The 268,698-nt window shown below is 41.6% G+C and overlaps 3 protein-coding genes and 1 long non-coding RNA gene across 8 annotated transcripts; 3 read left to right on the top strand and 1 right to left on the bottom strand.

Moving 5' to 3' along the window:
- The first annotated feature begins 66,463 nt into the window (after positions 1-66,463).
- sox4a (SRY-box transcription factor 4a) lies at positions 66,464-70,186 on the top strand. Its single transcript, XM_082521202.1, has one exon. The coding sequence runs from the start codon at positions 66,932-66,934 to the stop codon at positions 68,045-68,047; it is 1,116 nt and encodes a 371-aa protein (XP_082377328.1). The 5' UTR covers positions 66,464-66,931; the 3' UTR covers positions 68,048-70,186.
- Positions 70,187-73,146: 2,960 nt separating this feature from the next.
- On the top strand, positions 73,147-177,803 carry LOC309699155 (uncharacterized protein). 2 transcript variants are annotated; one of them, XM_082522038.1, is made up of 4 exons: positions 73,147-73,436; positions 124,184-124,274; positions 130,388-130,440; positions 176,249-177,803. In XM_082522038.1, exons 1-4 carry the CDS (start codon positions 73,330-73,332, stop codon positions 176,367-176,369), a joined length of 372 nt encoding a protein of 123 aa, XP_082378164.1. In that variant the 5' UTR covers positions 73,147-73,329; the 3' UTR covers positions 176,370-177,803. The 2 variants fall into 2 exon arrangements, 1 of the variants encoding a protein (XP_082378164.1); XR_014274257.1 differs by lacking the exons at positions 73,147-73,436; positions 176,249-177,803 and adding exons at positions 76,895-76,999; positions 134,547-134,600.
- On the bottom strand, positions 76,811-77,956 carry LOC309699157. The gene is made up of 3 exons (XR_014274258.1): positions 77,781-77,956; positions 77,620-77,691; positions 76,811-76,901 (listed from the first exon to the last, which is right to left on the bottom strand). It is a non-coding gene; the product is annotated as an uncharacterized lncRNA (long non-coding RNA).
- Positions 177,804-195,650: 17,847 nt separating the features above from the next.
- Positions 195,651-244,769, top strand: nrsn1l (neurensin 1-like). Of its 4 annotated transcripts, XM_082522036.1 has the most exons (5): positions 195,651-195,705; positions 234,403-234,505; positions 237,820-237,895; positions 238,809-238,961; positions 241,681-244,769. In XM_082522036.1, exons 3-5 carry the CDS (start codon positions 237,836-237,838, stop codon positions 242,092-242,094), a joined length of 627 nt encoding a protein of 208 aa, XP_082378162.1. In that variant the 5' UTR covers positions 195,651-195,705; positions 234,403-234,505; positions 237,820-237,835; the 3' UTR covers positions 242,095-244,769. The 4 variants fall into 4 exon arrangements, with proteins under 4 accessions (XP_082378162.1, XP_082378161.1, XP_082378159.1 ...); XM_082522035.1 differs by lacking the exon at positions 195,651-195,705 and having other exon boundaries at positions 234,387-234,505; XM_082522033.1 differs by lacking the exons at positions 195,651-195,705; positions 234,403-234,505 and adding an exon at positions 234,518-234,681.
- Positions 244,770-268,698: the final 23,929 nt, after the last annotated feature.

Here is a 268,698-nt window from a genome sequence, read left to right as displayed (position 1 = left end):
TATCATAACAAAATGTGCACCCTCTCCATCTAACTTGTGCGTGTGTTCAGTAATGACAGAGTGACTGATGTAGTTCTGGTCTCAATGGGTAGATACCCTGTACTTAAAAATCCATTTAAGCTTGTAAAACCACTCACCCGTAAAACTTCAGTCTGGTTGTATGTGTGCGTATGTGTGTGTGTCCGTGTGCTACATGTCACTATGTGTCCATTGATTGCGTGAGCCGGGTCTTTGTGTCTTCGCTCATTAACTTTGATTGCAAGGGCGAGTGGGGGACGCTTGTCGAATAAAAACAACAGGTTGGCTCTGCTGTGAACTTCACAATTCATGGGAGGTGAGAGGGAGCAAGGTGATAGAGACTGGAATTCAGAATGAAGATAGAAGGAGAATAAAGGAGGGGAGGAGGCTGTAAATAAGTGCATTTCAGTATTGTGGAAGGGTATATGAGCAGGGACTGTGACAGGTTAGAGTCTGACAGCTAAATGGCTAAAAGTCAGAAGACGTGAAAGCAGGAGAGGCGCAGGAAAAAAGCAAAGAAGAAGATGGGTGAGGTTGGCTGTAATTGTTTATGTCACCAACCAGAATGAGTCTAAGCGTGATCGTTTGTCTGTATGTATTAACAGAGCGCTGTTAAAAAGGTGATGACACTGACGCTAGAAGCTGGAGATTTTAAATAATCTTTCAAAGCTTCTGTGTGAAAGAGTGTAAACTGTTTTTCATGGAATAACATTTATTGCTTTTGGGTAAACTGTAACTTTTAAGAGGAGACTTTGCCCAACTCTCTTGGTTATCTATGACAGACTATGGACTCATGGAAAGGTCTTAGACAAGAATTTCAGAGAAATTCCAAAGGGTGTGACATTTATGCTCACTTCATAGTGCCTTAATGAAGGCCTCAGTCACACTGTCACCTCTTTTAATTGTTTTGTTGCGAGCTGATTACCATGGTCACCATTTACTCTCTGAGCTGCAGCGAAACTTGAATAAGTCTGACACAAACCTAAAATTCAATTCAATTTTATTTATACAGCACCAAATCACAACAGTCACCTCAAGAAACTTTATATTGTAAGGTAAACCCTACAATAATACATTCAGAGAAAAACCCAACAATCATATGAACCCTTTGAGCAAGCACTTTGGAAACAGTGTGAAGGAAAAACACCCTTTTAACAGGAAGAAACCTCCGGCAGAACCAGGCTCAAAGAGGGGCGGGGCCATCTGCAATGACTGGTTGTGCAAAATGACATACTTCTTCAAAGTAAATGTGTCTGTGCTGAAACCAGCACGATTCAAAAACTGAGCTTTTACTTTGAAGGTGAATGGTCACAGTTTCACTACTTCTTGGTGAGTAGATTGCAAGTGTTTTCACATGTCAGCATCACACGTTGTGTCTAATTACACACCAGCGGCTTCCAGCATCCTCCATCAAACACATACCAACGGTTGCGGAACGCACACTTTTCCTTAGAGACCACTGATTACCATGGCATCACTGACTGGTTTTTTAGCCTGTGTGACTGGGGCTTTAGTAACTGGCAGTAACCTCCAGCAAGTACTTGCAACTATTTGGGAAATAATAATTTCTCCCTAGCAATTAGTGGAAATGACGGCAGAAATGCAGGAAATGATCTCTAATGCATCTCTAGGCCTACGTTTTGGCTTCACTTGTCAGGGGATTGACTAGCTGACAATCATCAGGTATTGAGGTGAAGTTGGCTTAAAGATCTCAAAAAGCAACACATCATGCCATGATCTAAAGAAACAGCTGCGAAATAAAGTCATTCCTAGAGCTTCGGGACTCCAGTGAACCATAGTGAAAGCTATTATTCACAAATGGAGAAAACTAGGAGTGGCCATCAGTTTGTGCCCTGAAGCTCAAGTTCACTCGATCTACACAGCAGGACAAAGATCCAGAACACACCATGAAGTTCACCTCTGAATGGTTCAGATAAGTAAAGTGAAGGTTTTGGGGTGATCTCGTCAAAGTATGGACTTAAATCAGGTTTAGCTGCTTTGGAACGACATTAAACAGACCGTTCATGCATCTTTCATTGTGGCTCAATTGAAATAATTCTGCAAAGAAGAGTGAGCCAAAATTATTTAACAGCAATGCGAAAGACTCAGTGCCAATTTTAACAAACATTTAATTGCAGTTCTTGCTGGCAAGGGTGGCAAAGCCATTTAGGTTTAGGGGACAATTACTTTTTCACATAAGGGTTGGATAGCTTTTTCCCCCCTTTGTACAATCATTATTTAAAAACTGCATTTTGTATTTATTCTGGTTGTATTTGTCTAACATTACAATTGGTTTGATGATATGAAATGTGTAAGTGTAAGAAATATAATATGACTTTTTCACAGCAGTGTTCATCACTATTTGTGGAGGAATTTCAGCTTCAGCTGATAGCACAGTGACTGTCTCACTGCGAAACAGACACACCAAAGTCGCTTTGAAGATGGAAACTGACTGAGTGGTCGCAGACCTGTCCCCATCTTCAAAGCAACGATTTCAAAGGCAACAAAATTACAAATTCACCGGACACACTGAGTAATTTTGATTGTGCCGTGGTCTCTAATCACCATTTTCTCTAGTCTGACCGTAGCAATAATATGCTACCATGCCATCCTTTACCAGTTGCTTTTATTTAACTGTCCTTCATCTGTGAATGACTGTTATCGCTACATTATTGAGCTATCTTGCTTTGGAGAGCTGGACTCTAGATGAGTAGCACATCTAACACTATAGTATGATAGCAGTTAACATCAGTTAAGTATTAGAAAATACATTAATAACTTTTTGGAACTCTGTATTTCTCAGTACTTCTTTTAAAGCTAGTATAAAGACGTTTTTTTAACTGTTGTAGAACTTGAAAACTCTTAGTAGAGTAACTGAACTCCATTCAGAACCATTAAAGAGAATTATTCACATGTACGTCTACAAACATATGCCATTCAGGGAATTATTTGAAGTTTGTTGGCCTTAAGTACTTCAAGAGGACAGTCCAGCCCAGAGTACAACCCTCCCAAGAGTGCATTGACAGGCTATGACATTCTCCCTCATTGGACAGCTCTCAGCTGGGACAGTTAAGAAACAGAGGAGTCCACAGATGAATAACTAACTACCACTGACTCTTACTGAACACATTTTAAAGTAGGCTTGTTTATTCTCTTTGATGCTGTTACATAAAGCATCTTGATCTGACTGTTCCATAAATTCCGTTTATAAATAGAAGAGCAGGGTTTATGAGTGTCTGCTCTGCCTCTCGTGTAAGGTAAATCAATTTAGATCAGTGCTATTGGGCCTTGTGTTAGATCCCCCATATATATCCTCTAAACATCATTCTAAGCCAACAGATGTTGCAACGTTATTCATCAGCAACGATAGTCAAAGATATGGGCTTGATGGATTTTTTTCGTTTTCAATATAATTTCATACAATTATTGTTGTAGAAACTTTTAATGTGTTGTAAAGTTTGACAGTGATGCAAAGCCAGTTTCTGGAATGCAATAAAGGCGCTGGGATTGTGGCATTAACCATGACCTTACTGAGACTTGTAACCTTTTTTCTACCTGAGAGCATACAGAGGAGGACCGTGTGTGTGTGTTGGGACACATTCACCTCACACCCTCAGCCACATCCATAACTTTTTATGTTCAGCAGTCTGCACTTCTCCTCATTGGCATAATTTACTGCTGTTTTATGCAGCGTATCCTGTAGGTCGTCCAAAGTTTAACACCTCTGTTAGATTTTAACATCTGTGTGACTGCACCGTTCTGCCGGCCAGAAACAGGGACCTCTATTTTTCTGCATCCACCTCTAACACCCATTCTTTCAGTTCTATTGTATTAAATGAAGCCGTTTATTCAGCGAATTTCACAGTTGAGAAAATTCTCTCTTTCCTGTGTGTTAAGTGTTTAATCATCATTTTATCTGAGTAATTGAGGAAGATCATTTTGTATATTTCTTTCATTTCCACCCTCAGGCGCATAATTGAGACCATTAGAGGTGATAACGTCAGGAGCTGGGTTTTCCTCCAAGTCTTTTATGAGGTATTGAATTAGACAGACTGAATGGAAACAGTGAAGCTCCCATAAAAAAAGTGCTTATGGCAAACATATTTAGTGATTATAAATATATGGTGCAGTCAGCTGGAATAGAAATGAAAGTAACCTTGATCCAACACAAAGAAATGTCTAACATGTTGTAGCTTGCAAGATTTTAACTGCAGATTTCCCAAGGTGCATATCTGTAATTTTACTATTGAAATTAGTATTTTAAGTATTGAAATTAGTAGTATTAACCTTAGATCACACCAACCAAGGAAATTTAGGGGTTGTGCTTGCAGCACTGAACATTTCTTTCTGGTGGAGCACCACCTGCTAACTGGAGTGAAGCAATGTTTAAGAAGAGGAAAAAATCACTCAGGCTGCATTCATGGCAGTGAATGAGGAGAGGATGTTCTTAGACAGATGTTACAGCAGAAACTGGGTGTGATCAGACCTGGCCAGGTCAATTGGGTCAGAGTGTTTGATGTTTAAAGGCCATCCCTGCCTCAGCATTGCTTTGTTGATGCCTGAGGTCAGAGGAGAAGGGCCAGACTGATTCATGGTAATAGGAAGGAAGCAGTAACTCAAATAACCACTTGTTACAACCAAGATATCCAGAAGAGCGTCTCTGAATGTGCAACATAATATCTACAAGATTCAGCTACAGAAAACAGAAACATTGATTTTTGCTCTGACATTCAGATGGTGGGGTCAGATTTTGGTGTAAACAATGTGAAACCTAGGATCCATACTGCCTTGAATCAGAATTGGACCTTGAACCTTGTTGGTGGTGATGTAACGGTGTAGGGCAGGGTTAGGCAACTCCAGCCCTCGAGGGTCGGTGTCCTGCAGGTTTTAGATCTCACCCTGGGTCAACACACCTGAATCAAATGATTAGTTCATTACCAGGCCTCTGGAGAACTTGAGGTGGTAATTTAGCCATTTGAATCAGCTGTGTTGGATCAAGGACACAGCTAAAACCTGCAGGACACCGGCACTCAAGGCCTGGAGTTGCCTAAACCTGGTCTAAGGGATATTTTCTTTACGACACGTTGAGCCGCCTAGTACCAAATGAGCATTGTTTAAACATCCCAGCCTACCCGAGTATTATTGTTGACCATGTCCATCCTTTCTTGACAACAGTGTACACATCTCCCAATGGCTGCTTTTCAGCCAATTCTGTGAATCTTGGGCAACTCGACTTGTATGAAATGTTCTCAGCTGGGCATCGTGTACCTGGAGTCAAGTGTTACATAAGTTGAAACGGCAGCAATTTTCTTTGTGAGTATTGATTCAACGGCGTGCTTCGGGGAAAATCCTGTTCTAAGGTTTATTTTTTAGCACCTGACGGCTCCTTTTGGCCTCTCATCCGTAAACACTCTGCATACTATTTCAGGTGATTCAGTTTATTTTGAAAAATCTCAACAGGAGCTTGACCTTTATTGTGAAAGGTTTATGTGGAAAATAAACAAGCGGACGGCGGAGCCACATGATCGTTGTTGCTAACGACAACGCATAAAAACAGCCGCTTGTCCGTACGTAGTGTGGTTATAGTAAATATAAGAGAAAGAGAGAACTTTAAGAAATTCTACAGTGACCATCAAAGCGATAAAAAAAATATTGCCGTAAACAGTGTATTTTGCGACACCACAAAACAAACGATAGACTTTTTTCATTGTGATCCGATATATATCGTTATATATCGAACAGCCCTACATGGCATGCATTTTTAATTTCTCTTTGCTATTTGGGCGGATTGGGAGCTGATGAAAAACAAGATGTAAAAACAAAGAACCTGATTACCTGATTTTTGTTTCTGACTAAATGCGATCCACATATGAGCGCATTCATTTTAAATTTCGACAGAACAGTGGCAGTATAAAATCCTCGTAAGTGGATATCAGGCCCTTGTAGAGCAAAATTTAATATTTTGGTCCAGGCAACCCAAAATGCAATGTCCACATATGTGGATGCCAGGTCCTAGGAGTTTAAGGCAATTCTGAAGGCAACAGTGGGCCCAACCTGTTATTAGAAAGGTATTAAGAGAGGCATAGGTCAGTCATGCTAGGTCATCACTTTTTTGCAAGCCTAACAGATAATGACTGAAGTTACGAACATGTCTTTCAACCTAAATAACCATTTAGGTTATTTGTCTCTCTGGAAAAGTAGCTTTCTTCACCAACTGTATAGGTTCAGGCATGCTTGCTTTGGTCTTGGCAGACTTTTGGAAGGTTTTTTTTGCAACATGGGATCTCTGTCATCACAATCATTTCTTATAGAATATTTACTGCTTAAAGAAGTCTCAACTATTGCTTTGTAACAATAAATAAATAGCAGTCTGCCAACTTTTATTGATCTGTCCAGCAACCCCGACTTAATCACCTACTTTAATTTTGCTACACTAATCGGTCGTAGGTGGAACTTTTACTGACAAATAAAAGAAGAAATGCCACTTGCCACTGAGTTTGGATGCGGTGTGGAAACACAGTGTTTACTCCTATTATTTTCTGTTCATTTACACCTGAATGCATAAAAAAAGCCCATCATAATAACAGAGAGCGTGCATGCCAGCCTGTGTTGAGCTATATACAAAATATTTAACAGGAGGTTTATTTACTCCTCATAGCCGAGAGCTGCATGTGCCAATTTTGCTCTCCACTGCGTGCACTAGCTAGCTGATGCGCATGTCAGCCTTGACATAACTTTACTCTGTTATCCCTTTCATTCTTTCACACTCTGCCTTCTTTGCCACCCCAAGGCAGAGCAAGGCAGTGAGGGATCCCAGTAAAAGCAATGATCAAAAGTAGCACTTGGATGCCTACAGGTTTCTCTGACATGAGAGGAGATTGTGTGGTGGGGGAGATAGATGGCGGAGCAAGATTTGGAAGAGCAGGAAGGAGGAGGCGAGAAAAGGAGGAGAGACACACCCTTAACTTGTCAGGCCCAAGTAGAGACTGGTACCTCAAAATTGGGAGAGATGTAAAGAGATGGTGGTGGTGGTGATGGTGGTGGGGTGCAAGAGAGGATGAAAGGTTTGAGGCATGAAAGGAAGGCAGACATGGGGTGAAAATAAGCGGAAAAGGAAAGTAAAGGAGAAAAAAGGGCGAGAGAAAAAGTTGGGTTGAGCAGAGCGCGACATGAGGAGAAGAGAGAGCTGGAGTTGAAAAGCCGTCACAGGTGAATAATTGAAGACAGCCTTGGCTGCCTACACTCGTATACAGTAAAGTCAAAGGCAAGAGTGCAGATGCGAATGCGCAACCCTGAGCAAGACCGACATGGAAAATCTTTCGGTAATGAGGAAATTCTTGATTCAGTATAATAATATTTTCCCAGTTCGGAGAGATTGTCGTTCCTCAGCTCATTCAAATCCGCTGCCTGTATTTCACTTTTCTCAGAGTGGATCTGATGGCACCGCACAGGAGCAACTCAACAAGAAGCCGATAACGCCGGGTCTCTGATAAGCACTGAAGTACGACAATAACACGAGTGTGCCAGAGCTGCTCTCTGTTTAGATATTGTGAGCTAGGTTTTGTCTGGGCCTCATATAAATAATTTTACTCTCTCAGGGGCAATGCTCGCTGAAAGATTTACCTCCTCGCTAGTGTTGTCTTTCTGATGTCTGGGTGAGATATTTTCTGCCCCCGTGTGTCAAAGCCTTGTGCTCCTATGTGGCGTGATTTCCTGCTCACACAGCATGTATAATGCATATCCCAAACTATACTGCTTGTTACATGTTTGTCTGCCCCCCCCACCTCAACACACACACACGCGCACACACATCATCTCCAAGCTTGAGCACAGAGTCTAATACACAGGCTTTTGGCACTCGTATGCTTTATTTGGCCACATATAAGACCAATTTCATCCAGATTTATGACTTCTGGAGTTGGGTTATTTCGCTGAATCCCCAGACAGGACACAATTCATGGCCGTTGTGTGTGATACCTGCTCTGTTTTCAAATCTGAGAGCCGCAACATAGCAGGCGTGCCAGGGGAGTTGTAAGGAGAAACCCTCTATATTTCCAGCAGCCCGCATCTTATTCAGCCCTGTCTACATTCGGCAGCTGAAAAAGAAAAGAACGCTCTGGGCAACTTTTATTACACCCTTTCCTCAATTACACCGTTGTCATAAAACAACACACATTTAATCACAGCCTCTGCTAACATGATGAAGTAGTTCATCACAAAGAAACGCACGGTCTTAACAACGGAAACATACATTTTAGAGCAGACAGATATTAGATATGTGTCAATAAAAAAGATATAGTTGTTGCCATTGTCAACGCAGCTCATGAATTATTATTGAGGGAGGGGATGGCATGTTCCATAACTTATCCATCTCCAGAGGAGACTGGTCCTGTGCTCCCAGGAGGAGAGAAGCATCCCCAGAGTGCGGAGACAAGGGTAGGCGGGTTGGGCTGATGCTCCCCCACAGGGGGATTCATGTGCTGTAAAGAAACAGTGACAGTCCATGTAGGGAACAGCGCATTAGAGAAATCCTTGGTGTGGGGAGACTCTCAGACAAAGAGTCTAAAAGAGTCTCTTGGAGGTACAAGGGGATTCATGCTGGCTGGTTTTCCCATTGAGATGATGGATGTGTCACCAACACGAGTCTGACACTGTTGTGACTTGACATATAAGCTAAAGATAGCAGCCAAAAGACACGAATACCAGAGCTCTTTTTCATAAACATATCAATGCACTCCTCTTTATACAAATGGTGAGCTTAATCCAGCATAATCTGCCCGTTCATGTATGTAGAAAAAAGCCGCTTCACATTCAAAGCGATTCAATCAAATAGGTTTTCAAATGTTTGAGTGCTCATTGGTGTATTCACTTATATTCATGATAAATAAAGTAGCCCATGTGATCGGAGCAACACCCTGTGTGCTTTCTGTCTTTTGTATCCAACTATTTCACAGCAGCAAATGCGTTTCAGGAAATAAAATGCTGATAGGATTTCTAGCAAATTAGTGAGGAAATGCTGCTAATTGAAATATCTGACAAAAATGTAGCTACATGTAGGGAAACCATTCTGTGTGTATTTAAAGCCAAATTCAAGCTTGAAATTGCTGTTGTAGCATTGTCTTGTTAAAATAAGCAAAGTATTGACTGAATGAGGCAATTGGTTGGAAGAAAATGTTGCTCAAAAACCTGTATATACTGAGCGCTGATAAAAAGCTGAATGGTCCTTCTGCTCTTCAGTCCGGGCAACACGTCATCCATGTTTTCCAAAAAGAATTTCAAATTTTGATTCAGCAAAATTCCACAGAACAGTTTTCCACTTTGCCTCACTTCATTTTAAATGACCTTTGATCCAGAGAAGACAGTATTTTTTCTGGATCGTGTTCACATATGGCTTCTTTTCTGTGCGCTGGAGCTTTAACTTGCATTTGTGGATGTCTGATGACAGTGATTTCTGGAATCCTGAGCCTGTGCATTGATTTCCATGACTCATTCCTGTTTTTGATTCAGTGAGAGCCAATACTGATTTTCAGCTTGCCCACAGAGATTCCTCCAGATATCTGAATCTGTTGATGACATTAAGTACGGTAGATAATTAGTAGTGCTGTCAGCGTTAATCTCGTTAAAATGACGTTAACGCCATAACCGCATTAACACGGCAAATCTCCGTTAGTGAGTTAGCGCAGATCGTCCGGTGCGCGGGGCTGGAGGGCGCTAACACGTTAACGAGCTAACTGAGCTAACCGCGCTAACGCGTTAGCGCCGTCCAGCCCCATGCACGGGGTGATCCGAGATTAACGAGATTAACGCTGACAGCACTAATACTTAGATATTCAAAGTCTTCAAAATTTCATGCTGAAACTCTTGTAGACACAGTTCTAATGAATTCTGCCTGTATAGTAACTGACCTGTTCCCAGTCAACTAAGTTGGCTGCAAAATGTTCCACCAGCTGTTTCTTAATATTCCCACTAACTTTTCCATCCTTTTGTTGCCCCCATCCAAACTTTATTGAAATGTGTTGTAGGGGTGCAACGATACACAAAATTCACGGTTCGAAACTTTGGTGTCACGGTTCGAAACTTTGGTGTCACGGTTCGATATTTTTTCGATACAAAAAAAAAATGTTCATGCCTTTTTAATTTGTCATTTATTAAAATTATAAATATATATTTTAACTCAAAAGTACAGTTTTTAAATTTAATGTTGCTGAAACAAAAAAGTAATAAAAAAAAAAAATATATATCTCAGGGCTCTCAAAATTTCAAAATCCCTGGTAGCCCTCCGGGCAGGGACTCTTCAGTTTTTGGTAGCCCAAAATAAATTTAAGTAGCCTGAATAAAAAAGAGAGCAATTTTTTGATTGATGTTTTGTTTCCTGTTTTGTTTCCTTTACAATATTATACATTAAAGTATAATATTGTAAAGGAAACAAAACATTAATCAAAAAATTGTTGAAAAACAAATTACAACATTGTATAAAAATTACAATCATCAACTCAAATACTTGGTTCTAATTGAACAGAAATTTCTATGAACTTGTAAGAACTGTGTAGGACATGAATCAGTCTGTGTCAGATCCTGAATTTGAAATTTGCACTGAAGTCACGGTAAGAGACAAGTGGAACCAAGATCTAGGCCATTTGGTCCGCATGTGATAAATAAAAGACGCGCACCAGATAAGAAGTTGCAACGCGCGTTTGCGTCCATATAAAAGGCACTGTTTTTGTCCGCTAGAGTGGGATTTTCACGGCACATTCTGCACCACATCTCTGTGCGTTCATCATTTTTTTGAAGCCAGCTCACCTCCTGCAACCACTTTTCCGAGAATACGTGTTTCTTTTGTGGTTCGGACTCCTTCTGACATTTCTTTGGAGGTGGAGGAAAACCAAAGTAATTGCTTAAAGGAGCTTCTTCGACATCTTTAAGAGTTCTAAACAAATGTCTGTCCTCCTCCAGAAAATCTTATGTACGCAAACACGCGTTGCAACTTCTTATCTTGTGCGTGTTTTTTATTTTGACAGCGAATGCGCACCTGCGGACCACTTATGTGCAGCCCTGGTTATTTAGCTCGTCATATTGCAGCCACAGAAATTCTTTTGTCCATGAAACCATAAAGCTGCACTTTCTTTTTGCCTTATAGTCTGATTTGTCATAACTTTTCCGTTTTGTGGTAAGCTTTTCTTTGGCTGTCACTTCTTCACCCTGACCTGTCTTATTTGGCTCAGCAGAACTAAAATATATATCCTGCTGCTTTTACACAGGCACTCACATAACGCTCAGCGATTCTCTGCGCGATCAACGTCTCACATGTTTAAGCTGCGGGAGATTTCACTTGTCATGTTTGCATAGTAAGCTAACGATTGATAAGACGATGTCAGAGGAATTGGTGCGCAAATTATCGTCACTCACCAATCAGTGCTGTCGCTCTCTATACACAGTTCGCGCAATTGCAAAGTGAAAGCAAAAAACAAGCGCAAATTCAAATGCGATTTCAATATGTCACATATTGACAGTGGCTCACCGATGCCAATGACATAATTACCCAGCTACATTTCCGAAAGAATGCAAAAGCATTGACATATATTTTTCCTTCCTACAATAGCCGGACGGGCAGGGCAGAGATAGATTTTGGTAGCCCGACTGGAAAAATCGCTAACCCCGGGACGTCGGGCTAGAGATTTTGCGAGCCCTGTATCTGATTGAGGAATCACTCATCTTTGGAAAAGAGAGTTTATTACAGAGAAAGGGCTCTTTCCAAAATAAAAGCTATACTATACGCTTCTTCTGGGCTATATTCTCAGCAGCATATTAAACATATCAGGTCCCCATAAGGAGAATCATGTGCTAACGGCTGTCTAAATGACTCGGGTAAAGTTTGTAGCATGCATGCTTGTTGTTTTTGTCTGCTTCCACTTGTCTTTGCACTCGGATGATGTCGGAGTAAATGTGCAGTCATATTCGTTGTGTTCCCACTAGTGCTTTCAGGTTAACCTCGTTGAAATGACGTTAAGGCCACAACACGGCAAATATCCGTTAACGAGCTACCGCGGATCGCCCCGTGCATGGGGCTGGACGGCCAACACATTAACGAGCTAACTGCGCTAACACACTAGTTCCCACCCATGTAATTGAGCATTGCGTGGCACATCCAACATACTGTTTTACTTTAGTCCATGACGCGCTTACCTTCAGGGTCATACGTCACATAAAAACCAAAATAGTTCCAAACGCCAGATCTGAATGAGGGTGGGGGAGGTTCAATTTGCCATGTTGCAAGGAGAGCTTAACTCCTGTCTCGCTAGCTTGCCCTGCGCTCAGTGAATCTGCATTCGACTACTCCGCCTAGGCTGCACTGTCGAGTGCAGATCCACTGAGCGCTCAACACAGACAGCATCGTCAGAAGGAAAGTTGATAAAATTAATTTAAAATTTTGTATTGTTCGATACATATGCGTACCGAACCGAAAGCACTGTATCGAACGGTTCAATATCGATACGAGTATCGTTGCACCCCTAATGTGTTGGTGCCATCAAATTCAAAATGAGCTAATATTTTTCATTAAATATGAAAATGTTCTAGTTTAAGCATTTGATATATTCTTTTATGATCTATTATCGATAAAATGGGAGGTTATGTGATTTGGAAATTATTGCCTTCTGTTTTTAATTTGGATTTTATACAGCAACTGAACTTTTTTGATTTGGGGTTATCATTGCAGGGATTAAAGAATGACTAAATGCGCTGGAAGAGCTTTTTAGGGGAAACTTTGTGATCCTGGTTTAATAGTGAAAGCTCAGGGAGTAGCTGGATGTTGCTGTTCTATAACACACATGGTTTTTTACTTGGCTTTGCAGAAGATTCCCCGGAGCGTGACCTAACGATCACCGAGAAGTGTTTCATCTAATGCTCAGTGATCGCGTCTCTTACAGAGGATTTCCTCACCTGAAAAACAAAAGCTTTCTAGTCAATTTTCATGAATGCTGTCACGATTTATGCAGATGCAGGAGCAGCAGTGCCTCCCACTGAGCAGGACAGATTGTAGAGTGCAAGTTGTCATTTAGGGTGTCCTACTTTAACCCCTGTAATTGTGGTTCCCATACTTTATTTTCTTTAAACCTCCATCACAATCCTTTCCTGAAGTTAACTGTGACATTATACATAGTAGACATGAATCACTCACGATGTTCCTAAAGTGCAGACTTCCAGCTATAATTCAAGAGGTTTAACAAAACACATCGTTTTCACATAGTCCCTCCGTTTTCACAGACTCGGATGTAATTGGAAAAACTAACACAATTATAAATCAAAACATTTTTGCAATGCTTAGATACAAGTCATTTGCAAGCAATGTCTGCCTTAAGTCTGGAACCCATGGCCATCACTAAATAATGCTTTCCTCCTACGAGATGTTTTCCAGGCCTCTGCCGCAGCTGCCCTCAGTGGCAGCTTGTTTGTGAACCTTCCCGCTTCAGCTTTGCCTCCAGAGGGTGAAAATCATGGTCGGCTGTGGTCAGTTCTGGTGACTGACTCTCAATCTAGAGTTGCAGAATTGTAGTCACACAATCACACGTGTCTTTGCAACAGGGGATTCAACTCAACTGGCTGCCAACAGTTTGTACTCTTGTTAGATTCCTATATAAAAGCAAAGTTGCCGAGCAACCTTGTGAATGTCAACAATATCAACAACAATGTCATTTTACTGTTGTCATCTTGCAGGAACTATGTCTGGAGGAATTTCTGAACTCTATGAGATTCTGGCTGGACTCTGAATCTAAGTAGTTAATGTGAATTTGTCACGGTTCGCTTGAGGACTCACACGCAGGACTCAGAGGCACAGTTGGTATTTATTACAGTTCCACCAGGTGTATATACAAATAGTGCAGGGCTAGTGCTATATACAAAGCGGTTACAGGGAAAAGGCTCCGGGGAAATCCAGGTAGGGAAAAGACACTTGCTCCTCTTCTGACTCTCTCCTATCGTGACCAGTCTCTCTCCAAACACTCACAAAAAAACCAGGAATCCACTCGGGGAATGCAGGGTCGGGTCCAGGGGATCTATGTACAGAAGGAAACACACGTTAGAGGTTTTGCGCAGGGAAGAAAACGAGAACTTGCTCAGAGCTGGGCTGCACTGACGCAAGTCACACACAACGATCCAGCAATGAGTAGAAACCACTCCCTGGCTTAAATGCTGGCTGCACTGATGAGGCCCAGGTGTTTCCTCTTCAGAGGGGCGTGGGCCGAGGGTGTGAACCCACCATGAGTTCCGCCCTGGCGAGAGAGCGAGAGAGAGAGCAAGAGAGAGAGCAAGAGAGAGAGAACGCTACTAGTCAGCGGCCTGCTGATCCCCTGGCTGTGACAGAATTTCTCTTTAATGTGACTTTCTGTGTATGTATACAGCAACAGATTTGCAACAGATTTGTGATTTTCACTGGTTTATCACAGCTGATCGTCATATTATCACAGATTGCATGTAATTGCCAGCTTGACCTCATTTACATGCAAACTGATAGCAGACTGCATTACGCTGTATGCCGTTTGGTTCAGCAGAGACTGTCTACCTGCAGACGGCGTCTGTAGTCCATGGAAGCAGTGCACAAAATGTGTAGCGCAAACAGTCTGTGGGCCACTTGTGCTGTTGGTCCGTCACCCACGGAGCGGAACGAAGTTCCAACATAAAGAGCTGAAGCGAAACCAAGTCTAAAAACAATGACGTGTCCATTACAGCCACTGTGTGTACTTTTCTTCTCGTATCTTTAATGTTTTTTTCTGCATCAGCCATTCCTGGTGAACTCCACTGTTGCTCCATTCCCTATTCCAGCCCACTTGTTACAGAATGAGCATTCGAGTGGTGCAGAGAATCATCCACATTCAGCAACGTGCTGCTCAGATTTTGGAAGGCTGCATGGGAACATGTTTGTGGTGGTTGAAAACCCCTCTCCGTACACTGTCCATATGGAAACACATACACAAATGGACACAACTGTGGTACTATAAATTACACAGTTTACACAGCAGACTGCCAAGTCTTGACTTGGTTAGATGTGGTGAAGAGGGTTTTTTAGACCAATGGAAGAGTTCTGTGATCATTCATTTCAGTTGTTTTCCGTGGTCTTTTAGGCCTCTTGGGGTCTGCTGACTGCCGAGCTCACCAGTGCCTTCCTTCTTTTTAAAAATCGACCAAATTATTGATGCGGCCACTCGTGAAGTTTCCTAAATTGGTCCTGAAATAACAAAGAAACCAGCGAAAAAGTTGCTTAACAGTCATGTGATCTATTATTTATGAGCGGGTGACAACATAAGAAGCACTGCAATATTTTCTTTTAATATAAGTCCTTGAATTAAAGTTGCAGACCTACACTTGGATTTCAAAATGCATTGTGGTTCTATGCAGATGCAAAATTGTGTCAAATGTATCAGTGTTATGTTTTTGGGTTGTTTTTTTTTTTTTCAGAATGCTGGACTCCAGAGCGGGACCGAGGAAGAATAAAAGTACAGCAGTTCAATAACCAAAGAAGGCTTAGAGTGCAGGAAGGGAAGTCAGACCATTTCATGTAGAGTGAAAAAACATACGTGGGAAAACATAAGGAGACAAATGACAAGGAGGTAACATTGGTGAAAATCACTACAAGGTCTGAGCATCTTTGCCACAATACAGGGAAATGATCTGGTAACGAGTGACAGGAAGTGTTTTATTGCAGCGGGACAGTAATCGGTGAATGGACTGCAGGTGTGCCAGCAGGGGAACAGAAACCAAAAGACGGTGCTCAAAAAACAAACAGATACACACATGGTGAGAGAGAGAGAGATGGTGATCAGTGCTGGAGGACAGAACAGATTGTAAAGCTTTTGTAATGATGACTTTTAACAGTTTTGGAAGGCGCTGTGAGAATAAATAATCTTTCAAATTACAGACATTTCGTCATCAAATCCTGAAGCCTATTTTCCAAACTAATTCGAGTATTACCAAACGTGTGTGTGTCATAGTTTTGCAGTATCTCTTTTTGCTCAGAGTTATCAGCCTTAATACGGTTGGGAAAAAAGCCAGCTTGCTGCTGAGCAGATCTGTGAGCGTCTTAACTTGACCAAAGTCTGCATCTTTGTCACACGCATAATCGGAAGTCAGCGCATGTGTTGTTTTTTGTTTTGTTTTATTTTGGTGTGTTTTGAAGTCTCTGTTTGCTGCGTCTTTGTGCAGTAAAAGTCAGCTGAAGCAGCCAAGCAATAAAAAAGCTACACTAGCGAGCTAATTTATTCAGCATGCAACCTGTCGGCCGGCCCGCGCACAGAACAGCTGCGCACACACCCCTTTTGAATCGGGGTCGAGGGTTGCCAGGCTTTCAGTGGCAGATGGGATGAAATCGTACGCGGTGTGTGTAGATTGTGTCTGATAGATAATCTGGTGAATTGGGTAAGGTCAGGGTAAACAGGCAAAATGTGTTCATATTATGGGTCATGCCAATTATGTGAGTTTCATGGGAGAAAGAGCAAAACAGAAGGGCAGTGGGTCTTAAAATAGGCTTAAAAAAGTAAGTGTTGGTAGGTATACAGGTATATATGCCTAGTAATGTTATTCTGATAAATGTTATTCTGCACAGTAGATATTACTGAAAAGGGTACCAATGTGTAGCTACACATTTAGCTTCCCTCTGACCATTTTAGAGCTACATTGTGTTTCAGTCACAAATGAAAAGTATTACTTAAAAAAGTTTGAAGTCAATCCTCATTTCTTCATTTTTTGCTTCCAAAGCAAAAGAAAAAAAGCACTTTGCTTCCAAAAGTTCTTCAGGCTTTCAGAAGCTCCATCAAAGGTTTTCTTTGCAAAAACACACCATTTGTTTCTTTAGTTTAATTACAAAAACAGTGTCCCATCTCCCTCGCATCACTGCAGATGGCTGCTCCTTGTTCTGCCAGAAGTTTCTTCCTGCTGAAAGAGAGTTTTCCCTTCCCACTGTCACCAAGTGCTTGCTCATAAGGGGTCATGTGATTGATGATGATTTCTCTAGATTTTTGTAGAGTCTTTACCCTTACAATATAAAGCAGCTTGAGGCGACCGTTGTTATGACGCTATATTGAATTGAACTGATATCACAGTTTGACAGGCATGAAATAGCATTTTTCCAACAAAGAGCTATTAGCTCACAACTTGGGATATCCCAACATCTATAGCAGATAAAATGTATCTGAGAATCATGTCCTTAAGAAACAGGACAAAAATCAGAATCTGATCATATATTCACCTACTGTTCACTAATGCTTCATAAGTAATGGTCTCACTGGTAGGATGGCCATTCTTACAACAGGGAGAAAAGGCTGAGGTATACCACATTATACAAGAACTGCACTGAAAATCAGTGACAACAGCTCTTACATGTTGTGATAAATCCAAATTTGAAATTGTTGGTTCAAATCATTGCTCAGTATGTACGGAGGTCAGGAGAAAGGTGCAACAGTGAGCGTCTACAGCCTTCGGTAAGACACTGTGGTCTGGAGATCCATTTCAGCTAGCGATGTTGGAAATCTTGTCAAAAATGATGGAATTATGAACACAGAATCGCCATCACATTTTGATCCACCATGAAATATCATCTGGAAAGTATCCGATTGGCAATTGCTTCATTTTTCGGCATGACAATACAGTAAAAGCAAACCTTGATAGAAAAACACACAGTGGAATGCCGTGAAGCTTGGCCCTCAACATTATTGAAGCAGTGTGGGATCATCTTGACAGAGAATGTTATAAAGGCAGCCAACATCCAAATGCAGAGCTTCGAATGTCCTTCAAGGATCCTGGATAAATATTCTTAAAGATTTTAAAGAAACTACAAGAAAACTTGACTCTGGTAAGAAATACTGACTTTCAGTCTGGTTAGAATTGCACATTTTTCTTTTTCCCTACACACAGTATTTCTGTGTATCTCTGGTCATTTTTTAAATAAACCATTGGAACTAGCACCCATTTTTAAAGCAAAATATAATAAAAGCAAGGGTTGGCTCAAGACTTTTGCACAACACTGAATGTTCTATGTTTTTTTTTTCTCATTTTGAGGACTCATTTCCAAGAAATCTTTTAATGTGACATCTATAAACTTCTCCCAGTAAGGTAATGTTTACATACTAGGCAGATTTGTGGTCATTTCATTGAAAAACACACCAAACAAAAAAAGGGGAATTTCTGTCATTTTCCATGAAGGTAACTCGATATTTGCTTGTAAGGAAAGCACATTTTCCAGTTTTGATTGGTCACTTCCTATCAACATGTGGGCAAATCTGGCCGGGCGTACGCTTCTCTTTACACATTTTCCCGCTACTCTTTACTGAGCGACATAAACGACAGTTTCAAAGCAGAGGGACATTTTGCTATAGGAAGAAGAGATGAAGAGGAGCTAAAGCAAACATTAGAGGCTGCCCAGAGACAGTGATTTTTATATCGGGGAGAACGGGAATGAGGGGATTTTTTTTTCTTTTTCAGCAGGGAATTGGAGGGATAAAGAGAGAAACAGCGTGTCCAGGGGGCGTGGAAGAAGCGCTGCAATGGAGGAGCAGGTAGAGCGTAAGTGGGCGAGAGAGCTAGAGGGAGGCTGGGAGAGAGAAAGAGGGAGGGGGGGGGGGCTCGTATTGCATTCCTGTTGCATCAGTTCAGAGTAACAAGATTTGAAGATGCAGGCTCAGACATACTAATAGGTTTTGCACTCACGTCCCTCCCCACACACACACCTGAACACACACACACACACACACACCCATAATAGAGAGTTCTGCTCAGCAACATGGCTTGCTTGCCACTCACATTTAGCCCCTGTTGCTACCTTCCCGAGCCAGTGTGCTCGAGAAAAACAGGAGTGACCGGCTTACACAAACCGCACAACAAGGAGAAACACTAAATAATCCCCGACCAAAGAGCCAGATAAAGAGAATGACCTTGAGCGGCGGCGAATGGAGACATCGGCCGAGGAAATAAACAGGAGCAAGGCCGCCGGAATAACACACAACATCTCTGCCTGAGCAAATCTAATTTAGACGTTTTCTTCTTCGAGAGCCAAGACGGTGTGGCCTTTTAGCGGCACCGTCAGACCCCTGGCTCGCGTGTTTTCTTTTTCCCGCCCAAATAGAGGATATTTTGTCACTCTCGCATCCAGGATGAGAAAAAGCATCTCCCATGAAGGACGCCACATTTTTTAATCTCAGCATTTCTTGTTTTCAAGTGGTTACCGGATCCGATGGATGCTCTCAAGCGCTCTAATCTCCACCCCAGCTGCTGTCACAATAAAAATCAGAAAGAAAAAAAAAACACAACAGAAGGGGAAGCACGCAGGGCTCTCATATCTGGTCAGTTTTAAATTTCTGCCTCTCTAGAGGTTTGGGGATGTTTACTCTGAAGGGGTGGAGAAAAAAAAAAGATCCCAGGCCTGAGAGTAGCTTAAACTAACAATCAAAAACAGCGTGTGTTGCCATTATGTTGCAACATCCTGGGTATTTTTAGTTGGGGGGTGGGGGGGGGGCTGAAAAATGAAAAACATCTTCTCATCTCATCTTCTGGCATAACATATTATGTAAATGCACAAACATAGCATCAGAAAAGCAGAGACCATTAAAGCCTCTTCAAAGACATAATAAATTAAAGCGAGGCTCTCATAGAAAACTACCCTGCAACATGGATGTGTTTTTAACAACAGAATGAGTAAGTGGGCGGTAAATTTGACTGAATTAATGAATTTTACTCCACTTTTTTGTTTTTCTTGGTCCTTCTCCTTACAGCTATAAAGCATCATGAGCTTAAAGTTGATCTGTTGTCTTTTCTTCTTCTTCTTCTCCTTTTTCCATTCTCATACTCCAGTAAAACCATTACATTTCAATTCAGCCCGGGTTTAAATCCCCCGATGAGCGTTTCCCTTGAAGGACTCGCCCTCTTTTCTTCTATTCTCTCTTGTTTTTCAAGCTCGCAAGTTCTTTCAGGTCGAACTAGTACCTTATGTGTAAAGAAGAGAGACAGTGAATCAATAATCAAAGCTCACCGTCTTCATGCCCAAAGGCAAATGGTTTCTCGCTTCTCAGCCTGTGGAGAGGATCATTCATAGTGTATAAAAGGCATAGCTAATGCCTTGCTGCATGAGCGCGAAAAGAAGCCCATACACGCTCTTTCTGGTTGATCTTTGTTGTTACACTGTCTTGTGATCCGGCACCACAAGAAAGGAGATCTCTTAGCTGGATGATAGAGCGCTGTGGTTTTGTTAATTTGCTTTATAGATAAAGGCGAGGGACTTCCCCAGGTGAGACAGGTAGCGCTTCAGATCTCTTTAAAGCGTAACCTGATAGAGTGTGTTATACAGCTTTGCTGTGACAAGTGTTTGGAAGTGTTCACTGCGGGTGGATGTCACGCACACTCTGACTGAACATAGAGCTGCAGAAATGCATACGAGGCAAAAAACAGGCCTAATGAAAGAGTGATTAGCTGTTATAGTGCACATTGATTGTTGGAGGCTGACGTAATTGCAGAAGGTAATCTGTTTAGCATCGTGGCACTCAGGGCTTGTAAACTGAACTCTTAAGTGGTTAAAGGCTCCCTTGGTTGGCTGTTTGACACGTCATGCTTTTATGGTATTTAAGCAGGAATCAATTACCATATACTTAACCCCTCCCTCACACGGTAAATGTCCAGTTATAGCAACAGCAGCTAGTTCAGACCCATAAAGGTTTAGATTTTTCCATGTCAGCCTTATGTAAACAAAAATGTATTGACAGGTTTTTATAACTAGAGTTTTGTTTGTTTTCTACCTTAAAAACTGTTTGATTACTACCATTGACTGGTTATAAAATATGGCTTAGCCACAGTTAGTAAATTCTGTATTAGTTATCCCCAGTATTCATTTGTTCTTGATTTTCATATTTGCACTCTTCCTGTTTTATGTTCTTAAATAGTTTCCATTTCTATCTTGCTTTTGTTTCCCTCTCTGCCCGGTTATCCAGATTATCTACACCTGTGTCTTGTTTAACCCCAGATAGGCCCCAGTGTGCATTTAAATAGTCCTGTCTCTCTGTTTCTTGTGTGCCAGAGTGTCTGTCTAACTGTCTGACCTCCATAGTGTTCTCAGTGTTATTCCTGCAGCTCCTGGTGCTAAATACACAAGTAATCTTTTTTTTAAACATCTTTCTGCGTTTGTTTTGAAAATCTACCAAAAAATCCAACAAAAAATCTGTGTAAAAATTATATAAATCTGCAAAATCTAATAATAATAAATAATAATGCAAACCCTAGACAGGCCATAACAGTGTGAACAGAGCCTGGATTCAGACTGATTAACTTTCAGAGTGAGCCTCAGGTGGTCATTTGAGGAACTGCAGTTCCTCAAAAGTTGCCCTTTTTATGACCATGCAAAAATTTAGGCTAATGTTAGCGGTTTCGCTCTTAACTGCATCTGAGGAAGTTTACATTCTAGGAATAAAAGTTAGATATTTCTTTGAAAATTGCAAAAACAAATAAAATATTGAGGCACTTTCTTGCTTGTCAAGTATATAATAATACTGTATTTTCCGCACTATAAGGCATACTTAAAATTCTTCATTTTTCTCAAAGATCGACAGTGCGGCTTATAATCCAGTGTGCCTTATGTATGAATTCTGGTTGTGTTTATTGACCTCGAACCGATTTTTTCTGGTACACATTGCACTCAATGTGTTACACTCCTGACTACTCTACCGTAGTCAGGAGCCTCATGTAGTAATCAGGGTTCAAAACTCCATCCGCTTTAGGTCCCAAAGTCAAACGAATACTGCAGCATCACTGAGAGTTAAAAACTGTCTAAATTCTTTCGTATTTAATAAAATGATCAATGTTGCTGCTTTACCAGGTGTAACAATTAAGTTTAACATCCATGAAAACAGAATTTATTAAATTCAATGGAGTTAGAAGTTAGCAAGAAGTTGGCTCGCTAGTTTCCACCTAAACATGATGTACCATGTTCTGACCAGAGATGGGCAATCCGATTACTTTTTTCAAGTAACGAGTAAAGTAAGGGATTACTATTGCAAAAACGGTAATTAGATTACTGTTACTTTCCCGTAGGAACGCTGCATTATTGCGTTACAAAAACCGTGATTTTTTGCGAGAATGTCTCATGACAGTGACGGAAGCAAGTGCGCCGTTAGTGACAACAGCTGTGTGCAGATCAACAATGGATCACATATCGATTGTGGGAGAGAGTATGAGCGTGCAGCGTTTAAAGCGTGGAAGTACTGACCTTACTTTCAGTTTGATTCCATAAAAAGTGACAAAAACATCAGTGTCCATCGTGCGTGGGAAGAAAACTTCTTTTTACAGCGAAAAAAACCCCTAAACTTCCAAGCAAGCACCGAGTGCGCAACAATGTAATGGGAAACTCACAGAGAAACTCGCGGATTCTTCCACTGACCGCCGCGGCACACCTGCACCAGGGTAAACCTCCGCCTACCCCACTCCTGCTATACAGGTGAAAATAGAGCAAAAGGACTGCTAGTGTTTGACTTTATTTATTTTCTGCTGTGTTTTACTTGCATCTATTTAAAAAACTGAGTGTAAACACACACAAAAAAAAAATTATGTCAGGAGAACAACTGAGATAATCCATCCACAATATGAGGTTAGTTATTAATATACTGCAACCACACGGCAGCTGCGAGAGAATTCAGCATTAAAGAATCAATGGTACGGAAGTGGAGGAAGCAAGAAGAATGAGTTGAGTAAAGTTTGACTTATCTAACTGTTTTGTTTCGTTTAATGCGCCTTATAATTTGGTGCGCCTTATGTTCCAAAGAATATGGTAATAATAGTGATAAGTTAAACAAAATTAAACTACATTTTGGTTCCATCGTGCTTACAAAAGGAGGAATTCTTGCAGTGTACTGCAGGTCCTCTCTATATAAAACAAGCAGACATAGAAACCAAATATAATTTAATTTCTTCTTTTTGCCTTCAGTATTTTATTTAATTTTTTCACATGGTTCTTTTTAAAGAATGAATCAGACTGAAATAGTGAAATGTTATCTCGAGTCAACCTTTACAAGCAACTCATTAAGCTAACGTAACTGTAGGTTCAGTTTCAAAATCTGACTTCTCAGTTCAGCTGTCTCAAATAAAGAATCCACTGGCTTATGAAACCTTCTAAGAATTTCCCATGGTCAATTTGTCCCATTGTAGTCTAACTGAAAACAGCTTATGGAAACTTGTAACTTCAGCAACTTTGCTTTAAGTGGTTAAGCCTGGGTAAACACTGGCCATGAAAACCACCTCGCTTTGACGAAAAACCGTCAGTGAAATGACGTCTGTTGGGCTCAGTTACCTTCCATTTCGTGATGTGAAAGCACATTAGCCCACAGACGGTTGAGTGAGCTGTAACCTTTCAGTGCTTCCAGGTCAGAGGTCAGCCATAATCTGCCTAGCACCATTCTTGTCATTACCCATATGACATTTCGCCGACTCTTACTCCAAATGTCAAGCCGTAATCTGTAAGGGTGAGCGCTGCCTCTGCCTCTCACCAATACATTTTCCTGTTTACTTTCCATTTCAACATTTTTCTGAGGATTACGTTACATCAACAAGCTAGATGTGTTTATGATATCAAATTCAGTTTGAAATGAAACTGGAAGCTGGCCACTGGGTTCACAAAAGTTTTTTTTTTTTGTTGCTCTCCTCACAGTTGAGTGAGTTTGCGCGGGAGGTCAGCGACAGCCTGCCGCTTTGTTTGCAGGAGATAGATGGAAGGTAAATGAGCATCACCGCCGATGTCGACTTCCATTCTGAGGCAGCGGAAAGACGGAAGGTGATTATTCGGTGCCGGTGTCCCCCATTGTAATTTGGAAAAGGATTGTGAGAGAAAGGAGTGTCGAGCCTCATTTAAGCCTTGATTCCTGAATCTCTTTATTTATGTTTCTGCCACATGCTTTGGGCAGCCTGCCAACAACTATGCAGCCATGTGTTCACGTGTGTGCACGTATGCAAACTGCTAATGCATGCTCATTAAACTTTCATATATACGCTATAGAATATATACAGTAGGCAGGTGCAGTGCTGGTCATTAGATTTCCACTGAGATTCAGATTTAGAAGAGCTATTTGACAGTTTCAGACGTGGTACTGACTGAGGATTTGGGCGAGGGCTGTTTACGATAGTGATGTGTTGGTCGCGAACGAAATGGCTCTCAGAGCCGGATCTTTGACGTGAATGACGCGAGCAGTGGGGTTTTTTTTCTTTCTCTCACCCTCTCTCTTGCACTTTTTCCCCCCTTCACTCCGCATGTGAGCCTTGTGCTTTATGAGGATGAGGGGGGAGGGGCGGTAGTTGCACTCAGTAGCATAGGAACAGAGTGGGAGGGAGAGACAGAGAAAGAGACAACAACATCACATTAGAAAGGTATAGTAATCATCCACAACTATTTTCAGTTGCGGATGATAAAGGATTCAGAAGTTTTATTCTTGCAGGCACGTACAAACTCCAAAACACGTAAAAACTCAGAAGCACATAAAAACTCAAAAAATTTACAAAACACAACAGAAATGCTCCAGGATGCTAGGGGGCAGTGTTGAGCTTTTGTTACCTTGTGGCTACACAAGCCAGCAAGTACCAACGACCGGATTTGGTGTGCGGTAGTAACAGGTAAATGAACATTTTTTTAAAATTATTTGAATATATGTGAGTGCTACACAAACAATACATATATGCTTCCAATTGTGCAATTTAAGTGATCCAGGTAGCTCTGTTTTGGAAGTTCAGTTAATGCTAGAAATTTGTTTTGGAGTTTGCACGTGCTTTGTCTCAAGAGGCCACCCCATATATTTATATATAAACATATATAAATAAAACCACTTTTTTTTTACATTAGTAATTCCGTTTGTGCATAATTTTATATTATTGTTTATAATAAATTAATTAAAGCAACAAAACAACCTGAAGAGCTGGTTCGGAGCCGAAAGAGCCGGCTCTTTTTAGTGAGAGCCGGTTCTCTAAAAACGTCCTAAATTTAGAGTTTATTTAGAACTACAAATTAAATTTCTTTTAGCAATTTTTTTTTAAAAGTCACAATTCCAACCCTGCTCCTTTACCCGGGCTTGGACCGGCAAAATTAACCTGAAAATGGCACTCTGGTGGAGTTACTTTGTGTGTGTGTGTGTGTTTATAAGTAGTTTTAAACCTTGTGATCCACAAAACAGCATAAGAGTAAAAAAGAACTGACTGCGTTACAGTCAGTGCGGGAGCAGCGGCTTCACTCATGCGTGATTCATTTGCAGTTTGGACGCATAAGTGCAAACATCTCCTGCACTGATAGCAGCGGGGGAGGACTATCCTCCACCCGTGAGCGCTTTGGAACGGGTGAGGTGCCCATGGCAGCACCGCTGCTTGTTGAGAATAAAAGCGATACGCGTTTTCACATCAAAAAGTCGTCATAAATAAGTCTCCAATAACACCAGAAAAAGTCACCAGATTTGTCGCTAGTCACTTTTTAGAAAAAAAGACGCTAAGGGGCTCTGAAAACTCGCTAAATATAGCGACAAAGTTGCTAATTTGGCAACACTGGAGACAGGGTCATCAGTCACAGCACACATACCTGCTTCTGCCACTTCGACGGAGCCCCGAGAACCTACTGTACCACCCCTCCAGTGCAGCAAGCCAGAGACCACACCCCTGCCACAGTTGTATTATGTAGAGTCATGGAAGCCATTGCTTCTGCCTAGCTTGTTTGGTGTGATTAGACAGTAATAAAATTAATATATGAATGAATGAGTATTTGCACCTAATGGCGAAAACAGCATAGACACGGTTGAAAGTTAAGTACAGCGAATCAAATGACCAGAGATGAAACCTAGCAGATACCAATCAGCTACAGCACTGTCAACCAAAGAGGCCTTGCCCCTTAACTTCAAAGGACCTGGCGTCCACATTTGTTTGTTTGTTTTTTTTTTTAATTGAACGTAACTTCGATCTTTTGAAAAACATTGGGGGGAAAAGGGATAAAATTGCTTTTTTTTTTGGTCTAGACAACATTTTGGGTTGTCTAGACCAAAATACTAAATTTTGCTCTACAAGGGCCTGATATCCACTTACGAGGACTTTATGCTGCCACTGTTCCATCAAAATTTAAAACGAATATCCTCATACGTGGCTCTCATTTTTCTTAGGAACAAAAATTGGGTTAAAAAAAAATCTGATGATTCTTTGTTCTTACATTCATCGGATCCCAATCAGCCCAAATATCAAAGAGAAATTAAAAATGCATGCCATTCGGGTCGGGTCTTAGGAGGTTAACTGCAGGATCCAGATATGTAAGTGATTTAAAAAACAATCCAAAAAACATACATTGTTATCCATAGAGGCTGTGAAGATATGTACAGTTGTCCCTCGTTTATCGTGGGAGTTACGTTCTAAAAGTAATCTGCAATAGGTGAAATTCGCGAAGTAGCCAGCTTTATTTTTTACAAGTATTATAGATGTTTTAAGGCTCCAAACCCCTCACTACACACTTTATACACTTTTCTCAGACAGGCACAAACATTTTTACACTTTTCTCTCTTGTTTAAACACTCTCAAAGTTCAAACCTTTGTAGAAAAATAAGTCCAGTATTATAGAATGAAACCAAAGATCAAACCCTGTTTTCCGGTCCAGAACATTGGAATAAAGCAGCTGCGAGAGAATTCAACATTAATGAATTAATGGTACGGAAGTAGAGGAAGCAAGAAGTGTGAGTTGAGTAAAGTTTGACTTATCTGACTGTTTTGTTTCGCTTAATGCGCCTTATAATCCGATAAATACAGTAACTTCTATCTTCCTTTAGCATGTCCAGAAGTCCAACTTTTTGTGCGATGGTTAGCATCTTCTGCTGGCTTTTGGTTGGTACCGCAGGTGCCTTTGACGGTGCAAAACGTTTCGTCATCATTGTTGTGTTTGTTGAGGAGAAAACTTACAAACACACAGTACAGCACTTCAGAGTCACACTGCTAGTGATTGAAGGTTTATGTAAATTTGACAAGATGAATGCACTCTGTACTGTACAAGAGTACACGGAGGAGATTGATCGACAATGGTCTACAGTCAATCAGGATGCAGAACACAATGCGCTGTTAAAAAAACAAACAAAAAAAATGCAAAATTGCACAAAAAAATCAGCGAAACAGCGAGGCCCGCGTGAGGTGAACCACGTTATAGTAATATGTCTGTGAAGGTTCTCAGTCATCCAGGTCATCGTAGTCAAAGGAGCTTGCAAAGAAAAGCGTCTGGACTTCTTTAAGTTGCTTGAAGACGTTTCACCTCTCATCCGAGAAGCTTCTTCAGTTCTAAGGTCAAATGGTGGAGAGTCCCAGATATAAACCTAGTGGGAGTAACCCCCCACAGAGGGACAAAAGGACCCCCTGATGATCCTCTAATCGCCTGAGCCAAGGTGTGAAACTGGGTGTGGGTCCCAATCAGCCAGAGTTTCGGGTGTGTTCATTGTGAAACCTGGCCCCACCGTATCATGCGAATTCCTGAGGTCAGATGGCCCAGGATGTGAGTGGGCGTTAAGGCGTCTGGGAAGGGATCTCAAAACTGGATTATAGATGGCAGAGAGTTGGTGTCGTAAACCCCCGCCTCTGTTCAAAGATGGTCGCTCACAGTGGACATAGATGGCTTCTTTCACTCCTCTTTCAAACCATCTGTCCTCTCTGTCCAAAATGTGAACATTGGCATCCTCGAAAGAGTGTCCTTTATCCTTAAGATGCAGATGGACTGCTGAGTCTTGTCCTGTGGAGGTGGCTCTTCTATGTTGTGCCATGCGCTTGTGAAGTGGCTGTTTGGTCTCTCCAATGTAGAGGTCTGAGCATTCCTCGCTGCACTGTACAGCATACACCACATTGTTAAGTCTGTGTTTTGGCGTTTTGTCTTTCGGGTGAACCAGTTTTTGTCTGAGCGTGTTGCTGGGTCTGAAATGCACCGGGATGTCATGCTTGGAGAAAACCCTCCTGAGTTTTTCTGATACACCGGCTACATAGGGGATGACAATGTTGTTGCGTCTGTCCTTCTTATCCTCCCTCGCTGGTGTCTGGTCTTCTTTTCTGTGCCTCTTTGCTGACTTTAAGAACGCCCATTTAGGATAGCCGCACGTTTTGAGTGCTTCCTTTACATGTGTGTGTTCCTTCTTTTTTCCTTCAGGCTTAGAGGGAACATGTTCTGCCCGGTGGTGTAGGGTCCTAATTACTCCAAGTTTGTGTTCCAAAGGGTTAAAAACATCAAAAAACATCAAGTTCACCAGGGAAGACACAAAGGACAACTGTTTGCCTTTCCTGGACTGCGCTGTGCACATTGAAGAGAACGGCAAACTCAACATCGAAGTTTACCGAAAGCCCACACACACACGGACCAGTACCTCCTCTTTGACTCCCATCACCCTCTGGAACACAAACTTGGAGTAATTAGGACCCTACACCACCGGGCAGAACATGTTCCCTCTAAGCCTGAAGGAAAAAAGAAGGAACACACACATGTAAAGGAAGCACTCAAAACGTGCGGCTATCCTAAATGGGCGTTCTTAAAGTCAGCAAAGAGGCACAGAAAAGAAGACCAGACACCAGCGAGGGAGGATAAGAAGGACAGACGCAACAACATTGTCATCCCCTATGTAGCCGGTGTATCAGAAAAACTCAGGAGGGTTTTCTCCAAGCATGACATCCCGGTGCATTTCAGACCCAGCAACACGCTCAGACAAAAACTGGTTCACCCGAAAGACAAAACGCCAAAACACAGACTTAACAATGTGGTGTATGCTGTACAGTGCAGCGAGGAATGCTCAGACCTCTACATTGGAGAGACCAAACAGCCACTTCACAAGCGCATGGCACAACACAGAAGAGCCACCTCCACAGGACAAGACTCAGCAGTCCATCTGCATCTAAAGGTCAAAGGTCACTCTTTCGAGGATGCCAATGTTCACATTTTGGACAGAGAGGACAGATGGTTTGAAAGAGGAGTGAAAGAAGCCATCTATGTCCACTGTGAGCGACCATCTTTGAACAGAGGCGGGGGTTTACGACACCAACTCTCTGCCATCTATAATCCAGTTTTGAGATCCCTTCCCAGACGCCTTAACGCCCACTCACATCCTGGGCCAGCTGATCTCAGGAATTCGCATGATAAGGTGGGGCCAGGTTTCATGATGAGCTCACCCGAAACCCTGGCTGATTGGGACCCACACCCAGTTTCACACCTTGGCTCAGGCGATTAGAGGATCATCAGGGGGTCCTTTGTCCCTCTGTGGGGGGTTACTCCCACTAGGTTTATATCTGGGACTCTCCACCATTTGACCTTAGAACTGAAGAAGCTTCTCGGATGAGAGGTGAAACGTCTTCAAGCAACTTAAAGAAGTCCAGATGCTTTTCTTTGCAAGCTCCTTTGACCATGTTATAGCGAGGGATCACTGTATCCCAAACTGAACTACTTGTACACAAAGGGCTACACCATATTGTTTGTGTTTTATGAATAAGGTGAACCGTAATAACCACACAGTCATTTTCATTTGGACATAAATCTGAATGTTCATTTAGAAAACAAGTAATCTGAGAAAGTCTGCTGACTTACCCTGTGGTGGTGAATTTTTCAGGTCTCCTAGTCAGTGCATATGCAGGCCAAGAATTTCTCTTTATCCAGATTTCATTGTTGATAAGTGGACTATTTTTACTGTTTATTTATATAAAACCCGACTGGTCAATAGATTCTCACTACAAACAGTTATCACAACCTCTCCCTCACTTGCAGATTCTGCATGAATATGCAGATATCTAATTATAGAGATTAGAAAAGTTAATCTCATATTCACATAACATACATCAGATCCGGATACCAGTTTTCCATTACCATTAATGCCTCCTACTTTGATGTATTGCATGAATTTAGGTCATGAGGTTTTATGGCAGCACTTTAAAGGTTGATATCCATTCCAATAACTAAAAAAGCTAAGAAAACCTAGTTTTTTTCTGGGTTTATCCTCCCCTGGATCCCCTGTTCCCCGTTCTTTCATCAGTCAGCCAACACCTACTTCTTGTCATGTACATGTCATGGGTCTTAGTCTGAATTCTGATGTATTCGGATACCTGAAGCGGTGTAAGAAATGTCAGATCTCTTCTGCTGCCATGTATCTGCGTACATTGAGGAACTTTTCCATTAGGCCTGAGTACCACCCCATCTTTCAGCCCTGAGGCTAACACATCATCTCCAGTTCCCCAACGAGAGTCGCAGGCATCTTGGCTGGAGCTGTCGTGAACGTACATGCCAATCCACAGCATCCCTGCCATTTAGCCACGCTGCATATGAATGCTAAGCTCATCGCAGGCACTGTGACTCTCGTCTCACTTTTTTCACTATGTTGAAAGTGTGCAGCAAGCACTCAATCGCGCTGACATATATAGGTCCGGTTTATTTTAGCAGTGTGCATGTGTGTGCGTGACTGAGAAATGCTTTTGTGTCAATCATGGAGGCACACATAGATTAGCATCGCTTCCCCTCAATTACGATTTATAAAGAGAGGTGGAGAAGTGAGGACGAAAGAATGGTGTGATGGTAGAAAGAGGGGGAAGAAAGGATTGCAATTATAAAATATAAAACTTGGCCCCAAGCTTTGAAACCAACTCACATTTCTCCCTTTTCATTTTCAGATGGTTCAAGATTACTGCCACATATATCACGTGCGGTTCCACTCGCACAGCTGCTCGTACTCTCTCGGTGTGTGTTTTTCACAGTAGAACCAGAGATATCAGCCTCTGTGGCCTACATTTATTGCTCTGATCCATAATATGACATTATTGCATCATCTGTCCACCCAACATTTCTCAAGCCCTAAGGCACTCGTAACCAAAGTGACAGAAGGCGACTGTGTGCATGTATGTGCTTTCTTTTTTAATGCATGTGTAGAGATGTGCGAGCGTGTACGAGCTTGAAGTGTGGCGCACGTTGTGTTTGAGTTGATGGCCAATCGTTGTGCTTTTGCACGTCCATATGTTTCAACCCGCAGCTACATCCACCATCTGTCTCAGAATGACGCTAATTTAGCTCTCCTGTCATAATTGACTGCCTCTGTATTCCCCACTGTATACTGTTGGCTGCTTTGCTGCTCAGAAGTGCGGGAGCAGCACATACTTGTAACACACTTGTTACCAGGCCACTTCCTGCTCCTTTAACCGGTGCAGGTGGTTGGAAGTGAGAGCCCTGAGGGTGGTGAGTGTGTGTTATGGAGGGAAGGTTTGGGCCACGGGTTCAGCCTCTATATGGCTTGTTGCAAGCATAGCCTGGGGAAGCATGTCAGGATATTCTCTGAATAATCACTCAAAGCCGGGGTGTTTACCTGCTGCTTAGAGCGGGGGAAGGGTAGCAAACCTGCAGAGCAGTTTGCTCATGAGGGTCACAGGGGTGAAGAGTGGGGAAAATGAGCGCTCGTGTGCACACGCTGGTGCTGGTACAGTTCTGCGTGAGACGGGGGAGCGTAAAATTATGACACGTGTGCTGTACAAAGGCCTGCAGGATAATGAAATGCAAACATTTCTAAATACCACATTTACACATATATACGTCGACGGACACGCAAGAGCAGTGCCTCTCAAACCCCAACATTATATGATGAGATATGATAAAAATAAATGTCTTCTCATTTGGCCATTGTACTGCATAGATTGTTTTAGCTTTTACTTGCAGTGACTTTAACAAGTGGTTAGGTGTGTTTCACCAGTGCCAGTTCCCAGGACAACCACATAGAGCAGCCACACAAAAGCTGTGATTATGTTTACTTGCACTTAAATAAACTTCACCTATTGGTGTTTAAAGCAGTCCTGTGCAAACACAACCACCAGCAATAACAAGGCGAGATCACTTTAAATGTAATTAAAATGATTTAATTAAATGTCATTAAAAATAGTTAAACGTAGTTCTTATGGTAAATACCAAAAGCTGATGTACAAGTAAGGAAGAGTCATTAAATCTGTGAACTAACAGAAAAATTGAGCAATATCAGTTTTAGCAGTGATGGGTGTAACACGCTCCAAACTAACGTCTTACTGTGGTCACATCACATTTTTCAGCACGGCAGTAATGTAACACCATGCTGTACTATATTCAGTAATTGAATTACAGTTATAATTGTGTTGTTACTCATGTTACAAAGGTTTTTCAGTTCACTTGCACTGCAATCAGCTGTTTTCAGTTGATGCGGAGGACAAGGAAAATGACAGCGTGGTCTACACTTTCTGTAGAGTGAAAATATGAACAACATTTTTACTGTGCAAAAGGACAAGAGTGTGACGGTGAAATGCAAACTGACAGAAAAAGCAAGATTATACTGTTATAACACAAACTGTGTTGTGTTTGTGTGTTAAGCTGTAGCCTAAGTTTTATTTTGCTAACTAGTAGTTATGTAACAGTGCATTTCAGGTCATTTTGTGGAATAAAGTAACAATTAGTATAAAAATTTTACTTTCTCTGGCGAGCAATAAAGTAATGTACCACATTCATGAAACCTAATGAGTAGTGTGTAGTAGATCACTTTTTTCATTGAGTAACAACTTGAATACTGAGCTTCAGCCACCAAAAACAAGTGTGCACACTAGATAAAGTAAGGTATGTCCATTACACTCAAGGTTTTCTGATGTTTTTGAATTTAACTTTCCATTTTAAATGCAAAGGAATGTTTCATATTTAGTTTTTTCAATGTCACTGTGTTTAAGTTGTTAAAGTATGTTTTCACCTGCCTGTCAGTCAGACATACTTTACATGAAACACATCTGATTTCTTACTTTTGCTAATCTTCAAAGTCTACAATCAAAAAATGCCTAAATGAAGCACAGTGACTGTGACGGTTTTAGATCTGTTTGAACCTGACAGCATTTAACTTTGTGGAGAAACACTGAGAAGTTAGTTTGAAAAGTAGGCTTTGAACGATCAAATTGTCAGTCCCTTGTGATAACCCTTACATCACAAGACAGCAAACACAGTACCATTTTGAGAAAAGTTCTTATTGAACCCCATATATTCTCAACCATTACAGTAAAATTAGCATTATCCACCCTGCACCCTAATCACATTATAATAATAGGTCATTAGTGAGACTTTTCCCTTAAGGACTGGTTAATTACCAAAAGTAAAAGAAGATTAATTAAAACCATCATCAGCAGATTACATCAGCACTGACACTTTAATATCAAAACAAAACTTCAACACAGGAAGTTATATCCTCATCACTAATTGTGCTCGAAGTTATTGAAACTTGTAGCAGCTTGTGTTCATGAGTTGCATCTTTTCTCCAAGTTCGTATATACAAACCAGAGTAGCCACGTGTAACATGGTAGACTAATGTACCTGTATTAATTCAGCTCCATATTATTGTGTGAAGTTGCACTGGGTTGAGAGTGGTTGTGTGTGTCACATTTTTGGTGAGCCAATGGCTGTAATGTGGTTGGACTAATTAGAGACAGGTGTAAATGATTGCACTGATACACTAGTCTACTTATAGCCCACACTGCAAACACTGCTGTGTTATTTTGCCCCTCTGTGCAGGCCAGGGCCTCTGTGGAGGGGCATATGCCACAGCCTAAAGGCAGCGGAGTTGCAGAGGCTGGAGTGACCACTGGCTATCTACTTGCAGGGTGGTGGGTCTCAGAGGACAACTGCTAACCCTGTTGAAGTCGATGTGTGGAGTACAATTGGCATTGTGGCATAGCTGGCTCTGGCCTTGGGACTGTGTGTTTGATTTGCAAATGGGACACTGGGCTGTTTTATCTTTTATCTTTTGATTATTGTGTCAATAAATTATCTTTTAGAATTTTATTGACTGTCATTTTTTTGCCCACGGCTGAGACGGTTGGTCAGACTTAGAATCTCTTTGGGTGTGTTGCACACGCCTTTGAATCAAATGTTTTGATTAGCTCCCACAGCATCCATTGGTGCCAACTGGGGTGTCGTAATCAGTAACACGCCTCTAAGTGCTGTGTAATACTGCAGAGTTTGGTGTCAATCCAATATCAAATAAATAACGGTTCTAGTATTGCCGATACCAATACCATAACTTTTACCCTATAAAGGCAGCTTACGCAGAGGAGAGCAGTGTGCCATGATTTATGAGATGAACCAGTATCAACCTGCAAATTCTGAAACATTTTAATCACCACTAAATCCAGGTGATTTTTACTTTCCACAACAATGAATTAACACAACACAAACAAAACACACATTTCAACTTTTCATTGACTTTGGAACCTTTTTTTTTTTTTTCTTTTGGAGACCTGGGATGTAAATTGGTCATCTACAAAGCACTTTGTGTCAGCTTCTCTTGTGCTTTAGGCTATAAACAAAATAGACGTGACAGTCAACACAAACAGGTTCAGGCATTTTTCGTAGGACATTCGATTTCATTTAATTAAATTACATTTTATTTATATAGCGCCAAATCACAATAACAGTCACTTCAAGGCACATTATGTTGTAAGGTAGACCCTACAATAATACATACAGAGAAAAACACAACAATCATATGACCCCCTATAAACAAGCACTTTTGGTGACAGTGGGAAGGAAAAACTCCCTTTTAACAGGAAGAAACTCCGGCAGAACCAGGCTCGGGAGGGGCGGGGCCATCTGCTGCAACCGGTTGGGGAGATGTTATGCATGCATGTTTTAACTAAAACATACCTCAATAATTTCCAAACTAAATAACTGATTTAACACAATTCAGTTGGGATACATACTGAACTTAGAGGATAGAAACAAAGTATCAGTCCTATCGAGCTTGTATCGATCCACTACCAATACCGGTGTTGGTATTGATACTATCAATATTTAATTTAATCCGCCAACCTCTACATGGCTCTGAACATGCCCAGGAAACAACAGATAGATATATACACATGGCAATTTACCAAGAGGAAGATCCAAACTTTTACCAACTTAACATGCTGATACTGACAGTGGCTTATAAGGACAAACGAGGGTCCAACAGATCTGCACGTATTTCTCTAATTTAACAGGAACAAAGAAATGTCTGTAGTTCAAACCCTTAAGCAGGAATGGGTTAAAAAGGTTAATACATACTGTTTGCTCTTATGTAAAAAAGCAATGCTATACGTCGTCCCTGTTCTGAGGTGAAGCATTGCACATAACAATCCCACTGCTGTTTTTTATTAGCCCACGCACGTTCAGTATGATAACAAATACATAGAGACCTGCTTGAAAATCTGTTTGATCCTTCAAACACCGAAAAAAAGCCCTGTCAGCTGAAAATCACACAGCAAGTTTAGGCAGTACATTTGTTCTTAGCCTTGAAGTAACTAGATGAAAAATCTTTTAATAGATGTGTTTGAAAATCTCTGAACTGGCTCATTAATAAAGGAGATGGCTCTGCTCCTGCTGACTTTGTTCTTCCACCTCTGAGTGGGAACTGACCCTGTGCATCTCAGCAGACCTCCAGTTTTTTGTGAAGAAGAGGCAACTTTAAAACGGTTAATAGTGAGTATGTGTACTTTAATATAAAGTGTTGCCAATATTTTTACCCTAGACAAAAGAAGCTATCATAGTTGTCTTTATTGCATTTTTTACCACAAGTCAACCATCTGTGGTACACAACTGTGCAGACTTTGCAACTTATCTTAGGGGACAGATATTGGCGCAGCGCATCAAGAGTGTACGGTAATTAATGCCACGCACCATGTTGTTAGTGTAGTCCTGGCTTGTCCCCGGCGTGCTACAAAGCTGTCATGCAACCAAAGCTACTTCTAAGGGTTATGCATGCAAATATATACTTGATGCATGCATTTGATGGTAAAGATGGAGACATTTCCTCTGGGGCAGTGCTCACCAAAGGAATGGACATGAAAGAGGTACCGTATGTGTGGCACGGTGTCAGTATAGAAAAAAAAGATAAAGACAGCAGAAAGAGAACTGGGTGATTGAGACAAAAGCAGATGAGGAGAGAGTTGAGGTTGTCCTGTCTGATAAACAGAAACATGGCTCATCATCATAGGGAGCACCAGGGGAGGACTGGAGCCCATCTGCCAACTAATACATACTAATGCTCCCCCTGCACTGTACAGTCACCATCAAAGGCACAGACGTGGCATTCAGTTACTGAAACAAAGGCGCGAGCAGTTGGGGGATTTCAAAGGTGGATCATGGTTGAACTGTGTAAGCAACAACTGATAGTGCGATATTTAATATTTCGTCAGTGCGTCTGTTCTTCACCTATCTCGATAACCATTCATCTGATCAGCCACAAACTTGTAAGCGCAGTGCTGAGTTTGGCATCATCTGAATGAGCAGCTCTCATATTTTGGCTGGAAGTTGTTCTCTGTTACCGTGTTCCCCCTCTAGCAGGGATGTCAAACAAACAGCCTGGGGGCCTGCCAAAAGGACCAATCTGGCCTACTAAATGGCTTTGCAGTATTTGAAAACTGCCTTGACAATGAATCACATCATGATTTCATGAAAGCCGGAGGTCTGAATCATTGTCAGCGTTACAGTCTTCTTACTGACAAATATATTAGCAAAAACCAGAAAGAAAAATAATGAAAATATAAATGAAATTAATAATTCATGGCAATACAAAATCAAGTGAAGACATGGAGTAAAATAGGATAAAAGTAAAGTTGTGCATTAAAAATCAGATTCTATTAGAACAGAAGGCCTATTACTGATGTTGTGTTACACCAAACTAAGTAAAGTGAAGTGATTAAAATGAGTTTGACACCGCTGCTCTATAGTGACTGTGCCTGCTCCTCGCTGTATGTGGGAAGAGGGACATAAAGGCGTGTTTGGGCATAGCCACTGTTGATCACCTGTTGGCACTAATTCACATTTGGATGCCAGATGGGAGGTTGAAGTGCTAAATGTTAGGAAGTTAGCAAGCTTGTATAGCAGCCATGACTGTATGGGTGCAATTAGGGCTGTGTCATATAACCCATGATAACACTGGTATAAATTTTTAAATAATAAAACAGTGTCATATAGCTCTAGAACACACAGCAATGACCCAAGCCCGGATATGTCTGAGAGCGAGACCAGCGTGTAAGCCTAAGTTGATGATTCAGTAGCTAAAAAGCGAGCTACTTCAATGGTATTTAAGTTGTTTGGCCACAAAGCACAATGCTCCACAAAATGTACTAGAAAAGTGTTTCTGCTAAAGGCTGAAAACACACTATCAAGTACAACTAGGCTATGAAAGCATCTAAAGAGGAGGTGCTAGCAGCTAATCACGTGTGACCCAAAAGTTAGCAGGGGACTTGACCAGTCTTCGCAGGAGTGCTCGCTAGTTTCACTTCATGTGATAGAAAGAAGAGATAGTGGATGGAAATTACTGATGAGGTGACAAGGTGGTAAAGATGGGCTTTAAGCAGCTGGATACAAAAAAGATCCAACAAGCATCCAGCAACATCGAAGGTCGGAAATATTTTCCAATTTAAGTTTAGTTATTAATGATACTTTAACATTGTTAAATTACAGTTGTTGTACTTTGACTTAAAATTTCCAGGGAAACAGAACCTACCAGCTACTTTTGTGCTTACATTTGACTTATGCTGTGTCACTGAATATAGTGCCATGTCAATATCATTGCACCATAATGCTGTTGCTGCTGCTGCTGCTGGCACCTTGAGGCAATAGATTCACACTTTGAATTAGGTAGTCTGCCATCAGTGCCAGAGCTCACCGGATGGAATGATGGAAAATGCTCATTTTGTTTGTAATAATAAAGGCTGCTGCCTGCAGCTGCAATCACAGAAATGAAAGTTTAGCATTGTAAATACCATTATTACAAATTGCTTTAAAACATCATGTTAAAGTTTTGAGGCTACGTTGCCCACCCCTAGGTGTAACACACAGATACATATATTTGCTAAGCGACTGTATCACCAAGCAGGTTCTAATACTCATCTGATAAGTCAGCTTGTAAATAAGCTGAAGTTTGGCACAGCAGGCAGCTGCCTGCTTTTGGCGCACATTCACACACATACAGAAAAAACTTAAGTTGACGTAAACGATCAATAGAGACCAAAATGTTTTCTACCATGCCAGCATGATTTGTAATGTTTAGATGGGCATTTTAACATGAGGGTCTACGGAGACTGACTCCCTTTTGGAGCCAGACTGAAGTGGCCATTAGAGATCTTTTTTCTCAATGTAATTGAATTTGTTTTATAATTGTCTTTGGGTTTTCTGCTTTTTCTGTAACAACTAACTTCACTCAGATTAAACGCACGACTACACACACGTTCAGTGAAAGTTATCCTTTGAGGATTTTCCTTTTAAAACAGCAACATTATGATTTCCTGCAATATTATCTGCTTAGCATCCACTGGAAAATTGCAGCTACAAAGCATAGGTAACACTCTCTCTGAATGTGTACTGCACTGTTTAATTAAATTATGTTGATGTGGTTGCTATAGAAAGGTAGATCAATCAAAATATTGAAAGTATTGATACCAATGCTGGTATTGGATCGATACTATTGATCTGCTATTGATAGGCTCAAGACTTTGTTTCCATCCTCTAAGTCCAGTATGTCGCCCACTGAACTGCGTCAAATAATTTTTCCTGGAAATGAAAAATTATTCCTCAAACATGCATAATGAAAAATGTCTGAACCGTTTTGTGTTGACTGTCACGTCTATTTTATTTATCCTACTGTGCAGAAGCTGATCTGAAGTGCTTTAAATGCGGGCACATTTACATTCCTGGTCCGTCCCCCCCCCCCCCAAAAAAAAAAAAAAAAACCCAGTATCACAATACATGAAAAGCTGAAAGGTGTGTTTTGGATTTTCACTGATTATTCTGGAAAGTAAAAAATCTCGTGGATTTAGTGGTCATTAAAATGTGTTCAAAATTTGCCATTCGATGATGATTCTTCAGTCATACATGTCATGAATGGCACACTGCTCTCCCCTACATAAGCTGCCTTTATAAGTTAGAAGTATTCAAATTCAAATTCAAATTCAAATTTTATTTGTCACGTACACAGTCATACACAGTACGATATGTAGTGAAATGCTTGGACAACTGCTCGTGACCTAAAGAGAACAAAAAAGGAAAAGGCTATGAATAAGATAGGAAATAAATATGAAAAATTAAAAAGGGTAAATTTAACTAGGAAGGAATAAAATATAAATTAAGGTTAAAAATGAAATAACTGTACAACACAAATTAGAATGAAGGGTAAATTTAACTGGGAAGAATAAGATAAAGATAAATATATAAATTAAAGTTGAAAATAAAATAACTGTACAACAAAATACACAATACACAATATAGAACTATATAAGAATGTATGAAGAAATCTAAATCTAAATAAATATATACACAATAACAGCAGCTGTACAAGTATTAACCGGAAATGAAGAATATAGTGACCAGTGTTGTGCAAAACCAAAGTCCAGAAAGTCCAGTGTGTGTGTAAGAACCATATGTGTGGGTCAGTACTGTGTGGTGGTGTGATTGAGAGACCGTATCGCCTGCGGGAAGAAGCTCCTCCTCAGTCTCTCTGTGTTGGTCTTCAGGGAGCGGAATCGCTTTCCTGACCTCAACAGAGAGAACAGTCTGTTGTTGGGATGGCTGAGGTCCTTCACGATCTTCCTGGCCTTGGTCCAGCACCGCCTGCTGTAGATTGAGTGCAGGTCAGGGAGCTCGGAGCGGATGGTGCGCTCAGCTGACCGCACAACCCTCTGTAGAGCTCGTCTGTCCTGCATGGTGCTGTTCCCGAACCAGGTTAAGATGTTTCCCGCCAGGATGCTCTCTATGGTGCACGAGTAAAAGTTCCTGAGCACCTTGGAGGGCAGTTGGAAGTCTCTCAAGCGTCTGAGGTGGTAGAGACGCTGTCGGGCCTTTTTCACCACGGTGTTGATGTGACAGGACCATGACAGGTCCTGCGTGATGTGAACTCCGAGGTATTTGAAGCTGTCCACTCTCTCCACTGGGCACTCGTTGATGACGGGGGTCTGGTAGTTCCTCTCCTGCTTAGTGCTGAAGTCCACTATCAGCTCCTTTGTCTTACTGACGTTTAGAAGGAGGTTGTTCCTCTGGCACCAGTTCTCCAGATTCCTAATCTCCTTCAGGTAGGCCGTCTCGTTGTTATCAGAGATCAGGCCCACCACGACGGTGTCGTCAGCAAACTTGATGATGGTGGTGGAGCTGGTAGTGGCCACACAGTCATATGTGTACAAAGAGTACAGCAGGGGGCTCAGAACACACCCCTGGGGGGCTCCAGTGCTGAGAGTGGTGGAGGCTGAGACATGTCCGCCCATCCTTACTGCCTGTGGTCTGCCAGTTAGGAAGTTGGAGATCCACTGACACATAGATGAGCTGAGTCCCAGATGCTCCAGCTTGGTGGTGAGTGTGGAGGGAATTATGGTGTTAAATGCAGAGCTGTAGTCTATGAAGAGCATTTTAACATAATTCCCCCTTCTAGTGTCCAAGTGAGTGAGTGATGTGTGGAGGAGATGAGAGATGGCATCGTCTGTGGAACGATTTGGACGGTAAGCGAACTGTAGTGGGTCCAGTGTGTCTGGTAGTGAAGAAATGATGAAGTCTCTGACCAGGCGTTCAAAGCACTTCATCACTACTGAGGTGAGGGCTACAGGGCGATAGTCATTGAGAGAAGCAGGGTGGGGTTTCTTCGGGACAGGAACAATGATGGACTCTTTGAAGCATGTGGGGATCACCGACTGAGATAAAGAGATGTTGAATATCTCAGTGAACACAGGAGCTAGCTGGTATGCGCAGTCTCTTAGGATACGACCTGGGATGCCGTCTGGTCCTGCTGCTATCGGTATCGGTACTGGTCTTGGTATCAGCAACACTGATTGTATTTACTAGATATCATGTCGATACCAAAATTTGCAGCGTTGCGCAGCACTGGTGGTCGTCAACAGTAAATCCATGTGAGGAGGAGAAGTCTGCCAGTGTTCATCCAGCCTGCATCGCTTTCTCAGAACTGGAGCTAAATGTCCTAGTGATATGAATTTAAAACAGTTTCCAAATCAGTTTCACTTGTATGAACATCATAAATGCCTGAAGGGCTGAACGTGGCCACCTCCCTGTACAGTATGCTGCCATCCATGAAATGCTTGCTGGGACTCTTTCCCCGCTTTCCATTTTCCACCAGAATGTGTCTGCTTTGCTGGCAAACTGAATTGCATCTTTTCTCTGTTTTCCTCTCTCTTTTTCCTCATTAACCGTGAACACACGTGCAGAGGAAGGTCCGTCACACCGTGCAGTTTACTGTGTCAGGATGATTTCAAACAGGTCTAAATGCAGGAACGTTTAGGTTTAGACACCCGCCCACGCACACCGTTGCCTTTGATTTTTCTTTTTTTTTTCTTTTTAAGTTTTGAGTGTGTGTGTGTGTGTGTGAGAGAGAGAGAGAGGGAGAAGGGTGTCAGTGGTGAAAACAGTGAATGTCCCTGGTGTCTTGAGGTATTACACTGATGCGCAGCCATGCAAACAGGCCTAGGAGGGCCTTTCTGAATCAGTGGACAGGACCGACGCAACCTTTTCAACTCACATTAAACCAGGCTCACCTCACTGTGCTACAAGTTAGTGGGAGAGCGACACGGAGAGGGTGGAGGAAGGGAAGATAAGAGATGGAGATGAGGGGGGCTTGCTATACCTTGTGAAAATGTGCCCTTTCATCTTTGTTGTGTTCCCGTCTGTCTGTGTGTGTTTGTGTTGCCTGGCTCAGGAGAAAGCACATACAGTACACTGTGCACGTCCAGGATTTACTGTATACTGTACTGAGGTTCCAAATTTACACTTGATGAGGGGAAATAAGAAGTGATTATGCTCTAGTAGAGGTGATTGTTTTAATGCAGAATAGGCTGAGCACTGATCAGAGCATGCTATAGGTGTTCTATAGGTGTTCATGATGTCGTTTTTAATATCAGCTCGTGTCCAATCAAACCCCGGCCCTACATACCCTTACAGGCCCAAATAAAAAGGCACACATGGCTGCACTTCTCCTACCTCAGCAACAATCTGCAGAAAAACGTCTCCACAAATCAAACTCTGTGTGTGTTTGTGCGTGTGTGTGCATGCTTTGTATGTGTGTGCACGGGTGTGTGTGTCTCAGTGCATCAGACCGGTGAAGAGAAGAATAACCCAATTACAGAGACAGTCTGCCTCAACGACATACAGTATGTACACGGAAAGAAAGAGAGGTGTGTGTGTGTGTGTGTGTGTGTGTGTGAGTGTCTGTGTGTGCCTGAGAGCGAGAGACAAACAAAGACAAGCACAGTGAGGAAGAATGATTTTTAATGAAAAGAACACAGCAGAAAAAGGGGGAGAACAAGAGCAGAAATTGCCAGGCGGCTCCAGCGTGCGAGCGCAGAATAAACCGGATGTGTGCTGAACAAAGGTGAGGCAGAAAAAAATGCATAAAAGGCAGCTGTGGAAAATTTTAATATTTGGGGAGACCTCAAATATTGGAATTTATTTAAATGAGAACTCCTGAGGGGTGGTACTGCACCGTGCACACCTCAGTTCATGTACAAAGTCTTTTTTATTTCTTTTTTTTTTAGGGAGAAAAACGGGGGGAGGAGGGGAAATTGGCCCTGAACCTGACAATTTGGTGGATTGGAGGATGCGGTTGCATAGCAACAGACAGCAGCCGAGTACCTAAAAAGCAAAAAGAAAAAGAAAGACTATTTGGTCTGTTAAATATTCACTCCCTGCTAAGACAACACTCAAAGGCAAATGTGTTTCCATACAACCAGATTTAGAAAAGCTCATAAGCTAGCAGTTGTAGGAACACTGTTTATTTAAAAACTTTTCATCAAAGGTAGACACCAACATGGCTCAACCTTATATGTAAAATTGAGGCTTGCTTACATTATATAACAATCAGTCTCACAAAAAAAGATGTGTTCGACAGTGTGGAGTCACATATTTCATCCTCCACATGCATGGCACATATTGTGTTTACATATTATCTAATAAGCTAACGCACAATGGGGAATTTGCATTTGAAATGCCACTCGGTGTGTTTAGAAGCTTAGAGCATGCGGCGAGGGGGATCACAGCAGAGGTGTTTTTTTCATATTACAGATAAACACGAGGCAATTTCCCCCTTCAATTTATTAACATTTCAAGCACCAATCCTCAATCATCCCTTGGACACCAGCGGACGCGTAGGACTGGCGCTCTCCTTCATTGTCCTGCAGGTTTTCAATAAAGCGCTAAGCTGCACGAGTTGTTTGTTGTCTGTAAAGTCAGCTGCAGATTATAACAGATGACAAAAAAAAGAGAGAAGCACAAATAAGATTCCCTTTTATTGGACATCTCCACTACACAATACCCATACATTACCTGCCAGTGAATATTACATTAGAAAAATCGGCCCTTTTTTATGGTTTAAATCTTGTTTGTGTTGAATCCACAGAAGTCCTGGAAATCAAAGCAATCACAAGCTTTTGCCAACTTCGCAGCCTCTCCTCTATCTGCGGCCGTGGTTATTAAGGTTTCTTTTGCACATGAATAGGGGCGCCGTTGCTCCGGGATATATTGTAAGTGACTGCTGTTCGTCTAGCCACCAGTGTTTCTCACAGAGCTGTGAATAATAGATAGGAAAGCTGACCAGAGATAATATGCCTCTCAATGAGAACATACCTCCTAGCGCATCTAGTGTCTAAGAGAATGCTAACAAGGAGCGCACATCCCCCCCACCATTTTTTTTTCTTTCAATAATTTTTGCAAAGCCGCAGAATGTTCCTTTTTCTTTTGGCTCTCATGAATTTATTAATAACAGAATTCCTTTCAAAACATCTCGTCTGGATAAGATGGATAACACGCTCCTTTTATCATGCGCCTCTCCTTCAGAGGCGCGCGCACACACACAAGCGTGCGCAGCATATATCGCGCTGACAGTGATGCGCTGTGAAATCGGATGGGAGGGCTGGATAGCGGTTTTTGTAGATTTTCGCCGCATAAATTTGGGTCACGGAATAGATTATCGCCCCACACGTGTCACTCTGACACTGATAGACGCTCGCAATCCCACGCCACTCATAAATTACACATGCTTCATGAAAATGAATTTGCCGTTTAAGTTGGTAAATGATCATTCAGTGGAGTGATGCGTAGTGTAGTCACAGTTTCTCTTTCTGCCATGTGAATATGTAACGTTGACTGAAATCTGTTTTCTCATCTTCAGGAATTCCATAAAAGTTTCAGTCTGACGAGGCGTCAGTGTGACTGTTCCTGTTCCGGCTTCCTTTCAGGCGAATTTAAATAGCCTTGGTCCTTATACAATGAGGCACAGATTCTGGACGGCTGAGGCCGTATCAAAAGGATCCTATGGAAAAATAAAGGCAGACAGCTCTGTCGCTCAGCAGAGGCACTCTACTGTAAAGAATTCATAGTGTTTGAAGTCAATGACAGCTTTTAGGGATTTGGTGGAGACTCAAGCCGTCTCTTTTTCCACTCTTGCACATAAAGATGAGTCTCGGGTACGTGTGCGTCTCATGTGTGGATGTGCCTGAAGGTGACAAAGACATAAAGTACAATTTCAGCTCCCCTTCAAAGCCACCAGTGCTGTTTCTAAAGATTTAAAAATGACTTTTCCGATTAACGTCATCTCGCCTCGTATTTAAAGGCCTGATTTGCATTTATCTTTGCGTTCCTAAATGACCGGCGTGAATGCTGTGCTAAATTAGCGTCCCTGCTTTTTAGGACTTAAGATGATGTGTAGGCAAGTGAAACTTGGGCAGGGCTGGGAATAGATAACTGTCATGTCTGAGGCCCGGATAAGAGGTAAAAATCCAGCTTTCAGTGTAGAAGATGGGATGTCAACTCTGGTCAGTCCATCCGCCGCCCAGTAACCCTCCTCCTCCTCCTTCTTTAAAGACATTATTCTAACCCGACTGAACCAGTCTGATTACTTTGTTGTCTGGTGAAAACAGCCTGGACAGCCAGTGTGTGAAATATTAAGGGGGGAGGTTTAAAGACCCTAAACTGGCATGTCATATCCAGTTTGCATAAAAACTACCAAATGCAATTTCGTCAAGCTCACCATGTACAGACAAACCTGTTAATGCTTGGTGTAGATGCAGAACAATTAAATACCCTAATAAATACCAGTTAATAAAAGGTGCTAGACACATTCCTCAGGTATTTTGGTCCATATTGACATGATGGCATCACACAGTCAGGGTGTGCGGGACTCCAATCTCTTGTTCCACCGCGTCCCAAAGGTGCTCTACAGATGACTGTGGAGGCCATGTGAATACTGTGAACTCCTTCCCACATTGAAGAAACCAGTTTGAGATGATTTGAGCTTTGTGATGCATAATACTGCTGGATGCAGTAAACCGTGGTCATAAAGGATTAACGTGGTCAGCAGCAATGCTCAGGCAGGCCGTGGCATTTTAACCATGCTCAACGGGTACTAAGGGGCCCAAAGTGTGCCAGGAAAATATCCCCACTCCACTGTACCACCAGCAGCCTAAACAGTTTATACAAAGCAGGACGGATCCGTATTTTCATGTTGCCTATGTTTTTCCAATCTTCTATTGTCCAATTCCAGTGGGCCTGTGCAGACTATCCGATTGTTAAGTGATGACGTGAGGAATCCTTCTTTCGGGCCTAAAGTAGTCTGCGTTTAATATGGCTTTTGTGTTGTTAACATGTTTAATGTTATGTATTTTCTTCTATTTAATCTCAAAATGCTCCTAAAACAGTCAGTGATCCCTGTTGACCTCCCTCGGCTTTTATTACCGCTAATCATTTATTTAAGCTCAGTTTTTAAAACCTTAGGATGTAACTACAGCCCATCCCATGCAGCAGTACATGATGGACTAACCTCGTATTGTGGATGGATTATCTCAGTTGTTCTCTGGCTGAAGTTTGGTCCTTTTACAGCTTCCTGCCATGCGATTACATTTGTTCCTGACCACCGAGAACACTCATGTTAACTTTTATCGAGTGGAAAAAAAGTTAGCTTGTTTATATTATGCTAACATAGCTGTGTCACTAGCGGTCACGTAGCACATCATTATATACCAGCTAGCCAAACTTCAGTAACCCTAGAAACGTCACGGCTGTTTAGTTTTCTGTCTTCATTTATGCTGGAAGTGATAACAGAGCTGTACGTTTTAATTTGTTTCCAAAACCCCGCAGTCAGGACATGCTATATTGTATTTAGATAGAAGCTAGCGAGCTAACTCCCTGCTAACTTCTAACTCCGTTAAATGTCATAAATTCTGTTTTCATGGATGCCTGGATGTTAAACTCAATTGCTACACCTGGTAGAGCAGAATGCTGATCATTTTATTAAAGATGAAAGACTTTAGACAGTTTTTCAACTCTCAGTAATGCCATCGTGATCGTTTGATATATGGACCTGCAGCGGAGTTTAGGTCCAGACACGGCTAGTGACGTCAGACTTAACAACCTGATAGCATCATTGTCTTGTTCTTAGCTAACAGAAGTGGCACTGGGTGTGAAACGCTCTTCTGCATACCTTGGTTGTAACGTTACTGTTCTCTACAAGCCATTCCTCTGACCTCTCACATCAACAGCATATTTTCACCCAGAGAACTGCCACTCACTGGATATTTTCTCATTTTCAAACCCTTCTGTGTAAACCCTAGAGGTGGTTCTGTGGGAAAATCCCAGTAGATCAGCAGTTTCTGAAAAACTCAGATCAGCCTGCCTGGCACCAACAGCCATGCCACGTTGAAAGTAACTTCACATCAGCCCTTTCTTCCTCATTCTGATGCTTAATTTCTTAAGTTTACTGAGTTGCTGCTGTGTGAATGAGTAACTAGATATTTATGGTAATGAGTAGTGGAACAGGCTTACTGAATGAAGAGTCTTTGCCTGAAATGTCTTGGTAGGTGGGGGAAGAAAAAATTAAAAAAATTAACCATATCTCAAAGACACACATAAAAACTACTTGAATTTTAAGCTATCTAAAATGTGAATTTCAAATTTCTAAAAGCTCTTTGCAAATGTTTTTTACCGTCAAATGTTAAGTAGAAAAACCCACCAAAAATTCGACAGTGAACAGGCAGCTAATGAGGTTTGTGTTGGTTCTTCGGCTGCCTGCTTGGATATTACCCTGACTGCTCTGCCACAGCACAGCCAACCACTGATATGGAAAATACCCTGGCAGGTTCACTAGAAAGCCTCCAAAGCAGCGACCTGTCACAGGGTTGGACTTAAAATAAATGGAAGAATGCAAGACGTCCAATACCTGGCTTGACATAAAAAGGAAAAAAGCAAAGCTGTGTTTTTTTTTTCCAGCAAGGAAACAAGTTTGTTTCTTTCTGAGAAATATCAGGGGCACACCTGGCAGAAGAATGAATAAAAGAAGATGTTTGTGTGCCAGATGCTAGAAAAAAAAAATCTGCAAGTGCAAAGTCAGTGTTGCTGATAAAAGATCAGTGGAACTGGCCCAGACAAGGCAAACAAAGATACTCCACGGAATCAAGGGTGTCTGGACAGCATATCTTTTATATGTACAATGGAAAAACCTGTTAAGGATTTTGGTCCCATTTGAGCTTCAACAGCAAGTGAAGATAAACTAGTGCAGTGTACCGAGCAAAGGCGTCTCTGATTGTCCTTAACGTAAGACATTGTGTATTGATTCTCTATCTGGCAGCTGACGGTTGTTGCAAACACATTATGATGCAATTTGAGGTTCCTTACAAAATAAGACTGGCATCAGGTAGTTAACCCCGCAGCACCAAATGCAGCAAATTATGAGTCAAATTAAATAAAGCTTAATGCAAATCACAAATAAACACAGCTCAGCAAAAATATGCATAAGTACATATAAGCCCCTTTTCCATTAGTACAGCAGTTCCTAACCCCCGGGCCACGGACCAGTACCGCTCCGTGAGTCGTTTGGTACCGGGCCGCTAGAGTTGAGGCTCGGGTGTGAAATTTATGTTTTCAGGGTTTCTATTGTTTTTTTTAATCGTTTTTTTCATTAACTCGGTCTCCCTGGGTCTTTTTCCGTGTCCGTGGCGCAAAAAAGGTTGGGGACCGCTGCATTAGTACCTACCGGGATCGACTTGCCACAGTTTTCAGGGTTTTCCATTAGGTCATAGTACCTGTTACCAGGTACTTTTTTTAATACTTGCTCGGCAGGGGTTTCAAGCGATCTGAGCAGGCACTAAAATGTGATGTGGTCAAACTGCATGCCACCGATTGGCTGGTCAGTAGCGTCACTCGATGAGTCATGAGAGTGTCTCGTGCATGAAAATTAAAACAGGCATTTTTTAAAATCCAGCAATGAGGGAAATGGCTACCAAAAAAAAAAGCCATGTTCCCCAAGTCTGACGAAAAGCCACAGACCGAGCAGCAGGTATATTCTTGCCTCGACGTCCCCCTTTTTTGTAGCGTTCATGTCGCATATTGATTACCTCACAGGACGCTCAGACACATTGCTATTACGATAAGCATGCATGTTAGCTAGCACGAGATTCTAATGAAAATCCAGTCGAATCAAGTTGTGGCGATCCGTGGCAAGTCTATCGAAGTAGTAGCTAATGGAAGGGGCTATAGTAAAACTTGAGCTTGTAATGCTAAAAGGCTAAACCTTCTAGAGTAGCAGGAGTGCTACTTGCCAGCAGTGTTGCCAACTTAGTGACTTTGTCGCTATATTTAGCGAGTTTTCAGACTCCCTTAGCGACTTTTTTTTCTAAAAAGCGACTAGCAACAAATCTGGCGACTTTTTCTGGTATAACTGGAGACTTATTTATGACGACTTTTTGACGTGAAAACGCATATCGCTCTTATTCTCAACAAGCAGCGGTGCTGCCGTGGGCACCTCACCCGTGCCAAAGCGCTCACGGGCGGAGGATAGTCCTCCTCTGCTGCTATCAGGGCAGCAGATGTTCACACCTGTACGTCCAAACTGCAAATGAATCACGCATGAACGAAGCCGCTGCTCCCGCACTGACTGTAACGCAGTCAGTTCTTCTTTTACTGTTATGCTGTTTTGTGGATCACAAGCTTTAAAATTACTTATAAACACACACCACACACACAAAGGCACACCAGAGTGCCATTTTCAGGTTACTTTTACCGGTCCAAGCCCGGATAAAGGAGCAGGGTTAGAATTGTGACATAAAAAAAACCAAATGGTAAATGGCCTGTATTTGTATAGCGCCTTACTAGTCCCTAAAGACCCCAAAGCGCTTTACATATCCAGTCATCCACCCATTCACACACACATTCACACACACTAAAAAAAAACAATAATTGCTAAAAGAAATTTAATTTATAGTTCTAAATGAATTCCAAATGCAATTTTTACTCACTTTATGTCTCTTCCACGATGTTGTTTCTCTCTCCAACAACGTAGGTTACAATTACATTAGCATGACCAATTATGCAAATTAGGCGATGACATCATTTAGCGACTTCTAGCGACTTTTAGGACAACCATTAGCGATTTTCTTTACTGAGGAGTTGGCAACACTGCTTGCCAGATGGTAAGGCTACTAGCCATTAACCGTAGACTAAAGCAGTTACAGTTTGGTAGTTAAATCTTTGGACAGTTAACATATCAACAAAAATATAATGGCATAAAAAGTGGGAAGGGGCTTTAAAGGAGTTAAGCTAATCAGTGTTGGCTTACTGTGTTTACGTCAGTGTTATCAACCTCAAGATTAGTGTTTGACTAGTGAACAAAGCAAAACACCTATATCTGATAGTTTACACTATGCCACAAGAAAGTATTGTGTTTTTTCTTTTGAAAATGCAGAAGCACTCTAAGTTCCTAAAATACTCACTGGGTTCAGTTAAAACAGGGTTTAACAGACCTCTTCCACCTTGTAGTAGTGAAAAAAAAAAGCTACAACCTACTTTTGGAGCAGGTTTCTAGCAGATGTCACATTAAGGCAAATTTGAATGACATGTGTAACGTACTGTACATAATGTGTAGCATAGAGCCTGCTAGAAGCTCCCAATCCTCTTAGCGAGGCTCTTGTTTGTTTAGAAAATAAATAGTACCATAGATTCAGTACCATAATTCATATGTCAATAAGGATGTTCAACAGCCTCTGTGGTTTTGTTCTATGTTTTCCTGCTCCAGTGCTAAAGGTTTTACAGGAGATCTATTGGCATTCTTTTTCTTTTTTTTTCTGGTTCATGCAGCTTGGCTGTGAGGCGAAGCAGAGACAGCTTTGTTGTCTTATGTTTAGGTGACAGGCAGGAGGTCCACCCCTCTCGCCCCCACATATATCACCTCCTCTCCGCTTGGTGCACATCAAGGGGATTAGCGTCTTCCTTCTCGCGTGAAACGAGCAACATCAATGGAGACCTGCGAAAGATTCACCCGATGTTCTGCATAAAGCGCGAGCTGCCGAGCCGTTTATGCAGCCCTTTGTGAGGTAAACACTTCAACATCAATCGATCGGCTGGGGAACAGGCAGAGCCTTTTACGGATTCACCTTCCCCTCCCACGAAACGAGGGGATGCGGCATCATCTTGATGGGTTTAATTCTGGGGAGAAAAGAAGGGAGTAAAGGTGAAACAGAGGAAGCAGAAAGGAGGAAAAGCGAAAATGACGGCCTCCTCCCACTGGGTTTGGCTCCAGCTGGTGGGAGGAAGTAAAAAATGAAAATTTTATGAAGGCACTTTTGCTTTCTGTAAACAACATTTGTTTCTCAAGGCCCGTAAAAATCAGCCGAGTTCGTTTACATCTAACCGTCATTATCATTAGAAGTCCTGATCCCAAAAAACTCTGGGTCAGACTCGAGCTGGTCGGATTAAAAGAAAAATGAAAATTCTAAGAAGACACTGAAAATCTTTCCTTCTTTTGCTTTCTGTAAACAATACTTACCTCTAAAGGCCGGGAAACATCAGCCGTGTTCGTTAACATCTAACCGTCATTACCATTAGAAGTGCAGATCCCGAAAGTCTTATCAGTGCCTCTATTCCTGCTGATATCAGCACCCTGCCTCCCCCCTTCCCCACTGTGGACACACACACACACACACACACACACACACACACACACACAAACACCGTTATCTCTGCTATCTGGTATTTAGCCAACTCAGAGCTAATCCAGTGTGAACCCACTCCCTGGCTTCTGCTCAGCAGTTTGCAAACAGATTTGGAAAACAGACACACACACACACACACACACACACACACACACACACACACACACACACACACACACAAAGGGAGTCAGAGTGTTTGGCCCTGGAGCAGGGAACATCACGCTCCAGTAATGTGATGCCGAGGCAACACTGCGCTACAGTAGTGTGGCATTAACATAAATGTGCATCTCAGCGCGAAGAAAGGGGAACATGGGGATATTTGGAGCTGTCTGCATGTGATAGCTGTCTGATTACCTCTGCTGTGACCTCGGTGTCCTCACAACAAACACACACACACGGCATTAAGCTGCCGAAATGTGTCCACCATGACCATTCAGTTACTGTTTATTCAGTCTTTTAAGATAATCAAATTTTTCTTCGAGCAAGATGAAATTTCAGGCACTGAGGGAGATAATTAAACTGCAGGTCAGAAGACTCGTGCATCGTTGCAAAATCGGGACTTGTTATATGTGACAAAATGTGTGAGAGTAGCAGTCAGACGGCGTGAAGCCAGCCTTATAGAACTGATGTACTCCTTGTGGTCATTTTATTTTACAGCGTGGGGATTTTCTGCCTTCATAAGGACCCTGGAATGCTTGTGTAACTGCTGTTTGACACCAATTATCCGTCCTACTAGAAATTTATGAGAGATATAACTTGTTGTTTAATGGCAGCACTCACATGGTGAACAGTGGGATTAAAATAGAGCACAAAGGTGATCCTACGAGATATTGTCCCTGTATTTGCATTACTTTTGATTTTAAGTAAATCCTGAACCACAAATTTGGGAGGAAAATTTCAACAGTCTTTTTCCTGGTCACAAAACACTGCAGTAGCTCTGTACCTTCTCAGTGATACTTCAGGGTGCGTGGGAATTGATCCAAGCAATCTCTGAGTGTTAGAGAAGGCATCCAGCTGCATCCCTTGGGTGCCCTGTGGTGGGTGCTTAAGGAGTGTGGGGTATCAGTATGTTTTCACAGGCCTTTCAGTTCATGCACAGCCACACTGAGAGCATGGCTCAAATTACTGGAAACAAGTCAGACTCGTTCCTGATGAGTACTGGATTCTGCCAAGGCTGCCCCTTGTCACAGATTTGGTTCATACATTTGCTGACCTCCAGATCTGCTCGCCTGATTTTTTGCGGACGATGTCGCCATGTTGGCTTCACTGAAAGGTGACCTCCACCTTGCACTGGGGTGGTTTGCAACCAGGTGCGAAGCGGCTGGGATGAGAGTTAGCACCTCCATATCTGAGGTCACGGTTCTCAGCCCGAAGAGGATAGAGTCCTATTAGGGAGGAGTTGCTTTCCCAAGTGGAGGAGTGCAAGTATCTTGGGGTCGTGTTCAGGAGTATGGAAAGAAAGTAGCGTGAGATTGAAGGATGAATTGGTGCAGCATCTGCAGTGATATGGATGTGGACCAGTTTGTTGCGGTAAAGTGAGAAGGCAAAGCTGCTGATTTACTGTTGAGCTGCATTCCCAATCTCACCTATGGCCATGACCAAAAGAATAAACTTCCTCCAAAGGGGTCTCGGATTGTTTGGGAACAGAACAGAAGATCTGAATGTGGTGAATGAGAAGAGGCAGCTCTGGGCTTCTTTGCTTTGATTGCTGACTCCCCTGCAACCAGAATATTAATACATCTGTTTTAAAAACCTTTTCTGTCAAGTCTTTGCAACTCGGGGAAAACAAACCCCGTTCACGTCTTTATTCCCCCAGTTTTAGTATGGAGTGCATACTCAATGCCTATCAGTGTTGCCAGCATATAGGGGTAAATAATAAAGGTTAGCAAAAGCTTAGCAACTGCAGTAATCACATTACATGTAACATGTCTGTCTAATGTCAGTGTTTATTGTATATAAAAGGATCTCAGATGACCAGTAGCATCACAGTAAAAAGATATACTAAGTTTCAATGCCGGCTCTTCCACAGAACAGTGTTTCTCTGTGGTGAACTCTGAATCAACAGGACAAGCCCCTGGGGCTCCTTTCTCACCTGTGTGTGAACAGACCGTTTTGCATAAGCAGCTTTTTTTTTAATGAGCTACTGCTGTGTTTGGCAGCCACATAGATGAATAGTTAGCTTAGAGCCGATTGGTCACTTTCCAACAGGTCTACATAAACATTAAAGCATTAAAAAAGAAAGAAATCCCCCCTTTTTAGATGCTGTCTCATTTTCCACGTCAACCTGTTCACACTTTTGTGAACTGCTTATGCACTGGCGATTTTCCACCCATATGTTTGCGTGACTTGGGCAAATTCTACACTAAACTTTCTCAGCTGTGAAGACGGCTGCTTTTCCCCCCCTAACAATAAAACAACATTTTGAGGCTGCAGCTACTGTGTGACTCATTAGGATGGATGCCTCGTGGAGTGCAGCGCTACACTGTTGATAGCACTTTAAATCCTTCCACTTCCCTCGCATGTTCTCTTTCTTTCTGTCTCACTCACTCGGTCTGTGGTTTTCCTCAGGAGACCAGGTTAGATAAGACCGCCTGCGCTATAAAAGCAAGAAAGAGCCCGGGGAGAAGCGTACGACACACGGGAGCGCTCTCAGCAAGTTTAAAGCAGGAGACATGATGTGCTGTTCTAAGGCGATAAACATTCATACACATATATGCGATATGTGGGTGACAAACACAGACAACCCATTTTCTTCCTCTCATCTGATCCTTCTTCAGCCTGTCTCCTCCTCCTCCTCCTCTCGAATGTTTCTAATCGTGGAACCCCCTTGAGGCTGTTGCGTTATTATGGAATTATTTTTATTGTTCGGTCAGTCTGGGCCAGCACGAACCTGTCGACCACGTCTCATTCAGACACACACAGACACATGCACACTAAGATTATATATATATATATATATATATATATATATATATATATATATATATATATATATATATATATATATATATATATATATATATATATATAATATATATATATATATATATATATACATATATATCAGAAAACTGTTTATTGCACCTGTTCCTGCTGTGTGCCAACAGCCTGCTATGACTGCACATACAGCTCCGCGCCGTTGACTCAGTGTTGTGTAACAAACAGATCGACTCTCTCCCCGCCACTTTGCTTGGGTTGGCAATTGTTTGATTTCAGTATCTCACAGACAGCACCGCGGTGGTCAAGTTAATGAGCAAAAATCCACCCCCTCTTAGCGCTTTTAAAGGAAGGAGTTCATAAAAAAGAAGAAGAAGAAGAAGCCAAACGCTGATCATTTTAACAAGCTGCACGGTGCGTTTAAAAAACTTTTTTCTATCATACACTGGTGGGGAATTCCTCATGTGGAAGGGTCACATTTGTTTCCATTTTGGCAGTGCATGTGAACCAGCAGTGTATTAAGGAAAGTTCAAGAAGTATATTTGTTTTATAAAAGCCATTTGTTTCAGAATTAATATGATCATTAATTGAATAAAAGAATAATATACGATCTGTCATTTATTAAAAGGTCGTTAGGTTTGTTCTCCCTGAGTCTGGTTCTGCTGGAGGTTTCTTCCTGAGTTTTTTCTACCCAGTGTCACCAGGTTTGTTGTAGGGTTTTTACCTTATAATATGAAGCGCCTTGAACTGAACTGAATTCCAAAAGAAGAACTTTAGTCTTCCCTTTCTAGTATGTGTCTAGTTTTTAAGCTTTGACCAGCTGCACTCGCATGGAGTTGCGTTATGCTTGGGGTTGTCAGAGCTTTTATATACGGATCGGGGGCTCTACTTTCAGTTTTAGCCTCATTAAAATCAGTTTCAAGCCAGTGTTTGTGGTGGAACTGTGCTACTACAAGTAGTGGTAAGTTTAGTTCACCCAAAGCTTTTAAAGTTTCTTGATTTGTATATTTTTTCAGCCGAGGTTAAGACATTCACCTTACATGCAAAAGATTCCCTGTTTGAGATGAGGAGGAGATACAAACCTAACCTCAGGGGGTCAAAAGCTAATGCACCCCTGGGCCCGACTGTCCCAAGCTAGAAAAACTGGGAGGGTTGTGTCAGGTAGGACACTGAGTGTGAAATCAAACACGCAGACCCATCTGCTGTGGTGATTCCTTGGGAATTAAGCAAGCAGCTGAAAGTCTTTTAACATGACTAACTGCTATTTTGCTTCACTTTTGCTCGTATCTGATGCTGCTGGCAATAGTTTGGCTATTGCTGATAATTTTTTATGTTTCTATAGACAAAATTAGCAATATGAAAGAAGCCCATTGTGCTTGCAGTGAAGTAGCTTTACAAAGTATGTTACTTAGAACAAGGATGTCAAACTCATTTTACGTTGTGGGCCACATGAAGTCCACTTTCATCCCAAGTGGGCCGGACCAGTGAAAACCCCCCGTCCTGTCAGCGTACAGAACTTTAATTACACGTGTCATGACTGAAATATCGCAATGTAAGAAAAAGAAATTCAATTTCAACCACAACCTCAGTTTCTCTACATAATAAAGTACTAAACTGTTTGCTTAACTAAAAGTCCAAAATTTACGCCCTCCTTCACACCACCGAAGTCATCCAGTGGGCTGGATTGGAGTCTTTGCCAGTAGGGCTGTTCGATATAACGATATATATCGGATGACGATATAAAAACATCTGTCGTTTTATTTTACGCTATCGTTTGTTTCGTGGTGTCGCAAAATAAACTGTTTACGGCAATATTTTTTCATCGTTTTGATGGTCACTGTAGTGGCTATATTAAGTTCTCTCTTTCTCTTATATTTTATATAACCATACTACGAACGGACAAGCGCCTTTTTATGCGTTGTCGTTAGCAACAGCGACGGTAAAACCATCGCGTGTCCGCTTGTTTATTTTCCACATAAACCTTTCACAAAAAAGGTCAAGATCCTGTTGAGACTTTTCAAAATAAACTGAATCACGTGAAAAAGTATGCAGAGTATTGACGGATGAGAAGCAAAAAAGAGTCATCGGGCGCTAAAAAATAAACCTTAGACTCAAACGTTAGAACAGGCTTTTCCCCGCAGCAAGCCGTGTAATAAATACTCACAAAGAAAACGGCGGCTGTTACAACTTATGTGTAAAAATGTATAGTTTCATGCATCAGTTAAAACACTCGACTGCAGGTACACGATGCCCAGCTGGAAACACTTCAGCTGCCCGAGAGTCACAGAATTTACAGAAAATGTTACACTTTTGTGATTTATATCGTTATCGGGATGATAGATGTCTTATATCGGGATATGAGATTTTGGTCATATCGCACAGCCCTATTTGCCAGGCTGATTCTGGCTCCCGGGCCTTATGTTTGACACCCCTGATTTAGAATATTAGCAGTTTGTTTCACTTGCAACCATCTCATACTGTCAGCAGAGTTTTTAGAAAAATGTAAACTATATTCACAAAACAGTAGGCAGTGAAGACTTAAATATATCCTCCCATTAGTTGGTGGAGAACAAAAACAGAGCTAAAAGAGGTTAAACGTATCATAGTATGACTAGAAAGAAAATGAGTTAACATTGATGTAGCTCCTGGCTAAACTAACCAGATTGCTAACAAGCTAAAGTAGTTTCCTTGAAAGAAGATAAGTCTGTTTTCTGCTCCCTAGACTCGCGTAAGAAAGATACAAGAAAGATACAAGCACAGTTATTTTATTTTCAACTTTAATTTATATATTTATCTTTATCTTATTCTTCCCAGTTAAATTTACCCTTCATTCTAATTTGTGTTGTACAGTTATTTCATTTTTAACCTTAATTTATATTTTATTCCTTCCTAGTTAAATTTACCCTTTTTAATTTTTCATATTTATTTCCTATCTTATTCATAGCCTTTTCCTTTTTTGTTTTCTTTAGGTCACGAGCAGTTGTCCAAGCATTTCACTACATATCGTACTGTGTATGACTGTGTACGTGACAAATAAAATTTGAATTTGAATTTGAATTTGAAATGACAGACCAATGTAATTCATTTGTATTTATACTGTTTTTAAAAGCATCAAAAAGCAAGAGGGCATGAAAACAAATAAACTGCATGCATCCCAAACTTCACTTTAATTTGTGTATATAGGCATCAGCTGTGAAAGCTGATATTGTGACTGCAGCTTAACTTGCACTGAAAAATAGCTTCTAGCTAGAGCACACTTGTGACAGTGGCAGAACCAATACAAAAACGACAGAAATTATAGTCACAGTAGTTCTTTATGTGTGAGTCAGATTTGTAGAAGTTACACTGGCTTCAACATACCCACACAGTTATATGCTCACATTGAAATGGATCTGACAAGAGGCCATCTCTCTAATGCTTATTTTATAGTAGGCTACTGTTTACACAACCTGCACAAACGTGCTCATGTGCAGGACTCCAAAAACCAAACAGCACGTAGCAGCGACTGTGCATAAGTCAAATGTGGATAGTACAGATAGTAGCGGCGGTGGACACTTTTCATAGTTTTAACACTCTGTTTCTTCTTTTGCTTAATGTTGCAGGCTTATGAACCCACATCAGCACAAGCAAGAGAAGCCCATACACTAGTTGTAGCACATATTTTGGACACTGCCTCCATCTGGCAGCAGACACTTTCCGTAGGGAGACGGGCTATCCGTAGCCGGCTATGGTCTGCCAACAGAGAACCGTCCTCAGCCCATAACGGTCCCCTTCACCCCATCATGGCAGTAGCGCTGCTCAAGATGTGACCAACCCTCTGATGCTAATCAATGCAATACACCCCGGGCATTGCCAGGGACTGACCCGTGTGTGTGGCTGTGTGACACGCACACAAACACAAGCACACACCTCCTCAGACAGCGGACCGATTACGCATCACAACACAGCTGATTTGCCCCGTGGCTTGACACTCGCTGTCCACTTCGATCACGTTACCCTTCCCAGCAAGCCCAGCGCCGTGTGTTTGCCTGTGCCCGAGTGTTTACATGCACTGGGTTCATCTGGATATTGCTGTTATTCCACAGCGCTTTCAGCAATGTAATTTGTCACTACTTGTAAAGTGTTAAGCAGAGGGAAAAAAGCTGAAGGCAACAGGATGGAAGAAAAAGTGTGTCGTGGATTTCAGTCTAGTAGCTCTGCATTTTTATTTTTTTTCTAAGAAGGGGTCATGCTGGGTGATACTTGGAAAACTGTATGAGGGCTTTGACAGAGCAGTCTTAGCCTTAAATATATCTGTGCTCAGAAATAGTACTCCGCCCGAGGCTTTGAGCCATTCCAATGATATACCGTGGCTCACAAGCCAAATAAAGCCTGTGCAAACAGCCTCGAATTTCCCAACAAACACTTTACTGGAGCTTCGCATTTGAACCCCCTCTCCCCGAAATTGAGCTGGCCTCATCCCAGCAACTCTTAACTCTCTCTGCTAAGGAAAAAAACGCTCTCTTGTTCGCCTGTAAACTCCCTATTAAAAAGATCTGTGGGCCAGACCGCACTCCTCCACCGTTGTCAGATGGCCGCTGTTTGCAGTGGCAGAGGCACAGCATGAAAGGGTCTCGGGGTTTAAGGCAGCTACTAGTTTGGACGTCAGCGGAGAAGTGCCTTAAGACAAAAGACTGCTGGGGCATAGGCAGACTTAAAAGCTGATGTGAAACACAACCTGTTGTTAAATATTATAAAATTGAAGTTTTACTGTTGGAGAAATATGGATGCAGGCAGGGTAGGGATGTATGGGCAGATGTAAGATATACACCAGATGGAACCAAACACACATACACACTCATTCTGAGTCTGTACTATTTTGGGAGATGGGGGAAGAAAATGGTCTAACTTGGCAAGTGTAAATATGTGTACTAGTGTAAGCAGTGGGTCTCTGGCAGGTCTCTGTGCATATGGGGGAAGTATAGGGTCTGGCACATGTTTAGTGTGGTGTCCCATTTTTTTTTGTGCATCTGGACTTGATAACTTTCCTCTTTAGCAGTAGTGAGAGAGAGAGAGAGAGAGAGAGAGAGAGAGAAAGAGAGAGAGAGAGAGAGAGACCTACGCAGTGACATCTCTATCTGTCTTGATCTGGACTGACTTTGAAACTTGGTCACAGCGGAGTAGTTTCTATATAATCAGGAAGGAGAGAGTGTGCGCCACGTGAAATGAGAAACACACTCCTTTCCATCCTCTATAGAAACATCCAAATACACACGTGTCTCAGTATGGACCGGTGTTGTTTTTAAAGCTGCTCTTGGTTTTTGTGATTTAAGTGGATGGTTTACATTTTGTGTAAATCTTTTAAGCCACATGGTGAGAAACTTCACCATTGTTTATTTTTGAAAGGACCGAGGTTACATGCTGCCATTTAGGGGTTCAAGCAGGTCGTTAATTTTTAAAATGAAATATTGCCAACTGGACCGTAATAAATCTCGAATACCCCAGATACAGCTTTGGTATCAGCATATCATTGGAACGTTAGCTCTAGTGTTTTAAACTGTATCGGCAAAGGCAGCTAGCTTTTTTTTAAAGTGCTTAAATGTTTTTCTAAGAAAAGAAAAGTTTGTACTATTCTGAATATGTTTAAGACTTCATAAGGTTCATAATGGTTTTGGGAATAATGACTGGGATCGCATTGGGAATTATTCACTAAGGAAAACATTCAAGACACTTACCAATTTTCTAATTTTTCAAATGCTGTGGGGACTTTAAGAGAGCTGTGCATGAATGAAAGGCTGCAAACCTCAATGAACAGAAGCAATGGTGTAAAGAAGAGCGGGCCAAAGTCCCTCTACTATATTTAAAGATTGCTAAGGTTACACAGAAAACAATTAGTTTAAGTTATTGTCGGTAAAGGTGGTTTTACAAGCCACTGAATTGTCGGGTGTACACCGTGGGGTGTGTAAATAATGACACAGTGCAATGTGTCGTATTTACACTATTTTAAGACCTTTTAAAGACTCAATCATTTTTATGATGTAAAAACTCGATAGAGGGTGAACTTTTTATTTATTTGTACCATGACCTAAATGCACAAATGAACAACTGGCTAATGCGTCAGAGCTAACAGGCTATCTCTTTGTGCTCCGGGATTCTCTCCTTTCCTTCATTGGGGTGAATTACACCAAAGTCAAACTCCAAAAGCAAAGCCTGCAGACATTTGGCGTGCATGCTATCAGATCCACTGAATGTGACAACTGAAGTAGAAGGATTCAATTTTTAATCTAAAATTTCACTCTTAATTTCAAATGTTAGTGTGACTGAAGCCTAACAACATCAGACAGTACAACTTGAAAGAAGCAGATTAATATGGGGAGCATGCTTATTTGTTTTCATGGTGAGAGTCAGATGAGGACATCGATAAAAGCTTGTGTCTGGGTACTATAACATTGCCGGGGGCAGTTAGCGTAGCCTAGCATTACAAGTCGAAGCAGGGGGAACTAGCTTGTTTGGCTATGTCAAGTTTTAGAAAGTGAAGGTTACATTTCTGTTTAGCAGAAAAATTGCATTTTAGTTCACATTACAGCAGGAAATACAGCTGTTTAGCTAACCAGTTTGGGTCATTTATGTGAACAATCCCATTTTAGTGAGACCTTAAAGGTATACGGTGGATTTTTTTCCTCCAGTGTTTTGTTTGATTGCCTCTGATCTCTTCAATCTGAGCGAACCAGTCTTTCTGATATGTCCACAGCCACGACACCGAGGTTAGTCCTTAATAGATTACGTTTGCCGACTGACAGACCACAATAAATCACAAAAGCTTTACAGAAGAAAACTAAACTAACCCTTCAAATGCCTGGTCCAGCTTCCATTTTCAAGGTGCTGACCTAAACAGACAAACACAGAGCCAGCCGGATTTCACGGTACAATTTGATACATCGTTTTTTTTCTTCTGTAACTCCCCGGGGCCTAAGGATGTTCTCCCCAGGATAAAGACATTGTTAGTGTGACTGAGGTATGTGGCTTTAGAGACCGGCTGCTAACGTTAGCCAGATATATTTGCTTCACTATTGGTATTGATCCAAGTTGTCGATTCTTGCTCTGGGGAGCAATTATTACACACAGCAAGTCAGGACAGTCAGTGCAAGAATGGATGCAGTCGGTCCACCCATGGAAGAAAATGCACCTCACTGCACACACACACACACAAAAACACACACACACATCTACACTTGTTTGAAGAGTGAACACAACAAGCTTGTCCTCCGACGAAAAAAAGAAGAAAAAAAAGAAAAATTAAAACTAGCAGTGAGCTGAGTGAAGCTGATATAGCCTCAACAACCGAGCGAGAGATGCCAAAACCTCTCCTCCACACACACACACACACACACACACACACACACACACACACACACACACACACACACACACACACACACACACACACACACACACACCTCCTCTTCTCCTCCTCCACCTCCTCTACTCTCTGCAGCTGAGAGGCAAAGCAGACAGATAAGCAGGCAGCCAGAGACGGACTAATCCTCCCACAGTGAGAGACGTTCCGGATAGTATATGATGGGAATCAAGCTAAACTGACAATAAGAGAGAGGGAGGCTACATGGGGAGATATGAGAGGCAAAAAAAGGCTAAAAGTGAGGTGAGGATACAGATTAGCAAAAGGTGAGAATGAAAAAAAAAAGGAGAGGATTTTTAAAACGTTCTTAGTGTGAAGCGAGGGCTGAGAGTTCGATCGGATCCACAAGTTTTTTTTCCTTCTCTCTCTCTCCTCCCCCTCCTCCTCGCATCGTGCCACCGTCTCGCACTGTTTTTGATAAACGTTGCTATTCTGCAACCATTTGCTTGCTTATTCGTCTCTCAATCATTCTTGACGATTCTCTCTCTCTCTCTCTGTCTGCACCCCCCCTCCCCTCCCTAACCTCCCACAGCATCCCTCTCTCCTGCTCGCTCTCACTCTCCCTCTCTTTCCCAGTCTGACTGAGGCTGATGTAGGTCAGTGCGTCTGGAGCCTGTCTGGAGCTGCTGGAGAGCCTCAGAGCTCCACGCTTGGTCCTCGACGACCCTCGCAGCGGAGGGCTGCCTCTGTGCCCGAGCTGAGGATGGACGCCGTTCCCTGGGCTGTGTTAGGACAGGACCAGCTCGCCTGACCTGACTCGCCTGGAGGAGGAGGAGGAGGGAAGAGGAGGAGGAGGGAGGGAGAGCAGGGTGACGCGGGGTGTCTGTGTACTTTGGAAAGCTAAGGCGGTGCATGTTTGCATGTGGGTCGTAGATGCACGCGCACAACAGCAAGGGCGAAAATGCAAGAGATAGTAATCGTTGTCTCTCTTCTCATCGACGCACTTGCAAGAGGGGTAGGGGGGTCATTTTCATGCAGTGCTACCTTCACATCCCCTTTTCCTACAACACACACACACACTGTCTCTTTCTGTAACTTCATCGTGATGCTTTATGTCTTTTTCCTAGACCCAATTCTTTGACGTATGCAGCCGTCGAAGTCTCTCCAAACACCACAGCGACCCAGCAAACTCCAAACTGATGCGCCTCGTACGACAAAAACAAAAACCAAAGAAAAAAAACCCATTTGAAAGCAACAGCGGTGTTCTTTCTTTCTTCTTTTCCAGTATATCCATTCCTTTGCGGCTCCTTACGGATCCACTCCGACTGATGTCCTTTCCCTAAAATACTGAATACTGAGAGCATCCTTCGACCATCGCGTGCCCCTTTTTTTTTTAAATAAATGAAAGCCAACGAGTGCAAGGACGACGATGACGACTTTTGCAAGAGAGCGAAAAAATCCGCCACTGACTTCACCGTCTCCTGATTCTGCTCACCTTTCCCTTTGTCCCCCCACTTCTTCCTCAATCTCCGCTCTCATTCTCTGCTCCTTCCCACTCCTCTGGCTTTTAGACAATGCCCCCCCCCCTTAAAAAAAATCTCGTTGTATCAGAGTGTCTGAGTGCAGCTGTGAGAGTGGCAGTGTTGTATAGTGTCTGAGTCTGTGCTCTCGATTTGACTCTGAAGCACATCTGGTTCCTGCAGCGGCACGTCGGTGAGTTTGTTGTTGTGTGTTTACGCATCTGTGTTCGTGTGTCTGTATCGGCGTGACACAGCGAACCGTCTCGCCCGCCTTCTTGCTACCCGGAGCGAAGGACGTTTGGAATTCCTGGGGCGTGGCGTCGCCGGCCTGACCACACCTCGGGTGTTTCCCTTCGTCTGATGCCCGTTACCTTCTCTCCACCTAAACTCGTCCGAATCCTTCGGATTATAGTGGAGAGGGCAGAGAGTGAACAACAGATTTTCATTTCACTGTCTCGCCTCCTGCTTTGCATTGCCGCTCTCTGGCTCGCTCATATTGCCCCGACCAAGGATGCAACTCTACAGTTCTTAAATGTAACGGCAAAAAAGGACAGAGGCTTCAAAGAAGCACAAAACAAAGAGTTTTTTTCCCCCATAAAGAAGGAAGTAGATGGACAAAAATAGCTATTTTGTATACAAAACATCGTAAACGCCTGCAATGTGTAACAGAACATCACGCAGCAGTGCTATGAATTAAGGCCCCAAACTCATCAAACAGACCTGTGAGGCGGTCCCTGATCTTTAGCCTGTTTGAACATGTGAGAATATGTTGGACAAAGGCGGGAGAGAAAACAAGCTGCCGTCAATGCTGCTTATCAGAGTTGAAGATGAAATGCAGAGGGGCAAGTGGAATAAGTAGGCACTGTATGTTCCACGGTAACTTAAAAACAACTGACTTTGTTGGTGCTGTTGTGTAAGGGCTTACTTCAGTAGGTGGGTGATATGGTGAGATGGCCACCTGCACTGTCTGCCACATCCACACAAAACACAGAGGAGACAAACCAACTGTGGATGAGTCAGAGAGAGAGAGAGAGAGAGTGTATGCAAATCTGTGCTTACTCTTCAGTTTTTCTGTTTAACTGCAGGGTGGAGGGGACTTCCCACTGGTTCTCAAACATTCAATCCCTGGAAAAGCTCCAATTCAGTTAGAGCAGGACACACATACACGCACGCATGCCTGCTTGCGTACACACACACACATACACACACACACACAAAGGCCTCATTGTGTTTGACCCCGGATGACGAGCAGGCAGGTCAAAGTGGTGGGTCATTGAGAGGCGGTTGAAAAAGGCAAGTGCATGGTAATGAGTAGCTCTGCTAGAGATAAACACCCTCACATGCTTTCCCTTCTGCGCGGCCAATGGCGTGCACTTATACTGTGACTTTTAAAGCTTAATGTATCCTTTACACACACACACACGCGCGCACACGTGCCAATGCTCATGGCACCCCCCCCCATGACACGTTGGACATGACATGGACGAGCCACGGATCGAGGCGCTCTCCTCGTCCCAGCTGCCTTTCAGCTTCTTAAGCCCCGCCCCCTTTTTACGACACACTGTGATGACTGTGTGCCCCCCACCACCCTCTCCTGCTGGGTCATGAAGGTCTCAGCAACAATAAACTCCCAGCGAAGTCATGTGATGCACACTCATTAAACCTACAGTTTACTCCAGGGTTCTTCTAACATACTGGGTTATTGTTTATGTTCTACCTTTAAAAACAACAACAACAAAAACATGCATATTAAGCACTTTGTCTCTCACATTTGTTTTTCCAGCAGCTGTACACCCTGAGATCATTTCAGGGACACATTCATGAGTTTTCCAAGGATGGCAAAATGGAAATGCACAAAACTATTTATTTCCCTTCCTTTAATGCACAAAAAAAGCCCTGACCCCCCGCCCCAGGTCAACATCCTCCAAAAACCCACACCGGTGTAACTCCAGCTCTACACCCTCCTGCAGCACTCTCTCATAACAACACCCTCCTTTTTTTAGGTGTCAGCAGAGGTGGGACTGAGCGCCGGTGTGTTTGGGGTAAACACACGACTCCGGCAGCTCCAAAGATGACTGGGCTGTGGGGCAGGGTGGCGTGATAAAGACCTGGCAGGGATCACTGCGGTGCATCTGCCGGCAACACGGTGGAAAGCTACCTGACAGTTGCTTCTCACACATCAGATAAGATTACAGGTAGACCTGCTCCACCTGTTTAAACAAACCCATGTGCACACGTGCCGCTGTGTGTGTGTGTGTGTGTGTGTGTGTGTGTGTGTGTGTGTGTGTGTGTGTGTGTGTGTGTGTGTGTGTGTGTGTAGCCCGGGAAAAAGAGATAGAGATAACAGACTAATCCAGTGGCAGGTGCATGCTTGTAATTGGGACGGCTAAAGATATAGACTGATGAAGGAGCTCATTATTATTTATGTGTTTGATTTATGTAAGCACAGAGGGTGTGTGTGTGTGGTGGGGGTGAGCTGTTTGTGTGCATTTTTAAAGAGTGTGTGACTTCTTTTGAGCTTCTCCTTGTGAATTAAGCACAACGCAGATGTTATGTCAGAGATTTGAAGACCAGATCAGACAGAAATAAATAGAAGTTAAACATCAGTTCTAGTTATCGATCAGCGACTAAAGGTCAGACGTCACCCCTGCTTTACTCGTCGGACGGCGCTCACGCCAGTCAGCTGCAACAGCAAAAAAAAAGAAAAGAAAAGAAAGGAGGCCTTTGCCAACCAGCCGATGACATCACCTGCATGATTTAATGATGGCAGCTCAAAGCGGGCGATTACAGCATGGAGATACATCCTGCCATACACGGCAACACACAACCACATACATACACACACACACCATACAGCGTGGCTCCTTTTGGCTCTAGCCTGACATCTAGCGACACAAGCTGTAATGTGATATTTACATGACACTGACATGTTAACATAATGGGTCTGAGGAGGAGGTGGTGGAGGAAGAGGAGGAATCTCTGCACTGTGGAGTGTGCGGAGCTGCTGGGTGTTTAGTGGGGACTCTTGTTTCTCACTTTAATAATTGTAAGTACAGGTTGTTGTTGGCTTCATGGTTCACCGCAGCCCACCCCCCTCGCACCGCCAGGATGCACGGAGTAAATAAAAGCTGCCGTCATCTTACCTGAGTCTCTTTTTAAATCTGCCGGCTGTGATGTCATGGCGTGTTGTAAGGAGTCGCAAATAGCAGGTTTGGGGCGAGATTGTTTTTGGGTGGGTGTTTTCTCAGCATTTCCTTGCTTTACCCCTCCAACCGAAAAACACTCAGACACATTACACAGGATCTATATTTAGTCACTACCCAACCACATGAAGCTAATTTGGATCTAAGTATATCCCTCACAGCCAGGAAACGGATACACACACACACACACACACACACACACACACACACACACACACACATATATATATATATATATATTTATATTTATATATGGACACACACACACCACAAGTTTGCCTTCCTTCAGTGGAGTCTGACAGGAATGAGGTCAGGCACACGGATCCTCATTGCACATTATTATTATTATTATTATTACCAGTTTTTTTTTTCTTTTTTATTCAGCCAATGGCAAGAGGAGGTGGGAGTGGTCCGACTCAAAAATCGGGATGGCGACAGGCGCTGATTGGCGCTCACGTCTCGCGATAAAGCTATAAAAGGGCGAGGTTCTCGTTGTTGTGTTTACAGTAATATCAGGGAGCTCGCAGGGAAACAGGGAGACTATGAGAAAGCGCAGCAGCTCCATTCAGCCACATGGTCTCTCAGCCGCACGGAAGAGCTGCGCTGCTCACAGCCAGGTTCACGTAAGGGACTCGCACTGCTGCGGGCCACAGCGGCGCGCTTTCAGCCTTGCTCTGCGAGTGTTCAGCCGCACAGGCAGTTGAAAATTAGTTTCCGGATTATTAGTTAAAAAAAAAACTGTCGCTGAGAAGCGCAGAAGAAGAAAAGTTAAGAAACCCGAGCGTCTCCAAAGCGTGCTGAACTGAAAAGAGAGAGACAGACTTGGATGGACTTTTTTTGTTTAGAGACCTGCTCACAGCAGTGCTCCGACTCCAACAAGAAGTGAGGAATACGGTTTTGAAAAACTTTGTGAAAGCACTGAGCGGTGTTTTCAGACACTTTGGAGAGAGATGGTGCAGCACATAAGCCAGACAGAGAGCGCCCACGCTCATTCCCCCGGCGGGGACTCCACGGACACGGGAGAGATGGACCTGGAGATGGATGCGTCTCCTACCCCGGGGTCCCCCTCCTCCCGGGAGCGGAGCGACTTGGCGTGGTGCAAAACTCCGACGGGACACATCAAGAGACCCATGAATGCGTTCATGGTGTGGTCCCAGATCGAAAGGAGGAAGATCATGGAGCAGTCGCCGGACATGCACAACGCGGAGATCTCCAAGCGGCTCGGGAAACGCTGGAAGCTGCTGAAAGACACGGACAAGATCCCGTTCATCCGTGAGGCGGAGCGGCTCAGGCTCAAACACATGGCCGACTATCCAGACTACAAGTACCGGCCCAGGAAGAAAGTGAAGTCAGGGAGCGGGGCGAGTAAGCAGGCGGACCGCGGGGAGAAGAGCGGGGAGCGCGGCGCCAAGTCCGGGGTCAAGAGAAGCCCCGCGTCCAAAGGAGTGAGCAGGACGCACAAGCAGGGGGGCGTGAGGAGCGCGGCGGCGCAGGACTACGCCTCTCCCGGTGACCACCAGTCGCTCTTCAAATCCAGGTCAGTGTCCGGGGCCAGGCAGATCCCGGAGAAGCGCAGCGGAGAGGCTCGGCGCGCGCACATGTTCGGAGGGGCTGGCAGCCTGGAGAGCGGGCCTCCGTCCGTGGGAGTCCCGGCCAGTCCCGCCTTGAGCAGCTCGGCGGAGTCCAGCGACCCGCTCAGCCTGTACGAAGAGCAGAGCCCGGCGGCCAGCGAGACCTCGCACACCGCGCGCCTCAGGTACACCCGCCCTTCTTCTCCAACACCGTCGGCCTCTCACTCCTCCTCCTCCGTCTCGTCCTCGTCATCGGATGAAGAGTTCGAAGACGAGCGGCTCGACCTGAACCCGAGCCCCGGCTTTGAGAGCATGTCTCTGGGCGGCATGGGCTTCTCCGACGCGGAGCTGGACCGGGACTTGGACTGGAGCTTCGGGGAGTGCGGGGCGGGCTCCCACTTCGACTTCTCCGACTACTGCACCCCAGAGGTCAGCGAGATGATCTCAGGAGACTGGCTGGAGTCGACCATCTCCAATCTGGTGTTCACCTACTGAAAGGTGGGAGAGAAGCGCGACGCCCGCCCCACCACCACCCGCCCAGCAACGTTTTGAACTGTTCAAACCCACCCCACCCGACACCTCAGACAGGCGTGTGCGTCCACACCAGAAGATTCCCGCTGTTCTTTCACTAAATGAGGGAGAGTGAAAACGGGAAAGAAAAGGGTAGGCCTGTGTGCGCGTTGAAGCCCAGGCACGCGCTGCTCACAGACTTGTTGGAACTGCGCTCCGTGCGCTTGACGGGAACGCGCAGACCTGTGGGGAGGAGGGGGGGTGGGGTGCTTAGTTTGCATTTGGACTCAGAGGAGGAGTGAATGTAAGCAGAGACCAGTGATACAGACTCGAGCTCGACTGTTCAACCCAATCCGCACAGGATGAAGACTGAGACTGAACATTTGAACATTAATGTTATTTTTGAGGTCGGGACACTTACTGGAGAGCTCGTCGTGTTGGGTTTTTTTATTTGTTTGTTTAAAGATAGCCAATTCACATTGACCATCGAGTTGCTATTCAGGTGTAGTTTTTTTTTCCGAACTAGAAATGTTTTTAATATCAGCAAGCATGCCCTCCACGTTGAGGAGGATTTTGTTGTTGTTTTAAATGCGTAAAAAGGAAGAAAAAAAGTTCATTGCTGCGTAATTACGCAATTTGTGTGACCATAGGACTCAATTCACGATCACCAGCTTCTCTTTCAACGGCAGGACTTTAAACATAGACTGACTCCAAACTTCAGAAGCCCCTTTTCTGAACACTTTTTAAAACACTCAGTGCACAATTCAGGACCAATGCTTTTTCCTCTCCCCCTGACACGCATTCTTTCTGCCTAGTGCTTCAACTTTGTAGTTTCTCTGTGTCAGATGACGTTTTTTTTTTATATCGATGTATTTATACCGGCCAAACTTTTTTATACATAGAAGTATTGTTCTCGTACAGGTCTCGTTTGTGTTTGTGCACATAACACCTGTCTGTATCCAGCGCGGAAGGGCTAGAAGTGTATCTTATTTAAAACAAAACAACAAAAAAATGTCCGACTTCTCTCACTTTTATGGAGATTTGAGTGTGTCATGATTTTCTACTTGTATTTTTGTACAAAATCTATAGAGAAAAAAAGGAGGGGGACGTTTTTTTTTTCTTCTTCCGGCGAGTGGGTAGCCTACAACATTGTTGTTTGGATCTACATTGGTGTTTTAGTCGTGCAGAGAGAGGGAGGGGTGGGGGGTTTGTTTGGCACAATCTGACCTCACAGTGTTTACAGTATTTACCCACATGCTTCTTAATGGCACAGTGACTCCAGCTTCACCAGCGAAGTAAACAAAGCGCCACTGAGGCTCCCAGCCTGAGTGGTGACTGTGTTTCCAGTACAACACAGACCTAAAAGAAAGTTTAGGCACGAAAGATCCCAGAGAGTCACTGTTTGGATAGAGCTAATACCTCTGTGTGCTTTTTTTTTTTTTTTTTTTTTAAATTATGGAGATAAGTTTTATTTGAACCACTGGATGGAATTTCACACTCATTCCACTTTTTGCCTAGACTTTTTTGGAGGGAGGGGAGATGTATGAAGTGCTTCATCTGTTATTGCGCAAATTGCATTGAAAAAAAAAATAGTATTTAACCTTTCTGTACCTGTTGGCTAAGTATAGCAGGCTAATTGTTTTCCTATATTATGGCATGGCAAATAGCATTTGTATTTCAGATTCAGGTATATGTAGCTATAGCTGTTGTGTTTAAGATTTTTAAAGAATAATAACGAAATATTTATGTAAACTGACTGTACTATAAGCAAAGATTGTGTGTGTTTTTTTTATGTATGATGATGATGATTGACAGGCACTAGGACAGCCATCTTTGGACATGTTGAAGATGATTGTGGTCCAGGAGTTTCTTTCCTTTCTTTTTTCTTTTCTTAATTTTCTTTTAAAGATTTTTTTTTTCTAGCGTCCTTTTTTTTTCTTTCATTTGTGCAATATGCTGTGTATGATCATGTTTTGTCCAATCATGCCAATATCTGATGTTTTATGCTCAAAAACCAGCCAATGTTTGGGTCAATCACTGCCTCTCAGACCTCTGTACAGATTGTTGTTTTTTATTTTTTTTATTTTCTTCCAAGAAGGAAATAAAATCAGCTGGAACTGAAAATGTTTCTCGTCTGTGTATATACAAGTTTACTAGATTTTACATAGTTCGTACCTTCCTAGAGGACAAACATAAGCACCGCCGTGTGGTTAGCTGACAGCAGGCTCTCCAAAATCTCCAATCTGGTGTTTACATCCTGTCTGAGCATGAGCGTGCGTGAACATGTGTGCAGCTCACGGGGGTGTTTGCCGTAGGTAAGTGTGCAGCTGCAGACAGTGAATCAATAGGCACCCAGTGAATCGATAGGAGTGGTCTCCTCCTCTCTCGCTTACTCCATCTCATTCTGCACGTGCAAAAAACGTGGCTGCCATGGAAACACTGTATCCAAGAGAGAGGTTGCAATCCACTGGGGAGCAGTACGGCACTCGCCCGTGTGTGTGTGTGTGTGTGTGTGTGAGATGGATAAGGGGACACAGACTGATCCATCAGAGTGGGGTGGTGGGAGGGGGATAAAGGGGGGTGGCAGACATTTCTGCAAGGCATGACTGGAATAAAGGAGGCATGTGTCTGTGTGTGTGTGCCAAAGGGGGGGAGGGAAGGAGAGGGTAGAGAAGGGGGATGTTTGTCTGTCCTGGTGGATTGTGCAGGAGACTGCTCCCAAATCCAATTAATTCCTTCTGGATGCATTCATTTGTCTCCTACATCTGATGAGAGAGAGAGAGAGAGAGAGCCACACATGGAGAGAGAGCAAGAGAGACCCCTAAGGTTCAGCATTTAGTGTGTATCAATTTACGCCCTTTTCCACAAGAGACATTGGTAATTATTTCCATCTCCCCTCCTCTGTCAGGGGAGCATGGTCGTCTCCGGCTTTCCTCTGACATCTCAGCCTGGGTACTGAGAGGGAGATAAGGCATGGCCATTACAGGCAGCGCACCATCCCAAAGATGAGACACCGGCTCCCGGGATGTCTGCAATAAGCTTGACATTACTGTGGAAATGGTGTGTGAGGTGTTGTCTGAGGTGTTCACTCTGTTTCAGAAAGAGGAAAAAAAGTTCAGTCTGGTCCTCAGAGTGTGGGGATGAAAAAGACACATACTGAGGGTCAGTGCGGACTAGTTTGTTTGTCTCCTCTGTTAACCTGAGTGTGTCAGACACCATCAAGATCAAGTGACAGTGACTGCTTCAAATACAGGCCAACAATAAAATACCAGCCATCTGAACAAAGGTACACATTTTTAACCCTTTATTAATGAGTTCTTATTTTTTTCTTTTATAAAATCATCACATGATTGAAGCACGATATGAAATGAAATTGTTTCATGTTTTTGCCTCTGTGCTCAATCTTTCAACAGGAAAGAATCCGGGGAGCCAAATGTCACTACGTGAGAACAACTACCTGAATTTTTCCATTTTCTCCTGCTTTATATTGCGATTGAGAAACTGCTGGGTGTATGAAAAGCTGAGCATGAATGTGAGTGTGTGAATGGGTGAATGTGGTTTGTAATTAAATCCCTCTGAGCGGTTGATGAGATTGGAAGTGCAGCCCAGTTCAAGGCTAAATATTTTACTCTTCTGCAATTCTTTGACAAATAGCTGTAAAGTTTCAGATTCAGCTTTTACACACACACAGTAGAACATATAAGCTTAGAAAATAAATGGCTAAATCCATCACTCTGAATGTTTTCTGCTTTTAAAAGTAGACAATATTGGTGTCTAGTTAGGGCCTTCTTGCCATGTTTCCTTTGAAATGTACCAGCAAAGAGAAGTTTGTCCACTAAACTTTCTTACCTGACCAGTCCCTCTCATTTCTCTTGTGACACTTTTGTAAAGCCTTACCCAGCTTGATCTAAAAGTGTATTAAGCATAGACTGTATTTAAAAGATGGCATAACTACCATAGCGTTAGTTAAAGTCATTCTTTAACTCCCCCGTTGTGAGCATCCTCACTGTCCCCATCTTTGTTTTCTGAAACTGGGCAGCGACACTCATGGGACAGATGTAGCTGTGAAACCAAGTGACACTGCCCACTTATTCAGTAACAACATTTAAACTAACAAAGAGCAAGTCCCACAGCCTGACCTGCTTTGTCCTCCTTATGGAAAGTAAGAAAGTGAACATCACTTGAGATAATAAATCCACCAGATAATTGTTTACTCAAGAGAGCCGAGGAGTGTCTTCCATGTCGACATCTACAGCTAATTTTTTTCTCGCCCCCCTGCTGGCTGTTAGAAGGAATGCAAGTTTATAAGGTACTCCAAAGCAAATAAATCAAAAGCTTGTTTCAGACAGTGAATAAACTGATTTTATTTTATTGTCTTTTGTGTCCGGCTGAACAAAGTGTTAGTGCAAGATAACAACAAAGGAATCATTCGCACAATTCATGCAAACTGTCTCAAACAGAGCACAGGAAGAAAATTATACTGCTGCAAGATTCCAGTATTAGTAAGACTTTATTTTTGTGTGACTTGGTTTTTAATTGGAATGGATTTTTTAAGACTGACATATTGATATATTAACAGATTTATAATAATGTGTATCGTGTTTTATTTGTGTCATTTTTATGTTTGACTTTTAACATTTTTATAGTGTTATGTTAAGCGATTTACAAGCCTGTGTCATACTACAGACTGTCCCTGGGCTACAGTGTGTATTTCCTCTATGACAGAGCAAGAATAACCTGGAGCATTACTACAAAAGTATTACATCAAAGTGTCCAGGATTATTGCGGTGATGCCACATAAGATAAATAAAGCATAAAGTGAGAGGAGATCACTGCTAACTGCTGAGCTCATACACCGTGTTTCCCTATGGGAATATTATATCATATATAATATCACACAGAAAGCACAGCAGATAAAAATACCATTTAATTCATACAAACGCGCCTTTGAACACCACAGATGTGTTCAGGGTCCCTGCAGACTTACTGCAGGAGTATTGGAGTGATTTTTCGCATGCTGCCGGTGAAGTTGAAGGCGGGACACTAAGTCATGAGGCATGCATAGACAAAGAAGTACACAAACACCGCCGTTATGGCAGGCAGCCCAACTTTGTTTCATTGATTTCAGACCTTTGCGCTCCTGTCGCCTTTGCGGATTTGTAGGGTCGAAGAAAACACAGACAGTCGGACATTCATTTATCCGAAGTGTGGAGATTAAAAACGAAAACTAAAAGTTTGAGAGTGAGACTCAACTTTTATCTGGAGTCATGTGTCAACGTTATGAGTGGAGACTAAAGAAAAGGGAGTCAGAGCCGGGATGTTACTGCGTAAAAGCTCGCAAAATGTGGGACCACCAACTGATGGAAGGAGGCAGGTAGGCTGGGAAAACTTATTTTGTTATGAATAACCTCCTGGAGCAGTTTGACAGCGAAACTTTGATGTGGTCTTTATCTTTATATTTTTATTTTATTCTATAAACGTGGCTCTGACACCTCAAAGATTTGCTCTGGCTTCGGAGTTAGTAAAGAAAAAAAGTGTTCTCAGCGGGGAGATGTGCGCGCTTTTGTTGTCGTGTATGAAAAAGTGCTGTGAAGGTAGTTTCCGAGGGTTGTGTGATACCGACTCTCGACTTTAAAGTCAGCTTCTGTCAGGCAACGCTTCAGCAACTGCAGCCAGTGACAAATGAGCGCAAATGAAGCTCCAGGTTTTTTATCCAGTAGACTCTTCTGACTAATAAGGGTTCTTTGGGGTGTCTGCTGACATCCCAGTTTCAGCACAGGGAGGGCTGGACAGCGGCTGCGTGGAGTGATGTGTGTGCGCGCTACTATGTTTTTAACAAGTTGTGTTTGAAATGATTATGTGTTTGCCTAACCCACAGTGATCTGATGGGTGGGGACCTGAGTGGACAGATGCACAATGAACATTACAGTACAATCCAGTAAAGTGGGCAGTTAGTGCAGGCTTAATGACGTCTGGCAGCAGGGAGTGGGGGTGGGCTCAGGACATCTTTGCCTCCGGGGTTGCTGGCTGGATAAACTGCCTTGTGCTTCTATTAAACATCCATCGGCAGATAAACTGCGGACTGACACAAATTGACAGATCATAGCTGTAAACACATGACTGTGGCTCTCTAATGGTGGGCTGTTCCTCATAATAATAATAACAATAAACTCAGACACCAAGGCTTCTATATGTATACATCCTCACATCAGCATTTCTGCCAATAACAGCAAGTTCAAATAAATCCTGGTGTGGAAGGTGGTGTTGATGGAAGGCGAAATGAAGATTAAGTTTCACTTTTTAAGAAATCTACACTTTTCTCAAAGGCAGTATAACTTTCCAGGGCCCTTGCATTTAAAGCATTATCTTCGTTCAGTTCAGTTATATTTATATAGCACCAAATCAGGCAACAGCCTCCTGTTGTTGTGCTTTCTTTTGTATGGTAAAGACCCTAAAATAATAGAAAACCCCAAACAATGAGACATCCCCCTGTTAGCAAGGACTTGGTGACAGTGGGAAGAAAAAACTCCCTTTTAACAGGAAGAAACCTCCAGCAGAATCAGGCTCAGGGAGGGGCGGGCAGCTGACGCTACCGATGGGGGTGAGGGGAGGAAGACAGGACAAAAAAAGCACAAATGAATAACTAATGACTGAATGCAGAGTGGTGTTTAGATACATAGTGAGTGAAGAAAAAAAACACTTAGTGCATCACGGGAAGCCCCCAGCAGCTTAGGCCTATTGCAGTGTAACTAAAGGAAGCATCAGGGTCACCTGATTCAACCATAACTATTAAGCTTTATCAAAAAGGAAAGTTTTAAGCCTAATTTGAAAAGTAGCGAAAGTTCCATCTCCAGAATCCAAACTGGGATCTGCTTCCACTTAAGAGGGGCCTGATTTTTACCCCTTTTTGTAAAAGTGGAAATAGCCACAGATATTGATTGTCTTTTCTTTCATTGTTTTAACACATATTCCCAAATAGATCTTTATTCTTTGATGTGCAAAGACATGGTAGAAAATTAACTGCCAAACATTTTTTGATGCTGATCATCTTTTCCTTCTTTAAAAAAAAAAGGCAAGAAATTTTCAAAAGTTACATTGTGATGCTTTCTTTTTATTACTCATAATGCTGTTGTGAGTAATTTGGAGTTTCTACTGTAAAATTAAGAAAAAAGAATGGTGATTTTGAATACACCAATAGATTTATAAAGAGTATACAAAAAGGTTCTGAGAAGCAAAGCCAATGCGGATGTGCTTTCCGCCTACTTTTAATGGCCACCAGGCTGTGAAAAGACCTCCAGTCCTTTAGAAATCTATGGGAAAATAGCCTTTGGTTCTGACCTCTCTAATTACGTTTCTAATGGGTTGATGGGCTCAGTCACTTGTTTTGCTTCACACATTGAGTTCATTTAAAAAAATTTGATCTAAATGTCAGAATAGTGGATTTTCCAGTGTGTGCTGTTCGTCACATTCAGCTTCAAAACACAAATATGGCGACAAAAAGTTTAACGTCAACACTTCAAAACAGGATTTGAAGCGTTGATGGGTGACGTCAAGGTAGCTTCATCCATCTTTATCTGTGGGGAGATGCTATCATAAAAAACCAATACAATACGCCACTTCGCTGCTTTCCAACATGCCTTCTTGGGATGAACCACTGTCCGTTATTTGATTGCTTTACGAACAAATTTGCCTCTTCTGCTCTCCAGAAACCATTCAAATCACCCTCTCTATCACCTCCCTTTGCTGACTCCATGGCTCCTTGATCATTTTCACACAAACCCTCAGAGCATCTGGTCTGAATTACTGCTCGAGTACAAAGATAAGTTAATGAGAGTTTATCTAGACGAAGAAAAGAAGTTGCAAGTACAGACAGTGGCAGAGCAGCAGGTCTTCATAATGAGTGCTTATGTCATACAAGAGACAGTTTTACTCCTACATCCAGAATGGGTATTCAGACATCATGGCACACTGTACAGCACAGAGAGGACTCATTGTTAAGCCATGTGCTGAAGCAGTTTAGCATGACAGAGGATTCTGAGTCATAGTGGTAGGTGTTGTACTGTAGTACACTTGAAAAGATAGGGATGAGTTCTGAGAACATAGAGGCTTGGATCATAATTTCTAAAGGCTTACGTGGCAGAGTGTACAGTCTGGTTTTTGCAGAACAGAACACCGTGCAAACACTGTTGTGTAAGAGAACACTGACCATGCAGCTAAAATTGGCCAAACCATGTCTGCGTGCACCTCCTCATACATCTCTCTTGTAATTTGGTTTATAAGGTCCTGAGATACAAAACTGCAACTCGAGACGGGCGACCTACTTGCAGCTTGAATTTAGACGCTCAAATTGGAATGTGTCATTGTTACTGCGCCACAACCCAAATTACATCATCTCCTTGGACAGTTGTCATAATTTCAGCGCTCAGCTTGTCTGAACCTGTGCCAGCACGGAGGACAACAAAGGAATAATGAAATAAGAGGGAGATGGGGTGAATTGTTAAGCAGATTCCGATTCACTTTAATTGAAAGAATATTTTTACATTTCAAACTTTATTTGCACAACAATGACAAACACACAACTTGATTTAGTTCTAAACGCAGAGGCTAGTGCGCTCAACACCCGAGAGCAATACAATGAGTTTGGCAGTGAGCCAAATCAAATGTCACCGGCAGCGTTCACCGGTTTGAATCCAGTGAGGAATTATTTCCTTATCGCGGGGGTTCCATGAACCTGCAGTGCTTGTTAAGCTGTTCACGTACAGGAGAAAAGAAGCAGCAGGTGACTCATTGCGAACATATAGACTTCACGCCTTTCGCCGACCAACAGTGCACCGCTTTCCTATGAAAAAGCGAAATGAAAAATGTTTGCATCATGAATGAAAAAAAGATATCAAGCAAAGATAGCAAAGATATCGCACCGCCAGCAGCACTACTGTGGTAAGTGGATGACGTGTCAAGAACCTTTGTGTGATAACTGATTTTGATAATTGCAGACATATGTTGTTTCTAGGATTTGCCTCTTTATATATAAATATATTTTTCTTCTGGGAACATTAGCATTAGCAAGGAATTATCCTAAAATTCCTTGCTAATGCTGCTAATGGTAATGGTGATGCACCATCCCATGCGGCCTGTTTTTACAGACATGCCAGCCCAAGTCCAAAAACTTACATTTAAATGTAATTAATGAATTATATTCTCACTACTTTCTGAGTCTGAGAAATGTTGCTAGCTTCATAACTACATGCTATCATTTACTTCTGAAAAATTAAAATGTATACATTGATGAAAAGGTTTGGGAAAAACAGTAACAATGCCAATCCACACCAAAAGCTTGGGTACTTTCCCCCCAAAGTAGTACTATGTAATATCCTCAGTTTTATTGAGATAGAGATGCTAGCTAACAATAGCGTTTGCAAACATCAAGCTAACCTTAACCTTGATAGCACACAAGAAGTGGTATATTTTTAACATTACCTTCAAAGATGGCAAGTTTAAAGCTACTAAACCTAAAGGGAAAAAACGTAAATAGTACTTAAATCAAATAAGTCACTTACTGCTTTGTGAATCACTCCACTCACTGCTGACAATTCTTTAGACCGTTGGGAATCTCACGATCAATCTGTAAACTTGAAATTCACAGAATACGTTGTATATATGATTTAATGCTCATACTGCTGCAATCTCCCAGAATGCATTGCTTTCTACAGAACTTTACCATATCTTCAAAAGCAGTCCGCTTACTGTAAAATCATAATGTCATTTTTGCAGCAAAGTGTTATTCTTTACTTAGTGTCCTCATGTTCACAGTTGTTTCTGTCATGGTCCTGACCCAGTGTTTTCGGTTTTGTGATGGTTTGAGTTTTTAGTGAGATCATGGTTTGTTGTTTTGGATTTTGATATGTGGTTTTTGTTCTAACTCTGCATCTAGTCATTTCAGTAATATATTATTTCCTTGTGCTTCTTTTGTTTCCAGTTTATGTTCCTCATTAGGTTATGAAACCTTTAGTTATCATCTTTTGTGGTTCCTGTCTGTCTCCCCTGTCAGTCATGTTTGCTTATTGCCTGTCACAGTGTCAGATGTCTTAGTCCTGCTCTCAGTGTTTGTTACTTCCTGTTTTATTTTCAGAGTTCCTCATCTTATGTGTTTTGTGTTTAATTTTGTGTCAAACAGAATTTGACTAATTTGTCATTAGTCAAATTCTGTTCAGCTGTGTTTCCAATGTCCGTAATTACCCATTTGTATATGTTGTCTGAGTCTTCCTTTGTTCTTTATCATGTCCTCTCGCTGGTGCGGTCTTCCTGTGTCTGTATTCCTTGCCTTTTTTTCTTATGTTCTAAGTAACAGCAATAAAGCTGCCTCATTCAGTTAATGCCTTTGTCTCAGTGCCCTGCAACTGGGTCCTACGCTGCCTGCCACACAGACGTACTTGCCAATTACACCAGTATGGAAAAAATTCAGCTTAAGACTGGCAGTCAACACACAAAAGGGTGATGTGACCTATTGTGATGTGTGGACTGTGAGATTTTTAAAGTCTTCTCAGATTTATGAGAATACAAGTCACCAGATTTGGAAACATGTAAACAGTGAAAAAAAAGTGAGGGGAAAATGCACAGAAAAAGTTGGAGAATATAATTTAATGCAAGTGTACAAAGTGCTTCACAGATAACTGAACATAAAATAAGAAGAAAATGGATAAGGAACAGCTGAGATACTGTGCAGGACTCTCAAGATCACCCTGAGGCTGAGTGGGGAATTTATATATATGTATAGATAGATAGATATATGACAACTTAACTTAACTAAAAGACAAAGTGGTAAAACATTTTCTTATGGCCTAAAGGTACATCAGCAAAATTAAGAGGAACTAAAAAATCAATAAAATAAAGTAACGCTTGATAACATCATGCAACAGAATAAAATGTACAACAATCAATAAGCTCTAGTAAGTGAATGAAATAATGCAACTCTGAAATAATGATATGAGATTAAAAAAAAAAAGTAAAGTCGATAAAGCCCACTCAATCAAAAGCCGGGCTGAAGAGGCAGGTTTTTAGTTTATGTTGAAGTGATGAGGACTTTTGCATCGCTGTGTCTTTTCAGCTCCCTTGTCGTAAAGTTCTTGAGTGGGTTATGAGTAATACCTTGAAAGAGATAAACTCTGAGAGGCATCAATTAGGCAGAAGGCAGGAAGGTGTGAGAGCAGACTACAAATAAATAGGATATGCTAAACAGCTCCAGTAGTAGGATTAGAGCTCCGCGGGGGCCTGAGGTGTTTGGAAGGGTGTCAATACCAGATGGAGGCAGGCAGACTAACCACAACACCTGAGCAGTTTATTCAGGTTTGTTTTGTTCTCGGTGGATCAGGGCTGTCTCTAAGATGAAAGTTATTTTTTTTCATGAAACACCACAACAGGAGACGAGATGACAATCTCTCTTGTCCTTTTCTACAGTAGGCAGCCTACTGTACAGTGAGGCTTAGAGCAGAGGCAGACAGGAATGGGGAATGTGAAGATGCTTTTGACTGCTAAACCTAAGAATCAGGTATGAAGCTCTGGGCTACCTGCAGGGTTTTCAGGAAGAAAATCCTCTAGTGGGCTTTAGGAGACATTCTCTTGCTATTTGACGGATGATGGTGGACTTTGAAAACATGACAGATCCCTGTTTAGCTGTTCCTCTGCATTCAGTTCCTTTCACTAAGTCAGTCCTCAGTGTTTCCTGCAGGTTTAAAGTTATTCTGCAGTCATGGTGAGGACAGGCCGTGCCCTTTTCTCCAAATGCCACACAATCTCTGAAAACATACCTTATCTTTTGTACTTGAATCATAATAATCAGACAGTAGCATTCAGATACTTAGCATTTCCCTGTGATGCCTTAGGAGTGCCACTTGAAGTTAAGTGTCGCACGGGCCAGTAATTGTTCAGTGGTTGTGTCGTCCACTGAATTACGCAGCTTGACGGGAGCGTTGCAGGAGGCACAGTGTGCCGCTTAGGCAGCAGCAGAGGAGGAGAAAGAGCAAGACATTTGTGGGATGCATCTAAGTGCAAGAGCAAGAGAGCAGGGGAGCAGAAGCTTAGCCGTGCAAACTGCTGTCTTTGTACTGGGGACCTTGCTGCCCACCTGCGCATGGACTGGACTAGATCAGGTACAGTAAGCCGATTCTTACGGGTTTTGACATGATTATAATGTGTAGCAGGGAGGGTAAAAAAAAGATTTTTGGACATCAGCCCACTAGAGCTATGTGAATTCCTTTTATTTATGATCTTGAATTAAAATTCAGGGTAGCGGGTGCGCTGTAAATTTCACCCTGGCAGGAGTTTGAGAAGTTTTCATGCTTTAGCCGAGGGTGAAAAGCTGCAAAAGGTCATTTTCGTTAAAATATTTGCCGGGTCAGGGGGCAAAGATGTAATTTTTTCTTCTTCTTCTTCTTTTTTTTACACTGTATTAAAACACTGATCTGTGGTGACTTTTCAGAGGAATGAGCTCTTTTGATTTTCTGCCGCTGCCTTAATAGCAGTGTAAAGTTCAAATATAGACTTTTGAAGCCCTTTCCCAAATGAGGCCCCTGTGGCTATGGCCGTGTTTCAGACTGAATACTGAAATGAGTCTATTCAGTAGCACAAAAACAAAAAAACAAAAAACGTAACCCTACTCATTATGGTGAGTCACTCAGTTAGTTTAATCTATATTTTCCTTCTCTTCATTTGCCTTATTTTGTTTTCTCCAAATTGGCTCATTAAGGACACTTTTACATCCCCCGCACTGACCTCTGCGCATCAGCGCGTCGCCTGTGCAGTTTGCGAGCCTCCACACCTTAATAAACATGAAAAAACCTCAGTCAAGATTGATCTTATGCTGGAAAACATTAAAAAAAGGAAGATGGAGGATTTCACTTGACTTTTTAATGCCTCCTGTAAATGCATTTATGTGAATGTACTTTTAAATTTTTTTTCCTCTGCAGCTTCCATGTCTCTAATCCAGCAGAAGGCATGGTTTGTCAAATCACGTTTAAATGAATGCATTTATTTAGAACTGGCAAGTGAATTAGCAGATGTGTACAGGAGAGTGAAATTGTGTTATAATCTTTCCATTTTTCTCATTTGTCGTGCCTATGCCTGTCAGCAGCTGTTAGGTGCAGAGTAATGATTTTTAATTGTATGCTTCTCCCTGTCGCCAGATTCAGACCGTGGCAAGCTTGACGGTTAGCTCTGTCAAGAAATGTGTGATTGTTGTCCCCACTCCTTTGCTACTTTTGGCCCCGGCGTGCTCACCGTCTATCTCAGGTGAAAAAAAGAAAGAAGGGAATCTGTGTGGATTGAACTGAACAAAGCATTAATATTTTAGCAGATAATAAAAGGGCAGAGACTCTTTTTGTGGGCCCGTATGTGCAAATGTGTGAATGCGTGTGCTTTACTGCACGTCTGGAGGAACTGCGAGGTATGTTGTTGTGACATGCCTTGTCTTCCATTCTTTAGAAAAACAAAGACAGTCGCTGCTGGATCCAGACAGCATAACTAATTAGCCACAAACACACATGTGAGCGCTCACACACACACATGCAGAGAAGTGCATATACACAGCTCAGATACACGCGGGAGTCGGCGAGTAGGATATGATGTCACCTCCATAACCATAATTACCCATCATAAATCATGTGGTGTGACACCCTGTCACGCGGTGAATGCGTGTCCTATGTGCCAGCCAGGGATGGCTGCACTTTACTGCCGGGTGCCATCGTGCCGCCACACCACGGGCTCGCTCGTTTTTCTTCGCTCTTCCTAACCTCCTGAATTATACAAAGTCTTCTTTTGTGGTTTCTTTGCTATCATTTAGTAACAGTCAGCATGGGTCGGACACACTGTGCGGTTTCCGCTGTGTACAATGAGGAGCCTGGAGTAAAAAAAAGAAAACCAAAGGGTCTTGTGGTTTTAAATCATTAAATTTTCACCATCTTTAAATGTATTTTCATAATAAAATGGAGTTAATTCATAGTAACGGCTGTGATTTAACCCCCGAAACCATTCACCACATTTACCACACACTATAGTGATTCATTTTTACATTCAGCAATTACTACACAATTCCAGTAGCATTTATTTTACATTTCAGGGGCAGGCTTGTGTGCTGCCTTATGGGGAGGTTGATTAAGAGCTGATGTCAGTTATGTATTAAAAGGAGCAACTGACTGCTGTGGAGGCATTAGCTGAACACAGGGGCAGGCGGCCTCTACCACAAAGAGGAGAAACGTGACTCCTGGTAACTCACTGTTTTATTTAAATGTTGAGTCTCTGATACTCTTCTACACAGCCAGCTGGCAAATCTCATAAGGTTTGCCATTTAACCTGCCTCTATCTGTATTAATGAAAGCTCCTTTGCAACCCACCTCCACTTCCAATTCATAGTGGTGGTCACTGGTCTCTGGCCATTGGCTGCTTTTTTGAAGGGGGGCTGTGTTACTCATTATCATTCCAGTCGTTTTATCCAACCATTTTCAAGGAAAAATAATAAGCCCATTAACACTGACCTCTGAATCATCGAGCATAAAAACGCTACCTGCCTAAAGAGAAGAACCAGTGTTAGGAAATAGCATCTTTAATCACTCTGGCATGAGAAACCTTTCACAGAACATATAGTTTGTTCCATTTTTTAAGTTTTATCTACAAGAACTGCAAAAGATAACTAACATAACATAGTGTTTTTAGCACCAACAAGGGGATTCCCATTTGGACAAAAGAAGAAGAACTAAAAAACACCATCTACAGCAGAATCTGAACATTCCGGTTCCTTGGCGTACACCTGGCTGAGGATCTTACGTGGTCAGTACACACAAACAAAACAGTGAAGAAGGCCCAGCAGCGCCTCTTCTTTCTCAGGAGACTGAAAAGATTCGGCATGAGCCCCCGCATCCTCAGGACCTTCTATCACTGTGCCATTGAGAGCATCCTCACTGGATGCATCACCACCTGGTATGGCAACAGCACCGCCTACAACTGCAAAGCTCTCCAGCGAGTAGTGCGGTGCTCTGAACGGATAATTGGAGGTGAGCTCCAAGACATCTACAGGAAGCGGTGCCTGAGGAAAGCGGGGAGGATCATCAAGGACTCCAGTCACCCCAGCCATAAACTGTTCAGACTGCTTCCATCAGGAAGGAGGTTCTGCAGCATCCGGTCCCGTACCAGCAGACTGAGAGACAGCTTTTTCCATCAGGCCATCAGACTGCTGAACACGTCATAGACACCTCAGCTTCACTACTGGAACTTCAACATTATGCACTCCACACTGTATATAAATGCCACTTGTTTTGCACATATTCAACTCTGTATATTTTATATATTTTATTATTATTATTATTATTTTATTTTATTTTTTTACTATTTAATTTGTAAAAATGTGTATACACACACACACACACACACACACACACACACACACACACACACACACACACACACACACACACACACACACACACGTAGGAAAATATTTAGTATACACATCCAGAAATGCATACACTATTATATATTGTACATATATTTATTAGTTTCAGGTTGGCCATTCTTGTATTTTGCTCGTTTGTGTTGTTGTGTTTGCACATCTCTGTTGCTTGTGGGGCTCGCACACAAGAATTTCACTCGCATGTGCTGTGCCAGTGTGCCTGCACATGTGATGTGACAATAAAAAGTGATTTGATTTGATTTGATTTGATTTGATTCCTGTCTTTAAAAATAGCAAAGACCCGACACAGGACACAGAGATGCATGTGGCCCTTCACTAGAACTTCATCAGAAATCATCTCAGTGGAAGGCTGGCTCTCAAGAAGCCATTCTTAGACTACACTTGTACACTTGATACATGATGGAACAAATATGATACAAATTAAATGGAAATTATGACTTTGTCTTGAATCCTATTATTCTATTTTAAATGTAGTTATTCAAATCAGGGAAGGAAACTTTGAATTTGTATTTAATTGGTTAGAGTGACACTCAATATATGAAAAGACTGGAGAAATATAAAATATATCACAGAGGACTGACTCTTACGCTACCCACGGTGTTAGCACATGACTGGATTGTCACTTCACTGTCTTGCTTTTAGAGCTGAAACTGATTTCAGTAACAGGGTTATGGGACACAACTTGAAGTGTATGGTTACTGTTCTTTAAAATATTCTAATGTTATATAAATTGATTTAACACTTATAAGAGGCAGGTATCAACAAAAAACAAAAAAGTGGATTTAAAACTTATTTTAATTGTTTTATGTGAGATGAAACTTTGTTATCAACAAGTTGGGAAAGGTAAAAATGCCATTTTGGGGGGTTCTCAAGAGCTATTTTTGCAATGTAAATATTTTGATTTACTTTTTCAATAAGTACGCTGACATTTTGTCCCAGCACAGGTATAATTTACACAAAAAGCATATGTTTCAGTGTTTTGTGGATGGATTATTGGCAAATTCATGGGTTGGACAGAAAATATCCTCCAATTCAACAATGACCCCTGTGTGCAGCTGGTGGCAATGATGCAATGTAACTATAGCTCATATAACTGTATATCAATCAATTGTACGTAAGTAGAGGGAGCAAGAAGAATGAGTTGAGTAAAGTTTAACTTATCTGACTGTTTTGTTTCGCTTAATGTGCCTTATAATCCGAAACGTACGGTAACTTTTACCCTCCTTTAGCATGTCCAGAAGTCCAACTTTTTGTGCGATGGTTAACATCTTTCTCTGCCTTTTGGGTGCTACCGCAGGTGCCTTTGATGGTGCAAAATGTTTCGTCGACATTGTTGTGTTTGTTGGGGAGAAAACTTACAAACATACAGTACAGCACTTCAGAGTCACACTGCTAGCGATCGAAGATTTATGTAAATTTGACAAGCTGAACGCATTCTGTGCTGTACAGGAAACACGGCAGGGAGGAGATTGATTGTCAATGGTCTACAGCCAATCAGGACACAATGCACTATTTTAAAAAAAAGCATGCAAAACTGCACAAAAAAAATCAGCGAAACTGCAAGGCCACGAAATGTGAACCGTGTTAGCAGGAGACCACTGTATTTATATATATTCCCATCACTCATGGTACTGCAACATATTGCAAATGCTATTTAAGGTACATTAAAATTTGAACTTTCAGTGGCATTGATATCATGATGTCCCTGTGTATCCACCACCTGCTTTGCCCACATTATTCTTCAGTTTAGCTACTAGGACTGATAGCAGATAACTCAAATCAACTCTTCAGGGTGCGATCCCTGAAACTTTTCACGTGTTTGTTTCTGAGTGTTTCTTTAGATAAGAAGAAAACTGGTTGTTTCATGTTTTCATGGCTAAGTTCTAACTACATAAAGAATCTCCATCTGGAACTAACTTCACCCTCACCCTGCCTGCTGGTTTGTTTATTTGTGTAAGGCTATGGATAACTTAAAAGATATCAAGCACATAAAATAATAGTGCTTTTAATAGTTTTCAATTTTATTTTTTTTAAATGATCAGTATTTTATGTAGCTTATACTTAGCAGACCATTCTATCTTTCTACATTCTCAGGCTCAAAGATACACAACTAAACCCTCACTGGGTGATCCTCCAATGCATTTTCAGTGGTGAGTTCCCTAAAAGTTGGCCTCACACATATAAACAAACCTGCGGGTGCAGATAAATATGCTGGTGATTAGGTCAGGCGAAAAGTATCCCCAGATGGAGATCCCTAATGCAGTTAAAAAAACGCCTGTTCCAGGCAGCTAATTTCTATGTTTACTTTTAGTCCCAAACTTTCAACATCATTCATGTTAAACTCTCTGCTTTTTTGTGGAAAGCTGCAGGGGGTGTGGTAGTAGCTCTGATAAATGTTTGCATGCAGTTCTGTGCATTTGGTTAAAATTTGTGCAACAGAGGTAGATGGTGCAGCATTAGCATAGAGCCAGAACAGCCTCATCAATGGGAGATATGACTTTAAATTAGCCCGAATTAGCCTTCAAATGCAGAAACATGGAGGTGAGGTGAGTGGGGAAGCTGAGTTGCTAGAATGGAAATCATTACTCTCGGGGTTGTAGTTTGTGAATTAGTAAAATAATGTAAATATGTATTCAATGAGTAATGTGCACGGAGAAATTGATAAAAAAAAAAAACATGACTAATAGTGAGTAACAGTAATACATATTCATGTAGTAAGTTATATTAAAGGCCAATACCAGTACTGTGGGTAAGTTTGCCAGTACTGAACAGTGGGTGCATAGCATATGTGTATTTGTCCTCTGCGCTTATGTAGAAGAGTGTCCTTGCTTTATGGAACAGCAACACAGGAGTTTTCATTCCCTGTGGACAGGCACACATGTACCAGAAACACACACACACACACATGCGTGAGTAAAACTGCTGACAGTGCTGAACAGAGCAGCTTCCCTGTCACTAAAGCCCTTGAAGTGTGGAAGCAGCTCCAGCAGTCCTTCTGCTGTTTGAGTCGAACCCACACCTCCGCTCCTTCCCCGTCTTCTCCTCCCAGTCCCCCAACTCCCTTTTTTGTTCTCACATTAATGCACTGCATTAACTTGACTGCTGTGACTTTCATCAGAAGCAACACTGCCAAAGTAGTTGAGTAAAATGTAAATTTCCAACAGCCCAAACAGTTTACGCCAAAGCTGCGTAGAGATGATAAATTGCTCTCTTTCTCTCCTAACCTAAGAGAATGTGAGCAAGCCCCCTGCCTCCTTCCTCTCCATCTCTGCCTGTCTGCCTCCACCCGTGTCTGACATATAGACTAATGTACGGCCTTTCTTTCAAACACTGTTCTCTTCTCACATACTGTAGCTCAACGCGCTTGATCAAATATACACAGACATTCGTAGAGCTATATTCGTCTTCCCCTTGCAGTGCTGTTTTTTTCTTGTGTAATCCTTTCTTATATAAGTGGACTGGAGGCAGGCGGGGTCGTTCCATCGCATACACAGCACTCAGGGGGAGCGTTTGTTTATGTGTCACTCCTTGTCTAGACGCCGATCGAGGTCGATTATTGGAAAACTTATGAGACTTGAAACACAAGATCCTCAGAATTTGCGTGTTTTTTTTAAAGTAAAGGCAGCGCTCGATCTAACTGATAAAGAAAACAGCTGGAGTGCGTGACTTACAGTATAGAAATGTAATAATGAGGCATACAGCTGACAATAAAACCAATTCAGTCGTGTTAATACTTCTCTTAGAAGCTTGGGCCCTGGTTCTTAGAAGCTGCTTATTAAATTCTTGTTTCTATGCTGAAATAAGCATAAGTTTTCTCAGCATTCTTTGCAGTAATGTGCAAAACTAAGCATGCCACGTGATTCAATAGCTTCCAGTCACCTGTAGCAGTGATACCTTGTAGGAGTTGTTTTCTCTAGGACTTTTTCAGTCTCTCACATCGTTGTGGAGGAATTTTGGCACACTCTTCTTTACAGTGTTGCTGCAGCTCATTGATGTTTGTGCACAACTCTCTTAGGATCCCAGCACAGCAGATGATCTCACATTTGACTCTAGAATACTTTGATATACAGATGAGTTCATGGTCGACTCAGTGACTACAAGGTGTCCAAGTCCCGTGGCCGCATAACAAGCCTAAATCATCACCCCTTCCACCACTGTGCACGCTTGATATGCAAAATATAACCGTTTAACGCAGCATTTCTCTTGGCAACCCTTCAACCTAAGCCATATTTGTTTAGGCATTTTCTAATGATGCTATCGTGAACATTAAAATTTTACATGCTAACTGAGGACTGTGGACTCTGAAATGTAGCTCATGGGTGTTTCTGCAGTCTCTGATCGTTGCATAGTCTAAATTAGGCGTAAATCTGTTGGGATGTCCACTCCTGGGAAGATTAGAGTGTTGTGTTAACACACACCTGAATATTCTAAACCTCCGCTCTTACAGGCGCTCACATTACTGATGATCAGTTAATCATCAGTAAGTCATGTAAAAAAAAGTGTTTTTTTTCACATGACTGTATAAAAAGTCAAAGTGAGTGTAAGTATGTAGATGATTTGAGACAGAGCAGAAGGCAGTCGTCCATAGCTACCCCAAGCCATGGCGGTGCTAACTTTGGCATTACCATGCAGCTATTACAAATATAAAATAAAACTCATCAGAATGTATTAAAATGTAATTTAAATAAGTAAGGAAACAGCAAAAGTTAACCATTTAAGCCCTAACCTAATTTACCCTTTAAACCAGGGGTGGGGAACTCCAGGCCTCGAGTGCCGGCGTCCTTCATACGGTGTCCTTTAGATGTGTCCTTGATCCAACACAGTTGATTCAAATGACTAAATGACCTCCTCAACATGTCTTGAAGTTCTCCAGAGGCCTGGTAACGAAGTAATCATTTGATTTAGGTGGTATGACCCTGCAGATCTAAAACCTCTTTTAGGACCTCAAAAAGGACACATAGTTATCACAGTTATCTTGAGGCACTTGAGGGCATGGATTAGCACTGTGCCAGGTATGATTCAGGCTTTTATTATATTTGCTTTACGCTGAAAGAAAGAGCGTGGATAGACTCTAATATGCACAGTTTTTATTATGCAAGGAAAAACGTCAGTGATGAGGTCACGAGAGGTCACTCACGGCTGATTAGTGTGTTTGCACTATTGATTGTGCTACACTACAGGAAACTGCTAGGAAAACATACAATATTTCTATGAGGGGCTGCACAAGCCAAAATTCATTCTTTCACTCTCACACACATACATTCTTCTTTCACACACATATACTTTCACTCTCACATAGTTTTATTTTAATTTTTATATTTAGATATTTTTATTCTCATGTTTACACATATTTAACACACACATTGCAATATTGTGCTCTCTTATACATGTATTTTAATGTACATATTTACAAATTTTCACTCTAACATACATGCATTTTTTAATGCATTCCTACATTTTGCTCTCATTTACATGCAAAACATTCAATATGCATTTAATCTCACAAATAATATATGTATGTAAGAAGAGAATGCATACATGTCTGAAGAAAATATATGTATGCAAGAGAATAATGTATGTGAATGAAAGAGTATAGTGGAAACGGAAGGCTGGGTGTCTGTACCGCTGTGATTGCTGCGAAGCGCACGCGGGTCACTTTCAAGTGTCTGACAGATGGAGGGGGGACTATTCTGAGCGCACGTAAAAAAAATTTGAGCGCAAGTAAAAAAAAGTTTGCAGGTGCAAGTGTTGCATTTTGAGGAGAAATTTATTTTGAGCGAAGAAAAGCTGAATTTGAGTGAACAAAATTCATTGCTGCGTGCAAAAAATGTATTTCAGTGTTTGCTATTATCCATACACACACACAATAGCAGCCCCTCTCGCTCAGTTTTTGTATTTGCGCTCGCTCGCAATGTGTTGCTTGTGCTCTCAACATTTCTGCCCGTGCGCGTTTAACTCTTTGTGTACACCGTTATATTTGCGGCACAAAACCAGCCAATCACAGACTTGGATGCCAAAAACGTCAGAGCACTTATGGAAATATGTGATGTCTTGATGACTCGAGCAGGTATTTGAAGTTTACACAGCACCATTCTCGCATGAAAATATCTTAAAAGTTTATTTTGTGGAGACCAGAACAGCCAATCAGATATTTTTTGCATCCAAGTCTATATATATGTATGTGAGAGTGACAATACGTGTGTCTGACAGAAGAATGTATGTGTGTGAGAGTGAAACAATGATCGTGGCTCAAGAGTTGGGAGTTCGCCTTGTAATCGGAAGGTTGCCGGTTCGAGCCCCGGCTTGGACAGTCTCGGTCGTTGTGTCCTTGGGCAAGACACTTCACCCGTTGCCTACTGGTGGTGGTCAGAGGGCCCGGTGGCGCCAGTGTCTGGCAGCCTCGCCTCTGTCAGTGCACCCCAGGGTGGCTGTGGCTACATTGTAGCTTGCCATCACGTGTGTGTGAATGGGTGGATGACAGGTTGTGTAAAGCGCTTTGGGGTCCTTAGGGACTAGAAAAGCGCTATACAAATACAGGCCATTTACAGGCCAATTTTGGCTTGTACGGCCCCTCATAGATTTCAGTGTGCAAAGACTTTCAGATTACAATAATATATTCAGTTTGCCAAAAGCCTGATTTATATTTTTACAGAAAATGTTAGAATTGGCATGTAAAACAAGAGAGTAAAGGAGCAACACTGGAATTTTCTAAGTATAAGATTGTCTGATTGTCGAACATACTTTCTGCTTAACTGCTGTTTCTGGGCTTTCTGATGATGAAACCAACATTTTTGCAGGTACTTTCAACATTCCTGTGTTTCAGCTGAGTGTAAAAATCTTTCTATGAGCTGGAGGTGCTGTCAACAGAAAGCTTTTATGAACATATTGCTGGTGAGTCACTAGTTGTTGGCGGAGACTGGGGCAAAAAATAGACTTTTATTTATAGAAAGAATTGTATTTTCAGTTACCTTTAAGCTGTAGAAAAGTATTCAACTAAAGCTATTCATACTTTATGTTATTATTATTCATCCTGTATTAGTATTATATAGCTAATAAATGGCATTGATTCATGATTAAATGTTGCTCTAGAGACTATATCCATACATTATGTAGTTACATTTTATTAATAAAGCACCAAATCAAATCAACATTTGCCTCAATGTGCTTTATATTGTGAGGTAAAACCTTGGTAGCAGTGCGAAGGAAAAACTCCCTTTTAACAGGAAGAAATCTTTGGGAGAACCAGTCTTGGATGGTGGGGGCAACTAACTGATGTGACTGGTTGTGGCTGAAGGGAGAGAGGCAGGACAAAAGACACACTGTAGAAAAGATCCTGAGATTATTAATAACTAATGAATAAATGCAGGAGGGTGTATAAACACATAGAGAGTAAAAAAAAGGCGAGTGAAGAAGAAACACTCAGTGCATCATGGGAATACCCCAGCAACCTAAGGCTATTACAGCATAACTAAGGGAAGATTCAGGGTCACCCAATTCAGCGCTAACTATAAGCTTTATCAAAAAGAAAATGTTTAAGCCTAATCTTAAAAGTAGGGAGGGTGCCTGTCTCTAGAACCCCAACTGGGAGCAGAAAACTGAAGATTCTACCTCCCATTCTACTTTTAGATATCCTAACCACAAGTAAACCAGCAGTCTGAGAGCAAAGTGCTGTATTGGGATGAGATGTTTGAGTTGGTTTACCTGTCCATATAACTCTGATAAGGAAAGGAGGAAAAAGGAGTAGGAAGGAAAAGAAACAAGTCCTCTCTTCCTTGGTTTCTATCCATCTAGTTGATAGGATATATATTTTCCAGATGCAGAGGTCTATAACGTACACAGGCACAGAGTTAAACACAAAGCAGAAAACCATGTCAGTAAAGTGCAAGAGAGAGTGAGAGCAGCAGGCAGAAAGAGGTAGACGAGTGCACATCTGTAAAAGCCATTGCTCTATAAGGTAAGGAGAGGAAGAAGGGAATAAAGATAAATGTCCTGTGACATTCTGAAAGTGGGCCAAACCTGGGTGTGTTTAAAGCGATCCATATGGGCTGCAGAGAGGGAGAGAAATGTTATCATCTTAATACAATTTGAAATATAGCAGTGCAGTATTAACTGGTGCCTGTTTGTTTTTGAAATATTAGGTTTTGCTCACTCTGCTGTCAGTAGTGTTTCTGATTAAAACACATGCCCATACAGTAAACAAATAAATCCACTTAAGAGAGAGAGAGAAACAAACAGGAAATATAGAATCAGACACTCAGTATGAACAAAACCATTTTTCAGGCTTTTTTTTTTCTGGCTTGTTTTGTGAGGCTTCAGGGGATCTGTTAAAGGAGTAATCTGCCAATTTAGCATTTCAATTTAATTAACAGAGGCCGTCTTTTAAACAATGCTGATTTTGATTTCGTTTCAGTCGTCCATTTAATTTTGTTTAATTAAAAACTAAAGGGAGTGCATGCTCTAATTTTTTTCATTGTTTTTAATAGTCGTCTTATCGCCATGGTTTCAGTTGTCTTTGGTGTGCTGTGCTGGTAATGGGCATTAGGTTAATGGACATTGAGTTAATGGGTAAAGGCAGTGTTACTTATTTACATAGCGCTCATTTCAGTTTTCTGCAAAGTGACAAAACAGCCTGAGGCTCCTCAAAAAACACCTCACCCTTTGCAGACTGTAACTGAACTTAACTTCATATTCTAGTCTTCATATTTACCTTTCACCTACAGAGCATTTATTTAGATTTAAATGCTTATTTAATCATTTTTTCTGAAATATAAGTGATGTTTCTTTTAGAAACATGAACTCTAGAAAACCAAACACAATATTAATATTGGATCTGCATATAATTCCTTCCTTCCAGTAACTAATAATGTCAGATAACATGACCCAGCGTTAGCTGCTTATTATTACTGTTTATTTTGTGTTCAATCAGCAACATTTTTCTGTGGCTGGGGAAAAGTCAAAGAGCTAAAGGTCGCAATCCTCATTCAATAATAGTCATTTCATCTGTCCTTCCATTTCTTGAATAAATAAGGTCAAACACTAACAACTAAAATATTAGAATAACATGTTACTTGCAGCCATGTGTCTTACTAGCAGCCAGAAACATTACAGCAACGTCCTCCTTGATTAGGAAAAATTGTTCAGGCAACCCGGTGGTAGGCAACCCGTCTCCAAACGATTGCGAACTCTCTCAGATTGCTGAAGGTTTTCAAACAGCTGCAGTCAAATTTATAAAAACTGACTGATTGCATCCATGCTGCAATAAATCTGAGTTCATCTGCACCAATGAGTGCAACTCATCTGCAAAATCAGTAGAGGACTCGATGCAACTAGTTGCCAACTGGTTGCAGTCTGGATATATTCCTGTATAAAAGTCAAAATGGCATTTTGTGGTTAAATCACCATCAATTCAATTCAATTTTATTTATATAGCGCCGAATCACAACATCAGTCGCCTCAATCTGTGGAATTCTCGAACTAATCTTTGTCTTACTTACCCAAGAAGGTTTTAATGGTCTTGTCCTGTTGGGTAAGTGTCCACACCCTCGTGCTCACTATCTGATGATGCTTAATGGGGGCATCTGAAAAAATGACATTATATTATGCTGCAGATTTAGAAAGCACACTTGGAATAAAAAGTATTATTACTCCTTTTTCCTCTCTGTTCTATATATATGTATAAAAAAATAATTCACTGAATCCAGGACTATTTTACTGAAATTTCACTCTAAATTTTACTGTTATTTTAAGTCTTAAGCCAGGCCGAGACAACCTTGATGACATCATATGGGGCTGACTCCTTTGTGACTTCACCAAGGTTATCACAGAGTGGTTCTGTAAGGAGACATTCATTAATCATCAATGGGTGTAAATGTTTTGACTGAATTTTTGGCTACAGTTTGCATATACAAAATAAACCCATTAAACTTAATGTTTTCTGCTTATAAAAGCATTGGCATCAGTTTCTGGTGCCTTTTAAAAGCTAAAGAACTGCTTTCACGAAATGCACATACAGCAACAAGACTGTGTGATGTGTGGCTATTCCTTTAACATACTGCTCTGGGCAATAGATCATCAATTTAGCGGCCATGTGTGAGTTTCTTATCCCGTGGGATGGATTTATATTGGTTCAGCCCCCCCCCCCCAATACCTTCTCCCTGCTGCTTAACCACCATTTTTTACAGTTCTTTTTCATATTAAGTTTGAACGAATTGCATTAGAGAATTCTGCTGTATTGCAGAGGCTGGTAGAGCAGTTTGAGCTCTTCTTGGTAATGAAATGTGAAGTGGGTGGACTCAGGCTTCGCCATGCATGTGTGAGAGTTAATGTAAACCAGCTATACTGTAGAGGAGAAATGTGATTTTTGGCAGGCCAAGATGTGGTTTGCAGTCTGCCTCTTTTTCTCTCTCACACGGCAGCTGGGATTAGACTGATACAGGTTTTTAAAGGCCAATATTGCTGTTTTTGCTTTGACATTTTCTGTCTTTAATGCAACTGTTTCACTGTGAATGTATTTCTTGAATAGCTATATTACAGACTAACACAATACTGGAAGCTGGTTGCAGGGTTAGCTACTATTACTTCGAGCCTGACACACTGACATGCCTGGACATGTTTTTTATGACATGGTTCTTTGTGGATCTCTCAGTCCAGATATATAGAAATCCTTCCATACTTTCTATAAGTTTTATTTCTTAAATGTAATAATTTCTGTATATATGTGGGTTTTGGTTGTTGGTAGCTTGGATCTACCTGTATTTAGTGCACTACTATACTCATTGTTAACCTCATAACATGTATTGGGCTACTGGCAGACCTAACAGATCACATCTAATCCACACCTAGGATTAGGGCTAGCATCCACCCCTTTTATACTAACAAAATGTTCTTTTTAAAATGATGCACTACGACTAGCAGATCATCAGAACAGTTATAGAAAGCCTGTCTCCTACAAATTTATCACTTTCACATGACTTTGATATATCTGGTACAGACTTGCAGTGCTACCTGTTTTAACTTTTACCTCGGTGCGATTCTAAATAATGCCACTTACAGAAATACTCAGCGTTTGGATAGGCAAAAGGAGGAGTACAGAGCACCAGTGGATGATTTTGCAGAGCTGTCCTGGAGGAATTGTTTGCTTCTGAATGTGAATAAGGCAGAAAAATGGCGATCAGTTCCAGAGGGAAGAGATCAACTGCCCTGAGACAGGGAAGTGGATATGGTGGAGGAGTCCACACTGACAACAGACGGACCTGGAAGACCAACGCAGAGACTGTATACAAAAAGGAGAACAACAGGCTCTGTTTCCTAAAAGCTGAGATCCTTTAATGTGTGTAGCAAAATGATGGCAATGTTTTTAATCACTGAGTTGTGGGGACTGCACTATACTTTGCTGTGGTCCGTTGGAGGAGCAGCATCAGAGCTGAGGACACCAGCAGAAAGGATTTGTCATTCCTGACAATTTTGAAGCTGTGGTGGAGAGGTCACTGAACAACCTGCTGTCCATCATGGATGATCCAGACCACCCCCTGCACCACTTACTGGACTAAAAGACTAATAGACTGATTCTTTCAGCGATAGTCTCTGTCTAACAGTAATGCAGTACAGTAGTTAAACCTGAGGCTAGACTAACACAATACCTGTTATAACCTCAGGATAAAAATGCTCGGAAACTCAAGTGCCAGTTTTAGGACGTTTACTGACCACTTTTAGGAACAACCACAGCTAGTCGCACACATACAGGAAACTGTTCCACACATAACATTCCGGCAGGGAGAACCCTGAAAAACCTCTGAAGGTTCCGGGGTTCAACGCCCCCAAACATACATTAACAACAACACTGTCTATAACACTTCCCCCCCCTTAAGCAAAAACCCACAACATAGCAATTATGCATAAGTACAAAAAGAGAGGGAGAATTCAACACCACATTATTTTAACAATTCAGTCTATCAGGGGGCTTGTGCTGCCTCTTTGACCTTCTCAGTCCTGCTGCTGGGTTCTCTAGGCTAGGAGCCTGCTGAGCTCCTGTGACCGGGTTCGGCTCAGGTGACTTAGATTGCTCCACCAGCCCTTCTGGTGATACTGAAGAACCAATCCCGATCTCAGGGGCTGCTGACACAACTTCCCCTTTGGGTGAACCACTCTGAGGCCCCACAATGTCCACAGCCCTGTCTCCACCATGTGCGTGCGAACCACTCTGAGCCCTCTTCTCAGCTCCATCCGTGCGGGCTCTCACATGATCCTTGTGCCTGCGAACTTGTCTGCCATCCAACAACTCCACCACAAAAGATACTGGCCCTGAACTGTGGTGAATGACGCCAGGCAGCCACCGTGAGCCACCCGTAAAGTTTTTGATATACACACAGTCTCCCTGCCTGAAAACACAGCCTCTGGCATGTAGATCATGTCTCACCTTCTGCCCACCTTGTGACTGGGCGACTCTGGCTCCCACATCTGGGCGAAGAAGGTCCAGATGAGATCTGGGCTTCCTCCCCATCAGCAACTCCGCTGGGGACAAGCTTGTGGTTGTATGAGGCGTGATGCGATACTGAAACAGGAAACGGCAGAGCCTCTTTTCTATGGAAAGACCTGGCATTTTTTTTAGACCGTCTTTCAGCGTCTCCACGGCGCGCTCCGCTAAGCCATTGGAGGCAGGGTGGTAGGGTGCTGTGCAGATATGTCGGATCCCATTTCTCTCCATAAATTCTTGGAAAACCCCACATCCAGCCATTTTGAATGCGCATCCACCAACACCAGGAACATGTGGCCCAAAAAGGGGCCGGCAAAATCTAGATGAAGCCTGGACCATGGACGGCCAGGCCACTCCCAAGGGTGGAGTGGGGCAGGTGGTGGCATTTTTTGGTTTGACTGACATTGAGAACAGGCTTTTACCTTGTCTTCCAAGGCACTGTCCATTCCCGGCCACCACACGAATGACCTTGCCAGACTTTTCATCCGAGAAATCCCTGGATGAGCCTCATGCAACACTTCAATGATCTGTGACCGACCTGGAGGCGGAATAATGACTCGGGAACCCCACAGGATGCAGCCATCTTGAACACTGAGCTCCTGCTGACGCTTGGCATACGGTTTGAGCTGATCTTGCTCCACTGTTGCTGGCCAGCCCTGCAACAGCCACTGTTTAACCCGAGATAACTCTGGATCCCGTTCAGTCCATGCTTTGATGTTTTTAGCACAGACCGGAGAGTTCGCCAGCTTGTCCAGCAAAAACACAGTTTCTGGGGGCAAGTTCGACTGGTCGGGGACTTCCGGGAGGGGGAGGCGGCTGAAAGCATCTGCATTCGCATTTTCAGGCCTTATAAACAATGCGATACTGGTATGCCGACAGTGTTAATGCCCAGCGCTGAACCCGGGCTGAAGCCATGGGTGGGATGCCTTTTGTTTCACTAAAGAGACTCAGGAGGGGCTTATGGTCTGTAACAACAGTAAATGGGCGGCCATACAGGTACTGATGAAAACGTTTCACAGCAAAAACTATTGCTAAGCCTTCCTTCTCAAGCTGTGAATAGCCCTTTTCTGCTGCTGTGAGCGTGCGTGACGCATATCCTACCGGTTTCTCTTCCCCCTCTTCCATACGATGGGAAAGAACAGCTCCTATGCCATACGGGGAGGCATCACAGGACAGGACCACCTCCTTCTCCGGATCAAAATGCACCAGGAGTGGTGCCGATTGTAACAGTTCTTTTACCTGTCTGAAGGCCTTCTCCTGTGCTTGGGACCACCTCCACTGACTGTCTTTGTGCAGCAGCCCGTACAGGGGAGCAAGCATGCTGGAGAGGTCAGGCAAAAACTTCCCATAATAGTTCACTAAGCCCAAGAATGATCTTAGTTCAGCTACATTCTTTGGACTCGGGGCTTCTTTTACTGCCCTCACTTTCTCTTCCAGTGGGGACAGGCCCTGTGCAGAAATGCGATGACCCAGGTATGTCACGCTAGGGGCTTGGAAAACACACTTACTGCGCTTCAAACGCAACCCAGCTTCTGAGAGCTTCTTCAACACCTGCTCAAGGTTACGCAGATGCTCCTCTTCTGTTTTACCTGTAACTAAAATGTCATCCAAGTAAACAGCAACACCAGGAATGTTTTGCAGAAGATTGTCCATAGTGCGCTGAAAGATAGCCGGACTGGATGCAACGCCAAACACCAGGCGGTTGTACTTGAACAGCCCCTTGTGTTTGTTTATTGTCACATATTTTTTTGATTCCTCATCCAGCAGCAACTGCTGGTAAGCATGACTCATATCCAACTTTGTGAATGTCCGACCACCCGCCAGTGTGGCAAAAAGGTCATCCACTCGAGGCAGAGGGTAGGCGTCGAGCTGAGAGGCTTGGTTCACTGTCAGTTTGTAATCGCCGCATATACGCACCCCTCCGTCCTCTTTCAACACTGGTACAATCGGGGCTGCCCAGTCCGAGAACTCTATTGGCTCAATGACCCCTATCTGTTGTAGTCTCTCCAACTCTGCTTCCACCTTGGCCTTCATGGCGTATGGTACAGTGCGTGGTTTGAAAAAGCGTGGCCGGGCAAAAGGGTCCACACACAGCTTCACAGTGGTGCCCCGGAGAGTGCCCAATTCATTCTTGAACACATCTGCATACTTTCCCAGTAACTCTGCTATTACCGTTACATACCTGATTTCCCTCCAGTTCAGGCGGATTTTCTGCAGAAGGTCACGACCCAGCAGACTAGGCCCCTCCCCTTTCACCACCAGCAGTGTTGCTGCAGCTTCTTGACCCTGATATGCTGCATGCACCTCTATAGCACCAAGCAGGGGAATGCATTCACCTGTGTACTGTCTAAGGCTTATCTCAGTCGCTTGGAGGGCTGGTGCCCCGCCCGAGTGCCACAAGCTGTGGTAGGTGGCTTGGCTGATCACCGAAGCTGAAGCCCCTGTATCCACCTCCATTTGTAGCTCCTTCCCATTTACCTGGATAGTGGCATAGATGGGCTCCGCACAGCACTTATTAAAGCCAACCAGATTAAACATGTTGAAAACACACTCATCCTCCTCAGGCGCCATGCCCTGCAGGTGATGAGTGTTTAGTTTGTGTTTTGTCTTCCATTCCTTCTTTGATTTCTCCTTAGTGCCCCTGCATTTCTTGGCTAAGTGCCCCTTTTTCTTGCAGTTATGGCAGGTACTGTCTTTGAAAACACAGTCCTTGGCAAAGTGTGCCCCCCCACACCGGTAACACTCCAAAAGCTCCCTCAGTTTGCCCCTCACACTCCGAGATACATGATGCACCTCGGTTGAGTGCATATTGTTGTTAGCTTTCCGAATGTCTTTAGTGTTATTAGCTGCCGTTTCTATTGCCTGAGCAATTTCCAAAGCTTTCTTAAAGTCCAGTGTGGGCTCCCCCAACAACCGACGCTGCATGCCATCATCATTTATACCACACACCAACCTGTCGCGGAGCATGTCATCCAGCACGCCTCCAAACTCACAGTGCTCTGATAGCTGTCTCAGCTCCGTCACATACGCAGCCACCGAAACTCCCGGCTTGCGTGAATGAGTGTGGAATTTGAACCGCTGAACAATCACGGAGGGTTTCGGGCAGTGATGATTTTGCACCAACGTCACCAGTTCTTTGAAACTGAAGTCCCCGGGCTTCCGAGGCGTCGTCAGGTTACGTATCAACTTGTAGGTCCTCGCTCCACACGCACTGAGAAGAACTGACCTTTTTTTTTCTTCGTCCGAAATGTCGTTTGCCAAGAAAAAGTGTTCAAGCCTCTCGACATATTCAATCCAGTCGCCGTCTCCCTCGGCAAACTCCGTGAGCGATCCGATCGTAGCCATAGATGCGAAGTGGTAGTCCGACTGCAAAATCCGTAGCAAAAACTCAAAACTGTCCGCGTTCGGCTTTTATCCTCGTCGCCAAAAAGGTGTTATAACCTCAGGATAAAAATGCTCGGAAACTCAAGTGCCAGTTTTAGGACGTTTACTGACCACTTTTAGGAACAACCACAGCTAGTCGCACACATACAGGAAACTGTTCCACACATAACATTCCGGCAGGGAGAACCCTGAAAAACCTCTGAAGGTTCCGGGGTTCAACGCCCCCAAACATACATTAACAACAACACTGTCTATAACAATACCTTATCCCAGTGGAGATACACATAGGATCTCTTTTTCAATGTTTACATAAAAACATAAAGCTGACAATATGAAGCAAAGATGAAAACCAGCACAAAGAGACTTTCAAGCGATTGCCACAGTGATTCTACTTTAGAAACATGAACAGGTAAAGGCTGCGGCCTGACTGCTCATCCGTTTGTTACCTGGTGACGTTCAGGCTCTGGCTGCTGGGCCGGAGTCAGCATGGACTCAGCTTTGAAATCACTCTGGATTCTTTACTAGCTTTGTGTTCATATGCTGTCTGTAGGGATGCTTTCAAAGAGCCAAAGTTCTGTTAGCAATGTCTGCAGGAGTTTTGGATGCAGTATACATTTTTTTTTTAAATCACACAAAAAGAAAAAGAGTATGTTAAAGCAAAGTGAAAAAGTGCTTGCACACCTCACCACCACCTTCCTGAAAATGAACTGAAATCAGCTGACTGTAGCTCAAGTGTGCAGGATGGAAGGTTTTTTTTTTGTTGACTTAATAATCATTGCTGTTATACTTCTTTGAAGTCCTCTTAAAGTCTGCTTCCTGGGCACATGCTGGTGTGTTGTAATGGCTGGCTGGTCCGCATGGCCACTAAAAAATGGGGGGGGGGGCACATGGATGTCCACACCCTCGTACTCACTATCTGATGACAAAATTTATGTTACATTACTACATTACTGAAAAATGTTAAGTTACTTTGTAATAGGTTAAACCCAATACTGCTGAGTATTAACGGACAGAATGAGGAAACTTCTGTCGTGACTAACCACGGACTTCACCAGGTAGTCTACCACATAAATGCAATATAGTGTTTCTCAAACTTTGCCTCAGACATAATCTCAGAGCATGAGATCGGGGAGTCCAGCAGGGAAAGCACTAATGAGCATGTGTCGTGGTGGTGAAGTATTGACGAGAGAGCCTACTACGTGATTAACTCTGACTGAAATAAATGGCCAAGACCATGAAACGCAGCACTCAGGTCTCATATTGCGTTTCCGCAAAAGACACTAGCTGGCATAGGCTAACCCTTACATTTCTGTGTGAATCAGTTGATATATAATCAGCTAAAGTTGTCAGAATGGGCAGAATTAAATGGGCAGAAACAGAATTAAACTCGATATTCCAGTGTTTACAGGATGAGGGGCTATCCTTTGCTTTTCACTCTCTCATTTTTTCTCCTCAAACTTAGGTATAGGGTAGCTTCCAGGGTTGGGACTTTAATTTAACAGAGGAATTTTATGTTCTAGGAAAAAAAATGAGGGTCCCTGCTTCATGACTGCTTACAGCGCCTTACGCTGTAATCCGCAGGTGGAGACCACCCTCACTGAAGCCACATTCATCCACACATCTGAAGCCAAGAACACACATTGACTAACAGACTTGCGTGCACACACACATGCAAAAATGGCCTGGACATACACTGTACATGGAAAAAAATGCACACAAACACTTAATTAAAGGCACACGCGCACAATGACGTGCACACATGCCCATGCACTAGTGCTGACCCACAGACGGGGTTGAAAGGATTCCTTGTTCTCGTTATCACAATGAGGTCTCATTGGATTGAGATGACATGGCAAGTTTGTTAATGTCAGAGAGGTTTTCGTCTACTGTTACACACATGCATGCACGTACACAACCTTAAAGCCAACAGCTGGCTCACCGAGACGACCACACACACACACACACACACACACACACAGTCGCAATCAAGACTACTGATCCCTATCACACACGTACGCTTACACCCTCAGTGGTGCCATATGGGGAGCAGCGTTGGTAGCTGTGTGTGGGATCAGCGAGAACACCGGTGGCAACTGCAGTGAGCTCCAGAGACATGCCATTAACCTTGATGGGGAGACATGGAGACAGACAGAAAGCAGAGATCAAGGGAGACGTGCGATGGTGTTTTGTAGCTTTGACTTCTACAATGTTGTCGCACAAACTCTCTGATACATTTCATGTGGTATTTAATCTTCTTCTGTTTCATGCAGTAAGGCCTCTTTCACACAGTGCGCAGTAATAACTGGGTCATTTCCACTGTGGGAAAGAGAAATGAGCCTATACACAAGACAACCCATCCATTTTCCCTCCTCCTGTATTTGTTCCTGTCCTCCGTTGCTCCCACTGTCTGCTTCCTTTCTCCCTCCTTTTTTTTTTCTGGGATCCTGGGGAAAGTCCCAGTCGCTTTCCTCTCTCTCCCTCTCTCTCTGCTTGCATTCCTACACCGAGTGCAAGGCAAGGGCCCCTTTGCACTGCAGGAACTCTAGTGTGTGTGTGTGTGTGTGTGTGTGTGTGTGTGTGTGTGTGTGTGTGTGTGTGAGTGCACAACATGTGCACAAGTGTGAGAAAAAGTCCATTTCTAATTGCACCCTAAGTGTTGAAAGTGGTCTGTAAGAGCTGTGTCACTAAATATAACAATAGACAGTAAAAGGCAGGAAGCTGGAAATATGCTGGGGTTTTGCATTGTGTTAGCGCTTATAGTATGTATGTGTGTGTGTGTGTGTGTGCGTGTGTTTGTCTTCAATTGCTTCTCCAGCTGCAAGCCCTTTACAGGCATAGTGTAATCAGTATACTCCAGCTGCACATATCTCCCACACAAACCATTTTACCTCGCTACTCTCCTGACTGATGTCTTAATGTAGAGTTACAGCTGAAAGCAACCGGCTTAAATGCAGGTTTACATTACAATTTATACCTATACTGTATAGTACAAATGACACTATGAAATATTTGACCTGCATGATTAAAGAAATGATTTAAAATAACTTCATGTACACATACAATCAGTAGTAGAGATGGTGCTTAGTTGCTATTGTAGAAAAGTGCATATGCTATTTTGAACCGCCTGCCTAAAATTGTACAGGCCACGCTGCCAAAACAGCTCTGAACCATTAGGGCATGTGCAGCACCTCTGGGTGTCTTGTGCTGGGAACAGGACGTGGATCTCTTGGGTCCTGTGGGTTGTGCGGTGGGGGTGTTTTGTTTGAAAGGCTGGATAAACACCTTTAGCTTTTTGTAATGAGCCTTGAGCCATTCTTAAGTAGTTTTTGCAGTGTGGCAGGACACAGTGCCCGTAAAACTAGTCATAATCACTGAAGTACTGCTATTACTGTGATATTAGCAGTACAGATACTTTTCTACTGTACTTAAGTAGAATTTTCAGGTATCTGTACTTTACTTGAGTAGTCTTTTTCTGACAAGTTTTCACTTTTATTTGTACTCCCTGCATCTTTGAACAAATATATGAACTTTCTACTCCTTACATTTTCAAAACAGGCTCATTTTTGGTTTGAGGCATTTGAGTTATTATTTAGTCAAATCAAACCAACTTGAGGCTAAACAGTAAACCTGAAAGGCAATCGTGTTCACATATTAATCATCAGGATGTGTCGCATAAAAAGAGATGAAAGAAGCAAAACTGTGTGCTATAGTCAGGGGTTAAAGTGGGCCATTCTTTTTCTTTGTTTGGCACAACTTTGGAACGACTGCAGGTGTCCATAAGTTTATATAAGTCATAACTTTAGCATCTAGCTAGCCTTACAGAAGATGAACAAGTGTAAATGGAGTGACGTTTTTCAAGTGACATGTAATTTTTCTATCAGTTCAACAAATATCAGCAAACATGCAAACTGTTTGTATGCCGTTTGTTCCACAGTGTGTTGCTAGCTAATTTTCACAGGGAAAGAAAAGAAAGAGAGCTAACTTCACTCAGAGACGGAGAAAGATAAGAAAGTCAGGTAAAGAAAGGAGGAAGAGGTTAGATTTTAAGGTAAGGACTGCTCAGTGGGATTTGATTAACTGGGAATTTAAAGCTTATATGCGTGAAAATACTCTGTAGTTTAGTGCCAGATAAACAGGTTAGTTTGCTTACTGTGATGGGTTTAAAATGTGTGTGACTGGTGCTCATGGTCATAGTAGAGATTAATATAAAGTTAAGCAGGTGAGGCTGAGATCCACTGACTGAATTCCACCTTTATAGTGTCTAAAATATAGACATCACAAACAGTATTCTGTCAGTGTAAAAATAGAAATCAGCCAGGACAGTTCGTGAAACATCTGATGACGTCTTGTGTCACACTCTCAATATAAATTATCGCAAGTTGTGATTCCTTTATTGTGTAGTATGTAGCGCAAGGTTCAGTTAGCTTTGCATAAAAATAGCTGGAAGAAATGTTCTTCAAGGAACTACTTCTTATTTTGAGTACATTTCAGAGCTCGTGCTTTTTCACTTTTACTTAGTGTAAAGAAGTTGAATCACTACTTCAACTTGGAGTATTTTTAACATTAGTATCTGTACGTCTACTTAAGTAAAGAATCTCTGTACTTTTGCCACCTCTGGATATTAGCAACATTAACTGCATAAGCAATATCAGCAGTGTCAGTAGCTGTCAACTGATATCGCTGCCTGTTGTCTATCAGCTTTTTTAACCGTCATATTCACACATGTACTGAGTAGTGCCTCTTCAAACCCCAAACCTCCAGCATCGGCCTTCAGACACTATGTATCCTGTGAGTTTTAGTCTCAGTGAATCCATGTCCACGCTAAGCCCAAGATCCTGTTTGCACACCACCACCATCGCAACAATAAATGGACTTTATTCCTTTCTTGTTTTCATTAGAGAGTTAGATAGCAGAGCCCGAGAGATTCCTCCATTCCTCCTACTTTACTCACTTCTGCCTATGCTTCAGCGATTGATATTAAAACTCTTCTGTTTGATCAATAATTAAAGGTGCAGTGCCTAGTGTTCCCATACTAGACTGAGCATTATGAATTATAGATTGTTATTCCTGCTGGTCTGATCAAAGAATAACAACAACAGGCCTTCGTTGGGTTGAAGCAGATGCTCTCTGCTGACTAGATAATGTAGGATTATTATTTCATCTCTCTAATACGGATCCTCAATCGGAACTTTTGGCGCTCAGTGTAATGGTCCAAGTTTTTACTGAGGAAGAGGGAGATCCTAGAGAGAGAAAGCAAGAGGCAGAAATAGAAGATGAGCTAAAATCAAGGTCTTTGGGCTGATGAATTGTAATTCTGCTGTGCTGATGCCAGTGATTGCCAATGCATGCACACCATGAGCCTGTTTTAATTACACTTTACCACAACAGTATTGTTTTGCTAGCGTTTACACTGAAAGATCAAAGGATCAAAGCAGGAGCACAGACACCAAGAGAATGTCCATACCATCATATGGACATAAAAATCTGCCCATGCACCCCTATTCCATTTGAATCCACACTTCCCAGTTGTACCTCCATGGTTACAACAGATATGTATACGAGTTAGATGAAGGCAGTGGCACTTCTTAGAAATGTATCTATTAAATATGAAGCTACATCCAGTGCTTTCTAAGTACCTAGAAAAACATTTCTAAGTAACAGTCACACTCCGATGGATGCATCAGAGAGCAATTTGGGGTTAGTATCTTGCCCAAGGATATTTGGCATGCAGACTAGGGAAAGACAGGACTCGAACCACCAGCCTTCCAATCAGTAGATGACCTGTTCTACCGCCTGAGCTACAGCCACCCCACCCCATCACACATGATATATAAGTCACTTAGATAACTTAAAAATGTTTGGCTTTTTTCAGTGTTTTATTTGTTCCTGAGTAAAAGGCTGAGTTAAAGTTATAGTTTTCACACAGCTGAATAAACATCAAGGAGAAAACTGATTAAACAGAAGTGTGAGATTGTCAAGAATTTACTCCAATGTCGTGTTATATATTAGCAAGTGAGGAGCAGATGGTTGAGTTTATTAAACTCCACTGAGACAGCTGATGCAAATCTGAAGGCTAGACCATCCCATTTCACAGCCTTGCACTTCCGTCCTTCTCGGTCTTCGAAGGACCTGGCCCACATAGACCGCGAAGGCCTGGTCCGCCGAAGGATGCAGCCTAGGAATTGGGACACAGCTATTCTGTTCGTACTGATATTAGGAGTGTAGACTGAGACATAGCCTTTAAAAAGAAGTTTTTCACAGGACTCTGTGCAATCCTATGAAAAACTAAGCACACTTTGGGATTCAACTGCCTATAAAACCAATCTGAAATAACTGATTTCTGTTTGACCAGAACAATATCTCACATTCTTTTGATCCCTGTCCTGTTCCATGACCAAACTTCCTCCAAGCTTTAGCTTACAGATGGCCTTACATGTGATTGTAGCATACTTTGATATACAGAGGAGTCTGTGGTTGAATCAATAACTACAAAATTCCCAAGTCTTACAGCTGTAAAACAAGCCCAAACCATTACGCCTCCACCACCGTGCAAATATCGCATACAAACTGTCAAGTTTGTATGCGATATTTGTGCTGATGTGCGGTGTTTGGTTCTCTATAAATGTGGTGCTGTGCTTTATGGCTAAACATCTCCATTTTGGAAACATCTGGCCATTGGACGATATTCCAGAAGTCTTGTGGTTTTATCAGATGCAGATTTGCAAAGCTGTGCTTCCGTGTTCTTTTTGAGAGAGAAGAGGCTTTCTCCTGGAAAACCTTTCATACAAGTCTGTGAAGGTACTCAGTCATCTGGGTCATTGTAGTCTAAGGAGCTTGGAAGGAAAAGCGTCTGGACTTCTTTAAGTTTCCTTGAAGACGTTTAACCTCTTATCCGAGAAGCTTCTACAGTTCAAAGAGCAACTGGTGGAGAGTCCCGGATTTTAAGCCCCTATTGGTCCTTTACCTAATCACATGAGCCAAGGTGTTTGGGTCACAATCAGCCAAGGTTTCGGGTGAACCCATTGTGAAAGGTAGCCCCACCCTATCATGTGATTTCATACAAGCCACACCTTTTCATTCTTTTTCTTATTGTATTGTTAGGATCTTTAACTTGTAGAATTCTACCTGAGGCATGCAGAGTCTCAGATGTAGCTCTTTGTTTGTTTGTTTTTCATTTTTTTGCACATTGGCCTGAACTTACTGGGATAGTTCGCAGGACAATTAGCAGCCATATTGAAGGTTTTCTTCTCGTCAATAATGTTTCTCACTCTACAGCGATAGATTTAAAATTGCTTGGTAATACCTTACCTCTTCGGGTTTTTTTCATGTCTGACCTCATGGATGTACACGCTTTTATAACGGTGCTTGCACTTGCTGATGATCAATTAATTAAGTTTATTTGATCTCCAGCACCTAAACAGCATAAAGTGCAAAGTGCTCTTAATTCCCATGGGAGACTATACTTATGGATGGTGTAATTCCTGTGAAGGGGAACCCTGAAGGCAGAAAGGTAGCACACATCCTCTGTTTCCAGAATATTGGCTGTTGCCTTCAGGGAAGAAGTATTCTTCGCTCACACGTTGTTGGATTCACAATTTGAAAGTGGAAACATGGCACATGTACACACAGTTATCCAGAGAATTCCCAGAACAAGTATGGAGTGTTGCCAACTCCTCAGTAAGGAAAATCGCTATTGGTTGTCCTAAAAGTCGCTAGAAGTCGCTAAGTGACGTCATCGCCTAATTTGCATAATTGGTCATGCTAATCTAATTGTAACCTATGTTGTTGGAGAGAGAAATAACATCGTGGAAGAGACATAAAGTGAGTAAAAACGTCCTAAATGCATTTAGAGTTTATTTAGAACTACAAATTAAATTTCTTTTAGCAATTATTGTTTTTTTAATGTCACAATTCCAACCCTGCTCCTTTACCCGGGCTTGGACCGGCAAAAGTGACCTGAAATAGGCACTCTGGTGGAGTTACTTTGTGTGTGTGTGTTTATAAGTAGTTTTAAACCTTGTGATCCTCAAAACAGCATAAGAGTAAAAGAGTAAAAGAAGAACTGACTGCGTTACAACACCGCTGCTTGTTGAGAGTAAAAGCGATTCACGCTTTCACGTCTTTTTTTAGCGACTTTTTTTTAGAAAAAAAGTCGCTAAGAGGTCTGAAAGCTCACTAAATATAGCGACAAAGTCGCTAACTTGGCAACACTGCAAGTATGTGTAATATGCTTTGTCAGAGTGGCGGTATAACTAGGAAGCACCCTCTCCAGCTGTCTTTGTTGGCTAAGAAATAGCACTTGACAAAACCTGAAAACCACAACATTTTATTTTTACACCTGTGTACTTCTATGACTTAAACAAACAGGATATAACAGGATATAATTAGAACACTTAAATGATGTTGTTATGCAGAGGTTACACCACAGACCTACTGGTTTCAGAACTCAGTTTTGAACAGTCAACATTAGCATTTTGACTGCCACTGTGTCCCTATCTGAACAAGAGTTTTCAGCTAATGTTGGTCATCTAAGCTTGGTTATCAGTTTAGCAAGCTGAATCTAGAAACTGTATGAGTGCAATGGATAGACAATGAAACCTGCATAAAATGTTATGTCACTCACTGAGATTCAAGACCAAACAAAATGGTGTCTGCCAAGTAGCAAGCTCCATTATTTAGCTGATAAAGCTATTAAAATGCTTCAAAAGACACTATAAACACAGCTGAGAGGTCCATTGAATTATGGGAAGTATCTGAGGTGAGGTCCAGCAAGCAACAGACTGTCAAAGCAGTCACATCCCTAATTTACACCTTCAGAGTATTTGTCTTGATGCATATTCTCAATCATGCAGGTAAGTAAATCTCCAAAAGTTGATTCTGTTCATCTGGACGTAGCGTTTTCAGTGGGAGAAACGTTTCATGATAGTTTCAGTCCTTATGCAAATGTACTGTTTATAAGATTGGGGAAACCTGCAGTCAGCTGAGACTGAAGAAGTCACTTGGATGAGTGACGAAACATTTCTCCCACTGAAAACGCTTCGTCCAGATGAACAGAATCAACTTTTGGGGATTTACTTACCTGGATGATTGAGCATGCATCAAGACTTCAGAGTATTGAAATGAATTTTGAAGTTTTAAAGAAAAATTGTCCCCCATATGAAACTATCCATAGAGACCGAAATGTTTCATCGTTTTTTGGGTTTTTTTTGCGTCAGGCCTGTATAGCATGATATTTTCACGGCAGACTTTGGGTATTTTATCAGGAGTCTCTGAGAATTCCTTTGCTTTTGGAGTAATCTCAAGTGGTTTTTATAGCAATTGCAGTTTTTATACTTTAGTGTTGGCTTGAATTCTCAGCCCTGACGTGCTTCTTATTTTAGACAGTCAGATCAGCTTTTTTTATTCCTCTGCTTCCTGTGTTTAGTTTAAACCTTCCTAACTGATCTAATAGGCATATGAGTGTCTCATCTAACATTTCAGAAGAAAAAGCAAATACTTCTATCTTTGCAAAGTCAAACTATGACCTTTAATCAGTACTTTCACTTAGGGCTAAAGTTAGCTGTTTTTATCTTAATCTTACGTCATCGTTTCTGTCTACAGCTAAGGAACCACATATCAAAATCTGCGACAAAGAAAAAATAATCCATGCCAGCCATTGTGTAAATGAGTCGCACTAGTGTGTGTGTGCGTGTGTGTGTCTGGGAGTGTGTAATGCATTTGTGTCCAGACAGAAGCAGTGAGAAAAAAAAGCACCAACCAGCTGCCCTTGTCTGTCACCCCTGCTCACCTCTGGCTGATGTTGAGTACATGTGTGTATGCACACACGCACTCGCACCTGCTTGCAGCTGGTGAATGTGTGTCCCATTAACACCTAGCAGTCTCTGTCTGTCCAATCACCAGTAGAGATGTTGAATGAAGTTACCTGTAGTGAGGAGAACAATGTGTTAGAGACAATAATAGACTATTACATGGTGGGAAACTGAACTCTCTTTTCAGAGCCTATTCATTCATACAGGAAATAGAGAAATATACAGATATCCTCACAAAAACATCCAGCCATTATACATGCTTCCTCTGTTCACACGCTGTACCAGACACTAGCTTATTTAATAGCAGGCATGTAGAGCAATCACTTTATATGGCAAATTTAATTCTAAATCCAGTTTGTATATTTATAACTACAGTGTCAATTGGCGCGGTTTCATTTCACGTGGCAGCGCTCCAGATCTGATGCCTTGTTTTCAACTTTTGCCAAAACCTCCAAACAACCTTCCTCCTTTCTAACTCTAATTTTTACTCCTTCTCTCCTCAGTTACCCCCACACACACATACATGCACACAGACCCATGCTGAGGCTTGGCTGTGGAAATTAGATACAGTCTGTCTAACTGTCAGACATCAACTGGTACCAGACACCAGGCTCCAACCTCATTGGCTAATCCTCCAGACGCTTCTTCACATTGTGATTGGCTGTTGCCTTCTCCGCTGCTCTGACTCTGACCCAGTAAACTTACATATGAACCAAATCGGCACATTTTCATTGGCTGTCTCCGAGACACATGACGGTTGCTCACTGACGCTCTCCGGCTCCGCTGCTCCCAGAGGAGGATACAGTTATCCTCCTTACAGAGAAAAACAACACCATTCATCACCTCCTTCTCTCTCTCCATCTCCCCTCATCTATCTCTCTCTGTGTTTGGGCTCATATGCTGTGTTGTTATGTTTCTGTCTTTGTCCCTCTGAAGGTTTTGAAGCTGCTCCAAGTCCTCTGGATGCCTGGGTCAGACCAAATTACCTCCAGTAAGATTATTGAACAGCAAAAGTTGATATCAGATCCAGGCCGGAACAAAATATTCCCCAAGGATGTAATTTATCCAGATTGGTCTCCTTATACAGCCGGTTTTTTTTCTTCTTTGGCTGGGAATTATTTTTACTTCCATTTCCTCCCACATTGGGCCCACACACCCACTTCAGCTGGTGGACAGTGAACAGGATAGGCCAAGTCATGGAGCCATAAATATTTATTCAGTTCACTCATCGAGCTCTTACTGTTCAGTGGTGTGACGAGGCAGGATCATTTTCACACAAAAGGTTTATGTTGTCATATCCTGTCACTGTCAGCACTGGACTAATGCACTGCTGCTCCCTGAGGCTCCACACCGAGAAGGATATATAATATTTTCCTTGACTTTTATTGCCTTTCTCTTCTAAATTCTTGTTGTATGAAGCAACAGGAACCTACTGTACATGTCAAAGTCAAGCACTGGTTACAAAGGCTCAGTTGTACAAATCAAACATTGTTTAAACTTTATTTCATTAAAGCATATTTTTAATTCTCTTAATCATTAACTGTACCTTATTAAAAGTGTACGTATCCAGAGCGACATTACTTTTTGGTTTGTACACCATTGTTTGGGGATTTTTGGTATCTCTGCCTTTTGTTTTCTCTTTAAATAGACATGACCACATTTGGAAGTGAAAATAGAGCTAGGAAGTCACTAGCTAGCCATCTTTTTTTAAGAAAAGACATTCTGGAGTTAACGATTACATGAAATGGGATGCTAACCTTGGCTAGCAAAAACAGAATGTAGCTAGCAGACAAACTAATCAGCCTACTAGTGTGTATTTTAGTCGGACCAAGCATCTTCACACCTGTCAATCAAAACAAAAATGGGAAAATTATGTGTACAGACCAAATCCATTTTTGTAAAAGCTGTAAATGTATATTTTCGATGCAAAGTTGGGTAGTTTAACATGGAGGTTTAAGTTGGTTGACCCATTTTTAGAGCTAGCCTTGTGTGGCCAGTTTAAGAACTGCATTTGTGGGGACTTCACAGTTAATTTCTTTTTTTTCAGTATCAGGTGCTGCTGCTTGGTTGAAATATTTATAAGAAACAAGTGAAATAACAAATCAATACAAACAAGGCTAACTACTTAAAAACTACTTAAAAAAAAAACGAATTTCCCAGAGGAACCCACCCAGAGGATTAATAAATTTTTATCTTATCTTATCTACTTATCAAGAGGTTGTTAGCCTAGCTTGCTAGCTTCCCTCTCCGCTAAGGAAGTGTAGGCTCACTAGTGCACTATAAAAGTTGACAGCATATTTTCTTCCAATGCATTATCTGTTTTAATAAAAAATCAAATAAACCCTCTGTTTGATATATGCACAAGTGTAGTGACTCAGTTTTCAGTTTGACGCGTGAAAATGTTTCTCAATATCTTCTTACTTTAAAAATGTATAATGAATTCATCTTACACTTATTAGGTGATATTACAAAGACATTTTTTATGTATTACCTCCCTGCAGACACCATGATGGATGAGGGTCAATTGACTTAACGTCGCCCTCATATCCCCGCCAGTGATCAGAGGATATTTGATCAGCAAGTCCCATTAACACATACAAAGCACAAAGCGTCACGGTACGCAGAGCTTTCACACAGACATGGAAGATCACAGATAGAAAAGCCATTCAGCATTCTGTAGCACCGTGTTCACATGTTTGATCAGGCTTTATGTTTGCTCATATGAACTGTCACTTTATATGCGTCTATATACACGCACTCAATTGTCCTCCCTCAGTGTGTTCTGACTGGAGCTGTGGAGCCAGCAGACTACTGGTGTGTGTAATCCAGAGCGCCTGGGCATTAAGGCTGGTCAGTCAGGCTTGTGCACACAATTGGTAGCATGTCAAATGGTGCGATAAGTTCTTTTTTCAAGCAATTTCTTAGAACTGAGACTACATGGTACTTTTTTTTTCTAAGCAATGTCATTCACACTCATTGGCCTATAGTGCATTTGATTACTGGCCACTGAGCAGCTCACCTGCTGTAACTGGGAAATAAGAGTCTTGCTCAAGGATGCATTCATAAGTATCTACCTCGGAGATGGAACAGTTTTTTTTTAGCAGGTCTGGGATTTTAAACAGTAACTCATCACAAACTAAGAACTACTTAAAGGGGAATGAAACACCAGCTATACTGAAAGTATAGTTCAGTTTTATTTTTTTTTTAAAAAACTAATAAAAAACATTAATATCGGGTCTTAATTAAATTAAAAACAGTCCAAAATAGAATTTTAATCATGTTGGCTACATAGAAATTCATACAGCAGAGGAACGTTGCTTTGATTCATTGCTTTGATTCTTCTGGGACGACTGTGGCTCAGGGGGTTGGGAATCACATCTGTAACCGGAAGGTCGCTGGTTCGATCCCTGGGCTCTCTGTCCTGGTTGTTGTGTCCTTGGGCAAGACACTTTACCCTACTTGCCTACTGGTGTTGGCCAGAGGGGCTGATGGCGCGATATGGCAGCCTCGCTTCTGTCAGTCTGCCCCAGGGCAGCTGTGGCTACAACCGTAGCTGCCTCCACCAGTGTATGAATGTGAGAGTGAATGAATAGTGGTATTGTAAAGCGCTTTGGGTGCCTTGAAAAGTGCTGTATAAATCCAATCCATTATTATTATTCTGTTTCACCTCTTCTCGTGTATTCCTTGCGCCTATATACCTGCACCTAGCTACTCTGGGTCATGATTTGACTCAGGAGGGCCTGGGGTGGCACTCCCAACAATACCAATAACCAGCTGGTTCTCAATCCTTCATCTTCCAACCTATTAAAAAAAATTTTAAGAAAAAAAAAAACACCTCTGTACTACAGCAAATACCAGCTGGATCCCTCCTTGTGTAATGTATGGTAACACACTTAAAATTGAGTTCATGTTATAATGGGATTGATTTGATCTGACCTTTCTTTTGGGGAACTAAAATGCATCACAATGGTCCTGCATTTTGGTTATCACATCATGACTGATAAAAAAGCAAGGAAACAACAAGCAGAAATGATACTTCTGGGAAGTAAAAAGCTGATTCATTCATTGTTTTATCTCCACATTATCCACATGTCCGTCACCATCTGTGTAACGCTTCTCTGGCATCAGTGTGGGTGCTTTTCATCAGCTGTGTTTAGTCACAGACCAAGGAGCAGTCGTTTAAAACTAACAGATGAACCGAGAGTTCAGGGACGCTTCTATGAGACGATGATAAAAGATATTTCAAAATGAATATTCGCAGTTGTTGAGTGTATTGCCCAAAGGTTAGTCAACAAGGAAGTGTTGTTAACAAGAGTCTGTGGGACTTGGGTTGAGGTCAGGGACAAGCTTCACTCATCTCAGCTGCCGCGTGAGGAAGGAAGGCCACAGTGTGTTTGTTAACCAGAATTGGACTTCCTAATCTGCTTTTTTCCAGTAGTTGGATACAGTCTGTGCACATCTATACAAACAGATGTTAACAGCAGTTATGCTTCTTTCAGTAAAATTCAGAATAACTTTGCCTTCTCTCAGCTGGGGTGTATTCCAGGGGTAAATGCGCCTTGAACTTTGCCCTTTAGCACTTTTTGTTACTTTACTGAAAATCTGAGCTTATTTTACAGTTGTGCACTTCTTAAGCCAGAATGGATTGGCACATCAGCTAAATGTAAACAGAAAAGAAAAGATGAAAAACTGAAAATCCATGAATGCTTCCACTGGTCTGATTTGTCGCATAAGCTGTTTTTATACTAGATACTTTTTTTCATTTTTGGCTAGGAGCTGAGGCGCACATCCACAACTCCTCACTGGCACCTTTGGGTTAATCTCCAAAAAAAGGCGCTTTAGCTCACACACACGTGCATGGAATAAGAGTTTAGCGCAGATTAGCCTATTAGAGATGGGAATCAGCAGTATTCCGAAGCTGATTCAGGACTTTTTTTCCAGACTGAAGAAGGAAATAGGCTAATCTCTGCCCGGACACATGCATTGTGTCTGTCAGCTGGGGATTTACACCAACGGGGCTGTCTGAGCAGGGGCACATGCTCTGTATGGACAGGAGCACTCGCACTGAACAGCGTGCATGTGTTTGTGTGTTTGAGAGTGTCACTCCTGGCATCTTGCTGGAAGCATGACCGCTTCTTTACCAGCATCTGTGCTGATGATTAAGTGACACATGTGCTCATTAGTTCTATTGTGTGTCCAGGAAAACGAACCACGAGCAGAGAGCAGGGAGGCTTGCATAGTGGGGGTATTATTGAGTGTGAATGATTAAGCCTGTGTGTGTCCAGTTTTTTGCTCGCCCTCTTTCATTTCCTTTCTTCTCCTTCCTCATCCTCCCAGACTGTGGGAGGTTGTTTGTTTCTTTTTTTTCCACCCATCTTTTCTCTTTCTAATTTATTCTTTTTCCATCTTATGCCCCCCACCCCCATTTACTGTGCTTCCTTTTCTTTTTTATTCATTCTTTTCTTTCCCTCAAGTTTAACTTGCTCCTAACTCTTTCTTTGTCTTCCCTTTTCTTTTTATTTATTTCCTCCGGATTTTCTTTTTCTTTTTTCTGTACTCTTGCCTTGGTCTTCTACTCCACACACCTCTTTTCATTTTTCCTCGCTTCTCTTCTCTTTCTTCCTTGTTCCTTTATCTTCTGTTGCCCTTCCCTATGTGCGGCTTTTCTTTATGTATCCCCTCCTCTTCTGTCCTTTCGTGAGCTTTCATTCATCTTCCATTTCCTTTCACTTCACATTTTCTCTCTATTCCTTTCCTTTTTTTCCACTTCTTTATCCCTTTAGCTTCTTCGTTTTTTGCCTTCTACTCCCAATTGTCTTTAAAATCCTAATTCTTTCATTCATATTATGACTTTGACATTACATTTGCAATGATGTAAACTCCATACGTAGCTTTAACTGCTGTTTCCTTCTCCTCTCCTTACTTCCTCCCTCTCTATCATATTCTCTTGTCTCCTTTTTCTCCTCTTACCTTTGCAGTCTTTCTGTCTTTTCTTTTTTTTCCTGTCCTCACCCTTTCATCGCTCTTCCCACACGTTGCCCTCTCTTCACATTTCCTCTCCTCTACTTCCTGGTACGGCCCATGGAGGCATGTCTGAGTCCCAGCCACCTTCATTAACCTTATCATTACAGAGACCTGCAGCTGGACCGCACTGCCCTCGCTCTGCAGTGTAGCTTTGAGGAGCTGTGTCAATACATACACACTCGGCCATTAGACTGGAAAAGTGAGAGCTTGGAGGCAGCCAGGCAGGCAGAGCCAGTAGATGCACAGAAAATTTATATAACAGCTGAGCCAGTAAGGGTGGAGTGTGTGAGAGCGATGGAGAGAAATGAATGATAGATCCAGGTTGATCTGAAATTTCCATGTAGTGCATCCCTTTAGATGCTTTGAGTGTGTGCGTTATGAAAGCCTGTCGCGATTAGCCTGTCTATGTCTCTGTGATACGAATAAGACCCCATGGGAGCAAAGATGTCTAGACTTATTCAGAGTGGTACTCTTATTATCTGCTGTACAGCAACTATGATGAGGGCCCATTTTCACTTTGCTGCTGCAGTGGTCTTATGCAATCATCCAATAGCAGGAGTCAAATCCCAGTCAAGCTTTCACACAAGAGAGTGGATGAGGACACAGAGAATAAAGAGAGTACTAGATTATATGTTTGGTTTATACTTCGTCTATTTGGCATTTGAATACAGTACACGTGAATCCTGAAGCTTCAATTCTGATAATAGTCCAGCTTTTAAACAGAAAAAAAGGACCTATGTGGAGATGATTGGCAGTCTACAAACACTTCTGCACTGCTTGTTGTATTACTTTACTTTACAGCATCAGGAAAGAGTGCTTTAAGCAGGTGCTTTTCTCTAATTTCCAGTATAACAGCTCTACTTGCGTTCACTGTGTGTCATAATGGCAAACAGTGGAAGAAGCAATCATGAAAAATGACATCCACTTGTTTATGTTTTTCAGTAAAGGGACCTTGACCGACGGAGCCAAGACAAGCTTTTCACAGATCTGAAAAATGTAGTTATAGTTCAGTTTCGCAGAAGCACTGCAGCCCTGAATTTTTGTAGACATCAGCCAACAAAGGTGTATGTGAGGATGTAAATATCTGATGCAGTCAATCCGGGGCGCTAACCTGAAAGCGTCTTTGCGAAAACTCTGTCTGATCCCAGATTATATCAGCATGCAAACACTGCATTTAATGGTTTGGTAGTGCCTTCTGCTTCAGTCGGCCTTCTCAACTAAAACCACAAAGATTATTTTCAATATCACCAACAAATTTGATACAAACTATTTCCTGCTCCAAGCTACGAGGAAGAAAGCTAAGGAAATGATCCTGACTTGATTCTCTGTCAATGTACTCAAGAAAATGAAGTTCATATAACACTTTATAGAAGACGTTAGTCATACAGGCCTAGAGATCAGCTGGTGATGCCCTGACAACCGAGTTTTTAGGGAAAAATGTGTAATCCCCAAACTGGTGAATGGCTAAATTGAGGTTTCTTGGTAAAACTGGCTGCAAAGATGTTGCTACAACAAAAACCTCCTTGTGATTGCTTGGGTCGCTAGCAGAATACATAGACGAGGCCAACTGGTCTCCAAACACTTGCTAACTAACCACAGAGCGGTACTGAATCTGTAAAAGTGCAACACCAGAAATGTAAAAGGCGCAGCTTTCACATTGAAAGATAATGAATGCTTAAAGATAATGAAAAGTTCCAGTTCCAGGTTACAGTGGTAAACAGCTAAAGACCATAGTGATCACAAGACGGTTTTCTTTTGCAGCTCCATGTACTTCTTTGTGACCAGTTTCACATAGCACCAACAAGCAACAGCTCACAGCCATGTACTAACCAGTCAGGGAATACACACTTTTACCAGGGCGTCACTGTTTCCTTTAGGCCTGTGTAACTGGGACTTTCAATTTCACAACAACTGCCGGCAGCCTTAAGCAACCACTCACAACCAGTTAAGGAATATTCATCTTTCCCTGGCGATCGTGATTGCTAGGCAGACATCGGTCTCTAGGCGTGTGACTGGGGTCTTAAGCAGCAAAGAAAAAGTAGAAACATTTTCACTTTTCTAGCCCTTATAGTAGATTCAAACTCAAACAATTACCCTTCTCTGGGCAGACAGACACATTATAACCACGTATCAACAAAAATGTTCTCTGCTTGTACTGTAGGCTAGAGGCTAAATGCTAATGCTTTCTAACAATAGCAATGGTTTGGGTGTTCCAATAATCCATGATTTTGGTTAATATCCAAAGTAGTGGACAACTTGTTATAGGAATGACAAGTCCAGGGATTCCCAGATTAATTAGGACGAGTCATGATGGATATCTGTAATTTAACAATTTAGTTTTAAAAAAATGAGCCAACAGTCATAATATTACTAATAATAACTTTAATTGTATAACACATCATTACAAAGTGTTTCACAGATTGAGTACAAACGCATTAGAGATAGTGATAATAGTATTATCTTTATTGAGTGTACCTCAGTGCTTTAACTGAAGTGGTAAGACTGAATGGCTGGTCTTAGAAATGAAACAACGAATAACTAGTATGAGTCATCCGCTGATCAAATACCGAATACACCATATGCCAGTATTCAAGGGTTGTTTTCCCCCAGCTGCTTGTAAGTTACCAGTGGAATTTTTACACTCAGCAGAAATGATGTGTTAGATAACAGAACAATAGCTCTTGTACCAGACTTCATAGTTTTGCTAGGAAAGCAGTGATAATAAATGACTGCCTGTTATGCATCAGTGGAAATGCATTTGTTTTTGCTCATACTTGTGAGCGAGCAGCTATTTAGAGAAGTATGGCTTTCATCATAATGGAAGTTAAGAGATCTCACTGTGCTTCCTGTATTGTCATGGTGATGAAGGGAGGCTGGGTGAATCACACGATTTCCTCATTTCCAACAAGGTGGAAGCTATTGTTGCTAAACTAAAACACTTAAGGAACAAGAAGCACATTGGAGTCAACCCTCTGGTTTTAGGTCTATTATCCTCTTATCTACTATTACCTTTCCTCTGTCTTTACACATAAAGCATATATTATACTTCGGACATATGTATGAAAATTTATGACTGATACCATTCTTCACGTTTCTTTTCTACCTGGCCACACAAAGATCTTTGTAGTCAGGCATTTTTGATCGGTGGACAAACATCACTGTAACACATATGTAATGTCAATGAACATGTAAATGAATCTATAATGTATTCAGACTGGCTCTTTGTCTTTGTGTTTTGAGCTCCTATAGGTGATTCTTGCCCCGGGCATAACAATCATTCAACGTGTTAATGGGTCACACACTGAGCTCGTTAGCTATGCACAGCCCTCATTAACATACAAATTCAATTAACTTTCAGTTTAAAAAAAAAAAAAAAGGAAAAGAAAGAAAGAGAAGAAAAAGAAGAAGCAGGAAGATAGAAAACAAATCTTTTGTGTGATGTCTACTCTTTTTGCATTTTAGACACAGTGAGTGAAGAAGAATGCCTCTGTTGCGGCGACTTTCTCTGTTTCAGGCTTGTTGATGAATGCTTTATGGTCTTTTGCAAGGTGATACAGTTCAGAGCACAGCCAGAAATCCTTGCAAGAGGAGAATGAGAATGTTTTGACCTCACCCTTCACGAAAGATTGTTAGGTATTCGTCCTGTGCCATTAGTCGTCTGTGATGGTTGGATAGCAGCTGTTTTAGACCTCCCTGGATGGCACAGGTTCCTAACTGTGGCAGAATTAAGCAGCCCTTGTTGATTGAAAGCCACTTTTCAAAGTGGTGTACAGTCAGAATGCTCAATAGCTGTGACCTAGCATGCAGGCCCTTCATCTTCCATTATGTATTCTATTGGCAGTGCTCTTATCAAGGGAATTGGTAATTAGTGGCATGCATTGTGTCAGAGGACAGAGCGCTGAATACCAACGCCATTAAAGGGCTGATGAGATAAGAGGAGTGTGTGCTTGCGCACTTAACTTTGTGTGTGTTCAGACTCCTGTGCTCACATTCATGCTCCAGGGACATGGTTAGGTGCTTTGGTCATGGCAATGCATGACTTCAATTTACATGTTTGCATATTTGACAATTAACCAAATTGATTCCCTGTGTGTGTGTGTGTGTGTGTGTGTGTGTGTGTGTGTGTGTTAAGCGACAGCATCAAATGTCTGTTTTCCTAAGGATTTTCAATTCCGCGTCCACCCTCACATCAAACAGGTCCAATAATGGCACTCCCTCATTTGCATACCATTAATTAGCCATTCATATTAAACGGCTAATTAGCATATATAGCATTCTGTGTTTTGTCAGGGTGAAAGCTATAGCAGCAATAACTTTTGCTTTCATATCACTTGTTTTTGCTGTCTATGCAAATGTGAGTAGTTTGTGAAGGTTTTAATCAGCATGTGTATGTCCTTGTGAGCAAAAAAAAAAAAAAAAAAAAAAAAAGACTCGGGGAGAGATGTTCAACATACCTTTTACAGCAGGCGCTGAGAAGTGCTGTCTTGCAGCCACAGTAAAGAGAGGGAGAGTGCAACACACTAATGATTTGTGGGTTATTTCCACCACCAAAAGAAAAAGACTAATGACTGTTTTTTTTTTTTTAGTTGACATTTGCTTTGAAGACTGATAATGAAGCTCCACTGAGAGATGCACCACAGCCAAACTTATCCATGTAGCTCTAGTATCAATGTTTTTAGTGTCTCCCAGGAACGTGTTGTGGGATAAACCCACCTGAACTTACAGGAACTACCTCATAGTTTACAAAAGTTTAGCAATGTACACGAGGTTTAAGTTAGCAATAGGAAAGCAAACACTTTGAGTTTGACATTCTTTAAGTTAGTAATGGGTTTTTGTTCAGTTCTTTGTGCGCCTGTGTTTGTTTTTGATGTTGTGGTCATTGTCTAAATTCTTAGTCATGCTAGTATGTGGCATTGCAATATTAATCCTTTCAGCTTCGTGAAATATTTGGTTCTGTGAGGTTTGCGACCTTGGTGCGCACAGAAAGTAGGTTATATAAAAGATGAATGGGGCTATTGTGTCATTGCCCATTGGTGACATCACCCATGTTTGGAAACCAGAATAAAGATGGATGTACCTTCCAGGTTTAAAAAGTGAAGCCAATGTGAGACTGACTTAAATGTAAATGGGCGCCAGGGCGCAATCACTGTTGTTGCGAAACAACTTTCAGTCCTATGGAAACCTATAGGAAAACAGCCCTTGGTGCTAACCAGAGTTATCAATTTCCTGATGATTTTATGGGGTTGGTCACTAATTGGGGGCATATTAAATAAAAACACCATGCTCATTCTTTAAATTTCAGTCATTTTGTGTGTCAGAAAGGAGAATGACTCAGCAGTATGGCTACATGACATGTCAATCACAATGAATTAGCTAGTAAGCATATTCAGACCCGTAGTCAAAGGAGCTTGCAAAGAAAAGCGTCCGGACTTCAAGTTACTTGAAGACGTTTCACCTCTCACCCGAGAAGCTTCTTCAGTTCTAAGGTCAAATGGTGGAGAGTCCTAGATATAAACCTAGTGGGAGTATCCCCCCACAGGGGGACAAAAGGACCCCCTGATGATCCTCTAATCGCCCGAGCCAAGGTGTGAAACTGGGTGTGGGTCCCAATCAGCCAGAGTTTCGGGTGAGTTCATTGTGAAACCTGGCCCCACCTTATCATGCGAAATGATAAGGTGGGCCCACCTTATCATGCGAAATGATAAGGTGGGCCCACCTTATCATGCGAAATGATAAGGTGGGGCCAGGTTTCACAATGAACTCACCCGAAACTCTGGCTGATTGGGACCCACACCCAGTTTCACACCTTGGCTCGGGCGATTAGAGGATCATCAGGGGGTCCTTTTGTCCCTCTGTGGGGGGATACTCCCACTAGGTTTATATCTAGGACTCTCCACCATTTGACCTTAGAACTGAAGAAGCTTCTCGGATGAGAGGTGAAACGTCTTCAAGTAACTTAAAGTCCAGACGCTTTTCTTTGCAAGCTCCTTTGACTACGATGAATGAGAACCTTCACAGACATATTCAGACCCCACTTTACTTGACACACCTGGCTTCAAAACACCAAAATAGGAGTATTTTTTTATGCTATGTTAAAAACTTTTGAATGTAGCATTTGTGCCATTGTGATTTTTGTAGCCTATTTAGATAAAAGAATGATATGCTAAGTTATAGCTAATGCTAATACGTGTGACTAGCTACACGCTTCTTATAGTGTCAGTTAGCACAACTAATCACAAAGCTAGTCATATTTGTCAGGTAAAAAAAAGCATCCATGTATTTAATAACGGAGACCTAAGCGTTGATACAGTTAAACCAGTGAGTTTTGTAAGATACAGTCATTAATGAGGCTGAAAAGCTTGAAAAAAGTAGGTTACATTTGCTTCTTGAACTTGTGCCTTTTCTTCATTATGCTGTTAACTTTGTAAGCTCAGCATCATTTCATTTAAGCAGGACCTTGCTGTGACTTGCATTTTCATATGTAATAATATGGATTGAGGTAACCTAAGAAATGGTTGAAACACATTTGTTTTTGTTTGAAAAAGCTGTTTTAAAATGAAAACATAATCTTGGATGTAGCCACAGTAAAAATTTATCTGGCTCCATTGTAAATACTTTCTGCTTCTCGTTGGCAGCACACAAACTACAAAACACTCAAGAAATTATATGTTGGAAATTATATGAACTGTTTCTATTTCATGTGAAATGATGCTAAAATAAACTCATCTGTTGTCTGCTTAAAGTGTATGCAAGCTGTTGCCCACAGTCAGACAAACATTTGTGACCAAAGAATCTTCACTCATTGCCATACAACATGTTCCAACCACTCCAACACACTCTGCTCTAGCATATTGCATCACATCAGGTTCAGTAGCTTCTCGTTAAACTTTCATTCATATCATATAAATAATTTATGCAAGCAACAATCGTTTTGAGGACCTTTTGTCTTTTGACCTTTTGTCTTTGCATGAAGTACTATGTAATAGATTTAGCTTTTGTTCTGTTTGGTTTTGTGTTTGATCAGACTCTGAATTTTCACACACCCAGTACTGATGGAGTTTGGAACAGAGCAGCAGGTCTGAAGGATAATCCTGGCCCTCACAACACTGTTGTACTATTTGTTCACTTTTCTCTACTAAAAGCATAAATGTTTGAAAAATCTTGAGAGCTGAAAAACTGAAACCTTAAACATGGTTCCAACCCCAGAACTAGTCTTGAAGTCAGTCTTGGTTTTGACTTTATGGTTCTTTTTTAGTTTGGTTCTTGTTACTTTTCATTTAAACTTATTCTTACTTGTGTCAGGTAACGGCTGTATGCAAGCAGGAAAAGGACCCAAAGTGCAGACTCCTCGACAGGCAAAAGTGTTCTTCAAAACTCAGCTTTAATGCTGGATGGCAAAACGTAACAAAACCCGAGAAGGAAGGAAGGCAGGCAGGCATTCCCTGTTACTCATCAGGGAATGAGTAACAGGAGGGAAACACAGCTGGGGCAAATCAGGCCTAACGAAACAGGGGACGCAAAACCAGATACATTAACATAAGACATGGACCTTCAAAATAAAACAGGAAACATAACACAGACTGAACTTACAGACACAGACTCACAGGCAGGCACTACAACAGAGGGAACAGAGACGCGGGACCAGTATAAATGACTGTTTGTTCGTTGTTGTGTTGTACTCTCTCTGCCTTTCTACTTCTCTCTATGTTTTCACGTGATTCCTGAATTTGTTTGACTGTTTTTACCTTTTTTTTTTTCGATTTATGCTTTAGACTTTTAACTGCCAAATAAAAGTCTTGCTTTTGTTTTTTAGCTCTGTCTTGCATTTGGATCCTAACTTGCTACACTCCTTAACATGACACCATAAACAGCATAAAAGTTGAATATTGCAGCGGTCTGTGGTGAGAGCTATTTATCTACTGCCTTCTATTGGACAGGAAGATTTTCCCCCCTGGTGGCCAATAAATAGAATGCTGGTTCAACACATTTCTGCATTGGCTTTACTTCTCAGATCTGAAAGTTGCATCTGTGTTTTTATATTGGTTATGTTGATAAATTGTATCAAAAAGGTTGCACTTCAATAACCATGTGTACATTGTTGCAGTTATCTTGAAAATGCTTGCTCTTCTTTTTTTAATACCTATTTTTAATGAACTGCCAGTTGGACCATTTGTCTCAGATCTGTGCATGGATTATTTTCATCTCTGCTAATCTGAAGTAATTGAGAAAATAATCCATTAATCTGTGAGAATTTTAGCAGCCATGAATTTGAGAAAGGTGCAGTAGAGTAGAGCTCTTGCAATAAAATGTATTGTGCTCAGCTTCTTAAGTGCTTCTTTTGGTAACTTTACTGCATTGGTTTCAAGAAATTTAAATCCATGGGTATGCATGGTAAAAGTCAATGCCAAAAACATGGTAATAATGGATTAAGTGGTGGATTTTCTTTTTAACAAAAGCTGAAAAGTAGTATCTACTGCCATCAGACCAACAATTCGTCTCCATTTCTCATTGTCTGGGTTAAATCAGTCTAAGCAGAGACACCAAGGTTAAATGTGACCTACAGAGAAAACCCCCCCGCCAGTTTTAAACATGTTTCCCCCCGGCACCTTCTTCACCTCTCAAAGTTTTCAACTTCTCATTAGATAAACAAATAATTATAGTTTATGTAGTTGCAAATTCTTTAAACCCTGACCTTTGCTGTCATGTTTCTTTTCTTTGCTTTAAATAGCTGCATCTCTGCTATCAGCTCTGCAGCAAAAAGTTGTGCTGTGTAAAACAGGACAGCAAAATCTGGAGAAGGATAGGAATGGAAAAAAAGTCCAGTATAAATAAAGAGACAAGCGAGAAAGAGGTGGGAGGGATGGGAACGGAAAGAAGGATGAGGTAAGCCCTATGGGAGAGGAGCGCTGAGTTGCTAAACCTCTCCAACTCCTCCTCGTTTTTTGCCTCAATCGGTCTCTTTCGTCTCTTTCCAGGGTGAGACGATACGAGGCAAGATTAACAAAAAGAGGATCAAGCGTTAAGGGGGAAGGAGTGACATCAGCGGTGACATCAGAAGGGAGAAAGGTCAGAGGTTAAGCAGATGATGGCTTGTTTTTGCAGAAAGGACAAGAGTTGATGCCTTTGGAATTTATCTAAGGTGAAGACCTGTGAGGCGAGGCGTTCTGCTTCGTTTGTTTTGACCTGAACTCATGGGTCATGCGTGGGTGTCCACAAGCCAGCCCATCGGGTACTTCCCCAGGGGGGGAAGGCGATTTTAGATGAACTTTAACCTCCCTCCGCCCTGCTGTTACCCCCCTTTTGCTTCAATTTGAGTTTATACACCCTCGGGCCTGCTTGTATCCCATGGTGTGTGAGTTTTTTTGGGATGGAGTCAGCTCGTCTGTAAACTATGTCTGACCCTGTGTGTCTGGAGGGTTCTCCCTGTGCAAACTGACACACACAGACACACACACATTCATATTCTCACTGAAGAATGTGTCTTTAGTGGGGTACACATTGCATGAAGCATGATGTGATGACTTGCTTCTCACTGAAAGGCGTCTTTATTTGTTCCCATAGCTTCCCGTCATCTCATGTGACACACACAGAATGATACGGACAGTGTGAAAAGCACTGGTTGTGCATACAATAGCAATTTACATTGCACATGCTTTTGAATCACTGCACAATTTCCACTAAATCACGAGCAGATTATAATGACTCAGATAATCTGGATGCAAACTTGGCACAGGCCCAACCAGCACACAGACTTTGTCCACACTGTAACACAAAGTAACATGTATTACTTTATACTGATGTTCTATAAATGTCATCAACAGCACAATACATAGAGACTTAAGGAGTCAAACACACAGTTAAATGCAAAATGTCCAGCAGAGAAAAGGCCCTACTTAAAGCACTGACTTTCTTCTTGCATGGAGAAAAATAATTGATCAAGTCATTAAGTCTGCCAGACGGTTCTGATTCAGTGGCCGCAAGTGACAGGCTGTTCACGCATCTCTGTGCTCTCCTTAGTTTATTCCTTACATCCCATTTGCAACAAGGACTGTTCTCCTTGGCGGGTGCTGACAGGAAGCATCAAATAGTCTCAACAGTATACAGAAAGTGTTGAATATAATTAACATTCAAGGTAGTGCTAACACTGCTGCTTCACCACCATCGCTCGTCTCGATGATCCACCACCTAATATTTTTGGCTGGCCTGAACCTTTATGTGTATTGGCACCACCAGGCGTCTCTCAGGGCTGTTGTTAGTAAAGAATAAAGTACTTTCCACAGCCAAAGAGTAGACAGTTGAAAGTCTTTAAAGGTTTATTTCCAATGAGTGTTGAGCAGTGATGGACTGTGGGGAAAATGGGTGCGTCCCAAACACTACTGGTAAACCTAGGTGGCGACTGTAGAGAGGGAAAGAGACAGTTAGGTATAGCTGGACTAAGTTTGTCCAATAGAATAGAATAGCCCTTTATGGTCATTGTACATGCCTTTACCAATAAAGGCAGCTTATGTAGGAGAGAGGTGTGTTAGGGTTTATGAGAGAAATCATCATAAATCTTCCAAATTCCGAACATGTTTTAATGACCACTAAATCAATGATTTTAACTTTCCACAATAATTAAATGCAACAAAACACAACTTTCATCTTTTTGTGTATTTTGAAAATGGGTTTTTTTGGAGACGTGGAATGCAAATGTGCCTGTCGCTAAAACACCTCTGGTCAGCTTCTGTTGTTTAAGGCTGTAAATAAATATGAAACACGAAAACATTCAGACATTTTTCATAGTGCATGTTTGAGGTATATTACTTAGAGGATAGAAGGTGGACATGCGGTGTGAGCAATTAGGTATCCACGGAGAATGGGCAGGCTGGAGTCGATTAATCCACTGGACTGTGAGGGTGACAAAGGTTTGAGACCAGCTGTGAGCTCCTGACTCATCCAGTGTACACGGTGATTTTCTCAAGAACAGGTAACAAGCTTCAGGCTTTAACCTGGGGTTAAAGGCAGAAACACAGGGAAGCCAACTCAACACTGAGTGAGCCAATTCACCATCACTGTGAATGTGACAAATTGGCAGAGAATAAAAGACACAGCTGGTCCTTAAATACACAGTCTGAATGGTAGTGATGTGCGACATCACTGATTTCCTTTCCGATCCGATACCAAGTAAAACTCAGAGTGGTATCGACAATACTGATCCGATACCGATACTCTGTACAAAAACTTAATGTTTCATTGTATTTCATAATCCATCCATCCATTCGCTTCCGCTTATCCTTTTCAGGGTCGCGGGGGGCGCTGGAGCCTATCCCAGCTGTCATAGGGCGAGAGGCGGGGTACACCCTGGACAGGTCGCCAGTCTGTCGCAGGGCCAACACACAGGGACAGACAACCATTCGTGCTCACATTCACTCGCACATTCACACCTAATGGCAATTTGGATTTTCCAATTAACCTATCCCCACAAGCTGCATGTCTTTGGACGGTGGGAGGAAGCCGGAGTACCCGGAGTGAACCCACGCAAACACGGGGAGAACATGCAAACTCCACACAGAAAGACCCCGGCCTGATGTTGGAATTGAACTCAGGACCTTCTTGCTGTGCGGCAACAGTGCTAACCACCGTGCCACCGTGCTGCCCTGTATTTCATAATACAATATATAATTGTATTATATAATCGTAATAATATAGCTTCATAATGATTACAGGGCATCAGACTACTTGTTCATATTGCTTAATAATGTAGAATTATCATGTATTATCACGTGTCACTGTGGTTCGGGGATTGGGAAGCTCATCTGTAACCGGAAGGTTGCCGGTTTGATCCCCCAGCTTTCTCTGTCCTGGTCGTTGTGTCCTTGGGCAAGACACTTCACCTACCGCCTACTGGTGTTGGCCAGAGGGGCCGATGGCGCGATAGTGTGTGAATGTGAGAGTGAATGAATAGTGGAATTGTAAAGTGCTTTGGGTGCCTAGAAAAGCGCTATATAAGTGCAAGCCATTATTATTATTATCATTAGAAATAAAAAAAATGAAGTTGTGCGCTATTTGAACACGTTGCCTGCCTGCAGCACTAAAGGACTCTGCAAGAGACGTCTGTCTCCCCTAGCAGCACCTGTCCCTCTCCTCCTCTTCAGTTCGCCTCAACATAAGCTTGTCATATTCTGTGATATGATTTACTCTGAGGTGTTTGACTAGGTTAGTGGTGTTGGCACAGCACCTCAGTGTCTTGCCACATGTATTGCAAACTACATCTCGGCCGTTTGTGGAGGTAAAATACGTCCTCACATGACTCCATTTACACTCAGCCATTGTTGTGAGTGCGCATGCCAGGGGCTGACACATTTATACAGCCTTATTTTGCATATGACTGTGAAAGGCGTAAGAGGAAGTAGTTCCTTCCAACTTAGACTATCCGAAAGATATAGTTTCTTTCTACGGTGTTCCTGTTAATGAAAAACTACAAATTTAGCCCAAAGTACTAAAATATCGATATTTTAATATGAGAATCGATTCTAGAACATAAATTACTGGAAGAATCGATATTTCAATATCAATCTGTGCAGGCTCTTTCTGGCCTACTATGTTGCTGATGAAGTCAGAGTACTGTTGCTTGATAAAGCACTTTATTTTCTGATAGTTTTAAAGTTGTTACCCACCCACACCTGCACAAAACCCTGTGGGAAGGCCCTGTATGTAACCCAATGAGAAGGCTGCAGCCTGTCTGCTTTCACTGCTTTGTGCATGCATTTTTGTGTGTGTGTGTGCGTAGCTGCAAAAACCTGCAGCTCTGACATAGACAGAACAGAAAAACAGACGAGACGGTCGGGGTGTAACCTGGTCGCTACATTTGTATAAGTGAACAAGGAGGTGTTTTTATAAAGTCGCGTCTGTTAAAACAAACCAGACAAATGTAGATATTCTTCACAGGCCTCCACTGCTGTGTACGCGCAGAAAAACAATGCTCTGAACTAAGTTTTTAGTTACCTCAAGGGTTTCTCTGAGAAAAACTTCCAGGTACTTTGGATGGAAAAGGGTGCAGTCCACCTGGGAACTTGAGATGGAAGCATCCAGGTCATCACAGGAGCCAGGACTGTGGCACTGGCACCACTGCTGACATGCAATGCTTTGCCAGTCATCTAAGTATGCCTTTTTCTATAGACTGTCTATGCTGCCTTCATTTTGATTGCCAGACAGTTATATTCAGCTTTTAGCCTACATCCTTATGATTTTTGATTTGACGAGCATGGTTACAGTTTGACTCCAGTGTCTGGCCGGGGCCTTTCTGTGTGGAATTTGCATGTTCTTCTACCGTGTGCATGGGTTCTCTCCGGGTACTCCCCTTTTCTTCCCTCAGTTCAAACACTTAGCGGGGTTAGGTTAATTGGTCATTCTAAATGAATGTGAGTGTCAATGGTTGTTTGTCTCTTTGTTAGCCCTGCTTCAGATTACCACGCCTCTCGCTGGGATGGGCTCCAAGACCCACTCCCCCCCACAAGGCCAAGGGCTACCATTGGTTTTAGAGCCCAAAGCATACACCTGCATCGCCCAAGTAGTAATCAGTCCATGATTAAATTTACTCACATGAGATTGTACATCTGTAAAATCATCTTTTTTTCCGTTTACAAGCCAGAAAACACTGTGTAATTAAGGTGATTCATGTTGGTTTACTGCGACGATGAGCTTCATTATAAAAAAAAAAGTATATGATGACAAACACGAGGGCCTGCAGCGGCTGACTGTAATATTTCATGTAATTCATGGAATGTGTAAAACGAGTTTCATTGCCGTATTGAGAATAACATCTAATGGTACGTGGTGTTTTTGGCTTGTGCTAATCACTGTGTTTGTTAATAGTCTCCTTAGAGGAAGGCACATTTCTCTCCCAGTCCCTAATGCAATAAAAGGCTCTTAGCAGCTCCTTCAAATGCATCGGGACTGTGCTTGTCCCTATTTCCTTTTGTATGTCATTAATTTCCATATTTAATTAGCTCGGCTCATTAAACGGCATGCACGCAGGAATGTATGCAGGAATAATTGCATGCAGAGTTATAGACACAAATTATCCATAATGTTCTTGTGTGAGTTGTGACAGAAGATGTAGGCCTTGTTGATTAGTCCACTCTAATGGACATGGCACTTGATTTGTTTGTCTTGTCTGTGTGTGTGTGTTTGTGTGTGTGAGTGAGAGAATACGAGTATGGATATGGGTAAAAGTGACTCTACCCTTGGGTGCTTTGGTGTGCATGTTGTTAACATGTATGTATGTATCATGTGTGCGTCCGCTTGTGTGTGTGTGTGTGTGTATTTGTGCCAATCTAGCCGTCAAGTCAAAACCATGTTAAAGAGTGAAATTACCCATCAGCTCTAGTAAAAGCATGGCTGACAACCTCTAATCACGGTCACGAAGAAAAACAAATCATTGTCGCATGTGGGCAGGCGCACATGCATGCACCCCTGGCCAGGACAATGATACTGGATGACCCAACCACCCTCCCACCTCAAACACAAACACACACACATGCACACAAAGATCCTTTTTTCTTCCCTCTCTTTGGGTCATTTTTTAAGTGATACCAAAGAGAGTAACTTTGCCACATCGCCACAAACGAATGAAGGATTCTCCCCGGGCACGCTGTCACCCACTCAAATATATGTTTACAGCTTTTACAACAAGATATTCAGAGAAGGAATATAGGTGATTTTTAATCATGTACCACCATGGAGAGACATGCATGAATGACTCTGACATTTACAATTAGCTGTTGTCAGTGGCCAAAGGCAGTAGTGCAATTTAGTAGGTGCACATTACTGTCGCAAATGGAAGTGACAACAATTTGATATGTTATTTGAAAGTGGCGTGATAGCGAATTGTATTTGACCCTGTTTAAGTGGGCTCACTCTTGATAGGCGAACGCCCTTTATTCAAAAGAGATAATTGGTTTTGCAAAATGTTGTTCACGCAGACGCTGAAAGACTTTTTTTTCTTTTCGTTTTTTTTAATCCATGTTTGGAGGCAAAGTAGCGGGCGCTGATTAACCTTGTCATAGCTGCTGACATCTCACGACCACGCAGCTCTTAGATTCAGCGCACTCTCCTGCATCAAATGGCTTTCCCCCCCTGCGTGCCAAGGATAAGTGTTAAATTTGTGTTTTTCTTTATCATTGTTCTTCCCTTAACAGATGCTTTCACAGTGGAGACAATATTCTTCCAAGCGGGGCTGGGGAGTGCGAGGGTAAGTTTCTGAACCAGAACTTCTGAGGCAGCGATAGTTTATGACTCAGGAGGTTGAGTGAGAAGCAGGGAGCACAGTTGGGAATGGCACGGGTGGGGGGTGCAGTGGGGGTGGGGATCGGCCATTCTGGTCTCTTTGGTCTCCTTGCTGTGGTTTCTTCCCATTTGGCTTGCAGACAAGTGTATTGTGCATGGGGCCTCTCTGATGTGGTGCTGTGATGATGAGTAAGCACACATATGATGAAGTGGGTATGTGTGTGGTATCCAGAGCTCTGCCTGACACATGGCCATGAGGAAATGGAGAGACAGGATTAAAAAGCGAGGGGGGGGGGGGGGGTGATGGAATATATATCACACAGCTTTTTACAGGCCAGACATTTCTCTCCATCTAATTAGAGGACAGTTGTGGGTTCTCCCAGTTACGTAACTTCTGAAGATTTCCTGGTGGAAAAGTCATATGTTTAACATGACACATCTGGGTAAATTATTCAGAGATTTTGGAGGATGGACTCACTTCAACTTTACCCAGGTTTTCTGTTCTTATTTGCTTTAATCATATTGAAGATAGACATAGGCCACAGGAAAACAACAGTCCCTTTTTCAAAGGCTTCACGAGTCTGTCAGCCAAAGTGTAATTTTCTCATATGAAATTGTTTCACTTTTAAATCTTCCATACATTTAGAACAGCTTTGGACAGCAGCACAGTACATTGTTTTGTTTCGATTGTTAATCAGTCTTCACTACATTTCACATTACACTACTGAGTAGCGCCTACAGTGCTGTGAAAAAGTATTTGCCCCCTTCTTGATTTCTTATTGCTTTGCATACTGTTTCAGATCATCAAAGAAATTTTAATATTAGAGAAAGATAACTTGAGTAAATAAAAAATGCAGTTTTTAAATGATGATTTAATTTATTAAAGGGGAAAAGTTATCCAAACCTACCCAGTTCTGTGTGAAAAAGAAATTGCCCCTCAAAACTTAAAAACTGGTTGTGGCACCCTTGACAGCAAGAACTGCAATAAAGTGTTTTATGATAATGAGTCAGAGAATTTTGGCTAACCTGTTTCATGTCATGCCAAAGCATCTCAGTCTGACTGAAGTCCCAACTTTGACTTGTCAACTTTTAGCCATTCAGATGAAGACTTGCTGGTGCGTTTTATATCATTTCCTGCTTCATAAACCAAGTGTGCTCATAATTAAGAAGACAATCTGATGGCAGGACATTCTTCTTTGGGATTTTCTGGTAGAGAGCATAATTCATGATTCCATCAGAAAGTTGTTCAGGTCCTGAAGCAGCAAAGCAGCCGTGAACCATCTTCATGTTTGACCGTTGGTGTGAGGATCTTTTTTGTGAAATGCTGTGTTAGTTTGGTGCCAGATGTAACAGGACTCAAACCTTTTAAAACTTTTCTCTCAGCAGTCTACAGAAAATTCTCCCAAAAGTTTTGAGGGTCATCAAGGTAAATTAATGTTTTTAGGTAAATATGAGATGAGCCTTGTATTCTTCTTGGTCAGCAGTGGTTTTCTCCTTGAAACTTTCCCATGGATGCTATCTTTGACCACTCTCTTTCTTATTGTTGAGCCATGAACTTTGATCTCAACTGAAACAAGTGAGGAGTACTCTTGGTAAACTGGCCACTACTGGGAGGTTGACCACTGTTCCAAGTTTTCTCCATTTGGCTTTTACCGTAGTTTTGTGAATAAAAGCCTTAGAAATGACTTTGTAACCCTTTCCAGACTGACAGATGTCGATGTCTTTGTTTCTCAGCTGTTGTTCAGTTTCTGTAGATCGTAGTATGACGTGTTGCTTTTTAAAATCTACAGACTAAGACTACTTCTTAGCCAGAAAGGTTTTATTTAAGTGATTTATAGATAGATTATATATGGCAGTTCTGTCAAGTCTTAGTGTGGCTTAATTAAATTCAGCTTTCCAAAACATGTGGTTAATCACAGTTAATTCATCATTTAACAATGGAGGTAATCGGTTTTTCACAGCCAGTTAGATTCGGATAGTTTTTTTATTCTAATAAATGAACTCTGAAACTCTGATCTGAAACATGTAAGTATAACAAATATACAAAAAATAAGAATCAAGAATGGGGGAAAATATTTTTAAGAGCACTGTGTAAGGTGGCTCTTCCAATCTGTTAAATACTCCCAGTTTGTTACACAGATTTACTGACTCAAGCTTAACTCACCTATTTTCAGGTCGTGATGATATCACTGTTTCATCATCAGGGTTATGTCTCAGCTAATGAGTCATATAAAGCATCAGAGAACGTGCTTCAAAATTTACTTTATCTGTTTCCCACACAGACCTGAGCTGTGTGGCTGCCCAGGTTTGTTTGTTTTTCCTTTTTATCATTTCTCCTCTTTCATACAACTGAAAGAATCATCATGGCATCACGCAGCTTTGTAATGGACAGTCATTCACAGTTTGGAAGTTCAGTTCACTGGAAAGCAGCCAGGTAGCCCCTACTGATTGGCTCACTGGCAGCATTTCTGGTTTTACAGTAGTTGGTCTAATCTATGTGTTTCTCTATAAAGGATTGTGCCCTGTGGTGGGTAAAGACCCCAGAACCAAAATATAAAACTGCTAATTTTATAAATGCCTATAAATGTTTTAAAAATTTAAAGCAGTTGAATGAGGATGGATTTTTTCCAGTCAATGGATTTTTCACAACTTGGCAACACAAAAGCTATTTTTAATTAATGGCCTATATCTTGGCTAACAGTAATTAGTAAGTTATTATTGTCAGAGTTCCCTCAATCAAAAAACACATGAAAGATTAAGACAAGAATGCTTCATTTCCCAGATTAAGTGCTAATAGATACATTGGCAGCTCTGCTATCATTATGCTGTCATACTGACAGTGTTACCATAGTGAATTTTTGGGGTCCAGTTGGTATGGTCATCATGCAAGTAAATATGCTAGTCAACAGTCAAGCTGTGACTGTATCTTATTAGTTTTAGAAGTATCAGCCATAAACACAATGTCTCAAGCCCTGAAAATGACCCCATATGCCAATTGGTGTTATCATGACCTTTTTTTTATTGTCACCTTTATACAGTGCAGAACACAGCATTCTAGCAAATTAATTTTTGGAAGCCCGTTTTTGCCTCTGAAAAAAAAAAGCATCCATAACTTGAAATTTCGACTTATTAACTCAAAATTCTGACTTACTGTCTCGAAATTTTGACTTATTAACTTGAAATGTTGAGAAAAGTAACTCAAAATTCCTAGTTAGCTCTGACAATCAGTAATCTATATGGAATGCGCACTGAAAACCGAATCGCAACAAACTTCGAGAGTATGTTTGCTGATAGTAACGCCATGTGATTCAGCTAATAACACAAGGATTTCATCATTTGTGAAGCCGTGCTGAAAATAATCAGCAATTTGTGCATTCAAGACTGGCTGTAATACCGGTAGCTTAGCTGTAGCATTTGTAGCTGAGGGCTTCAGCTTCCAGGTAACAAGGAAATGGCGTCACTCACGTAGATTACTGATTGGCAGCGCTAACTCAAAACTTGAGTTATTAATTCAAAATTTTAAAAATTAAGTCAAAAATTTTTGAGTTAATAACTTGAAATTTTGAGTTATGGATACTTTTTTATTTTTTTAGTTGCAGAAAGGGGTTTCCATATGTATTTAATGTTGTAAAGCAAGTGTTTTTATCCAAACCATAATCTTTTCCTAATCCTAGTACCGGTAAGTCATAATGTCATACAGTACAAATAGTCATCTCATGGTAACCTCAGAAGCCACACCCACTCACAAATCAAACATGTTGTTTACAAGCAGCAGCCAATCAGAAGACGGTGGGCTTAAAGGGACGGGGAGGGGAATGGTAGCTAGATCAAAGGTCAGTAAAAATAAATAAGGATTATTTTGAACTTTATATTATTCATGTCTAGTTTAGTAAAAATCAAAGAATTCAAAAATGGAAAATACTGAGTCTTTACGTTAATGCCAATGCACACTGAACATAAAGTATCTTCTCACTGAAATATATACAGACGCTGCAGATAAGGTGTTAGTAGCACATACGCACATATAAATGGCTTCAGAAATGCCAATCCGCGCCACACTTTTCTTTACAGAGCGAAACAACAGTCATTAGAAGATGTAATGGATTAGCCACGGGTAGAGTGAAGGGAGACAGAAAAGAGAGGGAAGAGCAGACAAACCAAGATCGAAATGATGGAGATTGGCAGTTGGGTAAAATGGATTGGATAGACCGCTCTACGGATGAGGAGACAAGACGGAGAGCTGATGCCTACCGCCACAGCGAGAGATAATGGAAACTGATTACAGAAAAAATCAACAAGGTTTCTCTCATTCCAGGAGTACTGCTCGAAAACGTGCTGTTAATATGATTGGTGAGGCCCCAGATCCTAGTTAAAACTGATTGTCACTGCATTTGATCCACAGCATCAACAAGTTCTAAATATGGAAAAGGAGAAAAAAACCCCACAAGGTGACAGAGGATAAAACTGAAAACTGTGAGCTGGAGAAGTGGGGTGAGAGGAATTGCAGTTGTTTTTTGGAGTTCTCTGTGCTTCCGTGCGGCCTTCTCGTCAAAAACAGCTCTTGTGTTTATGCAGCGCATACCCTGGCTTATGTTCATCTGAGGGAGTCGAGGAGCTGCAGGAGACAAACAGGATGTCTGTGGGAGGACAGATGAGAGAGGGTAAATCTGACGAGGAAGTTTGTGTATGTGTGTGTGTGTTAATCCCAGGAAGGGCTTCCTCTGAATCTGAGCTGCTTGGGAGCTCTGTGGGAGTTCCAGACGTTGACACGAGAAAAAGCAGGGGAAGAGAGTAAGAAGAAAAGAGAGAGAGAGAGAGAGGTACAAGAGAGTGAGAAGGATCAAGGAGAGAAGCACTGCTGAATCCAACTTCTAAAGCACACACACACACACACACACACACACACACACACACACACACACACATACACACATGCACACACACGCACACAACACGTGGGGGAAACCCACCCACACAGAGGGAGTTGCAATAACGGCAGTGGTGTTGGTGTCATTACGAGCTGATGACGATGAGCATTAGACCCACCTCATCGACTCGCAGCCTGAATCAACTCAAAAGCTTTTTCCTCAATCAAGAGCTACTCATAACCTCTGACTGAACAAACATGCCATCTGACCCGAAGCGGACGGTTAGCGCAATCAACCCTCAGTGTTTGTTTTTGTGCCAGGTGGGCGGAGCTTGTGGCCGGACACCAAAATTACAGATCAAAACAGCTCTTATGTCAGTTTCAAGCAGTGCAAAGTATGACAGCGCTGGGTTAATTAGACCCAAATGACGAACACTCAGATGATCCCTGAAGGTAAAGGTAAAGTAAACATTGGTGACACTTCTTTTGGTAAATCTCAGAAAATGTGCATGAATTGCTGTGATCATCCAAAGAGATTAATACAATTCAATTTAATTCGATTTAGTTGTATTTATATGGCTCCAAACCACAAAAACAGTCGCCTCAAGGTTCTTTATATTGTAAAGTAAAGACCGAACAATATTAGAGAGAAAAGCAAAACAGTCAGATGACCTTCTATGAGCCAGCACTCTGTGACAGTGGGAAGGAAAAACTCCCTTTTAACACGAAGAAACCTCCAGCAGAACCAGGCTCAGTGCAGCCATCTGCTGGGACGAGTCGGGGTTGAGGTGAGGATTCACTAATAATAAGTAATGAGATGCAGAGTGGTAGAGCAGGTCAACTACTAACCGGAAGGTTGATGGTTCGATCCCAGTCTGCCCCCTTGTCCTTGGGCAAGATACTAACCCCATGTTGCTCCATCGGAGTATAAATGCGTGTGAATGTTAGATAGCAAGTACTTAAAAACAGCATAGTGTGAATGAGTGAATGTACAAGTCGTGTAGATAGAGATCGAGCAGTAAAGCACAATATAAGAACCAGTCCAGTCCATAAACACATAGAGAGTAAAGAAGAAAAACTCTTAGGGGAGGGGAAGGTTCAGGTCTCCATCGTCTTGGCTTGGGCTGAACTAAAACAACATAATAGATAACGACGGATGTTATGGTAATGTATTTACTTTGTTTGTAACAAGACAAAACAAGGTCTTGATAGGATCTTCAAATTAATGCAGGAAACAAACATTTACAGAATTTAACTCTGATTTTACCTGCAGGCTTTTGTGCAGTTATGTTTGCGTTACCCAAACCATGGTATTCTAGCAACTTATAAAATATGGCAATCTCTTTGATAACAACTGAGAAAGTATACTAGCCTTAAAAAAAACCCCTCTTCACCTGTCAGTGATTTTAATGTTGTGACTGACTGGTGTCAATTTTATACCATACGTGAATCCATTATGCTCCAGTGACACTAAGTGTGCGCTCAGAGAAGGCATTTAAAATGCAGGTATTCCTGAAGATATCATCGGAGCGCCCAAAGACACGGCCTTAGTACTGTTATCTTAGCTTACCACACGCTGTGTGTGGCTGGGATACTTTCAGAAAATTAAAAAAAAAAAACAACATCTTTCCAGCTAACAGTTATGGTGCCCTTGAAATCGTAAAAGGCCGTTCTGAGACAAATTAGCAGTTGCAGTCATTCCGCTGGAACCCCTGCTGTGCCAGTCAGCAGTGCTCCCCTCTGATTTAAGATTATGAGCCTTCAGTGCTCAGCCGCATTCACATGACAACTCTCTCCATTCACATGCTTTATGGAATCATCACTGTCGCCGCCCAGCAAATGAGTGCAGCAATAGTTAGGACAAATGCCACAGCAGAATGGCCCCGCGAAACAATGCTTTTGAATATTTCATCACTCTGGAAAACCAGATTAAAGCCAGGGGGGGGGGGGGAGATGACAGCACTTTCCCAAAGCTGTGTGGGTGTTGCAGGGCTGTACCTCGCAGGGAGGTACCGGGATTTAGCAGCAGAAGCGCAGAAGCGTTGCTGTGGCTGATGGGTTGTTTGTGTTGCAGGGTGCAGTTTCCTCAGCGCAGCGAGGTCTGGCTGCCAGAGAGGCTGCGGAGTGCACTGGCTGTGGCCTCTGCTGACTGGCTTTCCACACAGCATCTGTGGAGGCAGAGATAAGCGGTGACACACACACACGTGCACACAAAGTGCGCACACATTCTGTTCGAATTCTGACGTCATGAGTGGATTTTGTGGGCCTGTGCGAGTGTGTGATGTTTTGTGGTTCATCTATTTTTAAGAGCCAGGGGCCATATGGGTGAGGTTCCAACAGGATCCTGGGGGCCAAAAGTTCAGAGAAAGACAGAGCGAGAGAGAGAAAGAGGATGAGTGGCAGCCTGTGTGGATGAAAGCGAAGGCAAGTGGATGAAAGGCGCTCAGGATGACAGTGAAAACTTGCATGAGCTATAACTCCAAACAGCCTCATATGCAGAACATCACAGCTGGTTATTTTCCATTTACTTCCATTGCATTTTCATAGGCTGCGGTCACAGAAAACAGATCACCATATTTATTATTAATCCAAACAGCTCCCTTCCTCCCACCGGGTCTTCTCGCCCTCAAAGCTGTGCAGCCCTCCCTTGCCTCGGAGTGCAGGCCAGCCTCCCTGCGAGGCACCTCCAGGTAATGGCCTGTGAAATGACTGGGCTTTTGTTGGTTGGGACATTCGCTGGAGGCCCGGGCAGCTTATTTATGGAGCTGCTGTGGTCTTTCTCCTGGCCTCGACACCTATAAATACACGGGGAAGGTTAGCTTGCTAAAACAAACAATGATGTGAGCCTAGGACGTCTGAAATAGAATATGCAATTCTGCAGCTTAGCCCTCTATAAAAAGAGCTGCAGTCTATCTTTAGGTGGGAGGGCAGGAAGATTTAGAACTGCGGTGCGAATGCTGTTTCAGCTCTAGGGATGACTTCAATACATAATGAGATGGTATTAGAGTTTAAGCTTTAATGACCTGAACCGTAGATGCAATGGACCTTCTACCCTACCAGTACAACAATGTGTACAGCGAAGTTTAAGGCAAGCGCCGTGTGAAAGCAGGGTTCATTTCCTGTTATAAAGATGCAGTGCAGCCAAAAGTCATATTTCTTGGAATTTTCTTGAAAATCAATTAGACACACCTGCAAATGTGCATAACTTATGCTAAGATTTTTTTCTTTTTAATTTAAATCTCCACCTAGCTTTCATGGCCTCGAAAAAATGTAACAGTCAAGTTGTATTTGGAAGAGACTGAGGTGTCAGTGAAGTAGGTGTTGGCAGCCGGGTTCCATATGTTAAACCTGGACAGGTTTCAGCACATATACACACACACTGACAGTGGTAGAAACGGTAGAGCTACATAATGGATATACAAGGGCCTCTTGTTAGTGTCTGCTTTTAGCCAAGCAGAGCTGAGCACACAGCAGACAGGACTGGAGAGCAGCCCAGACCTAGAGATGGCAAACGTGGTTAAACTGATAAAACTGTCATTACTATGTTGGAGGCAGCTGGGGAGGTGCAAGGGTGAGAGAAAAGGAGTAAGAGAAAAATATGAGTAAGAGAGAACACATCCTGTCAGGGTTACTGGCTTGCAGGCTTTGGGTTTAGACCAATATCCTGGGCCGATATTGATCCATCAGATATCGTGGTTTTGATATTTTGTGGTCCCTCGCAGCCCACAGTTTGAAAATGTTCCCAAGAATTTCTATTGACTGACATGGTATTGATTTAAAAAAAATCTACAGCATGTAAATCAAAGAATCAAACACATAAATTGAGTCTGAATGATATAAACTAAAGTCAAAAGGGTCTTATAATCAGATTGTGAGTTCTGGATTTGATTATGATGAAAAATAAAAGAAATATACACTCAATGTCCACTTCATTAAATACATCCACTAAACTGCTCCTTGAATGCGAGTACTTAATTAGTCAATTACATGGAAGGAACTCAATGAACTTGGGCGTATAGACATGTTGAGACCAACTAATACAATTCACACTGAGAAATAATAGGGAAATAAGGTGATTTAAGTTAATTTGACTCCAGCGTAGTTGTTAGTCGAGCCGGTCTTGAGTACTCTTTCTTTTGCACAGTTTTTGAAGTACAACCATTTCTAAGGTTTACAAAGAATGGCCAAAGAAAGACAAAATATCCAGTGAGCAGCAGCTCTCTGAGCAAAACTTTCTTGTTGATGGCAGAGGCTCAGAGGGGAATGGCCACATTGCTTGGAGCCGATAGGAAAGTAACAGGAAAATAACCACTCGTTTTAACCAAGGTATGCAGAAGAGCATCTCATGCACAACACTCCTTATTATTATTATCCTTATTAACACGCCTTATTATTTCCTGTGTGGCCTTCTGCTGCTCTTAGCTGTTGGGTACCAGTCCTAGTAAGATGTACCTAAGAAGGTGGTTGGTTAGTGTATTTCTAAAATCATTATCATATGTGAAATATAAGATCACGATTCTGCTTCCGTTCTGTTGTTTTTGTCATGTTTTGCTGCTTCTGTGCGCAGGTATTACCCTGAATGCAAACAGACCGGAAGTGCAACAAGTGGTGCAACATAAATTATATAACCCCATGAAATTTTGGCCACTGAATGAATTAAAGTTATTTATCTTCTTAATATATATTTTCTATGGAAAAAGACAACTGGCCAGTTTTAAACTGAAACAGTAACCTGCAAAATACTGAATATTCAGGAAGTGAAAAGTGATCAGACATTGCATTGATTTAAGTTGTTTCTTTGAGATTGTGCTTATTTGCATTCACTCATTTGATTTATTTTTGGACAATTCCTTTGTTGAATAATTTGGACACAAATTTGATGCTGTACAAAACCAGCTGTTACTTTAGTGAAAACAAATTTATCCGATTTGCTTTTGTCTTCATTTATAATGAAGGAATTTGCAATTTCTCCATGTGGACAGGATTTAAGCATAATTCAGTAGCATTAAGTAGTAACTTATATTATCTTGTGTTTTTTTCACATATGGTTCGTTTACATTGTCTTCCAAACTGACATTTTTTCTTTTTGACAGTCCACATTTCCCACTAAATCAGTTTAACAATATTCAATTACTTTATTAAAGTTTTGTCTCTCACTTAATGAGTTTGCAATGACCAAAAAATATGACCAAACCAATGTCTCGCTCTGTGTTGGCATCAGTGTGGGAGCTGCTGATTGAGCCATATGAATTTTATTGGTTTAAATAGAGCTTTTCCTTTTCTGATGATCTGATTCTGCCTCACAGGTATTTTTTTTTCGCGCTGAACAAATGATGGTGTGAGTGAAAATAGTTACGTTTCTTGCTATCAGCACTTTAACTCCAAAAATATCAGTATCGGCCTTGAAAACCCATAAAGGTCAAACCCTAGCAGAGTTAGCTGCTGTAAAATCAAACATGCTGTTCAGCCGTGCTGAGAGAGGAAAAGGGGTGCAGTGCGAGGGAGGGAGGAGGATGGTTTGGAAGGTGTTATGTTGCAGTGTGGTGCCAGGGGAGCTGTGAGGCTTGGCAAAGAAGTGTGTGTTCACATCCCCAGTTTTCCTAGTGCTGCTGGAGAAAGGGGAGGGAAAGAGCATGAGGGGAAGAAGGGTGAGATAAATGGAAAGACAGTAGGCGGGGAGGCTACGGAGACATACGCCAGGGACAATTTACCCATCTATCACTCCCCAGCATTAATCAAAAGCTAAACGTGTGACTTGGTTGCGGAAAAATCCCCAGCACCTTTGGTTCATCATGTCAGTATGTGCGCACATCTCTAAAATGACAGCCCCTCAAAACATTTTCATCCCAGGTGTAAATAAACCACACTGATCTGTCCTGCTGGATTTACAACTCCGACTGACCAGATATGGCTGCAGGATATGAACATGTAAGATTTGAGTCTGCGCTGCTTTGCCCCAAGTGGCTGGCTAGCGAACGCTTGTAAAACATTCTCTCAGAATTACATGAGCATGCACATTTAGACAATAAAAGCACTGATACAGACCCTATCGCTTAGGTTACTGTATCAAAAACCCTCTGACAGTCTGACACATTTTATTTTAATACACTGAACATATAAATTGTACATAAAATGTGGACATAGCCACTGTGACCATCAACCATTGGTTAGTGATGTCCTATTATGAAGCTTCAAGCTGAACATTTTCTCCGTGCAGTCTTGGTTCCTTGAAACTGGACCCATCAAGCAATGATGGCGGTTGTACGCTGACTTTAGTTTGCTTTGTTGTCCTTGTCTTTAATGACCTGTAATTTTTTGGGTTATTAAGACAAAACAAACAAACTAGTGCTGTCAGCATTAATCTCATTAAAATGACGGCATAACTGCATTAACGCCGCAAATCTCCGTTAGTGAGTTAGCGCGGATCGCCCCGTGCATGGGGCTGGACGGCGCTAACGTGTTAACGAGCTAACCGCTCTAACACGTTGACGCCGTTAATGTCATTTTAACGACATTAACGCTGACAGCACTAAAACAAACAAACAAATAAACAAACAAACAACTTACTGGGAGAAAATTCTTTAAAAAAATTATCTGTACTTTAGTAGCATAGCTTCTGGGCTACTAAGCTAGCTTCTAAATTCTCCAATATGCTAACTGCTAGCTGCACAGTGGTGCACAAGTGGTATGATCAATAGGATGGTAGTGTTTATTTATATATACTGTTATGGTAAATAAGAAAGTATACCCAATTCAATTTTAAGGTCTTACCTATGAGAATATAACTTAAAAAAAACATCTGGTGCAAAGCAGGTACAGTGGGGCAAAAAAGTATTTAGTCAGCCACCGATTGTGCAAGTTCCCCCACCTAAAATGATGACAGAGGTCAGTAATTTGCACCAGACGTACACTTCAACTGTGAGAGACAGAATGTGAAAAAAAAATCCATGAATTCACATGGTAGGATTTGTAAAGAATTTATTTGTAAATCAGGGTGGAAAATAAGTATTTGGTCAATAACAAAAATACAACTCAATACTTTGTAACATAACCTTTGTTGGCAATAACAGAGGTCAAACGTTTACTATAGGTCTTTACCAGGTTTGCACACACAGTAGCTGGTATTTTGGCCCATTCCTCCATGCAGATCTTCTCGAGAGCAGTGATGTTTTGGGGCTGTCGCCGAGCAACACGGACTTTCAACTCCCGCCACAGATTTTCTATGGGGTTGAGGTCTGGAGACTGGCTAGGCCACTCCAGGACTTTCAAATGCTTCTTACGGAGCCACTCCTTTGTTGCCCGGGCGGTGTGTTTTGGATCATTGTCATGTTGGAAGACCCAGCCTCGTTTCATCTTCAAAGTTCTCACTGATGGAAGGAGATTTTGGCTCAAAATCTCACGATACATGGCCCCATTCATTCTGTCCTTAACACGGATCAGTCGTCCTGTCCCCTTGGCAGAAAAACAGCCCCATAGCATGATGTTTCCACCCCCATGCTTCACAGTAGGTATGGTGTTCTTGGGATGCAACTCAGTATTCTTCTTCCTCCAAACACGACGAGTTGAGTTTATACCAAAAAGTTCTACTTTGGTTTCATCTGACCACATGACATTCTCCCAATCCTCTGCTGTATCATCCATGTGCTCTCTGGCAAACTTCAGACGGGCCTGGACATGCACTGGCTTCAGCAGCGGAACACGTCTGGCACTGCGGGATTTGATTCCCTGCCGTTGTAGTGTGTTACTGATGGTGACCTTTGTTACTTTGGTCCCAGCTCTCTGCAGGTCATTCACCAGGTCCCCCCGTGTGGTTCTGGGATCTTTGCTCACCGTTCTCATGATCATTTTGACCCCACGGGATGAGATCTTGCGTGGAGCCCCAGATCGAGGGAGATTATCAGTGGTCTTGTATGTCTTCCATTTTCTGATGATTGCTCCCACAGTTGATTTTTTCACACCAAGCTGCTTGCCTATTGTAGATTCACTCTTCCCAGTCTGGTGCAGGTCTACAATACTTTTCCTGGTGTCCTTCGAAAGCTCTTTGGTCTTGGCCATGGCGGAGTTTGGAGTCTGACTGTTTGAGGCTGTGGACAGGTGTCTTTTATACAGATGATGAGTTCAAACAGGTGCCATTCATACAGGTAACGAGTGGGGGACAGAAAAGCTTCTTACAGACGACGTTACAGGTCTGTGAGAGCCAGAGATTTTCCTGGTTTGAGGTGACCAAATACTTATTTTCCACCCTAATTTACGAATAAATTCTTTACAAATCCTACCATGTGGATTCATGGATTTTTTTTTCACATTCTGTCTCTCACAGTTGAAGTGTACCTCTGGTGCAAATTACTGACCTCTGTCATCATTTTAAGTGGGGGAACTTGCACAATCGGTGGCTGACTAAATACTTTTTTGCCCCACTGTAGGTAAACGCAGCCTGAGAATAACTACTGCGCCAGTGTTTATTCAAAAATAAGCCAAAATACAGAAACAATGAGTAAAAACTAAGTACAACCATACTTTTTTCACATAAATTAAGAGCGTAATTTAAATAAATTAAATGAAATGATCATCAGAAAGTGATAGGTAAAAGTAGTGCACTGTTTAATTGTGAGTTGTACTTAGCATTTCACACAGTACTTCAATATTTTGGCTGAGCTTCTATTAGATAAATAATGCCATGAAGTAATAAGGCATGTGTTTTGTTAAAATGAGGTTGTATTTAAATAATCTTAGAAATATAAAAAATTAAAACAAATTAAAAAACATTGAACGCATTAGAGCATTAGAAGTGAACAAGAGCATTTTTTTTAACCACAACCTTAAAAAAAGAAAAAAAAATCAGATATCTGCTTTGTGGATATGATAAAACTCTGTGGAAACAAAATCATTAAGTGATTATTCAGCACTTTTTATGCATTCATGCATCATTAATAACAGTAACACCTTTCAATGTATTCATATTTATGCTATATGTTATTAATATCGAAAATAATGACACACTGTAGCTACTTTAATCAATTGCTCTAAAATAACTGATTAAAATAATAAAAAAACAACCTTGTCTGTTTTGCATGGCAAGAATAGATACAGTCACAGCCATCTTGACATCTTTATATTTTGCTTCTAAGAAACTAGACGTTTTTGTAGTTTTTCTTTGATCGCTTTTTCACTTATTCTCAGAATGTAAAGGAATGTTTTCTTTTTGTTAAGCCACTTAACACTGACCTGAATGCTTCAAGCATAAAAGTGGCATCTACCTCTAACATCTAACCAGTATTGTGTCTACACATAACAGACAACTTAGCAAAAAACATTCTTAAATTGTGTCTTGTATCTTGTAGCAGTCTGTCTCACAAGCACATCCCATCTCTTTAGATGAATCTATGAAAAATATCATCAATGACAGTTTGACAGGCATGACTTGTATTTTTGATTCTCAGAGAGCTATTAGCCAAAAACCTGGCAAGTGGAGGAAAAAAGAAGTGGCAGTATCTGAAAGTCATGTCCTAAAGGACCCAAGAAATGCATTTGGCCCTTCAGCTGATCCATCTACTGTTCAGTGATGCCTCATCAGAAATGATCTGAGTGGAAGGTTGGCTGTCAAGAAGTCATTCTTAACGAAGTAAACAGCAAGCAAAGGCTGAAGTATGCAAAATTATCACAAGAACTGCTAACAGGTCTCATGGAGTGATGAATCTAGCCATCTGTGTCTACAGCCATCTGTAAAACATGATGGAGGCTCTGTTGTGGTTTGGATCTGCATTTTAACCAGTGTTGTTGGAAATCAAAACTGATGGACTTATGAACACAAAAAAGTACCATCACATTTTGATCCACTGTGCAATAAGATCTGGAAAGCATCTGATTGGCAATGACTTGAATTTTCAGCATGATATCGATCCAAAACACACTGCTAATGCAGCAAAAGCATACCTTGATAGAAAAACACACAATACAACACTATCAGTCATGGATTGGCCTCCCCAGAGTTCATACCTCAACAATACCAAAGCAGTGTGAGATCATGTTGAAAGAGGATAGAATAAATGGCAGCCAATACCCAAAGATGAGCTTTGAATGTCCTTCAAGAAGCCTGGAGAACTATTTCTGAAGAGAGATTACAAGAAAGTTTGCCTAAGAGAGTTCAGACTGTGTTGAAAAATAAAAGTGGTCCTGTCAACTTATATATACTGAATTGTGCAGCATATACAAGATTTGCATGATATACTATATTTCCATGTTTGTTTGCAATCAGAGATGGGCAGTAACGCGTTACTTGTAACGCGTTACGTCTGTGAAGGTTCTCAGTCATCCAGGTCATCGTAGTCAAAGGAGCTTGCAAAGAAAAGCGTCTGGACTTCTTTAAGTTACTTGAAGAAGTCCAGACGCTTTTCTTTGCAAGCTCCTTTGTAATGCGTTACTGTAATCTGATTACTTTTTTCAAGTAATGAGTAAAGTAAGGGATTACTATTGCAAAAACGGTAATTAGATTACCGTTACTTTCCCGTAGGAACGCTGCGTTACTGCGTTACTAAAACCGTGATTTTTTTGCGAGAATGTCTCATGACAGTGACGTAAGCGAGTGCGCCGTTAGTGACAACAGCTGTGTGCAGATCAACAATGGATCACATATCGATTGTGGGAGAGAGTATGAGCGTACAGCGTTTAAAGCGTGGAAGTACTGACCTTACTTTGAGTTTGACTCCATAAAAAGTGACAAAAACATTAGCGTCCATCGTGCGTGGGAAGAAAACTTCTTTTTACAGCGAAAAAAACCCCCTAAACTTCCAAGCAAGCACCGAGTGCGCAACGATGTAATGGGAAACTCACAGAGAAACTCGCGGATTCTTCCACTGACCGCGGCACACCTGCACCAGGGTAACCCTCTGCCTACCCTAGTCCTGCTTTACAGGTGAAAATAGAGCAACAGGACCGCTGAGTCTTTGACTTTATTTTCTGCTGTGTTTTACTTGCATCTATTTGAAAGAGTGAGTGTAAACACAAAAAATATTTTATTTTATGTGCTGGAATGTGTAGAAAATAGGTTTAAATGTTAAACTAATTTATTCAAGTCAGAGAATGTTGCATATAATTACATTTTTGCTTGATGCATAAAGTTAAAAGATTAAAACTGATAAAACAAGTTAAAAAAAAAGAGAGACTTTTCCATTTGATTACATTTTGTATGATGGATTATGTAGAAAAAGTAGAATTGGGCTGAAAGATCTATCGCTTTATCACCTCTTCAGGTTGTAAATCGTGTTTTTAAAAAGTAACTAAGTAACTAAGTAATTAATTACTTTTGAAAATAAGGAATCAGTAAAGTAACAGGATTACTTTTTTGGGGAAGTAATCAGTAATTAGTTACTGATTACCTTTTTCAAGTAACTTGACCAACACTGTTTGCAATACTCTCTATTACTTAAAAAAGTCATTTTTGAAAAACTGCAAGAAATCTGTAGATTATCAAGTGACTAACAGTCAGTGATTCTGTTACAACATCTTTCCTTCATTTAGCACATCAGAGAGAAATTAGACACATACTTAAAAGATTGGAGACCTGTGGAAGAACGATGTGTGGGAGTCTCTTTTTTGGCTCCATTGTTGCATAGCTTTAATAATTTGAAGTCTGACAAAATGCTACATTACTCAGCTCATGCTTTTGATTTATTGTGTCATCTTTGCATCAGTAGTTGCTTTTGAACAGAACAGTTACATTGCTACACCATACCGTAGGCATGATTACACTGACATTCAAGGCTCATTTGAACACTAGGTACATGTCTGTCACAATGCTTTGTGAAGCTCAATATTTTGCTTTAGGACCAAAAAAAAACCTTATTGTATTAAAGAAAATGAAATCAAGATGTGTTAAGATGAATATTTTTACAGTGTACTTGCCCATTAGCGCAAAGCATTCTGCAAGCAAACACACAGACGCACAAATACCGAAGCAGAAAGTAAAACAGACGCCCAGAGGCTCCCATTATACTGCAGAGTGAAGTCAGTTGAGGTCATTAGGATGATTTTATGAATACAAACTACTTTAAATGAAGTATTCATGAGGAGAGGCTGCACTCGGACCAGTGATTAGTGCAAGATCTCTTTGTTGGAACGTTTAATTAGTCTCCCACCTAGCGCGGATACCTAATGCTGCTTTTTAAACACAAAAGAAATAAAAGGCATTGATCGAATGCAATCAATAGAATGTTGCCTCTGGGACTGTAGTGTTTGAACATTTGTTGCTCTAAAGTGCTGTTCTTCCCCTTGCCCCCCTCTCCTGTGTGATACTCATAGAGGGTAAGGGGTGAGTTTAGGTGAGAAGGGGAAATCAGTGTGATGACACAAGAGTGAAACTGAATGTGTTGGTGCGGAGGTCCGCCGCGCTGTGGTTTGGGATTGCTGCTGATGTAAAGTGTGATCTGTCTGTCACTTTGACTCACTGTCAGCAGTGTTTACCCCCGTTAGATGCCTCACCTGCTGCTGGGATGTGTCCCACAGCATGGTGAGAAGTGCCACAGACAGCTTGTGTCATCATATCCAGGGCTTGCCCTATTGGCTGCAATCAACAGGCTACGCCCCCCTTTTACATTAGAAACCAAAATACAGCAATTATTCTGCTAGGTGCCAGTGGGTGTGCATGCACTTTACCCCCCCAGAATGAAACAACTCTTTTGCCTTGCCGCAGCTGTACGCATGAAATGATGTCTCCCAGTTTAAATTTCCTCATGGAAGCACAGTCAATGTTTGGGTAAAACAGGTTTGACAATGTAGATGACAATACAGTGATTTTCTGAATACATTTTGTGAAAAAAAAGAAAGTATTTGTTGCACTTTTTTTAAGTGCATAAATTACGGACACCAACTGCTTTATTTTAAAGAAAAAAAAGTGGTGTCAAAGTAATGACATCATGCTAAACAGTGTTTTTTAATTTGCGCACAGAGGCCCATCTGTAAAACTGGGATCACATACACACACAGACACACAAACCCATAGTTAATTTAATACATCTCACTGAATCATCACAACAGCCAAGTGCAGAAACCTGGTCACGTAGTAAGTGGTGACATATGGCGAGGGGAAGTAAACAGTTTCCATTTGGTGAAACTTAAGTCTAGTTTTTTTTTTTTTAAATCCTAGAATAATTTTCACATTTGAACACACTTTGTTTAAACACAGTTATATAGTAAATTATTTATGGCTCTCTTATTCTGGAATTACTGCATTTGGTTGGAACAGGAATGTTAGGTATTAGAGTGCCACATGACCTAAAATCACAACATTTCAGATTTGTTTGGTGGATATAAAGAATATGTGTAGCAAAGGAAATAGAAAGGAATTCAGGTCCTGATGTTTGCATCTGTATATTCCATTTTCTTGAGGTTGAGCTTAACCATGGTTAGGCAGATGACTGCCTCTCCCTGAGCCTACTTCTTCCAGAAGTTTCTTCCTGTTTTCCTTGCTCCCTTCTGGATTTCCTAGTTGTTGTTTTTTTTTGCATATTTAACACAAGTAAACACAAAATTCAGTTTTTAAATAATGATTTTATTGATTTAGGGAGAGAAGTTATCCGAACCTACCTGGTCATGTGTACAAAAGTAATTACCCATCTTGTTAAATCATAAATTAACGGTGATTAACCACATTTTTTGGAAAGCTGAGTTCAGTTTAACTAAACACACTCAGGCCTGATTACTGGCAGACCTGTTAAATCAACAAATTACTTAAATAGAACCTGTCTGATGAAGTGAAGCAGGCTGATGTGTTGAAATAGCAACACATCATGCCACAATCTAAAGAAACAACTGAGAAACAAAGTCATTGACATCAATCAGTCTGGAAAGGGTTACAAAGCCATTTCTAAGGCTTTGGGACTCCAGTGAACCACAGTGACAGCCATTATACTCAAATGGAGAAAACTTGGAACAGTGGTGAACCTTCCCAGGAGTGACCAGCCTGCCAAAATCACCCAAAAAGCACAGCGATGACTCATCCAGGAGGTCACAAAAGAACCCAGAACAACATTAAAGCACTACAGGGCTCACTTGCCTCAGTTAAGGTCAGAGTTCATGATTCAACAATAAGAAAGAGACTGGGCATCCATGGGAGAGCTCAACGAGAAAACCACTGCGGACCACAAAGAACACAAATGTTCGTCTCACATTTACCAGAAAATCATCCTGATGATCAACAAGACATTCAGGAAACTATTCTGTGGACTGATGTGACAAAAGTTGAACTTTTTGGAAGGTGTATGTACCGCCACATCTGGTATAAAGCTAACACAGCATTTCATAAAAGGAATATCATGCCAAGAGTAAAATATGGTGGAGGTAGTGTGATGGTACTGTTTTGCTGCCTCAGAAAGACTTGCTGTGGTAAATGGAGCGATGAATTCTGCTGTCTAACAAACCACCCTGAAGGAGAATGTCCAGTCATTTGTTCGATACCTCAAGCTGAAGCACACTTGGGTTCTGCAGCAAAAGAATGATCCAAACCACACCAAGTACACCTCTGAATCGCTTAAAAAAACTCCAAAATGAATACTTTGGAGTGGCCATGTTAAAGTCCTGACCTGAATCCGATTGAGATGCTGTGACATGACCTTAAAAAAGCAGTTCATGCTCAAAAAATCTCCAGTGGGGCTGAATTACAACAATTATGCAAAGATGAGTGGGCCAAAATTCCTCCACCAAATACTAACAATTTTGTCAAAGCTGCTGAACTGTCACAGACACTCAGGAAGTGACCTTTACTCTGAGTGTATTTGACAATAATGACACAGACTCACGTGTGGAGCCATGGGTATAATGTTTAAATATACTGGGGAAGCTTAAATTTTTCCAAGTGTGCATGGTTAATTTTATGAAGGGGCATATTTTAACCAAAACCTAAACATAAGCAGCCACTTATTTCAGTCACTTCTAGCTGACACACCTGTAACCTTTTAACCACAACAACAGATGCGCCAAGGCACCAACACCATAAGACACCTTGTGCACATCTGTGTGAAAGCAGCGTTATCTGACAGAACGTGACATTCGTTGCTTTGTTCTAGATAGATTTAGGCCCCAAAGTTGATTTAAGAGAACTTAAACGGTACTGCCAAATCTGACCTCCAAACTCAAGCCGAGACTCAAGGCTATATTTTTGTTATTTCTTCTTTAAATTCAAAGTTATATACTTGCTTAGGAAATATTTTCTGCATGCCAGTCCCCCACAGTCTCTCCACACATTTCCTGCCTATCTAAAGGCCTCCATAGATGTTCTTCATAAACGGTTTGACAACGTTAGCGAGCCAAATCAAATATGGCACTGTGGACCAACAGAATGAAACATATTAGATGTATTCATTTCAGTCAGTACTAACTACAATCAGTTACTGGCCTGGAACTGTGAAGTATGTTAAAGCTTTTATTAGCTTTCTTACCAGTAGTGGATTAAGTAAGTGTCTTGAGGCGACTGTTGTTGTGATTTGGCGCGATATAAATAAAATTGAATTGAATTGAAGTAAAGTCAAGACATGACACATGGCAGTAACTGTACAACACAAAACTTTGTACAGGTGTGCCAGCCTTCAAGTTAAAACCTACAACAATTAAACACCTTTTACTTGCTAAACCTATGAAAGCAAAGTAAACAAACAAGTAAAAATTACATGAAGCAAAAAAGTATTAAGCCAAAAAAAGAAAAGAAAAGGAAAATATGGAGGTCCAAACAGGAAGCAGATTATAGTCACCTGACTAATGATCCTTATGGGGATTTTGCAGGTCTTTAAAACACTGAGGTGGTTGATGTGTGATGGCACAAATACCCAGATGCACTGAGAGGTCAAACACACTGCAACTTAAGAAAATGCCAGCAAATAGAAAAATGCTTCAAAAGTACACAAAACCCAACAGGAGATTAGTACAACACAATGAAAATGGGGAAAATGCCATAAAAGCTAAAAAAACAAACACAGACAATAAAAATAGAAAAGCAAAATCTCACGCAATACAACAAAGTTATAGGAGGCAATAATGTGACAGATCGGCTGACAAAGTGAGAAGCTAACATGAAATGGCTAATAGTGAACCTGTATTAACAATCTTCGATGAATGATGTGATTACCTGCAACAACACAGATGAATCCTCTGCTTCTTCTGAGTGTATCTCACTGCAATCCTTTGCATGTTTTGCTTGTGTTTTGCAGCATTTTTCTGTTTTCTTGTGCTTTCTCAAGTTGCAGTGCATTTGACCGCTCAGGGCCACCGTCCAAAAAGGCACCCGACTAATCAGCAATACGCAACTCCCCCTGGGGATGAGGATGAATTGGCCTTGTGAATATCAGCAGGGATTTGAAGAAGCCCTCTTCTTTTTGGATTGGTTTGCTATATTTTACACATTACTGACTGTTAAAATGCCAAGCTAATGCAACAGGCAGTTTTTTTTGGTTTGCTTTCTGCTTTGCGTAACACACGGGGGCGGGGGGCATCAAGATAACGGCTTCAAACTCTGCCCTCAATCGTAGCTCACCAACGTAGCCACAACTACCTGTAACTTTACTTTATGTTGTTGCACAACACTTGACACTAATTCTCTTGCCCAAATTCTTAACTTTCAAACAGAATTTACTCCTGCAGCGATGCCCACCCCCACCCCGGAGAGCTCTGTAGACCAGTCTGACAAAAGTTCTGCTTGTTGTCTGATGCCGATTTGACTGCTTTTGGCAAAGCGCTCCTCTCCTAATGATGATGTTTTACAATTAGCTGTGAAAACTGTGCAAATGTTTTCCCTCTTCTTGGCAACTGTTCTCCTTGGCAAAAAGCACTATGCTTAGAGAGTGCATGTTCTTGGCCAAATCAACATTTATGATAGACTATCCCAGATGGGATGTTGCAGATGGTCGCATGATCTGGCCTCTTCTGGGACAGTTTCAGGGCCTACCCAAACAGTGTGCAATAATTTGTGGGAAAAAAACAGAAATAAGACGTCCAGGAAAGTGTGTGCGTGTTGCATTGTTCCCAACGTGCAGTGACTACAGATAATGGTATAACTTTGAAACACAATCAGACGTCTTCTTACTTTTCTGAGTGAAAATAAAAATAATAAAACAAAACCCCTGAAATTTAGATTCACCCACATTCTGTATCGTTTCTTCTCTAACCCGCCCATAATTGCACACATATGCACAGACACGCACGCGCATAGGCAAAATCATTCATATCCGTTCAGACATTTACTGCAGCTGTTATGTTTGTGGCACAGCCTAACTGCAGCGTTAATCATTTCTGCATGGTGGAGAAATCCGCCCATCCCTCTCACCCATCTCACAATTAATCCACATCCTCCACGCTTGGAAGGGTTAACACCGTAGGACGACAAATTATTCCCAACCATCCAGGAACCCGTGTAAGTGCCTCTCCGGCTACACACGGATTGATCGATTGCTCTGTTTATCAGTCATAAAACTATTAACAATCCATCTTTCTCTCTCCCCGCTTCACTCTTTCTTCTCCATCTCTTCTTCTTCTGCTTCCAGAGCAGTTTTGCATCTGGATGATTATACATTCATTAATGCATGGGTAGTTGTGCGTTAGTCAAATGATCCATATGCGACGGGGGGTGCGTTGAACACAGATTACTGCACAGATGCCCATTGAGGAATCTTTTAATTAACAGCATGGTTTATGTCTTAGGCAAGACCTCTTTGTGTCAGCGAAAGCGACGGCGGCTCGGAGTGAAGGATGGAGATGGAGAGACGGCAGGATGAGCGGAAGGGTTGGGGGGTGGGAGGAGGTGACCCAATTCTCAGGGGAGATGATTGAACATGACAGCAATAAAAATAAAATGCTGAGACCTTCTGCGCGAGCTGCAACAGGATCTGTTTGGCAGAACTTTGCCGTGACCCCGTGGGGGTCAGGCGCCATCTTCGATTCTCCTTTTTTGTTTTTTTGTCTTTTGAGCTGCAGCTCTGTGGACTGACTCCAAGTTTCAATCTGTTGCATAAGGTGCCACCACACTGGAGGCGAGGTCGGGTGGGGGGGTAACGGTTGTTTTTTGTCTGTGTACTTCAGGTCTTTGCGTCTTTGCGTCTTTGAAGGATATGCGCTCGGATTGTTTTTTTCAGGCTGGCCTGTCTGCGATTCTGTGTCCATCCTCCTGCTGCCTCAACTTCCACGGGCATTGAATAATACATCCAGACATGCTGTCAGAGATCAGTTGACCCTGAAGCTATTGGATTTCACATTAAAAGCCCCAGTACCACAGATGAGCACAGAGTTCTGCAGACAGTTTTGTTAATCCATGCTCAGACCTTGCCTGAGGGCACGCAGCGGTGAGGTAAATGTGGCTTGAGTTATGGTACATACGTCCATCCAATTACTGAACCTCAATGTTTTGGCTGTGCAAATTAAAGATGAGAGCACCTAAAAAGCACACACACAAACACAAGCGCTTGGGGGAGGCAGTGTATTTTTCCCTGCTTTCTTTCTTGCCTTGTTTCTTTTTTTTTAAATATTTGAAGACGAGACGGCAAAAACAACACCGAACTCTGCGCTGAGCTCTGCGCTGAGCTGGAAACGGCCTCAGGTTTAAGCTGATTTATTTCATTATTTATTTCAAAAGAAACATCACCCCACAGTCTGTATGCACCAGTGACTAATCGCTTACCCCGCCTGCCTGGTTGGAAGCGCTCATAACCGCATCCTTATTGGAATCCGTGTTCCTTTTGGATAGCATCAACTATTTACACTAATACTCGAGTCTCAGCCCCCATCGCCAGAGTGTCATAATCACTGGCTGCGGACAGAAATAAAAGATTCATCAGTGTGGCGTTGCGCTGATGAGGAGGGTTCTTACTGAAGGTAGCGTGCCAAGGCTCTGTTTAGGAAGAGCCAAAGAGGGAGAGACAGAAAGAGTGTGTATTCCAGTAGGGATTAGATAACATGAGTTCATCAGGTTTACCGTTATGTTTCCTCCCCGAGGCGGATGTGCTGGCATTAGTGTCTGTACAGAACTCTCTCTCTCTCTCTCTCCCTCACATACACTCTCTAACCTCTCTTAACCATTTGACTTCTCCCATCGGCAAAAGACATAACAAATAACTCGTAATGTCATTTGCAATCTCTGCCCCCTTCCTCTCTCCTTCTCCCCTTTTAACAGTGTAAATCGAGGTAAATTTAATCTGGAGGCTCATGTGCTGCTTCTGCTTCTGCTGCTGCTGCTGCAGATGATGATCTATTACAGTTACCGCCGCTGTCGCAGCTTGTTGATGTTTGTTTCTCATGCAATTGCCCTGCAATCCTTGTTTGTAGCAGCTCTGTTTGGCACGCTTCGGCTGCCTTCACAGCTTTTTTTCTTTTTCTTTTTTTCCTTATTTGTGTCATGTCATCGGGAAGGAAGACAAGAGGAAAGTGATAAAGATGAAAAACAAGAGAGAGCGCGAGTTTGGAGAGGATCAGAGCTTATGTGTGCGTGTGTTTGTGTGTAGCTCCTCTGCAATGAAAGTTAAAGTCTATGGGGAAACTCCTGTGAGGGGTTTACGCGGAGATCTGAGCGCAATGTTATTGAACCGTATGGAATATGTAGTGTGCACGGCTGCTTCTGATGCTGATTCAATCATCTCTGTGTTTTCCGTGTGTGTGCTCACCCTTCTCATCTTTTATGCTTTGTGATTTGCTCACAGCTGGGGTAAAGGTTATTGTTCTAAGTTGCATCTTTACATCCTTCTTATAGATTTGCCCTGAAAGCATCTCAGAGCCTTGCAGTTAAACTCAGAAACCCTGTCCGCCTGCCATTTACCTCCCTGACTTCTAACTCGTGTAGGCTCAAGTCTGCCCCCCTCTCAAATAAAGGCAGCGCCGCTGTGAATAGAGGCAGCGAAAAGAGGCGCGGGGGCTTAGCCGATCAGTAAGACACAAACTCCTCACACCAGCGAGATTTCAGCCCTGGCTTAAAGGCTTCGGGGGAATGGATTTGGGCGAACATCACATGAAATTGCTTCTTCAAAGTCTCCTTATCTAGGCGCGGGGAAAAATCTCAAAATGGTCCTGCAAGTGGTTTTACCGCTGAAAAACATGCAATCACGTTTCACACTTTTAAATTACATACTTAGCTATTTTCTTTTACAGGGCAGAGGGTCAAGTGCTTAAAGATTTGGCCTCCTGTTCAGCCTTTCTTTTTTTTTTTTTTTTTAAAACGGCAACATTCTTGTTATCTTACCTTCACAGCCAGACCACTGCCCATGCTGAAGAAATGCATATTTCTAGTAGATGAATACTGATGAGCATAACACAAAGACACACACCTGCACACTCTCATATTGAGGTCTGGTCCCCTCACAATTGAATTTGTGCGCAAAAAAAAAGGGATGACGGGACTTCCTTTCTGGAAGATTTCAACTTCAGACAATCTGATAAGCGCGGTGCCGAAAGCAGCGCTAGAAGCCGGCTGTTGTTTGTTCACCTGAAATATGGGACATCAGCAATATTTATAGGTAATGCCAAAGATGTCTGCACGCTTGACAGCCTCATTTCCCCAAAGGATGCCAAACGTACTCACATGTGGAGAAATCGAGTCTCACGCTGCACTCAAGTGATGAAATCCAGGGATGAAGTCATGCGTTGTTATTGCAGCAACACCCGCGGGGGATTTCTTTACTCTGATTACAGGTGTGATGCTGATGTGGCTGCGTATGTGGTGCCGGCATCATCACAAGTCCCTATAATCAAGGTGATGCTTAGCCTGTTGAGTGAGGACGACTTTTAAATACAGTGCACCCCCAACATGTGAACTGTCTCAGAAGGTGTGCGAGGTAAACACACCATGTAAAGATTGGCCAGAGTGTCTCTGACTGACTAAAAGGAATATTTTAGTCATCACATACACACACTTCACTGAAACAAGCCAGCTAAATACATCTGTCCACGTTAAAAATCACTGTGATTTGCCAGATATTGAAATCATTTCCTAGTTTAGTTTGACAGAAAATATATATTTTTATAGCTTTACTAAAATAAATAAAAAAACATGCAGAGTAGGATAAAGCATGAAATCAGGTTTAGGCAATTAAGCACATACAAACAGCAAAAAAAGACAACTGGAACAGAGGTGAGTGTGTGAGCGTGTAGCAGGTGTGAGGCTGCTAATGGGGAGAGGTATAAAAAGAAAAAAAGAAAAGAAATTGTGATAAGAATATTAAAATTCCAGATAATACTGGGAAAAGACTCGGAATAGGTGGGAGCCCATCCCAAGTCAGCAGCACTGCTGTGCTAGAGAATTAAGTCAGAAACTGTAGCCAGAGGGTAGCTCTGTAGGGCAAGGTCAGCCAGGGCGGCAGCGATGCCGTTCACTGGTTAATAAGCAGGAATTTTTCTCTTTACTTTTGCTATGGTATGCATAATTTCGATGTTTGGACCAGTGTTGTAAAGCTCTGATTTGGCCTCAGAGACGATCACAGGGAGTCAATGTAGAATATTCTTCAATACAGCCCCCAGACCCAAACGAGAGAGACTGTTTAAATGGTTGGTTAGGGGGAGGCCATATTAATTCTACATTGTTTTGGCTTCCATAGGAATTCAATGGTAACTCGCAGTCAGGTGTTGCTAATAAAATTCATTTGATTAACTGATCATGAGCAAGTGTGAGCACCTCTTTGAAAACAAAAGGTTTGGTAGTTTGCCGGTCTGGAGCATTCAGGCGTCAAAGTCGTGGTCACCAAACCAGGCTGTGAATCTAACATCAATATAGGGACGGCACACAAACCTGCTACAACAAGCCCACACTTGTTCACATGCCCATTGTGAACAAGTGTGGGGTTGCCAAAAAGGCCCCTCCCTGAGCCTGGTTCTGCCAGAACCTGTTCTTCTTCCTGTTAAAAGGGAGTTTTTCATTCCCACTGTCACCAAGTGTTTACTCATAGGGGGTTGTTTAATTGCTGGGGTTTTCTGGTTGTTGGGTCTTTACCTTACAGTATAAAGCACCCTGAGGCAATTGTTGTTGTGATTTGGTGCTACAGAAATAAAATTGAATTGAATTTAATAGTTGATGAAATTTAACAAAAGGAAGTGTATCTGCCAAACAAGTAAAAAGGAGAACAACACCTGCCCCTATTATTTCATTCAGCACAATTTAATACACCTGTAGCCCCTTTTGTCCCACCCCCTTCACATCCCAGATTCCATTCATTGTGTAGGCAGTATTAGTTCAGTTCAATTTTATTTATACAATAATACATACAGAGAAAAAACCCAACAATCATATGACCCCCTATGAGCAAGCACTTTGGCGACAGTGGGAAGGGCCATCTGTGGAAGAGAGCCAGAGATTAATAACAAGTAATTCTATTGTTATAGACGTCTCTACACGATACTCATGCTAAGTGGTAAAATTAACTCTCCCTATAAAAAGAACATGACAACATGGTTTAGGTTTGTAAACCAGCTCCTGAGACTTCGGGAACAATTGTAGCATGTTTTGTAAAAACCAAACAGAGCATATCAGCACAAACAGCTCACACCAACTGGCAAGCACGGTGGTGGAGATGTGATGATTCAGACTTTTCAGTCACTCACTACCACTGAGTCAACCACGAACTCCTCTGTATACCGAAGTACTCTAGAGTCAAATGTGAGACCATCTGTCTGACATGTAAAGCTTGGTCCAAATTGTGTCATGCAACATGACAAAGAATCCAAGTACAGAAGCAAATTTACAACAGAAAGACTGAAAAAGAAAAGAACACGAACCCACTGGTGTTTCAGTCATCCGGTCAAAATCTGACTGGAATGATGTGGTGGGAACTGTGCATTAAACAAATTCCCACAAACCTCAGTGAACTAAAGCAACACTGCAAAGAAAACTGGATCAAAAGTCTTCTAAAGTAATACCAGAGACTGATAGAGTCACACAGAAAATGATTACATCATGTTGTTGTGACTAGTAGTGGTTCAACAAGCTACTGAATCATGGGGTGTTCTTAGTTTTTCACATGCTGCTTCTACACTTTGGCTTTCTGTGAAATAAATACTGGCACGGTGAAATGTGCCAGGTGCTGTATTTAACTGATTTTCTGACTTAAGAACTAGATATTTTCTTTTATGATGTCCTGATATTTAAAACCTTAATACTGAAACAGGCTGAACTTTCTTTTTGTTTTGTCATCATGGCAGTCAGTCTATGTTAAATATTAGATAATATTTAACATAGTTATCTATGTTAAATATTAGATTTGAAGTCACAGCATCATCCAGTTAATTGTGACTATGAAGATTTTACTCTTACAGGTCAGAGATGTTTCCCAGATGGCAGGCAGTCTCTCAGTATTTCACACTTTGCATTAAATTGATGCATTTCATGTCTGTCTCGTGACCTTAATGACGCATATGTGATCTCAGGTACGCTCTTACATGATGCATGAGATCATTAGAGGTTTGAATGCCTGGGACCACTCAATAGCCTGTAAGCCTCTTTTCAATGAATGCTGTCTAATCAACCGCACTAAGCAGTGAGTCCAATTTTCTTTGGATTGGCTCTTGCAAATACTCGGAAATGCCCAGCGGAGGTCATCATGATTGAAAAATCTGCTTGGAACCAACACTCTTAACAAAAGTACTCCACCCATACAGCGATGAGTTCCTGTCAGACTCAAAGTGGCCAGTTGGGGAAAAAAAAAGATTTTAAATCGATGCAGCAGAAAGAGCTATAATGTACTTATTTTTTCCACTCAGGTGTATTACTAATGGCTCCTTCCAGAAACAAGACTCACTACTTGGCCCACATCTCAGTTAAGCCTCCAGGCAGTTCGTTGGGGATGTATTTATCTAAAATAAGTAATTTAAATGCTTACCAGCACATAAAAAAATTTATGTACCCAATCACTCCAAAGTTTTGTTCAAAATAAGGCTCCCCCCCCCCAAGAAATGATAATTCTACCACCATATTTGCTGCTGGAATTTTCCCATAGATTTCAAATCAGGGTTCTTTGTGTATCTGGTCACTTCTATGTAATGCTTCTTTTCTCGCACACACAACAAAGCATCCAAAGGGGACAGTTTAATGTTGTAGCCTTGCATCAGGGTTGCTAATGCAAACATATTTACCCTCATTTTCATCCTGTCATGCGGCCCAAATAAATCTCATGGCAAATAAGAGGAAGGAAAACCCACTTATGGTTAGTGGGTGGGCAGTTAGTTTAAACCTTTTGGCACACTGTATTTTTATATATTATTTCTTCACTTTAAATTCTTTCAGTAATGATAAATATATATTATTGTGTCCATGGCTCTTTTACCATAACTATTGTAACCTCTCTCATCATTAACATTTAAATTCAGTGGTCTGTGCTGGCATAAATACTGATAAAAGATATTGCTAAAGTGATTCGTTTGACATTAGAATAGTTATATATTAATGATACACAGCATCTACATATCATATGTTTGTGTTTTTGTTGTGCTTCAGTCACGCCAGGGAAAACAGTGGTTGGACATCTGACCGAAACCAAAATTATTGCAACTGTGTGCAACTTACCATCTTGGTGCTTCAAAGATGCGGACCAGGTCTGCAAGCACTCACAGTCAGTTGCCATGTTCAAAGCAACTTTATGCCTTAGGATAGATAAATTATTACAGCAGTGATAAAACTGCAAGAAGGCGGAGTCACACGTACCATGGTTAATATCACAATGAATCGTGGTAAATCACTGAAATTTGCAAATCCTTTACATTAACTGTTTACATTCAGAGTCCAGCCTGAACCTCATAGATTTGAAAGAGAAATTCAGAAATTCCCCTACAGAAAACGAAGTTGCTGCAGGACGGCAATTTAACTACAAAATGACATGGGCGCTCAATAACTTTGCTTTTTATATAGAAATATAACCAGCATAAAACCATCTGACAACCAGTTGAGTTGAGTCCTGGATTGGAAAGGTATACATAACTGACAAGTTGCTCTAATCAGTGTGTAAACTGACTCAGACCAATTGCAACATGTTAGCAATCTTTGTTTTTAAATTCGATAGCAATGATTTGCAAACCTTGACTAATCTGTGTGAGAGTGACTGGACTAGGGAGTGCTTGGACAGAGGATGCCTTCCACAAAATGACCTGGCTTGTGATCCAAAGTGGTCTCTAAGAGGTTGACTCGTTGCATGCTACCTCTTGGGGAAAGTTGTTTGTTGCAAATACGTCCAATCAGTTTCCAACAGCAAAAATATGCAGTACAGTCACTGCTAACCACTGATTTTTCCCATCTGCAACCCCTTTGTGTGCAACATGAACAACATATTTCATATCATTCGTGAATTATATGGGTTAAAATTCTGTTGTGGGACTCTTCCTCTTAAATACACAGTGACAGCTCAAACCTGCACAAAGGACACGTTCTGTGTAATGCTTTCACACTTACAGGCTACAGTTTTCAAGCCCCATAGTCAGAATAATACTGTATGAACATTTTTTTCTACTCCTGGTGAAGTCAGCCTGTGAAGACCTCTGAGCACTGAGCTAAATACAGACAAAGGGAGTGAGAATGAGAAGTTTACTGTATACTGCAAAAACAGGCAAATGTAGCATTTTTAATATTCAAAAACCGAAGCATACCTTCTACCACAGAGAATGACACGTACAGTATAATACAGCTGGCGTTCAGTTATTTATAAGTAATGCTCTCTTTCACTTCAGGCTTGACAGATTCAGGACGATACTTGGTCATTTCCTCCGGCAACAGGGAGTTTACACTTATCTCAGAAATAACTCTGAACACACAGGAAGTGTGGAGACCACCTGCTGAGAGACTCCAAAGGGAAAAAAACAGAAATCAAATCCAATTATATAAAAAAAGAAAGAAAAAACCTTAACTACAAGGCCAATTAGCTACTCTTTATTTCTTCATAATCAATTCAATTTCACAATTCAGGCTTCCAACTTACTTGAGTCTCAAAGGGCTTTGTTTTTTTCCCTTTTTCTGTTCATCTGTAATTGCTGTGCGTGCTCTCTATGCAGTTTCACACAGAGCCATAACACACATAGCACACACCTATTCCTCTGGGTCAGTAGGTTTTCACGGGAATGTCCTAGTAGAGACACTGTTTTGAATGTACCCAAAGATCTGAATAAAGATTAAATCATTGTTGTGAAATAGCAAGCGGCAGTTGAACTGACATTTATTTATGAAAATGAGATGTAATCTGAATAAGATAAAGTTGTTCCATTCTTCCAGCATGCCCGTGCTACAGTTTCAGTCATCACTGGGCTCGAATCTTTGGTCCGGCTGTGCGGAGAGCAGCACATGTTATTACAGAGAGAAAGAGGCTAATCCTCAGAGGATCTGCTTGCTATCACATCACTCACTCAATCTAACAGCAGGACTCTCGCTCTCTGTCTCTGTGTCCCTCTCTGGCTCACACACTGTATCACCGTTTCAGCATTTTAAGCATTACTCACCTCTCCCGCACTGCCCTACGTGCTTCACCACTCTCTGTACTAAACTGGTAAGTGAAAATGACTCTAAGAAGAAAAAGCAGCATGGGAAAAAGCGTGTTTTAATGAACGCACACATACACATCCACACTCTCCAGGGTGTAACCCTCCCTTGGCCCAGCATGTTGAATAACCTGCGTTGCATAACTAGGGTCAGATATAAAAAGAGACGCATCATCCCCTAAGACACACACACACACACACATTCATACTCTATCTGGGTCACAGAGTGCGAGAGAAATAATAACACAGAAGTCATTTCAGATTACATAGTTGAGATCAATAGCCCTCACTGTCTCCGTGAAAGCTTCATTTTGAATCGGCCTTCCCATGAAAAGGGTTGATTGTAACATGGATTGACTGTTTAATGGTATTACGATGAAGATGATGTGTCCCACATGCATGCCCCTCCTGCCCACACACACACAGGCTTGGATATACAGAACAGGAGATATAGTTATCAAAATGTGAAAAGGAGAACTCAGAGTGTGAACAGGATTTTTAAACAGCCTATAGTCCTGATACAGATAACCACACAGAAGGTCTATTGTTACCTGAGCAGCAGGAAAAAGGTAACTGCCAAAAGCCAATGTTAAAATGTCAAACTTTAAAGCATTAAAAAGCATTTCTAAAGGCTGATACAGAAAAACTGTTTCGACCTCTATAAGTTTCCTCCTTCAAATCAGTTCTGGGTCTGTGAATTTATTTAACACTCATTCATCTGGACACTGGAATAAGGGGGTTGGCTGCTTTTGACTCACAGTTGTCCCAGCACAGACAGGTGTAGCCACTTGGTACCTGCCAGGCGTTACCTGCACTAATTAGCCACTAAACTGGACCTCTCTGCTGTGTTCATGCTGCTGCCCTGTTTGATTGCATTTGGGAGAATTTAAGTGTTTTCGATATGTTATGTAGTGCTCATTAGCAGATATGTGTGACTTTGTGATACACCCATACAGTTTTTTTTTCAACTTAATTCAATTTTATTTATATAGAGCCGAATCATACCAACAGTCATCTCAAGGCACTTTATATTGTAAAGTAAGGACCTTACAATGATACAGGGAAACCCCAACAAAATTTGAATTTGAATTTGAATCAATCAGACGGCCCCCTATGAGCAAGCACTTTGGCGACAGTGGAAAGGAAAAACTCCCTTTTAACAGGAAGAAACCTCCAGCAGAACCAGGCTCAGGGAGGGGCACCATCTGCTGCGACTGGTTGGGGGTGAGGGGGCAGAGACAAGACAAAAGACTTGCTATGGATGATGTCTATGGGTACAGCTTGCTAACCAAGCCTGCTAACATCAGCTGACACGACATCATTTCTCTCACCCAAAAAACTGTAACGATGGTGGACAAAATAAAAATGTTGAGGCTTTAAATTGCACCTTCCAAAACCAAAGGGTGATATCATGGTGGGTTTATCCATCAATTAAAGTCTAAGGTTTACGACTTGGTACAAATTTGGATTATTATTTATTATTCTTTTAACTGTTTCAATTGTATAAAGGCTTTACATTATTCTGTAGTCACTTTAGATATGCAATGTAATTCTGTGAATAATATTATTTTCCCCTGGTATTTAATTAGTATGTTACTTAGCACTAATAGCACTCAATACTCAATTGATCTATACTCAATATTAACTCAATATTAACTTGCTGGCATATTTTTCAAAATATGGTAAATGCTGGCTCAAAATTAACTAAGTGATGAGAGCTTTGATTTTCATTCAGACCTAGCAGACCCGAGCTTAAAGAACACACAAAGACCATTTGTTTGTACCTCATCTCCTCCTTAGTGGGTCGGCCAATCTCAATCAAACTTTGCGCAAAAATCGTCACACATATATTTTAGGTCTTTTGATTTTCATATTCATCATTTTCCTGTGAATGTGGTGCTATGCTCTCCTGCATTTGTCTCACACCAAAATGTGTATCTACGGCAGAATTTTGTTCAAGTCACCATTAAACCCGAAATGAAGAAAAAGTGCCGCTGACCTGGTGAAAAAGGCTAGAGGTTTGGTTTTTTGCTGGCACTGTAAACTACTGTCTTGCAAAGTTTGAGGTATTCTGATACCATTGTTATCATACTGTGATAAAAAAGAAAATATTATTGAGGTATATATGCTGTACTTCCATGTTCCTATTGCAGTCCTGTTGTACTTACACTAGTATGTTATATTATCCACTGTTTGCTTTCCGCTCCCCATTAGATTGTGCTGTTTCATTCTTTTAGCTTTGTCTGTGCTTTGATTTCTCTGTTTTTATATCCTCCTTTTGTCATCACCCGGGTACTGTGAAGAGAATCCTGATATATTTAGTTTTTAGGGCATTTTTCCTTAAAACAGCTGTCTTCTGTGGGCAAAAACAACACTAAGAGAGCAGTGAGAGTGCACCAAAACACTAAAACTGTCAAGCAGGCAGAACAAAACAGTCAGTTAAAAGACGCTGCGATGCTTTGTACGCCAGATAAACATATGAATCAAAGTCCCTTTAAGCATTCCATAAATCGAATTATCTGTAAAGTGGCTCAATCGGTGGATTGATGGTCATAAGGTAGATTTATAGTGTTATTTTTCCCACACTGAAAATGGATAAGCACTATTGTAGAGGAAGCGGTATCCTCATAATCTTGCATTTTTACCTTTAAAGCCAGCTCAAAATTTATTTATTTTTTTTAAGTTTATTTATGCCAGCCCAGTTCTGCTTTCATCCATGTTTCTTAATTTGATTGTTTCTTATTAGATATGAGCACATTTCCTCAGAAGTGAACACATTTACACAGAAAAGAGCAGACGGCAGGCAAAGCGAGACTTGAGCCAGGGAACATATGATTTGATTTGGTAGTTTCCAGTTATAAGGAAATGCAATTTTTGTCAACCACAACCACGGTCAACAAACGGGGAGACATATTTGGAAATCCAAAGATCAAGAAAGCTGCTTGGATTTTTTTTTTTTGTGCTCTCCATATTCCCTTCAAGCTGAAAGGAGGAAGCGACTTCCCCATTTTCAGGTTAGAAAATTGCTGGCAGCCCTCGTACCCTGTGTCTTCACCTCTCATCTGAGCTTCTATACATGCATACACACACACACCCACAAACATTACTGCTTTGATACAAATCCCCATGGTGAGCTTCTATCATCTCTAGCAATAACGAGCTGTCATTGGCCCTCAGTGATCTATCTGTCTGAATGTGTCAGAGAGCAGGCAGGCTGACTGAACGTCGGACTAAAGCAGTTCTCCACTTCCAAGACCTGCCAGTCAATGCTCGGGGCACCTGAGACAGCCCTATGTCAGTGAGGGATCACTTCTGAAGGCTGACACTGGATCAGAGACAGGAAAAAAAAAACCCAGCCATGTCAACGTTTGACCCAACCCCCACGTGCAAGGAAAAAAAAGAAACCGGGGAGGACAGCAGTGTAAGTTGATGAGGCGCTGACAGCTAAATGCCAAATAGGTTGTCTCAGGAGGATTTAGTATCTGACCGGCTCCTATTTTACAGATAAGGAGGAGGGATATGAGTTGTTAAAGTTTTAGTCTAAGGTATATAAACACACTCATTTACATGGTGAAATGAGTTTAAACTAACTCAGCGGGCACCTTGGATGTATTCAGAACCTGAATGTCACCATGATGCAAGATAAACCTAAATAACCCCCAGAGATAACACCAAGATGCAGCCATCACAACACCTCCGTGTAATGTATTCCTTCCACATTGTATGAGATATATTATCTGGCCTTCCTTATTGTGTCGGTGATAAATGCGGTGTGCATTAACTTCACCAAATGTGTTTCTCCTTTTTCCACAATGAAGGGGGCCTTACTTTCCTCTGACCTTCAGCGGGCTGCAAAGCCAGCACAAAATATGCATTTAGAAGAAGCAGCAGGAGTGGATGTGAGGATTGCGGGAGATTGCTTTCTTTTGTACAGTGTCACACGGCAACATGCATCACTGTCCGCCTCCGACAAACAGCCGGTAATATGCAGAAATATTAAGTAGGATCAGCAAATAAATATATGGAGTGGAGCTTGCGATGTGACAGATGTTGGCTATTTGCATGGAGCTCCTCTGTCATGTCATTAGCCAGCTCCCTCAGCCAAGGAAGCAAAATGAATGAATTGGCTGCTTGGACCAGTTGGGTTTACAAGCTGTGGGGACTTGAGGTGAAATGTGTGATGGAGGAACCTGTGGTCGAATGGAAGCATCTAGAGCCAGGTGTAGCCAAGAGGTAAAAAAAAGAAAACACCTCCCCATACAGTTGTAATGAAGAGGGAAACGAACCAGTTTAAATAAATTGTATTTATATAAATCACAACAACAGTCTCGACCAATAACACCAACGTGAGCAAGCACTTTGGTGACAGTGGGAAGAAAAAACTCCTTTAACAGGGAAAACCAGGCTCAGATATGGGCAGCCATCTGACACGACCTGTTGGGGGTGAGGGGAGGGGGACACGACAATAGTAAAACATGTCTTTTAATGCTGTAAAGATTTGACAAGAATTTTAGAGGAATAGCTGTTTTGGGGATTTCCTAAGCTTTTGCTTCATTTTTTAGCCTTAGAAGTTTCACATTGTGACAGAACCTCTACTGCTTAAACCTGAAGCTTTGATGGTAGTTACTTCCTTCCTCTGTAGCCTTTATGAGCTCATCATAAGCAGCACATGAAACAGTTTTTCAGCAGGTAGAACCATGTCAACTGTGTGAAACTCACAAATCCGCTCTAACAGCACATGTTTTGATCACTATGAAATGGCTGTGGAATAAAAGCGCTAAGACACCCTGTATATGAAACGCCATGTGAACTTTCAACATAAGGGTCCAAATTCAATTCAATTCAATTTTATTTAAACAGCGCCAAATCACAACGACAGTTGCCTCAAGGTGCTTTATATTGTAAGGTAGACCGTACAATAAAACATACAGAGAAAAACCAACAATCATAGGACCCCCTATGAGCAAGCACTTTGAAGACAGGATAAAGACATCCTGTGGAAGAGAGCCAGAGATTAATAACAAGTATGATTCAGTGCAGAGAGGTCTATTGACACATAGTGAGTGAGAAAGGTGACTGGAAAGGAAAAACTCAGTGCATCATGGGAATCCCCCAGCACTCTACACCTATTGCAGCATAACTAAGGGAGGATTCAGGGTCACCTGGTCCAGCCCTAACTATATGCTTTAGCAAAAAGGAAAGTTTTAAGCCTAATCTTAAAAGTAGAGATAGTGTCTGTCTCCTGAATCCAAACTGGAAGCTGGTTCCACAGAAGAGGGGCCTCAAAAAACTGAAGGCTTTGCCTCCCATTCTACTTTTAAATACTCTAGGAACAACAAGCCTGCAGAGCGAGAGCGAAGTGATCTAATGGGGTGATATGGTACTACAAGGTCATTAAGATAAGATGGGGCCTGATTATTTAAAAAGGTTGAAATTCCAGCAACCACACAAACGTGGTTTGGCAGCGACCCTGATTGAGCCCACAGGTGACAGGCTATAGTCCGTGTTGTTTGAAGGGGACTTTACTTTCCCGGAGCTTCGATCTTTTTAGACTCTTGCTCTCCTCCGTGCTCCTTGGAAGTAGGCTCTCCATCCTGTTTTCTTCCTGCCTGCTGTTAGCCACATGTTGTTTTCAACATGACTTATTTGTCTTTTAGTTACTTATGCCAATTTATTTTGAAGGGTAACTGTTTCGTGCATTTTTACTTCCTGCCTTTATCATTTTCCCTCCTTTGTGGTCGTCGTCAGCTTCCTTTGGGTCCATTTCAACCTTTACACCTGCTAAAAAAACAATTTCTTCATATTCTTCATATTTTATTGCACATGCTTACACATAGGCATAGATGCACACAGTTTGCTTGTGCCACACTGTATTTTTTTAACATTTCTGAGAGGGCAGCAGCACCAGGTATCAATGATTGATTTGGTCAGTGAAGCAGAGAGTATATATTCAGAGTTCTCTGTTCGAGGCTACTGGGTTTCATCCTGCTGAAAACACACGCACATGCGCTACTGTATGGCTTCAAGGGACACAATGCCCGGCCTCCACCTAGCTGAACATAAATGAGTAAAGAGAAACTACAACAAAGAACAATCCTCTTTATTAACCCCCCCCCAGGAGCATACAGGCTCTTACAATCAGCCCCGACATTGTTCACGCCGCTCGGCGTGTTGAGCACCTCGCAGACGCGCCTCCCGGTCTGCTCTAATGGCGTGGGTCATCAAGCACTGTTCACGATGGGGGGAAAAAGGAGAAACAAGTATTGATTTGAAAATGTCTTGTTCTGTTATTTTCAAAAGCTTTCATCTGTACTTTTTTCTCTCTGTGTGCTGGCAGAGTGCCTCAGGTCACGGTTCAGGAGTTTATAGAATGTTCTGCGATCAGTTTTTTTTCTTTGTACCCGCGCGTGTGTGTGTACTCATGCATGTATCAAATCTTGTCAGCTGTAGAATACATACGAGGAGGCAGGAGAGTCATATATCTGACAAAGTGCAGCCAATAAAGTATAATTCATGACTGTTACAGTGCCTGTGGATAGTAGTCATTACTCTTGTGTTGGTGTGCGTGTAGTATATCAGGCCTCAAAACAACAACCCTCATCACTATATTGATTGCCTGACACCTACTAAAACATGTTTTTTTTCTCCTATGGAGAGCAAGAGAGTGAAAGATAGAGAGACAAAAGAGAGAACGATTTTAAAGGAGAAGTGGAAACGCTACAACTCTGCTGCTGTTGTTCGGTTCGTACATTTGGTACATGTGTTGGTGCTTAAACATCCACTCCATCACAAACTAACTGCAATCCCCAGGCAAGTTATGACTGTGCAAGACATGCGCGCATGTTTGTCCAATCTCACCATTTTCTCCATTTAAACAGTGCATCTTTTTCCCTTTTAACTTAGTTCCCTGCCTTGTTTCTCCGCGCGGGCCGCAGTGCTTTCTCACGTCATTAATGCGGTGCATGCGAGAGATCGTTTTCATGTGATCATCATCCATCTCTTCCATGAAGTTATCTCCTGCGCAGGCTTTCTCCCCCTGAGGAAAATCGCACTGCCTGCTGTGTTTTCTGTCAACTTTCTCCCTCAGCGCCGTGTCTCCTTCGGCGTTCCCCCGTCAGGATCAGTTCATGTCAACTCACAGGGTTTTGATAAATGTGTTCAAGCTGGTGGCAGCGAAGACTGGCTTCTTACTACAGGTTTATGTGACACGAAAGTTCATCTTGATCACCAATAAGTTTATGCAAATGGGGAAAAAAGGGCAAGCATGTGATCTCTTTTTTCTGTGGTAGCATAAAGCTATGCAAATCGTTTTTGGGGCAAAAGGACCGCTAGTCTTTGACTTTATTTATTTTCTTTGTTTTACTTGCATCTATTTGAAAGACTGAGTGTAAACACAAAAAATATTTTATTTTATGTGCTGGAATGTGCAGAAAATAGGTTAAAATGTTAAACTAATTTCTTCCAGTCAGAGAATGTTGCATATAATTTAATTTTTACTTGATGCATAAAGTTAAAAGATTAAAACTGATAAAACAAGTTTAAAAAAAGAGACTTTTCCATTTGATTACATTTTGTATGATGGATTATGCAGAAAAAGTAGAATTGGGCTGAAAGATCTATCGCTTTATCACCTCTTCAGGTTGTAAATCGTGTTTTTAAAAAGTAACTAAGTAACTAAGTAATTAATGACTTTTGAAAATAAGTAATCAGTAAAGTAACGGGATTACTGGCCGAGACACAGTTGCCTGGATGCTGATCAGTGTACTCGCTCATATTAATGGCAGTAGGTGAGAATAGGCTGGTAGACCAACCAGGAAGTTAATCATGTTGCCTATTTGTTAAATGTGCTCTTCACCGCAACAGATCAGGACAGAAACTTCATCACTGTCCATCTGTTGCTCTCCTGAACCTACTTGTGAAGTACACCCCGGGATACTTGAACTCGTCTACATGGGGGAGCAGTTCATCACGAAACCAGAATGGGCAAACCATCCTTTTTCATCTTATTTACTTTTAGTCAATAGGCTTTCATTTAAATTTAATTCATGTCATAATTTCAGACAGAATGAATTGGTAATCCTCTTTAGTCTAACTCATCATTGTTGTAGTAGCCCTGGAAGGCCAAAACCTTTTTAGAAAACATTATGTTTGTCATGGTGTGTGCTGTGTCGCAGGCAGGATGTGGACCCAAACACAGGACTCTGAAACGAAAAGGCAAACTTAAAGCGCAGCACAAAACAAACATGGAAACTAAATGCTGAACCGGGTACTGGAACCTAACACTAGGAGACTCGAGGAACCAAAACCAGGAACACGAGGAGAGAAACACAGCACCGAGGAGGTATAGGAAGGTTAACGACGTGACAACAAGCAGGGGGAGACTGAGGACTAAAATACACAGGTCGGATTATGAGAGGATGGGGAAACAGGAAGAAAACAGCTGAGACAAATCAGACATAATGAGACGAGGGAAGGCAAAACTAGATACACTGGTGTTGGAGACAGACTATCAAAATAAAACAGGAAATACGACATGTATGCACAGACACTGACTCAAAGACACGAGCTTAACACTACAACATCACAGACATCGCAACAGAGGGAACATAGAGACGTGGAACCACAACAGGCACAGAGACACAGACTAGACACTGAACAGAGGGAGCACTGAATCTAAACCTAAGAACTAAACTCTTAACAATAATTAAACCAAAACATAGGATAATACTAATAGAACATAAACCATAATAGAGGATAACACTAAAACACCAGAAACTCAAAACACTGGGTCAAAATTACCTTTGTTCTTTGTTCTTTGACGGCCAGACTTTGGAGAACAATTTAATTTAAAGAAACAACAACAAAAAAGACATATTCTGATTGGCTAGAGTTAGAGTTGGGGGTTATCACCAGTGACGACTCTTAAGATGGTTCGTTCAGGATGGGTTTTGGCCTTGATGAATCCCAGAAAAAAAATCAACGCACAGTTATTTTTTTAGCTGCCGTAAAACTGATCTGTGTTCTCAGAAAGGAATAAAGTCTCCTGTGCTTCTGAAAAAACTATTAAGATTTCCTGCTGTGAAGAGCTCATCTCTCACGCAGTCCTTGTCACAGGAATATATGATCATGCAAATGCAGTCCACAATGTGTGTGCTGCAGGTATTTTACCATAAAACAGGCAATAGACTTTTTTTTTCCCCATTTGTGGTACTTTTGTCATCTGGATCCTTTTTTAATGCTAAACTTTAGAGGTTTTCTGTTTAAGATTGCTTGAAAATGCTTGTCCCTTTTTGAATGAACATCTCTAAACCCTAGTCCAGCAGGTAAAGTAACTCATTGTACCTTTAAGGGTTTACTAATTTGTCACTGCAGCATCACCCATGCTCAGTAAGATATTTGATGCTCGTGTTACCTTTGGGGGTCTGTTTGTGTGGTGGAATGGTGGAGCGGTGGTTAGTGCCACAACCTCACAGTAAAAAGGCCTTGAGTTAAAATCAACTGGCTGGCTAGGGCCTTTCTGTGATCTCGCCAAGTCTCCGTGGGTTCTCTCTGGGTAATCTGGTTTCCCAAGATGCATGTTAGATTAACTGGTGATTCTAAATTGTCTGTCTTGTTAGCTGTCTAATAGATGGGTAATCTGTCGACAGCAACTCTACCTCTTGCCCCATGAAAACTGGTGTGCACTCCAGTCCAACCATGACCCTGAACTGGATTTCTCCCACTGAATTAGATAAATGGAAGAAAATGGACGAATGGATGGATTCATTGGTGTATTTCTGTCTATTATTCCTCCAGGAAGAAATGTTGCCTTTGAAAACCATGACTTAAAAACATCAAAGCCTAAATTATCTGCAAGGATGTTAGATATCAATTTGCAAGTGACAACAGAAAGACTTTTTAATTGATACCTGTACCATATTGCCATCCTGATTTGATGTGCACGCAGCTGTAGATGACTGCTGGTGTGCATCCTGTCTGATATTTTTACAGGTGCCGCGTTTCAGCTGCACTTCTTTCCCATCACAAGCTGTCGTATCAACTTTCATTCAGTGTCAAAATATTTGCTGGCCGTCATTTCATGTTCTCTCGCTGGTCTATGCCGCTTTTTGATTTCTTCCCTCGTTCCGTCTTTCTTCATTTAATCAACCCCTTCATGGACTTTTCATGGACTTGATGTAACCTCAGATTTTTATGCAGCGGCTGATATATGGCTGCATTAAAGACGAGTGCTTTCCATTTGATGAGTGCGGTTTAATCTAAATCAAGATACGGGTCCCCCTGAGGCCGGTGCTGTAATCATGTCAAACTGGCGATACCTCTCACTGTCATTCTGTCTCCATCTCGCTTGATCATCATCTGCATTGCAATTATTGAGCAGATTTAGATGCTATCCAGCTCTTAGGTAATTAGGGCAAGAATGGGATTAGATGTAACTTTATATGGCCATGCCGTTAATCTGAATGAGCTTGCATCACATAGCCGTGAGATATATGACATCTGGATTTGAGGCTTTGTGTTCAGTTCAAGGTTAAACTATAGATTGAGTATTTAAATGAAAAAAAAAACAAACTTTTAAATGGGAAAAAAACAGTGTAGATGTGAATGCATTTGTCTTAATAAGGGGAAAAAAGTGTGAGTATGTATATACATGCATGCACCCTGCCATTATAAAGTCTCTTTATATTGTTTAATCAAGCAGTCATGTTAATTGTGTAATGGGCTAGTGTATTTCCATGCTGTCTCCTCTCATTTACATATTTACGCCTGCGTTAATGAGGAAGGCTAGATTAAAGAGGGGGACGAGGGGTATATATGTGGGTCCTCCCTCACTATCTCTCATTTATTTATCTTTATTACCCTGGACAGTGCAGATCTGCAAAAAGAAAAAGACTGTTTTATATAGCACGGGCACATGACAGCACACTGTACCGTCACAAATGGAATACTGTAAATTTGCACATACTTGAAAACAATAAATTATGTATAAATGGAAACGGTGACGTTTGAAATGGCAAAACGGGAGGAGGAACAAGCGACTTCTTGGAAATGAGAAGTGGATGGAGCAAAGTCTCCTTTATCGAGACGTCTTTGCCACGGGGCTTCTAGTAGTAGTAAGCCTATTCTTTCTGGGCTGTAGCAACGATGCAGAATAATGAAAATAAGTGTGTCCATTAGACCAGTTAATCTTATTTGGCCTGTAACATTGGTCTATGTTTTCATCGCGCACTATAGGTCCCTTGTTCTCTGCTCTTTTTATATGCACACGTACTGTAGAGGGTCTCACACACACACAGACATAGAAACGCATGCACAATCCCAGCCTTCATGCAGACACAGTGATTTAGTGGTCACACACAGATACTGGCTTCACTCCTTCTTTCTCCTCCTCCTCCTTTTCACAAAACAACGCAGAGCTCTTCTGAGCCCCCGAGGAGAAAGAGCAAAATTTACAAGAGGAACACAAGGGATCAGTAGTGCCGTTGTGTGCTGGTGAACAGCGCTCCTTTGACTGGGAACCAGAGGTCAGGCTCCCAAAGCCTGCTGGATCCTTTGGTGCCTGTGTGTATGTGTGTTTGTGTTCTTTCAATGTGTGTGTTGGCATTTGTATGTGTGCTAGCCTTAGGGTGCATGAAACCCCGCCTGCTAATGTTACGGGAAAGTCACAAACTGTTTTTTGTGGCAAAAACTGAAGTCACATGACAGCGCAGCATGCGTGTAATCTTTTTAGACTCACTGTAAACTACAGTATTTCACTTATGCTGGTGTGATGCGCTAGCACGCGGCGCCGGGTTGAATAGCTCGCTTATTGATGGTGAGTGACATTGAGAGAAGTTCTCTCAGCCGAGCCTGACTTTATTCCCCACCACGCCATAAGCAGCTTATCCTCTTTAACACCAGTAAATAGTGGCAGAACTCTGAGTTTAATAAGATTAAACCCATAATTTTCACCAAAGTGCCCCTTAAGACAGAATATTTCTGGTCTTCTTTTCTCAACACAATTATTTTCTAATTGAGGATTGGATCTTTTTTCAGCTGTAGTGTTCTTTATGGTGGCCAAAAATTAGGTAGCTGGCAAATTGTCTACATCCTACGCATACAGACTGCTTGCAGATGTATGATGTAGGGCCAAAAATGTACTGATCAATCTGTGATATAAAATACTGGGTTTGATATGTAGAAAGCAGAATATGGATATTAACCATTTTGTGATTGGCAGAATGAAGGATCTTTAGATACTGGGAAACTCTGAGGAAATATACCAGTCAGATTCAGTACTTAAGCTACCTAATGTTGTGTGCAGGTTTCTTCATGCTGTCAAAAACACTCTGACCCACTGGGTCACAGACATCGGGCATCTGGGAGACAATATGGACCAACAAGAGGTACCCGTTCTTTTTCAAAGACCCACAAAGTCCATGTGGCTGTGTCCTAAGCAGAGATGGGCAGTAACGCGTAATCCGATTACTTTTTTCAAGTAACGAGTAAAGTAAGGGATTACTATTGCAAAAACGGTAATTAGATTACCGTTACTTTCCCGTAGGAACGCTGCGTTACTGCGTTAGTAAAACCTTGATTTTTTTGCGAGAATGTCTCATGACAGTGACGTAAGTGAGTGCAACGTTTGTGACAACAGCTGTGTGCAGATCAACAATGGATCACATATCGATTGTGGGAGAGAGTATGAGCGTGCAGCGTTTAAAGCGTGGAAGTGCTGACCTTACTTTGAGTTTGATTCCATAAAACGTGACAAAAACATTAGTGTCCATCGTGCGTGGGAAGAAAACTTCTTTTTACAGGTAATCCCCCTTAAACTTCCGAGCAAACACCGAGTGCGCAACGACGTAATGGGAAATTCACAGAGAAACTCGCGGATTCTTCCACTGACCGCCGCGGCACACCTGCACCAGGGTAAACCTCCGCCTACCCTGCTCCTGCTTTACAGGTGAAAATAGAGCAATAGGACCACTAGTCTTTGACTTTATTTATTTTCTGCTGTGTTTTACTTGCATCTATTTGAAAGACTGAGTGTAAACACAAAAAATATTTTATTTTATGTGCTGGAATGTGTAGAAAATAGGTTTAAATGTTAAACTAATTTATTCAAGTCAGAGAATGTTGCATATAATTAAATTTTTGCTTGATGCATAAAGTTAAAAGATTAAAACTGATAAAACAAGTTTTAAAAAGGGACTTTTCCATTTGATTACATTTTGTATGATGGATTATGCAGAAAAAGTAGAATTGGGCTGAAAGATCTATCGCTTTATCACCTATTCAGGTTGTAAATCGTGTTTTTAAAAAGTAACTAAGTAACTAAGTAATTAATTACTTTTGAAAATAAGTAATCAGTAAAGTAACGGGATTACTTTTTTGGGGAAGTAATCAGTAATTAGTTACTGATTACGTTTTTCAAGTAACTTGACCAACACTGGTCCTAAGTCACAGGTTTGTTAGACATGCTTCACATTCTGTCGGGACCTTTGTGTTCTGGCTTTCTTTTTTTCTTTTTTATTTACCTGCTTCTTATGTTACCTTTCACTCCAATTAGATGTAGGCTTTGAAAAGTACTTGGCTTTTAGGAAAACATTGTGGCTGAAGAAACCGGAAGCGACAACCCCATCTGACTATACCCTTTGTATAAATGAACCATGAACCAGTTGACGCCTGGGGGGATAAGAGCAGTGGGCACCTTAGCAAAACGTCTGGGTCCTTTAGGTTGTAGGGTACAATCAAGCTTCTTCTGGCACCCTTTGCAGATGTTCAATCAATTGGTAGGCAAGGTTTGAAGGTTGAGTCATTGCCTTGGGCTCTTTGCTGTGTTACGCCCGTGTGTTTTTGTGGTTTATCAGGAACTTTTTCTGCTGTAGGAGGCTACTGCTGGTGCCTACAATGGCGAGGTGGATGGTACATGTGAAAGTAACATTCATAAGAGCGCTAAGAGTCAGAGATTTTCCAACAGAACATTCCACTGTAACATTACTGTTACTGTTATCTGTCAGTGGTTTATTGTTATAGCTGATCAGTGTGAGATATACCCTGTCTGATTGCTGTAGGATGGAGGATTAGTGTCACATGGAAAGTGCAGTTTCAACTCTTGTAGGATGGAAGATGTGGGGTAAATGCAAGGTCATGTATTTGGGAGGTTTCTTTAATTTTTCTTCATTGTACAGGTAGTTTAGGTGTGGGATTGTTGGGTACAGAAAACAAAATCCAATCACAATCCAGTTTGTTAGGTTGTTATTAGCAACCAGGTGGTCAGAGGTTGAGCTAAAAATGTGTTCACAGAGATACAGGAATAAAGCACAGTTTAAATCTGGGTGGGGACGCGTTACTCAGCTCAGAAAAACAAAACAAACGCTGACCTCTAACAGAAGTTTCAAAGACTTAACTAATTGTTAGTATTAAATCATCCATTTTTTCTGCTTATTCATTTCAGATTTATGGAGGGGGCTGTGTGCTCAGCTGGCATGGGGCAAGAGGGAGGACACACCCTGGACAAGACGTCAGTCTGTCCCAGGCAGGCAACAGGCAACCATTCAATCCCACAACCAATTTAGAATCACCAATTAACCTAACCCATGCATGTTTTTGGACTGTGGGAGGATGCTGGAGTACCCAGAAAGAACCCACACAAGCACAGGCAGAACATGCAATCACCAAACAGAAAGGCCAGAGCCACGAATTGAACCTAGGATCTTTCTACTGTGAGGCAACAGTGCTAACCACCATCACCACTGCACCAGCCCAACTAAACTCATGACAGGAAGTAGCTCCCCCTAATTTCTACCTAATGCTTAATTCATGGTCACCACATTGGCTGTTGCATGTGCCAGCTGTGACGTCATCACAGAATCATCACTATTTATTTGATTCAGACTAAATTCTTTGCAGTCTTCTGAGCGACAGGTGTCAAAGGAACTAAAATGTATACATATTTACCTACAAATATGTAAAGGTACCCCACAATAAGAGGGTAAAGTAAAAGTAAAGTAAGTGCATTTAAATAGTGTGTAAATCCAGGAATTAGCAATTTTACATAAGCTTCAGATATTTTATAAGAAAGAAGAAATAATTACATTGAAAGTAAATTTAGGTAATGCATAAATAATTCAGTAAGTGAATAGGAAAGAAGTGCCTAAATGTTGGGTACTTTAAGGAAAGGAGACACACATTATACTATAAGCAATTTTACATAACTTCATGTATTTTACAGAAAAGCAGAAAAAACAGCTGTAAGTAATTTAAGTACTGCATAAGTATTTTTAAGTACTGTGTAATTTCTTGGCAATTTTGTGAAAAAACAAACAATATGTCCCCATCTTACATATAGGTATGGTGTATATTTGTCCATGATGTTATGTTTTTTTTATGTTAATAATATAAATGTAACAAGGACTGTTCAACCTTACAAAAATAAATACTGTCAAAATTTGCTGGCCTATGTGGTCTAAAGGAGCCAAGTCTAATTTAATTTTTTTTTGCAGTCATTATTTAAAAAATACCTCCTTAAAGACGTGTTTCAGGACAGGAATGTCTAGTTTCATATAAAGTTACCTGTAAGGTAGGCTAGGTTAAACCACTCCATAATACAGTCTGTGCCCCAGAAACTGTACAGTGTACTTACAATGTAAGATGGGAACTATTGTTTGTTTTTCCACAAAATTACCAAAAAATTATGCAGTACTTAAAATTACATACAGAATCATTTGTGTCTTTTTCAGTGAGTCATGCATCATGTAAAATTACTTATGCTTTACTTAAAATTGTTTACACACAACTTACATATACGTGCAATATAATATTTTCTGTTTCCTGTAAAAAGCTGGCTTGTTACCCTCTTATTTTAGTGTACTTACCTTTAAGTATTTGTAGGCAAATATAATTACATTGCCATTTTTTAAACAAAAAAACATTAAAAATTTCATTTAATTACAGGAAATTGCATGCTGTAATTATAAAGCTGCATTATACACTTTTACCAACAGGCAACAATAAACAAAATGATCACACAGAGTTTTTTTCTTACATTTTTTTTCAGAAAGTTTCATCTTTTCAAGCTGTCTCCTCTGTAATCTTGAAATCTCTGAGCTCCTGTACTGATACATGAATATAATGGGGGTTAGGGTGACAACAGCAAGAATAAATGGGTTTGGATAGCTAGTCTAAGTCCTGTCCCAGTCATCAGGGAGTAACAAGTGTTTCAAAGAGCCAAAAAGTAGGTTACAAAACCAATACACTAATTATCACCAAAACTAGTGGCAGTCATGAAACAAAGCCCAATGAATACAAGCGTTGCGCATAACAACAAGTCACCTCAGGGGCAAAGCATGCATATACAAATTGAGACGCAGCTGCTTGCCCTGCTGCAAATCCTGGCCTACACGACTGTAGCTGTGCTTCTACACTTATCATGGAAATTTGCTTTTTTACATAAAGAATGATCATTTTGACGATGCCTCCTTCAGTTCTGTAAATGATGACAGATGGTGAGCATTTCTAAATGTATGGTGGAGAACACCCTTCAGACATCAGAACACCCTTCAGAGTCACAGAGAGGCCTCTTAAAGCAGGGGGCAGCTTCCATAATGGCTGAGTGGATGAACGGATGGCGGGAGTAGAGGAGCTGCAGTGCATGGAAGTGTTTCATCTCCAGTCTGTACTCCAGAGGTGTAAGTAAGTAATGGGTGCTAGCTGCCTTCTAACATCCCCATCATCGCTATAGTCAACACCTGTTCTTGAGATTGCACCACATACACACGGTTACCTGCACGCACACACACACACGCAAACTCAACCTAAAAGCACTTTCATGACTCAAGGAGGAAAGTGTTAAAGGCAATAGCCTGCGGGGGTCAAATGTCAGCAGCTAAGGGGCCTGAAATCATGTCAGAATGCACTTATCCTATTCCGAACCCTCACATCACATACTGAATCTCAAATAGATGTGCAAGGATCTTTTATATATATTTTACAGTTGACGCCTCTGAAAAACAGTATTCAGGAAACTCTCATTGATATATATACCCAGTGGCAAGGTGATAGTCCATGTCCCTCTTTAATTCAGTGCTCCCAGCCATCCAGGCTGGCTGAGTGCTACCAGCCGAGCAGTGATGGATAACGCAAGGCTCATTAGGATAAGACAACAAAATCAATAGAGCGAGCACAGAGGTGTCAGCCCCTCACACATGCCAGTAAAAAGCACACTGATAGTCTATTCGCTGGCAGTGAAGTGTATCTGGGTGGCAGGGTTTGGATGTGTGTGCACCTGAGCGTGTGCATTGCCGTGGACGGGGAGCAGTTATGGGGCGAGTGATTGATGTTGATGGATATGGATAATGGATAAACTCAAATATAAGCGCTCTCAATAGGGGGTTTGTGTGTCTGTGTTTGTGCGAGAGATGAAAAGCAGGAAGGAGTCGCATTAAGGGAGATAAAAGGCAGGTTTTGGAGTTTCGCTTTGCCACACAAATAATATCTTTTTTTTTTCTTTTTAAAACCGTAATATTAAAAACTCGGTGAAGTTGTTCCTCTTCTGGATATAGATACGGTACCATAAACAGCCCATTGTCTCAAATCTACATCAGCTCTTATCTGTGACAGAAACTGTCTTCTCCCCTTTCTGGAAACTTCCTTTATGCTCCAAGTTATATTACCATACTGCATACTGTAAAAAATATACCCATAGGGGGGAAAAGTATATTGCAGTACACTTATTAATCCCTTTCTTCGATAAAAAAAAAATGGCAGGAATCTTTTATTTGTAATGCTTTGCTATACATGCACAAGTCTGTGCAAGCTCTGTGAAACGTTCAGCTTCATTTACTCATAAAGTTAATTAGTGACTTCACACTGTAAAAAAGCCTATTTGGTCTGTAGACAAATATATAATTTTACGTTAAGGGTTTTTCCATATATCAACCAAAAGTGAACACTTACTTTGCTTACATAGACTGTAAATAAAAGATGCTATGCTATAATTTCAGTTGCTGGTTTGTTGACTTGCCATCTTTTGAAACCAGATGTCAGGGCCTGGGTATGAGGGACCCAGGACTCATGTGTTTTTTGTACTTACCTCAGGCTGGCGATCGTCACGAGTCATCCTTTCGCACTCCCGGATGTTTTGGGTTGCTAGAGGGATCGCGACCCCGGAAGTGTTCCGCACTGGAGACTGCCACACCTGCTGCTCATCAGCCGTCACCAGCTGCAGCTGATAGCCTCATTAGGAGCACTCTATTTAAGGGTGTGGTGGAGCGCCGGTCAGTGTGGGATTATTGTGTCAGACTTGTCAGTATAGCTGTGGCCTGCTAGTTGCTAGTTGCTAGTTGCTAGTTGCTAGTTGCTAGTTGCTAGTTGCTAGTTGCTAGTTGCTAGTTCTCCTATTGGAGAACTGCACATTGAGGTCATATGTCAACTGAGCACTGGCCTCATTTTCTCATTACTTTCTGCACAATCATTTTGGAAACACAGCAGTCTCCCCCTGCTGGTCATTACATAGAATGAAGGTTTAACATTTATATTCTATTTTTTAAATTTATTTTATAAACAGCCTACATTTACTTACAGCTTTTTCTTTTTTTGTGTTGTTAATTAATACCAAAGGTTAAAGAAAATGAGTGTTGTTGTTTTTTATAACTTCCCCACAAAGAAACAAGATTTTAGCACTAACTTCAAGCTCAAACTATTTTACAGTCGACACTTTTTGCAGTGAGGTTGACTTGATAGTGGCCTCTTATCTCTGGGAGGTAGTAATTTATGGTTGCGCAGGCTGCCATCGAGATGCGTTGACGCTTATCTGTTGTTCTTGCAGTCATAGCGCTGCACACACACACACACACATGCAGATCTACACATATGCACACACCACGCAGAGAGGGAGGTTGTGGGGTTAGATAGTTGTTGACAGTTTGCTGCTTGTGGTCTCTCATGTAGCAGATGTCTTCCTGTGTGAGGCTCTGCAGTTTTCTGTTGAACCAGAGCCTTAATCTTTTCCCTGTCTGACTGAAAGCGTCACTGCGGCAGGCAGCGCACTGTAGACGGTTACTGTTCCACTTCATTTCCAGGGACATAGCGAGGGTTAATATCACCCTCTGTGTCTCTCTCTCCTGCTACCCTATTCCTATCCGGATTATGGACTTGAATGACTTTCTCAGTTGTAATGGAATTCCCAAGTAAAGTTCATTCAATGGATCTCCACTCTGCTCCCCTAACAGTCCAGTAATTGAATTGAAATCAAACCTAATTGGATTGCTGTAGGAATGCCACTGAACAGTGTGTCTTTTCCTGGGAATGGGGTGGTACAGCACAGAACACTGTGTGTGTGTGTGTGTGTGTGTGTGTCTCTGTGAACGAAGATGGAGATGGAGATGAGGCGGTGCTGGGCACGCAATTAGATTAGTCTAATCATTTTCACTGTGAGCCCACGGATTCGGTGGTTTGGGTGCAGAAGACGGTTCTCACTGTTGCCGGTAACATGCTGACAGTCAGCAGAAGCCAGACCTCACTACTCCACCCTGCCGTCACATCACACAAACAAATTACCTGAACATCCTGTACGAGACGCAATGTGTGCAGCAGCCTGCACGCAGCACATGTATACGCCACGATGTGAAAACACGGCCCACTGCTGCTGATTTGCTCTGCAACACGTCAACAAGTACCCTGATCTGCTGAACTGCACTTTAATGGAATCTACTCCTCTGTATTTCACTCATGCTTTACTTTGTACTGCGCTCTAACCCACTGTACTTTTCCAGTGTCCTACTCTACTATATATTTTGCACTGTTGTGGACTACATGTACTCTATATCACTCTGTATTCTGATTGGCTCTTTGATCGATATGATTTTAGCTGTCCAACTTTTCTATACTAGTTAAAGTTATCCTTTATTGATCCGTAGTAGCGAAACTCAGTCTCTGCATTTAACCCGTAGTAAGTATCAGGAGCAGTGGGCAGCTGTACAGAGCACTCGGGGATCAACTCCTGCTCTAAGCCGGTGGAAAAAGGGCACGTGGTGAATTAAAGTATTCCCTGAGGTAACTGTGCAAGCACAGGGAGTAAAGTCCACGCAGAAAGGCCCTGCCCTGACCTTCTTGCTGAGAGGCAAGAGTGCGGCCTACACTGTGTTCTGCTCCTTTCCATCTCTACTTATCTCTGCTCACCCCTACACAGCTCTAGTGTACTCCAGTCCACTCTACTCTGCGATACTTTACTCCTCTGTACTTTAATAATCTCATCTGTACCCAACTCTGCTCTTCCCGTAATCCACTCTGATGTACTCTGGTCCAGTCAGGGTTCAAGTTATAATCGGAGCTCTGTGGCCATCTTTAAACTAACTAACATAAGGGTTGTACATAATTAAATAAAAACAGAAAGTGCCACCACTCATTAGGTGGGCTGTATATAAAAGATGGCCAGTGTGATTGCCTATTGGTTGCTTGACATTTGCACATGTGTCAATAAACATAACCACATCCTTTAAACCTTACAATGAAATACATGGACGAGTTCAAAATCACCACTTTAAACGTTCTTAAGAGATAAATTAGCTGTAGATACATTCAAGCATTTTTTGTAGCAGGCTGATAGCATGCTAATTTCTATTCATGGCCCTGAGAGTAAAGGTTGTATGTTGTGTGAGTTGTGTGGGAGAGAAAGATGCAAAGTAATGTGTGTTTTCATCACATGATTCATGTAATGATGTAAATACATGTTTGCTATTAGCTGTTTGCTATTAGCTTGTCTCTTCCACGGCTTCCACGCTCATACTCTCTCCCGTACTTGATATGTGATCCATTGTTGATCTGCACACAGCTGTTGTCACGAACGTCGCACTCGCTTACGTCATTGTCATGAGACATTCTCGCAAAAAATCACGGTTTTAGTAACACAGTAACACAGCGTTCCTACAGGAAAGTAACGGTAATCTAATTACCGTTTTTGCGATAGTAATCCCTTACTTTACTCGTTACTTTAAAAAAGTAATCAGATTACAGTAACGCGTTACAAGTAACGTGTTACTCCCCATCTCTGGTTGTCTATTTGCTGGCATTTTCTTAAATTGCAGTGCACTTGAAGTCTCAGGGCCACCGTATATTATCTAATTAACGTAAAAACGTACACACCTTAGGCAAAGGCAATACGCAGTATCCGTGTTTAAAGTTGACTTGAGTTAATTTCCAATCTCAAATTTAAAGTATTGGATTCTCTTAAAGTAGCTTTGCATGAATCACAGTTCAGAATAATCTTCTTTGTCTTATCCTGTGTGTAGCTCCCGATCCCTGTCATATCACCATCTTTTTAAGCCAGCTTTCCTCTGATTGGCTGATGCTTGCATTATTGAGAGTTTTAGTTTGTAATTTAGTTTTACTAATAAATAAATACATAAAAACAGCAGTGCTGCTCCCACTGGCTCGAACCCAGACTCTGTACTTGAATCACTCTGCATTCTCCCTGCTTGACTTCTCTTTACGCAGCTCCACTCCTCTCCATTACTCCCTCTTAGACTCTTTTACTCTACTTTCCAGCACTCAGTTCCATTTGACTTCACTTTACGCTGCTCTACTTTTTTTTCTCCTGTAGTCTATTTAATAACTCTCCTGTCCGCGCAATCTATTGTACCTTAATATCCTCTCTTCTCCTTCGCACAGTTTCTTGTTGTTTATTTGGCTGTGCTTGTTTTCCTTGTTCAGCTCAGTTTCCTTTAATTTGTGGTCTGGCTTTTGGTTTTGATCACAGCCATAATGAAAGACAAAGACTTGATCCACTGATGCCATTATAACCAGAGTCGCCTATGATGCCACATTTGTTATGACTGGGACTTTGGGGTGGCACTCTGATATGCACCCAGGGAATTGTAATTACACGAAAATGGATGGTTTTTTGCTTCTTTTTCTATTCTAAGGATTTTTAAGATGGACTATCTGAAAAATTTATCTTGACGTTGATCTTGTAGAAGTCTCGCAGAGGAGAGACTTTATTGCTCTTCTTGTCTTTTGGTTTGTTCAACAGGAAGGTCAGAGAGTGAGACGCAGAGCGGTGCACTTGCTGCCTCCTTGTTCTCCTTCTAGAGTATTTAAAAGTAGAATGGGAGGGAGAGCCTTCAGTTTTCAGGCCCCTCTTCTGTGGAACCAGCTTCCAGTTTGGATTCAGGAGACAGACACTATCTCTACTTTCAAGATTAGGCTTAAAACTTTCCTTTTTGCTAAAGCATATAGTTAGGGCTGGACCAGGTGACCCTGAATCCTCCCTTAGTTATGCTGCAATAGACGTAGGCTGCCGGGGGATTCCCATGATGCATTGAGTTTTTCCTTTCGGTGTCATGGTCCTGGGCCATGTGGGCCCAGTATTCTTAGTTTTCATGTATTTTTGTATTTTGTTCCTTATTTAGGCCATGCTTCCTGGGTTGATCTGTTACGTTGTTCCTTATGTGTTTTCCCTTCGTGACTCTTACCCCCTGTGTGCCCCTCTGTGTATTTATGAGCCCTCGTCTCTCTTTGTGCTTTATTCTATGTTTTCCCCAGCCCGTTATGTCTGCGTTCTCCCCGTGCTCTCTCTCCTCCTGTTTGAACCTCTGTGTACTTCCTGCTTTACTTTGCCCATCTCCCATCAGTGTTACGTTCACTCCTGCCGTGTCTTGTTATGATTATCAGTGTCACCTGTGTTCCCCGTGTGCATCCACTTCCCCTGATCATCCCTCATGTGTATTTAGTCTCTGTGCTTCGTACAGTCTGTGTCGCGTCGTCTGTGTTCCCACCCTCCGTGTTTCCATGCCTGGTCTGTTGTCTTCCAAGCCATAGCCTCACCATAGTTTGTTCTCAGTTTAGGTTTTTGTTTAGCCACGCCATCCCTGCTGTATTTGCACACCTTGTTTTCAGCCATATTAAAGGCTCGCCTTTTGTTAAAACTCACTCCCGTCTGCTCACTTGTGTACGCACCTGGGTCCATTACACGCATTCTCCACTCGGTCCGTCACAGCGGACTGTGACATTCCAGTCACCTTTCTCACTCACTATGTGTTAACAGACCTCTCTGCATTGAATCATATCTGTTATTAACCTCTGTCTCTCTTCCACAGCATGTCTTTTATCCTGTCTTCCTTCTCTCACCCCAACCGGTCGCAGCAGATGGCCGCCCCTCCCTGAGACTGGTTCTGCCGGAGGTTTCTTCCTGTTAAAAGGGAGTTTTTCCTTCCCACTGTTGCCAAAGTGCTTGCTCATAGGGGGTCATATGATTGTTGGGTTTTTCCTCTGTATCTATGAAGCGCCTTGAGGCGACTTATGTTGTGATTTGGCGCTATATAAGTAAAATTGAATTGAATTGAATTGAATTGTGTTGCTCAACGCTCCAACAGAGCTTTCTGTGCGTGCCGTTTTCGTAAGTATAGGCCTATAATGCAAATATCAGCAGGGTCGTGAATTTCTGATCGAGAACCTCTTTGCATTTTCTGCCTCACTACATCATTTTGTCAGATTAGAAAGTTCAGGTAGGCCTCTAGTTTCATTATTTAGAATGAATACCATCCAATTTTAATCAGTGTCCAACCGAGGGAGTTTGGGACATCCCAAGGGTCTGTATGGTACATGAAGTCTTGATTTTGCCCAAGGTTGTTCTCTAGATACGAGTAGCTCCAACTTTTTCCCCCCTTTTACATCTTTTTTTTTTGGGTTTCTCATTAGAACTTGTTTCGGACCTCATTTTAGCTGCAGGGCCCAACAGGGCTCCAATTAGATGGACGACAGAATTAATGAAGTCTGCCTCCCTCTCTCCCCGTGTCTCTCACTCTTGCTCACCCTCTCTCGTCTCCTCCTCCTCCTCCTCTTCCCTTGCTCTATTTATCCCAGCGCTCAGGGGGACACTCGGTCTGGATTCAGTCAGCGTGGCGGCGTTTCTTCTCTTACAAAATTAAATATGTGTAATTGATGGTTTCATAAACAGAGCTAACCTTGCCAGCAGCAATCGGGAGCTGCTGCGAGGGGGTTCATGTGAATATGTATTGTGTCAGAGAGGAGCCCGCAACTGCATCCACAGGTCTGCAGGTTCTTCGCTCACAATGAGACAGAGGGGAGGCGGGGGGAAGAGATGCACACTGCGAGATATCGACTGCAGCAGTCTTCTTGCCTCGTAACACATGACATAATGTCTCCTGCAGACAGCCTCAGACGGTGTTGTTCTGAGGTAAACTCTCACTTACAGGATGTTCTTCCTTTCTTTTGGTACTCTTTCTTTGCTTTCTTTATCGTTATCTTTTTACCACCGTGAAGCGGAGAGATGAAAGCAGTCTGATCTATACAGATGGGAAGATGAAGGGCCGCTCAACTTAAATGTCTGGAAATACGGTGAAAAGCGCGCTTCTGCGGCGGCCTTGCGCGAACACAAACAATCTGACAACGTGAAGGAGAAGAATGTGTCACCAAAGTACTTGTTAAAGGACGCTTCCAGCAACGGCTTTTAACTTGAACAGTAAACACAACTTCTCTATAGTTCATTTATTTATTTGTTTTATTTCTTTACTTCTACACCTGTGCTTCCATGTCTTGAAAGGAAATACTAACACTGTGTATTCCTAGCACTGTAACAGGGCTTCATAACCATCTTAAATCCCCCACAGTACCTGTAGACTTCTATTAAATGTGTATTTTATTAACTTCAACTTGGGGGCAGTATAACAGGGTTTAAACAGAAAATGTTCAGTTCTGGTAAATTAGTTTAGAGGAAAGGCCATAAAAAGTGCTTTTGTTTTAAGCACTGTATTACCCCTACAGGAGGTGGAACAAAACACAAGAACGCATAAACACACACAAAACTGGTTAAATAGACAAATATTGTAGAATACCCCATAAGTTAAATGATACCAAACTGAACAGCAGAGGCTTTTTCTAAAGGTCTTAAAATAATGGATCTGAATGCTCTTATGCACCGAGGAAACACAGCACAACATACATTTCAAAATTGAATGTGAAACACTGAAATTGGACACGTTAACCAGAGTTTGCTGGAAAAGGTCTGACTGAGCTGAATCCAACAGTATATAATATGTGACTGTATCAGCTGTAGCCAGTGTTTCTATTATAATGTCTACTACATAATAAAGATGTGATAAAAGGGTGAATCTATCACATGGTCCAAGCCCAGTTATTTAACTTACTACTAATATGGTAAATGGTAAATGGCCTGCATTTGTATAGCGCTTTTCTAGTCCATAGGACCCCAAAGCGCTTTACACTACATTCAGTCATTCACCCATTCACACACACATTCACACACTGGCGATAGCAAGCTACATTGTAGCCACAGCTGCCCTGGGGCGCACTGACAGAGGCGAGGCTGCCGGACACAGGCGCCACCGGGCCCTCTGACTAATATACTAATATATTACATATTACATTGGCTGTAATGTGCATTACTCTGCAATTAGTGTAATATTTTACACTGCCTGAGTAAAATATAATCTACTCACCTAATTATACAACAAACATAAGCTAGACATCGTCTCTATATGGGTTTAATACATATGGCTCGCACAGCTGATTGGCAGAGGGGTAATATGATTCTCTTTAAGTCATTTAAAGCACATGCAAGTTGTAGTGTGACTTCATGGCCACAGTCTTTACAGATGTCTTCTGAAAATGTTTAATATTTAAAAGGTTTTTTAATGTTATGCATTTTTATTTAACCTGTACTCTAATCTCATTAGTGCTGAGTCACGCTTTTTGTTTTGGGAATATTGTGCTCCAGCTGCATTTCTTTGACTTCACCTAACAGCAACAGCATAATGTTTGTACTTTTTCCATGTTTCTGATTACAGACAACAACATTTTCCAAGGAGCTCCCAACACTAGTTCAACAAATGCCAACCGCCATGATGTGACGCAGTCATGTGGGAGCTTCTAGCAGGCCAGAAATAAAGTGGGTGAGGGCGTGGAAGACATAGTTGCTTTGTTTCCATAAATGATCCATCTGTTGACATGCACTTAGAACTTAATTTACGATGTTTTGTGGAAATCTTGGTTATGGGCCATCTGCATACCTCACTTTTAGAACCACTGACATTAATGAATGCACGTCCATTTAAAATAGATTTGCAGATGCCTTAATGTTCTCTTTTTGGCTGTTTGGCTCACACTGTAAAATAAATACGCTTTTCAGGGTTTTCCATTAGGTCATAGTACCTGGTACCAGGTACTTTTTAGTACCTGCTCAGCCAGGGTTTCAAGCGATCTGAGTAGGTTCTAAAATGTGACATTGTCAGACTGCATGCTACCGATTGGCTGGTCAGTGGTGTTATTCAAGGAGTGCGTCTTAAGCATCTTGCCAGGTTTCACACATATGCATCCATCATTTTTTGAAACCTGCCAACGAGGGAAATGGCTACAAAAAACAACGCAGTTTTCCCCGAGTCTGACAAAAAGCCACAGACGGAGCAGTACATACATCGTTGTCTCAACATCCACCTTTATTGTAGTGTTCGTGTTGCATACTAATTACTAGGGGTGCAACGATACTCGTATCGATATTGAACCGTTCGATACAGTGCTTTCGGTTCGGTACGCACATGTATCGAACAATACAAAATTTTTCATTTATTTTATCAACTTTCCTTCTGACGATGCTGTCTGTGTTGAGCGCTCAGTGGATCTGCGCTCGACAGTGCAGCCTAGGCGGAGTAGTCGAACGCAGATTCACTGAGCGCAGGGCAAGCTAGCGAGACAGAAGTTAAGCTCTCCTTGCAACATGGCAAATTGAACCTCCCCCACCCTCATTCAGATGTGGCATTTGGAACTATTTTGGTTTTCATGTGGCGTATGACCCTGAAGGTAAGCGCGTCATGGACTAAAGTAAAACAGTATGTTGGATGTGCCACGCAATGCTCAATTACATGGGTGGGAACTAGTGTGTTAGCGCAGTTAGCTCGTTAACGTGTTGGCCGTCCAGACCCATGCACGGGGCGATCCGCGGTAGCTCGTTAACAGAGATTTGCCGTGTTGTGGCGTTAACGTCATTTCAACGAGATTAACGCTGACAGCACTAGTGGGAACACAACGAATATGACTGCACATTTACGCCGACATCACCCTAGTGCAAATACAAGTGGAAGCAGACAAAAACAACAAGCACGCATGCTACAAACTTTCCCCGAGTCATTTAGACAGCGGTTAGCACATGATTCTCCTTATGGGGACCTAATATGTTTAATATGCTGCTGAGAATATAGCCCAGAAGAAGCGTATAGTATAGCTTTTATTTTGGAAAGAGCCATTTCTCTGTAATAAACTCTCTTTTCCAAAGATGAGTGATTCCCAGTGTTGGGTAAGTGACTTTAAATTAGTAACTTAGTTACATTACTAGTTACTTCTATCAAAAGTAACCCAGTTACTTCAAGTAACTAGTTACTAGGGAAAGTAACTTTGGTTTTACTCAGAATTCTCTTGTTAATGTGCTGCTTCCGTAACTGGATACCCAGCAAGATTGCCAGTCTTCCAGCTTGCTTACTTGCCACAAGTGCACTGTGCCACCTACCAATAGAAAGGAAAAAATAATGTCCACATTTCCACGAGAGAAATCCCACGCCTGATTCTATCCTATCCTAGCCTGCTTTTTACATCCAACACAAAAACTGCAGTCGTGGTGCTTTCGATTGTACTCAGAACTCGGAAATTCTGCCTTCTGAGTAGGAAGATGTAGGCAACACCAGACTGCAGATGAGCTGCACACAGGGCTGGACTGGGACAGAAAATTGGCCCGGGCATTTTGACTAGAGACCGGCCCACCATTATAGGAAAAATCATAAAGCCTTTGAATGAAAATAAACACTGTTGTGACAGTGATGTATACTGTTCTGATGGTATATATGCATCAATCTATCAATCGTTTGCTGTAAGACTCAGATAATAATTTTTTTAAAAGTGAGACATTTTAAATGAGAATAAGAAAGTATTTCCTTGTGCCCCCCTTTTCCTTTTAATGCCCTACATGGACCCCTGGCAACACTTTGCTAGACCCGCCCCTGCACAGTTACCAGCTGTCAGCTACTTAGAAAAGGATCCTGGTGTTATTTGTCTCTCAGAAACAGTTCATAACTTCCCTTCAACTCATTCATGTCACCTAAAAGGTAAACCGGTTTCTCCATCACCTGTTCAGCTCTGATGATTCAGTAAGGACATCTCCTGGTTTCATCTTCATGTTTCCCTCTCACCAGATAACCAAACCATATCATGACCAGCAGCTTTACAGCTGTGGCTCCAGCAAACATCAGCTGATACTAGAAATTAATATTAAATAAATTCTAACAACAGCTGATCAAGCTTAAACGTGCTGCTGTTGTTTAGCGCGACATCCGCTGGTTTCCTCTTTCGGCGCAAAGTGAGCGATAAATAAACAAGAGAGAAAAGCCGATCAGCTGATCATTGATCAGTTTCATGATTGAAGTAGAAACAGGAGAGGGAGGGTGAGAGGATGAGAGAAGAAGAGGCAGCTGTGCAGCGTAAACACAGAATAACTCCAGCTTTGTGTCTTTTTCATTGTAGCTGAAGTCCGGGACAAACTGTGTTCCTTTTCACCTCAACACGAAACGCGTAATATTTTCTCTGAATACGAGACGATTCTGTTTTTTACTGGACGGTTGGCAGCTCTAATAACTAACCTTATGAACAAAATAAAGTTCAACATCAGTAATGTAAGAAACTCCATTCCGGGTTTCTCTGAGGCGTGGGCTTTCATCATCAGAGTTCATCCTTTAACCTATAACAATTAAAATATTCTCAAGTAACACTCAAATATGATCAACGGTTAATTACGGCACCGGCCGGAGTACCGGGAGCAGTTTGGAAGAACAAAAAGACGCGGAGACTGTTCTAAATTGTCATCCCAAACTAACTCAAAGTTTATTCTTTGTGCAGCAGTTTTTATAGGCAGACAACAAGTTTCAGTTCAGACCCTGCCCACTGGGTGGGGTGGTGTCCTTCGACAGTTGGAATCCTTTGTTCAGCAAGGGCAATAAAGATGCACTCACAAGGCCTATAAATCTTATACAGAGGTCTCCTACATCCGTGAGTTCTGACACCACCCAGATGGTCTTCACATAAACATCTTCTGCAAGGGAGTGATAAGTAAAAGAGTGATTTGTTGGTGTTTTCCTTCCAACCTTAGTATCTACTTTCAGTTGACAATGCAAGAGAAAATGGTTAACATAAAGAGCCTTGTTGATTCTTGTCTAATATCATCAAAAAAAGTACCCAGTACATGCTCCCATAATACTAAAATATCTAACAAGTAACATAGCACCACCCAGCTGTATAGAAACTCCGTCATGCTAGCTAGCACGCAGTACGAAAAAGTCAGCATAACGACTTTTTCGACGTCCTGGGGCTAGCGATTTTTCCAGTCGGGCTACCAAAATCTATCTCTCCCCTGCCCGTCGGTCTATCGTAGGAAGGAAAAATATATGTCAATGCTTTTGCATTCTTTCGGAATTGTAGCTGGGTAATTATGTCATTGGCATCGCGCGTTGCAACTTCTTATCTGGTGCGCGTCTTTTATTTTGACAGCGAATGCGTACATGCAGACCACTTATGTGCACCCGTGTAAATAACATAATGTTCTGCCGGGTGTGTTGTTGGTTTTCCCTCGATTTCTGAGTCGACAAGCGCCTTTGTTACTGGGACCAGTCATTTTAAGAAAGGCCCCCATTAGAACCCATAATACCCATACATACTAATTACATCATGGGACAATTGGTTGCGTTGCTTTGATGACGACCACACAAATTAGGTGGTACATGATTTTAATGGCAATCCAGTATATCCCAGTTGAGTTGGGAGTGGCAAGATGATCCGAGCCGGTACTAATGGAAAAGGGGCTTCAAGGCCTTTACCTGTGTTCACACCTGAAACTAATCCAGTTACTTGTGCCGTGTCTTAAAGCTGCTCTCCTTAAAGCGAATTAACAGCCTCCATCTCACCCTAGCATCATCTCCTGTCACACCTGCATATCCACTGTCCCACCTGGGCACACGTCCAAACCACCTCAGGCTTGCCTCTCTTATTTTTTCTTCAAACCACTCAACCTGAGCTGTCCAGCCAATATACTCACTTCTAATTTTGTCACTTTTAATGAAAATCTGAACATCTTCTGCTCGGCCACCTCCAGAAAACCATACACTATAGCAGGTCTCCCTACCATCATAGAAACCTTCCCTTTCACTCTTGCTGCTATCCTTCTGTCCCAGATCACCGCTGAAAGTCGTCTCCACCAACACCAACCTGCCTGCTCTCTCTTCTTCATCCATTTTGCACCCTGTGCATTGCTTTGGATTGTTGACCCCCAGGTATTTAAACTCATCCACCTTCCTGGCACCTTCACTGTCACAGTTGTCTTCTGCTCATTCACAAACATGTATTTCGTTTGAAGGTGATGTCATGGGTTCATTTTTCATGAATATCCCAAAGCATTTTTTAAGTGCAGATATGAATTCAACGCCTCTGATACAAAAATCTCCAAGAGCAATGCGATGTCACCCTGTATGACTAAAATATAATGAATGCATAACAAAGCTTTATACAGTTTTTTCCCTTCTTTTTCCTGCAGTCCTACAATCAATAACACAGACATATCAATTTGCGCAAGAGAGTCTTGTCCAGGGCAAACACTCCCTCTAGCATTTAAACAAACCTCCACTGGGAGTCGTTCTCCCAGACTCCCCTGGGGCTGGGACACACCAGTGCCAGACCATACTGCACTGCTGGGATCCATCTCCTTCACGCCCGCAGTGCTTAAAGCAGCAGAGAGGGAGGGTGGCACGTAAAAGCAGAGAGAAAAAACACGCACACACATAAGGGAGCACGCTCATTTCTGCTGCCACTGTTGTGTTTGCCTCCAACCACTCGGTCGGGGTTGAGATATTCAAATTAATGAATGAGAGTGAGGGAAGTGAAAAATGAAAAATGTGCTGGGAGAAACTCTGACTTTGACTAATGCTGGTAATTGGAGGGAAACATATAGAAATGCAGTGGGCATGTATTAGCAAATGAATGTGGGGAGGAAAAAAAAGACCTTTCCGGGTGTTGGTCTCATTACTTGCTGCATCTTTGTAGTCAGGACAAAGAAAGTTGCAGTGCAGACACAAAATTGTCCCCCCACAATCCAATGCTCTGGGATTGTGCAGCTGCTCACGGCTAGCCGCTGTATTGTCAGTTCATCAAGTGTGTTAAAGCTGCACTGCAGCCGATATCGTCTGCTAGAGTGTTATGATCTTATAGCCTCGTCTGATTTATCTGCTGTCTGGCTGCAGCACTCTCCTGTGTGTTTAGGTGCTAATTAGAGTACAACATACACCATCTCTCAGTCAATCACAGACACACACACACACACACACACACACACACACACATGGCCACAGACAGTCTCATTGGTGATATAGACAGTGTTTCAAGAGATAAAAGAAGAGAGAAAAAAGTAGGTGTTGCACCAAAAGAGAGCCTTAAATTACTGGTAACATGTCACACAAGGCTTACCACCCTCCATCAAACACACCCACACAAACATAACCATACACATAATGGGCTATACGGTGCACTTTACACACACACACAGACACACGTGCCTATATTGAAAAAAAAAAACAAGCTTGATTCCTCTCTCCACTGCTTGCTTTTTTCCCCCTATCCTGCTTGTCATTTTTACATTTAAAAAATTTAAAGACCCCCCTCCACTAACTCCCCTAACCCCCTCCCAATGCTCCTCCATGCCCCCCTCCCCTCTGATCGCCACAGTTCAGTATGTCCAGTAATCCTGGATGCCTCTGAGGAAGAACTGCACCGAATCACTCCATAAATGTATGAGTGTCCAAAATGAAGAGGAGCTGAGAAATGTGTGGGCAGTGGGCTGGGAAGCATGTCCGAGCTTACTAACAGGATGGGGGAGGGGGAGGGTTGTCGGGGAGGGCACGTTGGTGGAGGTGGTGGGGGAGGAGGGGGGGGGGGGTGAGTCTAGGTGGGGTAGAGCTGTAAGTGGTTGAGTGGGTGGTTGTGGGGGGGGGGGTGTATAGGGAACAAGGAAGATGGTAGATGCTCACAGAGGAGGGTGTCAGACTCTGCAGCACCAGAGAGTTGGGTTTGTTTGTTTTGGTTTTTTTTTTTTTGGGGGGGGGGGGGGGGCTTTTTATATTTTGAGCATGTGATTTAAGACTACCTCTGCGTTTTGTTTTTTTTTTCTTTTTCGTTTTATCCAGCCTCCTCATCCGAACATTGCAGGCAGCAGAACAGCTGGGATTAAATGCCCTCCTTACACTTATAGGTGTTACACACGTTTATTTGTAATTCAATCAGATGTTTAACCTTCGCTGTACTCGAGTGTATGATGTGCTGAGTCTGACATCAGGAGGAGGGAAAGTTTTCTCTCTCCCTAAATAGGACTCGGATACATGAGCACATGAGTTACTGTATAAGTCAATAAGCATTCTGTACTTGCAGAAACTTAAAATGTGTGGTTAGAACTAGGAACCAGTATATTTTTGTGTCCAGTTATATTTCTTTTCCCAAATTCAATCAGCAAACTGATTGAATTAATGGGATTTCTCCATTAAAATTATGTCTCACCACATTCCTGTGCAGGAATTACGAATATTTGGACACATACAAATACAAACTACATCCCTAGGTTTAGACATATAAACTGCTTAGTAAGGAAGAACTCAACGTTTGGGTTTAAATCTACCCTTTCATAATGTTGCAGTCTAATGTTACAAAATAAAATTTGTTATGAGATTTATCAGCAGAGGTTTTACATGCACTTATTCACAGAGTCTATAGAAGTCTGGAAGGTAATATGAGTTGCTGTCTGTTTATCAGTGATTTCAGTTCAATTCAGTTTTATTGATATTTTATTTATAACAGTCACCTCAAGGTGCTTTATATGGCAAGGTGCAGATCCTACAGTATTAAAGAGGAAACTCCAACAGTCAGATGACCACCTATGAGCAAGTACTTGGTGACAGGGGGAAGGACAAACTTCCTTTTAACAGGAAGAAACTTCAAACAGAACCAGACGGACCCAGAGGACAGACATCTGGGCACCTGCCCCATCTGATTGGGGTGAAGGGAGGAAGACAGAACAAAAACACACTGTGGGAGAGAGCCAGATATTAATAATAACTCGTAATTAAATGCAGAGAGATGTATAGATGCACAGAGAGTTTAAAAAAATTATTGAATAAGAAACTCTCAGTGCATTATGGGAAACCGAAACAGCCTAGACCTATTGCATAGGGAAAAATATCCCTTGTACCTACCATTAGTCTGAGTCTGAGAGTGAAGTGCTCTGTTGGGGTGATATGTTACTATAAGATAGATCGAAGTTTTTTTTAATTAATTCATTAATTTTTTGTTGTGGGGGTTGTTTTTCAGCATTAACAGGGATAAATGAAGGAAAAGATCTGTGAGTCTTTCTCTGGGAACGTTTGAGCATCAAACACGGAATTTCTGGTGAACTTTGTACTTTTTCTGCATCAGCTTGTGATGGAAAAGTTTTGATTTATATAAAGAAAAACACAAAAATTAGGCCCAAAGGCATATTTCATCATATATTGGCAGTTTCCCTAAGCAAATAAGTAAGTCCATTGTTTATGTTTTTATTGTGGAGGAAACATATCTGTCTTCTAAACACTGGAGGGCTGCGTCCGTTGTTTCCCTTCTGAAATCTAAAGCCATGTGTTTGACTGTTCAATAGGCCAAACTGGCTACAGCCTTTGTAACAGCATGTTGCAGAATGTTGGAAATGTATATATAGCTGAATATTGATGCCATTTCCAGGCTTTCCAGGCTGAGCAGCATCATCTGCTGAATGCTGATAGCTGGAAGTTTGCATTTGCAACTGGCCCCGGGATCTGACCCAACACAAAGGTAAAGCACTACTTTGTCACTTTTCCACTTCTCCAAAGCTGTGATGACTCCTAAGAAGGATACTTGTAGGTCACAGGTGAAGTAACTCAGCCAGGTTTTAGTGATTCGTATTGAGTTGGATGGAATCAATACAAATTAATAATGATAGAGCAAGTGGATAGTCATATGTGTCCATGTAGAAATCCATATGTGTTAGATGCAAAGGTCAATAGAGTTTATACAGCTTGCGGCTGAAAAGAAGAGACTTGTTGAGCTGCACTTTAAGTGCCAAAGTCTTGACTTTATCAAGGCTCAAGGTCAAGGTGAGCCACTGTGCTTATTGCTCCCTTGGCATCCGTCTCCACTACCGCTATGCCTCTCCTCGTCCTCTCCTCGTCCTCTCCTCGTCCGCTACTTGTCCTCTTTTCACGTTCCTCAGTCTGTTCGGAATGATGCACATTTGTTCCTCCCGTCACATCCTCGCAGCTCTTCCCTCATCTATTCTCTCTGTTGTGTGTCCCCCTGTTCAGCCCCCCTGAACCACCCTCTCTCTTCTTCCCACTCTTGGGATGACTTTAAATGACTTCAGGGAAAGTTATTTGGAGTTCAGGTAGAGTTCAGACGCAGACCCGGTACCCTCTCTCTCTTCTCCCTCCACTTGTCTAAGCCGACACGTGAAAGTATCCCTCAGCTTCCTCTTGACATGGGATCAGCCTGGAAGCTCAAAGCCCCCAGAATGGCAATCGTAATTCAGTCCCCTGTGGCTCGGACTTTGTGTTTGATCAAATAGGCTGCTGTGTCTATGTTTGACATCGGGCTCACTTGTGTTTAATGGAATTTTCTTTTGCTTTTTAGCATGGGTAGATTATGAGAAAATGGGCCCTTGAGTAACATGTAAAAAGGCTCCCTGCCACCTACAAAGGAACAAGACACTCAATCTGAAAGAGAGTTTTCCACTCGTTTGTTGTTTCCTTTTAATCATTTTGCATCTCTTTGTTGTTGTTGCTCCTGTATGCTCAAACTCTTTAGCCATTTTGAGCTTGCGGACTTTCTGGTCTCCCCTTTCAGCTTTTTGCATGTCTTTCCTGTCATTTTATTTGCATAGTTTCTTTGGGCTTATACGCAGTTTTGTCATATTTCTTTGTAGTTGCTCCGATTTTATGTGCAGTCTTTTTCTTTGCTTTACATCCTGCAGATGTTTTGCATCTCTTTGTAATCATCAGCTTTCATTCTGTTGTTGTTTTGTACTTTTCTTGTTCTTCTTGTTGTTTTTTGCATTTTGTGTTTTTTCTTTTACTTGTTGCAAACCATTGTAGTTGTTTTCGTACCTAGTTTCATTACTTTGTATATACTTTGCATCTTTTTCTAGTTCTTTCATTCTCGTTTATAGAAGTTATGTTGTTTTTCATCTCTTTTAAGTCATTTTTTTTCTTTATGCATTGAAGTTTTGTGTCACTTTAGTCATGATGCATGCTTAGTCATCCAGGTAAGGAAATCCCAGCTGATTCTGTCCATCTGCATGCAGCGTTTTCAGTGGGAGAAACATTCCATCAGTGTTCCAAGTGACTTCTTCAGTCTCAGATGACTGCAGGTTTCAGTACATTTGCATAATGACCAAAACTAGTGTCACTGACTAACAATGGGCTGTGAGCCCAGACAACAAAAGACACCTTTCAGTCTGTCATGAAACTGTGTTGCTTGGAGACCTGGATTGTAAGTGTTTCTGTCTCTAAAAGTGTTGTTTAAATGTGCTATAAGCTATAAGTAAAATAGACATTACAGTCATTTCATTGTGAGGTATTACAGTCTATCTAGCTATCTAGAGATATATAGAGATATAGATCATAGACGTAGCGATACCGAATGACAGTAACATCAGGAAGAAGGAACTCGAGAAGCTGGAGAAGTACCGAGGGCTCAGAGAAGAGCTCAAGAAGATGAGGAGGGTGAAGGTGACGGTGGTCCCAGTGATAATCGGAATCGGAGCACTAGGTACAGTGACTCCCAAGCTAGGCAAGTGGCTCCAGCAGATCCCAGGAAGAACATTCGAGATGTCTGTCCAGAAGAGCGCAGTCCTAGGAACACCTAAGATACCGTGCAGGAAATTTATGTTTATATATATATATATATATGTATGTATATGTATGCGGCGGGGTGTGGTTCATGGCACAGCTGCGGGGGAGGAAGACACTGAAAATGCAGCATGCAGATGTACAGAATCATCTCTTTGAGGTCTCACTTTAGTCTTTTTGTGTCTCTTTTTTTTATTCTGCATCTTTTTTCAGGGATTTTATACCCCTTCATTGTTGTTTTGTGTCTATGCATTTTTTGCATCTCAGCTTTTTTGTTTTTATCTAATAGATTTGTGTCTCCTTGTCTGCGATTTTTTTCTTTTTCCTTCTCATTTTCCTGTCTTAGTCTTTTCCTTAATCTTTCCCTGTTTCTTTGTGGCTTTGTGTCCATCTACAGTGCAATTTGTGTATGTTTTTCCATCAACAGTTTGCAGGTGAATCGGGGCCTTCAGGCACTGCTGTCGGGCAAAGAATTTCAGCTGAACTTAAGAAAACTGGGCAAGCTGATTTAGTTGAGGCTAGAGATAAAGAGAGGCTGACTCCTGTTTAAAGCTTCCTCTCTCGGCAGATTCATACTTACACTACTCCACATCTTATCAATGTTAAGCCAATTCAAATACAAATATAAAACCTTGAGATACAGGTGCTTTTCTGTGCAACCAGAGAGTGGTCAAACTAATTCTGAATAGCCTGAATAAATCTTACAGATGCCCCAGATGCAGACAACGCAATCAGGAAGCCCCAATTTCTACATAGCACTTTATTTATCCAGTCCAAAAATGTTAGCAGTTATATCATCTGTTGCATGAACCCTGTGACCCTCAGCAAGCTGGTTCAGTAACTGATGCTTTTTAAGGAAATAATGAATCTGGAATTCACAGAAAAGAAAAAGTTTAATAATGAAATCATGAAACTTTAATAGAGCACAGTGCCGGCAAGAAAGACTAATATACAGTACATATGCATAACATGATCAGTTGCTACGTGGAACAACATGACAATGGGATAAGTCATGTGTGTAATTGAAGATCCAGCACCTCAGCGTGTTATGAGGAGCCTCAGTGGCCTTTTGTTTTTTTGTTCTGGCAAAGCTCGTCCTTGCCTCCTAGTGGTCAAAGAGGTTTTTGCACCTATTGGAGCGAGCCGCACATGTGGGTGAGGATTGTACTTTTGGATGACGCTGCTTGGGGCCTGTCTGTCTAGTCCACAGGCGTCCTGTAATCTGTCTGACACGCGCAAGGCCCCCAGTGACTCTCTGTTATTAGCCCCATTAGACGGCTTGGGACGAAGCTGAATTTTCATTAGCTCGGGTGAATTTGTGCGCAGGCATGTACACTTGCACATGCATGGGTGTGTGTGTGTGATGAGTGTGTAATCTGTCTGACACCAGCCAGCCACGAGGGAGAGACACTTGAGGGCTGAAGGATAATACCTCACAGGACAGAGAGAGCAACCTGGAGTGACTGGAAGCCTGTGGTGTTTTGACGTATTTTACAATTGCTTGTTGGTAAATTACTCAATGGATGTATGACACATGGTGGGCACATTTAAGTGGATCTGTAAGATCTCTGAGGTCTCCCAAGCTGCCATCTGAGTGCAAAGGTACAACTCAAGATGCAGGCTAACTTTATTTACTGCATTTCCTATTCAAGTCAGGCCTCTAATTCCGCAACATTCTCTTCTCTCTCAGCCATATCGTCCCATTCCACACTCATTTGTTGCCCCTCTATCATATCACAGTGCATTTCCCAACCAATAAACGGAGGCACTCTTCTGTAGAAATGTATTTATCTTTCACATAAACTCCATTCTGGCTCCACTGGTCCAGTAGCTCTCTCTGGCACTTAATTTCTATTAATGGTTCTGCAACTGGCACTCGAAACCAATCCACTGCTAGTCGGGCCGAGCGGGGAGCACATATGAGGAAATATGCAAAGGCAATTATCCTCTGTGATGTGCATAACTGCAACTGCTAATGCGCCTCTGCTCATTGTGTGTTGTAGGAAACAATGTGAACTGGTGGCCGCCTGCATGCATACATTAGCCGTGATGCAGAAGCTGACGTGGAGGGTGGCAAGTATGTCAGCTACATAAGTGTGACATTAGTCATGTTGCATTGTTGTTACCAGTGTAATGGCTTTCTGGACAAATGAACGCAAGGAGTGGCCGCACAATTATACAGAAGTACACACACACACACACACCTGGTCTCTATCAGTGCAGCACAGCAGCACGCCAACTCGCGATAATAATCATCATCAGCATTGTAAAGCTGAGTAGCTTGTAAAGGCTTGTCTTGTTTTTTTTCTCTGAGAGCAACAGTGTTTCTCTCACCGTACCATTGTTCCTGGAGAGTCCTCCAATATCTTGCTCAGCTGTCAGTTATAGATTTAACACAGCTCACTGGGACGGTGACAAGAGGCCAATAATAGGCTCCTGGGCATGTAAAGCCTCCATCTGCAGAGGAAACACTGAGCAAATAAACCCCGAGGAGCAGACACAAATACACAACCCTATTAGAGCTGCTGTAATTACACCGAGGAGTGTGTTCACGCACACCGAGGTGTGTTAAAGTTTTATAGCGTGAGGTCAGTGATGAGGTGGACTCAGATATGATGGGATGAGGCCTAATAGGGTGTTTTATAGGTACCATGTGTGCGGTTTTGTCTTGTGCGTGTGATGTCTTTGGGAGTGTTTGTGAATAGATATTTCCTATAGATGCCCGCTCGGTGTGTGAGTTTGCCTGCATCTTCAGCAGTACAGTGATTTTTTTTCTGTTCTCTAGCATGCCGTCATGCTTATCAGCTGCCTTCAGATCTCTGCAATTCACTTAAATGTTATGGATGGGAGCCGAGTCCCTGGATCGCGTCCTGTCTTTGTGAAGATACAACTCGCATGCACTCTCACACGTACAAACCTCCTGACCCTGCCTGATATGAAGTTTACCAGTCTCTCTCTCAGGTGGAACTCTGAATTCCTGTCACACTCTTTGCTCGATAAGCTTGTGCTTCTTTTACTAGACATCCATCAAGTGCTGTAAAACCAACCCCGACATAATCTCTTGTTTTTCACTTCAGTTTTCTTCCAAGGACAGCAGCCAGAGAAGGAAATGCTTATTGTAGCCGTGGCAATAGAGACAGGTACCTCTTCCTCCAGTGAATGTTCAAACAGTGACTTGTCTGTCAGATTCTTTTGCTTTGTCGAGTCCAACAGTAATCAATGTAGCAGTATGGAAAGTGGGTAAAAGAAGCAGAGAAAGTGAGCAATGTTTCCACAGGAGACACTGAACATTCCTTTTGAAAGTAAAGCAGAATGCATGTTAAATTAATTGCAATGTTCTTCTTCTTTCTAAATGTATATGCTGTACAATGCACTTGTGCGTAGAGTTGTGGTTTAAAGCAGGTCTAAGGGGAATGAAATTCCAGCCAGTGAGCTTCATCCCAGGGCTAAATTACACAAGCCAGCCATGATTTCATGCTTCGCTACATTACTTCTCCCTTTTTCGCTGCACCCTCCCCTCCTCTCTCTGTCTCATTTACCTCTGCTTTAACCCCGCATGGATCTTATCTGGTTAAAGAGCAAAAAGAGGTGAACCACACAGCCGTGCGGCATGAATATTTCATCTGTGTTTGGATTACCATTTTCTCCAAAGATTCATTGTTCTATGTATAATACATGGCGCGTCGCACCTCAGCTCCTAGATCATAACCCCTGCCTTTCTAATCACAGGCGAGGCATGCCCTCACCTAGCCAGCCATGCCAACACGTGTGTGTGTGTTGTGTGTGTGTGTGTGTGTGTGTGTTTGCATCAACATGTCCAAGTGTGAATCAGGAGGGTGGTTTATGTGTAGGTGGATAACAGTGCATATAATGACAGGCCTGTATTTTATATATGGACTCATTTGTTTTTGTGTGCATGAGGAGAGGGGTTACAGCAGGGCTAAGACCGGCTCATCTTTCACACACACACACGCACACACACACAAAAACACTCCTCCACCCTCTGGCTGGATTAGATGATGAGGTGGGAGAGTAAGTGAGATTGGAAGGGAAAGAAAAAAAATGTGTTTGGTAGGAGGAAGAAAAAGAGTGAGTAACAGATTAAGAGTGAATTTGAGTCTTTTGGCTCCTGGCTCGGCTCCAGCTTTAAGTTGCGGCTGTAATATTCTTTCAAATGATCTACCTCCTGTTAGATATACTGTAGTGTGTGTGATCTTGCCAGCCCACACCATTTGGCTGTCTGACGGCTCGCTTCTCCCTTCATCTCCTCCCATCTTTCCATCGCTAAATGAGCACTGAATAGAGCGGTGGGTGAGGCTGTATAGATTTGAATCGTTCACTCGGTGGGTGTTTGATGGAGAAAATGGGTGCGCGAGCCATTCTGACCTAAAGTGCCCGTATCTCTTCAGAGCCTCAGAAATGGGCTCTTTTAAATGTATAGTTTCTCCAAAATTACCATACAAATAATTCAAAAGAGTGAAGCAGTGAATATTTCAAGAATGTGTGACCTAGATATATCTGTAAAATTTAAGAGCATTTAACGTTAGCACATTTGCGCACATGCATGTGTGTGCGTGGCAAAAGTGGCGTAATGTCACTCGCTCTGAAAGGTTTGCATGCTGATCAAGAAGACAATTAATCCTACTTACTTTATAATCGGTTGTCTAAGGTTATTTTGATTTAAATCTAACCTAAATATGACCTTACCCTAACCTCAAACCAAGTCTTTATACTGGAATTTAATGAATCCTGAATTAGACTTTAAAGATTTACTCTTTGTCCCCTTCAGGAAGTTGTGTCCCCAAGATATGATCATGTAACCAGGTGTAGGTCCCCACAATATCAGTAATACAAGTGCACATACACACACACAGTATACACTTTTAAAGTGTGATGAGAGTTGTGATCTTGCATCGCTTGCCATCGCATTTCTACAAACTCTGCAAACATTCAAAAAGTTGCTTACATGATTCCACCTCCTAGTCACACACATGGATTTAATTTGATGTGTTTTATTTGTTTTCATTCATCCAGATATGAATTAAAGCCTCAGGGAGATCATATTTTAACGTATCAAGCAGAACTGTTGTTGATTCACATGTTTAAGCAGCACATTAAAATTTAGTGTTTTTCACCATCCTCAATTAGCACAATTTGTCTGTTACATCAATAGACAAAAAGCGGATTTAGGAATTTAGGAAAAGAAAACTTTCATTATTACTCTGGAAACCAAAGCATTTACCTTTTTGCCCATCAAATGCTGATGAAGGCTCCAGCAGATGAAAGTTAGTGTCGTGGACTACTTTGAATTAGACTCTGTCTTTGAGCTGACTGTTGTTTGTTTGTGATGGCGAAAAGCTCGTAGCATTTGTAATCAAACCCCCCCGGGACCACCTGTCTTGGTGTGGCTCTTCAAGCTGCTGTATGCAAAGTATTTGTTTTATACTTTGCTCTTCTTGTTCTTTCCTTTGTGCGTATCGTGAAGAATGGTGGGCTGAGCTTTGACTGCCGTGTTCAGTTTCCCGCGGTACGGAGTGGTAGTTTTAGAAACCTGCGACGTGCTGAAAGCTGTTATTGTGCAGTTGAAACTAAGTCATAAAAGACAAACAATCCACCTGGGAAATATCAATTTAAAGCTCTAGAATTGTGGCCCTCCAGTTGCCTTGAGCACACCTTCAAGTTTGTTGATCTTCATCTCCCTTTGCTGCAGTCATCTCAAATGTCAGCACAGCAAAATCAATAAAAAAGACCGCCATTTAGGAAGGAATATATCCTTTGTTTTGATTGTTCAAGGGATGGTTATTTTTAGCCACATCATACAAAGCTGGTTTTGTAGTACTGGTAATGGCAGTAAAGGAACCATTAGATTCACAGTGACCGATTGCAGAGACTGGTATCTCATTCTGCCATCTCTTATCCTTCTTCATCATGCCCCTCTTCCTGTCAGACTTTAATGATCCTGTGTTTCCAGGATCATTGAAGTCAAACATGTGGAGTCCAAGGCTCTACAGTATATTTTAGAACATGACCTCATATGTTCAATTCAATTCAATTCAATTTTATTTATATAGCGCCAAATCACAACAAAAGTCGCCTCAAGGCGCTTCATAGATACAGAGAAAAACCCAACAATCATATGACCCCCTATGAGCAAGCACTTTGGCGACAGTGGGAAGGAAAAACTCCCTTTTAACAGGAAGAAACCTCCGGCAGAACCAGGCTCAGGGAGGGGCGGCCATCTGCTGCGACCGGTTGGGGTGAGAGAAGGAAGACAGGATAAAGACATGCTGTGGAAGAGAGACAGAGGTTAATAACAGATATGATTCAATGCAGAGAGGTCTATTAATACATAGTGAGTGAGAAAGGTGACTGGAAAGGAAAAACTCAATGCATCATGGGAATCCCCCGGCAGCCTACATCTATTGCAGCATAACAAAGGGAGGATTCAGGGTCACCTGGTCCAGCCCTAACTATATGCTTTAGAAAAAAGGAAAGTTTTAAGCCTAATCTTAAAAGTAGAGATAGTGTCTGTCTCCCGAATCCAAACTGGAAGCTGGTTCCACAGAAGAGGGGCCTGAAAACTGAAGGCTCTCCCTCCCATTCTACTTTTAAATACTCTAGGAACAACAAGTAGGCCTGCAGAGCGAGAGCGGAGCGCTCTAATAGGGTGATATGGTACTACAAGGTCATTAAGATAAGATGGGGCCTGATTATTTAAGACCTTGTATGTGAGGAGCAGGATTTTGAATTCAATTCTGGATTTAACAGGAAGCCAATGAAGGGAAGCCAAAACAGGAGAAATATGCTCTCTCTTTCTAGTCCCTGTCAGGACTCTTGCTGCAGCATTTTGGATTAGCTGAAGGCTTTTCAGTGAGTTTTTTGGACATCCTGATAATAATGAATTACAGTCGTCCAGCCTGGAAGTAATAAATGCATGAACTAGTTTTTCAGCGTCACTCTGAGACAGGATATTTCTAATTTTAGAGATGTTGCGCAAATGGAAGAAAGCAGTCTTACATATTTGTTTAATATGTGCGTTGAAGGACATGTCCTGGTCAAAAATGACTCCAAGGTTCCTCACTGTGTTACTGGAGGCCAAGGTAATGCCATCCAGAGTAAGAATCTGATTAGATACCATATTTCTAAGATTTTCAGGGCCGAGTACAATAACCTCAGTTTTATCTGAATTAAGAAGCAGAAAGTTAGCGGCCATCCAGGTCTTTATGTCTTTAAGACATTCCTGCAGTTTAACTAATTGGTGTGTGTTATCTGGCTTCATGGACAGATAGAGCTGGGTGTCATCTGCATAGCAGTGAAAATGTATGCTATGTCTTCTAATGATACTGCCTAAGGGAAGCATGTATAATGTAAACAGAATTGGTCCTAGCACTGAACCCTGTGGAACTCCATAATTAACCTCAGTGTGTGAAGAGGACTCTCCATTTACATGCACGAATTGGAGTCTATTAGATAGATATGATACAAACCACTGCAGCGCAGTACTTGTAATACCTACAGCATGTTCTAATCGCTCTAATAGGATATTATGATCAACAGTATCGAACGCTGCACTGAGGTCTAGCAGGACAAGCACAGAGATGAGTCCACTGTCAGAGGCCATAAGAAGATCATTTGTAACCTTCACTAAAGCTGTTTCTGTGCTGTGCTGAGCTCTGAAACCTGACTGAAACTCTTCAAATAAACCATTCCTCTGCAGATGCAGATGCATATGTGTCTTGCTCTTTTCTTTTCCTTTCTGGATGAAAGTCTCACTGTCCTCTTAGTCTAGTTTCTTGCAACTAGAACAGTAACTGAACCATCCATTCTAAGCAGTAGGTTAATTTTCATGAACTTCAGTATCCAGGTTATGATTGGGGTTTTGAAGGATCCCATGTTTAGTTTTACTCATATTACAGTTGGGTGATCTTCATAATGTTACCCCGTGAGATCCTCAGTAATGACATCATTAGCACTGGGGGTAGGGTGTGGACATGCCATCATTGAGGTAGCATTTATTTATTTAACCTCCATAATGCATTCTTTACATAATAAATACACACACACGTTTTCATATCTTAGTGAGGGCATCTCACTGACATAATTCTTTCTCGAGCCACTTACCCTAACAGTAACCATCGAAAATGAGTGCCTAAACCTAATCCTCAGCCTAAACGTAATCGTAACCTAACTGTAATCGTGACACTAAAACCACATTTTGAGCGTTAAAAAAAGGCCTTCAATGGGGCATTTCCCCCCATAAATGACTGTTAGTCCCCACAAGTATATTCACATGCCAATTTTCTGTCCTCACAAAGATGTCTAAACATGTACACACACATACAACAAACCACACACTAATATTTCTGATGCAGGAGACAGAGAGAGGGAGATACTTGGGACTTTTTACCACCTTTTGCCATTCAGAGAAAAAACATACGCTATACCAATGGGAGACACTTGTTCACATACAACAGGTGCAACAGATGAGGAGCTAAAGCAGTATTAAGTCACAAATCACATTTGCCTTCCTCTTTCTCACTTCTTTTGTCTTCTTTTTTTGTTTGCTTTAGGCCTGTAGTTCTACTACTAACTCATTCAATCCTTTGTTGTGTGTGTGAAGGGGCCATCCACCTCTCTTCCAGTCTGCACCAACAAATGCACATATCTTGTGACTAAAAATGTCAGGTAGGAGACAAGCATTTCTGCAAATGTACAGTTTTTGTTCTAATCTAAAACCAAACCCTAAGACAGAAAAAAACTCCTGCTGTTTTCTTTCGTTTTGAAATGACAAGTCCAAGATTGCAAATGTTATATGCAGTGACGACGACAAGAAACTATAGTGAAAAAGGTTCATTTTGCTATCTGATATCAATCTTTATTTACAGAATTAAAGAGTAAAACGTTTTCGCTCCTCATCATTCCCAGGGTTGTCCATCAGTACAGACCTGGCATGTACACATTTGATCCTGAGTTCTTTGTTCTGGTTCTCACTGTGGACGTCTATTCAGGCAATTTTTCAGCATCCGTTTTGTGTCACTTCAATGTTTTGTGGTGCTTTTTGTGTTACTGGATGTCTGATTAAATTGCCAGTTTTTATTGCAAATTATGTTGGAACCTGTGCTAACAGCACAAAGCAATCAGTAACCACAAAAAGTATTATTTGTACAGGCACATGAATAACCAGATTTCTCTGTGCTTGATTCAACTTCACAACCGGGATAATGCTGCATATTTAAACAGAGATATTATAGATTTTAAAGTTGATGGTTTATAACCTGCTGGTGTTATATTTCTAATTCACTCTGTAAAGGGTATTTTTCCAGTCGGTTGGTCTTTTTTTTCCCACATAGCAGATACTGGTCCTGCTGGTGGGTTAACGATCTTCTACGGTCCTGTTCAGCTCTCCTAGAGTAACTGCCTGTCTCAAGGAATCTCCTCCATGCTCTTGAGACTGTGCTGGAAGACATTGTTTCAATCCTGTCCCCCTAGTGCACCTGTTTTTAATTTCATTAACACGAAACCGATTAACAACCTTACGGCTAGGGTATATCCCAGAAGTTTAATTGACTTGATGCTAGGGCTGGGCCATATTATACTGTTTACGGTAATACCGGTATAATGTTAGGCAACGATAGGAAAATGAAATATCGCAATAGAATATGAGTAAAACGCGCATGCGCAGTGCCTTTGTTTTCATACGCACATGGCCGATTGTTGAGTGAAACAGATGAACCAGAATTGGTTTGTAAAAATGGTGCAACTTCAGTGATGTGAAACTGGTTTGGTGTTTGTCCGTCAGATACACGACAAAGCACATTTTTTTGCAGAACATCCAAGCGGCCGTCGTTATTGTCATATTTGTCGGACTAAGATGCTCTTAAATCTGGGAGTAATCTGGGTCCTAAACACTGCAGCATCACTGAGAGTTAAAAACTGTCTAAATTCTTTCATCTTTAATAAAACGATCAGCATTGCTGCTTTACCAGGTGTAACTATGAAGTTTAACTTCCAGGTGTAACATGTTGACTCATGTGTGTATCAGCCACTAGATGGCACTGTGTTGCTGCAATGTGTGTAACTCACTGGCGAGCAAGAAGCTCCAGAGGAAATGGAGAAGTAGAGGAATAAAGTGGAATCGGAGCAGAGAATGGTGTGTGCGTGCAGTTAATAAGAAGCTCGGTATATAAACAAAAACAAAACATGGTGTCAGAGTAGCGGTCTTCTACGCAATCCCTCGCCGTCGGACAGCGCAGACATGGAGGCTTACGGCGTTCCCACACCGCGTATGGATTGGGACTCCAGCAACCTGCCCGAGGCATGGCGGCGTTTCAAGCAGCACGCCGAGCTAATGTTCGCTGGTCCTCTTCGGGGGAAGGAGGAGGCAGATAAATGCAGCTACCTTCTTCTATGGGTCGGTGAGAAAGGACGGGACGTCTACAACACGTGGACACTCACCGCAGACGACTCCCGAAAGCTTCAGACGTACTACGATAAGTACACTGATTACATCATACCGAAAGCTAACCCAATCTACGCCCGATATAAGTTCCATGAAAAGATGCAGGGTGAAAATGAGACACTTGAACAGTTTATTACGGAATTGAAACTGCTTGCTAAAGACTGTGGGTACCCAAATACAGATGAAATGGTCAGGGATCGCATCGTATTTGCCACTAACTCGCCACACGTCCGAGAAAAGCTACTCAGCCAAGGCGCAGAGCTCACGCTAGAAAAAGCTATAGATATAGCACAATCACACGAGCTAGCAAAGCAACAGCTAAAAACTATGGGTCACTCCAGGGGCCAAGAAACTGTGCACGCCATCGGCAGGAAATCGCACAGACAAGAATATCAAACAAGAAGCGTGAGACCAAAAGAACACGCTAATGCAACACTAAAAACGTGCAGCTATTGTGCCGGACAACACAGTAATGAAGACACCTGCCCAGCAAAAGGGAAGCAATGTGCAAAATGCAAGAAAAGGAACCATTTTGCAAGAGCATGCAGGTCAAGACTCCCTTCGCAGACAAAAACCCACCTCAAATCAGTACACACTGTGAGAGAGAACATAGAAATGTCAACTATGGACACAGATAAGGACCAAGACTGTTTCTACAATGATAGCATCACCATAGAAAATGAAGGAAGAAATGATGAGCAAGCATATGCAGACATGCAGCTTGGTTCCCCCCCACAGACAGTGAGGTTTAAAGTTGACACTGGGGCGCAAGCAAACACAATTCCAGCTAACATGTTCCAGACACTCTTCCCACATGTGACACTGAAGCCTGTCACACACAAGCTCACAGATTACAGGGGACACTCACTCAGCGTTGAAGGGAAATGCCAGTTAAAATGCAAACACAAAGACAAGACCTGCACGTTGGAATTCCATGTTGTTAACACAAGCGCCCCACCTGTATTAGCAATGAAAGCTTGCCGTGACCTTAACCTGGTAAGGATCGTGATGGCGGTGACGGAGGAAAGAGGCAAGACAACCAACAGTTCACAGGCAATACTAGACGAATATGCAGACGTATTCAAAGGGATAGGAGAATTTCCTGGTGAATGCAGTTTCCATGTAAATCCAGACGTTGCACCCACAGTCAGCCCACCTCGTCGGATTCCCATCGCTCTGCGAGCCCGACTCAAAGACGAGCTCGACAACATGGAAAGGAACCAAATCATATGCAAGGTCACAGATCCTACGGACTGGGTGAATGCACTTGTTGTCGTGGAAAAACCCAAGACGGGCAGACTCAGAGTATGTCTGGACCCCAGATCCCTCAACAAGGCTATACAAAGACCCCATTACCCTCTACCCACCTTAGAGGATGTCACCACAAAACTTGCTGAGGCCAAGTATTTCAGTGTTTTGGACGCCAGATCAGGCTACTGGGCCATTAAGCTAAGCCACGAATCATCTCTGTTAACCACATTTAATACTGTGTTTGGCAGGTACCGCTTCCTTAGGTTGCCATTCGGCATAATCTCAGCTCAGGATGAGTTCCAGCGACGCGTGGACGAGACCTACGAGGGCCTGAGGGGCGTGGCAGCCATTGTGGATGACGTACTGGTCTTCGGAGAAACCAAACAGGAACATGACGACAATCTGAGGGCCATGCTGCAGCGCAGCAGAGAGAGAGGTGTAAAACTGAACCCTGACAAGTGCACCATCTGCGTCAAAGAGGTCAGTTACTTCGGTCACACATTGTCACATGAAGGGCTGAAACCAGATCCACAAAAAGTAAAAGCAGTCCAAGACATGGCACCCCCACAGAACAGGGCGGAATTGGAAACAGTGCTGGGGATGGTTAATTATCTAGCAAGATTTGCCCCACACCTGTCAGAGATAAACGCTCCGCTCCGCCAGCTGTTAAAGCAGGACAGTGAGTTTGTATGGGACAAGAACCATGACAGAGCCTTTCAACGAATGAAGGAGCTGATCACTAGAGAACCAGGCCCAGTTCTCTCCTTCTTCGACCCCAAGAAAGCGCTACGACTCCAGGTCGATGCATCCAAAAGTGGCCTCGGTGCTGTGATGCTGCAGGACGGCAAGCCAGTCGCCTACGCATCCAAGTCACTCAACAGCACTGAGCAGAACTATGCCCAAATCGAAAAAGAGCTGTATGCTGTTCTCTTTGGTTGCAAGCGGTTCCACGAGTACATGTACGGTCGACATGTGACCATTGAGTCGGACCACAAGCCACTTGAGTCCATACTCAAAAAAACACTAGCATTAGCACCACCACGGCTACAGAGGATGATACTACAGCTGCAAAAGTACGACATCAGCATCATCCACAAGCCAGGGAAAGACATCCCGGTAGCCGACACGCTCTCCCGGAAATCCATAGAGTTCCACGTCGAATCACTATGTGACGGGATGGATGCGTAGATCCACTCAATCCTCAGCAACATGCCTGTCAGTGATCAGAGACTCTCAGAGATAAGAAACGAAACAGCCCAGGATCCTCAGCTCAACAGCCTGAGAAGGACCACATTGAGTGGATGGCCGGATAAACGGTCTCAATGTCCGCCTGACATTCAGGAGTTTTGGAACCACAGGGATGAGATCTCACTGATAGACGGGATCATGTTTAAAGGAGAGAAAATGATCATCCAAAAAAAGGCTCAGAAAGGACATGATAGAGCGGATTCATTCCAGCCATATGGGCATAGAAAAGAGTAAAAACAGAGCCAGAGACCTTCTGTTTTGGCCAGGCATGGGAAAGCAGATTGAGGAAGCAGTCGGAGCTTGCAGCACATGCCAGGAGAGACAAGCTGCTAACCCCAAGGAACCCCTGTTGTCACATGCAATACCAGAACGACCGTGGCAGGTCATAGCCACCGATCTGTTCACTTGGAACTCGGAAGACTACATCATCATGGTAGATTACTACAGTAGATTCTTCGAGTTGGAAAGACTGCGCAGCTGCACTGCAGAAGCAGTGATCCACAAACTAAAGTCAGCCATTGCTAGGCATGGTATTCCAGAGTCGGTGATTAGTGATAACGGTCCGTGCTATGCTTCAAGTAAGTTTCAACAGTTTGAAAAGTCATGGAGTTTCACCCACACCACTACTAGTCCCCATTACCCACAGAGCAACGGCCTAGCCGAGAAAACAGTCCAGACAGCAAAGAAACTTCTGGACAAAGCCAAAGCGGAACATAAGGATCCCTACTTGAGCCTATTAGAATACCGGAACACCCCTGTGGACAACTTAAAGTCGCCTGCACAACTACTCATGAGCCGGAGACTTCGCTCCATCCTCCCTGCAACACCAAAACAGCTGGCACCCCAAGTAGTTTGCCAGCAAACAGTGCGTGAGAGGAGAGAGGTCTGCCAGCAGCGCCAGCAGACTTATTTCAACAAAGCCGCCCGACCTCTGCCTCAACTATGTCCGGGCACACCGGTCCGGTTCCGGCAACAAGATGGTTCCTGGAAACCAGCTGTGGTCACCAGTTGTGCCGACACGTCCAGAAGCTACAACATAACTACAGATACAGGACAAGTTTATCGCCGTAACCGCCGACACCTCCGCGAAAGCAGGAACAGCGTAGGAGGTGAGGAGTTCATTCAACCAACAGGCATCAACGATAACAGCCCTGTGGTATCTCAGCCCCCGCCTGTGGAGCCCCCTGATAAAGACATTACAACACCTGGATACACGACTCGTTATGGGCGTGTTACTAAACCAAGACAGGTCTTGGACCTGTAATATTGTAGAGGGTGCAGGCGGATCGCTGCCCTAAAAAACAAAAACAAAAGCTGTTTACATGTTTGTTGTTCCAATGATGTCACCAAATACATCTGTTTATTATGGTTGTGATGTAGCCAGTATTGAGTCGAATGCTATGTTATCAATGGATGTGCTCAGGATGTTATTCCTGTAATTTCAGTTGCCTTAGGAATTTTACAAGCCTGAGTTATGTTGTGGTTTTTTTTTTTTTTAAGAAGGGAGATGTAACATGTTGACTCATGTGTGTATCAGCCACTAGATGGCACTGTGTTGCTGCAATGTGTGTAACTCACTGGCGAGCAAGAAGCTCCAGAGGAAATGGAGAAGTAGAGGAATAAAGTGGAATCGGAGCAGAGAATGGTGTGTGCGTGCAGTTAATAAGAAGCTCGGTATATAAACAAAAACAAAACACCAGGCATCCATGAAAACAGAATTTATTACATTTAGCGGAGTTAGAAGTTAGCAGGAAGCTAGCGGAAGTTAGCTCGCTAGTTTCACTAGTTACCTAAGCATGATATTGCATGTTCTGACTGAGAGATTTCTGAAAAAATTCAAACGTACAGCTCTGCTATCATTTCCAACATAAATGAAGACAGGAAACTAAACAGCAGTGACGTTTGTAGGGTTACTGAAGTTGGGCTAGCTAGTATATAATGATGTGCTACGTGATCGCTAGCGACACAGCTATGTTAGCATAACATAAACAGTGAAGCTGGAGGACGAACACTAACACTTTTCCACTTATAAAAGTTAACGTTAAGGTTCCTGATAGTTAGAGACAAATGCAATCGCATGGCAGGATGCTGTAAACGGACCAAACTTCAGTCAGCAGAACAACTGAGATAATCCATCCACAATACAAGGTTAGTCATTAATATACTGCAACAACATGGGAATAGAGCAGCTGCCAGAGAATTCAACATTAATGAATCAATGGTACAGAAGTGGAGGAAGCAAGAAGAATGAGTTTAATAAAGTTTGATTTATCTGACTGCTTTGTTTCGCTTAATGTGCCTTATAATCCTGTGCACCTTATGGTCCGAAAAATACGTACTGCACACTGCAGTTTAATGTTGCAAAGCACCTCTTTTTAACTTCAGTGGATATTATACATGGTTATGCTCAGGATATGTCAGCCCATTTCTACTGGAAATGCCTTTTGGTTAAACTCTCAGCAAAGAATTTGCATTTGCACTGTTACATTTTTATAAAGCTTTAATGTACATAAAAACCAGCTTCTTGTTTAAGTGAAAATGGAAGGTTGTCTTTTTGCGCTAGTAATGTTGTGGAGTTGTATTTTGTCTCGCATCAATTATATCGTCAGTTATATCGTTATCGCAAATTTTCAAATATATATCGTGATAAATATTTTTGGCCCTGTCGCCCTGCTCTACTTGATGCTACATTCTGATTTAAAGTGTTTCTTTTTTTTCTTTTTTTTAAGCAGTGTATTTGGCAGTGTGACTCTGTTCTGGGACTGCACGCCCCTCCAAGATGCATAGGAGCAACAAGAACCTCAGTGCAGAACAGAGCAGGGATTAAATCACAAGAAACCTTGGGACAGGTGCTTCTTTGTTTTATATAACAGTCTATACAAACCATGTGACAGTGGGCCTTGGTTACTTAGATTAGTAATTTTGTTCGCTTTTGTTCTGAGTGTGAGTATGGACATTTGCAAAATGCGCAATAAAAACTATGAACATTTGTTTTTCTCTTTCTTAGGTTTAATATTTACTTCAATCATAATCTAGCAAAAGAGCTAGCCCATATCAAGTCCCCTTCTTTGATTGGAAGTGAAGTGAATACACTCAGACCCTGGCATTAATCTCCTAAGGGGAGACACAGAAGCAGAAAATGACTTATTAAGTAAGCAGCACCATGAGGTTGGGTAAAACGAAGCAAACAAGTAAGTGTCCAAAACTGCAATTATCCCAGTGGCCACTTGAGACTGACTCCAGAAGCAACTCCCATCTTCAGATGAAAATTCACACCATGAAAATAAGAAGTTTGCATCCGATGTACCAGGTACCAGCTATTGTTTTGCATGTGCATAGCTCACTCAATTATTTTAATTTTATTAAGGGTTAAATTTAGTGACTCGGCTTTTTTGACCGAGGTGTGCAGGCAGCTGTTGTTCTCTGTCTCTTTTGAATATGGCCTGCTGCCAGGAATAGCTTGTAAGAACTTTGTTTTCCCAGTTTTTGTGAATTAAACTGTATATTGCTGGTCTGCTACATAATACTGTTTAGTAGATATGAGTGTCACTCGTCACCCCATGCAGTTTATTAACTCCACCCTGTCTTCCAAATATCATCACCTTTAGCTCTAAAAAACTAGCAACTAAAATACAATATTAACAGTTCAGAATGTGCATCTATGCTAGAGATATACTGCAGTTGTATTAATTTGACCCTCAGAGAGAAACTGAAGACATTCGTTTGCATTTTCATTTAAATACAATATGACCGACAGGTGACATAGCGTTGGAGGTGAATCAATTCAAGACGTTTGTCGTATCAGAAGGCGGTAATAATCTGGTTAACTCTAAGGTGCAATATCAATTTCACTTTTCACACTTTACAGTGTTTACTTTGAATTAATTAGTTGCTGAATATTTCCAGTTTTAGTCGGCTTTAATTTCACTTTTAGTTAAAAGCATCAGCTCCAATGTTCATTAAACTAATCTGTCAGCAAATTGTCTTTTTCCTATAAATACATTTCAAATTAAAGACTGCAGCTTAAGGGTGCCATAAGGGCCTTTTCTGATGGGGTTTTACTTTAAGCCCAGCAGGTACTGGAAGATAACTTGAACAAAAATGACTCTCCTATACAGATGGCCACATATCCATTTATATAATTAGACACATGGAAGGCTTAGCCTCTAATTGCAATTTTATATGCACACCTCCTTCTGTATTTGAACAGTATATGCTGCATTACATTCATCATAACATGAACTTACTTCATAAAGTGATTTACCTTTCTGATAATAGTTGTAATATACGTCGGCCCACAACTACGCACACACACACTCACAGCTTTCCGCACTCAATACTTCACCCTGTCAGCCACGACTTGTGTGGTTGGTCTATCAATCAGTGTAAGCTGACAACTATGGCTAATGCTTCCCTTTTATTTAACCATGCTTCATAATTTACCATTAGATTACTGGGTTTAGATCACATACAGCATGTTGTGCTGTTTGTAGTGCTCTGTGACGCATATTTTAAGGCGCCAAATACTCATCATTTTATGACATTCTGAGGCATTTATTAACTACACATACCTTCAGTGCTTTGCATATTTGACATAAACAGTGTCAACATAACACGCTGAACCATGAAAATGCGCTATGCGCAATCTGATTATATTGCTGTTTTTAAGAGCGTAACGCTCAATGTTACCTAAAAGACAAATTTAATACACATGCAGATTCGCTCAATATCATTCATTATATATATAATATAACCATTTGCCACAACATCTGTGAAAAGGCATGTTAACAACTTTGACAGTCACACTCCATAATTGGCAGGCCAGGGCTTGCTTAGTTATTCAGTGATAATGAGAATATCTCTTTCCCCCTCTGGACAGAGCGATGTGCTCACTCTCGCTCTCAGACACACAAAGACACACATACAGTCATGTTTTCAATGGTTTAGAGGACAAAACAGTGGCTTACATTAGTTTCTTTATTATGCTTGTGCCTATTGTCTTTCAAACATATACAGTTAAAGTGGATTTTGATAGTAAATGGTGTGTTCTTAAGTTGCAGTGTGTTTGACCTTTCAGGGCCACCGTAGAAGGCACTAAAACAGCTTCTTTCGCACAGAGAGTGAATTGAGGGGCTGCACAAAAGCCCAGGTTATTTTGAACTATGAATCATGCAAAGCTACTCTCTATAATTATTTACATTATTGAGACCTGCTTTTTGTCCCCGAGGCAAGTTGTTACCCCAAAATGTCACGGTGCTAACAGATTTACTGTGTGTCCACAATACACGAGTAAGACACATTCATATAAAACCATGACTTGCAGATGTTAAACAACAGCGGTGACAGTTCTGCCCAATGCGCCGGCTGGATCGTTGCCAGTGCCAGGGTGAGACTTTACCAAACGCCAGTCGAATTGTGTTCATCTTCTGCAGCAGAGTGCCTGACTTGAGGGGAAAGCACATCGCAAGTTTAACTCCAGAGCTGTGAACTTTAAGCGACCTTTCAGCAGGCTCGGATCTAACATCTTAACTGAGGCGATCTGGAGATGACAGCCCTGCACATCCATCATGAGAACTGCTCAGGCCTGACACACACAAAGGCAGAAACAGGACAGAGTCGGACCCAATAGAACAGAAAATAAGTTAAAATCCGAGTCCCACCGTTTCCCATATGACTTTGCTTTGACTTTGACAATCATACAAAAGCCAAAAGATACGCTTGGAAATATGTCGTCCCTTTGCGGCGCCCTCTGTGAAACTTCACTTTGCATTTTAATACTTCTCTCCATTCTAGCAGGTCTATTTCTTTGTCAAATCCCCTCTGTTCTGGCTGCCGTCTCCCTCTACATAGAAAGGTTAAACACACCTAAGCAGAGGCAGTGTGACTGATGCTGGGGCTGTTTCTAAATGTTAATGACACCCTCCGGGCAGAGCGCCGTACACGGCAGTATCCTACTGTAGAGTTATAGTGTGGCGGTTATGCTATAGTGGCTCCATCTGTGCATGCACACATCAAAATGTGTGTGCGAGTGCAGACACAGACGCACACACGCTGGGGACGGACCCACTGTACCGCTGGCACGAAGCCAGGAGTCCTTCCACTGAGTGGTCAGGGAGAGAAATCAATCAAACATGGCTTGTCAGGCCCCTGAATCCATTATGGTAGAGAGAGTGGTGAGGCTTGAGTAAACAGGGATGACAAGAAGAGACAATTAGCAAGAATTCAGGCCGCTGTTAGAGGCAAGCTTGGGGATTTGGTAGTCTTGCATGGCCGTTTGGCCCACCTAGGCTCAGTGCTGACAACAGGCAAGGCTTCACAGCTTTGTTGCTGGTAATTCACTAGCCCTCAGTGTTTTATGCCCTCTCTCTTTACAGCCTAAGCAAGCCAAATCCATTTAAATAAACACCAGTGCTGCAGAATGATGGCTGAGGTGTTTAAAAGCACCGATGCAAGACTCACACATACAGCTGGGGTCATTACGCCGTTTCAGGTCAACCTAGAGCCCAAAGTATGCAGACACTGGATATATAAACTGAGAGCCTCTTTGAATTTATACATTGTGTAGGCGTAGGTTGTACATAACAGCACCATGTCTACTGTTTAACAGTCGCCAGTCTCACACCAGTTGTTGACTCAAAATGATTAACCTCCAAAATCAGCCTTGCCAGAAGAGTCAGAAGAAACCGCTATAGAAACGGCGAGCGGATGGCTCACTGTGTCAGAAAGTGTGCGGCCATTACTCATACATAAACTCATTACATTGGTCTAATAGCTCTGTCTCATGACTCTGCCTGCCTATACCAGGAGGACATTAGTGCAGCCTGTGTATGGAACAGAACACTGGAGTTCATTCTTTCCTCTCAATGGTATGGATCAGGCAGATAATTAACTGCAGAGACGTGAAGTCATTGTTCAGTTGGAGATATGGACCTGGTCTAATAAGAGCTTGCTCTTTGCCAGGGAGAGAAAGGGGTGAGATAAAAGGGAGACCTGCACTGTCTCTATGCACAGCGGTGCAATCATATCCAGGGGCCCCTATTCTTTTGGACTCATTATTTAATTTAAGGTCAGCCTGGTTCTACTGAAGGTTTCTTCCTGTCAAAAGGGAGTTTTTCCTTCCTATCGTCGCCAAGTGTTTACGCACTTGTATTGTAGATTTCTCTTATTGTAGAGTGTCTACCTTACAATACAAAGCAACTTGAGGTGACTGTTGTTGTGATTTGGCGCATTATAAATGACACTGAAATTGAATTAAAAATGCTTTTTCTTCATGGTTTCTTCAGTTGGACTGTTTGACAATCATTGTGTCAGCTGTGTATGTGCAAAAACCAGTGTGAAATTAACAAAGTTTGTGTACTAAAAGAGAAAAGCTATCAGTTAAATGTAAGATATGTATACATCTTTGAGCATGATTTTCATAATCGTCACAAAAGTGTGACGGGTGGGGAGAGTTTTCATTTAAACAAACAAGCAATTTTATGACAGAGAAGCAGACTCAGTAATAGCCTTAATGATTTTAATACCACACAGGTATTACGCTTATTCACGGTCCTGCATTCGTGTCCATCTTCAGAGAGAGGGATTATGGGAATTTAACCACCATAGGGCCTAGGGGTGCAGTCCTCTAAAAAGTCAGCAGCCTGCCCCTGACACACTGTGCTAAGCAAAGTCTTTGTGATTCCAACAGAAAAAAAAGTTAATCTAGTTAAGTTGTGGCATCAGAAGCTTGTTGTTAAGATGTGTCAGCCAGCTGTTATCACGACTGTGCCAAAGATGATGTAGCATGGAAACAAAACAACAGCAGCCACAGCCCAAATCCACGCCACGTTACCTCTGTGACGTCTGCATTCACTGAAGCCGATGTCCTACTCCAGTTATTAGATTGCACAACAAGGATACGAGGCTGTTGAAATCTCAGAGTGTGCAGGACCCTTAAAACAGCGAGTGAAACACAGCAAGTAAAACCCAAAAGATGTAATCATGTTGGGCCTTAAATTAACATTTTAGTTAGTTGTTTATTGGGGTGCTTTTTTTAGGCCTGTGCAAGTTCTTGCCATAAAGTCAAATTTACATCTCCTGCTCAGAATTTGTCTGGATCTCACAAACAAGGCTGGTCTGTGCTCAGTTCAACCCATAAATCCTGACTTTTTAAATCTTTGAATGGACCTCTGTGCTGGACTCGGGAGCCCCATGTCTGAGGGGCTGTGTACGGAGGCCCCCAAACTGAGGAACACAGCAGGAAAACAACTGTGAAGTTTATCACGTCATTCCAAGGACTGTGGGGGATCCTTCAGACTGTTGGTCACAGAGGAGCGGCATCTAACTTTATTTACTATTTAAGGGTATGCACGATGGCACAGGAACTCCATGCTTCAGAGTGCATGGCTACTACACTGGACATTGACTAAGCTAATGCGTTGTATCAATCTATATATGCATACTGTGTGTGCGTGTGGATGCTAGATTATTAATAAAAGGACGCACAACCTAAAAGCCTAACATAAGCGTAAGTGTGTACACTTTGTTCTGCAGACCAAACAGAAGACAGAGCCAGTTGAATGATTATTGAGAATAGCACAGCTCTCTGTGGGAACTGTGGGTAAAGTGGGTGACAGCATCAGAACAAATCATGATGAAATGGTTGCATCACCCTTTCTGATAGCCATCTCTATAGTTGGTATCATCTCTTCTCACATATATGATTCATATAGGAGCGTGGAGGGTTTCTTCAAAGCGCTCACATGTTTATGAGTCCATAACATCTGACGCAGTCATGTTTACGCTCCCAAGCCACATTTGACATTTTCTGGATATGATGAATCATTAATGATGACCTCAATAGGCTTTCACATCTTTGGCCCACAGATCAATAAAGTGGTTAGGGGAGTAGGTCAGAGGCTCTCCAGGGGTGTCTGTCAGTATGTGTGTGTGTCTATGTACGCGTGTGTGTGTGTGTGTCTTTGAGCATGCCTTCAAGCAGTCGCACCCACCGAGCGGCGGTAAAATGCCGGTGCTAATTGGTGGCCGAGCGAGGGCCCTGTCTCCGATGCAGCACTCCGGGGCTGGCAGAATTGCGGATGGTTTTCCAAGTTTTTTCCAAGCAATCCCTGCCTGTCAGGCTGTGGGAGTTCCATCCATTATTGATCACATCCAAGGATGAAAGGCAGAAACGCTCAGTGGGGACTGAGCATCTTTGGCCCCACGCAGGAAAAAAAAAAAAAAACAGGGGAAAGAAACACAGCCTGGACTGCCAACTCTGTGTGAAAGGAGACGGGGAAACATCTTTTTTAAGTCGTATTGAACTGTGACTGAAAACCAGACAGTTTGAAAAGTAAATACAGTGTTACATCAATAAAATGTGTCGCACGGTTTGAGTCCTCACTCACCCCTAACTCTCAGCAGCACAGTCCTCTCTGAGATTTCTTTTTCATTCCCAGATGATGACATTGTGCTATGCACCGCTTTGCCAGCCTTGGACGCGGGTCAGCTCAGTGCTGTTCAATGATTCAGCTGTGTGGAACTGACCTCCACCTCACCTTGGCAATATCGTCTAACCAAATGGACGTTTGGCAGCCAGAACACACACTGGATATACAAGCATGCATGCACGCCAGTGACAACACACACACATGCAAGCACACACGACGTCTAGAAATAGACACACACAGACACACTCTCTGGGAAAGGGTTACAATGCTGATTGAAACAAAGGGGCAGATGGTTTACAATGATGCAGTGCCAGTGCTGGCAAGGTGGCTAAAATATGCATTTCAGTTTGTATGTGCGTGCTAAAATATGTCCACATACATCTCTCTGAGGTAGTTTTTACTGGGTTGGTGTCCACCCCCCACCCTATTCCACCTTCCCCCCCCCCCCACACACACACACACACCAACATCAGTCTAAGCATCTGCCAACAGAATGCAGATCTGTGTGCATTTGTCTTGGCCTGCCAGCGTGTCTTCAGTCTTGCGGGAGAGCAAAATGTTTTGCCAGAAGTTGCTGCGAGATACTTTGAAATTTTACAGCGCGCTATAAACTCTACCGCAGTTGGTACTGAATCATCATTTAAGTAGATGGCTGCTATTTTTCAGATGTGAAGGAGTTCTGGGGAAAAAGCACAAAGGCACATAAAAATGCATAAAAGTGAGATACTCCCTTGTGTTTCCCTCTAATTACATCCCAATGAGTTTTTCACGGAGTGTTTGGGATACAAATATTCATGTTATAACCGATGTGATTTAAGTCTTCTGTGATTTGTCAGTGTCTGTGTTGGCTTTAATACTACAGGCTTAATACTGCAGCATTACTATATAAAACAGTCCTTCAGAGGCTGCTTCTGTAAAGAAATTACAGCAGGAGAAGCTTTTTTGCCCGTCTACAGAGCAGCCATGGAAATTCAGAGGGTTTTAATAGAGAAACAAGTTAATGATTGCACACAGCATAAGTTACACAACACCCTGCAGCAAATGCATTGCATGTCTTGCTCTTAAATAAAGTGACTGTGTGTGTGTGTGTGTGTGTGTGTGTGTGTGTGTGTGTGTGTGTGTGTGTGTGTGTGTGTGTTTACAGTTCCAGCAGTAGGAAATAATGGTTTAGGGTTAGCAGTAATATAATACAGCTGTGAACTGTGTGTGATTAAACAGCAAACAGTGAGGCTGATAGCACTGATAAAAATGACACTAACTGGGGAACTGTGTGTGTGTGTGTGTGTGTGTGTGTGTGTGTGTGTGTGTGTGTGTGTGTGTGTGTGTGTGTGTGTGTGTGTGTTATACTCTCCTAGTTAAGTGTGCCTATGTAGTGGCACACTTATTACTATTTGACAGATTTATTATTCTAGTTCTTGGTTAAACTTTCATGAATAGATGGTTTCAAAGTAAACTGCAGTAAAAAGTAACTGCAAGTTCAGAAAACAGAAAAAATCCTCAAATCAAATCAATATTATTATGTGAGCAATTCTTGTGTTTCAAACAGAACAAATTCACTTGGTTGGTTTTCTGTTTCAAGCATCTGCAGGAGTCCTGCTGTTGATGCGTCTCTAACAGCGTCCTCCATCTCCTCATGCGATCCTAGTCTGACTCCATGTCAGTCCAGTTTTCCACCAACATATTACCACATCTGATTACTGATCCAGCTCTGATACAACACTTACTGCATCTGCAAACATCAAGTGTTACATTAACAGGCTCTGAGGGAAAAACTAAGAATATTTTTTTAATGTGCAAGCATAGCAGTTTTATTTTCCATAGTTCCCTTCAGTCTGCTTATCCCACCTGTGCCTGTCTCTCCTTTGTCTGTGTGAATAAGTGTGTCAGTGGAGTTAACCACTATTTTTCAGGAGTGGGCGAGATCCAATCACAGGAGTACCTAAACCCTGCTCTCATCTTCCTGTCTTGCTAGATTGTAGTAGTGTTTCTCGGGCCAGTTACAATTCTGTTCCATGATCTCTGTTAACTTGTGTAACCACAGTTTTACTCAACTACTTGTCTCCTCCTCTTCCTCCTGTTGGATGCTGTTTGGTGGGCGTGCTGGACTATCTCTCCATCTCCACTTTCCACACCCTCTCTGGAAAATGAACCTCCTTTGAACCACCTAAAAAAAGAGGACAAAACTGGTGCATGGGGATAAAAATACCCTTCAGACAAAATAACAAGTATTCACCTGAGACACCTGAGATTTAGCTTATCATGGACTGCTAAGAGAAATTTTGACAAGACTTGCTTTAGTGACTTACTTGTGTTGAGTATTCAGCTGCTGAAGTGATTTCTGAAGCTTTATCTTTCTGGTGTGAGTCAACCTGCTTTTAGTTGGATCGACTGTGGTTGCAAATATTCTTGAGCTCTGATCTAGTGCATATTGTGTCAATGAACCAAACCAAACATCCAAAAATATGAACGTGCTGTTTTTTTTCCATTAGTAAAATAACTGACACTGAGTGAGATAAATAAAAGTGCACCTGCTCACACATATCGCACGTGGAGAGGTGCTGAAAAGAGACGGGCGAAGTGAAATGATATCAGACTGACAACAGCGTGTTACGTTACAACAAGCGCCAACAAGTGTTACAGCAAAAATAACAGAAGTGAGCAAGCAGGAGAGAAGGTCAGGAAAACCATCGTTGTTGGAACTTCTAAGTCATTTCAGGTATTTTATTTTGTCCATGTGGGCAGCTACAAATTTCAGTCGAGCTTGAAGATGCTGTTTTTAGAGCAGGGGCTTCTTTCTTGGGCGTCACCCTTTCAATCCGTGGTCGTATAAAACTCCCTTTGGACAGTGACGCTGGTGTTCGGGTTTCCAGTTATGACAGGTTTGAGCCTTGGTGGTTGCTGGGTAGTTCCTGAACATCCTAACCAATTTCCTGCCATCTGAGTGTGACAGTTTGGGTCTTCTTCCAAAGTGGTGACACATCTGGATAACCTGATTTCTGGCAGTTGTTCAGAAATGGCACCAACAGACATTCCCAACTTGTGTAAATCTACAATTTTGCATCTTAGACTTACCTGTTGTTCTGAGTATTGATCAGTCCAATGAGAGTCAAACAAATGCTTTTTATACTTGCAAAGAGAAAATCCCAATTGGAGTCAATCATGATCACTAACGGGAAATTAATAGGCCTTTTCTTTGCCAAGTTAAAAGACGTTTTATCCTTAACCTTGTATATTTGAGCCTATATGTATACTTGTGACCACGTGTGGATTGTGTAGATAAAAACTGTGTGGAGAAAAGCTAATTCAAACTTGTGCACCCTATCCTTTTTTTTTCTAAGTTCAAAGAAATCATTAAAAGTCCCAAACTATCATGGCATTTATACCCATCGATGTAAACTGACGACAACTGTATATCCGTGACCTCTTCCAGAACTCACTGGAGGATTGTTCTTCAAAAATAGTACTGCATAATTAATAAACCTTTAAAAATCTAAAATACTATAAACATGCGCATAATTGTTCTCTTGCAAATACAGTTTCCCATGTATCACAACTTATTCAGATATAAAGCAGTTTGTATGTTAAGAGTGCTACCTTATTTACAAACAGAAACACTGCGTCATATGCTGCATCAGGAAGCAAATCAATTTGTACATGCAATGGCAGAATCCACCACTTTTACTGAATGTAATCAAATAGAGTTAATGGTTACTGAAATAAGTAGTATGAACAGCAGCGTTTAAAGCTGATGGCAATCTTAAGGGTTGCACTTGCAGATTTCATTGGCTCAGAGCAAAGCCTACTTCACTCGTCTCCTCTCCCGACTCCTTTCCTCCTTTACACCAATGAGTCCATCCACTCCATGTCATTGCCACATTCAATGGCCATCCAGACTAATCCATCCCAGGTTGTTAGCCCTGTCTGCAGGGCTAATCATCATCTCCTCTGGCTCAAGTTAGCCAAAAAGCGAGCATCACCAGAATGAGACAGTTAAATATTCATGCCCCAGCGCAGTGTAATATCCTCCTCAATGATGTTTGAACCTTTTGACCCGAGGTAATCAGCAGTAATCACACGGTCACACCGAACAGCGAGACATTTGATGTGTAGATGGTTGAGTCTGATGAGCTTTTGACACTGCTGAGTGCCTGCATCAGGCAGAAGCTCAAACTTGTGATCGGCACAAGCGCGAGGCGCACAAGTGACACGCGGCGGCGTTCCCGGTGACAGACACTTCATTTCACCCCCAGGCATACCGGTATGACATCACTCGATTAATAATGGAGCAATTAATTATGACCTATTAGACTGATGAATTAGATTAGATAGAAAGGAGGAATGTAGCTGTGTGATAATATTACACTGGGATACATTAATGACTTCTTGGAGAGCGGGGTGTGCTGGGAGGGGCTGAAGGGAAGAATTTATATATGCCAGTTTGGAATGACACACAGTCAACGATCTAATTATATCGGTGATAAATGGTGTTATTGATATGATGATGATTCCTTACCCCAACATGCTAATACTCCACTCTGGAAACACGCGGATCTATACTGCGAGACTTTAATGTCTCGTAGTATGACAGCAGACACTGTCTTCAATGAAAGCTCCATATTGATGACACACTTAGCGTCACAGAAGCCACCGGTGAATTCAGGGTACCTTTGAAGCAGCTGTATGGAGGCTATTTAATGATTGAAAATGTTATGTGGCTTTTAAATATGAATGCAATTCTTCCATCAAACCAGCAACACAGAAATAGAGAAATAACAATAAAGACTGAACTTTGCTGTCACACTGATAGAGATTAAAGCAAGTGATTCTACTCTCGTGTATTTGACCTTTTAACTGTTACTTCTTAAACCTTTCCATAAATAATACAGATATAATATAAGGGTGATTTGTTAGTGTGTGTGCGCAGTGGGGGAGGGGGGGGGGGGGGGTGATACAAACACAATTTTGACTAATTAGGAAAGTGTTAAAACATTCACTTCTCATTTTTTTCCTCTACATTAACTCAATGAAATTACTACTGCACTCAAAGTCCTAAGTGGAGCATCTGCATAGGATGAGCACATTATATGGTTTTAAATATGTAAGCTGTTATTGCACAGTGTGTGATGAAAGAAAAAAAACAAAGGAACTTGCACTGATGAACTCATTTGAAGCCCTGAGCTGCATTCCACTGACATCTAGTGTCAGATTCAGGAAGTGAGATATCGTCCCGTGCCTGTGTCTGACCCCGTGCAGGTGTGTGTTTGTGTGTGTCCTGTTGTCCACTTCCCAATACATCAGTGTAGTCCTATTGATCTGTTTGATATGACCTTGAACGATCAGACAAGTGGAAGAGTGGTGTTGGAATGAAACTCATCCATTCCCTCTGTCTGCTATCTGCTGCTGCTGTAATGACTTGAGGGAAGACGGGGAAGCGAAGAAGCCCATTGAGAACGACTCCTGAACCAGTCAGCTCTGCAGCAGCCTTATGCCGTGGCCAGCCTCGCCTCCAGGCACAGTCTGCTTTCTGGGTAACAGGAAGAGAAGTGGGTCAGTCTGTCTGAGACACGAGTGATGATATGTGGGCTGGTTAATGCTATATATCAAATCATAAAGATAGATGGGTAGATAGAGCTCAACTATTGCAAGGGTTATGTAAGTGGATTTGTTCCCAGGATAGCTTTACATATGAATATGAAATACAGTGTATTAAAATGATAATCAGTAGATGAATGATGAAATTTATCCTCATGGGGCAAAAGATGAGGAGAAGCCATGCTTTAGGGCCTTATGGTGGATGGTTTAAGCTGAGCATGTTTCATCCTCTAACATGTAGAATCTAAGAGTATATGTAAAACATTTCCCCTGCAGCTGAAGCATGATGAAAATTGAATAATCATTGTTTTGCCCCAATTTCAAATCACTTACATGACTACAGAAATCAGTATGTGAAGAGGGAAAAAAATCACCCAGTGCCCGTTTCCTTCTTTTTTTCTTTTTTGCTGGTAGTTAGCGAGTGACTGAGAATCGCTAATATGATAGCAAGTGATGAAATGCACCTGAATGCATTAAATTAAGTGCTGAAGCCTTGAATGGATACAATGGATGTGGAAATAATTTTCACAGAGATCATAAAGTTATTAAATTATTTTCAAATGATTTTAGTTCATGTAGGCTTGTTGACAACATCTTGGACTCCTCTGAGGACACGCCCACATCTGTGGCATACCATAGTCATGGATAATGTTACGGAGGGAGAAAAAGATGCAAGTAATGTGTGTTTTAATCACATGATTCACATAATACTGTAGATACATGTTTGCTATTAGCCGTTTACTGTTACCTTGTGACTGTCGCAGCTGTTCCGTCACATTATTGTCTCCCCAAAGACATTTGTGTCGTCTGCATTTTTCTATTTGCTGGTATTTTCTTAAGTTGCAGTGTGTTTTACCCTTCAGGACCACTGTATCCATTCAAGGCTCCAACACTTAATTTAATGCATTCAGATACATTTCATCACTTCCTATCATATTACCGATTCTCAGTCATTCTTAAGATCTTTACATCACAGCTAGCACAGTACAAATTAAAATTGCTCTGAATTTTAAAATCTTGCATAGACAATAACAAAGTAATGCACTGTAATGTTGTGCAATGTATTCCATCATAACTGTAATTAGTAGAGATGAATAAAACTAGTGAATAAAGCTAGTATTACTGTTATGCATGTAGGATTTGTATCGGAGCACTTTAAAATAAGTAGTGTTCCATTCTCTACCACTTTTTATTTAGTAATAAAAGTAGCTGTCCAAGCCTAGAAAATGTGTGGACTTAAAGTGACAGCTGTATATTTCCCTTATATTTCCTCTTCCACTGTCTGGAAATCTAATTACTGTGAGTTCAGCACATGCTCTGCTCACAGTGGTTTAAAAAAAAAGACACAAAAGAAATTCCTCCTTCATGACAAACACCAACAAGGAACATGAAGCTGAAACCTAAAATAAAAATTTTAAAGATTTTTTTTCTTTAAAGAACAGGGTTTTATAGCCCACATTGAACAGTAATGAGCAGAGCACCCATGCTGCACATTCACACAAACACACACACTCCTTTACCTCTTCATCATGGGACGTGACACCTGACGGCCCATTAGTTCCTAAAGTGCTATTCTATTCTATGAATTCCTCTCCTTATAGAATATTTAGACTCTGTGTGGTTTCCCGCCGCTTGTCAACATGGGATGCATTAGTCATGTTAATGTGCCATCATCTGACGTGCTGCGTGATGTAACGCTGCCATTCCCTGACTCCTGCACCCACAAACGCATCCAGTGACCTTCTGAACTGTGCACTGCCATCGCCCCCTACAGAATCGCAGCAGCTTTCCCTCATATAATGCAAAAAAAGAGAAGGAAACTCAGCTTTGACAAGCCTTATTGTGCAATTAAATGAGTGCTTACTAAAAGCACAGCCACAGCTGCATTGACAATAACAAAAGATCTGAGATTTTAGCACACTTTAGGTGCATGCATATCTGTGGGCCTGGATTACCTGCTTTTACAAAAGAGATAAAGAGCAGCAGAGTGACTTTAACCAGCTTTTAATTATGAAATTAAAAAGGTATGCCTGTATTTGAGATAGAGTAGATGTATCCTCACTGTGTGTCTGAACTCAGGAGAGATATGACACAATGGAGTGAAGTGAAAGAATTTGAGTTACCAAGCCTTTAGTGCAATTAAAAGATAAGTCAAAGGCTGCTTCTATTTGAGATGGAATGAGCAAATGATTCAGAGTTTTAGTAAGCCTTTTGTTTAACCACAAACTTTGCATGTGTTTAAGCTGGAGAGAAGAAAAGGAAGCTAGGAAGAGTTGTATTAGCAAGTTGTACAAAGGTAAGCTTAAAAAACATGTTAAATTTAAAGCTGTCCACTTTGTTGATTTTAATGGACTGATGGTGCCACTCAAACTTAACATCTCATTCGAAGCAATCCAATGTATGTATATATGTTTCTATGGACCTTATCTCCTCCTTAGCAGCTGGGCCAGTCTCAACAAAACTTTGGACAAACACCATCACGCATACAGTAATCATGTCTTTCCATTTCTCTTGATTTTTGTATTCATTATCGCGTTGAGGAAGCAAGGTTATGTTCTCTGTCTCCGTTTGTTTACCCATATGTATCTTAATGGTCGATATAACTTGTGTCTGCAACAGCTTTTTATTGGACCCGGCACTAAAAACGGATTGAAGAACTTGTGTTGCTAGCTCAGCTCAAATGTTACCTCAAGAAGATGAGTTTTAAAGAGAAAATATCAATTGATATCAAACTGGTGTTTTGAAACTGGTCTGCAGGGTCAGGCTCAGCTGTGAAAGCGATGACCATTAAAGAGACTTAAACTGTTTGCACATCCATGTCAGCTTTTTCAGCTTCAGAGGTTTGACCTTAACAGAATGAAAAAAAAAACCCAAACCTGCCAACTATGCTTCTTAGTTCTCTGGCAGATCAGGATTTTTAAAAAGTGAAATTAAGACTGGCTGAAGAAATTTTCTGTTTGTGTGGTCCACGCAGATAATTTGTGTACAGTATCAACAATGTGGAAGAAACTGAGTTTATAAGACACAAGTTTTAACGATAGTTATTGTTTCGTGGATTTACACGCAGAGGGGGCGCAGAAGAAAATGTCTCTGTATCTCAGTTAGCACACAGATGAACTGCCAACTTGTCAAAATAGTCTTCCAATGCATGCTGGGACAGCCGCCACCATCACTACCACCCCAAAAAGGATTTGACAGGTGGAGAAATGAAATACTGAAACTGCTTCCTCAGTCATCCAACCTAAATATTGTGGCTTTGGAAAACGCTTTGCCCTTTCTGTTTGATGAGCCAATAAATGAAAGGCTTTTCACAACTAATTAACATGATTGCTTGGGTATTCTATGACATTGATAGTGGCTTTATAGGCTGGTGTGGGTTGATGCACAGGTTATTTTTAAGATACCAAACAAGCATAATGCACAATTTATCACACCAAAGAATAACCCTCCCAAGCTGGTGAATAAAGGAAGTAATAAGGGCAGCAAGGCAGCTGAAATGACTGATAATGCTTTACAACAGCTTCTAAATAAAGGAGATGAAAGAAAAAAAAATCCTGTTTGCACATCATCTTAAAGGAAAGTGTAATTATCTGTCAGCCAATCAACACCTAGCAATCACTTCATGTGCCTGACCTTGCTGGACTGGTAACCATGGAAATTTTTTCTCTCTCTCTCTCTCTCCAGTTGAACACAGCTTGGTCATACAAAAAAAAAAAAGCCTTTATATGTGCACGGGGATGAACGACAAACAAGAGCGGTTTTCCATGGCTTTCTCTCACCAGGGCACCTTGGAGACAATCTTACCCTGGCTTTTATGGCTCACCATAGTGCGTCCAAATAACAAATATGCAGGGAGGATGAAGCACAACCCCCCACGCAGACCAGATAAATATGTGAAAATGACAGTATTTGTTTTCTTTTCATTTGGGATCTGTTATGACAGTCTGCATAAATAATGCACCTTCAGGAAATATTTACAGAACACATATTGGTCTATATCTGACTGTGTGTGTGTGTGTGTGTGTGTGTGTGTGTGTGTGTGTGTGTGTGTGAGGCTGCTTCTTTTAACATTATTTCAGCTAGGTCCCGTGCCTTGAAGTGAGCCTGCTTTTAATGAGTACTACCGCTTACAGAGGCATCAATGCTTCTTTAGTTTGCCTTCCCAGAGGCATTATCAGCCATTGACAACTGGTTGAATGCTGCTCTCTATTTAAGCACACTATCCTGTCAGCACTGGCAGTTGATGGACAGAGTTGTACAAAAACTACCTTCCAATATTTATCTCATTGTAAGGGAATAGCTTAAAAGAGACTCAGTGAAAGCGAAGGACACATTGCACAGTAAAGAATGCAAAGGCGTGGACGAATGTCTGCATTTTCCCCCTTGAACCGAAACAAGACAGCTGAACGAAAGAGTTCTCAGCCTGATAAATTTTGGTATGTGGTGAATTTTGGTATCTTTTTAAAACATTTGTAGCGAAAACATCACTTTGTAAGTAGAAGAAAACATTGTGGCATTTCTGTAATATTTCTGGAAGATGTTGTATTTACTTTTTATGGTTGATTTAATGGAAGAAAATATATAATTTTATATAAGAAAAAACTTAATACGGTAAAGTAGTAAAATGCCTGTAATATCTGCCATTTTTCTAATACACTGTCCAGAATGATTTACAGTATGTGTGGATAGTTTCTCTGTATGCACCCTGAATCTGAGTTTAAGATACGTATGATACATATTACAACTACTGTGCAACTTACAGTGGACCTAAAATTCATTTTAGGCAGATAGTGGATTATGTGAAAGTCCTCCACCCACTTTTACTTAATCCATGAAATAAACCTTTTACAAAAACAAAGGCTTCTAAAGTTCTAAAGAAATCATGGCGATCTCTTGATCAATAGAAAAAAGTCCCACATCCACCTCTTGGAATTAAAAATACATTTTCCATTATGGTCCATTAAGGAACACAATACATTTCATTAATGTGAAGAATCATATAACATCCTCTACTGCTCTGATTTCTCTTTCTAACTAGTCAATGCAACCTCTCTCTACAGCTGTCACATGAATAGTGCAATGTTGGCAGACAATTCTGACCTGTGTCTCCCCCCACATCCCACCATCTATCTAGGTTATCAAAGTCTGTTTTTCTTAGCTTCCAGTAATTCCAGCAGTCAGAAAAAGACTGACAGAAAGGCTCATCATGAATCAGATTCACATGAAATTGCCAGTGTGAGCAGTGTCGACAGCATGCCAGTAGCGAGATGTCCGAGAGTCCTAAATGATGATCTGAAAACCAACAGGAGAAGTTACTGCCCTAATCAATTTGCTGTTATGTATCTGATTAACGTAAATCCAATCAAGTCTAGCTGTCCTCACACTACCCTCAGACACACTCATATGTGCACTGCTTCCTCCAGACATCCAAATGTCCACAAGATCATTTTCACCAGTAATTGTTGACAGGAGAGAGGCTGAAGGTGGACGAGGCTCGCCATAAGCCAAAGGATGTGTGGTGCAATTACAGTCCCCATCAACCACCGCCACTGAGTTACTGCTGCACTGTTTTCATTTGTTGTTAAAGTTATGAAATAGCTAACACAATCAGTACTGCTGTTGTGGGCACAAATGTTTATGAACACGCACTGTATACCTCTAATTACAGCCTCTACTATTTGGGTCCTACCCTGCTCTGCTTCATTTGCTGTAATGTACTTGTATTTCCTTTAGAAATACTTCTCACCCTTTTTTTATCACAACCCCTATTTAAGTTTAAACTTCCAACTCTTAAACCTCTCATATTTAATAGAGACAGGAAGACGGTGAAAGCTTTATGAGAGAGACCACCTTCAGTGCTCCAGGCATCTTACTGCACTTTTAGAAGATTTTTCCTTGTTTCTTCCTGCTCAGTTTAGTCAGTATCTTTTTTAGACCTAACCTTTTTGCTTGCTCAGCTGTTTATAGCTGACCACTCTCCTTAAGGTTATAAGATTTTATAGACTGCTCAACCCTTGGGGAAAAAATCGGTAACTTTAATGGATTGTCTGCCAAAAGTTCCATCTAGTAATTCGATGATATCTTATAAGGAATATGACCATTGATTTGGGTCTTTCGTCTTGTCATCCTTGAGCATGGGATTTTACCATTTTCAACATTTGAGCAGCCTGCAGCTGTGTTCTGATTTTCAGCCCTACTTGTCACCGCTGTCTGTTAGTGTCTCGGCTTTCCTCCACATTTTCCTTGTCATTCCTGTCAGACTGCACCATTCCCTCGTCAGTTTGTGGGGCACCAGTTGTGACCTCCACTGTTTCCTGCTGCATTACTTGCAGGTTGCTTGTGACCAGTTCCCTCAGCCCCTTGTTTCCCTAGATCACTAGGTGTCTGCTATTTGCCAGCAGCATTGGCTACAGCACTATGTTGTCAACCTGAGCATGAGCATGAATGCAGGGTGAGCATGTTCCTAAAATGTAGTCCTAGCTTCCCAAACTCAATCAGCACCTTTATGCACTCTTTCACTCAAACTCCCAACATGCAGTGCAGTAAGGAGAGGACATCAGATACATGTTACTCTTCAAAAGAGTATTCACATGCCTTTCACACCTTCAAAGTTCTTCCAGTGATCTAATAATGAACTTTCATGAAGTTCTTGGAACTAATAAAAAGACTATATTTTTATATTCCTACTATGGTTCAAGCTCCAAAAACACTCTTCCTTGGTTAATGCCATTGGAAATGGACAGTGGAAGATTAACCAGCAACACCAGTCATGTTATTAGTGGCCTGTTCTCAGCGATATAAAACACATGCCACCTGCAAATCAAGAACCAAACACCCTATGAGTGCAATAGTTGTAAGTATACAGTGGGCTTTGTGAAACCTTTAATTTTATGAAAACATTACTTTCAGCTACCTTCTTATTCACAAGGGGTTGTAACCCCAAGCAGGCAGCTCCACATGTTTGATTTGTTACATTTTTTACACCAGATACTGTTTGTGACAAAACCTGGTCCCAGAATCAAACCGGGAATCTTCCACTTATTAAGCACATGTGTAAACCACTACATACACAATGGAGGCATTAACTTGAAATTGTATGAACGGTACGAAATCCAACCAACCATCTTTGATTGGAGGCACTTGGCTAAAAATAAATTAAATAAAATATGACAGTAAGAGCCATTAAATTTACATTTAAAGAGCGCCATAAGAGCCAGTCCTATGACTAATAAAATTAAATTAATCACTGAGCTACGTTTACAGGAAACACAACAAATTTACTTACAACCATACATGTACTATCTATATTATTCTGTAGATTATGTACAAATACGTACACATGTGACATACAGGTAAAGTGCTTGCAATGTACCCATCTCAACAATGTACACATGTAACGTGCATGTAATATACATGTAATCCCTGTAACATTTACCATGTAATCCCTATAACATACACATATAATGTATATGTAATGCACACACGAGGTACAGATCATTTAAACAATGTACCCATAAAATGTACATGTACCCTACACATGTTTAAACTTGTAAATGTAACATACATATAATGGATATGTATAAAGTGTGTAATGTGTAAGGTACACATAATATTGTCATTGATTTTGAGATCAGCTGATCACAGTGTACACCTTTAAAGCATCATCAGCCAGCGATTCTTCCTGTATTGACCAATCTGAAACCAATATTCATATAAAATGTCCTCTCAGTTCTTCTCTACCTCCTGACCACACTATGCTCATTGCTCATGCTCGCTGACTCATGCTCATTCATGTTCATTTCAAAAGTGCTGAATGGAGTTTAGGTGAATCAAATTCTTCTACACCAAAAAGGCTGAGCTTTTTTCTTTTCTTTTCTTTAACATATTATGTCACAATTGAATTGCTATGTTGAAACGGATAAACACAGAATGCCGTGTGGAAAACATTTCTTTACTCAAAGGCAGTTTGGAGAGGACAGAGGGTCAAGATGAGGTCAGTCAAGAAAAGTTTGAAGCAATCCTAAAGCACCTGCGGCAAAAAGCCCTTCAGACTAAACAAACGTCAAAAGGATAACATCTAGACAGGTGCAAAATGAGCCGGGGGGGTTCAGACAGCTCATCCCAGCTGAACTGATAACAGTCCTTAACTTCCACTATGAGAATGGGAAGAATTATATAGGGGTCTTAATCTGGCTTTCTCTCTTCAGGCAGGTAGTGAATCTGTGGCACCCAGACAAGTTCAGAGAGGATCATGTTTAATCTTTCGCTGTATATGTAGGCATACTGTGTTTTCTTTTTCAAACAAGGAGTTCCTTTTCATACTAAAAAAATTATAAAGGGATAAAATATTTCTTTCAGTAAATTTTACAGATTTTTTTGGATTAAATTCCGCATGATTTGATGATTTATTTATTTATTTATGTGAAGAAAGTTAAAGGTCAGCAGTCACTCATACTTTAAAGATGAAATCGTGTTATCTGGTTAAAACATGTGATTCATTGTGAGGACAGATGTTTCCATATTTTCATAAGACAAAACAGCGGAGTAAATACTCAACATCTTTCCCAAAAATGAGAGATCGTAGATTAGCACATGTCGTATTTAATTAAGTTTCCACGTTTTTGTCTCCCCCCCCCCCCCCCCCCCCCCCATCCTCACGCATGCTCAGTGTCTATCTTCGGCTGATTCACAGCAGCAGCAGCGTTGGAGATCCAGCGGTCCGACAGCACATGGATCCCCAGTGAGAACCTAGAGCTCTCCGGCCAGGAGGGGTAAGACTGCGTCCTTCATTGCTTGTAAAGTCGGTTACAGCAAAAGAAGGAGGCTGTGAGGAAAGAGAAAGATCACCGTAGCTGAAGTGCGATGGAGAAAAAGTGTGAAATGGACTGAGAGGCTCCATGGCCGCGATGACTCACTGGTGTTCAGTGCCGGCGGTTAGTTTGCGTCTGTGAGTTGAAATGACCGTTTAGAAGAAAATGTCGGCAGTGAGATTGAGGGCGACCTTTTTTCTTTTCCCGTTTCAATGTGAGCATTCAATGAATTTGAAATCATATTTCCTGCATCGGTGTACTCCAGTAAATAGCCTGTTGCATTCTTTTTAGCATTATAAGAAACGGTCAGATGAAAAGTGTGTGTTTTTTTGTTTTTTTTTTACTTGTCTGGAAAGCTGAGACAAGCTTACTAGCACCATGGACAGCTCCTTGTTTTAACGACCCTTTTGATTATGTAGGCCATACTATTAAAAACAACAACAACAACAACAACAGTAGTAAGAACAGTAAGCAAGGTCAATAGTGTTCAATTCTGATTTTAACAATAAGTGTTTAGTTGGGTTAAACCAGGCTGCTGGTTTACTGGTGGTTACAAGGGTATTTAAAAGTAGAATGGGAGGCAGAGCCTTCAGCTTTCAGGCCCCTCTTTAGTGGAACCAGCCCCCAGTTTGGTTTTGGACAGACACCCTCTCTACTTTTAAGATGAAGCTTAAATGTCTTTTTTGATAAAGCTTATAGTTAGGGCTGGATCAGGTGATCCTGGAATCTGCCTTAGTTATGCTGCAGTAGGCCTGGGCTGCCGGGGGCTTCCCATGATGCACTGAGTATTTCTTCTTCACCTTTTTTCACTTTTCTCTCGCTGTCATTGCTATTCTCTGGCTCCCTTCCACTGTCTTCCACCCCTCACCTCCAACTGTTCACAGCAGATGGCCGCCCCTCCCTGAGCCTCAGGTTTCCTCCTGTTAAAAGGGAGGTTTTTTTTCTTCCCACTGCCCCCAAGCACATGCTCATAGGTGTTTAAGTGATTGTTTGGTGTTTTCTTTCTACTATTGTATTTATATATTTTATATAAATAAAGCTGAATTGAATTGAATCTTAGAACTTATAATGAAGAATATCAGTGGACTTCCACGTACGTAGAGGACTGCTTTGTCAGTTTTTGTTAAAGAGTTTTCATTGAGCCTTAGGTCTCAGTCAGACAGCACTAGAGACCAGTCAGTGAATCCCTGACAACTGCTCTGGGGAAAAATGTCTATTTCCCAACACGTTGCTGAAGGTTTAGTCACAAATAGGGTGATGAACCAAAAACCTCCTTGTGAGTGCTTTTATCACATTGCTGCACTTGCCTGTAGTGTTTATGGAAAATGGCCACTTGTCTCCAAACACTCGCTGATTAACCACCAAGTGGTACTGAAACTTGAAAAATGCAACAAAAACCGGAGAGCCTTAGAACTGAAACTACTATGTTTTAAAAGCCCTGCACATACCATTAACCACCACAACGAGACAATCCTTTAACTCTGCTTTCAGTGTCTAGTTTTAGTTTAGCCCTTTAGCTTTATTCATTGAGGACCATCTCGGGGATGCCCTCTTCTCCACCTCTGGCTTTATTATAGGCAATTTCAGCACAGTGGGATTAATCAGAAGTGGCTCCCGTAGCTCTGACCTTACTAGTGCTTCAAAGTGTTCCTATTTAAAATTACTAGAGTATCAGTGTTTTAAAATTTAATTAACCAAAACGAACAAACAGTAAACTTTGAGTTATTGTGTTATGAGTGGCTTTTTTTTTTTTATCTTAAAGCATAGCTGAATTATTGAGCAGTGGTGAATGAACTACTGAGCTCCCTTACATAAATAAAAACACCATTAGCACTGTCCTGCAATCAAAATTTTGCTAATGTAAAATTAAACTTCCCAGTATTCCAAATGTAGATAAAATTTTTTAAATATAAGCGCTCCAATTTTATACACTTGTTTATCATTAGATTTTTAATACTGCATCAAGTCAGACATGGTATTTTATAGCATTATAATTAATATTGCAACACGAAAAAGTGGGATAATAATAAATAACCAGTAACTATAGTTGTTATGTGAGTATATTATGAGATAAAAGTATGCCCTTGTATACAGCCCCACAATGTTTCTGTTTCAATGTTTCTATGCATACACCATGTATATAGTTTACTCACATATATGTATACATATATATTGCTTTTTTCCCATTTCTATATTGTTTCCTTTACTTTTGCACCTTTGTGGTCCACCTACTCAGTTTCGCTGTGCAAGAAACTGCACAAGTCTAAAGATGCTGCCACAAATGTGAAGGTTAGTAAATGTAATTGGTTTGTAATCACTGCTCTGCAGACACATTTAAAAGTAAAGGTGGAAATAAAAATATGTATTTGTTATTTTCTGAATTTGTGTTTTAGGGGGCTCATACGTCTAACTATCTCAACTTTACAATCAATTAAGGGTAATGTTCCAGTGAAAGATAAAACAGGGTATCAAACCATAGAAATAGACCCTTGGCTGGCAAAGTCTTCCCTTATTGAATTGTTTATTTGAAAGAAAATGTAGGCAAATGCTTTGCAAAACCCTTTTTCTCAGTGCTTTACATAGGATAAGATAAAAACATGCTGCGCATCATGTTCAGCTCCAGCATGCTTTCTTTGTGTCTTAGTTTTATTTTTATCATATCAACTTACAGCTATAAAGACACCAAACAGAGATGTGGTATATTGGATCACTTTTGTTAGTAACTCATTCTTTTCAGCTTAAGCAGCAAAGGAAGGTAATAATGTAACGTTACCTGAACAGGAAGTTCTTTCCATCATTTTGTCATTGCAAATTTAGTCATCAGGATTGATACTGCAGTCGGATTAGACCGCTGCTGTGCTACAGACTGAGTTCTGGCGTTTGTGCACAGCTCAGGGAAACAGTTTGAAGAATGAAATAAATCAACCCAACAGCCTTAGGAGAATAACAACAGAGGGACATGAATACAGTGTACACGCACTTGCATATGTGTGACTCATCCGTGGGTGGTGATAGAGTCACCTCAGGGCCGCGGTGGCCGTCAATCGTTCACATGCGGCAACAATAACTGGGGCAACCTGAAGACACGGGTGAAGGATTTATGACGAGTCTCTGCAGGGAGGGAAGGTTTTTATTGCAGGGAATCCATATTCAGCAGATAAACAATGTCTGTGTTCACAGCCAGGCAGCTGATATGTACACAAATCAGTCTGTTCAGAAGTACGGCTGGCTGTGTATCACCATTCTTATCGTATGAATTTCTATCTTTATTGTAGGTGTACAAGGAGAGAGATGGCTCTGTGCTCCGAGGCCTGTGCTTCTGGCTCAGGAGGAGAATCCTCCGGCAGTGAGGTGAGCTGCGCTAACACCGGTGATCATTCTGATCTGATTACAGCTGAAGTAGTGATTTTGGAGTTAGGCAGATGACAGGAAGCTCTCATAAAGAAAATGTTTGCGTGAAAGTCACTGTAACAATAACAAAGTTGTAGCAAAAATAGTCTGAACATACCTGCTAATTACTTTGGCACTGTGACTGATGGATTGATAACTATATCTTGGAAACTAAGATAAATTAAAATATATACCAAACAAGTTGGCTCTACTCTGAGCCCATCACAGATGGCCGAACTTCTCACCCTATCTCTAAGGGAGAGGCCAGCCACCCTTCGGAGGAAGCTCATTTCTGCCGCTTGTATCCGCGATCTCATTCTTTCGGTCACTACCCACAGCTGGTGACCATAGGTGAGGGTAGGGTTGCAGATCGACCGGTAAATAACCTTAGAGATAAAGTGAGGAGTGGCCCTCTCTTTACCACGACGGACCAGTACAGCGTCCACATCACTGTAGCTGCAGCACCGATCCGTCTGTCAATCTCCCGCTTCCTTCTCCCGTCACTTGTGAACAAGACCCCAAGATACTTAAACTCTTCCACTTGGGGCAAGAGCTCGTCCCTGACCCGGAGTGGGCACTCCACCCTTTTCCGACTGAGGACCATGGCCTCAGATTTGGAGGTGCTGATTCTCATTCCCACCGCTTCACACTCGGCCGCGAACCGTTCCAGTGCAAGCTGGAGGCCATCACCTGATGAAGCCAACAGAACCACATCATCTGTGAAAAGCAGAGATCAGATGCTGAGACCAACTAAGTGAAAGCCTTCCGCCACTTGGCTATGCCTAGAAATTCTGTCCATAAAAATTACGATGATTCATGTGTTTATTTCAAATGTGATTTTTTTTCTCTCGTTTTGGTCACAACTTCCTTCCAGGCAGGTTCAAGCTGTCTTCGTTTTGGGGTTCGTTCCTATCTGCACCACTTCTATGAAGAGTGCTCCTCCTCCATGTGGGAGAGAGACCCGGAGGATCGGGGGTTCGTCCAGAGCCAGAGGTCAGCCCTGTGGTGGAACTCAGCAGTCTGGAAGGTAAAGCTACTGTTCTCTGTACATACCATGACATGGTTTTCAAATGTTTCCTGTGGCACAATAAAGTGCTACATTTCCTCTTTTACTGTGTTTCTGGTACTAAAATTTTAATTCCAAAAATAATATTGATAATATTAACTTGACCTCGGATCATTATATGACTCACAGCTGCATCAAATAATTCAGGGGATGAATTCTTTTATGAGGCTTACGGTGTAAAAAAAAATTAGATGTGGTCCTTTCACAGCTAAATCCATGAAAAGTTAAAATCAATATACATTTTTACTTCATTGGCTTTTCAGTCGAATTGACTTTTGAGTTCTTCCACATAAAACTGGACAGCCCTCGTCTTCACACATTGATGCCCTTGTCACTGTCAGCCCCGTGGTGCCCTGAGGAGTGAATGTGTCACCTCTGTGACACATGGTGCCTCTTACTGGCAGTTTGCAGCTGCCAGCAGTGAGCTTCACTGGTGTAATAACTCTGCAAAGTGTCTATATTGTTTATATTTATATATTTAGGTATAATTACAGAAATTAAACCATCATTACATATTTTCACAACTGTGGCCAAATGCTATGTACATGGGCACTTTATTTCTGCAATACTAGTTAGTTTCTCGTATAAACTGATGCTTTAGATCACAGGTGTCAAACTCCAGTCCTCGATGGCTGGTGTCCTGATACTTTTCCATGTGTCCCTGCTGCAACACACCTAAATATATTTACTAGGTCATTAGCACGACTCTATAGAACTTGACTTCATGCTGAGGTGGTAATTCAGCTATTTGATTCATGTTACAGCAGCTCGTGAGTGAATGAACATGGTGCAATAAAAGTATTTTTAGAAGTACATTTTTCCAAACTCTTACATTTACGTACATTTATTTAAATTTACTTAAGTAGGGTTAGGGGTTACCAGGGACACATTTAAAAGTTTCAGGACACCGGCCCTCAAGGACTGGAGTTTGACACCCCTGCTTTATATCCTTCAATAACATTTCTGCTGGGCTAAGGTCATTGGTTTGACTCCTTCCTTTAAAAGCAAATGATTTATATATCATTTATTTTTTTTATTCAGGTATCAGATAAATGTCTGGACATTTTTAATTACAACATGCTAGTAAACTTCATAAAACTGATTGTTCCATTGATAACAAGCTGTCAGACTTAGCATAATGAGCCCAAATCATGACACTACCTCCACCATAGATGGTTTCATAGATGATATAAGGTTGTCATGTTGTAATCGTGTGTTTTCTAATCTCTTGAGCCTTCCTATTTAATCCCGGAGGTTCTATTTTGGTCTGACGTGTCCCATAAAATATTTTTTCCAACAGCCTTCTGGCTTCTCCAGGTGACCTGTAGTATTATTGTTGAATGTGATTCTGATGTTGGACTGATAAAAATGATTAGCTAGTGTTTAAAAAGGCCTTTTGCTGTTTAGCTGTTACCCTGGGCTCCTTTGTGACTTTCAGTTGATCTTGATCTTGCTGGTTCGTATACATACAGGGAAAAACCCAACAATCTTATGACCCCCTTTGGCAACAGTGGGAAGGAAAAACTCCCTTTTAACAGGAAGAAACCTCCGGCAGAACCAGGCTCAGGGAGGTGTGGGGCCATCTGATTGCTCGGTTGAGTCCAAAGTCTCCATCTATTAAAATCGATTAAAATTTGGCATACGTCCACAAGGGTCTTCAAGGTCAACGTAATAATTTCAAAAACTAACAAAAAATTTGATGCTTACAAATTTGGTGTGTTTTGTCAAAATATAGAAAGTACTGTATTATTGTTTCAAATATCATATTTGACCTCTGACCTTTCCTTCAAGGTCAGTAGGTCGATCTGAAGGTCAAAAAGATAATAATGATATTTACTATTTAAAATTATGTCTCTTACTGCCATTGTTTGTATGGCCGACATATAGACTTATATATGAGGATTCCTAGTATCATGACACATTGGACCTCCGATGTCACTTTTTTCTTTCATATTCACCCCAAAATGTGTTACATCTTTAAAGAAAGTATTGTCAAGAGAACGAGAATGAGCTGGCTATGTACTTAGAAATCAACTGTAGAATCATTATCTGATAAGCCGAAGCCGATGTCCATTTATTTATCTATTATTTTTCTTCATTACCTACTCCTACATAATGTTTGTGTAATTAAAGCATTCATCCATCATGCTGTCCTTTTCTAATTTTTAGTGCACTGCAAACATGTTAAAGCACAAAGGAAAGAAAGCACAATACTATTCCCTTAAAAGTAAATGTTGCCCAGAGAGTAAGCTGCCTTGGCAGAGGTTTGTGCTCTCAGGGTTGTATAATTTTGCATCATTTTCCCAAATACACGAATGGCCAAATATAATACTTTTTTAATCATTGTTTTTCTTCTACTTTGAGGTGAAATTCTGCTGATGTTTCAGGTTGAAAATGCAGAAACTTCTCTCTGCGACTTTACTCATATAATGTAGTGCATACAGTGCATTTTTAAGCTTCATGATGAACAGCAGTCATGTGCTGGTATTTGTAAAGCAGCGGGATTCCAGGTCAGCACGTGTGGCAATTGGGATTTTTCTGCATTACAAACAACAAAATGACCTTTCTTAACAAGTAGTGAAGAGCACTGAGCAAACAGGGCCACCTATACAAAAATTAAATAGCCATATCTGCAAAAATGACCACCTCAGCTTCCTTTCTTTACCCTGTCTACCCTTAGGTGTCCTTGGCCCTGGGTGTCCTCATCTTGACTGCAGGTATTGCCACACTGTCGGTCGGCTACTCCACTCCTCCCAAAATCGAGTCGTTCGGAGAGGGAGATCTGTTCTTCGTGGACACGCAGGCCATCAGCTTTAACAAGGGGCTGCATTTCAGCGCCGCAGCCGGGATTGGGCTCTCCTGCCTCGGCTCTGCCCTGGCTGCAATGGGGGTTGTTGTTTGGATCCTCCCCAAGGCCAACTTGAAAGAGAGGCTGTCCCACAGACCAGGGGGAGTGGAAGGGAGAAGAGAGTGTGGGTCAAAGTGGAGGGGCTTTAAGGATGTTAGGGATGTGGTCACTAAGCCACCTGGTTCAGAGGAGGGGAAGGTGCCCTTTACTTTGTCGAAGGTGGAAAATGTGCAGCCCGCTTCTTAAAAAAGATCACGACTGAGCTATAAGGTTTTTGTTCTAGTCCTGGGGCCTTTTTTTTTTTTTTTGCATGGTCTTAACTTCTTGTCTTACCTCTGTCAAAGGAAATGTGTTATTTCAACATGCAGATTGTTCAGATGGAGGCTGTTTTGTCACCTCAGTATTACAGTTAGACCCCTGCAGTTTGATTGGATTGGACTGGATTGGATTGACTAGCCTCTCTGTAGTTCTAGGGATGTGATTTTGTTTACAAGCACCAGTCAAGAAAACCCACATATATTATGATTTAGTGAAAAAAACACATAAATAAATACATTAGAGGATGTTAAAAAACGAAAAAAAAACAACTCAGATTTACATTACACATATAAAACCTACATTTGTTGTTTGTTTTTTTAAAGATACATAGCAATGATCTGAAATGGCAAGAAGAGCCAAATCCTCTCCCCTCCCCCGCAGCAAGGAGCGAAGCCTTGCATGAAGCATGAAGAGAGTTTTGAGGGTCTGGACAGACTGGCCTTTTCCCTCCGAGTGGCTCTAATCTTACAAATATGTCATTCAACTCGATGCCAACAGTGTTTTGGGAACATTTAACACTCTTTTCCAACTGTCTTTTGTTATCTGCACCGAGGCTGCCAAACCAACAAATCATTGTTTATTTAGAGCTGATGAATAAAACATTTTCAATCAGCTTCATGATTGGGCTTTTTGCACATGAAATCATTCAGTGTCATTTTGTCGTTCAGAGTGATGCCCAGGTACCTGTAATGGCTCACTATCTAGGTGTAGCTGTGGATTCGATGAAAGTGGGTGCAGAGACAGAAAGATTTCAGAGAAAGCTCCTCTTTTGTTTCTGAGTGAGTATATGTCATCGCACAAACTGACAAAATTATCTGAAGCTGGACCACGGTTCACTTCATGGTTTGAAAGAGGCTGATAATCACCAACGATACCAACGCTGGTGTTGTTGCTGGATCGATACTAGAACGATAGGACCGATAATGTGTTTGTGTTGCACAGCACTGCAAAGAACCTCAGTCCAAACGTTAATAGTCATTGCAAAAATAACAAAGTGAATAAAACACACCCATGTGGTGATCCTGTTGAACTGTAGACATGATAAAAGATGGATGTCCGTACCGTGACTTCATCAAGCCTCCAGATTAGCACTTTTGGCATCTTGGTGTTTTCAAACTGGATGCGCCCACTGATTGATAGCTCTGACCACGAAACTGTACGCTTACAAGCCATTAGCCAATACTTCATAACATTTTCTGAAACTTAAAATGACCATAATTTACTAAATGAACTTGCTCTTTTCAATATGCCTAAAAAAACAAGTGATTGAACCAGTAAGCTCACAGCTATCACCTCCTTGTAGTGAAAAGACTGCAGGTTCAAGGCCCATCCAGCACTGACTATGTCCATCTTTCGGGTTGTCATCAGGGCTTCAGACAAGGTGTCATCAGACCTCATTTTTTCAGTAACCCAACATATAGTACATTTGCAGTATTTCAGAAAGCCTGTGTGTTTAATATGAGACTGGATGCTGTCAAAAAATGAAAAGAAGTCATAAGCATGAACATAAGTGTGTCTTCTTGACCACCGACCAGATCCAGAAATGTGGTGTGGCATCTACTGCCTCCATCTTTACTTCTCTTTGTTTAATATGTTGAAAAGCTTTCAGAGAAGATAAGCTGGTATTTTTAGGCCCCAAGACTTGAACCATAAGGCACGTAGTTATCGTAAACACCTCGTAGTGCAGCATAGAGACATAGCTGTTGACCGGGTAGACTGTGTTTGTCCACTAGCATTAAGAAAATACACTCAGTTCTTAGAAATGTATGTTTTTATTCCTCCTATTTCATGTTGTTTTTGCCTTGTGTTTTGTATTTTTTTAAATAGCGGTACTGGCTTTCAAAGTACTTAGTGATGATGGTGATGATGTTGTGTGAACCGCACGTGAATCCTGGCTCTCCGCTCATAAAGAGAATCATTAACAATTATGTACCTGCAGCTACACACATCTACACATACGCTAAGCCTGCTGTGTTGAACACAGTCACACGCACTCTCACTCTCACCCACACACCCACACGCACAGACGCACAGTAATTTGTGCTCCATTGACAGTATCACCTCCCTTCTCCACACTGTAATCTGGCTGCGTAATTGCCTGCAATCTGTGTCTCCAGGCAACAGTTGGGCTTCAAGTGCTCTATTTTGAACTCCGAACAAAGACCCTTTTCTGATTGGTCCCTCACGTCCCCTCTCGTTATTTTTACTCCAATCAGATTTTGTGTTTACAGGCGGACACAGTAGCAGCGAGTGAGTGGTGAAGGGCTGAGGTGAGAGGAATTTGCACTGGCACCTTAGAAGCCCCTGTCTGATTAGGTCCTCAAATTTCAGAAAAATAGACTACAACCTAGAAAAAAAAGTATTTAAAAAAAAAGAGCAACCCCGATGTCCTGATATAATGGGAGTAATTTCACTGAGTGTTTCTATTGCTGTTTCATTGTTTTGTTGTGTTACTGGTTATGGTGAAGATAATGGAGTAAAATGGGGTTTCGTGTCACTGGTGCAAAGAAAATCACCAAAATAAACTTGTGATCTGCAATTTTTAAAGTGTTTGGATCCATTTAATAAATCTGTGCCACAACGACACGTATGCAAAGCTATCTTTAAACTGGAATAATTCATATTTTCTTGTCTCTCTGTTATGTCCGACTGTATTACAGCAGTTAAACCATTTATGCTTAAACCCAATATTCACTTGTTGTATGTGTATGCTTGGAAGCAGGCATAGAGATATGACCTAAGTGGTTTCTATGGAGCTTGTAACGATAGAGGAAATGTGTCCACTGTGTCTCATGTTTACAAGAAGGAGAGTATTGGAGAGGTGGGGCAGAAGCAATCCACAGGATGTACAATCATGATCTGAACAAGAGATTTTGATTCTGTGTGACATACTTGTTTAACCTTACATACGTCAATCAAACCAGTAAGCGTCAAGAATTAGACTGCTGTATGCTGTATGCGGATGTCTTCTGAAGAAGAATCCCACTGGTTTGATGTTCTTTGGCTTGCTCAGGATGTCTTTCCAGTTTTTTCTTCACATTGATTTCGGAAGGAAAGCTCCCTGAATCAGAACAAAGATTTATTTCCTGTTCAGCTCCTTTTTGTTTGTTATGAACTTAAGCTGCTCGGCAGTCGGTGGTCTTGCGCTGACTGCACGTCTCTATTGATGTTCTAATTTTATTATTTCAATGTGGGTGAAAGTGCCTTTTCTTTGGAATGCTCTTTCATAATTGCCACAGACTGTGAAGGGCAAATTAGCGAGACAGTGCATGCTGCTAGGCAACAAATACAACCAAGAGTGCACTCGTGCGTGTTTTTTTAAGCCCCGGTGTAATAAATCATAAAGAAAGGAAAATAAAAACAGTTAGATTAGGTTTGTGAAACCAAAGTCAAGTCTAATAATTAGTCTGGATTCCTATTTTTTAAACTCATAAAATTATGGATCTTTTCTACACACTTTTACTAAGGAGAAGTTTTTTTCTTTTCTTTTTTTAAATGTTGGAACAGCTTATTGTTACTTTTAACCTCCATCCATCCATCCATTCGCTTCCGCTTATCCTTTTCAGGGTCGCGGGGGGGCGCTGGAGCCTATCCCAGCTGTCATAGGGCGAGAGGCAGGGTACACCCTGGACAGGTCGCCAGTCCGTCGAAGGGCCAACACACAGGGACAGACAACCATTCGCACTCACATTCATTCGCACATTCACACCTAGTGGCAATTTGGATTAATCAATTAACCTATCCCCTCAAGCTGCATGTCTTTGGACTTTTAACCTATTTTAACTAATTATTTTATTAATTTTTAACAAAGCAAGTATTCTGGTTTTATCCTCTTTTAGGAAATTGTTTTAGTTCTCCAAGTGATAGACCAAGCTGAGCTCCAACAAAGAGCTGAACATTGCACTGAGAAGCAGCAGCCTGCTTCTCTTTAACACGTCTAACAGCACACTGTCTGTCTGCAACAAACAGATACAGCATAACTTTGTTCACTTTGTCACTTGCCCCTTTGGTTCTGTCAGTAGTGCTGTGCAATACTGCAAATTGTGGTATTAATCCAATAACAAATAAATACAAGGTCACTGTTGCCAATACCAATATTGATACTGGTGCTTTTAACCTGTAAAGGCAAATTATGTAGAGGAGACCAGTGTGTGATGATTTATGAGATGAGTCATCACACATTTTAATGGCCACTAAATCACTTTGATTTTACTTTCCACAATTATTAGTTAGCACAGTAATACACAAATGCTAAAATGCCTAAAAAATAATGAGAAAAAAAGAGTTTTTCATGTATTTAGAAAGTGGATTTTTTTAGAGACCTGGAATGTAAGTGTGCATGTCTCTGAAGCACTTTGGGTCGACTTCGTTGCTTAAATGTTTAAGTGTGCTTTGGGCAATAAACAAAATAGACGTGACAGTCAACACTAAAAGGTTCAGACATTTTTCATAGTCCATGTTTGAGGTCTGTTTGAACTTACAGGATAGAAACAATGTATCATATCACATTAGTATTCATCTAATACCAATACCGGTATTGATACTATTAATATTGATACTCCCACCTCTTGTTAAGCTGATGAATTGGTGATTGTTAGCCACTTCCAAACCATGAGGTGGACATGATGTTTGACATTACAATTATTTAGAATAAACCCCACTAACCTGCTCCTGCAAAGGGTCCATTGCAGTTTTGTCTGATATACACTGCATTGTGTTGCAGCTTTTTAAAATGCATTTTATTTTATTTATTGATTTTTATTGAGGATGCTCAGTACACTGCCTAGGATGGCTTCCTCGCCTATTCTCCATTTCCATATGACGAAATATACTGTTTAAAGAAAACTATATATAAAGACAGATGTAGCATCTGGCTCCAAAAAGTGATATTGGCATGTTTTGTATGGCCAGCAGGCAATGACTCCTCTGGATGCCAAAAAAGAAAAGATGGGAAAAAAACAACCCGAGGGCTCAGTTGATCTGTGACCTCAGTAAATGCTTCTATAATTTATGCATCGATAGTTCTACAAAGCAGGTTATACTTAGCCTAGCTTTTGTAAGTCACTACCTTTTGAGCAGGCAGTACTTCTCAGTTTATCATGTATCTAAAATACTACAATGACTACAAGTTGTTAAGTCCAAGATTTCAAGATCTACAGAGAGTCTCATAGTCTAGGTCTGCCAATTACAACCACCTGCCTTTTGACAAGCATCTGCTGTTGTAGTATGCTTGTCTGCCAAACCACTGGTACTTCCATATAAGTCTGAAACCGTTATGTCCATGCACAAAGGAAAATGTTGGAAAAGTAAAATGTGGATGGTGACAAAGTTAACATAATGCAAATGCGTAACTTTTATATCCAGGGTGTCCAAACATTTTTCCAAGAGTAACATATTCATTCATGGAAAATCCCCCAGGGGCCAACAGTCCTTCTTGCCTTTTTTTTTTAAACATAAACATTATGGTGCTGCCACCATGAGATGAAAAGAGAAATTACACTTTTTTAACAGGAGATAAATAATACATTTTAAGGTAGTGTATAGGGGCCATATAAAATCTGACCTAGGGCCACGATCAGCCCCTGGGCCGGACTTTGAACATTCCTGTTCTGTATGGTCTGGGCTGCTGGGTGGAATGTGGTGGTTTATAGAGTCACCTAACAAGCAACAGATCCCAGTTCAGTCCAGAGAGGAGACACAAATGCCTCAGGATTTGCTTCATGAAGGGCATCCAGTGTAAAAATCTGTCAGTATCAAACACAGATCGACCTCCTTTGCTGACCCCTTTGTGAGTGCAGCCGAAATGAACGTTTTGTCTCACTAGCTTTAGGTACATGAAGGTGTTCAATGTAAAAGCCTTTGTTATTAATGTGATTACATATAAATCTGTAATTTTAGCTTTTTAATAATAATAATGGATTGGATTTATATAGCGCTTTTCAAGGCACCCAAAGCGCTTTACAATGCCACTATTCATTCACTCTCACATTCACACACTGGTGGAGGCAGCTACAGTTGTAGCCACAGCTGCCCTGGTTCAGACTGACAGAAGCGAGGCTGCCATATCGCGCCATCGGCCCCTCTGGCCATCACCAGTAGGCAAGTAGGGTAAAGTGTCTTGCCCAAGGACACAACGACCAGGACAGAGAGCCCAGGGATCGAACCGGCAACCTTCCGGTTACAGATGCGATTCCCAACCCCCTGAGCCACGGTCGGACGGTTTTTATTTTGGCAAGTACCAAAAGTTTACATTTCAAAAATGTTGGCATTAATTTGTGGAGTGTTTTCCTGAACAACATGAAACCGAGCTTACAGAGCTCAGAGCTTATTTTCTGAAATAATCCAAACGCCTTTGAGAAAAACCCACCAGTGTTTGGTTGGGGGAACCAGGGCTATGCTAACAAACTGTAGCACTTTATGCACTTCCTACTTTGACTGGTTTTGCTAGGTTCTGCTTCCAGATCTACTGTAAATACTCACACCAGAATAATCAGAGAAAGCTTACCTGCTAATAAAATTCCTACTATATTTACAACATTCAGTGTAACATATTATAATGCTAAAATGTATTAATTAGTATTAAATATGGTTTATAGTTGAGGGGGATGGTGTTGCAAAAAGAAAAGACATAAAAGGCCTTCATGCCCAGATACTTCCTCCAGCTCTTCTGGGGCAATGCAAATGTGTTCCCAAGGCAACAGAGAGACCTAACTTCCAGTGTGTCCAGGGTCTGCCCCGGGGTCTCATCCCAATTGAACCTGGCTCGAGGTGCTAAGGAGGCACACTAGTCAGAGGCAACATAGCTGGTTCCTTTTGATGTTGGCGAGTAGCGGCTCTACTCTAAGCCCCTCCCAGACAGTAAAGCTCTTCACTCTGTGCAAGACACCCTACAGAGGAAGTTCATTTCTGCTACGTGATCCAGTAACATGTGGTGAGTTTTACAGAAAGGCAAGCAGAGCCTATTCTATATGTAAAGAACACGTAACTACATCTACTTCTTGATTTTTTTAACAATATAACAGTGTGTGACATGGCTAACTGTCGATATCTACAGGGGTGATTCAAAGTAATAATGAAAAATGAAGTTGGAGTGTTGGCAAAACAACTTGTAAAACATATCTGATTTATTTAATAGACGTCTTATTGGCGCCTGTCTCCTCTCCGTCGTCATCTGCTAATGTTCTAAAGGCGCGATTAAAAACGTTTTCACACTCTGTCTTCTCTACATCACATATGTTGGCCAAGGCTGTTAGCAAGAAGCTGAAGCTCGTCGACTTGCTAATGCTAGCTGTGTTTCCATACGAAGCTCAGATCATAACTCTCAGAGCAGTGAAAACAGGACCGCTCTCCTATCAGCTTACTGTCAAACAGCCGTGGTTTATCCACAATGCGCATGCGCAAACCAGAAACAAGCTGCTGGCCTCTCAGTTTGCACAGTTCAAGTGATTGTTAACGGGAGGCTGATAGAAGCTTTGTTACAACAAAGAAATAATCAAACAAAGAAAACTTTTCTTGCTTTTTGTGATAAGTTTATATGTTGATAATGATGGTACCCTAGGATCACCAACCATAAAGTAAGTATATAGCAGGGGTCGGCAACCCTGGGCAAGCGTGCCACAGTTGGCACACGAAGGGTTAACTGATGGCACGACCATAGCTGGGCTGGCCATCGGGCATACCGGGCAGTAACATTAGCAAGTGGTGGAGGCCAGCAGGTGGATGAGGGAAAGGTGAAGCAAGAGGAGAGACCCGAGGCGGCCGTCGGTGTTGTTCCCAAAAAGTGATCGTTTGCCAAAAACTGATTTCCGGTATTTGCCAAAAACTGATTGCTCGTATTTAAACTGCTATAAGTAACTTGTTGGGCTATAATATGTGAAACATATGTCAAATGCATCCCTCATGGATCACTTAAAGTTATCTTGAGCCACAAACAGCATTCGTGTAACAAGATAGAAGCCGCAATCAGTTTTTGGCAGTGACCTTTATATAACCTTTATTTATGCAGTTAAAAAAAATCTCATTAACATTAAAAATGTCTTTTGTAAGAGTAAGTTGGCCAAGAGGACAGCAGAAATGGCAGCAAATATTACAATAGTTCTGTAAAAATATTTTAAGTGGGGATAAAGGACCGGATTGGTTATAATGTAAGTACAATAAAACAGAGTTCAATTCAATTTAATTAAATTTTATTTATATAGCGCCAAATCACAACAAAAGTCACCTCAAGGCGCTTCATAGATACAGAGAAAAACCCAACAATCATATGACCCCCTATGAGCAGCACTTTGGCGACAGTGGGAAGGAAAAACTCCCTTTTAACAGGAAGAAACCTCAGGGAGGGGCGGGGCCATCTGCTGCGACCGGTTGGGGTGAGAGAAGGAAGACAGGATAAAAGACATGCTGTGGAAGAGAGACAGAGGTTAATAACAGATATTATTACAGAGTTATAAAGATACTTGAAACACGGATAATTTTTTTAATTGTATATATAACCCCTTTGTAAACCCTGTTCACCAAAGTCTATTTACCAACATACATAAAGATATTACACATAAAAAATACACAGAAACATTGGAAATCACTTTTGGCACAACACCTGTCCGAGCATCAGGTGAACTGAACTTCAGGTAAGAAGTTACGACCTGCAGTCTATCTGGGTCAGATATAAACCAAGTTTAGGTGGAGTTTATTTTCGTTGTGCTGACTTTTTACAGTCAGTTACAATAACTCGTACTGTGTACTAGCTAGCATGACAGAGTTTCAATACAGCTGGGTGGTGCTATGATGTTACTGATAGTGAACTTTATTTTATTCATAAGGTTAGTTAGTAGAGTTGCCAACCGTCCTGTAAAAAGACAGAATCGTCCCGCATTCAGAGAAAATATTACGCGTTTCGTATTGAGCTGAAAAGGAACACAGTTTGTCCCGGACTTCAGCTAGAATGAAAAAAGACGCAAAGCTGGAGCTGCACAGCTGCCTCTTCTTCTCTCATTCTCCCCCCTCTCTCTCCTGTTTCTACTTCAATCATGAAACTGATCAATGATCAGCTGATCGTCTCTGTTGTTTGTTTATCCCCCACTTTGCGCCAGAAAGAGGAAACCAGCCGATGTCGCACTAAACAACAGCAGCACGTTTAAGCTTGATCAGCTGTTGTTAAATTTATTTAATATTAATTTCTAGTATCAGCTGATGTTTGCTGGAGCCACAGCTGTAAAGCTGCTGGTCATGATATGGTTTGGTTATCTGGTGAGAGGGAAACATGAAGATGAAACCAGGAGATGTCCTTACTGAATCATCAGAGCTGAACAGGTGATGGAGAAACAGGTTTACCTTTTAGGTGACATGGATGAGTTGAAGGGAAGTTATGAACTGTTTCTGAGAGACAATTAATCCCAGGATCCTTTTCTAAGTAGCTGACAGCTGGTAACTGTGCAGGGGCGGGTCTAGCAAAGTGTTGCCAGGGGGGCAGGTAGGGCATTAACAGGGAAAGGGGGGCACAAAGAAATACTCTCTTATTCTTCTTTTCTTTTTTTTATTAAATAATTATCTGAAGCTTACAACCAAAGTTTTTATTTAAATTAAAAAATATTAAAAAAATAAATGGTCGCGCCACCAGTGCACATCGCAAATCAGCTCGCATAGACACATTAGTTGTGCCTCTTCTTAATGACGGTATCTTAGCTAAAAACCCAACTACCAGATTCAACTTTTAATTGGCTAAAAATAACTTAGCCTACTGGTGAGAGGGACGCTGTTGGCTTTCCACATTCCGACACTTCAAAAGCTTCAGGAGCTGTCTGCTCAGCACAGCATCACGGAAATACATGGATACATCCATAGACTTGAGACACAATGCATTTTGGGACTTTCAGGTGTTTGGACCAATGTTTTATTTTCTGATCAAACCAGAAATCTTTAATGAGCAGCTCGATTTGTCTCGCATTAACTGAGTTAATGCCAGTTAATGCAACATCGAAGCAGCTGGAATCCACAGCTGTGTGTGTTCATGGAGCTGCATTTTCACCTGCTGGACGTCACTATCTGACAAGTTTAACTGTCTTCAGAACATTGCAGAGGCCTTATTGACAGTATTTGGCTCTACATATCTGTGTGAGCAGATTTTCTCTCGCATGAGTGTCCTCAGGTAGCCGTCTGAATGCTGGACACTCGGAGACCTGTGTCTCTGAGTGGGAGACCAGAGATCACATTAACATGTGTGACTCTGTATTAACAAACATGCCATATTGGCCCAGTTTATTTTTCTTATCATTGTTGTGAGGAGACCATAAATAGCATTTGCATTTTCTGTTGTACAGTTCATTTGCTGTTATGGATAAAAAGTCTTTTTTTGTTTCAAAATAACTGATAACTATTCGCTGATAGCTGCCAACATCTGCGAACAAATATAATTCTATAAAGTGGCTCTATATAGTGTGTAACTGTTAATATAGAGCATTATTAAATTTATTGCTAATGCAGTGATATGGCACACTGACCTCTGAGGAAATTTCGGATGGCACTCGTCATCAGAAAGGTTGCCTACCCCTGGTATATAGTAAATTTTATCAATTGATTAGTTTTCTAAGGGAACATACATAAATATATTTATGTCCTATGATCATTACAGTAGGATATTGAAATGAGATTAAAATTTGGTGAAAAAGGCCAAGATTTTCGTGAAATACGCTGGATGTCAAAGTAACATTTTGAGTCACTTATGTCGTCAATGCTTTGCTTAGACATGAAGAACTCAAAATCAAGCTGAACTAGAAGAGGATCGCATCTTTAGTTAAATGCACATTGCAAAAAGTGTTTATATAATCTTATTATAAGATGCTGCATTGAGGTAGCTGTGAGTATGTGCAGGAGTGTGTTTGTGATAGTGAGAGAGAGAGTTGTGTTTATGCCCGTATGAGTACATCGTGTTACTTTGGTGAGATGAATCACAGCTGTGAGTGTGACTCATCTCGTCTCCCAAGTCACACAGCAACATGAAAGACACCTAATGTTCTCTGACCGAGACAGTACACACACAGTGCACATTCATTGTTGGTCACAAGTTGTTCTCATCATCGTGTTTTTTTTGATCACATTTGGCTTTTAGTTTAGTTATTGTCTGATGTATGATTTATTTTTTATTATTTTTTTGCATTTTATTGTCGGACTGACACACTCATCATCCGACAATCTGCTCTTGATAAAATATAATATTTTGTTTTGTTTTTTTGTTTTGTTTTGTTTTGGTGGCTCTGTTATAATGGTTACACTGACCACTGCACTACATGCACTACAATACCTCTTGTATTATAAGTTATAACCATAAATGAACTTTTTTTCTTTAAAAAAAATAATAAAAGCAACTACAGGAATGCATATTGTGTGTTATGTTTGAAGAATATCTCCCTTTCTTCCTTTCTTCCTGTGGCAAAATCATTAACACATCATGCCTGCATGTAACATCCGTGCCATCACAGGGACTATTTTCTCCCCCAGTTGTCAACATGCTCCTTACACCTTGAGCTCATGTTTGAGTGGCTGATTTGAGCATGCTAGGTTTATTAGCAAGTGCATGTATGTGCATAATGGGATAGAAAAGTGTGAGCTGCGCCAGCATTTCCTGTGAAGATGGTAGGCTGATACGCTCCACTGGCGGCGGAGCTCGGAGTGTGAGTCACACTGTTGTTACAGAGAGAACCATACAACCGAGGACTGGGTTGCAGGCCCATCCATCCCAGCGCTCGTGTGTGTGCGCTGTATCTCTACTTGTGAGTCTACAGATTTGATATGATAGTGTAGCATCTCATCTGCTATGGAGTACAAAGCTGGAATTTCTTTTGAATAGGGTGTTGGCAGAGCTTGGATCAAAGCAGCTTGCTTGGCATGAGAAGTAAATTTAATAAATTCTAATTTTATATTTCATCATAATTCTCCACAAGTAATAGTAAAAAGAAATTCAGCATAAAAACAAGTAAAGTAACCATTATACAGAATAGTTCTTTTCAAAATCATAAATATTGTATTACCAGATCACAATTATCAGTTCATTAATGTGTCTCATCACTTAGATGATGCAGATGGAGATCGTTTTTGTTACATGCTGCTCGGCAGCACATCTGTAATAACACTGCACATTTTACTAATAGATTTATATTTTAAACCCAGAAAATCAGAAAGCTGTTTCTTTTACACAAATCATTTTAGATATATTTTTAAATGGGTCTAAAACATGTTCAGTGTCTTACACAGAAATAAACACCAGGCTAGTTGCTCTGCAGGCCACTTACAAGCACAGAATAATGCTATTACTCTACATGTGGCATAATAGCACGTGGATGCTATTATGATAGCATCCACGTGCTACAGTAACATATAATATTACCATGCTGATATTTTCAGGTATGGACATTTTAGCACCTTGAATTAGTGTGTTAGAATTCGCCCAGCTTTGCTAATTGTTCCGTTGATTATAGAATAAAACACGCTGAATTTTAAATGTGCTAAACAAAAACTTAAGAAATCCCTAAAGTTGTAACAGTTTGTCCTGGGGCGATGATGAGTGTGTGCATCATGTTGGGTCGGTGTCCTTTTAGAAATTAGTGAGGCACAAAAGTAAACATGGAGCTAGATTTGAAAGGTTTTCTTTAAAGGTCCAGTCAATCATATTTTGAGGATGTTTAAGAGAAAAAAGACTTAATTAGACACAGAATAGTGTGTAATTATTTCTTACAATAAACTGATGGATTCTCATGAAATTCCTATTAATGTATTAAAAATCTACACGAGCAGGCACCAGGTAGTGGAATATGTGGCTAGAGACCAGCCACATGTATAGCACACTAAAGGCAGAGGAGAAGAGAAGTGGTAGGCATTCATGTGTCATCGACAGACGTTTAAATTCGTGCTTGCACCTCCAGACTCAAGACGTGAAGCATGATACCTGTTTAATCATTAGAGAAGGGGTTCCCTGCACCAAAGAAATGAAAACGCAAAGGAAAGAGACAGCGCCACCAGCATCTTAATAAAATGTAATCCTCTACCTCCTTACCTCAAAAGCCTGATCTGCTAAACTGAAGTCGGGGTTTTAATACAAAAAACATGCATAAACATGCTCATTATTCCTGATATTGTCACAACTGGACATCAGACTTCATCAGGAAGCCAGTGGGGATTTGGCAAATGGCACTAGAGGCCAACTTCAATCCTATAGCACAAATCACCATCAAGTGTGGGATCTACCAAGGAGATGCTGTGTCCCAACTGCTGTTCTGGATCAGTCTGAACCCACTCAGTGAGATCATTGACAAGACTGTCTATGGAATGGAGCAGGTGAGCGGCTCCAGCAGATCCCAGAAGAAATAACTCTGAGAACTCTGTCCAGAAGAGCACAGTCCAAGTCGTAGAGGACACGGGGTTGAAAGACTGCCCTCGGGGGTGAGAGACCATCAGTGCAGTGAATATAGAAAAGCATGGCCTTGCCTCACTATTACCTATACAGCACTGACCTTACAGACAGACTCCAGAAAGATGTGACCAATGTGAAAAACATAGAGCTGAGGGTGGGGAATGGCATTCATGTGAATTTCAGCGGAGGGGGAAAAGACAGCAATGCAGCAGCAGATAGAGTCTCACTTCCACTTTCATTTGTCATTACATGCCCTCAGGCTGAAATTAACATTTGCTTCTAAAAGTACCAAACATGCACAGGGCTCCATTACAAATGAAGCAACAGCAGGCAATCACATTGCCAATGAACCCATCAAAATTTTCGAAATGGTTACGGTTGACCACGCTCGTGTCTCACCCATCAGGACATAAAGAGATGTTATTTCCCTTCGCAACCACAACTCAATCTAAGCATTTGCAGTGGCCACATTCTTATCTGAGCAGCGCAATATACAGCCCATCATCACCATGAAATATTCAGCTGCAGCCCACTGTGTGCTGTATTCCTGCAGGAAGCTGACAGATTGCCCAGTATTATGAAGAAAGTCATGTCAGTCAAATTTTTCTCTTCACTTCATTTCTCTATTTTAGTGAAAGGAAAGTTTTGCTTTCTGGCAATATAGTACAGTGTGTACCAGTTTAGACAGAACTAGCCCTCACATGCACTCTCTGTACTTTCGAGATGTCCTCTTCCACCCCCAATCACTCAACCTCAGCTCAGAGGCTCTGAAGATGCAACGAGGTCTGCCGGGCAGTCCAACACCCCGTTTCATCAGCCAAAAGTCTTCATTACCAGAGGCCGACCTGCGAAAGAAAATCCACAGAGAATATGAGGCAAAGGAAAGAAAACAAAGATGAGTAGAGGTATAGTCTCCAATTAGACACTTAATTTACAAGATTCTGAGTGGAAATTGCAACAATTAAATCACAGAATACTGAATCAGCTCAGAGCAAATGAACCAAAAAGCCAATGCTTAATAAGAAACCTGATAAATTCAATGAAAACAACCAAATTTAGAGAACATTAATGATCATTTGTCACATTGAGAGGTCTTAGGCTAACCCACTGTGGTTATTTCTGAAAGTGACGTTGCTATGGTGCTGAGGTAATTAAGTTTCCTTATTAGAAACGCTTCAGGTAGTATTGAAAAGAAAAGAGAATGAGACCTTCTTATATTTATAAAGTTAACTGATGAATCTGAATAATTGAAGCTCAGTCAATCATTTTCTGAAACACTTCAGTGTTTTCTCTTCAGAAAAACTAAAGAATGTTTTTCTGAACAATTTCAGCTGATCACATGTGCTATTAAAAAAAAGAAGTATTTTTAGGGTAGGCACAATTTGTATGGTTAAAGACCTAATTGTTCATTATTGCAATAATGCCAAAAACACATGAGCTTCTTATATTTTAATTACTCTCATGTTTGGCTAATGTTGCTTTATTATTAAAGATTGCTTGCAGTCTTACATCACAGCCCTCTGAACACTCTGAAACAACTTTGAGTGCTGGCAGGAGGTCAACAGGAGCTTCTACTGGAAGAGAACTAAACTTTGAACTACAAAGTTATATCAAGACTAGTTTTCAGTTGAAGCAGCGGGGATGTGAAATTCCAAACCAGTCAACCAGGAATTCTTTGCTGCTGAGTTTAGACACTTTGAAAGAGTTTGAAAACATGGCTTGAGGCTACTATTGTAACTGTTGTGCAAGTAGGCGCTAACTCAAACTTCAGTTCACACTTAGGTTTATAGTTCACACTTTAATTCTGAACAAAGTTTGCAGTCCTCAGAATGACTACACTAGAACATCCTGACCACCTGCACACAGAGCCTTTAAGCCCTGTATGGTGGAAGGTGGGGCCTCCATGGATCCATCTTTTTTGTTCAGCACATCCTACAGTTGCTCAATTGGGTTAAAAGATAGAGGGAAAAAATGAAAATAGCAAACAAATCAGTGCATTTCATTTTTTGGATCAGGATTAGTTGCCCCCTGCTGAAAGAATGTAGGCTTAATGGTCTTTAATTTGACATGAAGTCATGTTCCACTTCGATCAATACTCTGCTGGTCGAAGCCTGCCCTCAGCTCCGGCCTTGAGCAGTACTAGTATTCTATTCAGATCAGTTCAGTTTTATTTATACAGCAGCAAATCACAGCAACGGGTCCTTTAAGGTGCTTTATATTGTATTAATAAATACACAGAAAACCCAACAATCATATGACCCCCTATGAGCAAGCACTTTGGCAACAGTGGGAAGAAAAAACTTCCTTTTAAGAGGAAGAAACCTCCAACAGAACCAGGCTGGAGGACTCTAGTACACAAGTAGTACAGAAAACGACTCTGAGGACCATGTAAGGGTTAAGAGTTTGCTGTGTTTGTTCACAGATTTTCTGTAGAGCTTAAGGTTTCACGCCTGGTAATAAGAATCCCCGAAACAGACAATTTATGCAAAAGTAACAGTTTACACAGACACGAGGTGTTTACTACTTTCATTTTAACAGAACTCATAAGACCGCAGAGGCACCGGAACAGAAACAAATACGTACAAATCCAAAGCTTGTGGTCTTAAAAACACCCAAACGTCACATGAAATCTTATATTTATAATGTTGTAATATTAATACACCTGCACGCCCACTTTGATTGGAGCAACTACTCACTGCTTCCCTGGTGGCTGCTGCAAGTCCTTCATGCAAAAGCAGGAAACAACTGAGTGAAGAACGAGGACTGCAGAGCAGACAAGCTGAGGGGAGCAAAAAAAAAAAAATTAAAGCACTTCATCACAGGATAACTTCAGGAATACATTAAACATTAGATATTGGTGATATATAACTCTGTTAGGTGATTTTGGGCTGGATCTTAATTTCAGTTTTACTAACTTGCGAGAAAGAAAGAAAAAAAAGTCTATCTTTCTTGCCCAACAATTTCATTTACCGTGTTGATCCACCTTGGTTAAGTATTTATGAGGGGAGGGTGACAATAAGGTGGCTAAATTCAAAGCTGCAGGTGTGCAAAGGCGGATCTTAATAAAGAGGTAAGTAGCATGTTGAATTATTATACTAGCTTAAGAATAATATGCTGTGAAATAAGTAGGAATGTGTGGTGCACGCTGTCATAACAGCGCATCTCAATGAGAATTAAATCTGAGTTTAAATGTAAATGTGTATGTTTAAAGGAGGGGGCAGCATATGAGATTACCCGACTTAGTGAGGCAACTGTCATAGCTGATAAGAGTGATGAATGGCAAATAAGGATTTTTGTGTTTAGAAGGTATCGTGGTTGGACAGTGTTTTCTTAAAGATTATCTCTTTTTTCCCTTCCCTACAATGTCAATTTAAAGGCAATTGACAGGAGAGTCCAAACACGTCGCTCGAGCTAATCAAAAGTTTGCATTGTGAAAAAATGACCCCCCCCCCCACACACACACACACACACACACAGAGCCGCCTTTGTCTGAAACCCATCAGGAGATTTGGCACAGTCAAACACCTCTGCGTATTTGCAGTCACCACTGGTTTGTTGAGCATTAAAAATGTTAATTGGAATTTTGAAAAAAAAAAAGGAAAGAAAGAAATAAATATATCGCATTGCCATCCCACCTCCTCCAGTCACAGGCTGTCAAAATGCAATATTCCAAATTAGATTGTATTTGGATAATCTTTTGAACTGTAATAGGTTTCCAGCCTGCAGGCATATTACTATTGGCACATCATTATTAAACAAAAGTGACACCGAACCATCACTTTGCAGGCGGCGCCAGATAAACGCTCGACACCATGCAAATAATATTAGTTCTGCTTCCAGAGTCACTGGCTTATCTCTGGGATGCTATATTGGGTTCATATCCCTGTCGGCTGGCGAGGGCCTTCTGACGGAAGTGTCTAAATTTATGAGTAGCCCGTATGTGTGAGGTGCATGTATGAATAGGCTGCTGTGTGCGTGCGTGCCCGTTTGTGTAACGTGTGTATCCCACACTAAGGCTTTTATATGTAAATACTCTGTGTGTGTGTGTGTGTGTGTGTGTGTGTGTGTGTGTGTGTGTGTGTGTGTGTGTGTGTGTGTGTGTGTGTGTGTGCAGCTCCATTCATATGTAAATAGGCAGTGTATGCATGCCTGTATGTGCAGCGGCGACCCATATCATGGCGTAATGAGATCCGCCACTGTTGGTTACCCTCAGACAGTGGTAATTATGGCTGCAGTGAAAAGGAGTGATGCTGAAGGCAGGATGGTCGCTTACACACTAACAGATTGAACCACACACAGGGCCTCTGTTCACACACTGACAGCCCGGCTCCAGGCAAAATGACGACCCGTCCCGTTTGGCACCGGGATGGCAATATGACTCGGTTAACCACGTATGATAAATTAGACGTGCGTCCGCTTTCTAATCAGCTTTCCAAAACCTCCATACCTGGTCGAATATTCAATTCCAGCGAGACAGAGGACATTCGCAGACATGTCGTGTCAGTAAAGCGTGGATAAGAGGAGACAGCGTGACGCAAAGAGCTGCCAATAAAAGACAAACAAGCAATACAAAAAAGAGAAAAGGCATTTGTCTTTCATCTGAACTCGTTCAGTTTGAAAGTGCGTCCAGGAACGCCAAATTGAACATTACACCTTTCTAACGGCGAGTGAAGTGCTCTATAGGTTTGGTGAAATGGGCCAAAAAAAGCGCATTCTTTGTTGTAATGGGTGAAAACCTGGTTTGTAAAACAATGAACGGAACATTCCACAAAAAACATCATCGTTTCCATGGAGCTATTATACTCTACAATAAAATGTTAAAAATAATAACAGCAAGAGAGCGCAAACCTGCTCCGAGCAGCTCTCTGGGAACAGCATTATATTTTGAATATATTCATGTTGGTTTCTTTCACATCATGACGGACGTTTACTTTGATTACACAAACATTATGTAGAAGTACGTCGTGGACAATATGTGTAGATTTCTAAACAAATGGCCGTGAATAACTTGAGCTTATTATTTAATATCATACTGGAGGAAATTTCTGACTGACTGAGCAGCTCATTCTCTTTCCCTTGACAGTACTTTGTTAAAAGATGAAACACGTTTTGGGGTCAACTTGAAAGAAAGGCGGATTTGAAAAGTGAGGTCAGAGGTCAAATGTGACACGATATTTGCAAACTATAATGCAGCATTTAGAATCCCCATATACCAGAATCATTTCCTAAATGCTGCAGATATAAACAAAGGCAACATAAATGTAAGCATAATTTTAAAGTAAAAGACATTTTATGAAATTTGACCTTATTTGACCTTAATAATGCGATATTTAGAATCCCCTTATATCTATATGTTGTCAATACAAACAAGACAATACAAATTGATATCATTGCGTTGGTGTTGTTCTTGGATCACCAAGAATGTTGGTTCAGGTTCAACACTGCAAGTGACTAACCACAATATAGTGATGTCATAGTTTCGTGACATGGAAGCACCATCACACCCTGGTCGACTGCAATGGTGATCATGGAAAAATATTACTATGTTGATCCAAAAACAACAACAAAACAAGGATATCAGGTAGACCATCACCACATATAGTTTCATGCTTTCCATTTTAGAATTTGACTGGTTTGGGAACACTTTAGAATTAGATAGTTCAGATGGGAATTAACTTGGGTGGTGACTATCGTTTTTAAAGGCAATTTACAGGCTATATATTTCCCCTATGCTATATACTACTGCCAACAATCATCAACACACTGTTCAGATTTATGATTTGTCCAGCTTCTAAAAAAAAGAACTCCAGTAAAAACCTAATTCTTAACTAAAGGTTTATTTAATTCAGGATAGCATTAATGCAGGCAAGCTAGAAAGCCAAGCTCAGCAGCAATTCTTGCAGATCAGCTGATCTTTATACCAGATCACATCAGCTCATGCACATGGCTCAGCTGATGTCCTTTCACACATTCAATTGGTAAATGTCATATAGGGTATGCCATTTAAGCTGCTTTAGCATGCTTGCAGTTGCTGCACATCTGCAAACTGCTGACTTAAAGTCTGATCAACTGTTGTTGATGCCTGCTTTGCTCTGCTCTGTCTTGGGTGTTTTCATGGTGGGCTCCCTGCTTCTTTCCTGCATGCACATGGAAGGAGCAGGCAGTCCCACATGGAATCATGCTGCTAGATATAAACTACATCTTCTTTTGACCACAGTGGGCCTGACTGAAAGAGCTTTTTTTCCAGTTCTCACAACAGCATTATGCTGTAAAAACTTTCAGCAAAAACTCCATAACTCACTTTGTAACATAAAACTATCAATCACTGGTCTTTTCACAAAGAAAGATTTCCATCTTGCTGTTCTACAAATATAGATGCACATCCATCCAGTGTCATAAAAACCACAGGAAAGGTTTCTGTGTTGTGCTGTAACACTGCAAAGGAAATCCAAAACAAAAGATATATATATATATATATATATATATATATATTAAAAAGTTGTTAAAACTTAACTAACAAACAGCACAAAAAGGAGTTAAAAGAGCATGAACAGCTCTAACAGACATTACATACTGCAACCTCCTTTAGGTAAAGGAGTACACATGTAGTATATGGGTATATTTTACACAGCCAGCATTCTTCTCCTAACCGCACAGACGTGATAGAGCAGATGTTGAATATTGCTGATGCTCAGATCTGTTAATGACTGCAGCTGTGGCCATTCAAAATGCATATGCCCCTGGTCTTTGTGTGGGAGAGGCAGAGATGGGGGGGGTCTTTCCCTGACGCCATGGTTAAAAGTAAATTTGCCTTTCTATTATAACTGTTTATGCTGTGCAGATAAAATCCCAGTTAAAGCAAAATGATTATTTACTGGATACATTTTTAATAATGAAATCAACAATTGGAGATTAAATGTGATGGGTCATCAAAGCTTATAGGAAATAAACCTGAAAACACTTTTCAGTGCAGTCAGCAGTAATGGAAAGAACTCATGATTGATGGTAACACTATAGAGAAAAAGGCGTGCTTCTCAAACAGCCTCACTCAAAGCTCCACAATGTCCCATCTTCCATTTGTAACATTTGTCATCACTGTAAATGTCCTTGTCCTACTCTTTCTCCTCCATAGAGCCCCGGCTCCGTGCTCCGATGCTGCTGACAGGCTGTTCTACCTGATAGGTGCTACATCCTGTTTACACATTGACAATCACGCTAGGCGAGCCCTGATTTATTCTCTTGGTATTTGCCTTGAACCTTTCAGCCACAGTCTCGCTCTCGTTGCATCTCTCCATCTCGTAATGCTTGTGTTTTGTCCCCGCTTGTCTAAATGCCTAATGGGCTCCATACAGACATGCGGTGTCTTTTATGGCGAGGGTCCCTCGATCAAGTGCACGTTTCCATGGCTTATATATGCAACAAAGAGGGGGAAACATAAAGGATGTGGCAATATTCTATGGATGCAACCCATCGGCCATCAATATGTAGCACTCAGAGTAGCACAGGCACATTATCCATTTTCTACAGCTTTTTACTTCCACACTTCTTTAAATGGCAGATATATAAAAGGCTTTTTTCCCTCCAAATTGCAAAAGCTTGTCAATACAGCTAGCTTAGCGGTCTGGAATTGAAAATAGATCTAATCACTGTAATGTAATGTAAACCGAAAATGAAAAAGCAACGCAAAGTTCTTTAAAAAGCAGCACTGCCTGTGGTGCTCGCTTCTTGGCATGATGTGAATGTAACAGAATCACTGTGACTCAAACAGCAGGGTGCCTGTTCCTTTTTCTAAGAAATACATTTTATTCTTTTTTTAGCAGTTTGCTTCTGACATTTGACGTGTTAAAAACACACACACACACACTCTCACACACCTTTGGATATAACATAGAGGATGGATGTTCAAAAGTGAGAAATTTGGACCATGAAAACATGAAAAGTGACTCAGAAGAATTTGCTGCATGCATCACTACTTCAACACCTACATCACTTTGTTTTTTTGGGAGCAGCCACTGCATGAAGCCCTCACGAGGCAGAAGAGGAGAGTACGAAAGGTGGATGCCAAACAGGCCAAACGAGGAGAGGAGTGTTAAACCTCCACAGGCAGCCCACAGATATCGTGCCGCTCCTTACACCCAACCGGCGTGAGTGGATCGAACTGGCAGCCAATCAAATAAAGCTGCAATGCTGCCTACTTTTATTAAATCCACAGTGCACCATTGACAAAACAATAGATAAAGAGAAATATGACACAAGGAGCGGAGGCATCCCAGCTCTGCAGCAGGCATAAGGTGTTTACACTGGAGATGCTGATTCACTATTTTCAATCAGCAGTAACTATCGAGTGATAGTTTTATTACATTCATAGTCCCCAGAAGACACTGTGCGCTCTATATTGTACAAGTAATTGTTTGATATCTTCTATGTATTTCAACAGCTGCTGTCTGTCTCAGAAGACACTCCCAATTAGCTTGCAGTGTATGCTTTACTTAAGGGAAACCTATGCAAAGAGGTTTCTCCATATTATTAAGCACACCCACTTCTTGTGCAATAGAGAGAGAAAGATCTTCAGAAGATGAAAAGCGTGGAAAAGATCAGTGTCTCACAAGAGGCATGAAAGCTGAAGAGAAGATAACGGGGCCGTGAAAACATTTGCGAGATAAATTTGGTGAGATAAAGGCTAATTAAGGAAAATCAACAGATGATAGTCCTGTGCACAGATGTGAGTTCATTTATCATCCCGGGTGCCAAGATAAAGCAGGAATAATGCAGCTTCACGAGGTTCACTCATTACACAAATGTTGCACCATGAGACTGGTTCGCTCACAGATTTGTAACCATGTATGACTTTTAATAAATGAAAGCCACCTTGGATTTCTGTTGAACGCCTCTGTCTCTGACCTACTAAAGAAAGTTTCCATCAAGCAAATTAATCGACAGCTTTAAGAAAAGAAGAGAAAAGAAAAGCAGCAACTTGTTGTTTGAGACTGCTGGTCTCAATCTCAACAACCTCTTCATGCACAATCCTCTAAAGCCTGGTAGCCACTGCTAACCAAAGCTTACAAAGATGTTTTCAGTATTGTGATGCTGTGCTTGGTGTTCCAGGTGAATGGACTTTGACTTGGTAAGTGAGCATAGACTGTATATGTATGCAGCCAACCTCATATATGCTATTTTGACTCCTAATTTTAAAGCCTTAATGCTAATCTCACAATGTTGGCTTTTTAAAGCTGTAATTGGAAGAAGAGGGTGACGTGCTATCAGCTAATAATGCTAACAAGTTTGGTCATGCACTAGCATTCATTTACAGGCATAAACTTGCTCATTTGTGCTAATTAGCAGGTGTGATCACCAAAACTTGAGCACAGACTTCACAAACATGGGCTGTAAGTCACAATATTTGTCAGGTACATTCACAGAGATGCTCTAAAAGATACCAACGACTTATTCCTAGTGTTGAGAATCTTGAGCAGTGGGAAAGCTGAGCAGATGGTGAGGCTACTGTCACCTGTGTCATTAAACAAATAAACTTTAGTTTTTGGAACAAAGACAGAATAAAACATGGATGCAACCTCAGGGATGGAAACATGAAGCCAATCCAGAAGTACCTGGAATCTGCATTCTATGTGAAGGTCACCAGATGGCGATAGTTACAGTTAACTTCTATTAGTCCAGTAGAAGGAAGATGGCTTCCGTTTTGACCTCTTTAAACACCTTCCAGGTGAGGTTTTGTGCTCATTTTACGTCATAGTGATTAAAAAACTTGAGTCTGTTTTGTAAATCTTGGTTATGCCATATTTCAGAATAGAAGATTATCTGTGGTATGAAACCACAAGGTCTTGAATAATCAGGCCTCATCAGGGATAGCTCAGTAGGTAAAGTGGTCGCCCCATGATCGGAAGGTCGGCGGTTCGAATCCACTTAACGGCTACCCTGAGGTACCCCTGAGCAAGGTACCGTCCCTACACACTGCTCCCCGGGCGCCTGCTTAGTGGGCTGCCCACTGCTTCACTGAGTGAATGGGTCAAATGCAGAGAAAAACAAGTAATTTCCCCATGGGGATCAATAAAGTATCTATTATTATTATTATTATTATTATTAATGACCTTAAAGTACCATATCGCCCCAATACAGCATTCAGCTCTCAGACTGCAGGCTGACGTATGGCTCCAAAGGAATTTAAAAGCAGAACAAGAAGCAGAGTCTTCAGGTTTCAGGTCCCTCTTTTAGAACCAGCTTCCAGTTTGGATTCAGGAGACAGACACTACCTCTACTTTTAAGATTAGGCTCAAAACTTTTCTTTGTGATCAGGTGAGCCTGAATCTTCCCTTAGTTACGCTGCAGGTGAGGGATCCTGGGAGATTCCAATGATGGATTGAGTATTTCCTCTTCTTCACGCTCTTTTTCACTCTCTGCAGTTAATTAATTAATAATTATTATTAATCTCTGGCTCTCTTCCACAGGATGTTTTTGTCCTGTCTTCCTCCCCACTCCTCCCAACTGGTCGTGGCAGATGGACTGAGCCTGGTTCTGCTGGAGGTTTCTTCCTGTTTAAAGGGAGTTTTTCCTTCCGACTGTCGCCAAATCGTTTGGTCATAGGGGCTTGCATTATTGTTATTGGGGTTTTCTCAGTTTGCTTTTTATTATTGTAGCATCTTTACTTTACAACATAAAGCACATTGAGGCAACTACTGTCACAGTAATTGCCTCAATATGTTGCCTTTTTTTTCTGCAGTTAAGGCTTCAAAATACTCTACCAGTCAAAAGTCTGGACACACCTTTTCATTTAATGGCTTTTCTTTATTTTCATGACTATTTACATTGTAGACGCTCACTGAAGGCATCAAAACTATGAATGAACACATATGGAATTATTTTGTAAACAAAGTGTGAAATAACTCAAAACATGTTTAATATTTTAGATTCCTCAAAATAGCCCCTTCGCTTTGATTACTGCTTTGCACACTCTTGACGTTCTCTCCATGAGCTTCATGAGGGAGTCATCTGAAATGGTTTTCTTGAAGGATTTCCCAGAGATGCTGAGCACTTGTTGGCCCCTTTGCCATCACTCTGCGCTCCATCTCATTCCAAACCATCTCGACTGGGTTTAGGTCAGGTGACTGTGGAGGCCATCTGGTGCAGCACTCCATCACTCTCCTTCTTGGTTAAATAGACCTTACTCAGCCTGGAGGTGTGTTTGGGATCATTCTCCTGTTGAAAGATAAGTGGTGGTCCAACTCAGCGCAAACTGGATGGGATGGCATGGATGCTGTGGTAGCCATGCTGCTTCAGTGAGCCTTCAATTTTGAATAAATCCCACAACACTGTCAGCAGCAAAGCACCCCCACACCATCACACCTCCTCCTCCATGTTTCATGGTGGGAACCTTTCATGTAGAGACCATCCATTCACCTTTTCTGCATCGCACAAAGACACTGCAGTTGGAACCAAAGATCTCAAAGTTGGACTCATCAGACCAAAACACAGATTTCCACTGGTCTAATGTGTTTCTTGACTCAAACGCTTCTGCTTCTTTTCCTTAGTCGTGGTTTCTTAGCAGCTATTTGACCATAAAGGCCTGATTTGCACAGTGTCCTCTGAACAGTTGACATACAGACTACATCTTGAAGGCCAAGGGTTTGCAACACATATTTATATTTATTTATGAAGTTAGTTATTCATACAATAGACGTCAAGCACTCATATAAAATGAAGTGTAGGAACAGAGATATTAATAGATAAATAAAGATAAATATATAGCTAATATAAAGATATAGGTATAAATATAAACATAAATATAAAAGGAGACAACTATATGTCATGGCATATAAAAGTAACAGAGTGCAGCGAGGTGTGTTTAATCCTGTTCTGCATGTGTGGATCTGACCCAAGTGGATGAATTCCATCAGACAGTGAGGTTGAAGAAATCTGTTGCTGAATCTGCTCTTCAGATTGTCGAGTGTGTTACGGAGGGGGTGGGAATCGTGAGTCATTGCCCATGAACATTTGATAGTTGATGTCTTCAGTAAAAATAGTAGTAAAAATAAAGAAAAACCATTAAATGAGAAGGTGCATCCAAAAATTTGTGTTGTAGGTCTTCAGAAACCAGTGGGCGAGGCCCATCTTTTATACTGCCCCAAATGGTCATCAGATGAACTGCAGTTATTGACTCTTCTGCACTGGCTTCAATTTTCAGCCCTTGAGGTTTCCACTTAGTGTACCTTGCTCTACCAAGGTCAGGTGGAGAGGCAGAGTGGGGATGTGTGCAGAAATAATGGGGACCAAGATGGTCAGTCCCTTTAGGATCCTCAAGGGTCTCAAAATGACCTCTACGAGGTATGTGGAGTTCTTAACTGACCATTTCCTGAGAAATGAGCCATGTGGAAGGAAATCATTTCCATTCCGGGCAAAGCACCATCCCATGTTACACAGAAAGCCACTGACTCATAGGTTGCTATGGGAATAAAAAGAAAAAAAATGTCATGGTGTGGCTGCCACTATACTCTGACCTTAAACCTATGAGAACCCGTGGAGACTCCCTAAAACAGAAACTATGAGGGTGGGCAGCAGTAGACCTCAAAACAGCAGGTCTGGGAGGCAGTACTGACAACTGTACATGAACCAAAACTTCCCGGGATGTTAGGAGGTGAGACAGACATTCAGAAACAATTAAGAGGAACTAGTCTTGCTAAAAAAAAATATAATCCTTTCATCTCAGTTTTTAACAACTTAGATATATTTAAAAATGAGTCAACACTATAATGCTTTTTTCCCTGACAGGCCATTGTGTTTCTTTCTGTCGCTGCCAGCTAAGGCTACGGACTGAACTCTGTGCGAACAATTGAAAATGGGCAAACAATTGTGTAATTACTTGTGACATACTCTATGTTTACTTTGTATACTTACGACTTCTTTCTTGAGCAGAGGAGCCAAACTGTAAGCTGGTGACGCCTCGGCAGAAAGAAAATTTCACTGGTGATGATTTCATTTATTATTTTTGTCAGTGAACTCCGTGGGCAGATAAGCATGATGAAACCAGCACACGAAGCTGAGTGGCAGAAGCAGCTGACATGTTTGCTCAGATGTGTCACTGCCCCAAAAAACACATTTCACTTTAGCAGTGAATAGTT

This window comes from Aulonocara stuartgranti, assembly GCF_965226115.1.
Source record: "Aulonocara stuartgranti genome assembly, chromosome: 22".
NCBI classification, from domain to species: Eukaryota; Metazoa; Chordata; class Actinopteri; order Cichliformes; family Cichlidae; genus Aulonocara; species Aulonocara stuartgranti.
This window is presented reverse-complemented; position numbering and strand designations above follow the sequence as displayed.

Coding starts and splice junctions, on each gene's coding strand:
- nrsn1l (XM_082522033.1), top strand. CDS start 234,632: ATGGCCGCGATGACTCACTGGTGTTCAGTGCCGGCGGTTAGTTTGCGT. Junction 234,682..237,819: donor CCGGCGGTTAGTTTGCGTCT/GTGAGTTGAAAT, acceptor TCTTTATTGTAG/GTGTACAAGGAGAGAGATGG. Junction 238,962..241,680: donor GGAACTCAGCAGTCTGGAAG/GTAAAGCTACTG, acceptor GTCTACCCTTAG/GTGTCCTTGGCCCTGGGTGT.
- LOC309699155 (XM_082522038.1), top strand. CDS start 73,330: ATGTGTCAACGTTATGAGTGGAGACTAAAGAAAAGGGAGTCAGAGCCG. Junction 73,437..124,183: donor CAACTGATGGAAGGAGGCAG/GTAGGCTGGGAA, acceptor GTCTCTTTCCAG/GGTGAGACGATACGAGGCAA. Junction 124,275..130,387: donor TGACATCAGAAGGGAGAAAG/GTCAGAGGTTAA, acceptor TTCCCTTAACAG/ATGCTTTCACAGTGGAGACA.
- sox4a (XM_082521202.1), top strand. CDS start 66,932: ATGGTGCAGCACATAAGCCAGACAGAGAGCGCCCACGCTCATTCCCCC.